Below are 288,358 nucleotides of genomic sequence, written 5' to 3'. Positions count from 1 at the left end.
TTTAGCACTTAAAGAGTTTAGATAATCCAGACTCTCTTATCAGCTTCGGGGCAAGAGCACTAAATATCATGTGGGCTTCTCTTGGACTGCAACCACAAAGTTCACCAAGATGAAATGCAACTGGGAATTGCTTAAAACATCAAATAAAGACATAAAATCGAAAGCTGTTCATTAACACTATTGGGTTATTCTTTTGTGTGTTTTTCTTCTTGGAAGTAGTTGTACATCAGAATTAGCATGACAAAGAAGAACGTTCTAGAATTCCTTAAAGGATTTGTTACATCCACAATGACCCATTTTGCAGCTAATCCATTACAGTATATACCTACAATAGTGTGCCAAAATTGTGGAAATCTTTTGGGAAAAGTGTATTTTTGAGGTTTGATGGCTAATAGCACCACTTGTTTTGGAGTAGTACCATAAAATTATATATCAATGGAAAGATAATTTAATCAAGAATGTAATGCAACAAGGTTTGTTCAATTATCTGTATTCTATGAAAAGTTATAGCCAAATAACCAGAAAAAAGAAGCACAACTTGGTTAGGTTGATATCAGGTAGCTTTCCTTCATCTGATTGTAGCTAATAAGCATGACTGTTTAGAGAGCCAATCAGGTATCGTCTTGTTTTGGCAATGAGCCAATCAGATCACAGTGGAATTCAGTTATTGATGTCATGTATTGGAACTGAGAGGAGGACATTTGTCAGTGTGTTATGTGATTGCTATCAAGTTGGTTGGGTTTTTTTGTGTTCTTTCATTTAGTGAGCTTGTAAAATGTAATAAAAGTAAAGTAATGGTACAAAGAGTTGACTGGTCTCCCAGTCTGCATTCATCTGCTCATTTTGTCTCATTTTACCACAAACATACACACAGCCAGCAATCAGCTATAAGTTTTTTTATAACTAATAGTTGCCAAACTTGGATGATTTGGGCTAACTGAAAAGAAATTTGGGTTCTGAACATTATGAGCATCCATCTTTACAAAGATTTGCATATCAGTAGCTATTTGTAGGAAAATATAGAAACTGACAGCAAAAAAAGTTTTGTTTATTTCAGGGGTCCCTGAATGGCACAACTTGCACGAGGGGCAGCGGGCACTTGCGGTCACACACAACGGTTCATTTGTGTGGGCCTTCTGCTCACATGGAACCATCCCTTCTCCTTCCCACCACCCTGCTGGGCCTCCCAGCGAGAAAGGTTGGGGACCACTTATTTATTTTATTAGATTTTTTAAAATCCTGCCTTTATTACTTTATCATCAGCCTTCCATCCTTCCAAGGTGAGTAAAATGAGGACCCAGATTGTTGGGGGCAATATGCTGATTCTGTAAATAGCTTAGAGAGGGCAGTAAAGCACTGTGAAGTGGTATATAAACCTTAAGTGCTATTGCTATTTTGAGAGAAATAACCAAGCGGTTTGGGCCTAGTGTATCCAGGGAATGCAATTAGATATTGTCATCTGCTTTCTTCCAGTTTGGCAAACCAATTTACAATCCAAATACATTAGGAAAAACTTGATATAAGAACGCACATATTAGGAAAATTTGACCATAAAATTTAAGAGGGAATTTTACTAGAGAAATATTAATAATATTAATAATGGAAAATACCTGGCCAAAATGCAACAGTGGGTTGTACGATTTTTAAAAATACAAAATGATCTTGAAATGAGAAAAGTCGGCATCAAAATAGTAAAAAATGAAACTGAATTTGTCTTATTAATCTGTCCTAATGTTTGACGGAGCAGAAAGTATATTAGCCAAGGTTATAGCTCATTTATTTCATAATAAATGAAATAAATTTCATAATACTCCTAAACGGTCAATCTAAAAATTTAAAAAGAGCATTGGCTTTAAGGAGATAATGCAGGAAAAGGAAAAAAAAAAGGAAAAGGAAAGGATTATTTCGTTATCTCATTTCCCATACAAATTCTCTAATGTGTTATTAATTTGCTAGGACTTGAATGAAGTAAACTGTTTCATCTCAAGATATTCATTCAAAGAAATAAAGAAGACTTCAACAGATCTCCCAAAGTATATATGCTGAAAACTGATATTTACTTCCAGAATAGAAAGCAAAGGATCTCTTGCAATATTCTGTTTTCCTTATATACTAAGTGAAGGAAATGGAAAATGCTTATTTAACTTTCTCCAAGAAGAAATTTTCTAGCGTTTTCTCAATGGTCAGTCTCACTATTCACTGTGGTAATGGTTATAAAGCTAATATAAAATAAAAACTGTATAACTGGCAAAAAAAGATTCTGGAATTTATTGGTGGATAAAAAGGAAATTCTCAGAAATTTTTCACGGGAAGAAAAATTCTGTCTGAGGAATATGAAACTGATCTTATTGGAATTATTTCTGCTTTTCCCATATGATTTTTCCCCCTCTACTTTTTAAAATTGGCACAGTTTGCAACAAAGGTTTGTAATTCAATTACTTCATCCAAAATTAGATTATTCAGACATTGTTTGTTCCACTTAAGGAGCTAAATATGGTTCTTAATTCTATTTGTCAGGTTTCGATTTGTTATTATTGCAGTGTACTATTTGTTGGCTCTCAATGTCCTGCTTCTCCTCCAATGTTGAAGAACTAATTTCTGTATTCTTCAACATTCAAAAATAAGCCCAGTTTTGTATATTTATTTGCTTAGTTTGTGTAAAGATTCTGCTTCCGATATCACAAGCTAAGGAAAATTCAGCTGAAATCTTGGCACTTCAAAATCCTCGAAAAAGTCAAAAGGGTTTTTTACCGTTAACTACACCAAGGGACCAAAATCCAGTCAGTAGATAGCAGCAATGACTTAATTTTTTTCATATTTCATGCTGATGGTACTTGAATTGAACCAACTGATCTTACACAATAATACAATGTAGATGTGGGACTATTGAATCCTGCAGCAGCCCAGAAATAAAGGGTAGTTTGCTTAATTTCTTCCCCATCCCAACACCAAACGAAAGCCACAAAGAAAAAAAGAATCACCACAAAATGGTGCCCCCCACTTCCAAACTTCATAGCTGGCCCAGAAGGATACCACCATCAACAGCACTGAAAGCTGCTGAGAGATTAAGGAGCATCTGGCAAGATGCACCACTTCAATCCTGTGGAGGGAAGAAGGAATGGGTAGGAGGAAGAGCCACTACCATGGCAACAGTCAGATAAAAGAGGCCTGAGCTTGGGCCAGGAATATAATAGGAGTAAACATATTAGACAACCCTCTCCCTAATTGACACAAAGATTTAAAAAAAGGGAGGAGGAAAGCACATTCAGTCTTGTAAGATTCTGTTATATAGCTTTACGATAAAAATTATCTTGACTTACATGGAATGGGTTTTCTTGCTTGATCTGTCTTTTTTTATATATATAAAAAAATTTATTTCCATTTTCCAACATCATATTTATGTACAAACTGTTATCCATCATTAATCATTAATTTTTATTTATTACTGATTCGGGCCTGCCCGACTGCCACTTCCTTTCTTCACAACCTCCCTCTATCCTCTACTACTTTACCCTCCTTCATCTCCTTCATTTTACTACTTCCTCTCCTCCTTCTTCACTCCTCCCTTCTTCCACCCTTTCTAACCTTCTTATTCCCCTCCTCCTTCTCAACTCTTTCCTACCTACTTTCTTCCCTCCTTCTACTCCTTTCTCCCTTTCTTTCTGAAATGGCAGTTAGGCAGCCCCAATATCATTTCAAATTTTAATTTCATATCTTCAGTCATTACTGTACATTAATAACCAATCCATGTATCATTTTCCCTCCCTCCCCCCCTCCTCCCCCCTCCCCCCCCCGGACTTCCCAGAGCAAATACCGGTATTATGACCAACAATCACAAGCTAAAGTATACAAAATATACATAAACTCCCACCCCTCTCTAAAACTTTAAATCCCCTCACAATAAAAACAAAAAGATAAGAAAGAATAATAAAAAAGAAAAAAGAAAAGGAACAATACCAATACAATCTTCCCTTCACATATTACTTCTTCTTACAGTCCATTTTTAAAATTAGTCTATCTTCTCAAATTCAAATTTTCTCCACTTGTATATTCCTTCAAATTTCATAAGTCCATTTCTTAAATTACAATCCATCTTCTCGAGCTCAAAATTTCATCACTTATATATTTCTTCAATTGTCATAACATTTAATGTCCAATCTTCCAATATTACTCCATCAGTCAAATATCATTACGAATAAAGTCTCTCAGATACAATATTTCCAACTTAACTTCATAACTTTTACTGTCTATAAACGTATCAATTAAAATGAATAATCATTTAAGTTACATCCACAATATAATAGTAAACAATTAAAATCATTAAGATCATTGCTTGATCTGTCTTGAAGTGCTGATACATCTTACTTTTACTACAGACCGTAACAAGCTCAACTGGTATCCTATGCCATCTGTATCCTATTAGACTGACTGAAACACGTCCAGATAAACCATATAATCCAATTCTTCAGGAATATTCTGGAGGTGAAGCTCAACAATCTTCTCTATAATCTTCTGTAAAACAATAAATGTTGAAGACTGAATGGAAATTGTTCAGGATTGTTGGGTCCAGCTATGGTCTCTAGGGGAAGGGTATTTCTTCAAGTTTATAGGGATAGCTTCCTCCTCAGAAAAGTTGATATCACTGCATGGATCCAACCACAAGTGATTCCTGGTGGCCTTGACCACCCAGAAAGGCTCTGGATGTAATAAACAGGTAGCTGAGCTCACAATCTGGAGAACCTGTCCACTTCAGTGTTCTAAAACAGGATGTGGACAAAAGACAGTTCACTCAAATGCAGGCAATTTTCTATTGCTAGAACTTTGCTTCTGGATCTTGCTGTGTAATGATTTCCTATCTACATGCAGTATGAATATTGGCAAAGTTGGTCATATAGTATTTGCCCAATCTATTATGTTCCTCTAAATATTTACGTGTGTGCACGCACATCTATTGATCAGACCTTTAGTAGTGGTATTGTTATATGTGATACCAGATTTAATCCCATAATCCCTAACTATCATGGCTATGCTATTAACAAGTCATTGGAAGTCAGACACCATATCATCTGAATAAATAATAATGAAAACAATCATCAAATATGTCTGGAGAGTACTAAGTTTGGGAAGCTGAATCACAAGGAAATTGCTGTCATAAGATACTAAAGATGTGCGAAGAGGATGTAGGTCAAACTTAGTTCATTTTGATCAAATGAACTAAAGATGTCATCAGCTGCTCAAACAAGTTATCAACAACTACACATTCTTTGAAAGCACTGAATGGCAGCTGCATCTTGATATATTTTTGTAGAATTTCAGTCAAGAATGCAAAATGCTACCATAATTATTATTTTCAGGCAAATGTCTTGTGGAATTAGGAAGTATTCTTTGGCACAAGAATGTTTTCTTTTTTGATTGTTGTTCAGTTTTGTCCTTCCTTGTTTTCAAATAGCACTATCTATATTCAGAGTCTTTTAATAGGACAACTAAAAAAATAAATTAGGAAGCAAAACAATATTTAATACAATAAGCAAAGCATTATTTCCCTTATTGTTGGTGCAATATTAAAAACTTAGCAACTTTTTTTTCTCATTATTAGCTATATTCCTGAAAATATTTTGGCATTAAAAAAATCAAGTTGGTTCAGATCTAAAACAGGACCACAGACTTGAAGCTCAGCAGCACTTTATCCATCAAGGTAGAGTTCAAAGTTGTTGTTTTTTAATGCTGATATAGAGAAGCTGTATGGGAGGAAAAAAATCCCCCAAATGACCCAAACTTCAAAAGCAATGAACAACAAGCAGTTACATTGAATTTTCTTTAATAAATAAATGTTTAAATCTGAAAAGAACATTCTCACTTTTTTGCCTTGACAGCTAGCCATTGCAATCTTTCCATTTTTTATGCAGTCATTATTTCCTTCAATACAGGAAACTGTTTTACCAAATAAAATTAAACATAAACATATTTTTGTGTACATTAGATGAACAAAAATCTCATCAAAGCGCTGTCTATGTGCTGAATTCACAGCGTTGACCCTCTACTTTTTCTTAACCCAGACAGCATATTTTTTTCTTGTCGTAATTCCATTCAGCCTGCCCCTTTAGTTGAGAAAATCTCAACAACATAGCAGCTTATACGGATATAAGTACCATAGTTAATAAAAACCTGCTTTGAGTTAAATGTATTTGAGTTGAAGCATTTTTTGAGAACGTTGGCATGTTGAGAATAATGAGAAGCCTGCAAGCTTTTGGTTTCCTAGCCCATGAAAAGATGAGGCAAGATCTTAAGATGCAGGAGCCCAGAGGCCAGCAAAATAAAAGCAATACTTCTTTACCTCTAATATTTAAGCCTGATACAAGGACCACTTGGCAGCTAGATGTCCAGCTCTAAATGAAATCCAGATCTCAAATTAGGGATGTCATGGCCAAGAAACCCTTTTCTAGAAATCCTACAATCAAGGTTGCTGAAAATCAGTGGCCATTTTGAAGTCAGCTATAGAATTAAGGTTCAGTACTTAAGGAGACTTAATGTAATTTCAAAACTAAGGAAGAGCAGCCTGGGGGGAAAAAAGAGAGTGAGATTAATCCTCAGAGATCAGAACCTAGTCAGTCTGATCTGGTTCATGCATACTGGTTATTTAAAAATAATAATTATATAAGACTTCTAAGAGCCTAGGCAAGGGAAGCGAACCAGCCTAAGAACCTAACAACTCCAGGGGTACACATCAACATTTTCTGTTCCCAATTGACCACAGAGCTTAGCAAACATTTGATGCTGAGCTTTGCATGCAAATGGAGAGGGATGTCTGAAGGGTATGGCCAAGAAAGTCAAGTTGTCTGTAATGGTGCTATCAAAGCTCTACCTGTTTGGTTTTTTTATATGCAGCACAGCTGTCTTCTTGACTTTCTTGCCCCAAAATAGCTTTACAATTAAAAGTTGGAAGACAGAGTAGGTGTAGTTTGGCATTTCTTGGACTGTGAGACAATCAGATTTGCAGGTGCAATAAAGGGACAGAAAAGACAACAGGTCTAAACAATCATGCAGGGAAAAGGTGAGATGCCAAGATATCTGATGAGGGAGGTGCCCATTTTGCAAGGGAAAGACAAAGTGTCACCATCGAGTAGGAAAGAAGAACTGTCTTTAGGCTGCAGTCTTTTGAGCTGTGTTTAGGTTACGATCCTTCCTATATTGTCCTGGTAGGAAATCCCCTGGCATCTTCTGGAGTTCCTTTGATGAGACCTATGCAGATCAGAACCATTGTTAGAGTTGATTGTTGCAATTGCTCCACTAATTCCAGTCTAAAGGCCATCTCAATATATGTCAGTTGGCTTCAGCCATTCCCAAAACTTATTCACCTCTGTTTTAATTAATGGTTGTTCAATTCTGGATTTTCCTATTCCAGCAGTTCTTATAGCATCCTATTGTTCCTTTCCCTGTTCTGTTACCACTTTTGCCTCATTTATTTGCCCAAGAGATTTGTCATGGACACAAAGGAATGTTTACAACGATGTCTGGTCAGTTGATTACAGACTGTCAAAAGGAAGAACTGGACTCGTAGCCATTTCAATAGCAGTCTCCTATTTACTATAAAAGTGTCACAGGAAGGAAGATTCAGAGATAGAGGGGGTGGGGGAAGAAAGAGGTCACATCATTTGCTTCTTAGTTTTCTTAGGGTTTTTTGGATCACAAAAGCAGTGGAACAGAGTCCCTAAACAGGGAAGCCATTGTTGGATATATAAGGCATTTTTTCTCAACAGCTTCAAGCAGTTTTAAATTGTATGAACTTCAACATTCAGAATGTTGGGGCTGAGGAAATTCTGGGAATTGAAGTTCATATATTTTAAAGTTGCTGAGATTAAGAAAGAAATTGTTTAAGAGGAGCTTCTTTAGAAGGGGAGACAGCAAGGCAGATCAGGTTTAGGGGCCTTTGAATCTAATCCTTTCAGCTTGTAATTTATTCTAATGCCTAATTAGTTTATCATAATTTAACCGCATCTTACAATATCCATGTGCATTAAGAGTCTATATTTCTCAGAATTTTCCAGCCAGCAGAGCAGTTTGGGGAACTCGGAATAATAATTCCATCATATCTGTGGTGTAGTATATTGGGGGAGGCTGAACTAAATTGGTTAAAGGCTTTGCATAATCTAATGTCTAATTTCTCTACTTGATCGTCTTCCCCTTGCCTTCAATGGGTAACTTATATTTATATGGATGATTGTTGACATTTGCAAGGCTCAAATATAATTTCACCAAAAGAAAGTCTCTTTCTTGTATGGTAATAAATGCTTCAGCAGTTTCAGGTCATAATATGGTCCTCAACCTAAACAGTTAACGTATCTGAGAGGCCACCTCTCTGATAGCCAAGATGGCGTTTCATATTCAGCTCATTGCAAAGCAAATGCTGTACTTTATAAAGCAAGCTCCAGGAATTTTTGATCCTGATTCCTAGTTTTAATGTCTTGAGTCCTGATCCTGATTTTTATGCGGTTCCAGAAAAAAAACAAATTTCCTCTGTCTCCTTCATATCTTTCTCGGTAACAGCAATCAGAATTGGTCATGATGACATCATATGAATGAATGAACATAACCTGGGAATCAATGAAGGGACTGCTGCCAGTTGCTGACCTAATATGAACTTTGTAAAGCTATATTTTCTTAGAAAGCCCAATAAAAAGAAGGGTTATGAAAGACTTTTAAACAGAAAGATTTGTAACAGAAGTCAGCCACATAGTCAAAAAGAAAGAGCAACACTGAAGAGTAAGAAAAGACTGTATTTGTTCCCCTGGCTGGCACAAAGAATGAGCGCAAGCTTTCCCACAAATGATAATATTGTCTTCGGACAATTGGCCTCTTTTTGGATAGTTCCCTGAATTTTTTCATAAAGCCAGCATAGCCTTCTTTTTGGGACAGTGTGGTGCCAGTATACATTGTGTGGGTGGCATGAAGCTGTTAGCTGTACCATAAACACAGCCCAAGAGATTTGACGTGGACCCAGAGCAGTGATTCTTATAAACAATTCTTTATGTTAACAGTTTCAACTCTTCAACACGGTGAGTGGTTTGAAGAGCCTGTAAACAAAGAACATCTCACATTTAGACTGCAAGACTGCATCATTTAGCTAGAGATATCAAAGGATGTTTTTGTTTTCTCCCAGGGCCCAAATTATTATTTTTTCAGGCCAAAATATCCCCATCAAATTAACAAGAATCTTCCAGTTTGACAGGGACTTCTGTTCATTATCATGTTTTCTCTTCTCTTCTTTGCTCTGGTGCCAAATTCTCCTGCTGAGGATTTCTTTCTCCTTCCTATGTCCCAGCCAATCAGCAATTACAGATAAACACAGCATAATGATGCTATGCAGCCATTTGAAATTAGATAAAGGCTGCTATAACTGGTCATAAACAAGCAGCTTCAGGGCAAGTTAGAATCCTAGCTGATTCTAGTCAAGTGGGATTATGAAATGACCCTATGAAAACCAGGAAATGGTGGTTAGATAACCACCCCCTCCCATTCCATTCAGCAATGTGCGAGAAATTGCAGTGTTGCATTCATTTCCTGTCTCTGACAGGTCCCATGACTATGTCCATGCCTTTCCCCATCGTGGAAGGAAATGTGGAGTATATCAGAAAAAATAATACATGATTTGGCACAAAGGAAGCCCAACTATGAGGAGATACCTTTTTGAATACAGCTTTCTGCCATTTCACAAAGCTGTTCTAAGAATAGTGCTATTCTTGGATCAACACTAAAAAAAAAAAGTTGAAAAAAGGCCAGCTTTCAGCTGATAAGTTTGCTAAAACTTTCTAAACCTGTACCTGGTTTTTGGCAAATAGGTTTCTCCTAACGAAGAAATGGTCCCACTCTCTCTCTTACAGTCTCCTGCAATGGCAGCCAATTAATATATACTTGGGGATAAATTCCTTTGAATTTCATATACAATGGACTTCAGTAATAGGACGCGGTGGCTCAGGGACTAGGACGTTGAGCTGGTCAATCGAAAGGCCGGCAGCTCAGCGGTTCGAATCCCTAGTGATGCTGTGTAATGGGGTGAGCTCCCATTACTTGTCCCAGCTTCTGCCAACCTAGCAGTTTCAAAAGCATGTAAAAATGCAAGTAGAAAAAATAGGGTCCATCTTTGGTGGGAAGGTAACAGTGTTCTGTGCGCCTTTGGCGTTGAGTCATGCCGGCCACATGACCACGGAGACGTCTTCGGACAGCGCTGGCTCTTCGGCTTTGAAACGGAGATGAGCACTGCCCCCTAGAGTCAGGAACGACTAGCATGTATGTGTGAGGAGAACCATTACCTTTACCTTAATAGGAAGATGTCCCAAGGTTGAAGAATAAGCAAGCTTTCCTTCCCATGCAAACCATACAGTGCTGTATGTGCTTTCTTAGAAGTAAACATTAATTAACAGCTTCCTCAAGGATATAAAAAGAGACTTTGTGAGGCTGTTTCTTCCACTTCTCCAGCTGTAACAGCCAGGTGTCCAAGCTATAAGCACTGTGGAGGATAATCGGGAGTAGAGGATGTGGCCAGAAAGAGCTGAGCAGATATCAACCACTTATCTCCTTATGACTAATATCACTAAGGAGGCGCCATAGCAAATTTGTATGGTCAGATATATGTCAAGAGCAGAGGGGAAATCACTCCTTCCACCTGGGACTACAGGACAGGGGATGAGACCATGGTAATATCAAGAAGACATGACTTTAAAAACAATTAGTGTGTTTCTTCATACTACTATTAGCAGAAACAACAAAATAACAAAGTTGGAAGGGACCTTGGAGGTCTTCTAGTCCAACTCCCTGCTCAGGCAGGAAGCCCTATACCAGGGGTCTCCAACCTTGATCCCTTTAAGACTTGTGGACTTCAACTCCCAGAGTCTCCCTTCTGGGAGTTGAAGTCCACAAGTCTTAAAGGGACCAAGGTTGGAGACCCCTGCCCTATACCATTTCAGACAAATGGTTGTCCAATCAAAATTTCCAGTGTTGGAGAATTCACAACTTCTGGAGGCAAGTCCTGCATGGATTAATTGTTCTAAATGCCAGAAAATTTCTCCTCAGTTCTAAGCTGATTCTCTCCTCATTTGGTTTCCATTCATTGTTTCTTGTCCTGCCTTCAGAGGCTTTGTACAAAGCCCCTTCTTCTTTGTGGCAGTCCCTTAGTTATTGAAGCACTACTATCATGTCACCCCTAGTCCTTCTTTTCATTAAACTAGACATACCCAATTCCTGCAACCGTTCTTTGTATATTTTAGCTTCCAGTCCACTAATCATCTTTGTTGCTATTTTCTTTCTAGAGTATCAACATCTTTTTTACATCGTGCAACCAAAACTAGATGCGGCATTCCAAGTATATATTACCAAAGCATTATAAGTGGGTGTTATAATATAATATAAGTGTAGATAACATTTCATATGATCTTGATTCTATCCCTCTGTTAATGTAGCCTAAGACTACTGTTTGTTGCCTTTTTTCACACTGCTGGCTCATATTTAAGTGATTGTCCACTAAGATGCCAAGAACCCTCTTATAGTTACTACTATTGGAAATATGGATGAGCTCTATAAATTAATCCTCCTTTTTTCTCTCACTAACTTTTTGTTACACCTAGCTGTTACTTTTATTGAGGTTTATTTCAGTTGTTCTTCCTTTGATTCCTTCCTTCCTTCCTTCCTTCCTTCCTTCCTTCCTCCCTTCCTTCCTCCCTCCCTCCCCCCTCCCTCCCTTCCCCTCCTTCCCTCCCCATGAATTAAATCCCTAGAATAACTAGGTTGCTTAGTCCCTATAAAATTTGAGACATAATTGTTAGATTCGGGCAATAACGAGGCAGGAGACCAGGATAGTGACAACAGCTCTTTACTATATGGTGAACCCAGCAACCAGTGCCCGGGAAAACCTCTCCTTATATACAGTTTTAGCCGGTGGCTTCAACCAATCAGCAACGTGCTTTTTTCCCGCCAAAACTTTTAAAGATACATTACACTCCTTCCCTCCCAGAAAACACTTTACCACTATTTACATAATATTTACATCTTATTTTTCGACGTAATCACGCAAGTAGACTGGGCGTCTCCTGACTCTTTCAGACCTGCACAATTCATTTTCTGGGAGTGAGTCGAGCTGGCCGGAGGGACTGTTTGTTCCTCTCAGCTCCTCCTCTAGGCCATCCGGCCCTGGATTATTTGCAGAGTCTTCCCTGCTGTCTTCAGGATGAACCAGTTGGCGTCGCTGGACCTCCCGGCACTCAGATAAGTCCCGCGTTAGCCCCGGGTTTGAGTCAGCTGTGGGTTCCAACATTGAATAGTCAGGGCATGTTTCGTCTGATTCTGTATTACCTGTTATGCATTTTCTTATCTGGTCTATGTGGCGCTTCCATACCCGGCCATCCCCCAACTCTATTAGATATGACTTTGGTCCTGTTATTTCTAGGATTGTTCCTGCTAACCAGGTCGGGCCCTCGCTGTAGTTGTGTGCCCACACTAGGTCGCCTGTTGCCATCTCTTGTTTTACCGTGTGCCCTTTGTAACCGCCTGGTGTGTAGTTTGGGTTTAAACGGTCTAGTGGGCACCTAAGCTTCCGACCCATTAATAGTTCGGCCGGGCTGCGGCCAGTTGTGACACAGGGGTTCTGTGTTGGACTGCTAGGAATGTATCGATTTTGTTTGCCAATCGCCTGGCCTGATTCTGGACAATGCTTCTTTGCGCCCGAACGAAACGTTCTGCAAGGCCGTTCGTCGCAGGGTGGAAAGGCGCCGAGAGGACATGACGGATGCCCTCCTCTGCCAAGTACCCATCAGACTGGGTTGCCGTGAATTGCGGGCCGTTATCGGAGACTAAAGAGTCGAGCAACCCATGCGTTACGAATAGGTGCCGTAGGACTGAGATCACGGCCTCAGCTGTCATGGATCTCATGAGAATGATTTCCAGCCATTTGGAGTAGGCATCGACTACTACCAGAAAGGTTTGGCCGTGGAAGGGCCGCAAAATCGATATGGATCCTAGACCAGGGCCCTGGGGTCTCTCCCATTCCCGAATCGGGGCCGTTGGGGTAGCGGTCTGACTCCTGGCAGGCCTGGCATTTCCTACCCTTTCAGCAATTTCTGAGTCCATTAAGGGCCACCACACATAGCTTCTTGCTAGACCCTTCATTCGCACGATCCCTGGGTGACCTTCGTGAAGGAGATCCAATACCTTTTCCTCAATTTCTCCGGGATCACCACTGATCCCCCATAGCAGGCACCCCTTGAGCCGAGAGTTCCCACGCTTTTTACAAACTCTTTAAAACGCCGCCCGCACAGCGGGCCAACCTCTTTGTACCCAACCAATTACAGTTCTTATTGTAATGTCCTTATATGAAGCCCGAGCCACCTCTTTGGATGTGACTGGGCCAGAGTCCAAAGAGTCAATTAGCAGAACTGGTATTCCCGGAGTGGGGTCTTCGATAGTCTCTGGTAACGGGCATCTGCTCAGGCGTCTGCATGCCCTAATTCCTTTCCTGGCCGGTGTAGTAATTTGTAAGAATACGCTGCCAGGAAGATAGTCCATCGGGTCAGTCTTGGCGAAAGTGCCACGGGCGTTGGGCGGTCGCCTGCCAACAGACCTAGCAAAGGTCTATGGTCCGTGATGATTTCAAAATCACGACCAAATACATATTCATGGAATTTCTTTACTCCTGAAACTATAGCCAAGGCTTCCTTATCAAGCTGGCTATAATTCCTTTCAGTTGATGACATGGTTCGGGAGTAGTATGCAATAGGGGCTTCTGTGCCATTTGGTAACCTGTGGCTGAGCACAGCCCCCACCCCATAGGGAGATGCATCGCAGCTTAACACTAATGGCAGCGTGCCATTGTATTGGATAAGGAGGCTATCACTCGTTAGGAGATTCTTTACCCCTTCGAATGCCCTAGCTTCCGCCTTTCCCCAAGACCATGCAGCCGTCTTTGCTAGTAATTTATGCAGCGGCTCGGCTACTGTTGCCTTATTCCTTAAGAATACTGCGTAGAAGTTGACCAGACCTAAGAATGCCTGTAACTCTGTTTTGGTCTTTGGAACCGGGGCCTTCCTGATGGCCCGTACCTTGCTCTCAGTGGGTGAATCCTTCCTGTCTATCCGTAGCCCAGGAATTCCACAGACTCAACCCCGATCTGGCATTTGTTTAGTTTAACCGTGAGACCGGCAGACCGGAAAATGCCCAAAACTTTTCGCAGCCTTGCCCCTAATTCTTCTAGATTCTCAGCGGATACCAGTACATCGTCAAAGTATGGTACCACCCCTGGTAGGCCCTGCAATAGCCGCTCCATCAGGTTCTGAAATAACCCTGGAGCCACACTAACCCCAAACTGTAACCGGGTACACTTAAAAGCCCCTCTGTGTGTCACAATTGTCTGCGCTTCAGCTGTGCTGCTATCTACGGGCAGCTGTTGATAGGCTTGGGCCAAGTCTAGCTTGGCAAAAACTTGCCCTTGCCCTATTGAGTGCAGTAAGTGCTGTACCACCGGAACGGGGTAAGCACTCTTTTGCAACGCTTTGTTAAGCGTTGCCTTGTAGTCAGCGCAAATCCGGACCGACCCGTCCGGTTTGACTGGGGTGACTATAGGGGTCTCCCACTTAGCATGGTCAACTGGCACTAGAATTCCCTGGTTTACTAGCTTGTCCAGTTCCCGGTCAATCCTGGGCTTTAGGGCGAACGGGACCCTTCTAGCCTTTAGACGGATAGGGGCAACTTGGGGATCTAGGTTAAACGAGATAGGGGTCCCCGTGTACTTACCCAGGCAGTCTCTGAAAACGTCCCCAAATTCTTTCACGAGTGCGTCTTTGAGGTCGACTTCGTTTCTGAAGATTCCAGTCACTCCCATGCCCAATGCTCGGAACCAGTCCAGTCCCAACAAGCTTGGCAGGGTCCCATCGACAATGGTGATGGGCAGAGTTTTCTTGTATTGTCCATACTCGACGTGGACGGACGTTACCCCTCGGACGGGGATGCGATTCCCCTGGTAGTCTTGTACCTTTAATTTCTGTGGTTGCAGTTTGCGCTTTGCGATGGCGGGTAAGGCTCTCACGAGAGTGTCCCAGGACATGATCGTGATCGATGAGCCGGTGTCCACCTCCAATCGGCACGGCACCCCCTCAATCTTTGCCTTTGTAAAGATTTTTTTCTCTAGGCGAGTTGATGCGTGACCCACTCTCACGACAGTCTGATTCAACTTCGCGCCTTTTTTAAACTGACCACTCGCGGGCCGCTTCGCCGTTCCCGCGCTCTGATTGGCCGGTTTGAATTTTTTGCGGGAAGGTTGGGGAGCTCGACAGACCTGTGCTAGGTGCCCCTTCCTTTCGCATCGCCGACAAGTTGCATCTTTAAATCTGCATTGTTGTCGTTGGTGTTGCCCTCCGCAACTCGCGCAGTCGCCCCGGTCGTCTTTCTCCGGCCTCCCGGTGTGGAAGACTCCTTCCTCCTCCTCACCGTCCGATTCGGCCTGGACCTCTTCATTGTGGACCGGGGTTGATTTCGCACCAGCCGTTGGTGCGACCTGCTTTTGTAGGGTTTCCACCGCTTGGGTAGACATCTCGTGAGCCCTGGCTTCGTCCCAGGCGTTTGCCAGCGTTAGGTTGCTTTTAGACAGCAGCCGCCTCCGCAAACGGATGTCCCTGACCCCGCGGATGAGTTGCTCCAGCAATGCCTCGTCCAAGTCTCGGTACTCGCAATGTTTTGAGGCTTTCCTCAGGGCGGCCATGTATGCGCTGATGGACTCGCCTTCTTGCTGTCTGCACTCCCTGAATTCGAACCGTTGCACATACTTGGATGGCATTGGTGCAAAATGGGCTTTTAGTAAAGTCTGCAGAGTTTGCCACGGTACCGACTGTACCGGCGTTGGCTCAGCCAGGGATTCTGCGGTGTCGAAAACTTCTGGACCGCAGTGGCTCAGGAAATAGGCTCGTTTCCTGTTGTCTGAAACTCCTTGAAGTTCGTTCGCCTCGAGGAAACACTCGAAGCGAGCCATGTATGACCCCCATTTTTCCTTAGCTGGGTCGAATGGCGCTGGCGGTGTGTAGCCGGACATCGCTGCTTTCCGCCCTTGTTTTGCTGGGTTCACGTCTTCCTGGTGAGTTCAGCTCTTTTCCTGGCGCTCTTAGCCTCGAGATCCCACCTTCGTCACCAGTGTTAGATTCGGGCAATAACGAGGCAGGAGACCAGGATAGTGACAACAGCTCTTTACTATATGGTGAACCCAGCAACCAGTGCCCGGGAAAACCTCTCCTTATATACAGTTTTAGCCGGTGGCTTCAACCAATCAGCAACGTGCTTTTTTCCCGCCAAAACTTTTAAAGATACATTACAATAATCATTGATGCTTTAACCCTATCAAATAAAAAAATATTTATTGCATTTTGTTTCCAGAAAACTTCAGAAATGACTATGACTCAGGAGAGATCTTGTCATCGCGCACACTTGAAAGGAAAGGCTCTCTTTTTGCTTTACAAGATATGTGTTTGCTTTCATCAGAAAATACAGTAAACACCTGGCTATCTACTGTATGCCCTCCAGGGACAATTTCAGCCAAAAATTATTAAGTCCATATGTAGTCAAGGGAATATAAATATTGCCCTAATTAGATCAACTTCAGAGATTTTTTAAAGTGCCAGTATTTAAAAGATTTCGGCTTTTGAAAGTACAGAAGTAAAACCTCTTGGATCATAATTTATACTGCTGACAGGAATGGCATATACAAGGCCAGGATGCCTGGTTTTAATTCATTTAATATTCTTTAGGATGTGGGTGGTTTAGCTAATAAAGCTGATCTTTCACCTTTGGAATCAAAATATGTCCCTGTGTTGAAATATGTCTGCATTTAATCTGGACATTTCTGTTAATAATGCTTACCTGCTGCCCTATGAGAATTGGATTTACATGTAAAATTTTCAGCATGGAAAAATACGAATAAGATAGATTTGGGGCTTTAGCATGTTTGAAAACATTAATGGAGATCTAATAAATGCTGAACATGATGAGCTACCGAGTTGGGAGCAAGGGAGTAAATCGATAGGAAAAGTGAAGAGAAGTTTTGGAAAAGACTAGAACACGGAAATAACTCAAATTGCTTTGTGGTTGGGGGCAATCACATTACAGTAAGTCAAAGGCCTGTATTAGTTGTTGCAGCAAAAGCCAAGAACGAATCGGGATCTTTTGAAATATGAAAAAAAACAAAACCCAAAGACTGTTTTGATTTGCATCCACAACATCACATTACTGCGTGTTGTACAATCCCTGATCCTTAGAATTAAAGGCTTTTGAAAAAGGAAAGGAGAGAAACTAGAGAGGAAAAACCTTAATATGTTTTCTGTTTGGCTTGTTTGTTTTAATCTATGCATCGTTTTCATCCTTACAATTTAACATTTCCCAGCTTTGTTATTTTCAAAACATCAGTGATGAACAGTAACTTTAAAATTCTGGATGTATAAATAGCATTAGTTTTCCACCCCCAGCATCCCCACACTAATTATACATTTATTTGGGAGATGCCAGATTAAAGCTCTCAATGAAATGACATAAAAAAGGGAAATTATATTAAGTAGAAACTCTTATCTGGATGGAATGAGGTTGACCTGAAACACACTTTTTCCCCTCATAAAACAGCTTTGGCTTGAACAAGGGCTAATATAGAGCAGGGGTGTAAAACTGGATTTCTTCAAGGGCAGGTTCAGCATTATAGTTCTCCTCTGTGGGTTAGCTGGGGTGGGGATGGGGGTGGGGTTGGGGGGTGGGGAGGAGATGGGATGGAGGCCTCCTGCAGCACACTGCTGGCCAAAACAGGGCTTGGGGGCCCACGAGCATGTTTTTGGCCTGGACAGCCTCCTGCCACACTGTGCCCACCAAAATAGGCCCTGTTTTGGCTGCCAGAGGCACTGCAGGCTGGTCCTTTGCTATTTCCAGGCCGGCCCCTGCAGATCAGATTTAAGCACCCCCACGGGCCTTGAGTTTGACACCCCTGATATAGAGGAACTTGGAAAAAGTTGGAAGAGACTAAATAATAGAACAGGAGAAAACAGTTATTTTCTTGGGAATACAAATAGTCCACAACTTATGACCATAACTGAGTGAGTGCTAAGTGAGAAATTTGTTAGGTGAGTTTCGCCCCATTTTATGACTTTTCTTACCACGTTTGTTACGTGAACCACTGCACAAGTTAAGTTAACAATGTTGTTAAGTGAATTGAGCTTCTCCATTGACTTCGCTTGTCGGAAAGTTGCAAAAGGGGATCACTAAGCAAATTCATTGTTTTGCTATGGGGTGTTTTTTTGCAAAAAAATGTTGTACTGTATATTGCAAGACTGCAAAGGATTGTAAATGCAGGCTGGTTTCCAAGCACCCATGATAATGCACCATTAGACCATGGGGGTCACATCTTTGAATCCTGATCATAGGTTCCTTTTTGAAGGTCTTTTATAACTTCAAAAGTTGCTAAGCAGCCAGTCTTAAATTGAATAATACAGTACCTGCATTATTAAATGCCGTCAAGTCAACCCTTAGTAAACATTGCTGGTGTGAGTTCGGTCAATGTTGAAGTCCACCAGGCTTAAAGTTGCTAAGGTTGGAGACCCCTGATTTACAGCATCTGCCTACTTGCAACCTTCTTCTGCTCCATATTAGGGACAGGAATTAGGAATTAAGGAACAGCTTTCAAATATTTTGGATAAACTGGAGACATTAGGTATACATTCTCCAGGATGATATGTTCCCAACTTGAAATTTCAGGTCTTCCTGTGGTGAACCCATCTCTGCTGTAATTCAGCTGTCTCACCTACTGCTGGTTGTCTTCCTCCTTTCCATCCAACTTCCTCCTTTCCATCCCTCCCTCCCTCTCTTTCTCTCTCTCTCTTTTATTCATGATATTCTCAGGAGCCTTCTGAACAGTAAAGTTCAAAAGCATCAATATTGTTTCTGCCCTGCTTTTCAAACTCAAATTTTCACATTCATAGAATGTCACAGGAAAAAAGCATTACCTATATAATTCATAACACCTGAAGATTGTCAGATTTCCTCTGATCAAACATTCCTTGATGGAAAGAAATTCCTTAATTCCTAATTCCTGTCCCTAATATGGAGCAGAAGAAGATTGCAAGTAGGCAGATGCTGTAAAGCTTTGCTGGCTTGGGAATTCTGGGAGTTGAAGTCCACCCGGCTGAAAGTTGCCAAGGTTGGAGACCTCTGCTGTAAATTGCATTTTTTAGCCACCTGTCAAGCTGCAGGCATAAAGGTGATCTGTATCTGTGACTTGAAACTTACTGCCATCTCAGACAATTCAATGTTTCAAAGGGAATCTTTGCTTTGATTTGAAAATTTGCTTCATTGATATGATTGCTTGAAAATTTCCACTAAAAAACAACCTGTGGACTAACAGAGATGACCATGAACTTCAGCAACATAGTTAAAAGATGAAAATGGAGAAATGATTAAGGAGAAACAATAAACATCCAAGGATGTATGATCTGAAATGGAAATTTCTCCTTCTAAATAGGATATAACTCTGAACCAAGATAAAGATCAGAGATGAAAATCTGGAGGATTTAAGTAGTGGGTTTTTCACTGGTTCCCAGGGTTAGTGTTCTGAAAGGAACATGTTGAAGACTTGCATCTTCGAAGTTTGACAACAGTTTTCTATCAGGAGCAGCAGATTTGCTTGGCCCAGGCAGGAGGGCACCAGATTTCCTGTAAACTAAGACACTGGTGTAAGGCAATTTTTCTTAATGTTTTCCACTGTACCTAATGTTTTGGGGAAAGGATATTCTCCTCATTAGTATCATATGGTGTCAATTAAGTTGACTAAGTCACTTTGCAGAAATTCAGGGCTGAAAAATTCAAGAAGTTAACTCCTCTGGCTTCTTGTTACTTGAATTTTAATCAGAAGAACCTCTCAGGCATAATTTTTTTGCCCTTTGTGGGCAAAAAATCTAAAACAAAACAGGGAAATTATTTTACCAGTTTTTTCCAGGTAAAAAAGAAATTCTCCAAGTTGGAATACAATATTAACTTATTTTTTTTCTTTTCCTTTTCTACCCCAATGTTTTTCCACTTGCTATTATTGGCATAAGAATATCAAAATAATCTTGATGTACAAGGCCATGGGCTGATCTGGTCTAGCATTCCGGTCATACAATGACTAAATGGATACGTTTTGAGGCTGAACTGGACAGTACATCTTCCATTGTCACTTTCCAGCAACAAATTTAAAAGACATGTTGCCAATGACTCAGGAGACATTAAACAGCCATCATCACAAGTAGCCATTGACTGTTGATCCTCCTTGAATTTATCCGATTTTAAAACTAAAACTAGTCTAAATTAGCTAGCATTACCATAACTGCTGGCAACGAATATTACAGTTTAAAGTATTTTCTTTTCTTAGCCCTGAATTTCCCTATATATAATTATACTGAATAATGTTGAGTTCTACCATGTAAGAGAGAGGAAAATCTGTATTGGTGGATGATCGCATTATCATCCCCCGCACAAAGTCTTGAGCTAAAAATGTTCTGTTACAGACAGACAAACAAAATGTTGGAGACACTGAGAAGTTTAAACTATGACATTGGATAGAGAAAGATGATATCTATCCTAAGTATTAATACTTTGTTTTCTCTTGCTCTGCAGCTTCATTAAATTTAACCCCTATTACCCAACAGGCCTCATCCTTATTCTGTGGGGAGGCAAATGGCGCATCTAGTTGCTGAACCCCAAAACTCTTAATTAGCCAGTGATTAAAGAGTTGAACTAGGGAGACCTGAGGTCAGATCCTCAATTAACCGTGGGAGCCTTTGGGCCAATTACTTTGTGACAGGCCTCCCTTCATCACAAAACTGGTCTGTGGAGACATGACACCTGTAAATACAGTTTTCTTTTTTCTTTTTAAATTATTTATATTTACTGAAGATTTTATATAAACTAAAAAGAAAATTCTAAACAGTAGAATTAATGATTATGGAATACAACAACTTCTAACCTTCTCTTCAAGAGATATTAGCAAACCTGTCATCTCTCCCATGATGGAATGTCATCAGGGGACACAAGAGGATGGGATTGTTTCAGAGGTGGGTTTCACACCGGTTCGCCATGCACTGAAAATGTGAATGTGCCTGCATGCACTTTGCTCATGCGTGCATGCGCTTTACTCGTGTGTGTGTGGCTTGCACTCAGATCGCCACTACTGGTTCATCCAAACTGGTCCAAACCGGCTGAATACCACCAGTGGATTGTTTTCCTGAGGGCAAAAAGACAGCAGAGCTTGGAATGTCTGGTAGGAAGGAAAAGGACTAAGGCAGAACCCTCCCAGCAGTTCCCAGAAAATGTCTAAAGGTTTTGAAATAGTGGTGAATATCTGTAGCTTGGGTGTAGGATGAGGGTGGACTCCCTTAAATTCCCCTGAAGATGTTACCTAGCCTGGTAATGAAATGTTCAAAAACCAACCCACAAGCTCCGAGAATGAACCTTCACCCATATCTACTACCAGTTCTACAGATAGTTGCTTGAGTCTTGTTCACCCTATAAACAGATTTCTGTTTATAGGGTGAACAACAATAAAGAACTACCTAGAAGTAATCCCATATATCATTTTTGGAACTTTGGGTCTGACACTTCTCTTTCTCAACTCTTCCAGAAATCCCTTTAAACTCTTATTTAATCCTCATTCTTTTCAATCATTAAATCCATAAATCATCAATTTCTTTTGTATATTTATAAAAAAACTATAAATACAGTTTTCTAGAATTGGCTTCTCTATATGAATAGATATTTTGACTGTTCTATAACTATTTGTGTGTGTGTGTGTGTGTGTGTGTGTGTGTGTGTGTGTGTATTCTAGATTTGTTCAGAACAAATCATTCAAAAAGTATTATCCCATCAATTCTGTTGAGCCAGACAGTCTTTTAAAAGTCAAGTAAATTTAATAGAGTATATTTTCCAACAATATACTGTTGCAACAAAGAGGTAACTAATAGAACACATTTTTCTCCTTGAATTATTTAATGTTCTCCAGGGAGATATAATTTCCATCCAAAGTGAACTACATTTCAGTTTGTAGGACATTTTTATTATCCATTTTGAGCAAAGTAATTGACTCTTTTCGAAGCAGCTCCTTCATTGTCTCAGCAAATAGCTAGCATCTGAAATATTGCTGGGCAAAATGATCAGGTAGTAAGCACAAGTAAAACATCCTTTAATCGCTTTAAACACCCATATATTTTTTTACAAAGGAAAATTTAAAGCAATTTCAGGATTATTTCCTAGGAAAAGTTGCTGAGTGCATGCTCCCCATTTATCAATCAGAAGATCCAGAAGCATTATTTCAAGGTCTACTTTTTTAAAAATATCTTCCGGAATCTATGAGTTATTTACTAAAAGGCAGATCAAAGGTGCAATGAAGCAGATTCAGATCTACTCATCAGCCACATAAATCTCCCAAGGGAAATGCTTACATCTAAAACCAGATATAGATGGTATGTCACCCTTTACTACCAGATTAGTGGCTGTAAATTCTATAGTTTACTCCAAGTCAGTTTCTCAGGGATAGAAGTCCTTCTTAAAGAGGACATTAATGCTGATCTTGAGAAAACCCCAAGGGAAGAATTTTCTTTCCTTGGAATTTATTGGATATGTGGGAATTTAGAAGATTCTAATTGCACAGTGAAAGAAAGGACACTCATATAGCCCTTGGCCATTGTCTCAATAACATACTATAGTAGTGCAAGATATCAAATACATCCCAGTCATCGGATTTCTCCAAATTGTTCTTTCCATCAGATTGAATGAAACATTAAAAGATGGATAAGGATTTGCCTTTCTGGCACTACCTGAACCAGAAGCACCTACAGAGGCACAATTACAACTTGGATTGTGACAGCACATTTGCTATCTTGCATTTTTGGGAAGTCAACACCACCCCCCTCCCGCCAATGTCCCTAACTTGCAGTGACCGATGGCTTCAAAGCTCACAGGTTATAATTCTCTCTTATCTCCCTTCTTCCATATACACATCAGGCTCTTCCATGTACACAGAATGAGATTCATACTTTGCTACTTAAAATAAACCTGAATCCAGAACAATCGGTTCTCAAAATACTCACTGTATTGTTTTGAAAAATCCCCTTACAATTGGGCATCTTTCCCATCTGGGCACTTAACATTGAAGTTCAATCCCCACTATTCCTCAACCCACACTGGGGTGGGGATGGGGGCAGCAGATTTTATCAAGTGTCTGCCGTAGCATCTGCTTCCGAAATGTAAGCCACTCTTTTTTTTTTCCCCGAGTGAAGAAATGTTGGTCCACAACAACTGATTCTTTTACAGAATTTGGTAGGTAGGAACAATAGCAGCATCTAAACCTGACCAGAAGAGGGGAGAGGCAAGCTCCAGTGATCACCTGATGTTGAAAAGCTTTGATCTCTTTTTTCCCTCCCTTTGCCACTGGAGTCCTTTCACCACTTATTGGAGAAATAGACAGCAGGATCCTGATCAGCATGGGTACACCGTGCAACGTACTTAAATAATCCAGGAATATTGGCCACCTCTGCTGGAGTCAGCTGTTTGTCCTCCAGTCTCCATGTTCCACGTGCTGCTAGCCAAGAGTCTATCAGGGGAGTTCAGCAGACTCTTTCATATTGATGATAGCGCAGAAGTCCTGACTTAATCAATAGCATTACTTTCCTCTGTCTCGACTAAGAGCAAGAGAGACAAGCTGGTGCATATGTAATCACTAAGATTCAATTATACATCACATTGATTTTTAATTGGCACTTCAGGAGCCTGCTTGCAAGACCTGTAGCCTACCGAACCTGGGCTCCATCCATCCTCCTCTCCTGAATTTTCTTAGCAGATACAGTAAGCACACCTAAACAAGACTCAACAAAACCTAAATGCAGGGCTTTATATACTTTATCATATAGCTTTCTTGTCCTAGCTTCTTGCTAGTGCTTAGAAATATTTCTTTTCCTCTCTGAGCCCTTCTCAGCATTACACTTTTTACCTTATATCAGCAACTCATGCTCTGATGCTGTTAAATGTGGTGCTGGTGAAAGCATAGCAAGGATATGCATACTCTTGATGATTGGAGTTCTCACTTAAACTTGATGGAGAATGGGACACCACAATGGTGAGAGGGAATGACCCAAAAGGCATGGGGTTGTACGTGGAGGGGCCAAGAGTTTCTTGTTTGTGGCAGTGGGGCATTAAGAAGAACAATATTAAGTTCCACAGTGTTTCCAGCCAACAGAACTGTGTTTGGGGCTTAAAACATATCTAACTTGGCCTCAGCATCTTCATTCCACAAATTCCCATGCTAAATTTTAACTGGCTTAGTATTTTTGTTGCTGAGCCTAATATGTATATTCAGTCCATTTGGTTAATTTATAATTCAATATATCAATATCCTCTGCCCACTCACCCCCATGAAATAATTTATTAATTAGGCTAAATTACCCGTATGCTCTCACAGAGAGGGACTTCTCAGGGTGCCGTCCGCCAAGCAATGTCGGCTGGCGGCCCCCAGGGGAAGGTCCTTCTCTGTGGGGGCTCCCACACTCTGGAACGAGCTTCCCCCGGGTTTATGCCAAATACCTGACCTTCGGACCTTCCGCCGCGAACTGAAGACACATCTTTTCATTCGCGCGGGGCTGGCTTAAATTTTATTGATTTTAAATTATCTATTATTAATTTTAATGGGGTTTTAGTTTTATATATTTTAAAGTTTTTTAGGCCAATTATAAAATAAGTTTTTAATTTGTATTTTAAATTGTATATTGTATTGTTTGTTTTTATTTTTGGCTGTACACCGCCCTGAGTCCTTCGGGAGAAGGGCGGTATAAAAAATAGAATAAATAAATAAATAAATAAATAAATAAATAAATAAATAAATAATGTGTATTGTGTGAATGCAACTGCTACATTCCCCTCAACAAAATGACTAGAAATCGTGCCCACAATTTCCCATTTTTTGTAGTTGGAAAGGGCTCTGAAGGCTGGAAAAAAACAGGCTAGGGGTCTCTTGAGATCAGAGGTTACGCATCTTTGATTTAAAATTAAATGTATTACGTCAATACCCTTATAACTTTATCTATGTTGTTAAAGAGTAGAGAAGTAGAATACAATTATTATTGGGGGGGAAAATAATAAATTTATGCATCTGTAAACTTGATTTTACTCTTCATGTTGATATTTGCCAGATTCCTTTCTTTAAAAAGTACATTCCCAAAAATGACTTTCTTACCTTTTTGAACAAAAAGTAAGAAATAAATAAAAGAAACAAATCTTAGCAAACATTTTCAAATCTTCCTATTAGGCAAAGCCTTTACATACCACTTTCTCAAATTTATATAGTTCTTAACATAATTTTATTTTAAAAAATATCTTTCCTAGGCTAAATGCATAGCTATCTCCACTGCAAGTTCTTTGAAAGAAAAATGTATTTTTTACACAATTCTAAGAAACTAGAAGCAAATGAAGAGGGAATCAAGCAGGATCTTCATGTAAACACTGAGCTGATGTCTCTAAATTTCATGATCGAGAAAAAAAAAATCAAAGTCTTGCAGACTTTAAAAGGAAGTAGTAAAAAGGCCTACACTTTAAATTCTGATGTGTGTATCTGTGTTTGTGAGTATGTGTGCACTGATCTGCGTACTCTGAACATATCAGATCTTTTGTGAATATATGACCTTTTTCTGCAATAAAACAATTTAACTATCAGTGTCATGTCTGTGAAACCTCAGTCTTAAAGAAGTTCCTGAATAGAGGATTGAGTGTTTGAAGTGTTGACATTTATTGTCATGCCTGGCGTGAAGTCTAACCAAAACACATATTCTTTAAGCCACAGCTTTCATGGGTGAACAATTTTTGTTTGGTAGATTATTAAGCTGAAACCAGTGCATGCAAACAGATCCTCTCCAACACAAATTTGTGCCATGGCAGTACTCATTTTTTGAGAAGTGTGTCATTTGACATGAAAATAATTTTGCCAGGAATGCCATTCAAAATCATAGTTCCCTACTCTAGAGACTGTTGAGATTGTGGGATATCAATCAGGAAGAAAAAAAATACGTTTGTGAAGCTGAGCAAAATAGGAAGCGATTATATAAAAATAACAGGGTATTCATAATGTAATCCCAAGAACTGAGCAACCTTTGGGAAAGAAAACTAAAAAAGTACATTTGCTTTCCTGTTCATGGTTATTCATTCAAATGTCCAATTTTAGATTGTGCTATTTCACAGTGTTTAAAATATTTAGACCCCAGAGTAGAAGCATCTGGATCACCTTACCTGGATTGAGAAACTAAGAATAGTCAAACGGGCTTAGGATTTAGATGTGGAGTTCTAGTCAATACCAGGGCTATGAGATGGCTTGGATGTGAGGCACACTGTTCCAGGTGATCAATGAACTCTGGTGGCTTCAGGAAAATCTAACGGGCAGATTGATTGAGGCCCCGTCACATCTGGTTATAAGTACCTTGTATCAAATTGTTCCTATATGGTTTCTTCTTAGCAATGAACCTAGGACACTTCCAGAGTCTATATTGTTCTGGGAGATGAAATGCCAGAGGAAATACCTGAAGGAAAGTTGAAGACGAAGAGAATTGAAGAATAAGAAGTTGAAGAACAGTGTGACTCTAACCAAGCAAATGAAAAAAACATTTTAGGGACTATGTCTTGGTGATATTAAGAGTGGAAAAAAAGTAATTACTATAGAGTCACTATAAATTAGATGGATACAAATATTTATATATTTATTCATTTTGTCATACAGTATATATAAGCATAAGCATGAAATAACTATACAATATATAAGCATATATATAAGCATAAGTATGTAATAAGTATATTTATTTATTTATTTATTTAATCAAATTTTTATACCGCCCTTCTCCCGAAGGACTCAGGGCAGTTTACAGCCAGATAAAAAACAACAGAATAAATACAGAATAAAATAACATTTTAAAAACTTATTCAATTTGGCCCGAATTAAAATATCTTTAAAACAATAAAACCCACTAAAATTAACACCGAATAAAATCTAAAATCCTATGCCAGTCCTGCGCGGATGAATAAATATGTCTTCAGCTCGCGGCGAAAGGTTTGAAGGTCAGGAAGTTGGCGAAGTCCTGGGGAAGTTCATTCCAGAGGGTGGGAGCCCCCACAGAGAAGGCCCTTCCTCTGGGGGCCGCCAACCGACATTGTTTGGAGGATGGCACCCTAAGGAGTCCCTCTCTGTGAGAGCGCACGGGTCGGTGAGAGGCAGTCGGTAGCAGAAGGCGGTCCCGTAAGTAACCCGGTCCTAAGCCATTAATTAATTGGATATAATGAAAGGAAACAATAGGACAGGAACGGTAGGCCCGCTTGTGCTCTTATGATAGATAGAGAAAGAGAGAGGGGGGGACAGACAGACAGACAGACAGACAGACAGAAGACTTATTCTTTGCCATTCCTTATGTCAGGGAGAGGTGAGACATAGAATTATCTGCAAAGTTGCTATAAAAAAATATTCTAGGCTTCAGGGTGGATTAAGTTGCTTGGCTGTCAAAGGAGATTGACTCCATCTGGGGAAGTCCTATTGAGATGACTGAGGCACAGCCTTGCATGGTTAGCTGAGATGAATTTGAAGCTATTATTCCTGAGAAAGTGGACAGGATCCTCAGGACCGAACCCAATCACCTGGGTTTTTAAAAAGGTCCATATCTCTCCTAGCTCTTCCCATCCAGGAGGTGATATACAGGAGGTAATACACAGTTCGTCCGCATACTCTTGAATTGCTCTTTTCTGGGGAAGATTGTTGAAAAAGTAGTCAGTTGCAGTTATAGATTGGAAATGGATTAGGACCACAGTTTGTATTACCTGGTCTCTATTTAGGTTTGAGACCAAGATCAGCTGAATTTTTAAAGGCATACTGTAAAGGAGGCAATCCTATGTCCACTTGCCTCCTGTTAAGTTTAATTAATTCAAAACAGCACAATATATTATTTACCTGACTTCACTAAAGACAAGAACCCTTTTTGTAGAGGATTCAATTGCCCAATACACCATAGGTAGTTCCTGATTTATGACCAGCATCCCAAAAGTTGCAATGACCTGTTCCAAAGTTCTGACAGCTGCTCCCTCTGAAGTCATGTGACTCAGGCATTTGTCAACCAGCACACATTTACAAGTATTTGCAGTGTCCTACAGTCACATGATTACAATTTAGTACATTTTTACCGAAAACCACTGCTTACTTTTGGGTTTTTTAAAAAATGCCCCATAGTGAACAATGAATTTACTTAACAATCAAGGCTTTTTCTGCTGCCAAAAAAAAAAAAAAAGGCCATAAAAATCAGGTTGGTCATGGGGTGATCCAGTTTATGACTGTCACAATTTATGACTGTAATAGGCAGGCTTCATTATAGTCAAAGGTAGGGGAATAGCCACAGTGCATACATCTGGAAAACTTGAAGGTAATGTTCAGTGGTGGGCTGTAACCGGTTTAACAACCGATTCTGCGAGCGCCTACTTTGCGCAGTGTTCAAAATACAGCAATTTGAAGCTCAGCTGCTTACCTTCTAAGGCAGCCCAGGTAAGTAGAACAGCGGAAGTTCGGATATCAGCTCCGCCACGTGAATCAGCTGAGCCAGAAAGAAAGAAATATAGGACAGGATCGGGCAGGGGCAGGTGGGTGGGGGCAGCTGATCGTTGGAACTACCGGTTCACCCGAACTGGTCCGAACAGGCAGCTGCTCACCACTGGTAATGTTATACATCTGAAAAATGCCCATTTTCCTGCTCTTCCTTGATTGTTATATATATATATTATAAAGTGTCACTTAAATCTTAGTTGCAAAAAGAATATTATCAACTTTTGAGTTCAAGTAATAGAGAGAGGGGATAAGAAAATCAATTGCAGCAAACCTGAGATTATGGAATTATCATGTTAACAAAATTACTGGTTTTAATTATAATGTTCATTGTGTAATATTTCATCTCATTATAAATCAAGCAGTTTTCTTTACCTACACACATAATTTCCTTGTAAAATAAAATATGGGCAGTTAAAACAATATATAACTCAAATATAAATGTCTGTGAGTGCAAATGTATGCACAGGCAATTCTCCATGCCTTAGCTGACTTTTATGCTTTTGCTCTGGGCAACCCACATTGGAAGCTATGGTACCCACACCAGCTGTCAAAATTCCAGATATGCTCCCTAGCCCTAAAAGATCAGAGAGTCCCTGAGAAATCCTTTTTAACTGTGAAGATTACTTCTTAAACACTTAAGGCAAAATTTGTTCTACATTTATGCAACTCTAAACCCCTGTGTGTTGCAATGAGCATATGGAATGCCTGCTAAATGACACACTGTAGTTCACTTGAAAGGAATTGATAAGATCAATCTATATTTTAGAAAATGATAGCAGAACTAGCTAAACCTGACCTAAGAAGGCTCCTGGTTTCAATGGCCTCTTGGCTTTAAAAAGAGGAGAAATGGGCCATTCCTAGCCTCAGAAAAACTATCATGTCTGATTTAAAAAAACAAAAAACCACCCACCCTTTTCCAATATATATTCATAACGACATTTGCTGTCTCTTTCATTATGAAAAAGTTGTTCCATTTAGCTAGCAGATTTTAGTATATAGAAATATATTCTATCAATGAAATCAATAAAAATTTAATAAAATAAAATAAATAAATAAATAAATGAGAAAAATGGTTTCATCCAGTGCTGGGATTCAAGTAATTTAACAATTGGTTCTCTGCCCTAATGATTTCTTCCAACAACCAGTTTGCCAAACTGTTCAGAAAGTTAACAACCGGTTCTCCCGAAGTGGTGCAAACTGACTGAATCCCACCATTGGTTTCATCCCAAGAGTTCAGATACAGCCACAATACCAGGCCTTCACAATACCAGCTCATCCTCACATCAGTTCTGCGAACCTTTAAGGACCGTCCCCAGAAACTGGTTGGAAACCTCTGTTTTATGTTCCCTCATTAACCAATCAGCATTAGAACCTATTCCTCCAGAGGTTAAAGGCCAGGGTTGTTAGCTTATTCCAGTTCTGTATGTTTTCTACAATTTGTTAACTAAATGATTTTGAGAAAAATTGAAGCAGTGGGAGAGCTAATTGCTTGCAACCCCTTTCATTTTAGACTGAATGGCCTCTGTCAACTCACTTCAGTCTTGGGGAAATGACTGCTTTATTTTTCCTCAGCTGCAATGCTCTGAGAGGCCTGGGAGTTAAGCTTTTGTGAAAATTTTGAATTTTTAAATCCATCCTGGGGTGGAAATAACACGTCATCGTGTAGCAATCACTGATTTCTTTAGAGGCTTTCCAGAATGTATCAGGGATATTTTCTACAGAGTTGTAGAGTTTCCTCAAATTCCATTTTATAGCAGTCTATCAAAGTTTATTTTAGTGTGTGTTGAAGAAGCTTACTATAATTTTTTTCTTTCCTTTTTTTAATTAACCAGATTAATTATATAACATTTTAAGGCAATACGATATGGTATTTTAGAAAGTAAGATATTATTAAAGCTGTCCTTAAAGCATTTTGATCAGACCAACCCATTCATAAACTATTATAAAGAATTCCATAAAAAATAAAGAACCATGTCCATTCCCTGCATAAGTAGAATTCAATAAATCAGCCAGTTTTTAGAAATATGATTGTTCCACCCTCTTCAGAAAATTTTATAATGAAGATCTAATCTCCCAAATTTATTTATTTATTAAATTTTTATTTATCCTTTGAAAATGTAAACAATGTTGTATTTGTTCTGAAGTCAATAGCTGAAATGGCTGTCAGATATACCTGTTGTAATATTTAATAGTTTTATTTAAAACTATATTATACACTCAAATAGATAAGAAGGAAAATTAGTTCAAATATTAATTATGCAATACCGGTAAGTAAAACAACCACAAGAAGAGTTACAACACTACATGTTGCAGAAACATACAAATGTTGTTTGATTTTGTTATGTAGAACTTCTGAATCTATCATTTAATCTGTCTGTCTGTCTGTCTGTCTGTCTGTCTATCTATCTATCTATCTATCTATCTATCTATCTATCTATCTATCCATCCATCATCTATTTATCATCTATATCATTTATTTTGCCTTTCTTTCTATCTTTCTATCATCTATTTATCATCTATCTATCTATCTATCTATCTATCTATCTATCTATCTATCTATCTATCTATCTATCTATCTATCTATCATCTATCTTTATCATCTGCATTCAGAGTATATTAACGTATCTATTTTTGGCAATCTCTCATTACTTTTCCAGTCATGTTGTTGAAATATCCTATTTGGTTTAATAGTCAACTCATTTAAACAAAACATTACATTTAGTAATAGAAACTCTGTTACTGCAAACTACCATATTTTTAATTACCCTTTTTAGTCCTTTCATTTGGGGCAGCATATTTCCTCCCATTTTAGAAAAGTTTTTTTAAAAAAAAAAATATAGAATTTGGTACAAGGAAAGAAAAACAGTAGAGCTATTTAGCTGCAACATTTTGCTCCAGTCTAGAATTTTATTTCCTGCCCTCCGAGTGGGCAGGCAGCCTGGAGCCTTGGGGCCACAAGCAATTCTTCACCTCATTTCTTACAGTCTTTGATTTAATTTCAAAAGCCCCGAGGATACTAAGCTTGACTCTATGCTGTCTCTTCCATTTTTCTCTAAGAAGAAAAGACCACTGAGATAAAGAGATACGAAAAAAGACAAGAACCTTGTTCTACTTTTGGCTCTGAACTACCAACCACTTGCTTGGATCTTACCCACATTGGCATGTTGCAACATCAGTAAATTATAGCTGACAGACCTTTAAAAAAATCATTACCTCAGAGGTTAACAACTTTAATTTGTCAAGGGCCCATTTTACAAATAATTGGTTTTTTTTATTCAGAAAGAAAAATTAATAAACATGAAAACAAAAAGTCCTTACCTTATGACTGCAATTCAGCCTGGAATTTCTATCATGTTGTGATAGCAGTGGTGAAATCCATTTTTTTTTTACTACCAGTTCTGTGGACATAGCTTGGTGGGCATGTTTTGGTGGGCGTGGCAGGGGAAGAATACTGCAAAATCCCCATTTCCTCCCTACTCCTGAGGGAAGGATATCCAAAATCTCCATTCCCACCTCACTTTAGAGCCAGCCAGAAGTGGTATTTGCTGATTCTCTGAACTACTCAAAATTTCCGCTACCGGTTTTCCAGAACCTGTCAGAATGTGCTGGATTTCACCCCTGCATGATAGTTATAATTCCAGGCACCCATGTGACCGACCTTATTTTACAACATTTTTTGCAGTAATCATTAAGTGAATACCATGACTTTAAGCAAAGCCATTCAGGGAAATTTTTTTTGATGGAAATGAGCCCCAAAGACTGGAAATTGGTTAAAAAAAAAGGTCATAAACCAAAGTCACATGATCACAGAACATTTCAACCAGCTGTAAAGGCAATAAGACCATAGAAAGACCATAAGGGACGTGCATAAGCGCACAAACGTGCCTACCATTCCTGTCCTATTGTTTTTCTTTTCTTCTTCCTCTCTCTCTCTCTCTATATATATAGGAAGAAGAAAAGAAAAACAATAGGATATATATATATATATATATATATATATATATATATATATATATATATATATAGGTCTTTGGTTGTTCGGGTTTTCTCCCGTGTAAAATTGGAAGTGTCTTGGCGACGTTTCGACGAAGTCTCATTCGTCATCTTCAGGCTTCAGCTTCGTGCTTCTGGGAGCAATGTGTGATCGCAGCTGTTTCTTCCTTTTAACTGCTAGTGGGGGTTTGAACTGATTGGGTGGGAGCTTGGCTGTGCTCTGATTGGATGGGGGTTTTTCTGTGCTCTGATTGGCTGGGGGTGTGTCCTGTGTTGGAAACCTGCCCTTTGGAAACCTGCCCTTTGGAAACCTGCCATTTGGAAACCTGCCCTTATTGACAAACGTGTCCCTAACATGAGGAATGACACCAGACCCACACTCACGAGGTCCACACAGGATGTCACCACCACACATCCACCCAGAAAGCACACCCAAACCCACACTGATCAGGAAGCACGACCAAGGACCAGAAGCCAGACCGCAGCTGCAACATTAGCCACTTCAAACCCCTCCAATCCATACATGCAGCAGACTGACACCCACTACGAAGATGTAGCACGACCACGAAGCCAAACAGCAGCAGTGCAGCTCACCAGCTCAAATCCCCCTGCAGCACAGATTAGACTGAGCACAACCAAGCCCCCACCAACACAGGACACACCCCCAGCCAATCAGAGCACAGAAAACCCCCATCCAATCAGAGCACAGCCAAGCTCCCACCCAATCAGTTCAAACCCCACTAGCAGTTAAAAGGAAGAAACAGCTGCGATCACACATTGCTCCCAGAAGCACGGCTGAAGCCTGAAGATGACGAATGAGACTTCGTCGAAACGTCGCCAAGACACTTCCAATTTTACACGGAGAAAACCCGAACAACCAAAGACCTATATACAAACCCACTTGAAAACCACAGAAAACAAATATATATATATATATATGTATTTATATATATATATATATATATATATATATATATATGCTTATACCTCCTTATATTTACTCATATATGTGTTTATATACTACATAATCTTTTTGTATGATACCTACATATATTGTTATGACAAAATAAATAAATAAATAAATAAATGCAGTTTTGTGACTGAGAAGACAGGTGCTGCAGTCGGAACTCTGGAACCAGGTTCTAAGTTAGCTTTGGGAGGGAGGAAGGGGTCTGTTGTAAATTTGAATAGTCATTAAGCAACCAATTGTTAGGTGAGGGCTAAATTTTCTTGATTTTCTCTTTATTTCTCTCACATTTTTTAAACCTCATAAACCAGTGTTTCTCAACCTTGGCAACTTGAAGAAATGTGGACTTTTTTTTAATTTATTTTATATTTGTCACAACAGTATACGTAAACATTGATATAAAACAACAAATCATAAAAGAAAAACATATATATAACCAAAAGTATGCAACAACTATATTAATTTAATATAATGAAAGGGAACAATAGGACAGGAATGGTAGGCACTTTTGTGCTCTTATGCATGCCCCTTATAGTCCTCTTAGGAATGGGGTGAGGTCAATAGTAGACAGTTTTTGTTTGAAGTTTTTGGGATTTTGAGTAGAGACTATAGAGTCAGGTAGTGAGTTCCAAGCGTTAACAACTCTGTTACAGAAGTCATATTTTCTGCAATCAAGTTGAAGCGGTTGAAATTAAGTTTGAATCTATTGTTTGCTCTTGTATTATTGTGATTGAAGCTGAAGTAGTCTTTTATAGGAAGGATATTGCAATAGATGATTCTGTGTGTTAGACACACGTCTTGTCAGTCGGTGGAGTTCTAAATTTTCTAATCCCAGAATTTCAAGTCTGGTAGTATAAGGTATTTTTTTGTTTTCAGAGGAGCGGAGAACTCTTCTTGTAAAATATTTCTGGATGCGTTCAATTGTATTAATGTCAAAGATGTGGTATGGGTTCCAGACAGATGAACTGTATTCAAGAATAGGTCTAGCAAATGTTTTGTGTGCTCTGGTTAGTAGTGTAGAGTTTTTGGAAAAGAAGCTGCATAAAATTAGGTTCACAACTCTTAGGGCCTTTTTTGCTATGTAGTTGCAGTGGGCTTTGGCACTTAGGTCATTTGATATGAAAACTCCAAGGTCTTTAACAGGGTGGGGATCATCTGTAAGGTAATGACTTCAACATCCAGAATTCCTCAGCTAGCCAAGCTATAGGAAATCTGACTGGGGAATTCTTGAATGCAGCCCTGTTTAAAAGTCTGTGGGGATTCTCAGTCATCCAGGTCATGGCTGTCCCAAAGGTGCTTTTTCAGGAGGCAACTGGACTTTCTTGTTTTTTCTTTTGAAGATGTTTTGCTTCTCATCTAAGAAGCTTCTTCAAAGCTGATAGGATAGTGGAAGAAAAAGCACCTTTGGGACAACCATGACCTGGATGACTGAGAATCTCTACAGATGTTTAGCTATACAATTTGGGATGAACACTCTTAGAATCAGTGGTGAAAACTGAACCGGTTTACTATCGATTCTCTGGCTACGCTTGTACGCTGCCCAAATGCGTAGTGCATACCATGCACCAAATGTGAGGTGCGCGTGCACACGGTGCACAGGAAAAGGAAGCATGAGGGGGTGATCAGCGTGGGGGGGTGATCAGCTGTGGCGAGAGATTTTTTTTTTACTTTTAAAAGCATTTTTTTTTACAACCTATTCAGCCAAATAGGTTGTTAAAAAGTGCTTTTAAAAGTTAAAAAAAAGGCTCTGACAATCAGGCAGCTCAGCTGTGATCATCAGAGCCTTTTTTTTAACCTTTTAAAAACATTTTTAAAAAGAAGCGGGCAAGCGGGTGATTGGGTGAGCATGGGCAGGGGGGTAGGGATTTTTGCTACCGGTTCTCCGAACAACCCATTACCAATGCTACCAGATCAGCCAATCCATTTGAACCTGGCACATTTCACCCCTGCTTTGAATGGTGTGGGAGTAGGAATAGATTTCCAGAGGGGAAATAAATTGCAGACTACAGGAACCAGGAGCACTACTCAGGTGACCTGAGGATATAGATAAACCTCCAAGTGCTTCAACTACCTTCTAAAAGAATGTAAATTACCAGCTGTCTGCAAGGAATATAAATCCTTCCATTCTCCACTATCCTGTCAGAGCTGAAGAAGCTTCTTGGATGAGAAGTAAAAAGTCTTCAAAAGAAAAAACAAGGAAGTCCAGTTGCCCTCTAAAAATGCATCTTTGGGACATCCCTGTTTAAGTTGCCTAAGTTGAGAATTATTGGTATGGGCCTTTGACTAATGTTGTTTATCTCTGATCTAAATCTGTAGTCTGTGTTTATGCAGAGGGATGAGAAGTTCTTAGTTGCTTAGCGGCTTCTCATAATGCATAAGCTGAACTTGCAGGAAATAAAAGCCTCCTGTGGCTTTGTCTCTTCAGAATTTAATATATAGAGTATATTGTTTCTGAGAAATGATTTTAATTAAGCTAGACTTGCAGTAGAAAGAACAAATGAGAATTTATTTTGGAAAATGTGTAATTATATACAAAACAAATAACGATTTTGGTTGTGTCCAAAGGAATATGACCTACATAAAGAAATATGGATGGGTACTGTTTGGAGTACTTGAAATATGTCAGAATCCATTTTTTAGTAGTAGGCATGACTAGGCCAAAAATAAGTGCAAGCCTTCACATTTTTTTCAGCATGTGCAAAATTCCCTTCATCAACTTTGTAGACAGAAACTATCACTTACTTAGAACAAAACTGGGGAATCACTTAAACTTCCTTATTTACCATAATATTGGGGTCAAAGACCATAGAAAGTGATTTCATCTCATGAAGAGCAAGATTTAGGTTATCTTTCCTGTTACCTTTGATCAAGCTAAAAATCCTGGAGGGAAGACAAATCAGATTGTTCATGGAATTGCATAAAAGATATACCTCCAGTTGCAAGCTTTGCAAAATGATTTTACCACAAATAGAGTGTGATTATAATTACAGCACTACATGGAACTATTATGAGATGACAGATATGCAACAGCACAAAATTAAGGAAAGGAAAGGAAAGGAAAGGAAAGGAAAGGAAAGGAAAGGAAAGGAAAGGAAAGGAAAGGAAAGGAAAGGAAAGGAAAGGGTTCCCAAAACTGATACACTTCTGACTGCACCATGACTTATGACTCAGCCCCAAACTTTCTGTTGCTAAGCGAAATATTTAAGCCCCCCTTTCTATTGCTAAGCAAAATATTTAAGCCCCCTCATAGCCGATTTTATTCAAGAGGGGGGTGCGGACCTGATGGGCATTTCAGAGACATGGTTGGGCACAGAAGGGGGGGTTCCCCTTACTGAGATGTGCCCACCAGGCTTCCGTGCATTCCATCAACCGAGGGCCCAGGGTAGGGGTGGGGTGGGGGTAGCGGTTGTTATAAACGAGGGTCTAGAACCAAGGGAGGTCACTGTCCCGCAGATAGCCGGTTGTGAAACCCTCCTTGTGAAGTGGGGCCATGGGGTGCAGGTGGGCGTGCTGGTTATGTACCTGGCTCCTTGCTACATGGCAGCAGCCCTGCCCAAGCTGTTGGAGATGATAGCCGGGACGGCGGTTGAGACCCCCAGATTTATGGTTATGGGGGATTTCAACCTGCCGTCGGTGGGCAAATCATCGACGACAGCTCGGGAGTTCATGGTTTCCATGGTGGCCTTGGACCTGACCCAGGTAGTTAATGGTCCCACCCACACCCTGGACCTGATTTTTGTCTCTGGCCAGTGGCTTAATGATCTGGAGTTAGGGGAGTTAATTTTTAAACCCCTGTCTGTTGCAACTTAGTTAGCCATATGGATTCCATCTGAGAGATTACCTATGTGTAGATTAGTGTGGGAATCCCCAGCTAATTGGATCACGTACAAAAGAAGTAAGCAATAATTTGTTTAATCACATCAAAGCAGCAGGATGTTTCTAAACCATAGTGTGAAAATGCATCAACAGTTTTGTGATTACATCCTTCTTCCTTTCCCTGATAATAATCTTCTCACAAAGATCTAAGAAGTTCCTTTTACACAGGGTTATGTGAAGATCAATTAGTATGTAATGTTAGGATGTCACAGGATGTATTGCTATGTTTTGCTACATGATTGATATACAAGATTCTATTTGATGTGTATGCCTTCTGATGTCATTGTCTTTGATGCAAATGCCTTCCTGTAAGAATCCTAATAAAAGGAGAGGCTCAACTTTTGTTTGGAGCGCTCTTATCCTGAGGAGAACCATGTGTTTGACTCATTGCTTCATGAGAGACTGCCACATCTGTCATGGTCAGATCATTTACTCCTTCAGCTAGACTTTTGAACCGCTGCACCGCACCGCGGGGAGATGGAGCCAATACGATGGTTCCGTCCCAGGCGCCTGATGGACCCAGAGAGGTTTCTGATGGAGCTTAGGCTGTTTCCTGGGGAATTAGCCCACAGCTCGGCCAAAGAATTGGTGGCCGCCTGGGAGGAGGCAGCGGCCAGGGCTTTGGACCGCATCGTGCCTTTGTGGCCTCTGATCCGGTGCCAAACTTGACCAACTCCTTGGTATAACGAGGAGCTGAGAGAGATGAAGCACCGGAAAAGACGCCTAGAGAGTGTTTGGAGGTCCAGCCGCACCGAATCCGACCGAACACTAGTGAGGTCATATATTCAGACCTACCTATTGGTGATAAGAACGGCGAAACATAATTATTTCTCCGCTCTTATCGCATCGACAGATAATTGCCCAGCTACCCTGTTTAGGGTGACCCGCTCCCTGCTTATGCAGGGGGCTCGGGAGGACTCCTTGCAGGGGTGTGCTGAGGATTTTGTACAGTATCTGTCCGATAAAATCCCTCGGATCCGGGATGGACTGGACGCTGATTGGATAGATTCGGGCGGGATGGCGGGGATGGGTCTTGTGGATATTACCTGGGCTGAGTTTGATCCTGTGACTCCCAATGACATGGACAGGCTGTTGGGTAGGCTGAATCCCACCACATGTTTATTGGACCCGTGTCCCTCCTGGTTGGTACTGGCCACATGGGAGGTTACACGAGGCTGGCTCCTGGGAGTTACCAACGCTTCCTTGTTGGGGGGTACCTTCCCCTCACCTTGAAAGAGGCGGTGGTGAGGCCCCTCCTCAAGAAGCCTTCCCTGGACCCAGCTGTATTGGCGAACTATCGTCCAGTCGCTTTTTGGCGAAGGTTGTTAAGAGTGTGGTGGCATATCAGCTTCCCCAATACCTGGAGGAAACTGTCTATCTAGACCCGTTCCAGTCCGGCTTCAGACCTGGATACAGCACTGAGACGGCTTTGGTTGCGTTGGTGGATGACCTCTGGAGGGCTTGGGACAGGGGATGTTCTTCTGTCCTGGTTCTTTTAGATCTCTCAGCGGCTTTTGATACCATCAATCATGGTATCCTGCTGCGGCGGTTGGAGGGATTGGGGGTGGGGGGCACCGTTTATCGGTGGTTCTCCTCCTATCTCTCTGACCATTCGCAGACGGTGTTGGCAGGGGGGGCAGAGATCGACCTCAAGGTGCCTCACTTGTGGGGTGCCACAGGGGTCCGTTCTCTCGCCTCTCCTGTTCAACATCTATATGAAGCCACTGGGTAAGGTTATCCGTGGTTTCAGGGTGGAATACCATCTGTACGCTGATGATACTTAGCTGTACATTTCCACCCCGAACCATCCCAACAAAGCTGTCAAGGTGATGGTCCGGTATCTTGAAGCCGTGGGGGTCTGGATGGGGAGGAACAGGCTCCAGCTCAACCCCTCCAAGACAGAGTGGCTGTGGGTTCCGGCGTCCCGGTACAGTCAGTTTACGCCTTCGCTGACTGTTGGGGGTGAAGTATTGGCCCCCAGGGGGAGGGTGTGCAACTTGGGCATTCTCCTGGACGATCGGCTGTCCTTAGAAGAACATTTGACGGCCATCGCCAGGGGAGCATTTTATCAGATTCGCCTGATTCACCAGTTGCGCCCCTTCCTTGACCGGGACTCCTTACACACGGTCACTCACGCCCTCGTTACTTCCTGCCTGGACTATTGCAATGCTTTCTACATGGGGCTCCCCTTGAAGAGCACCAGGAGGCTCCAGCTAGTCCAGAATGCGGCTGCGCGGGTGATAGAGGGAGCACCGTGTTGCTCCCATATAACACCTATCCTGCGTGGCCTGCACTGGCTGCCGGTAGCCTTCCGGGTGCAATTCAAGGTGTTAGTGACCACCTTTAAAGCGCTCCATGGCTTAGGACCGGGTTATCTACGAGACCGCCTTCTGCCACCTATAGCCTCCCAACAACCTGTGTGCTCACACAGAATGGGCCTTCTCAGGGTGCCGTCGACCAAACAATGTCGGCTGGCGGCCTCCAAGGGGAGAGCCTTCTCTGTGGCAGCACTGGCCCTTTGGAATGAGCTGCCTCCGGGGTTACGCCAACTCCCCGACCTCCGGACCTTCAAACGTGAACTGAAGACTTTATTATTCCATTGTGCGGGACTAGCCTAAGTGTATTTTAATTGTAATTTTAAAGGGGTTTTATGTCAGTCTATGACCGTTTTAGTTGATTTGGCCTACTAAATATTTGTTTTTAATTCTTTTTAAATTTGTTATCTATATTGTGTGTTTTAATATGGCTGTAAACTGCCCTGAGTCCTTTGGGAGAAGGGCGGTATAGAAATTAAATTATAAATAAAATAAATAAATAAATAAATAAGTGAATTTTGCTTCATTTTATGACCTTTCTTCCTATAGCTGGTAAGTGAATCACTGCAATTGTTAAGTTAGTTGTTAATCTGGCTTCCCCATTGACTTTCATTATAAGAAGGTTGCAAAAGTTGATCACATGACCCTGGGACACTGCCACAGTCATAAATGTGAGCCAGGTTCCAAGCGTCCAAATTTTGAACATGTGACCATGGGGATGCTGAAATGATTGTGTGAAAAAATGGTCATGTCACTTTTTTCAGTGCCATTGCAACTTTGAATGGTCACTATATGAGTTATTGTAAGTTGAGGACTACCTGTATAACATAAGTTAGAACTATCAAATGGTTAAAAGTTGATCAGGGGAAATAAACACAGGCAAAATGAGGAATGGTTGTGAGGAGTATTTTCTTTGGTTTTTTTCAGACAGTGTTGCCTTCATAGACTGAGTAACTTTGAGTGCTGAAGTAATGCAGACAATATTAGTACAAGATGTATGAAAATTGAAGTGCAGAAATATTTTATAACGGCAATATTCTTCAAAGCAGGGAATGCTTAAGGTGATTAATTTATATATAAAGAGGATGCGACTTTATTATTCTATCTGAAAAGAATAATAATAGAAGAACTTCCTTCTTGGTTTGGATTCAACACAGATTATCAAACCATAGAAAATTATGGAAGGATTGATGTTTTGCTCTTATCTGTTTTAGTTGTCATTTTTTCTTGTGAAGACATGCTCATCCTGTATACTTCATACATACTACATTTTTAAACTTTGGAAATGGCAAAAGTAGTTTTTCTGCTTCCTTTTCCTTTATAAATAAGCAATAATAGGCAGCCATAAATGTCTAACTTATCATGAGATACTAGAATTTTGTCAACAGGCGTATAAAATAAAGAGAAGAATTGGTGACTGAGGGATATACTTGCCAACGGTATTCTCATCTACAGTTAGATGAAATTTAAAATACACAAAAGAATGTATGATTCTGAACATTGTAAGACTGAGTTTGAAATAGAATTAAGTACAAATGATGTACATGTAATTGCTAAAATGTATAAACCTTTATTGAAATTTGAAACAGAAGATAGATTTTGGTTAAAATATATAGGTAGAATAATGGAGAAATAGGTGATAAGGCTGAAATACACACTATGTTATAATATTAAGAAAAATGTGTATAAAATGATGTGTCTTTTATGTTACCAGAGACTGTATGTGTCACTAGAGAAAGATTCTAGAATATATAAAGTCACTTCAAATTTATATTGGAAATATGAACAAGAAGTGACATGTTATCATGTTTGATAGATGTGTAAAAAAGATACACACACACACACACAAGCTGGATACCCGTGCTTCACTACAAAACTATGTGATCTGGCTTGATAAATTGACACTTAAAGCTTGAAAATTAATGAGTTGTTACGATCGATCGGCCTCTTTTCTCCCCTTCTCTCCTTCAGGCTTGCCCCACAGAATCCTATCCTATCCTATCCTATCCTATCCTATCCTATCCTATCCTATCCTATCCTATCCTATCCTATCCCCTTCTCTCCCTCAGCCTTGCCCCACAGAGGCCTCTCCTATCCTATTCCCTGGTTGCTGCTGTGAAAGTGAAACTGAAAGTGAAACTCCTCTGCTTGTGTTTTGCATTTGGAACAGATTTCTTTTCAGGTGGGGAGGGGGAGTAGAGCTCCTTAGCATCAGAGCTTGTTAATTATAATATAGGAAATATTAATACTCTAATGGTCATTTTGAAAAATCCTTTCTTAGTGAGCACCTAGAAGCCAAGAGGCAAATTTTACATATGTGGCAAATTTTAAGTTTGTAGGCTTTATGGTTCTGGAGAGTTTGTGATTACAGTGTGAGTAGTTTTCACGTGTGTGTATATGTGTATGTATGTTTGTTTGTCTGTGTGTATATACATATACATACTGTATATGTACTAAAACAGAGATTTTAAAGAGTAACATACAATTGAGAACAGAGGGTTTTTGGGGAGGCAGATGGACAGTTGCAAAAAAAGTTAGGGCACTTTTTTGCATATGATAATTACAACAAGAATATTGTACATGCCAAGAGGGAAAAATTTGGCATTATCCACAATGGAGGAATGATTATTGAAGACGATGAAACTTGCTAAGATGACTAAACTAACTTTTTTGATCACAGAAAAGACAGTATTTATTGCTGACTAAAAACCCTTTATGGACTTTTTGTGCAAAACAGAAAAACTTATAATTTATGATTTTGATGATTAAACAATATAGATTATAAAAAGAAGAGACTTATGCTGTAACCATAAAAGGTAAAGATTTAAAGAAGTTTTTTTTTATTATTTATTTTGTCACATCATATAAAAAGATTATATAATATATAAACATATATATGAGTAAATATTAGGAGGTATAAGCGTATATATATATACATATATATATATATATGAAGAAGAAAAGAAAAACAATAGGACAGGAACGGTAGGCACGTTTCTGCGCTTATGCACGCCCCTTATGGTCCTCTTAGGAATGGGGTGAGGTCAATAGTAGAAAGTTTTTGGTTAAAGCTTTTAGGATTATGGGAAGAGACCACAGAGTCAGGTAAAGTATTCCAAGCACTGATGATTCTGTTACAGAAGTCGTATTTTCGGCAATCTAGATTAAAGCGGTTAATATTAAGTTTAAATCTGTTGGTTGCTCTTGTATTATTGCAATTAAAGCTGAAGTAGTCTTTAATAGGAAGGACATTACAATAAATGATTCTATGAGTTAAACTCATAAAGCCACTTCTTCTTATCTTTTTTTCTCTTTCTTACCTTCTAACTTTCTCTTTGATTTCTTTTGTGTACACTGAGAGTTTTTGCAGCGGAGACAAATTCCTTGAGTGTCTGATCAATTATAGAACCTATCAAAGGACTGGACGATATGAAAAGAGCCCTGTGGAAGCCAATCCCCAGCCCCTGCCCCTAATTTCCATCTTGGCACTCCACCGCCATCATCCCAAAGCTTGTAAAAATTCATGAGACATCAGAAATACGGATATGCAATTAATACAATGTGATCCCACATTATTTGATCATTTCCCCATATTAAAAATTGGTTTATAATATCCAGTATGATTTTAGTAGTTATATCCAAGGAGCAACACCCTAGCTTTATCCCCCAAAAGGCATTTCTTGGAGTTGATTAGGCAGGAGACCTCTAAAGTGTGGGTTCATTTTTTGGGGAGGGAGCCTGCCCCCACTAACAGAGCAGAGGGCTATGTGCCAAAGACCTATGTGATTGGTCTTTGTGGTTAGGTGATTTTATGCCTCCAGATCTGGTGCAGGATTTTGCTTTGGTACCTTCAGAAGTCAGGCTGAATTTCCTGAAGGTGGCAGAGAGTTTTAAGCACGGGCCCTCCATTGACCTCCCTGTGACATTACTCATGAATAACCAGGTCTGTTGTTGGCCCTCCTGCTTCATTTTCTCTAAGGAAATCTTCTGTTAAGGGGCAACAGTTTTCCATTTCAATCTGGCAGCTCCAGCCAGCTGCTTGTTATTTCACTTGGCTGAGCCTGACAAACTAATAGCATGTTGGATTTGCACTACAAGGCTCTGCGTGGACCTCGTTCCTCCCTCCTTCCAGCAAGAGAGCCCTTATGACAGATGTAGCTCTCCCCCATATTTTCCAGTCAAGGCAGGCTCTCAAAACAGCTCATGAAAGTTAAAAGGGGATGCTCAATGCCACAGAAAGGAGCTGCACCTAAGCAAAAGATGTAAGATAGGCCTTACCTTGAGGCTTGCACACTAAATGATGGGGCACTGAAGAAGAAAAAATAAGTGGAATAAGATAAAGAAGTCAGGGCAACATCTGGTTTGCTTTTATTCTGAGAGGCTTCCTTTGTTTCATTATTCATTTATGATTGTTTTTCTCATTTTCAACACTTTCAGATGTGTGGACTTCAATACCCAGTATTCTTTAGCTAGAACTGCAGCTGGGGAATTTTATTTTATTTTATTTTTTTTATTTATTTTATTTTATTTTATTTTATTTTATTTTATTTTATTTTATTTTATTTTATTTTATTTTATTTTATTTTATTTTATTTTATTTTATTTTATTTTATTTTATTTTATTTTATTTTATTTTATTTTATTTTATTTTATTTAGTCACAACAGTATATATAAGCATGAGCATGAAATAACTATACAATATATAAGCATATATATAAGCATAAGTATGTAATAACTATATTATAATGGATATAATGAAAGGAAACAGTAGGACAGGAATGGTAGACATGCTTGTGCTTTTATGCATGCCCCTTACGGACCTCTTAGGAATGGGGTGAGATCAATAGTAGACAGTTTTTGGTTGAACCTTTTGGGATTTTGGGAAGAGATCATAGAGTCAGGTAGTTTATTCCAAGCATTAACAACTCTGTTACTGAAGTCATATTTTCTGCAATCAAGATTGGAGCGGTTAACATTAAGCTTAAATCTATTGTGTGCTCGTGTATTGTTGCAATTGAAGCTGAAGTAGTCTTCAACAGGAAGGACATTGTAATAGATGATTTTATGAGTTAAACTCAGGTCATGTTGAAGGCGGCGGAGTTCTAAATTTTCTAAACCCAGGATTTCAAGTCTGGTGGAATAAGGTATTTTGTTGTATTCAGAGGAGTGGAGAACTCTTCTTGTAAAATATTTCTGGACACTTTCAATTGTATTTATGTCTGAAATGTGGTATGGGTTTCAAACAGGCGAGCTGTATTCAAGAATTGGTCTAGCAAATGTTTTGTATGCTCTGGTTAGTAGTGCAGTGTTTATGGAGAAGAAGCTATGCAAGATTAGGTTTACAACTCTTAAAGCCTTTTTTCCAATGTAGTTGCAGTGGGCTTTGGCACTTAGATCATTGGATATGAAAACTCCAAGGTCTTTAACAGGGTGGGGGTCATCAGTAAGGTAATGTCCATTAAGCTTGTACTTAGTGTTTAGATTCTTTTTTCCAATGTGTAAGACTGAGCATTTGCTGTTTGAGATTTGGAGTTGCCAAGTTTTAGACCATTCAGATACAAAGTCAGGGTCATTCTGGAAGTTGAAGTCCCCACATCTGAAAGATTGCTGAGATGGAGAAACACTGATTTATCATGATTCCATTTCTTTTTCTATTCACTGATTAGATGTGTATTCATAGGTTACATTCCCCTTTTTTGTTTTTCTTTCAAGGTTGTAGGCTGTGGATTTCAGCCAAGCTCCTGACAGCTGCCATTTCTTTTCCAGAGTTGCCCAGATATCGCACTGTTCCTCCATATACTGAAAAGGAGAAAGGGCTGTCTCTGCCTATCACTGCCACTAACTGCCTAATCCCCTTCCAGACAAACTTAAAATATTGTAATATTTCAGCATTCTGATAAAGGCAGCAGATTCAAAGTAAATTGCCCAGCTCGACTCTGTTAACATGAAAAAAGTAATCACCCAATTTTGGAAGGCAAAGATATAAAGTAGACTAGAGTAATGACAAATGGGTTCGTTCTTATCCGTGACATGTTTTTTCATAACAAATGAAAAATGTGTCAGACTGGAACGATTCAGCAGCTTCCAAACGTCCCACGCCAGTGAAAACTGTTAGAGAGGAGAAAACATTTTGATGTCATCGATGGACTTGTTAACAACAGATAGATGAATAGATAGAAGTTGATGATTGAAGATGCAATTTTAAAATTGTTTGCTTTATTATTTGGCTCAGAAGAAGGACAAACAATTTATTCTGCCTATAATAATACAGCAGTAATCCAGCAACATACTTTCTTGGGGAGGCAGTTTATTGAATGTATATGGACTCTGAGGGCTGCCAAAGTAATAAAGAATATGTGGAAGCATAATTTAAAATCAGATCACATTAGTTTATTGCAGCCATAAAGCCACATACAATGTGATATCTAACAGGAGAGCTGTTGAATGCATATATCTCTATATGTGACAGGTAAAAATAAAAACCACAAGTAAATAATATATGTAAGAAAATAAAATAAAAATCTAGAACCCTCTAGAATAGGGGTTTCCAATTTTGGCAACTTTCAGCCTGGAGGACTTCAACTCTCAGTATTCTGGGAGTTGAAGTCTTCCAGACTGAAAGTTGCCAAGGTTGGAGACCCCTGCTCTAGAACACTTGATGTCATGACATTTAACTGAGCAAAACAGCAACCATTTTTGAATGAAAGTACATCAAATGGGCTAAAATACAGAATATGTCCAAAATCCGGGACCCAAGGAATAAATTTTAGGAAATTTGTTGATATTTCAGTGCTTTTAGAATCTGGATGCAAACATTTTCACCTTTAATTTGAGTAATAGATTTCCAACCTTGTTTTGCCTAAATGTTGGTGGTGCAACATGGGAGGGACTCCACAGTTACCAATTTGGGATTGGGAGTCTGGCTGTGGCTCATGGATTGTAGGTTATGCATTCATATACTAAAGAATAAGGGTGGTGACTTAAAAGTACAAGAAATGTAATCTAAAAATTTCTGAAAGCAGTTTCTGTTATTACAGAAAATATACTTCCTGAAAAAAATATTTCCTATTTATTATATAATAACCAACTATGTTTGCGTCTGTGGAAGCAACCATCCTGATAACTAAGATGCAGCATGCATACCAAATATAGTATCAGAAAAGCAAGGATGCTATGAAAAATGTCCTTAGGTAACTGAAAAAATGGGTAAAATTTGTCAAGAAGAGTAAGATTTGGGTTTCTTTTTTTAAATGTTAATTTGAGCACATATGAGCCTTTTTAGATCAGATTTAAGAACTATCTAGTATAGCATGTGATGGCCAACCAGATGTATTTGAGAAGCCCAAGAAGAAAGGAGCAAACCTTCTTAAGAAAAATTCCAAGTGGATTCAGGAGAAATCTGGGCACCCAGACAGTAGCCTCTATATATTGATTTGATCCTTCTTCAAAATACATCAAATTGCCTGCCATCATCCTAACCGAGAACCTTTGTCCATATAATGGTCTACATATCTTTACAAGTTGAGCCTTGTGGTTTTTGCGTAGAAGAATGTGCAAATCTATCAGGCCCAAAATTGTATCTATTAGACCAAAGTCTTCCTAAAGATCATCTATTCCTATGGATATCTTTAGGAAACAGAAAAGTCACAATCAATCATGGTTCTTGGTACCTAGGAATTTCATATGAAGGTCTACTAATTAGAGATGTACAGAGATACTTTAGACCATATTAATGCTAATATTTGTTTGCATAGTATTCAAGTTGGTGTTGTTATATCCAACTCAGAAATCTGCCATTTTAGTTAACAGATCCAAACTTGCAGCAATTTTCTGAGATTTTTTGGAGTCCTCAGACACTTGTTCAGTTTGTTTCCAATGCAGTAGTCTTCCCCACCTGGAGGAGGTAGGACTGTAGTGGGATTTCAAGAATTTTCTTAACCATACTGATTTGGGATTACTTCTTACACAAACGGAAATAGGAAGAACTGGAACACAGCTTTTCCTTTAATGAAGGTTGGTACGTTAGGTTATTTGGAATCGTAACTGTGACTTCTTGTGAAATTGTTTTGCCCACATGTCTTTCCTATTTAGATTGACAGTCAGAGAATGACATTGGTTGAGATCTATCCCAAGATTTGCTTTTGCTTGGTGGACACCTGCTTTATTTGCTCACAATACTTTCAAGCAGAGATGAAAGATGGTAGAACACTATTTCTTTTGTCCTCAGCTCACAAAAAAGTCCTTGTAATTCTTTACAGTAGTTACTTGATTTTGTAGAAAAGACTGAACAATATTAAATAGCACTTTTCAGCTTAATTTTGAAGCAGTTATGAAGTTAAAGATGAAGGGCAATGAAAATGGATTTACATTTTAGCTTTAGGGCAATTGTGTTATTTTTGTTGTTGTTGTTGTTTTTACACTTTAAAAAAGAACTGGAAAGACGTTAACTCATTTTTCCCAGTCCAAATCCAATTTAAATTGGAATTCAGATTTAAAAAACATAAAATGCCAAGCAATGTGCGAGCCATCCATTAACAAGGCCATGACAGAATGCTACTTGTTCCATAACAGCAAAATCCATTCCATTTGTTAGTTAGACTATCTGATTTCATCTACTGTGAAATATACATATTTCTATTTAAATCTATAAACTATAAATCTATAATAAATAAATAAATAAATAAATAAACAAATAAACAAATAAATAAATAAATAAATAAATAAATAAATCTATAATCTATAAATCTATAAACCCTATACTGACATTCACTTAGCACAGGGCTGTCAAACTTGTGACCCGAGTGCCGGATGCATCACGCTCTGGGCAAGCCTATGCCCGGTATAGCGAAGGGGAGAAAAGTTATGATATGTCATATGACAACGCAAGTTTGACACCCCTGACTTAGCCCATAAGAACATCTCTACCTTTGCAAGCATGCCTGATATCTAATGGAGATAGGCTTTTTCAATGACTACAATCATCGACTATATTCAGATTTAGTATCCCATGAATTTGCTGATCTTGGCTTTTGCAAAATTAAATAAAAACACGGTGCTTCTCCATTACTATTGCTAGTTTGATTTAGTTTAAAGCTGGAAAATTGAATTTCAATGTTTTAGATTCTTCTTCTTCTATGTCAGAAGACTGAAGTGTTTCCGTGGTGAAAGACTTTGTTTGCCAGTGACATCACCGTTGCCTAGGGTATGCGCAGATGGGAGATCCCAACTTGAACAGACTCATCTAACAAAATGAAATTCAGTGTAGACAAAGTAAGGTTTCATGTACAGGTACAGATTAGGTGAAACTTACCTCAATAGCAGTAACTGTGAAAGTGTTGTGGTCCACTAGCAGCCTGCAGAGCTGGCAACAGAGTCGGACAGCGATGAGGCTGAGGAAGTGTGGGCCAGTCCTGGAGGCTGGGGAAGGTCTGGATGAGGGCTCTTTGTTGGAGGCTGAGGTGGGGCAAGGGCCACCGGGAGTGAGGTGCGGACTCCAGAGCCTCCAGAGACTGACAGTAGTGAGGCAGAGAAACAGGAGGAGCCTGTTCCTAATGCACCCATGAGAAGAGCTGCCAGAAGGCAAAAGCAGCTCAAGCAAAGAGGATGACTCAGGAGATGATTGGCCCCTCCCATAAGGCTTAAAAGACCAGCAACGGTGTTTGTGCTATTTGCCGGAAAACAACGTTGATAGCTTTGTCTTGTTGCATTTGTATTGGTGTCTTCTGAACGTTTTCCAAGGAAGGCCTTTGGCAGTTTGCCTAATTGGACCAAGGCTGGTGATAGACCTGAGGAATTGTGTTGGAAGGAATTTGCTTTAATTTAGTTGAACTACGCTGAGAATGAAGTAATTCTCAGCTGTTCGAATAAAGTTTGTTTGTTTTTACACTGACTGAATTTCCTACTACCTATTGGGGCCTGGATCACAACAGAAAGCAATCTTGGAGTCCTGGTAGAAAATCACTTAAATATGAGCCAGCATTATGGCAGCAGCCGAAAAAGGGGGATAGAATCAAAAGCATGACAGATTAAACTACCACTTTATAAAGCTTTAGTTAGACCACACTTGGAATATTGCACCCAGTTTTGGTCACTATATTATAAAAAATATGTTGAAATTCTGGAAAGGGTGCAGAAAAGAGCAACAAAGATGATTAAAGGGCTGGAGGCTAATACATGTGAAGAACGAATGCAGGAATTGTGTACTTTTTTAAAATTTGAATTTATATCCCGCCCTTCTCCAAAGACTCAGGGCGGCTTACACTGTGTTAAGCAAGTCTTCATCCATTTGTATACTATATACAAAGTCAACTTTTATTGCCCCCAACAATCTGGGTCCTCATTTTACCTACCTTATAAAGGATGGAAGGCTGAGTCAACCTTGGGCCTGGTGGGACTTGAACTTGCAGTAATTTCAAGCAGCTGTGTTAATAACAGACAGACTTAGTCTGCTAAGCCACCAGAGGCACCAGAGGGTATGGTGAGTCTATAGAAAAGAAGGACATGATAGCAGTGTTCCAGTATTTGAAGGGCTGTCACAAAGAAGGGGGGGGGTCAATCTATTTTCCAAAACATTAGAAGGGAGGACAAGAAACAATGAATGGAAACTAGTCAAGGAGAAAAGCAACCTAGAACTAAAGAGAATTTTCCTAACAGTGAGACCAATTAACCAGTGGAATGGCTTGCCTTCAGAAGCTGGGGAGTGCTGGGGACTCCATAACGGGAGGCTTTTAGCAAAAGACTGGACAGCCACTTATCTGGAATAGTATAAAGTCTCCTGCTGGAGCAGGAGGTTGGACTAGAAGATCTCCAAGGTTCCTTCCAACGTTGTTATTTGCCTTTTATGTCCCCATGAAGTTGCCCACCAAAGTTGTACTCATTTATCTACTCACGGTTGCCCGCTTTTGAACTGCTAAATCAACAGGAGTAGAGCTCTCAACACATAAAAAGTATAAAACATAAAAGTATAAACATAATTTGGATACATGAAAAGGGTAAGTAAAAAGGAGCCTGCCAATCATCATCCCAGCATCCTAACCTTGTTCCTTTGGTGTTTTAGATATAATATTCCTATCATCAGATGCACATTTGATCATCAGGCCTCTTCAAGATTCAGAGTTTGGTCTTTCAGTACTAGAAAGGCTCCCGTTAACTTAATAGAACTTAATAGAAGATCCACTTAACTATAGTTGTGGTGCCCCATGTCACCACAAACCCTCCCCGGCAGCTTAATTATTGCAATACATAATCTGCTGGAGGGTTGTTTTCATACATATGACCAGCTACCTTCTGGAAAACAGCCAAACATATGTCATTTTACCATGTGTTAGTTGTCCTCCAGAAGACTGTTAGACACAACTCAAGAATGGCCCCACACACACACACCGGGGCATAGAAAAGAGTACTATACCATATTTTATGGAAATTTTTTACCAATAATTGATATTACCTAATGTCATGATAATGGTTTGACTGTCACTTCCAATTAACAGCATTTTAAGAATTTTCAAAGATACAGTATATGTTAATAGCCCTAAAAAATAAAATGCTATGCCAAAAACTTTAAAGCAAGACTAAACATTCCTACTAAAGGATTCTCAGTTTTAATTGGGGTTAAGAAATTTATTTTGAATAGATAATAAAATAAAATAGATTTTATAAAAATATGTGCCATCATTAACAAAAACATAATTTCATGTTTTTCCTTGACTTGCCGAGTAAATATTTTATTACAACTTTCCAAGTTTATGAAATCTATTAGACTTGTAAAAAGGTTGAATAACTGGAAACCAACAAGTGCTATTTAATCAAAGGAATTGGATGTGTGTGTGTTATAGTTAAAGAGATAGCTCAAATATTCTCTTAGTATTGGCAATAGACATTTTGGGGTAGAGGTTATGGTGAGCTAAAAATGTCAGACAGTGAACATCAAGGAGTTTTAAAAAAGTAAACAAAACATTTTAAAAATCTGTTAAAAAATTATCCAGAGATTTGCTGGCATTTGTTCAGAAGCCGAATTTCAATAATTTAATTATTATGGTACTTAACTGTTATTTCATACAGAAATACAGAGGAATTACTGAGTCTGTCATTTGCACCTCTATAACTGTCTGGTTCAGTTCTGCAACCCAACAAGAAAGACACAGACTTCAGAGGGTAATTAGAACTGCAGAAAAAATAATTGCTACCAACCTGCCTTCCATTGAGGACCTGTCTACTGCACGAATCAAGAAGAGGGCCGTGAAAATATTTACAGACCCCTTGCACCTGGACATAAACTGTTTCAACTCCTACCCTCAAAACGACGCTATATAGAGCACTGCACACCAGAACAACTAGACACAAGAACAGTTTTTTCCCGAAGGCCATCACTCTGCTAAACAAATAATTCCATCAACACTGTCAAACTATGTCCTGAATCTGCACTACTATTAATCGTCTCATAGTTCCCATCACCAATCTCTTTCCAACTATGACTGTATGACTATAACTTGTTGCTGGCAATCCTTATGATTTATATTGATATATTGACCATCAATTGTGTTGTAAATGTTGTACTTTGATGAACGTTATCTTTTCTTTTATGTACACAGAGAGCATCTGTGACAAATTCCTTGTGTGTCCAATCACACTTGGCCAATAAAAATTCTATTCTATTCTATTCTATTCTATTCTATTTCTTGTTGAATCATACAAATAAATTGTTCTAGCTGTAGCTTCGGGTAATTCGCAAAACAGGATTTATATAACTTTTGTTTTCCATTGTAAGAGTTTGGTTAAAACAATTCAAAAGATCATAGATGGAGTTAGGGTTAATGGAAGACTTAATTAGTTTCATATCAGAATGTAGCTTCTTTCTTTACCTGCTATCTGGAAAAGATCATCTGGAATATGTTTAGTTGGGTCAGACTAATGCAAAAGCTTTTCTTAAGCTTGATGCCTCTAAAATACATGGACTTCAGTTTCCAGAATTCACAATTCTGGCTAATGAATTCTTGGGGTCAATCAAGGAACAGAATTATGAAGTTGACTGTAATGATTGGCTCAGGATCCCCAGTCAGTTTCATACAATAGGTGAGTGGGCATTTGAATGTATGCCTTCCCTTTGATGAACCACTTCTAGAACTTAACCCCAAGAACTCACTAGCCTGTGAATTCTGGAAGTTGAAGTCCATATATTTATAACTTCATAATTCTGATATATTTGGGGCCTGGCATTCTAACACTTGGGTTCCATTTGTTGATATTGGGTCAAAATCTTCTTCCTTCTAATTCCCAGTTTGCTTTCATACCTGAGATGGGACTAGAATTCAGTTTCCTGGTACCTACGGGCAACATTGTAATCACTACAAAATGCTGAAAGCTAAAATTGAGTGTGTTGTCCTCTGCATAATGGAAACTTTATCACGTAACCTCAACAAAGCTTTAGAATTGCCAAAACGTACTTCTGGGCTTAATGGGTAATGAGTTTCCCTGTTAAATTGGTTGCTAACATCATAGCCTCTGATCTATTAATTTCACAAATCTAATTATAGGCGCAGTAAATAGGGTGGCATTTTCTCATAATGATGATCATGTCTTTCAAACTTGAAGTGATTAACTGTTTGTGGAACAACACTGGCAGCCAGCTCTTGACATTCTCCAAAGAAAAACCACTGTTCAGGCTAAAGGATACTCCCTATCTTTTTTGACCCCTGTCCTTTTATGGATATAGTTCAGCCCCTAGTAGCATACAATAGGCAGCAATGGGAAATATGCTAAGGCAGCGGTTCTCAACCTGTGGGTCGCGACCCTGTTGGGGGTTGAATGACAATTTGCCAGGGGTTGCCTAAGACCATCAGAAATATGGGAAGTATACTTGCGAGTCGAAGAATCGCACTCCAATGGTTGACTCCACAAGCCAGCTGCAGGCTCTTCAAATTGCTAGCCGAATTCAGCTTCAGGCGAGATTAATTTAAAAAGAGAGACATCTTTGCTCTGATGTCTCCCTCTCAAGCCAGCTGCAATCACTCCCAATTGCTAGCCTAATCTGGCTTCAGGCACGATAAACTTAATAGGGGAGGAGTCGCCGCTTTAATGCCTCCGTCCTCAAGGCAATAGCAAGCAGTTCAGATCGCTAGCCAATACGGCTTCAGGCACGATAAATTCAAAAAACCAGTTTGCCGCTTTTTTCCCTTTCTGCGGCTGCTTTTTTCCCATTCTGCGGTTGGGGTCGCCACAGCGTGGGGAATTGTATTAAAGGGGTAGCAGCACTATAAAGATTGAGAACCACTGTGCTAAGGTATGTCAGACATTATAACCTCTGACTGATATTCTGTTATAAGTCAAGTAGCCAAGCAAGGGGATATTCAGTAGGGGTGTGTGTGTGTGTGTGTGTGTGTGTGTGTGTGTGTGTGTGTGTTGAGCAAAGATTTCAGTGAAAACTTTTACAAAGCACCTCTTTGAAGCTGCTTTGTGAAACAACAAGACCAATTCAACAAAGTTCTTCAATTACTAAAAGTCTTCTCCATCCACTCTTGTACTTCCCAATTGCTGGAACTCGCAGACAAGATCATGGAGTGGTGCTGTGTGCCTCTACTGTGATTCTATCACAGGTGGTAAAATCAGCCATGACTTACTAAACAACTTCCTTGCTTAGCAAATGGAAATTCTCAGCCAAATTGTGAATATAAGTCAGGGACTAATTGTAAATTCCAGTCACTATAATAACTTGAGACTAAACTTCTGGAGTCCATGTTCTTGTAATAGTTCTTTTTAAGCTTGCCTATTTTTCATTGAATATTATTGCCATTAATGAAGAGTGACTACCTGGGCAGATCAGGCAAATGTATATGAAAGCAGAGATTTGCCCCTGTGAGTGTATTGAATTGTCTACCACTATTCCAGATGTGAGACAAGAAAGTCTTTTACTGCCAATGATAACAAGTTTGAGTGGTCCTAAGTTTTTAGTGAACTGATCTCATCTTTCAGAAGCTGCAGAGTTGCAATAATGAAATCATTCAATACAGTGATTCAGCTGAGAAAGAAATGTTGGTATCGCAAAGACGTAGTGAATTCCCTTTCTGGCAAACAGAAGCTTAAACATCTGTCAGCTTGGAACATCTGTTTGGTTATTACTCTGACAGTGAACAATTCAAAATATAGGGCAATACTGGCAATACTTTAAATTGCCTGCTACTGCTTAAGTAGCAGGCAATTTAAAGTGCTTTTGTCTCCCAGAATCTCATTTGAGCCCCCAAAATCATCTACAACATTTGTTGAAAATTAGTAGCAATAATAATCACAAACTATTATCCATAATAAGAGTACTAAAATAGGCTTACTATGGCTTTAGAAGCATCCACACCACCATTAAACAAAAATAACATTTATCTTAGGGCCCTTCTCTTGTGGAGCTTGCCTCTTCCCAAAATGTCAAATGTAGCCCCTGGCCACTAAAAGCTGTCAACCTGTGACTTCTTGTATATTTAATAAAAAGAAGAATTATTGCTTTTACAAAGGGTAGCCACATCTGTGCAGTCAGGTAAACTGGGAGATTTCTATTGAAATACTGCCTGGCTGAGAATGCTAATTCTCTCTTCTAAAAAAGAGAGGGGCCTTCTACACAACTTTAAAAGGGACAGGTGCCCTAGCCCATATCAAATTTGACATTCTGGAATGTAAGCATATGAAGCAGGCAAGGGTACACTAAGTGTTTTAGACTTCTTGGCAATATCTTGATTGTTTGGCTTTTGTCTGATGTCAAATATCAAATGCCATGAGATGTCAACCATCAAAAACTGTCAGACACTATTAGATATTGGTTCATTGTTGTGAAATACTAAATACAATTGCAAGTCAGTTATCAAGAACTTTCCATGACATCCTTTCTGGTATGGTGTGATGGGATATAGGATACAGGATAGTCTTTCAAGAAATATGAAGCAGGGGATAGAAAATGTAATAATTATGTAGGTAAAATGCTTAATTTAAAGGTATGCTGCCAAGATCAATCAAATATGTAATGTGCTAGATTTTATTCCGTCTCAACTTAAAACAGCTCTTACATGTTCCAAAACATATCAAATAGAGTCAAACTCTAATTAAATCGTCTGTCGAACACTGACAAATATTTAGAGAATATCAAAATTTCTGTAGCATTCTGAATTGAATTTGTAAACAAAATTGGTTTTGCCATGCAACGTGTGGACTTTGTACAGGAGAGTCAACGTTTCTAGGGTTGTCTAAACACAATTAAATATCCAGTGTTGTTTCCATCTTTGCTAAGGTTTCCACCATAAATACTAGTAATAGATCTGAATCACTGGTGGAAAATGGTTGGAGTTAAATATCTTATGGGTACACTGAAATATTTTCAGGTTTCATTCAGCATGCATTGTTTGATTTCTGTTTCATATATAAAGAGAAGACAGTATCTGTCTTTATGAGATCATCATATCATATCAAACATCCTTTGAATGCTTGAGACAGACATCTGTTTCCTATTGTCATTTGGTGACAAGATCAAACCCGGAGATTGTATCTATTAATAGGTACAGGAGACAATAAGAGGTACAAGTGTGATTTGGCTTCCTTCTGAGCATCATTAGGCTCTTAGCCAGCAAGGTAGAAAGAAGCAGAACCCTGAAAACGGGCCCCAGCATTTCTTTCTGCCATCTGGGGGTGGGGGACAAAGTGTGAATGGTCAGCCAAATTCATTTAGTTCCCTTTACATGTCTGTCAGTTTCACTCAAGGCAATTCCTTCTCCTTGATTGCAAGGGGAGAAAGGCCATTGTTGTTGGCCTGTTCGCTTCATCACATCAAAACTCACTGGATGGGGCTGACAGTAACGGCTTGCTAATTAGACAAGGTTTTGTTGTGTCATTGGTTTCCTTGAAACAATTTGGTGATTGTTTTATGAGAATATTGGGCAGTCCAGATTCTGCACTTTCACTCCAATTAACCCCCTTTGACTGTCAAGGCCTGGAGCTGCTCTAGTGGAATGAAGAGAACATAATAATCAGCTCAACAACCCCTCCCTGAAAACCACTATTACTATGCCTAGAAAGCAAGTCTGACTGGCCTTTGGCATTATTTTCAAGAGCCCCATGCCCAAGATTAGGGGTGTCTAATTTCGGTAATTTTAAGACTTGTGGATTTCCACAAAGAGAATTTCCCTGCCAAGGAATTCTGGGAGTTGTAGCCCACAAGTCTTAAAGTTGTGGGCTTCACAACTGCTCGAGATTAAGGGATGCTTCCCTCTTGCTTCCTGGGATTTATAGCCATGACTTTTATTGATAAAGAAATTACACAGAAGCTAGCTTTTTTGACTTCAAGGACTATCGTGTATGTATATCCTCAATTTACAACCATTCATTTAGTGACCCTTCAGAGTGCTGAGGTACTTGGCAACCAGCATGTATTATCATGGCTGCAGCAACCTAGGGTGATTGCCATTTGAAACTTTCCTAGACGGTTTCTGACAAGCAAGTCAATGGAGGTGTTAAGTTTGGGTATTGACGAGGCAGGAGACCAGGTTAGTGACAACAGCTCTTTAATATAGTGTGACCCAGCAAAACTCTGGAGAAAAACCTCTCCTTATATACACTTCAGCCAGAGGCTGCATCCAATCAGAAGCGAGATACTTCCCGCCTAAAACTCCCGCCAAAACTTACAGTAATACATTACACTCCTTCCCTCCCAGAAGGCACTTTGCCAATATTTACATGTTACTTCTCTACGTAGTCCCGCAGGTACGTGGGGCGTCTCCTGACTCTCCCGGACCTGCGCAATTCACTTTCTGGAGTTGAGTCGAGCTTGCCGGAGGGGCCTTTCGTTCCTCTGAGCTCCTCCTCCCGGCCATCCGGCCCTGGATTATTTGCCGGCTCGGACCTGCTGTCCTCTAGAGGGACCGGAGGGTGTCGCTGGACTTCGCCTGACTCAGATAAGTCTCTGTTTGGTTCTACGCTTTCTGTTTGTTCTCGGCTCCAGTCAGCTGTGGGGTTAATTAAATCATAGTCAGGGCTGGTCTCGCCTAATTCTGCCTTATCGCTCAATCTGTTTCTTAATTGATCTATGTGGCGCCTCCAAACTCTGCCATCGTCTATTTCCACTAGGTAAGATTTGGGGCCCGTTTTGTCTATGACTATCCCCCTCTTCCAGCTTGGGCCGTCGCTGTAATTATGTGCCCACACTGAGTCTCCTATGTTTAATTCCCGGATTCTATCTGGTTTTGTTTTGAACCCGTCCTGTACGTAGTTCGGGTGTAGCCGGTCTAGTGGGCACCGTAGCTTCCGCCCCATTAATAGCTCGGCTGGGCTGCGGCCGGTGGCCACACAGGGGGTCCTGTGTTGGACGGTTAGGAATGCGTCGATGTGTGCCTGCCAATCGCCGGGGCCGCTTCGTGATAGCGCTTCTTTCGCACTCCGAACAAAACGTTCAGCAAGGCCGTTCGACGCAGGGTGGAACGGCGCTGAGAGGGCATGTCGGATGCCCTCTTCAGCCAGGTACCCTTCAAATAATGCTGCGGTGAACTGTGGGCCGTTATCGGACACGAGGGTGTCCGGTAGCCCGTGCGTGGCGAAAAGGTGTTTTAGTGCTGCAATGACAGCTCCCGCGGTTGTGGATTTCATTAAGATGATCTCCAGCCATTTGGAGAATGCATCCACCACAATTAGAAATGTTTGGCCGTGGAAGGGGCCGGCAAAATCAATGTGTATGCGGGACCAAGGGCCTTGGGGTTTCTCCCACTCCAACACTGGGGCCGTAGGTGGTAGTGGTCTGGATTCCTGACATACCTGGCATCGGCCAACCCTGTCACTGATTTCCCTGTCCATTAGGGGCCACCAAACATAGCTCCTGGCTAGCCCCTTCATCCTTACAATTCCTGGGTGACCCTCATGCAGTAGTTCCAGGACTTTTTTTCTCAGCTTCTCTGGAACTACCACCCTATCCCCCCAGAGCAGGCACCCCCCTTGCACAGACAATTCCCCTCTTTTCTTTGCAAACTCTCTAAAACGGTCGCCCGGCGCAGCGGGCCATCCCTTGAACCCAACCGATTACAGTTCTTAAAACAATGTCCCGGTAGGAGGCCGAGCCACTTCCTGCGATGTGACTGGGCCAGAGTCCCAAGAGTCAATTAGTAGAACGGGGTGCCCGGAGTAGGGTCCTCGATTTCCCGGCAATGGGCATCTGCTCAATGCGTCCGCATGCCCCAGCTCTTTCCAGGTCGATGCTGCAGTTTGTAGAGTAGGCGGCCAGAAAATAGTCCATCTGGTCAGCCGGGTGATAGTGCCACTGGCGTTGGGCGGTCGCCAGCCAGTAATCCCAATAGCGGTCTGTGGTCAGTGATAATTTCAAAGTCTCTCCCAAAAGCGTATTCGTGAAATTTTTCACCCTGACACTATTGCGAGAGCCTCCTATCTAGCTGGCTGTAATTCCTCTCAGCCGGCGACATCGTTCGTGAATAGAACGCTATAGGGGCTTCAGTGCCGTTTGGGAGTCTGTGGCTAAGTACAGCTCCTACTCCATAGGGGGACGCATCACAAACCAATACTAACGGCAGTCTGTTGTTGTATTGTATTAACAGGCTATCGCTTGATAGCAAACTTTTTACTGCCTCAAATGCCCTATTCTCTGACTTCCCCCACGACCAAGCAGTGTTTTTTCCAAGCAACTTATGCAGCGGTTCAGCAACGGTTGCCTTGTCTTTTAAAAACACGGCGTAAAAGTTTACCAGACCCAGGAAAGCCTGGAGTTCTGTCTTGTTTTTGGGTGCTGGGGCTCTCTTTATCGCCTTGACTTTGCTCTCAGTGGGGTGAATCCCTTTTTTGTCTATTCTATAGCCCAAAAATTCAACAGATTCGACCCCTATCTGACACTTGCTTGCTTTGACTTTTAATCCTGCCGCCCTAAAAATTGCCAAAACTTTCCTTAACCGCTTCCCCAGTTCTCTTAAATCTTCCCCTGATACCAACACATCATCGAAATAGGGTACGACTCCCGGTAACCCTTGTAGGAGCCGCTCCATCAAATTTTGGAATAGCCCCGGGGCCACACTCACCCCGAACTGTAACCGGGTGCACTTAAAGGCACCCCGGTGCGTTACAATGGTCTGGGCTTCAGCTGTGCTAGCATCTACGGGTAGCTGTTGGTACGCTTGTGCCAAGTCTAATTTGGCGAAAACTTGTCCGTGCCCTAGTGAGTGCAATAAGTGTTGCACTACTGGAACTGGGTAGGCGCTCTTTTGCAATGCTTTGTTCAAGGTAGCCTTGTAATCAGCGCAAATTCTTATGGACCCGTCTGGTTTTATAGGGGTGACGATTGGCGTCTCCCATTTGGCATGGTCAACTGGCACTAGTATCCCCTGGCTGACTAATTTATCTAACTCTTTGTCGATTTTAGGTTTGAGTGCAAAAGGAACCCTCCTTGCCTTTAACCTAATGGGAGCTATTTGGGGGTCTAAATTGAAGGAGATAGGGGTCCCCTTGTACTTGCCTAAACGGTCCTCGAATACGTCTGCGAATTCCTCCATTAGGGCGTTTTGCAGGTTGCATCCGCTCCGGTGGACGCCAGTCACCCCCATTCCCAACGCCCGGAACCAGTCTAACCCCAGCAAGCTTGGCAAGGTTCCCTCGACTAACGTGATGGGCAGGGTCTTTTCGTATGTCCCGTACTTGACCTCGACGGTCGTTGTCCCTCGAACAGGGATGCGGTTGCCCTGGTAATCCTGCACCCGGAGCCGTTGTTTCTGTAGCTTGCGCTTTGCGATGTGCGGCAAGGCTTTCACAAAAGTGTCCCAGGACATGATTGTGATTGCTGATCCTGTGTCTACTTCCAGTCGGCACGGTACGCCTTCAATTGTCGGGTTTGTGAAGATCTTTTCTTCGATGCGGGTAGCTGCGTGGTCTATGGTAACAGTCATTCGGTTTGACTTCGCGCTCTTTCTTTCCTGGCCAATCGCGGGTCGCCTCGCCGATCTCGCTCTGATTGGCTGGTTTGAAATTTCGGCGGGAATGTGGGGTTTGCATCTCTGACTCAGAGCCGCTCTGATTGGCCGATTTGAATTTTCGGCGGGAAGGTTGGGGTGCTCGGCAGACTTGAGCCAGGTGCCCCTTCCTTTCACACCGCCGGCAAATGGCGCCCTGAACTTACATCTTTGGCGCTGATGTCGCCCGCAACTTCCGCATTCCTCCGGGTCTTCCTTGTCGATTTTCCGTGTAGTGGACTCCTTCCTCCTCTTCGCTGGTTGACTCACGATAGGTTGCTTCGTGGTGGACTGTGGTCGGCTTTGGACCCGCCATCGGCGTGAGTCGCTTTTGTAATGTGTCTGCTGCATGGTTGGACATCTCATGGGCTCTGGCTTCGTCCAGGCGTTTGCCAATGTCAGGTTGCTCTTGGCTAGCAACCGTCTCCTCAAACGGATGTCTCTGACCCCCCGTATAAGTTGTTCCAGCAGCTCTTCGTCCAGATCGCGGTACTCGCAATGCTTGGAGGCTTGTCTCAGGGCTGCCATGTAGTCGCCGGTAGACTCGCCTTCTTGTTGCCTCGCTCCCCAAACTCGTACCGTCGAACGTATTTGGACGGGGCTGGTGCGTAGTGATTCTTCAGGAGGGTCTGAAGGGTCTGCCACGATACGGAGTGTAGCGGTGTTGGCTCCGCTAGGGCTTCTGCGACGGCGATGACTGCGGACCCACAGTGGCTTATGAAGTAAGCCCGTTTGCGATTGTCGGAGACTCCCTGTAGCTCGTTTGCCTCCAGGAAACTTTCGAAACGGGTCATATATATTCCCCATGTCTCCTGGGCAGGATCAAACGGAGTGGGTGGCGTGTAGCCGGTCATCGCTGCATTCGCTATCACCTTGCTGGGTTTGATTCTCGTAGTGAGTTCAGCTCTGTTCTGGTGCTCTGCCTCAAGATCCCACCTTCGTCGCCAATGTTAAGTTTGGGTATTGACGAGGCAGGAGACCAGGTTAGTGACAACAGCTCTTTAATATAGTGTGACCCAGCAAAACTCTGGAGAAAAACCTCTCCTTATATACACTTCAGCCAGAGGCTGCATCCAATCAGAAGCGAGATACTTCCCGCCTAAAACTCCCGCCAAAACTTACAGTAATACATTACAGTGAGGGTCATCTGTAAGGTAATGTCCATCGAGTTTGTATTTAGTGAACTCTTCTGAAGACAATTTCTGTTCCATTGGTTGATTGCTTTCACTGTCAGAAAATTTATCCTTATTTCCAGGTTGAAGCTCTCCTTGTTCAGTTTCCATCCATTATTCCTTGTCTGGCCATGTTTTGGAAATTAGCTCGATCCCCTCCTCTCTGTGGCAGCCCTTCAAATATTGGAACACTGTTATCATGTCTCCCCTGGTCCTTCTCTTGACTAGACTAGCCATGCCCAGTTCCTGCAACCGTACATTGTATGTATTAGCCTCCAATCCCCTAATCATCTTGGTTGCTCTTCTCTGCACTTTTTCTAGAGTCTCAACATCTTTTTAAAAGTGTGGTGACCAAAACTGGATGCAGTACTCTAGGTGTGGTCTTACTAAGTCTTTATAGAGTGGTATTAGTACCTCCAGCTTCCCCCACTGACTTTGCTTGTTGAAAGCCAGCTGGGAAGGTTGCAAATGGCAGTCAAGAGACCCCACTGAATTGCAACCATTATAAATACATGCCAGTTGCCAAGTGCCTGAATTTCGATCATGCAATCTTGGAGATGCTACAACCATCATAAATGCAATGATCGGTCATAAATCACTTTTTTCAGTGCTATTCAGTGATGGGTTGTCCCGGTTCGGTCCAGTTCTATAGAACCAATAGTAAAACCAGTGGGAGGCTCCGCCCACCCACCCCCCAATGTCATCATGGATGATCTGCGCATGTGCAGAAGTGCGCGTGTGCGCTCCCATTGCGAACTGGTAGTAAAGGTAAGTAGAACGCATTCCTGGTGCTATTGTAACTTCAACCAAAATAATTATTCTGAATTGAGTACTACCTGTAACCATTACAATCGCTGATGTGTTTACAGGTTAGAGTTTCCTGGTATCGTTTTAAAAATGAAGAGAGTGGCCATGATATTATAATCAAAGTTCTGCTAAAAAAACAAGAAGAGCTATTACTGCACTGTCACAGGGACTTTTTTCCAAAGAGTATCATGCAATACTTGATCCTGATATTTCTGAACACCAGTGGAATAAGCTTTTTGAAAGATGTCTATGGAGATTCTCAGCCATCCAGGTCATGGTTGTCCCAATGGAGCTTTTTTCAAAAGGCAACTGGACTTTCTTGTTTTTCTTTGATGATGCTTCCCTTCTCATCCAAGAAGCTTCTTCAGCTCTGACTGGATGGTGGGGAATGGAAGGATTTATACTCCTTGAAGACAGCTGGTCATTTGCATTCTTTTAGGGAGTCATTAAGGCTATCTGCAGGTTTATCTGTGTCATCAGGGTCACCTGAGTGGTGCAAATTGGTGTGGAGCCTTCTTTGAACTGCTGAAAGGACTGTGTTGTAGATTGGAGATAGATGATGTTGTATCCCTCCCCCTCTGTTGGGAGAGGGCTGTTCAATTTTGACATAGGTGGCCTCTTTAATCTCTCTTTCAAACCAGTGATCTTTCTGTCCAAAATATGGACTTTGTTGTCTTCAAAAGAGTGCCCCTATGTCTTTTAAATGCAGATGGACTGCTGAGTCTAGTCCTGATGTGTTTGTTTTCCTATGTTGTACCATGTGTTTATGAAGTGGTTGTTTCATTTCCCCAATGTATCCTTCCATTCCCCACCATCCAGTCAAAGCTGAAGAAGCTTCTTGGATGAGAAGTGAAACTTCTTCAAATCCCCCGCCCCCAAGTCTAGTTTCGTCTTGAAAATAGCACCTTGGGACTTTTTGAAAGATTATATCTTGTCTGTAACACTATATCAAGTGTTATTTTTAATTATTATCTTTTTGTTTATTACCTAAATTTATGAAGAATGATGAACTCTTAGTACACTTGTATACAACCTAATGTGTCTTCTGATGCAAAGCTGCATCAGATTGTAGATTGAAGGTGTCCTTAGGTAGTGCAAGGATGAGGGTGGCTGATATTTTTGGCTAAATGCCAATGACTTTTTCACATAATTTTAGCTGCCTTCTCAACCTTATCCACTGCCCAGTCTTAAGTAGTTTTCATTTATGTGCTGAAAATAGGAATCAGCTAACTAAAGAATGAGGGGTGCATCCAAAGCCTAGGGAAGCACCAGTCAGCCATTGCAAACATATCATCCATGTGCTGAAAAAATATGTGTTGGCATTTATTTTCTAGCACTTTTATCTCTTTTGAAAAGAGGCAGATTGTCTCGTTTTCAAATGCAGATATATAAACTAGGTGGGAGTTGGGGTGGTAGAATGACGACTCACCAGAAATCCACTCCAACACAGGCTGATAAGAGAGTGGAATTAATTCTGTTTGATGCCAAGGGATCATTTTGAGTGAAGATAAAAGGAAACAAATCAAACTAAGCAAAGGGCCCCAATGGAATGAAATAGCATTTAAAGCAGTTTATGCCACTGTTAGCCTGGTTACAATCAAACAGGCTTATTAAACAATTTGATTTCGGCAGCTAGCTGAAATTGGATTTGAGAGCCGGAAGCCACAAAGTATTTAAGTTGTTCAACATGCATTCATAGAAACTTGTATAGTTGGTCAGCTGTTTTATACATTACTTTTTATATTAGAATTCTTGATGAATGTATTTTTTTCTTTTATGTACATGGAGAGCATATGCACCAAGACAAATTCCTTGTGTGTCCAATCACACTTGGCCAATAAAGAACTATTCTGTTCTGTTCTGTTCTGTTCTGTTCTATTCTTCTGTCCTGTCCTGTCCTATTCTATTCTATTCTATTGCCCTAATATTGGTTCAAAATGCTAAGCTCTTTACGGAGATGTAGAAACCATCATCTTTAGAAAAAGATTGTCCATCACTGATAGAAGCGTCTGCAGAATAACAGTGACCCTGCCAAAAAATTTCAACCCAAAAGGTACAATCAAAACTTTGCCTGGTTCCTACATGCATTGCATGTTTATGTACACAAAAATTAGGTACAATTTTGCTTTCACTGTTGTAGCTGCCATCTTGACTTGGATGACCATATCTTGTGGATATTTCTGATTGCTGGATTTCTGCCAATAATGTGGCTGAGATAGAAGGGATCACCTAATTCAGGTAAGACTAATCAGCAAAACCTTTCTGATGTCCATTCCCAGAAAGAGAAATTAACCCATCCATAGTGTGGCATCCATGGTCAAATGCCTTGCCCTCATCTATAATGTTCAATTAAGGACTTCTCCTTTTTTAAGAATTGTATTAAATTTTAATGAACAGTTAATTCTTGATTTATGATCGTAACTGAGCCTGGAATTACAGCCATATGTTGTGACAGTCATTCAGTGAGTCACCATGTGACTGTGGCCAATTTTACAAACTTTTTTGTGATGGTCATTAGGTAAATTCTGTGGTCATTAATCCAATGCCCCAATCATTAAGCCAACCATTTTCACCTATGTCATTTGGGGGGGGGGGGCAGAAACTGGAAATAAATGTTGGAAACTGGCAAAACACACTGAAAATGCTGGGCATGTGTTCATGGAAAACTACAAATGTCCGTAAATGAGACCTGGTTATCAAGTACTCAAAATATGATGATGGAACCATGGCGGTGTGGCCATCGGAACCTTGAAAATGAATCACTAAGAAGCTCTAGGGCAGGGGTCTCCAACCTTGGCAACTTTAAGTCTTGTGGACTTCAACTCCCAGCTTTGCTGGCTGAAGAACTCTGGGAGTTGAAGTCCATAAATCTTAAAGTTGCCAAGATTGGAGACCCCTGCTCTAGGGAACTCTGTTCTAAAGCAACCAGTCATTAAGGGAGGATTACCTTAGGAAGATAAAAATTAACAAGAACTAATAATCAAAACAGAGAATAGAAATGAAGAGAGAAATAGTGGATAGAAGTGCAGCAAAATAAAAAAATAAAGAAAAAAACAGAAATACAAATAAAAGAAGAATGACTTCCAACTTCCTTTACAGGAGATATAAACAGATCTTATATTCAATCTTTGCTCCACTGTTATAATATAGCATCACTTAAAAAAATAATTTATGAATATGTTTTGTGCAAAAACTCCAAAAGAGTCTTTCATTCAGCATTAGTCAAATGTCTTTTTTAAATCAGAGCCATCAGTTTTGCAAGTCAGCTTCATCGGCATTACCAACCGTTCTTCCATTGTAGGTGTTGACCAATTTTTCCACATCAGGCATTTAAAAGTCTTGTTGCCAATATCACCAGGCTCAAGGTTGACTCAGCCTTCCATCTTTCCGAGTGGGTAAAATGAGGACCCTGTTGGGGGCAATATGCTGACTCTGAACCACTTAGAGAGGGTGTAAAGCACTATAAAGAAGTATATAAGTCTAAGTTAAGGCGACCAGACGTCCTGCTTTTGGGGGGACAGTCCCGCTTTTTAATAATTCGTCGTGTCTCGCGGCATTTCAAAAAAGTCCTGATTTTTTTTAAAAAAGTTTTTTTTAAAAAAAAATCCCACCTTCAGACGCAGACTCCATTCACTCCCATTCTGAAAATGGGAGGCGGCAACGCAAGAGGAGGAGGAGGAGGCGGGGGAGTGGGTGTTACAGACATCAAGCAGCGTCTCTCCTCCGCCCGCCTCCTCCTCCTCCTCTTGCGTTGCCACCTCCCATATTCAGAATAGGAGTGAATGGAGTCTACGTCTGAAGGTGGGAGGAGAGATGTCGCTTGACTTCACCCGCCGGAGGCTGCCTGGAAGAGCCGAGAAGCTGCCTGGAAGAGCCGAGAACCAGTGCAGCAGCCGCTCCTCCTTCTTCAGCCAGGTGGCGAGACCCAGCGCACATGTGCAGGCCTCCCCCATCAATGGTGTCCCCCTTTGCCATTGCTGAAATCTGGTCACTTTAGTCTAAGTGCTATTGCTATCAAATAGCAGAACAGAATACCATGCTATTTTTCCAAATTTTTATCCGTCATCTTTAGCAGGAAAAGTGTCTGATCTCGACTGCATATTGATCTTGACTACATATATATATATTCTCTGTGTGTGTACACACACACACACACACACACACATTGTATACACACACACACACACATATATACAGTATATATGTATATGTGTGTGTGTGTGTATATATATATATATATATATATATATATATATATATATATATATATATATATATATATATATTTTCTGAGGTTTTCGCGGGTGTTTGTATGTAGGTCTTTGGTTATTCGGGTTTTCTCCCGCGTAAAATTGGAAGTGTCTTGGCGACGTTTCGACGAAGTCTCATTCGTCATCTTCAGGCTTCAGCTTCGTGCTTCTGGGAGCAATGAGGTCTCATTCGTCATCTTCAGGCTGGAGTTTTGGCTTCATGAGACCTCGTCAAAACATCGCCTAGATACTTTCAACCTTACATGGGAAAAGACCTGAATATGCCAAAACCTACATATCTATACCCATGAAAACCTACGAATATATATTGTTGTTGTTGTTAGTTGCGAAGTCGTGTCCAACCCATTGCGACCCCATGGACAACATTCCTCCAGGCCTTCCTGTCCTCTACCATCCTCTGGAGTCCATTTAAACTCATGCCTGCTGCTTCAGTGACTCCATCGAGCCACCTCGTTCTCTGTTGTCCCCTTCTTCTTTTGCCCTCAATCTTTCCCAGCATTAGGCTCTTCGCCAGTGAGTCCTTCTTTCTCATTAGGTGGCCAAAGTATTTCAGTTTCATCTTCAGGATCTGGCCTTCAAAAGAGCAGTCAGGATTGATCTCCTCTAGAACTGACTTGTTTGTTCACCTTGCAGTTCAAGGGACTCGCAGGAGTCTTCTCCAGCACCAGAGTTCAAAGGCCTCAATTCTTTGGCGCTCAGCCTTTCTTATGGTCCAACCTTCACAGCCATACATTGCAACTGGGAAAACCATAGCTTTGACTATACGACTATATTTGTTTTCTGAGGTTTTCGCGGGTGTTTGTATGTAGGTCTTTGGTTATTCGGGTTTTCTCCGGCATAAAATTGGAAGTGTCTTGGCAATGTTTCGACGAAATCCCATTCATCATCTTCAGGCTAGGTGTTTACAGCATCGTGCTTCTAGGAGAAAAAACATCGGCAAGACACTTCCAATTTTACGTGGAAGAAAACCCGAATAACCAAAGACCTACATGTGTGTGTGTGTGTGTGTGTGTGTGTGTGTGTAGGTCTTGGCATATTTGGGTCTTTTCCCAAGAACCAAGACACAGAACAAGACAACGGTATCGCCGTCCTCCCGTACATAAAAGGCACCACTGATAAAATCAGCAAAATTCTCCACAAACACAACATCAAGACAGCCTTCTGCATAGACCAAAAAATAGCCAACATCTTAAGAAACCCCAAAGACAGGATCCAGCTAGAAAACCAAGGAGTCTATGAAATACTATGCAAAATCTGCCCAGCCACATACATTGGACAAACTAATAGGAGAATAAATGCACACATCTCAGAACCCAAGAACTCAGTCAGAAAAGAAAGTCAGCACCTTAAAACCACAGGATATGAAATTGATTTTGAAGGAACCAAGTTAATCTCTAAAACTGAACATTACAACAAGAGAATAATTATGGAAGCTATCGAAATAGAGAAACACCCCCACAATATGAACAAATGTGATGATACTTCCCACCTACCAGACATCTGGAAACTAACCCTAGTTAACAAATGAGTCCCACCCACGAAAATTGACACCAGACCCAGGACAACACACGACGCCACACCAATCATCCTCACCAGATTCAAACCCAAACCATCCCATAGACGAAATACAATCACCATCCGGAAGCCAGACCATGTTGGCACCACCGGCTGCTGCGCCCCCCTCTGATCCCCACACAAAACAAACTGACGCACGCCATGAACACATGACAAGACCTCAAACTCGGAGGCAAACCAAAACCTTGGATCCTGCATCACAGCAATCTGCTCAGGATATTACATCACAGAACTCAAGAGGTCACAACACCAAAGCCCAGGATGTTACAGCACAAGACTCAGGAGGTCACATTACCAGAACTCACAACATTTCCACTCAGCCCATTATCCAGGTCATTACAACACAGAAGACTAATGGGCACACAACTAGGACCACACCCACACAGGATGCTATGAAACAGCCGACTAATCTGCAAACATCCACCCCACCTACTAATCAAGATACAACCACACAGCCAACCATCCCGCTTATAGCAACAAAGCCAACACTTCCCACCTCCCCACCAGTATTTATAGAGAGATGGCAGCTCTGACCACGCTTTGCTCGCACAAGCACGAAGCCGTAAGCACCAGCCTGAAGATGACGAGTGAGACCTCATCGAAACGTTGCCAAGATACCCTCAACCTTACACGGGAAAAGACCCAAATATGCCAAGACCTACATAGCTATACCCATGAAAACCTACAAAAACAAATTCACACACACACACACACACACACACACACACACACACACACACACACACAGTATTTCTTCCAACAACCAGTTTGCTCAGAAACTGCTCAGAAAATTAACAACCAGTTCTCTTGAAGTGGTGCGAACTGGCTAAATCCCACCATTGACCTATACCTATACCTATACCTATACATACATACATACATATATATAAATATATTCTGAGGTTTTCGCGGGTGTTTGTATGTAGGTCTTTGGTTATTCGGGTTTTCTCCCGCGTAAAATTGTAAATGTCTTGGAGACGTTTCGACGAAGTCCCATTCGTCATCTTCAGGCTAGGTGTTTGTAGCTTCGTGCTTCTAGGAGAAATATATATAGACACACAGACACACAGACACACTACATGTGTGTGTGTGTGTGAGAGTGTGTGTGTGTGTGTGTGTGTGTGTGTGTGTGTGTGTGTGTATGTGTGTGATGAGGGTTTAGTTCCCTAAACTCCACGAAGATGTTACCTAGCCTGGTAATGAAACATTCAGAAACCAACCCACAAGCTCGCAGAACAAACCTTCATCTTCATTCTACATCTACAGATATTCGCCACTATATATTCGCCACTATATGTTTGTAAGCCCAGAATTTTTGAGATTTTTTACAACAGCACCAAAAATGGTAGAAACTCCCTTCCTGATGTTTACATTTCCCACACCTATTTGAAGTCCCTCTATACCTTTTTACAGTCCTTCTGGTGATAAAAACTATCTACATATCATTTAAAAAAACTATCGCTAAGATTTTAACATAATGTAAATTTCAACCTCTTTTTCCAGTTAAGGTCTTTTCCTAATGATCATAGTCAAACATTGGAATATGGTGACTAGATCTCCTGACCATCACGAACAGTCCCTGTTGGAAAACATAAGTATTCTCGTTCCTTGGGTGCTGCACAGAAAGAAATGAAAGTACTTGGGGAAACTGGGACTTTTGGTTGGGTCTCAGGAAGAACTGCTGGAGGGGGATGGGGTCACTCTTCCACTGAATCTGGCCACTGCACCAGTGGTGGGTTTCAATTTTTTTTACTACCAGTTCTGTGGGTTTGGCTTGGTGGGTGTGGCAGGGCTTGGTGGGCATAGCAGGGGAAGGATACTGTAAAATCTCCATTCCCTCTCCAATCCAGGGGAAGGTTACTGCAAAAATCCCCATTTCCTCCCGATCAGCTGGGACTTGGGAGGCAGAGAATAGATGGGGGCGGGGCCAGTCAGAATTTTTACTACCGGTTCTACAAACTACTCAAAATTTCCACTATTGGTTCCCCAGAACTGTTCAGAACCTGCTGAAAGCCACCTCTGCACTGCACTATCTGACCCCTTTGCCACCTGTGATCTTCAGTGGAGCTCTCCCCATCAGTTGCCATCCACTATTAGACTGCCTTGGGAAAATGTCCTTGTGCCAGTCTATTGATTGCAAGTAGCTGCATTTTGTGGGTCTCTTTTAAATATCTCCTGTCTGAGATTTAGTCTCAGCCATGACCAGAAATAAGCATCTCTTTTTCTGTCCTGAGAATTATGCTGTCCCAGGGTTGTTATTATAGCTACAACCCGAGAGTGCCAGAAATAAAAGCAATTGCGAATGTACCAAAGGCACCTTTCTGTCTGCCTTCTGCAAATATTTAACTCAAGTTTTGTCTACCTAGCATTTTGAGTAATTATTGGGGAGGTGGTATTTTTCCACTGCCCACAGGTAACAAGAAGAGCATAATCTGTTTGTGCAGAGAATGAAATCCTTAACAGGGATTCCATCATTTCACCATTCTTGCAACTACTGGTTTTGAGGTAAATCTTATCATTAATGATAAGATAGTGACAATTGAGCTATAATGGGCCTCTTAATATTTACTGTTGAAAAAAGATGGATACCATAGAAAGGAACTGAGTCTTCAGGGATTTTAGATCAGGGGTGTCAAACTTGATTTCATTGAGGGCCATATCAGGGTTGTGTTTGACCTTAGGGAGCTGGGTGGGTATGGACAGCGTGGGCATGGCATCACCATTTCAGCCACGACAGTCTTCCGTAGCTCTCTTCCAGTGAAGCGCTCCCCAAAGCAGTGATGGGTTTCAAAATTTTTTACTACCAGTTCTGTGGGTGAGGCTTGTTGGGCGTGGCATGAGTTTTTTTTAAATTTGCATTTATATCCTGCCCTTCTCCGAAGACTCAGGGCGGCTTACACTACGTCAAGCAATAGTCTTCATCCATTTGTATATTATATACAAAGTCAACTTATTGCCCTCAACAATCTGGGTCCTCATTTTACCTACCTTATAAAGGATGGAAGGCTGAGTCAACCTTGGGCCTGGTGGGGCTTGAACCTGCAGTAATTGCAAGCAGCTGCTGTTAATAACGGACTGTCTTAGCAGTCTGAGCCACTCAAGGACCCTATTGGTGGGTGTGGCTTGGTGGGCATGGCAGAGGAAGGATACTGTAAAATCTCCATTCCCACCCCCCTCCAAGGAAAGGTTACTGCAAAATCCCCATTTCTTCCCACTCAGCTGGGACTCGGGAGGCAGAGAATAGATGGGGGCAGGGCCAGTCAGAATTTTTACTACTGGTTCTCCGAACTACTCAAAATTTCTGCTACCAGTTCTCCAGAACTGGTCAGAACCTACTGAAACCCACCTCTGCTCTGAGGTCTGTTTTCAATGGCAGAGGCACCACGGGCCGGTCCTTGCTGTTTCCAGGCCTGCCCCACAGATCAGATCTAAGAAACCCACAGGCTGAATCTGGCCGGCAGGCCCTGAGTTTGACACCCCTGTTTTAGATAAACGAGTATAGTAGTTCTCAATTTATAATCATGCCACAATTGACAAAGTGATTGTTGTGGGTCATGCCTGATTTTTATTACTTTTCCTTGTCAGAGTAGTTGGCTCTGCAAACTACTGCAGCTATTAAGCAAATCAAGAGACTGTTAAATGAAACCAGCTGCCCTCATTGTCTTTGCTTGTAGGAAGCCATCTAGGAAAGTCACAAAGGCTGATCACATGACTCTGGAATGTTGCAACTGTCAAAAATACACGCCAAACCCTGAATTTTGATTATGTGACTGTGGGAATACTGCTCTAGTTGTAAGTGCAGGGACCGGTTATAAATCACCTTTTTCAATGGTTACAAAACAAATGGTTGAAAGTCAAGGACTACTGTATTACAATTCCCGTCAGTTACAGCCCATATCACCAATGGCAAGAGAATAATGAGAATTGTAGTCCAAGATACCTGAATTGTCTCCAGATGCTTAGTTTGTCGGACTTCTTCTAAAGTCCACTGATGGCCTTGTACAAAGGAAAAAATGTACCATATTACTAGATTATACTTTGTGAAGCATTAGTAATTATGGGCTGATCCTGGCATTAAAAAAATATTTATACATTTTGTTCACATTGAATACACATGAATGGATGGAATAAATGAATTTTCTAGGGAACCGTGGAATCTTAAATGAACTCCCTTATGGTTCAAGGGCTAAAATTAATGAGTGCCAAATTTGAAGGGGCCCTCAGCAAATCCCACTCCTCTGTTGGGGCTTCAGCAAAGTAAGGATGACAGCCATGACTAAACAAGAGAAGCCCCATCTGCTCTTTCATGCCTTATACACGTAAAGCACATAAAATCAACAGGGTTTCGATCCCAAGATTGTGACTGCCATCTTGCCTGTTTTGACTCCCCAAATATATCTGTCTCCTTTGTGTGTTTGCTTAGCAGTATTTCAATCAAGACTAGGGAATGTAACTACCAGTTATATTTATATTTCCCACAATGCCTTGGTGCCATATGGGGCACAATGGGAATTTTGAGAGCATCTAGTGCAGAGTTGTCAAACTTGCATCGTCACGGTGGCGTCACGTTACGTATTGTGAAATTTTTCCCTTTCACTAAACCGGGTGTGGGGCAGTGATGGGTTTCAAATTTTTTTACTACCAGTTCTGTGGGTGTGGCTTGGTGGGCATGGCATGGCTTGGTGAGCGTGGCTTGGTGGGCGTGGCAGGGGAAGGATACTGTAAAGTCTCCATTCCCACCCTACACCAGGGGAAGATTACTGCAAAATCCCCATTTCCTCTCGATCAGCTGGGACTTGGAGGCAAAGAATAGATGGGGGGCGGGGGAGTCAGAATTTTTTCTACCGGTTCTCCAAACTACTCAAAATTTCTACTACCGGTTCTCCAGAACTGGTCAGAACCTGCTGAAACCCACCTCTGGTGTGGGGCATCCGGCCGGCAGGCTGAGTGTTTGATTTGATCTAGTGGATTCCTTCTAAAATCAGTTGCAATGGAAGAATGGCTGTTGTAATGGGCAGGACCAGTCCCGGGTGGCCCATTTTTAAGAAGAATTTTGTAGCCTGTAGATTCTTATTTCATTTGTTTTAAAGAAGAGGATTGTTTGACAAAGTCACGAGAGGCAGGGATTCCGCTGGGCATTAAAGAAAGCTTCTGATTAGGGAGAATGGTAACTTGGAGAAAAAAAACCAGAGAACTCATTAAATGACAATAGAGAAACCAGAGTTTTTCGTAACCTGTTGCTGCCGCCAGGTACCTCTCCAAATTTTTAGAGCTTAGATATGACACAACTGTGCATTAAGTCAGGGGTCTCCAACCTTGGTCGCTTTAAGACTTGTGGACTTCAACTCCCAGAATTCCTCAGCCAGCAGAACTCTGGGAGTTGAAGTCCACAAGTCTTAAAGCGACCAAGGTTGGACACCCCTGAATTAAACGACAGCTATCAGATGGAAGGCTGAGATCTATAGTGACCTTCAGGAGCCCAACATTTTCTAAGATGTGTGACTGACAGGATTGCTCAAAAATTCAATCATAGAAGGAATTGATAGGAAGAGTTGTGTCCTACAGATTGGGAAATGAATGAAGGACGTGGAGTAGACAAGAACCAAAGAGGGACTGGATGCCAAAAGAAGAGGGAAAGGTCTGAACAACTGAATCACAGATGGAAATAGAGAGTTTGGTTTTTTGGAAAGTATTTATTGCAATAGAGAAAGATGACTAAGAAGAGGAGTAGACGGTTTGCTCTTATCAACTTCAAGAACTTTAAGATGTGTGGCCTTCAACTCCCAGAATACCCAGCCAGCAGTTTTAAGATAAAGTTGAAGTCCAGATATCTTAAAGTTGCTGAGGTTGAAAAATATTGGTTTACTCAGCAAATCACAGACTAGATACATTTCAACAACTTGCATGTGTATAGGTGAGTGGCCAAATAAAAAGGAGGCAGGGCTTTGATCACCTGGTCATCTTGAGTTTTTTGGCCCATCCCCTAGACATGACTGTGTGTGATATCTTCTGCAATTGAATAATTTAATCTCAATAGTTCCTTATGAATTGCAGAGTAGTCAGGCTTTTTGGGGTTGAAGGATATGCCAGGGCTCAGGACAACACTTTAAAAAGCAGGGTAGTGCCAGGATGGAAGTGAAATTGGATTTAATTTCATTTGCATTGCATTTAATAAAAAATTAAAGGTTATGAATCTGCTTACTCTGCAGCTATTAGTTTATTAATTTCTTATTTGTCTCATTAGCAATTACAACTTGGTAATGCCTTAGGAAAGTTTCCCTGAAACGTTGTCTCTGCCTTTAGAAGCCACAGAACTGACACCTTTGATGTCCAGTGTTTGAATATACCCTCCTCTGGCTAAATGGCTAGACTAGGCTGGCTAGAAATCTTAAGTCAGATCAGCCAATTGGACATAAATACAGTAGTTATTTCTCACTAGCAATTTTTAGCATCACCTAACCACTGTTGAGTCACTATAAATCCTGTCTTCATTACCAATATAGTGGACCAGCATGGTTGAATGACACTATAAGAGCTAAAGTCCTTAGTGAGGAAATGGTCTGAGTTATCCCACTAAACCTCTTAACCACGTGGGAGGAAATAATAGGCAGGTTGTGGGATTCCCCAGAGATTTTTTCTGACCACTCCAGGATATGTATTTATTTAAGGACTTCTTGTTGCTTAAGCAAAATGCCTGTTTTTTCTTCAGAGTGCCTACAGAGACATTACTAAAATACAACAGAGAGGATATTGTGCCATAACTAAAGTTGCTTAGTGATCCCCTGTTATTCCTCTCTGGAGAAGAAAAAGAAAAAAAAACCCAGTATATTTGAGTTGGTAGCTCTTGAATTTATAAGCTGAACTTCACAAACTGGTATCAGTGACACAACAGTTGTACTGTTCCCTCTAAAAATGGTTTGGGTTTTCTATTGAAGGGATGAAGTCAGAAACTTGAGTTGATTTGTGTTTTCTTTGCCATTATTTTTGATTCTTAAGTGGTAAAGGTAAAGGTTCCCCTCGCACATATGTGCTAGTCATTCTCGACTCTAGGGGATGGTGCTCATCTCCATTCCAAAGCCAAAGAGCCAGCGCTGTCTGAAGACGTCTCCATGGTTATGTGGTTAGCATGACTAAAAACCAAAGGCACATGGAATGCTGTTACCTTCCCACCAAAGGTGATCTCTATTTTTCTACTTGCATTTTTATGTGTTTTTGAACTGCTATGTTGGCAGAAGCTGTGTACATGTTTGCCAAATATCTGCATTGTTTCCACATTTGAAAAAAACGTGGAAATATTGAAAAGGGAAGCACTAATCATATACTTTTCTACCCTTATCTGTGCAAGCAATTGTGGATAAACTATGTAAAATGTGAACCACTCTGTCCTTCCCCCAGGAGAACCTGTCTAGTGGTAGTAGTTAAAGCAACAGGTGAGAAACCAGGAGATGATCATTCTACTCCCACCTTAGACACAAAGCTGGCTGGGAGACCTTGGACCAATCATTTTCCCTCAACCCTAAGAAGCAGGCAATGGAAATCCATTTCGGAAATCATGCCAAGAAAACTGCAGGGGCTTCTCCAAGCAATTGCCAGAAGTCAAAAATTGCCAGAAGTCAGACTTGAAGGCAATCAATCAATCAATTAATCAATCAATCAATCATCAGAAAATATAATCCCTATGCTGCTGCCCTAATTCAATTACACAAACACACCTCATCTACCATCGGGCTTTGCTTCCTATCTTCATTTGAGACTACAGGCAAGGTGTTTAAATTTGATAACATCAATCTGTAACTTATTTTCATTCTATGTTGATCCTTGCAATGTGCTTTAAGTCGAATCACCTAAAAAGTGTCTGGAAGAGGTAATTGATATAAAAAGATCTATAACCATCCTGATACAGAGTTCATATGAAGTCTTCATTGAAAAATCTGGGTTCAAGTTAAGGTGAGCATTAATCCGTAAACCCTTTTGGAAATAGAAACAAAAAACTGAGGTAGAAAAAGACCTAGTGACCCCAGGCCTAGAGTCTGCCCTTTGAGTTTATTTGTTTTTTTTTGTTTTTATTTATTTTCTAGTGATTGTTTTTCTGTTTTATTTTATTTAATTTTTGTTGGATGATGGATATGTGTTTATTTCAAGCCTGTTTAAATTCATTTACTGATAATTGACCCACTACCTTTACTTGGTTCCAAGCTTCCGCTACTTTTTGTGTCAAGTAGTACTTTCTAAGTATTATCTAAGATATGTCAATCATGTGACATATCACTTCCCCCCCTTTTGCTAAACTAGGTGTGGGTGTGGCCAGCGCGTGAAACATCTAGCCCGTGGGCCACGGGTTTGACAGCCCTGATCTAAGGTGTCTAGTTATCAGAAGCTTTGGGTCTTTTCCCGTGTAAGATTGGAAGTATTTAGGCAACGTTTCGATGAGATCTCACTCATCATCTTCAGGCTTTGGCTTTATTCTTATGTGAGCAAAGTGTGGATTTTAACTGCTGTTTCTCTATAAATACTGGTGGGGTGTGTGTGTTTTTTTTGAATTGCAGGCCTAGCTGTTGCAAGCTGATTGGTTGGCTGTGTTGCTACATATTGATTGGTTAATGGAGTTTTTGAATTGCTGGCCTAGCTGTTATAAGCTGATTGGTTGGCTGTGTTACTAATTGGTTAATGGGGTTGATGTTTGTGTGGGAAGTAGCATTTTGGGCCTTGGTCTGGTTCTGAGTTTGAGGTTAGGGTTAGGGTTAGGTAAGCCATAAAAATAGAGAAACACCCCCATAACATGAATAAACGTGATGATACCTCCCACTTACCAAACCTCTGGAAACTAGCACTAGTCAAGAAACGAAACCCAGCTACAAAAATTGACACCAACACATGACAGGACTTCGAACTCGGAACCAGACCAGAGCCCAAAATGCTACTTCCCACACAAACATCCACACATGACAAGACCTCAAACTCAGAACCAGACCAGGGCCCAAAATGCTACTCCCCACACAAACATCAACACATAATAGGACCTCAAACTCGGAACCAGACCAAGGCCCAAAATGCTACTTCCCACACAAACATCAACCCCATTAACCAATTAGCAACACAGCCAACCAATCAGCTTGCAACAGTTAGGCCAGCAATTCAAAAAAACACCCCCCCCACCAGTATTTATAGAGAAACAGCAGTTAAAATCCACACTTTGCTCACATAAGAACAAAGCCAAAGCCTGAAGATGATGAGTGAGGTATGAACTCATTCCATGACATTCATTAACTTAATATATTTTCAATCGTTTATTAAACGTTTTTATTAAAATCTGAAGTTAGTGGCCATGACTACATCTTTACTGAATCAGAAGATACTGGTCTGTGAAAAAAGCACTCATATTTTTTTACTTGGTAGTCAAATCAACATGGTTGTCATTTTTCTAACCAATATTAATCAGACAGACAGACTATATTAATGAGACAGCTCCTGATCCTGATGATATTTCACAGAAGATATCCAGGCAATGGTCCAAGTGCTACAAACCAAAATCATTCAAGAAATACTAATAGGGCAACTACATTTATTCTATTTTACAAAGTCATGTGTGTAGAAAGGTTTCTCCAGAAATCTTTTTTTTTTAAAAAAGAATATTTTAAAAAAGGATCTAGGAATTTGGATGCATAAATATAGATTTAGTATCTGGACTATATGTGTGCTTTTGTCTGTTTAATACCACAGTTGGTTCCCTTGAAAAAGAATGAGAAATTATTTCATTGCAATTTGTAAACAAAATCTGAGGGGAAAAATGCTGAAACTTTTGGCTAACCCAGCATCTGAAACTAGCCATCTCTGGATATACACGGATTAACAGACATATAGCTAGTCCTTGATTTTCAACATATGAAACCATTGTTAAGCAAAATGGTTGTTAAGTGAGTCGTGCCTGATTTTATGACCTGTTTTGGCCGTGGTTGTTAGGTGAATTATTGCAGTTGTTAAGTAAATCACACTGTTATTAAATGAATCCAGATTCCTCCTGTAATGTATTACTGTAAGTTTTGGCGGGAGTTTTAGGCGGGAAGTATCTCGCTTCTGATTGGATGCAGCCTCTGGCTGAAGTGTATATAAGGAGAGGTTTTTCTCCAGAGTTTTGCTGGGTCACACTATATTAAAGAGCTGTTGTCACTAACCTGGTCTCCTGCCTCGTCAATACCCAAACTTAACATTGGCGACGAGGGTGGGATCTTGAGGCAGAGCACCAGAACAGAGCTGAACTCACTACGAGAATCAAACCCAGCAAGGTGATAGCGAATGCAGCGATGACCGGCTACACGCCACCCACTCCGTTTGACCCTGCCCAGGAGACATGGGGAATATATTTGACCCGTTTCGAAAGTTTCCTGGAGGCAAACGAGCTACAGGGAGTCTCCGACAACCGCAAACGGGCTTACTCCATAAGCCACTGTGGGCCCGCAGTCATCGCCGTCGCAGAAGCCCTAGCGGAGCCAACACCGCTACACTCCGTATCGTGGCAGACCCTTCAGACCCTCCTGAAGAATCACTACGCACCAGCCCGTCCAAATCGTTCGGATGCGAGTTTGGGGGCGCAGGCAACAAGAAGGCGAGTCTATCAGCGACTACATGGCAGCCCTGAGACAAGCCTCCAAGCATTGCGAGTACCGTGATCTGGACGAAGAGCTGCTGGAACAACTTATACGGGGATCAGAGACATCCGTTTGAGGAGACGGTTGCTAGCCAAGAGCAACCTGACATTGGCAAACGCTCTGGACGAAGCCAGAGCCCATGAGATGTCCAACCATGCAGCAGACACCTTACAAAAGCGACTCACGCCGATGGCGGGCGCAAAGCCGAGCACAGTCCACCACGAAGAAACCTATCGTGAGTCAACCAGCGAAGAGGAGGAAGAAGTCCACTACACCGGAAAATCGACAAGGGAAGACCCGGAGGAATGCGGAAGTTGCGGGGGGCGACATCAGCGCCAAAGATGTAAGTTCAGGGCGCCATTTGCGGCGGTGTGAAAGGAAGGGCACCTGGCTCAAGTCTGCCGAGCACCCCAACCTTCCGCGAAAATTCAAATCGGCCAATCAGAGCGGCTCTGAGTCAGAGATGCAAACCCCACATTCCCGCCGAAATTTCAAACCAGCCAATCAGAGCGCGAGATCGGCGAGGCGACCAGCGATTGGCCAGGAAAGAAAGAGCGCGAAGTCAAACCGAATGACTGTTACCATAGACCACGCAGCTACCCGCATCGAAGAAAAGATCTTCACAAACCCGACAATTGAAGGCGTACCGTGCCGACTGGAAGTAGACACAGGATCAGCAATCACAATCATGTCCTGGGACACTTTTGTGAAAGCCTTGCCGCATCGCATAAGCGCAAGCTACAGAAACAACGGCTCCGGTGCAGGACTACCAGGGCAACCGCATCCCTGTTCGAGGGACAACGACCGTCGAGGTCAAGTACGGGACATACGAAAAGACCCTGCCCATCACGTTAGTCGAGGGAACCTTGCCAAGCTTGCTGGGGCTAGACTGGTTCCGGGCGTTGGGAATGGGGGTGACTGGCGTCCACCGGAGCGGATGCAACCTGCAAAACGCCCTAATGGAGGAATTCGCAGACGTATTCGAGGACCGTTTAGGCAAGTACAAGGGACCCCTATCTCCTTCAATTTAGACCCCAAATAGCTCCCATTAGGTTAAAGGCAAGGAGGGTTCCTTTGCACTCAAACCTAAAATCGACAAAGAGTTAGATAAATTAGTCAGCCAGGGATACTAGTGCCAGTTGACCATGCCAAATGGGAGGCAATCGTCACCCTATAAAACCAGACGGGTCCATAAGAATTTGCGCTGATTACAAGGCTACCTTGAACAAAGCATTGCAAAAGCGCCTACCCAGTTCCAGTAGTGCAACACTTATTGCACTCACTAGGCACGGACAAGTTTTGCCAAATTAGACTTGGCACAAGCGTACCAACAGCTACCCGTAGATGCTAGCACAGCTGAAGCCCAGACCATTGTAACGCACCGGGTGCCTTTAAGTGCACCCGGTTACAGTTCGGGGTGAGTGTGGCCCGGGCTATTCAAAATTTGATGGGCGGCTCCTACAAGGGTTACCGGAGTCGTACCCTATTCGATGATGTGTTGGTATCAGGGAAGATTTAAGAGAACTGGGAAGCGGTTAAGGAAAGTTTTGGCAATTTTAGGCGGCAGGATTAAAAGTCAAAGCAAGCAAGTGTCAGATAGGGGTCGAATCTGTTGAATTTTGGGCTATAGAATAGACAAAAGGATTCACCCACTGAGAGCAAAGTCAAGGCGATAAAGAGAGCCCCAGCACCCAAAAACAAGACAGAACTCCAGGCTTTCCTGGGTCTGGTAAACTTTACGCCGTGTTTTTAAAAGACAAGGCAACCGTTGCTGAACCGCTGCATAAGTTGCTTGGAAAAACACTGCTTGGTCGTGGGGAAGTCAGAGAATAGGGCATTTGAGGCAGTAAAAGTTTGCTATCAAGCGATAGCCTGTTAATACAATACAACAACAGACTGCCGTTAGTATTGGTTTGTGATCGTCCCCTATGGAGTAGGAGCTGTACTTAGCCACAGACTCCCAAAGCGGCACTGAAGCCCTATAGCGTTCTATTCACGAGCGATGTCCCGGCTGAGAGGAATTACAGCCAGCTAGATAGGAGGCTCTGCAATAGTGTCAGGGTGAAAAATTTCACGAATCGTTTTGGGAGACTTTGAAATTATCACTGACCACAGACCGCTATTGGGATTACTGGCTGGCGACCGCCCAACGCCAGTGGCACTATCACCCGGCTGACCAGATGGACTATTTTTCTGGCCGCCTACTCTTACAAACTGCAGCATCGACCTGGAAAGAGCTGGGGCATGCGGACGCATTGAGCAGATGCCCATTGCCGGAAATCGAGGACCCTACTCCGGGCACCCCGTTCTACTAATTGACTCTTGGGACTCTGGCCCAGTCACATCGCAGGAAGTGGCTCGGCCTCCTACCGGGACATTGTTTTAAGAACTGTAATCGGTTGGGTTCAAGGGATGGCCGCTACCGGGCGACCGTTTTAGAGAGTTTGCAAAGAAAGAGGGAATTGTCTGTGCAAGGGGTGCCTGCTCTGGGGGATAGGGTGGTAGTTCCAGAAAAGCTGAGAAAAAGTCCTGGAAATACTGCATGAGGTCACCCAGGAATTGTAAGGATGAAGGGCTAGCCAGGAGCTATGTTTGGTGGCCCCTAATGGACAGGAAATCGGTGACAGGGTTGGCCGATGCCAGGTATGTCAGGAATCCAGACCACTACCACCTCGGCCCCAGTGTTGGAGTGGGAGAAACCCCAAGGCCCTTGGTCCCGCATACACATTGATTTTGCGGCCCTTCCACGGCCAAACATTTCTAATTGTGGTGGATGCATTCTCCAAATGGCTGGAGATCATCTTAATGAAATCCACAACCGCGGAGCTGTCATTGCGCACTAAAACACCTTTTCGCCACGCACGGGCTGCGGACACCCTCGTGTCCGATAACGCCCACAGTTCACCGCAGCATTATTTGAAGGGTACCTGGCTGAAGAGGGCATCCGACATGCCCTCTCAGCGCCGTTCCACCCTGCGTCGAACGGCCTTGCTGAACGTTTTGTTCGGTGCGAAGAAGCGCTATCACGAAGCGGCCCGGCGATTGGCAGGCACAGATCGGCGCATTCCTAACCGTCAACACAGGACCCCTGTGTGGCCACCGCCGCAGCCCAGCCGAGCTATTAATGGGGCGGAAGCTACGGTGCCCACTAGACCGGCTACACCGAACTACGTGCAGGACGGGTTCAAAACAAAACCAGATAGAATCCGGGAATTAAACATAGGAGACTCAGTGTGGGCACATAATTACAGCGACGGCCCAAGCTGGAAGAGGGGATAGTCATAGACAAACGGGCCCCAAATCTTACCTAGTGGAAATAGACGATGGCAGAGTTTGGGCGCCACATAGATCAATTAAGAAACAGATTGAGCGATAAGGCAGAATTAGGCGAGACCAGCCCTGACTATGATTTAATTAACCCCACAGCTGACTGGAGCCGAGAACAAACAGAAAGCGAGAACCAAACAGAGACTTATCTGAGTCAGGCGAGGTCCAGCGACACCCTCCGGTCCCTCTAGAGGACAGCAGGTCCGAGCCGGCAAATAATCCAGGGCCGGATGGCCGGGAGGAGGAGCTCAGAGGAACGAAAAACCCCTCCGGCAAGCTCGACTCAACTCCAGAAAGTGAAGTGCGCAGGTCCGGGAGAGTCAGGAGACGCCCCACGTACCTGCGGGACTACGTAGAGAAGTAATATGTAAATATTGGCAAAGTGCCTTCTGGGAGGGAAGGAGTGTAATGTATTACTGTAAGTTTTGGCGGGAGTTTTAGGCGGGAAGTATCTCGCTTCTGATTGGATGCAGCCTCTGGCTGAAGTGTATATAAGGAGAGGTTTTTCTCCAGAGTTTTGCTGGGTCACACTATATTAAAGAGCTGTTGTCACTAACCTGGTCTCCTGCCTCGTCAATACCCAAACTTAACACTCACCCTGTTAAAGACCTTGTTTTCATATCCAATGATCTAAGTGCCAAAGCCCACTGCAACTATATCGCAAAAAAGGCTTTAAGAGTTGTAAACCTAATCTTACATAGCTTCTTCTCCAGAAACACTACACTACTAACCAGAGCTTATAAAACATTTGCTAGACCAATTCTTGAATACAGCTCACCTATCTGGAACCCATACCACATTTCTGACATCAGTACAATTGAACTTGTCCAGAAATATTTTACAAGAAGAGTTCTCCACTCCTTTGAATACAACAAAATACCTTATGCCACCAGACTTGAAATCTTGGGTTTAGAAAACTTAGAACTCTGCTGCCTTCGACAGGACCTGTGTTTAACTATAGAATCATCTATCGTCCTTCCTGTTGAAGACTACTTCAGCTTCAATCACAACAATACAAGAGCAAACAATAGATTTAAACTTAATGTTAACCGCTTCAATCTTGATTGCAGAAAATATGACTTCTGTAACAGAGTTGTTAATGCTTGGAACACACTATTAAGCAAATACAAATAGTAGAACAAAGTCAAACTAGAGTCTTGGACTTTAAGAGAGCTAATTTCAATAAACTTAGAGAGAGCTTGAGAAGGATTCAATGGATGAGAATCCTCAGGGGGAAAACGACTCAAGAAGGTTGGGAAATTTTGAAAAGTGAGATTATAAAAGCGCAGTCTAACACAATACCAATGAAGAAGAAAAATAATAGATCTCAAAAGAAACCAGCATGGATGCATAAAGAACTATCTGACAAATTGAAAGACAAAAAGGACAAATATAAAAAGTGGAAAGAGGGGCAAATAACTAAGGCAGAATATCAGCAAATAGCCCGAGCCTGTAAAGATGAAGTGAGGAAAGCTAAGGCTCACAATGAACAAAGGCTAGCGACAAAAGTAAAAAATAACAAAAAAAGCTTCTTCCAACATGTTAAAAACAAGAAAAAAGTCAAGGAAACAATTGGCCCATTGCTGGGAGAAAGTGGCAAGAAGATGACAAACAACAGGGAGAAAGCAGATCTACTTAACTCATATTTTGCATCTGTCTTTACTCAAAAGGAAAAAACAATCCAACCTATCAAAAACAGCACTACAAAAAACAGATTAGAAACACAAGCTAAAATAGGGAAGAAAATGGTAAGTGAACACCTGTCTACCCTAGACGAGTTCAAATCACCAGGACCGGATGGATTATACCCCAAAGTTCTGAAGGAACTGGCAGACGTGATTTCAGAACCACTGAACTATATCTTTCAAAGATCCTGGAGCACAGGGGAGCTGCCAGAGGACTGGAAAAGAGCTGATGTAGTTCCCATCTTCAAAAAAGGAAAAAAACAGATCCAGGAAACTACAGACCTATCAGCCTGACCTCAATACCGAGGAAGATTCTGGAAAAGATAATCAAGCAACGAATCACCGAACACCTAGAAGCAAACAAAGTAATAACCAAAAGCCAACATGGGTTTGTCAAAAACAGATCATGCCAGACTAATCTTATCGCATTCTTTGACAAAATGACAAAATTAGTAGACCAGAGGAATGCTGTCGATATAATTTACTTGGACTTCAGTAAAGCATTTGATAAAGTAGACCATAACCTACTACTAGATAAAGTAGAAAAATGTGGGTTAGACAGCACCACCACCAGATGGATTCGTAACTGGCTGACCAACCGCACTCAACGTGTAGTCCTCAACGGAACTACATCCACATGGAGGGAAGTATGCAGTGGAGTACCCCAAGGCTCTGTTTTAGGCCCAGTACTCTTCAACATCTTCATCAATGACTTGGACGAGGGGATAGATGGGGAACTCATCAAATTTGCAGATGACACCAAGCTGGCAGGAATAGCCAACACTCCAGAAGATAGACTCAAGTTACAGAAAGATCTTGACTTGAACATTGGGCGCTATCTAACAAAATGAAATTCAACAGTGAAAAAAGTAAGGTTTTACATTTAGGCCAAAAAAACAAAATGCACCGGTACCATATATGTGGTACCTTGCTCAATAGTAGTACATGTGAGAGGGATCTTGGAGTCGTAGTGGATAACCATTTAGATATGAGCCAGCAGTGTGCAGCAGCTGCTAAAAAAGCCAACACAGTTCTGGGCTGCATAAACAGAGGGATAGAATCAAGATCACGTGAAGTGTTAATACCACTTTATAATGCCTTGGTAAGGCCACACTTGGAATATTGCATCCAGTTTTGGTCGCCACGATGTAAAAAAGATGTTGAGACTCTCCAAAGAGAGCAGAGAAGAGCAAGAAAGATGATTGGGGGATGGAGGCTACAACATATGAAGAGCAAGTGCAGGAAATGGATATGTCTAATCTAATGAAAAAAGAACCAAGGGAAACATGATAGCAGTGTTCCAATATCTCAGGGGTTGCCACAAAGAAGAGGGAGTTGGGCTGTTCTCCAAAGCACCTGAGGGTAGAACAAGAAGCAATGGGTGGAAACTGATCAAAGAAAGAAGCAACTTAGAACTAAGGAGAAATTTCCTGACAGTTAGAACAATTAATAAGTGGAATGACTTGCCTGCAGAAGTTGTGAATGCTCCAACACTGGAAATTTTTAAGATGATGTTGAATAATCGAGATGGTGTAGGGTTCCTGCCTGGGAAGGGGGTTGGACTAGAAGGCCTCCAAGGTCCCTTCCAACTCTGTTGTTATGTTATGTTATGTTATGTTATGTTACCTGACTGTGATCTCTTCTCAAAATCCCCAAAGCTTTAACCATTGACCTCACCCCATTCCTAAGAGGTCTGTAAGGGGAGTGCATAAGAGCAGAAATGTGCCTACTGTTCCTGTCCTATTGTTTTCTTTCATTATATCCAATTAATATAGTTATTACATACTTATGCTTATATATATGCTTATATATTATATAGTTAGTTTCATGCTTATTCTTATATATACTGTTGTGACAAAATAAATAAATAAAATAAATAAAAATAAAGTTGTGGGAGCTTCATCACTGGAAACTTTCAAGAAGAGACTGGACTGCCATCTGTCAGAAATGGTGTTGGGTCTGCTTGGGTGGAGGGTTGGACTAGATGACCTACAAGGTCCCTTCCAAATCTGTTAATCTATATCTGTATCTGTATTTGCTTAACAATCACGTGATCCACTTAACAACTGCAATGATTCACATAACAACCATGGGAAAAAGTTTGTATAATTAGGCACAACTCACTTAACAGCCTTATTTAGCAACAAAATTTCTGGTCTTGTGTTCATAAGTCAAGTACTGCCTGTATATTTCTGACAGTACTAGATGTTTTCATAAATATTCTTAGATGACAGGACTCACATTACCTAATCAGAAAGCAGGTTCAAGACTTCATTCCATGCTGATGTGGGAAATGGATATGTATTGATTTAATATTTATTAGGTCTTTTGTTAATTCTTGCTTCATCTTAGAATATCAGAAGCATGCGTATGAAAATGTGTTACAATATAATACAATCCTATAATGACATTAAACAATGGAATTATAACAATTACAGAGAATATTCTGAAAAAAAGAGAATTCATGTGCAATTATGTAGGGTTGATATAATTTTTTTTTATTGAAAAAGTTTTTACAAAAATTTTCACCCCCCTTTCCCCCCCCTCCATCCCTCCTCCTCCTCCAAAACCACCCTCCTCCCTCCCCCCCCCCACTTCCCAGAACAAACACAAGGTATAGTTCAAAAGAAAAAACAATCATTTGCTAAATTTTCCCTAACACAAATTATAATTCTCCCCTTCTTCTCAAATCCTAACTTCCCCCATACAAATCAAAGATAAATACATCCTAATCATTCAAAAGCAATCTGATATCTCTTAATCTGATATCTATTTTGCATATATTCAATCCATTTTTTCCATTCAGTTAGATATTTTTCTTGTGTAGTGTCTTTCAAAAAGGCTGAGATTTTAGCCAAATTAGCAACTTTCAATATCCATTCTTCTATTGTAGGTAACTCTTTTTTCATCCAGTATTTATTTATTTATTTATTTATTTAATCATATTTATATACCGCCCTATCTCCCGAAGGACTCGGGGCGGTTAACAGGCACTTAAAAAACATATAAATACATAAATACAACATAAAAACAATTAAAAAACTTATTCTAAAAGCCCGATAGTTAAAATTATGATTAAAAATATAAAACTAAAACCCAATTTAAAACCCATAAATTTAAAATCTAACTCAGTCCCGCGCAAATAAATAAATGTGTTTTAAGCTCGCGGCGGAAGGTCCGAAGGTCCGGAAGCTGACGAAGTCCTGGGGGCAGTTCGTTCCAGAGGGTGGGAGCCCCCACAGAGAAGGCCCTTCCCCTGGGCGCCACCAGACGACATTGCCTCGCTGACGGCACCCTGAGGAGTCCCTCTCTATGAGAGCGCACGGGTCGGTGAGAGGTATTCGGTCGCAGTAGGCGGTCCCGTAAGTAACCCGGCCCTATGCCATGGAGCGCTTTAAAGGTGGTCACCAAAACCTTGAAGCGCACCCGGAAGGCCACAGGTAGCCAGTGCAGTCTGCGCAGGATAGGTGTCATGCGGGAGCCACGAGGGGCTCCCTCTATCACCCGCGCAGCCGCATTCTGGACTAACTGCAGCCTCCGGATGCCCTTCAAGGGGAGCCCCATGTAGAGAGCATTGCAGTAATCCAGGCGAGACGTCACGAGTGCATGAGTGACCGTGCATTGTCCTATCAGTAGTCTTGCCGCTGTTATTAAATTTAAAATCAACTTAGTCTCAATTACTGTACAGTCCGTAATAATTCCCAATAAGAAAAATTGCTGTAGGAACTTTATCTTCTTTTTCAAAACAGTTTGTATAATCCACCAGATCCTTATCCAAAAAACCTTAATCTTCTTACAAGTCCACCAAATATGAAAATATGTAGCATCATCACAATTACATCTCCAACATTTCGCTTGCATATCTGGATACATACATAATAATTTCTTAGGGTCTAAGTGCCACCTATAAAACATTTTATAAAAAATTTCCCTCAAATTCTGTGCTTGGGTAAATTTAACATTTCTAAACCAAATTTTTTCCCAAGTTTCCAAAAATATTGGTTCTTGAATATTTTGTTCCCATTTTATCATACAATCCTTTATTAAATCCCTTTGAGAGTCTATTTTTATCAACACATTATACAATCTCTTTATATGCGCCTGAGTTTGATTTATAATTTGTTTTACCAAGTTTTCTTTATTCTGCATGATACCAATTTTCTGATCTTCTTTCCACCTAGCTCGTAATTGCCCATATTGGAACCAAGTATAATTTCTCCCTTCTTCTTTTAATATAATTTCAAATATAATTTGATATAATTTTTTAACTGAATTTTTTACATCTGCAGTTTTTACAGTTTGGGATCCTAGAATTCATTCTGAACTTTAGGGGACAGGGCTGAAGATTGAAGCCATAGGTTACATCCTTTTCCATCAAGCATATCAGTTTGTATATGAAGTTGTCTGTAGTTAGCCACATGACAACCCAATCCATATAATTATTCTCCCTCAATAATGCTGTGCCAAAGTCTTCTTTTTCCTGTAAAAGAAGCTGCTGGATTTCTATCTGATTCTCAGAGCCTTGAGAATCACTTTTTAATACTTCTTGGTGGTCTTCTTCGAGGAGTTGGTGGGACAGGCTAGAACTTCTGTTACCATCCAACCAGGGGTGGGTTCCACTTACCTTGACTACCGGTTTGCCTGCTCAGATCATCAGTGATGATGTCGAGGCGGGTGGGCGGAGCCTCCCGCAGCCATTAATATGGTTCACAAGAACCAGACCGAACTGGAAGCAACCCACCACTGCATCCAACTGAAAATGTCATAAGTTGCCCACAATTCACAATCTGAACAAATGTCCTCATGATGTCTTCCCTTGAGATTTAATAGAAACATGAGAAGCTTTGGAAATGGAAGATGACAAGGAGATGATTGAACAATGAAATACAAGATATTAATCCCTTAGCCAGTTTCAAAATCAACAAATGAAAGAACGAAAACCCATTCGGTCAACCTGAATGAGACATTCAGTTCTATTCAATGCTGATGATGTTCACATGGTGCTCCAGATGTTTTGGGATTGCATCCAAGATACCTATCCTGTTGGTATGATCTCTGGTTTTTTGGTTGTTGTTTTTTTGGAGGGTTTTTTTCCATTCTATTTCTATTTGCAGGTCTTTATATTTTGTGAGTTTCTCCGGTTCTTTCTCTTCTAATTCGTTGTCTCCAAGTTCTGCAATGTAAACTAGTCAGATTTATTTATCTTTCTTAATAATTGTTAAGCCTGGAGTGTTGTATAGCAGATATTTGTCTGAATTCTAAAGTCCCAGAGTACTTTGGTTTTTTTGTTTTCTATTATTTTGTCTATGCTTGTAGGCAAGTGGCATTTTTGTTTCATCCTAAATAATTTAATCATTTTCATTTGTAATGCCATTCATCCAGAGGTAGGATTCAGCCATTTTGGACCAGTTCGCGCAAACCAGTTGCTAAGATTTTGCGCAGTTCAGAAAACCACTGATCTCATCACTGGCTCGCCCCGCCCTGCTCTATCCTGCCCCGCCCCGCTAGTCAGCCTGGGTATTCCTCACTCTCGGGCTGACTAGCTTCTTCCAGGCAGCTCTTGCTCTGCCTTTTGGTGTCAGCCGTCAAAGACGAGGTTTTTATAAGCAGAAGAGTTTGCCCCACCCACCACCTCCCAGATGCCCTCATGTTGCCCAAGCATTTCTTTGCCTACCTGATTTCCAGCTCCATCGTGGTTCTCCCTCGTGTACATTGTGTGCAGGGAAACAAAAGTTTGTGGGACTAAAAAAAAAAACTTCAATCAATTAATTCCAACTTCTCATAAAAAAGATCTCCCAAAGTTGGAATTGATTGATTGAAGGGGGGTTTTTTTAGTCCCACAAACTTTTGTTTCCCTACACACAATGGTGAGAAATGCGATGGAAAAACATGATGAAGGGGAAATCAGGTAGGCAAATAAATGCTTGGTGGAAGCGAGGGCCTGGGCGATGGTGGGTGGGACAAGCTCCGTGGTGCTGCAATGGCAGAACTGGCAACAGAGCAGCCTTCTCTTCTCCATGCTCATCCTCCTCTTGGGAGAAGCAAAGATCTGGGTGGTGGTGGGTGGAGGAAGCTCCACAGTGTGGTACTGCAATGGAGAAAATGGCAACAGAGCAGCCAGCATTAAGGAAGGAAACCGTTTGTTCTCTTTCCCTGTTGTTCGTCTTTCCCGTGTGCCAGCAGCTCCCTTATCTATTGAGCACAGCACCCAGGATCTTCTTTGATGGAGGTGGGGAACAGAGCAGCCATCATGAGGGAAGTGTTGTGACCCAGGCCCCAGTAGGTAGTAGGAAACTCAGTTGGTGTAAAAACAAACAAACTTTATTCCAACAGCTGAGAATTACTTCATTCTCAGCCTAGTTCAACTAAATTAAAGCAAATTCCTCCCAACACAAATTCCTCAGTCCTATCATCAACCTTGGTCAAATTAGGCAAACTGCCAAAGGCCTTTCTTAGCAAAAGTTCAGAAGACACCGATACAAAATAAATGCAAGAAGATGAAGCTATCAATGTTGTTTTTGCCATTGCTGGTCTTTTAAGCCTTATGAGAGGGCTCTTCATCTCTTGGCCCTACTCCCAAGTCATCCTCTTTGCTTAAGCTGCTCTTGCCTTCTGGCAGCTTTTCTCGTGTGCATTAGGAACAGGTTCCTCCTGTTCCTCTGCCTCACTACTGTCAGTCTCTGGAGGCTCTGGAGTCCACACCTCACTCCCCAATGGCCCTGGCCCCACTTCAGCCTTTGACGCAGAGACTTCATCCGGGCCTTCCCCAGCCTCCAGGACTGGCCCATGCTCTTCCTTAGCCTCATCGCTGTCCGACTCCGTTGCCAGCTCTGCAGGCTGCTGGCAGACCATAACGAGAAGGAAGTCACTTTTCATCTTTCCTTGCTGCTCATCTTTCTCTGTGCCAGCTCCCCTTCCCATTTCCCTATTGAGTGCAGCTCCCAGGATCTTCTTTGATAGCGGGGTGGTGGTGGTGGTGGTGTAATTTAACAACTGGGCTCATATCAGATGAAGTAAAAAGGCCCAGATCTTTACATAGGAAGAGGGTAAGGGAAGGTTTTTTTGGCTCAGGAGTTTTGCTCGGGCACCCCCCCTTGCCTCCCTTCTCTGCCCATTTGTGGCAGAGCAACTTCCCCGTCACTAGGTGTTATCCAAGGGGAAGCAGCTGGAGCAGGGTGTGGCAGGGAAGCCGTGTGCAAAAACACATGGGCCGGGGAGGTGAGTTGGAGATGGAAGAGGGGTGGCCGGGGAGGATCTCTTGCTCACCGATCCCCAGTTTATTGGGGAGATGGAAGAGGCAAGAAGCAGGGTGGAGAAGGGAGCGGGGCATAAATTGATCAATATTTCAACTATCTGGTCTATATGTTTACATGTTAAGTCTCTGAGTTTTACCATTCTGCAATCACTTGCTTAACAGCATAGCAAATAATTCTGTTTCCTTTGGATATTTTGTAATAAGTTTTCTTTTATTTAGATGTATTTCCCTTTTTGTTTGTTTCAACTGTCTTGCATGCATTTTGAGTTACTGACCACATAGAGAGTATTTAAAAATAATTAAAGGCATATAGAAAACACATGTATTTTTATTAGCTGTTGGAATAACAAAGTACCAAGTAAAATACATGTGCTGGAAACATCTTGGGCAATTTACATTCTTTGTATCTTCTATGACTATGTGTTTTAACCTCCTTTTTAAATAGAATGTAACTATATACAAATACACATAAGAGAAATCAACAGGCTTTGGAGCTGAAAAAAATTACCTCACATCCTTTTCTAATTCCAAGAGCCAAAAAAAAAGTAAATATCTAATATATAGTGCTCCTTCAAAAAGAAACCAAGCACATATAATAAGTAATCTTAATGTGGATGCAAATTACAGAGCACAAGCCAAATTCACTGCTAAGAATGTTCAATTATGTGTTTTCTCTAAAGTGTGTGTCTGTGTCTATGAGTGTAATACATAATTAGACTAAACTAATCTTCTCTTTAATTTTCCTGCTTAACTCCCAGCAGCATTTAACTGTGAAATATCTTTTTTAATTATTTATTTATTTTATTTTGTCACAACAATATATGTAGGTATCATACAAAAAGATTATATAATATATAAACACATATATGGGTAAATATAAGGAGGTATAAGCATATATGTATATAGGAAGAAGAAAAGAAAAACAATAGGACAGGAACGGTAGGCACGTTTGTGCGCTTATGCACGCCCCTTATGGTCCTCTTAGGAATGGGGTGAGGTCAATAGTAGAAAGTTTTTGGTTAAAGCTTTTAGGATTATGAGAAGAGACCACAGAGTCAGGTAAAGTATTCCAAGCACTGATGATTCTGTTACAGAAGTCATATTTTCTGCAATCTAGATTAAAGCGGTTGACATTAAGTTTAAATCTGTTGGTTGCTCTTGTATTATTGCAATTAAAGCTGAAGTAGTCTTTAACAGGAAGGACATTACAATAGATGATTCTGTGAGTTAAGCTTAGGTCTTGTCGAAGGCAACGGAGTTCCAAGTTTTCTAAGCCTAGGATTTCAAGTCTGGTGGGATAAGGTATTTTGTTGTTTTCAGAGGAGTGGAGAACTCTTCTTGTAAAATATCCTGAATAAAAAGCATTGGAAGAAGAATATCTGGTACTTATTTTGGAATCAAGGTTTCATTCTCTTAACAAAAATGGATATAAATGCATCCCATTTGTTAATAGTAATTTTTTTCTATGTTGTCCTGCTTTTTCCTGCTGTTAAATAGGCTATAAACAGCTGACCAAGTGAGACGTATCATTTTATAAGCTGTGCCACCACCAAGCAACATTAAGCTCCTTCCTTTATCATGTTGTTTCCTGCCCAACAGCAGATATTCCCCAGCCATTCGCAAGGCTTTTATCTACAGTACTGGGGAGACACATGAAACAAAATCAACCCAGAAATTCCAGTCCAGAAAAGAAAGACCAACACTTCCAGTGTTTAGAATATAAAACAATGCTTTTTCCCTCCTAAGAAATATTTAAAAAGTATTTTACTCAATCAATCAAGAAAGAATGAATAATCAACGGGGGGGGGGAGGGAATTAAATCAATTCTGCTGATGCCTTCCAGGTTGTATCTTCCATAAGCCAGTAAAGGCATAGGCATTGCATGGCAAATAATTTTGTGAATTTACTTCTTCAGACAGTGAGAGGTTTCTATTAATGTTATAGGGATAAATGAACACAAAGCTATTTGATTAAAGGTAGTCCTCAACTTATGACTAGTTACGACAGACCCAGAAAAAGCTACATATGGCCTAGTTTCAAAGTTGTGACATCCAGGAACATGGCCATATTTGGGGCACTTGGCAATCAGGCTACATAAATGGACATTTGTAGAATCCTCTGGTCATATAGCAATAGCACTTAAATAACCCTTCATAGTGCTTTTCCAGCCCTCTCTAAGCGGTTTACAGAGTCAGCCTCTTGCCCCCAACAATCTGGGTCCTAATTTTACCCGCCTCAGAAGGATGCAAGGCTGAGTCAACCTTGATCCTGGTGAGATTTGAACTGCCAAATTGCAGTCAGCCGGCAATCAGTAGGAGTAGCCTGCAGTACTGCACTCTAACCACTGTGCCACTGCAGCTCATGACTGATTTATGATATTTTTGCTCAAAACTGGTGTTCACTTTCAATTTCTAATTAAAACTGTCCATAGCGAACAATGAATTTACTTAACAACCACTATGTTTGCTTAATATCTATTGCAAACAGGTTGTAAAATTGGACATGATGACCCACTTTACGACTGTCACAATTTTGGGTTCAATTATGATCATAACACAAGGACTGCCTGTAATACAGAGGTTGCATAGATATTCCCAAGATGCAGAAATACACATATTGGGAGCACTAGAATCACAAGACTAGATTTTCCTTGATTAGCTTCCTTCCTTGCTTTTCTTTGAGAAATCACTTCTTCTTCTTCTCCTTCTCCTTCTCCTTCTTCCTCCTCCTCCTCCTCCTCTTCCTGATCCAGTATTTTCCTCCTGTTTTTATGGCATCCTTTATTCCTTTTCACATAACTATAAATTTGATTTGCAATTATGCCCATACGTAACTTGCAAGTTGTTGACAAACAGGATGTGGGTCTGTAGTTTCCAGGCTTATTTACTTTCTCCTTGTCCTTCTGAATTAGGAATGTCCTTGCAATTTTTAACCATTTTTTGATTATTCCAAACCTTTATTCAGTTTTGAATTTAGACATCAATTATTTTAACCAGAATTCATGGAATTCTTCTGATCCCAGAACATATATTTTTGACCTTTTTGGAATGTTTTTGTAACATTTTCTCAGTTATCCTAATATCTTCTGAGCTGGGTACTTTTACTGTATTTTCAGGTTGCTTGATTCATGTTGCATTCTTGCCCAGAGTTACCTTGAAGTAAGATGTGTGGCAAACAAACAAACAAATAAATAAATATCCTATTGTGACTCCTATTGTTTTCCTATAAACTTGTCTAAAGATTCTTTGTCACGTTTTTCATTGTTTGTGGTCAATTCTTTCCCATTTTCAATGGATTTTTAGAATTGCTGCCAATTTGTCCTAAATTACAAATTCTGCTAGAATTGGATTGTGTCATATCTTTGTTCTTTTCAAATAGTCACAACACTTTGTTTCCATTGTTCTATAGTTTCTACAATTCGTGCTATACTTCATGTACAGGCTAGTTTTGATATTCTTATTCTTCAAATTTCCTTGCCTCAGATTCTTCAAATTGCTTAAATTTATGCAAAATTTCTTTACCTTCAAATCCAAGCAATTTTCTATTTAGGTTTTCCATTTTTAATGGCTTTCCTTTGTATTTTAAGTCCCAGTTCCTCAATAATTACATAGGCTATGATATACACCAGCTGGTTCAGTTAGATCAATGTTTCAGTTGGAATTTGACAGCTTCATTAATATTCTTCCAATTCAGCTTTGGGAAAGAACTTACGCTTCAAAATTACATACCTTTGGCCCATAAGTCTCTGCTCATTAAAGTCTAAATCCAGATGTCTTTCTTTCCGAACCAGATTTGCATTTGAAAATCTGTGTTTCAATGGTTCTGATTGGTAGAAACATTTCTTAATTGAGTAGTTTTCTTCTTTTGACAAAATATTTTGCTTTTGAATATTTTCCAGTAGGCTTTCAATTCAACACCTTGGTTGCCTAGCAAGGGGAGCTGAGCCTGTAGCATATTTTTCAATGAATGCCCAGGAGATATAGTATTCAATGCAACTCTTGTTAATCTAGGCAACAGTCAATCCAGCATGAAATTCAGACTGTGTACTCTTTCTCCTCCTTCTCCTCCCTGAAAGACATTTTTGCTTCAAAAGTAAAGTATAGCAAACTTTACAGCACAAACAGAGGTGCAATGACACTCCAGGGCTTTTGAGCTATAATTCTCAGCATCTACCATGTTTGTCCATAGTAGCAACTGCTGTTGGGGATATAGGATAAATGTAACTGAAAATTCAGTTGCAATGCATTTTACAGCAGAGATTAGTGCTTTGCAAGGTCTCCTTTTGAACCCTGAATCCAGAACTCCTAAAGATCACACTGCCAGACTGTAGCAAACTGCAATAAGTTATGTCAGGTGTCAGGCTGTTTCAGTGTACCTAAATCCAATACAAATAAAATCAAATGCTCCAAATGTTTGCTACTCATAGGATATCATAATACTGTTAATTCTGCCACTGCATCCCTAGAAGTATACTGTACTTATTTTATTGTATTTGTATCATTATTAGTTTTAGAAAGAGCTGAAGGTGGGGAACACACCTTTCTTCTCCTATTTTTCCCCACAACAATAACTGTCAGGTGGATTGCGCTGAGAGAGAATGACTGGCCCAAAGTCACCCAGCTGGCTTTCATGACTAAGGCAGAACTAGAACTCATAGTCTCCCGCTTTCTAGCTTTCAATATTTTTTCTATATATTATTTTTCCTTCCTTCCTTCCTTCCTTCCTTCCTTCCTTCCTTCCTCCCTCCCTCCCTCCCTCCTTCCCTCCCTCCCTCCCATGTGACTTCACAAAACCTGTCCCTTTCTACCTTTAAAAAACAGACCAAGGAAGTGGGATGGAAAGTTCCAGCTGGTGTAATTTTCCACTGATTTCTTGGAAATCTTGTTTTTAAACTGCCTTCTTTATAGATATGAACTCCCTTGAACTGAATAGGTCTGCATTCTATAAGACGGAGCTCTAATTTTTCCATTGAAAATAATGAAACTTAACAGCAAAAGCATTACAGGCATTTTGGAACCTGAACTTCTTCCTGATGCTTTGAGGCAGAAGAAACTGTGTGTCTTTCCTTTCTCGTTTGAATGGAGAATGAGATTCTATATCTGACAAAGCAGAATATTTAAATAGCACCCTTGCAGATGGATGAGAAAGGCTAAGGGTTCTTTTCTCCTACCCTAGTCTGCATTCTTTATTCAATGAAACTCTCATTGATTGCTGTGAATTACGCAACCAACCTTTTATCTAGCTTAGCTATTTGTTCTATTTTGGTCAGTCAGTTCTCTTGTCTGCTTGGTGTAAATGTTTTATGTGATTGTTATCTCCTATTCAGCCCCAGCTACAAGGTTACATGCTTTGGAAGGCAGATCAGCTCTGTTTTCATGCTGGTACTGTGAGGTCAGGGCAGAGATGGGCAGAGCTTGTGGGTCTGGCATAAGTCCTAATCTACAAAGGGCTGTATCTTTTGAAACTCATCCAGTGATTCAGGAGAGGTCAACAAGGGTCACAAGAAACTCTTTCACCACATCCTCTGATCAGGCTACCAGATTAATACAGTGTGTTTGCTGGAAATCAGGAATAGGATTACCTAGAATTTTGAAGTAGGAACAAACTGATTAGTAGTGTTGGAAGAAAACATCCATCTGGGTTCAGTTCCAAGTGGGTATAAAGACACTAGAAACATGGAGGCTGCTTGGAAAGATGGTTTAATGGTGGTCAGGATCATATGGCTTGAGTTCCTGAACAGAAAAGGGATAAGATCCTGTGCGCTCCCTGGCTTTATGCTTTTTCTGAGCTTTGAATTTTCTGGGGCACAGGAAGAGTACCCTGATTGGTTGTCAGACTCCCAGGAGGTGGGGGTCTTAGCTAGCCTTGCTGGCTGATGTAATCTTCCCAGGTGCCATGTGGTGAGTTTCTGTTGCTAGATGGGTCCTATTATGTTGCAGATGATTGTCCATTGACAAAGGTGGGGGAGGATTGGGTTTCTGCCTCTGGCCCATTGACAAAGGTGGGGGGTGGAGGCAGGAAGGTGGGAGCTGCTTTGTCTTTAAAACATGTTTCTCCATTTCTCATCCAGGGAAATATATTCTGCCTTTTTAATATTTTCTAAAATATTTCATTCTTCTAGGAGAAGGGTGGGTGCTAACTTCCTACAGTAGTGTCCACCCTAAAATCATGTTTATGGAGATTCTCAGTCATCCAGGTCATGGTTGGCCCAAAGGTGCTTTTTCAAAAGATAACTGGATGTTCTTATTTTCTTCAGAGCTGAAAAAGCTTCTTGGGTGAGAAGCAAAACATTTTCAAAGAAAAACAAGAAAGTCCAGTTGCCTTTTGAAAAAGCACCCATGGGACACCCTAAAATAGGTTTTATACCAGTGTTTTTCAAACTTGGCAACTTTAAGAGATGTGGACTTCAAATCCCAGAATGCCCCAGCCAGCAGTGGAAACAAGTAACCCTCCCAAAACCAGAAAAAGGTAGGCTAGCCCTAAAATATGATATCTCGATGCCCACTTTGCATCTCCACCCTAATTTTGTACACCATTATTACATTAGGTGGAGTCCTCATCCCTCCCCAAGAGCTCATTGGACGCAAAGAGCTATTTAGACCAACTACACATTAATCTTCAAAAGTAAGAAAGAAGATAAGATTGGTCTTGAGATGTTCCATCCTCTGGAACAGGATAATTCACCACAGCCAACTCATCATGGACTACTCGCCATGGTCAACTCGCCATGGCCAATCCATAGTGGCCAACTCATTATAGCCAAGTTGCCACAGGACAACTTGACATGGCCAACTTGTCACAGGACAACTCTCTGGAAGACAATTCAACAAATCAATTTAATTATTTAAAATAATATTTTTAAAATAAATTTATGTCATTCGTATTTCATTTTGTTCCTCCTTTGGCATCCTATCTTTAATGATTCTGTTCCACTATTTTTTTGATATTCATGGTGAGTTGACCATGACAAGTTATCCCATGGTGAGTTGGCTACAACGGGTTGGCTGCAGCAAGTTGACTGTGGGAAGTTGTTATAGATCCCTCCCCATCACCATTGACCATCTAAGCTGTCAGTTATATTAATTTAGCAATCATCCCTGGTCGGATAAGCTGAACTGTATTTCTATTTAAATTACAAGATTTTTGAAACTGTATGTTTACATAGACATTATGTACACAACAGCTGAGTAGCTGCTATTATTAGGTTGATCTGCTAACTCTGCAAGTAAATTGCAAACCAAAGCACTCTTCCAAAACATTGTTCATGAGGCTTCTAAATAATGCTGAGATGGTGCCCAAGAGGTTGAAGACAGCTTCTCTTAGTTATATTAGATCAGGAACTCCTGTTCTCCATAAGATGCTGGGTTACATAAGGAGCTTTTGTATGGAAAACAGGCACCGAATCTGCAGTCTACAGTCAAACATAGGTGTGGTGGCAATTGGCATAATACCTTCCATCTCACACCTCATTTTAGGTTTCTCCTTGCTCTGGATGGGGAAAATGAAGCAGATGCCCTATTCCCTTTTCCCAGCCTGGGAGAGTAACATTCCTAAGGCCTCCTTCTTCTCCCTCCCCCCAATCTCCAACTATGACAATAACTGAAAAATTGCTTTAGCAAAATAAAATAAAATGTGAACTATAATAAAATATAAAATAATAAAATAAAATTGAATAAATAGAATAGAAATAAAATAATAAAATAATAAAATAAAATAATAAAATAATAAAATAAAATAAAATAAAAATAATAAAATAAAATAAAATAATGAAATGAAATGAAATGAAATGAATATTCTTGGTAATCTGAACCTAAACGCCACTACATTTCTTATTTCCAACGGTGATTTATTTTTAATTTCTCTTTCTTCTTTCCTTCTTGCATATCAGCTTCTGTCTTTTTTAATCACTTGTGTCCCCCCCCCCCCCTTTATAATCATTATGTTGTAAGGCTCTGTCTTCTTTTGTGTTTGCTGCCTGCTCCCTTTCCTCAGCAGTTTCTGCATAACCCAGGATAGAAGCAGACATTCTGCCAGTTTTGCCTCCAGGATATATTTGTTGGAGCCACTCACATGCCATGCAAATTGTCTTCTGAAAGAAAAGGCAGATTCATCAGCCACCAGGATTGCCAGAGAGTTTTCTGACAGCTGATGTCAGCTCAGCCTGGTAGAGCAGGCAATGGACAGGACCTGCACTCAGGAAGGCCTGGGCTGAGTCCTCTCCATGGGGAAGACTTGCGCGGCATCTCAATTTATACAAGAATTAATCTTTTCAAATTTTCATGAGTACCAGGTCCTCTTTGGTCCCTTTTTTATTGAAAAAAATAAAATGAACAAGAGAAGCGGAGGAAAGTAAAGAAAAGACAGGAATAAAGATAGGTACCAACAGACATACACACACACGCACACACACACAAATGCATAAGCATCTAAGGCAAATACATAAGTGTATACAGGTATACCTCAACCACAGTGGAGCCCAACAATTTATGTTGTTAAGCGAGACATTTGTGAAGTGAGTTTCGCCCCATGTTATGACCTTTCTTGCCACAATTGTTAAGTGAATCACTGCAGTTGTTAACTTAGTAACAAGGTGGTTAAGTTAATATGGGTTCCCCATTGACTTTGCTTGTCAAGAAGGTCGCAAAAGGTGACATGACCTTGGGACATAGCAACGGTCATAAATAAGGACCAGTTGCCAAGCATGTGAATTTTGATCACATGATTATGGGGATGCTGCCAAGGTCATAACTGTGGAAAATGGTCATAAGTCACTTTTGTCCATGCTGTTGTAACTTTGAACAGTCACTAAATGAACTGTTGTAAGTCAAGGACTACCTATATCTGTTTATCTATCTAACAGTCATCTATCTATCTCAAGAATATAAATAGAAAAATCTGCAACAACCATATTCATATGTGATATTCCTACCCAGAAAGCCCTTTATAATCAGTTTTGACATCTTTTAGCTCTTTCATAGAAAAGGCCTGATTGTTTATGATAATTAGCTGTCCTTATGTTGGCATTTTTCTGTCCTTATTTCTTTCTTTTTTATCCAGCTGGGCCACAGAGAAATTCTTGAAACTGCCCAACATTTGAATTTGACTCCAGGCAAAGTGGTATAGAAGCAGGGGTGAAATGCTCCCGGTTCAGACCGGATCATCTGATCCGGTAGCGATGGTGGCGGGTGGTTCGGAGAACCGGTAGCAAAAATCCTTGCCCCCCACATGCCCAGCTGAGCCACGCTATCATCAGAGACTTTTTTTTTTACTTTTAAAAGCATTTTTTCTTCGGCGGAAAAAATGCTTTTAAAAGTTTAAAAAAAGCCTCTGATGATCGCGCGGTTCAGCTGGGATCATCAAAACCTTTTAAAAGCATTTTTTCTACAACCTTTTCAGCTGAAGAGGTTGTAAAAAATGCTTTTAAAAGGCTCCTCTGGCAATCCCAACTGAGTTGCCTGATCATCAGATGCTTTTAAAAGCATTTAAATGCTTTTAAAAGAAAAAAAAAGTTGGCCACGCCCACCCAGTCATATTATCCCTGCACCACCAAGCCACACCCACAGAACTGGTAGTACCAAATTTTACATTTCACCCCTGTATAGAAAGCCTTTTAGAATCAGTTTGAATTATGGCAACTTTAAGCATGTAGGAAAACATCTTATGCCAAGTTGGACCATGGTACCATTACTGGTGTTGATGATGGGAGCAAACTTTCAGTATATCTGAGAGCATATGCACCAAGACAAATTCCTTGTGTGTCCAATCACACTTAGCCAATAAAAAATTCTATTCTATTCTATCTGAAGGATACCATGTTGAGGAATATTGATCCAACTGGGATGTGTGATTTTATTTTGGACAAACACCTGCATATCTGCTTTGAATGACCCAGAGGGGACAAATGGAAATGGAACAGAACAAATGAGCAGGACAAGAGAAAAATATAATTGAATTTACAGTTCATTAAAATGAAATTAATTAATTACAGTCGTTATGTGTATTAAATACTTGGAAAGAACACTGTCTCCTCCTCTGTCATTTGAAAAAATTCAACTTGGTGGGAATTTCTGAGGAATACTGTAGAGTAACTAGAAGTCCGTAAGTCCTGGGTTGAACTCTGCATAAGGAGAATTCCATCATCCATGGTCCATGCCTGACTTTTGAGTGGCATGTGGCTGGATAGCCCACATGTTGCAAAATCAGTCAGTTTTTCATTTCCATGTAAGTGAGTCTTAGGTTTCAAATAATTAAGATAGGTATTCTTCCCTTTTGTATTTTATCACTTTCCTGTTTTGTTACGCATTTAGCCACAACTTTGGGGGGGAGTGTCTACATCCAAAATTCCTTAGGAGCCATATGCAGGATTGAGCTGAGAAGTCCTTGGTGTTCTCTGAGCTTGGTTGTTTTCTTGAAGATGTTACCAAAATTACCAAAACCAGGTAACGTCAGCAGTGCTAGGATTGGGCTGTCAGGATGGAACTCACTTTGCCCTATACCAACTGGCAGCCTTTGCCAGGTTTATCTGCTCTCAGGCACTTCATCTCGGAAAACTTTTGCCGCACCACTGAGCTTCAGTCTCACCCAGATTCCAGTTCCAGTTCCAGTATTGTTCATTCAAATCCGATCTGATCTGGAATCTGATCTTCTGTTATTAGCTTGTTTCTGGAGCAACAGAAGTAGTGCAGGCTGGATTTTTTTAGAATTTTAAATATTAAAAAAAAAAACCACAGTAAGGCGAAAGATCACTTCTTTATGTACTGCAAGAGTAGAGATGGAATTGTGTCAGCCTCTCCTTTGTGCCCCAGAGCTGTTCCCCCAAAGCTAATTCTATTTCCGAGGACGAGAGCACTATGCAGCCAAGACCCAGCACAGAACAGACTTCCATAAAAGATGCATGGGACGAGGTCATTCTGAACATGCCCTCTCTGTCTCTCTCGGGACCGGGTTAACTTGGCGCTTAAGTGACTTGAGTGGCGTATTAGGCAATCTTCATTACCACACGGGGCTCGCCTAACCTCTCAAAAGCAGAAGAACCTTTCAAAATGTAATAGATTAATAATGGTTGCCCTTTGTTTAAACCAAAGACGCAGACAAAGTGTCTCCAAGCCTACAATGTTTTTGAGTGACACATCCCTCCTGAGTCTCAGCCAAGCTGTTCTCACTAAATGGCTCTTTTTGTAATTTGTTTTCAGGGTGGAGTCAACATGCGCAAGGCAAGGTCCACATGCCATTTGGGGACTGCATTGTGCAGGAGACCAGTCTGGCTGGAGCTCCTGGAGTATGAGAGTGGAGCCATCAGAAAGCCCCAGTGTGCATCTGAGTGGCTGATGCTTTCCTGAGTTTGGGGCAAACACTCTCAGAGCAGTAATGGAATTGATGCCCCTTTTGTGGATAGAATAGAATAGAATAGAATAGAATAGAATAGAATAGAATAGAATAGAATAGAATAGAATAGAATAGAATAGAATAGAACAACAGTGTTGAAAAGGACCTTGGAGGTCTTCTAGTCCAACCTCCTGCTCAGGCAGGAAACCCTTTACCATTTCAGACAAATGGTTGTCCAATCTCTCCTTAAAAACTTCCAGTGTTGGAGAATTCAAACTTCTGCAGGCAAGTCATTCCACTGGTTAATTGTTCTAACTGTCAGGAAATTTCTCCTTAGTTCTAGGTTGCTTCTCTCCTTGATTAGTTTCCACCCATTGCTTCTTTGGAGAATACCTTGATTCCCTCTTCTTTGTGGCAGCGAAGTGAGATATTGGAACACTGCTATTATGTCTTCCCTAGTCCTTCTTTTCATTAAACTAGACACACTCAGTTCCTGCAACCATTCTTCATAGGTTCCAGTCCCCTAATTATCTTTGTTGCTCTTTTCTGTACTCTTTCTAGAGTCTCAACATCCTTTTTACATTGTGGTGACCAAACTGGATGCAGTATTCCAAGTGTGACCTTACCAAGGTATTATAAAGTGGTATTAACACTTCATCTTATCTTGATTCTATCCCTCTGTTTATGTAGCCTAGAACTATGTTGGCCTTTTTGGCAGCTGCTGCACACTGCAGACTCATATCTAAATGGTTGTCCACTAGGACTCCAAGTTCCCTCTTACAGTTACTTCTAATGAGCAAGGTATCACATATACCGTACCTGCGTATTTGGTACCCAGAAGTTCACGATCTTCTAGAAAGATAGGGAAGGATACAGTGCCCTTTGTGCAATGAGGTTAGGCGAGCCTACACTTTGCTAAGCTGGTCCTGGCCGCAGGACTGTTTCAAGAAGATCCTCTGATACCATCCCCATGGCTCTATCACCTTTCATAATGCATTTATTTGTTAGATTTCCATCCCACTTTCCTCCAGAAGCATTAAACCCTTCTCCCTCCTGTTTTCCCATGGATAGGTTAGGCTGAGAGAGATTCCATCCATGAACCCCAGCCTACCTAAGTCCCAAGGCCAGCATCTGATCTACTGCATAGTAATGGTATATATGACCCTCTCGGAAGCAGGGAGTATTTATATATGGACTCTTTGAGATAGAGGGGCCCCTTTACACCATTAATTGTAGTTTATGCTTGTACACATCAAAGAAAGTGAATCCCGTCATTCTCCTGGGTATATTGCTACCACAACATGCAACATACATTTTAGGAAGTCAGGTTTTCTGCTGTAGTTTTGCGTCTCTCATCAGCAGAATGGTGCATCAAAATGTCAGTGTTGTGGATCAGATATAAGGCAGCCCTCTGAACCCCAAACATCCCAAATTGTGCTGGTTTTTGTTGTCGTTGTTGTTAGTAGAGTGATTTTTGGCATGCAGAGCAAAACAAGGTCTACCATTTCCGCCCTATCAGTCCTGGTGACAAGACTGGAAACATTCCCTGCGGGTCTAGAACTTTTAGCCTCCTATCATTGGCCATGCCTCCTTCTCCCCCAGCTTTACTCCTCAGATGATTTTCTTCTGACATTTCTCCTCAGATGACACGCCCCTAGCTCTCCGTCCCACACGCTTTGGCGCAATCAATTCACAGAAGGAGGATTCGTCCTGGTTTTTTCGCCACCCAGGACAGTTAGCCACCAGTAGCTATAAGCCAAACGCTTGTTAGGAGAAGGAACAGGAGGGGGTGGAAAGTAACAAAGAAGAGGAAGGGAAGAGTGGGGAGAGGGGCGATAAGTACCCAGTTTCATCCAAAGGGAAGAGAGACAAGAAAGAAAAGAAAGAAAAATGAAAGAAAGAAAGAAAGAAAGAAAGAAAGAAAGAAAGAAAGAAAGAAAGAAAGAAAGAAAGAAAGAAAGAAAGAAAGAAAGAAAGAAAGAAAGAAAGAAAGAAGAAGGAAGGAAGGGGCGGTGAAAAACCCAGGACAAACCTTCCTTCTGTGAATCAGCTGCGCCAAAGCATTTATCTTTATTTATTTATTTATTTTGTCACACAGTATATATAAGCATAAGCATGAAATAATTATACAATATATAAGCATATATATAAGTATGAGTATGTAATAACTATATTAATTGGATATAAGGAAAGGAAACAATAGGACAGGAACGGTAGGCACGCTGGTGCTCTTATGCACGCCCCTTACAGACCTCTTAGAAATGGGGTGAGGTCAATAGTAGACAGTTTTTGGTTGAAGCTTAGGGGATTTTGGGACAGTATGTGGGACAGCATGTGGGACAGAGGGGCTGTGGCCCATTGGCCAGGGTGAACAGCTAAGGGCGTGTCAGCTGAGTAGAAACATCAGAGAAGAATTGCCTGAGGAGTAAAGCTGGGGGAGAAGAAGGAGAAGGAGAATAGGACTGAAAGTCCTATTCTGTTCCCTGCAGCCCTTAGAAACCAATAAAAAAAGAAGCTCTGCCCTAGCACATTTTCAGAGAGTAAAACATAAGTACACACACAATTACAAAAAAGTTTATAAAGGCCATTAGCTGCCTTTAAGAGCACTCCAATCTCTTTCTCAGAAGTAAGTCATGCTGACTCAGAATTCATTCTTTTATAGTTCTTACTCATTAGGCAGGCATGAAGATGGTTAAGCTAACACAGACCTTTGCCACAACCAAGCTAGTTACTGGCTGTATCACTGCAGCACTTCTTTAGATGATGTGGCTACTTATTCAGTTTCCTGGAATGTTTCTTGCAAGCTAGCAAACCAGATACTGCTCTGTAACAGTTAAACGCATTGTTTTATCATTCATTGAGCTGAATTGTTGTTTATTGTAGATAGCATATGATAGACCAACATTGCATGATTAAGCTGGTGAAAGAATTGCCAAATGTTACAGTGAAAACAGCCTGGGTGGGGAACTACCATATTTTTTTCCATGTATGAATGAACACTGTTGTGTATCTAGACAAGACAGATGGTCTCCTGGGAAAGAGACTTCTGTCTTTTGCTGGACAGAGTTGAGAGGGGGGAGGAAGGGAGGGGGAGAGGGAGAGAGAGAAGAGAGAGAGAAGGAAGGAAGGAAGGAAGGAAGGAAGGAAGGAAGGAAGGAAGGAAAAGTGGGGAGAGGGGCGATAAGTACCCAGTTTCATCCAAAGGGAAGAGAGACAAGAAAGAAAAGAAAGAAAAATGAAAGAAAGAAAGAAAGAAAGAAAGAAAGAAAGAAAGAAAGAAAGAAAGAAAGAAAGAAAGAAAGAAGGAAGGAAGGAAGGAAGGAAGGAAGGAAGGAAGGAAGGAAGGAAGGAAGGGGCGGTGAAAAACCCAGGACAAACCTTCCTTCTGTGAATCAGCTGCGCCAAAGCATTTATCTTTATTTATTTATTTATTTTGTCACACAGTATATATAAGCATAAGCATGAAATAATTATACAATATATAAGCATATATATAAGTATGAGTATGTAATAACTATATTAATTGGATATAAGGAAAGGAAACAATAGGACAGGAACGGTAGGCACGCTGGTGCTCTTATGCACGCCCCTTACAGACCTCTTAGAAATGGGGTGAGGTCAATAGTAGACAGTTTTTGGTTGAAGCTTAGGGGATTTTGGGACAGTATGTGGGACAGCATGTGGGACAGAGGGGCTGTGGCCCATTGGCCAGGGTGAACAGCTAAGGGCGTGTCAGCTGAGTAGAAACATCAGAGAAGAATTGCCTGAGGAGTAAAGCTGGGGGAGAAGGAGAAGGAGAAAAGTCCTATTCTGTTCCCTGCAGCCCTTAGAAACCAATAAAAAAAGAAGCTCTGCCCTAGCACATTTTCAGAGAGTAAAACATAAGTACACACACAATTACAAAAAAGTTTATAAAGGCCATTAGCTGCCTTTAAGAGCACTCCAATCTCTTTCTCAGAAGTAAGTCATGCTGACTCAGAATTCATTCTTTTATAGTTCTTACTCATTAGGCAGGCATGAAGATGGTTAAGCTAACACAGACCTTTGCCACAACCAAGCTAGTTACTGGCTTTATCACTGCAGCACTTCTTTAGATGATGTGGCTACTTATTCAGTTTCCTGGAATGTTTCTTGCAAGCTAGCAAACCAGATACTGCTCTGTAACAGTTAAACGCATTGTTTTATCATTCATTGAGCTGAATTGTTGTTTATTGTAGATAGCATATGATAGACCAACATTGCATGATTAAGCTGGTGAAAGAATTGCCAAATGTTGCAGTGAAAACAGTCTGGGTGGGGAACTACCATATTTTTTTCCGTGTATGAATGAACACTGTTGTGTATCTAGACAAGACAGATGGTCTCCTGGGAAAGAGACTTCTGTCTTTTGCTGGACAGAGTTGAGAGGGGGGAGGAAGGGAGGAAGGGAGGGGGAGAGGGAGAGAGAGAAAGAGAGAGAGAGAGAAGGAAGGAAGGAAGGAAGGAAGGAAGGAAGGAAGGAAAGAAAGAAAGAAAGAAAGAAAGAAAGAAAGAAAGAAAGAAAGAAAGAAAGAAAGAAAGAAAGAAAGAAAGAAAGAAAAAGATGGATGCAGAATTCTATAACCGGACAGAGGCCAATTCCACATTATAGCCTAAGCTGCTTTCTTCCCAATGACCAATGAAATCAATCCTTCAAAATGATAAACCAGTCATCATGGGACATTGGATAGGCTTCTCTTTGTTACCAAGAAGAAAACTGAATTCCAGGCTTAGGTCAATCATAAAATGTAGGCTTAGTCACCTACCTAGCGTAGAAATTCTCAATTTAATAGCTAAGCAGAATTTCATGGAAGCAAAGGCCTACTTGTATCCATCCTTTCGAGGTCAAACTTTGCAAATTCTTTCTGGTGGTTCATGGCTTAAAAGATTCTCATGCCAGGCTTCATATTGTCAAAACAATGACTGGGGGGTTTTCTCACTGTTATTATTGTGGGCTTGTTTGTTTTGGGTTTTGTGGTGGTAGGGAGTTTCTGGATTTTGTTTCTATATCCTCTACTGATTTTGGGTTCCTGGAGTTTCCAAACAGCTAGCTAACTGGGCCTAAAATTAATACATTCCAATGCAGGATGCATGTAGATATTAGTTTTCAATATTATATGAGCAATGCAGGAAGAAGCTATAATTTAACCTTTGTCATCGGCAGCAGGTTTCAAAACCATTGCTATCAATCCGCTCGTGAGCACGCAAGTGCATGTCCGGTTGGGTGGGCGGAACTTCCCGCTGCTGCCGCTACTGATTCACCCAAGACGGGGTGAACCGGTAGCAACCCACCACTACCTGGAATGCTGCAAAAATAGAATGAAATTTATTTGCTTTTTTACTGTGACTTTGAATGTGATATTTTGAATCTGAAATCCAAAAAGCATATGAAATGCCTCCATAGTAGCTCCATGAAATTGTATTGCAGTAGTTATTAAAATATTATATCAAAAGTTTTGCAGGTTGCTAATCAATTTGTGTCCCATATTGCAACCTTAAGATTTTAGTATTCACTTTATTAATATTTATTATTTGATACAGGTTGTCCTCACTTATTGGTCACAATCAGAACTGGCATCTCACTAAACATCACAGTCATTAAGTGAAAAATTATGTATCTGCCCCAGACTTATGATTTTCTCTTCCATTTCCATTGTTAATTGAATCAATTTGGTTGTTAAGTGAGACATAATGTGACTGTTGCTTACAATTTTCTACCTGCACTCTCCATTAATTCTGTGTGAGTGCCTGTATTGTATTTATAACTTTTCTCTTGGCCCCATATTCGTTTCCCTGATTATTATTGTAGATAGTCTGGGCGGAAAGATAGTAACTTCATTAAGCTTACCCATCCAGACCCCTAATTAGGGGAGGAGATATCTAAACATCTGCATGTTTTCACCAATTCTTGGTCATTTTGATGAAACAGAACTTTCTTTGGAATTTCTTTCTGAGAAGAGAATTTACTGTAGATCAAATTGTCCTAGGCTGGATATTGGCCTTTTTCTTTTATTGGAGACTGGATTAAAGATAGCAAGCAAGACATTTATTTCAGTATTTCTCAACCTGGGTAATTTGAAGATGGATTGATTGATTGATTGATTGATTGATTTGTCACACACAACAGTATATATAAGGATAAGCATGAAATAACCATACAAATTGGATACAATCAATGGGAACATTAGGACAGGAACAGTAGGCACGCTGGTGCTCTCTTACAGACCTCTTAGGAATGGAGTGAGGTCAGTAATAGATAGCCTTTGGTTAAAGTTTTGGGGATTTTGGGATGAGACCACAGAGTCAGGTAGTGCATTCGAGGCATTAACAACTCTGTTACTGAAGTCATATTTTCTACAATCAAGATTGGAGCAGTTCACATTAAGTTTAAATCTATTGGCCGGTTAGCTCAGGCTGGTAATAGCCTGTTATTAAGAACACCGAAGCCTGCAATTATTGCAGGTTCGAGCCCGGCCCAAGGTTGACTCAGCCTTCCATCCTTTATAAGGTAGGTAAAATGAGGACCCAGATTGTTGGGGGGGCAATAAGTTGACTTTGTAAAAATATACAAATAGAATGAGACTATTGCCTTATACACTGTAAGCCGCCCTGAGTCTTCGGAGAAGGGCGGGGTATAAATGTAAACAAAAAAAAAAAAAAATTGTGTGCTTGTGTATTGTTGCGATTGAAGCTGAACTTCAACTTCAACTTCAACTGGATTTCAACTCCCAGAATTCCCCAGCCAGCTATGCTATGGACTTCAATTCCCAGAATTCTGCCCAGATTGAAAAACACTGATTTTTGTTTCTCTATCTCTGGTTTGATTTCCTCTTACCAGAAGATACTTGGGCCTTCAGCCTACTTCCTGCAAAAAAAATTATTTCTCTTCCTGCAAAAAAAAAAATATTTCTCTTCTCTTCCCTAACTAGGCTAGACACTGCAAAGATGGAGTTTTTCAATTACACTTTCTTATTAAACTTCCTTTCTGGTGTATCTTAAAGCATCTGTATTTAGATCTGTTTTTAATGGCCCTGATTCTATTTGTGCGTCTATATTTTGCTGAAGCTGGAGCAAAATGATTCAGAGTTGTAAAAGAGTTTCTCCATGAGAAACAATGGGTTTAATTTACATGGGCGATCAGGAAAAAAAATTCCCAATAGAAAGAGCTGTTTTGCAATAACTGTAGCAGAAAAAATTTGCTGTGAAATTCTTCTTCCTCACTAAAGGTCTTTAAATAGAACCTGGATGGTCAGTTGTTAAGGTTGTTGTAGTTGTTGTAGTAGTGAGTTCCTGCACTGAATAGGAGGTTGCACTAGGATCTTCCGTGGTCTGATCCAATGTATGAGCTGAAAGATTCCAACCCAGGTTCTGTCAAAAAATTTCCCTGCAATAATAAGATGGCCAAAAAATGCAGGTAGTTCTTGACTTACAACCACAATAGGGCCTGCCCATTACAGTTGTACATCATGACAGTCATAATACAGCTCATCATATTTTAGGACCTACTCTGTGGTGCTCACTAAGTGAACCATCATGATTGCTAAGTGAATCTTGAGTCATTAAGTGAACTCCAAAATCGTTAAGTATTAGCTATAGCAAGTTTTTGCTGAAAACTAGAACTCTGGTTTTCAGCAAAAACATGTTAATTTTTAAAATAGCTATTAGGCCGGTAGTAGCAGAACCACACTTTCCCCCTACACATCTTGCTCCCACCCTGCCATCTTTTAATTCATATTGCTGTACTTTCATTGTTTTTTATTGTTTCACTTTTAAACAATTTTTATATTTACATTTTTTTAATTTTAAATTTTTATTATTTAATAACTATCTCGTTTAATTATTAAATATAAATAAAATTGCAGTCATGTGACCACAGGATGCTACAAATAGTCATAAATGTGGGCTGGTTGCCAAACATCTGAAATGCAATCATGTATGCCAAGAGATGTGGCCATCAGAATTTTGAAACTGGTTGTAAGCAGGTCTGGTGCAGTGGTGCTATTCAGCCAGTTCTATCCAGTTCGGGTGAGCCAGTAGCGGCGGCTGCGGGAGGCTCCGCCCGGACGTCATCACATCCCATTTTTGACGCTCCGTGCATGCACGGAAGGTCCTTCTGCAAATGACAGTATGTGCTTCCATTTGCGAAGCGGTAGCGAAGGTAAGTGAATACCATCCCTGGTCTGTTGTAACCTTGAATAGTCGCTCAGTGATCAGCTGTAAATCAAGGACTACCTGAATGCAATTGGCTTGTCTTCCATTGTTCAATCATCTTCCCAGCTCTCTATGGCTGCCTAAAAAAAAACATCGTGAATGAACAGAGAGAGGGAGACAGACAAACAGCCTTTATATTATGTCCGATTCATCTTTTCAGACCAGGAAATCGGTCACGTCATGAAACTTTGCAACAGAAAATGACATCATGGTAGTCATTTCCATTACTCCCAGATGTGCCACTAGGACAGGGGTGTCAAACTCAAGGCCCATAGGCCAAATCTGGCCCGCCCCGGGGCCACCCTGCAAACAGCAAATGACCAGCCCACTGTGCCTCTGCCAGCCAAAATGGAATTTGGGAGGGCTGCCACTGGCCCACTTGGGCTCCGTTTTCACTGGTGAAGGGCTGCAGGACATTGAGCTGGTCATGCCCACCCTGGCCACACCCACTCAGGCTCCCGAGATCAAACACAACCCTAACGCAGCCCTCAATGAAATTGAGTCAGACACTCCTGTACTAGGAGAAACTCAGAAGTTCTTTTTGAGCACAATGATTGAAGTAGAATATCAGAGGCCTCTTTTGCAGAGAAGCAAAATGTTGAGAAGTTGCTTAGCTTGAATATGTTGCTTACAGTAGCTTGAATTGGCTGCCCAGCCTATTCAGAGACTTTTTAAAAATTCTCTTCCAATTGCACGCAACCAGTGAATCTGTCTTTCCAGAGGCTTGGGATATTTATCTGAAATAGTGAGTGTCCAGCAAAATTGAACCTTTAAGATAGAAATTTTCTTTCATACATGGGTCTGATGTGAGTAAGTGATTATATTAGACTGAGAAAAATTACTTGCAACATCTTTCCAAGGCATCTAAATTTGGTCTCTGTAAATGGAATGCACCACACTTTTATAGGTTACATATGTATTCCTAGCTCTTACTGACAGTTCAGCCTGGCTGGGGGCAAAGATATCAACCGCCCTACAGACTCAGTAGCAGGTTAGCCTTTGAAGCTTTTGTTTGGCAGGGATGCAGTTATCACTGACCTTGACAGAAAACATTTCAGAGTACACACAGAGAGACATTCAGGGTCTGTGCACGCAAGCTTGCCTTCCGTAACCTCAGAAACACAAGCATAGCAGAATTATGGTAAGTGTATAAGCAAGAAGGTCACAAGGTTAATGTCTATTTAAGCCATTCCTGAAAATACCCATCAAACAGGAAAACTGGGAGATTGCATGGAGGTCCCCTAAGAGCAAAATCAAGGCAAACAAACCAAACGAAAGTTTGATACCCCTCCTTTGGAGAACTGGTCAAAAGTATATATCTATTTTTTATTTTAATCTTTATTTGATGAAGATTAATATAACAGCCCCATAATCTTTGGTCTAGTTTCATGTACTTCTAAATTGCTCTTAGAACCAATAGAAAAGGAAGGGCTGCTCAGATGTTATATTTGAATAAAACAGTTTTTGCTGAGGTGTCAACAGCTAGAGGGTATATGAAATTAGCATTGGGCTAATGTCTGTAACTTGATCTGGAATTGGCATAATTGCTGTCTTTCCCAAAAACTCTTAATAGCAGTGGAAAAGAAACTTGCTTAGTTCATATTTAAATACAAACTAACTCTGCATTTTTCAACCAGCACAGGAATCAAAGAATAAATTACCTTTGATATTTCCTCTTCAATTTTTGTAAAGCAATTTATTCGTCCAAGGAGGAAGCCTGCAGAAACATGCATAATGTCCTGAAAGTAATGTGCAAAACCACAGTAGACTGGGAAGTATTTGAAGAAAAAAAAGGACATTAGACAAAACTGTAAACAAAAATATGTCTGGAAGAAATTGCTTCCAAATACTATTTATTTATTTTTGAATGCTTTTAAACGGTTTCAGTCATTCAATGCCCTGTGTGCGCTTAAATGAGAACAAGACAAGCCAAACTGAGAATCCAAATGGACAGACTGGATTATCTCTAGACATAGTCCCGGTTTCCCAATGTTGCTCCCCTCCCAGGCATATAATTTTGTTGCTTTGGAAGGTCATGTCAACAAAGATCATTCTCTTCAAGCCTTATTGATGAGAGAAACCAAAAGTCCAAAAATTCCTGGCTGGAAAGTTTTAACTGGAAAAGAAAGAAACAAAAACAGCTTATCAGCTAGAACTAGCTAGAAGTATCATGCATCTTATTTAAATGTTTGCGTGATGGAAATAGTTAACAGTGCTTTCATCATCCGGGTTTGTTTGTCTGTGTGATTTGTCATGGCCCTCACAATCGATGTGAATCAACCCTGGGTTGACTAAAGTACACGTTGCAATGATAAGTAGAGCTGTATTTCCAAGCTTGGTGTCAGGACAGTGTAATAATATCCTATACTTGAATACTGCTCACCTGCCTCACTGTATTTCAGACATCATTACATAAGAGAGGGTCCAGAGATATTTTACTAGAAGATTTCTCAAATCTTCAGCTGGAAATAAAATTCCCTATACCACCAGGCTTGAAATTTTAGGTCTAGAAAGCCTCGAACTACGTCATCTACATTCTAACCTGTGCTTAGTTCATAAGATTCTTGACCAAAATGTTCTACCTGTATACCATAATAACACAAGGGCTATCAATAGAGTTAAACTCAATGCAGGGTTTGGACCGGATCACCCAATCTGGTAGTGATGGCGGCGGGTAGTTCAAATAACTGGTAGCAAAAATCCCTGCACCCTACCCTGCCACCAACTGAGCCGCGCGATCATCAGAGGGTTTTTTTTTTTACTTTTAAAAGCATTTTTTCTTCGGCCAAAAAATGCTTTTAAAAGTAAAAAAAAGGCCGAAGAGGTTGTTAAAAATGCTTTTAAAAGGGTCTGACGATCGCAGCTGAATTGCCTGATCGTCAGAGCCTTTTTTTTCTTTTAGAGGCAAAAAAAAAGTGCTTTTAAAAGAAAACAAAGAGATTGTAGAAAAAATGCTTTAGAAAGTAAAAAAAAAAAAAGTTGGCCATGCCCACCCAGTCATATTACCCCATCACAAGCAAGCCACACCCACAGAACTGGCAGTAACAAATTTTACATTTCACCACTGGCCTGGAAACACTCACATAAAGGTTGGCTTCTCAGTTTTGGAATGGGTGCCACTGGTCTAGCTGGTGGCATAAAGAGGTGATTTCATCTGTAAGAGATACGTACAGAAGAAGGTTTTTATGCGCTCATCTCATTAGAGCCGTGGGGGTGCAGTGGTTAAGAGTGCAGTACTGCAGGCATGTCTGCTGACTGCCGGGTGACTGCATTTTGACAGTTCGAATCTCTCCAGGCTCAAGGTTGAGTCAGCCTTCCATCCTTCCAAGGTGGGTCAAATGAGGACCCAGATTGTTGGGGGAAAGAGGCTGACTCTGTAAACCACTTAGAGAGGACTGCAAAGCACTGTGAAGCGGTATATAAGTCTAAGGGTTATTCCTATTGCTATCTCTGCATCAGCCATGCCATGTTTATTAGGTAGTCATGGCATGGCTGTTTTATTTCCTATCCCATCCTCCCCCCAATGAAAGAAAATGGCTGGAAGCATCTTACCTTGGACAGTTGGTGTTTGGCACCGTCCAAGATGAAATGGTTGCCACTCAGCTAGCCAGTGGCACAGCTCATTCATTTCATCTGAAAGATAAAAGAAACAAGACCATTAGTCCAATTTTTTACTACTGGTTCTGTGGGTGTGGCTTGGTGGGCATGGCATGGGAAGGATACTGTAAAACCTCCATTCCCACCCCACTCCAGGGGAAGGATACTGCAAAATCCCCATTTCCTCCCTATTAGCTGGAACTCAGGAGACAGAGAATAGATGGGCCAGTCATACTGTTTACTAGTGGTTCACCAAACAACTGGTCAGAACCTGCTGAAACCCACCTCTCCATATCATTCCTAATATAGTATGTTACTGATTGATGGAAAACACTCACCTTCAAAAGGCCCATGTCCTTCATTAAATGGGTGCCATCCTGCCAGCTGGGTGGCCAGTTCGTCTATGTCCTCTGTAAAAAACAATAAAAATGAAGTCCATTAGTCATTCATCTCTAGGAAAGGGCCAAGATAATATTATCTGTACTTGGGGTTATTCTTACCATCAGGCTGCCTTTGAGAGTATGGCTGCCACCCAGCCAGCAGGTCACACAAGTTGTCGATATCTGTAAGAGATACAAGAAAGAAGCAGGGCCGTTAGTCACTCATAATATCCTTTTATTACTCCCCCAGGCACAAAGTCCTTCTCCCTGGGGTGAAATGCTCCCTGTTCGGACCGGATCACACGATCCGGTAGCGATGGCGGCTGGTGGTTCACAGAACCCGTAGTAAAAATCCCTGGCTCCGCCCCCTGCCCCTGCTGAGCTGTGCCATCATCAGAGGTTTTTTTACTTTTAATAGCATTTTTCTTCAGCTGAAAAAATGCTTTTAAATGTAAAAAAAAGCCTTTGATGCTCACGCGGCTCCGCTGGGATCACCAGAACCCTTTAAAAGTTGTTTTTTTTAACAATCTCCTCGGCTGAAGAGGTTGTAAAAAAAACCTTTTAAAAGGCTCCTCTGGCGATCCCAGTGAGTTGCCTGAACATCACAGGCTTTTAAAATCATTTTTTAACAACCTCTTACAACTGCCACCGCCTATGCCAGCGGTTCTCAACCTGTGGGTCGTGACCCCGTTGGGGGTTGAATGACGATTTGCCAGGGGTCGCCTAAGACCATCGGAAGTACGGGAAGTATACTTGCAAGTCAAAGACTCGCTCTCCAATGGTTGACTCCACAAGCCAGCTGCAGGCTCTTCAAATCACTAGCCGAATTCGGCTTCAGGCACGATGAATTAAAAAAGAGAGAAATCCTTGCTCTGATGTCTCCCTCTCAAGCCAGCTGCAATCCCACCCAATCAATAGCCTAATCTGGCTTCAGGCGCGATAAACTTGATAGGGGAGGAGTCTCCGCTTTAATGCCTGCATCCTCAAGGCAATCGCAAGCAGTTTAGATTGCTAGCCAATACGGCTTCAGGCATGATAAATTCAAAAAAACAGTTTGCCGCTTTTTTTCCCCTTCTGCGGCTGCTGAGGCACACTGAGATTGCTGCCTATCACCGCGATGAATTTTACGGTTAGGGTCGCCATATTGTGGGGAATTGTATTAAAGGGGTCACAGCACTATAAAGGTTGAGAACCACTGGCCTATGCCCACCCAATCGTCCCGTCCCCACTTGCCTAATTGCTGTTTGTTTCGGGCTCGCTAAACCTTGCTTTACATCTGCTGCTGCAATCAGTTTCATCAGCTAGCAACTGAAACTGCCTGCTTGCAATTCATCTCCTTGGTGAGCAACTCAATCTGCCTGCCACCAATTGGGTAAGTAAATGGGGGGAAGGGGAGTTTTAAAAAGTAGTTAATAGGGGTTTTTTAAGGAGTTTTTTCTTTTAGACAACAATTTAAAGTTAAGGAAGTTTTAAATTTAGCTGCTTTTATCTATTCTAAATATATAAATAAAATAAAATAATAAAATAAAATATTTGTGCAGCTTTCTGAGACTTGGTGTGCTTCTGTACTGTTTAACTCTAACTACACAAACACACAAAATCTCACAAAGCTGTATGTGGAATTTTGTAAGTGTGTGTGTGTGAGAGAGAGAGACAGAGTCGTTTGTGTTGTGTTGTGTGCGTGTAAAGTGTGAAAGTTAGTTTTTGAGCTTTTTGTGGCTGTGTGTAGTTCCTGCTTGTTGCAGGAGCCATTTTGGGAGAAGTGCAGCTGCTTTTACATTATGTGTGAATCAGTTGTATTGTGTTGTGTTGTGTGTGTGTAAAGTGTTAAAGTTGGTTTTTGAGCTTTTTGTGGCTTTGTGAGATTCCTACTTGTTGAAGGGGCCATTCTAGGTGAAGTGCAGCTTCCTTTATATTGTGTGTGTCAGTTGTGTTGTGTTGTGTTGTGTGTGTAAAGTGTGAAAGTCAGTTTCTGAGGTTTTTGTAGGTGTGTGAGGTTCCAACTTGTTGCAAGGGCCGTTTTGGGTGAAGTGAAGCTGCTTTTACATTGTGTTTGAGTCAGTTGAATGGTTTTGTGTTGTTTTGTGTGTGTGTGAAGTGTGAAAGTTGGTTTTTGGTACATCTTATTGTTTGTATACTTTATTATTTTTATTATTTATTGTTATTGGCCATGCCTACCCAGTCATCTGACCACCAAGCCCCGTCCACCATTTAAGCCACGCCCACAGAACCGGTAGGGAAAATTTTTAATTTCACCACTGCCTTCTACCCAACACAGATACCCCGGAATGAAAGGGGAAAAAATTGGGTGGTAAGAAAGAAACATTTTCTTTCTTTTTACAATTTTCTTGTAGAGGGACTGAGGGTATCATGTAGTTTTATGGAGTAACATCTCCATAAGAAATTACTCCATAAAAGTACATCCAGTGGAAAGGAGTCAAGAATTTCCCAAAATTGGGAAATTTGCCTTTCCATCATGGATTCCCTTGGCTTTTCTCCATCCCCAAATACTCAATGGGCGAGATGGCCCAATTCCTACCTGTCATTACGGAGACAAAAAAGTGTGTAGTACTGGCACTATCTCCTGTCCAGTACAGAGTGGTCAGTAAGATTGGAATCATTTAAAAGTGTTTATTCCTGTCCCTATGGTAACCCTGGACATTCTGAGATTATGTGATGTCGCTGCAGGAGACAAGGAGCACATCACTGATGGCTATTGAGCTAAGACGGGGAGGAAAGAAAAGGTCCAGTCCTTCTCCTGACCACTCACCTTCCCTAGTAGCCCATCTTCCTTTTCGCAGGAGTAGGAAAACGGTTTCATTTGGGCTTTTATTTCTTGAATAAAGTTTTCCTGAATTGCCAAAAGTTAGCAATCTTCAGTCTGTTCCAGCTAGGCAGGGAAAGGAGCTGGCAACCCCATAGCTGTCATGTTTTTAAACCTTCACAGCCAAAGTAGTATACACTCTATATTCAATGTTCTATGTTATATATAATATTCTATATTATTCTATATCATCCTCATCATGAAATGGGGCAGGGATTAGAATGCAAGTATTGCTGGCTAATTTTGCTGACTGTCAGCAGTTCGATCCTGACCGACTCAAGGTTGGCTCGGCCTTTCATCCTTCCGAGGTGGGTCAAATGAGGACCCAGATTGTTGGGGGCAAGAGGCTGACTCTGTAAACTGCTTAGAGAGGCCTGAAAAGTACTGTGAAATGGCCACAAGAACTACACATTTCCCCTTTTGCAATTAAATTGAATTAACACAAATTTTATCTTTAATACCAAGCTGTGTAATTTTATTGTGCCAGCACAAGATTATACATAATATACTTAATAATATATCTTATCAGAAAAACAAAATAAGTGAGTCCTTATTGGGTTACAAACCTTTACATAAGAAAAACCAGAATTAACAATTCTTTTCGTTGAATCCTTCCCAAACCAAAACAATTAAGAATTCTAAAATACATGTCATTGTTTCACTGAACAAACCATTTTATCTTTAACTCAGGAAAAATATATTTTGATTTAAATATTACAACATTGTTTAAATAATGGGCAGCCATCCCAACCATCAAAACTAAGAACAAACCAAAGAACAATTTATATATTGGTTATATAACTATATCTATAAACCTATATAGGTGTCTGATGTTTGTATTCAGTTTCCCTTTGGCTTTTTTGAAGTCCGGAGACCTGCCGCTCTGCCTCATGTATCTGAAGTTGGGTGCCTTCACGGGATCCAGGATTTCCCCCATGGGTCCTTCTGGCCACAGATCCGACTGAGAGACCTGGGGGTCAAAAGGCAATTCTCAGCAACAGCCCCGAAGAGATTGCTTAAAAAATGCTTTTAAAAGGCCCTGACGATCCCACCTGAGAGAGTATGGCTGCCACCCAGCCAGCAGGTCACACAAGTCATCTATGTCTGTAAGAGACACAAGAAAAAAGCAGGGCCGTTAGTCCTTCATTCCCTGAGATGCCCTCATAATATACTTATCTAGTTATTCGTTTAAAATGCTTTGCCCCTCTTTCGTGGTAAACCTTTAGCATTTGGTTGCACATCTCTGGATGAGGGGATTTAAATAGACAAATACTTTATTGTAACTAGGTCCTCATTATGACATGTCCAGAGTGAGGCTAAGTCCCTATTACTCCCCCAGGCACAAAGTCCTTCTCCCAGGGGTGAAATGCTCCCGGTTCGGACCGGATCACCTGATCCGGTAGCGATGGTGGCTGGTGGTTCAGAGCACCGGTAGCAAAAATCCCTCCCCTGCCCCCTGCCCCTGCTGAACTGCGCCATCATCAGAGTTTGGGGTCTTTTTACTTTTAAAAGCATTTTTTCTTCAGCCAAAAAATGCTTTCCAAAGTAAAAAAAAAGCCTTTGATGATCGCGCGGCTCAGCTGGGATCATGAGAACCGTTTAAAAGGTTGGGGTTTTTTAATATCTTTGGGGAAGAGGTTGTAAAAAAAAAAACTTTTAAAAGGCTCCTCTGCCGATCCCAGCTGAGTTTCCTGATCATTTCAGGCTTTTAAAATTATTTTTTTACCACCTCTTACAATGCCCACCAATCGCCCCATCCCCACTTGCCTAATTGTTGCTTCTTTCGGGCTCTCTAAGCCTTGCTTTGCTTCGGCTGCTGTAATCAGTTGCATCGGCTAGCAACTGAATCTGCCTGCTTGCAATCCAGCTCGTCGGTGAGCAACTCAATCTGCCTGCCACCAATTGGGTAAGTAAATGTGGGGGGGAGTAAAAAGTAAAAAGTAGTTAATAGGGTTTTTTTAAGGAGTTTTTTTTCCCTTAGACAGCAATTTAAAGTTAAGAAAGTTTTAAATTTAGCTGCTTTGATCTATTCTAAATATATAAATAAAATAAAATAATAAAGTAAAATATTTGTGCAGCTTTCTGGGTGTGAGGTATGGTGTGTTTCTGTAGTGTTTCATTCTAAATACAAAAACACACAAAATCTCACAAAGCTGTATGTGGCAGCTTTGTAAATGGGTGTGTATGTGTGCAAGTCAGTTGTGTTATGTTGTGTGTGTGTGTGTTTGTAAAGTGTGAAAGTTGGTTTTTGAGCTTTTTGTGGCTGTGTGAGGTTCCTGTTTGTTGCAGGAGCCACTTTGGGTGAAGTGCAGCTACTTTTATATTGTGTGTCAGTTGTGTTGTGTTGTGTGTGTGTGTAAAGTGTGAAAGTTGGTTTTGAGCTTTTTGTGGCTGTGTGAGGTTCCTGTTTGTTGGAAGAGCCATTGTGAGTGAAGTGTGGCTGCTTTTACATTGTTTGTGTCAGTTGTGTTGTGTTGTGTTGTGTGTGTGTAAAGTGTGTAAGTTGGTTTTTGAGCTTTTTGTGACTGTGTGAGGTTCCTGTTTGTTGGACATTTTGGTTGAGGTGCAGCTGCTTTTACATTGTGTGTGAGTCTGTTGTGTTGTGTTGTGTTGTGTGTGTGTAAAGTGGGAAAGTTGGTTTTTGAGCTTTTTCTGGCTGTGTGAGGTCCTTCTTATTCTACTTTATTATTTTATTATTTATTGCTATTGGCCACGCCCACCCAGTCAGCTGACCACCAAGCCACACCCACCAATTAAGCCATGCCCAAAGAACCGTTAGGGAACAATTTAAAATTTCACCCCTGCCTTCTCCCTAGCACAGATACCCCAGAATGAAAGGGGGGAAAAGTTGGCTGGTAAGAAAGAAACATTTTCTTTCTTTTTACAATTTCCTTGTAGAAGGGCTGAGGGTATCGTGTAGTTCAGTCACTCCATAAGAAGTTACTCCATAAAAGTACATCCAGTGGCAGGGAGTCAAGAATTTCCCAAAATTGGGGTTAAAGATGGCTCGCCTTTCCATCATTGATTCCCTTGGATTTTCTCCATCCCCAAATCCTTCAGTGGTCGAGATGGCCCAATTCCTTCCTTTCATTATGGAGACAAAACAATCTGTAGTACTGGCACTACCTCCTGTCCAGTAAAGAGTGGTCAGTAAGATTGGAATCATTTAAAAGTATTTACTCCTGTCCATATGGACATTGTGAGATGCAAAGAGAATCTTCAGAGTAGAACCTGAAGAGGAAACGTGATGTCACTGCAGGAGACAAGGAGCACATCACTGGTGGCTATCGAACTAAGACTGGGAGGAAAGAAAATGTCCAGTCGTTCTCCTGACCATTCAACTTCCCTGGTAGCCCGTCTTCTTTTTCAAAGGAGTAGGAAAACGGTTTCATTTGGGCTTTTATTTCTTGAATAAAGTTTTCCTGAATGGCCAAAAGTTAGCAATCTTCACTCTGTTCCAGCTAGGCAGGGAAAGGAGCTGTCATGTTTTTAAACCTTCACGGCCAAAGTGCTATACAGAGGGAAGAGATGTATGAAATTCAACATCAGGTATCAGTTTCGCTGCCGTGCCAGAGAGGCCTAAGTGCCAGAGTCCTCAGTCCAACATCCATTGATGGCTTGGTGATTATAACCCTGCCCTGCATTTCAGGACTGCATACAAGGCGTGGCTATGTGGTCAGGCAGGAGATCACACGGTTAAAGGCCTCTTGGTAAAATTGAATCTGATCGGAGGACATCTTTGGATGGAGACCAGAGCACATCACACCAGTGAGGGGCTGCTGAAATATTGGAAAATTAATAGATGGAGCAGTGAAGGGCTGAACAAGGAGTAACGACACACATTCTAACCAATCGGTTGAAGAGAATCGGCCACTGCATGAGGGGATCTGAGCTGTCATTGGTTGCTGTGAGAGTGAAGGGGGAGTTTCCTTGTTTCCCGCCTTTTTCGGGTGTGCTGTGTGTGCGGTCTGTGATTTACCTCATGATGTTCTTGTTGTGTTGATTGACGATGCACCTGTTTGCCTCCAGTAAATGTATTGATTTCCATAAAACTGCAAACTTATGTCAATGCCTCTGACTCCATTTGGACCCCGGCTGCGCAATTCCCTGACAAATCTGATCAGAGGACATATTTGGATGGCGACAATAGCGCACTACACCAGTGAGGGGCTTCTCCCTGTTAAGCTTCACCTGTCTGACAGGACCTCTTGCTGCCCATTCACTGCCTGGAGAGGGAAGGACGGCCCACCTGTGTCTTCATGGTCTGCTCCACACCTGAACAGGTGTATCTCTTAGCTAACCCAACTAAAACTGAAAAAGCACCAATTGGACTCTGTCCTCATGAAGCCAATGCTACAGATACAGAGATGAGGATGGACTAGAATGTCTTTTTTTTTTTATCAGTACATCGACTGCATCTCATCTTTGAGGTGGGAAAGCCCAAAAGGTTAAAGGAACCTGCACATGTTGTGGTCCAAGGGAACCAGCGGTGCAACTCAACCGGTATTCACAATAGCCCCAGAGTTTGTGACAAGGGATGGATGAGGAGAGCTGAAGAACCGATGCCTCTCTTCCCACCTGGGCACGAACATCAGCCACTTGAATTGTTTCTTCAGGCAAAACGAAAAAGTATATTGGAATAGTTTTTGAATTCTCTTACCCAATATTAGGAGTACAGTCTAAATAAAATAGATTTTACAGAAGTTCTGGGTGCTCCATCACTGGAGGTTTTAAAGAAGAGATAGGACAGCTATTCATATAGAGTGGTACAGGGTCTCGAGGAGGGGGTTGGACTAGAAGATCTCCAAGGTCCCTTCCAACCTCATTATTATTCTATATTCAATGTTCTATGTTATATATAATATTCTATATTATTCTATATCATGCTCATCATGAAATGGGGCACGGATTAGAATGCAAGTATTGCTGGCTAATTTTGCTGACTGTCAGCAGTTCGATCCTGACCGACTCAAGGTTGGCTCGGCCTTTCATCCTTCCGAGGTGGGTCAAATGAGGACCCAGATTGTTGGGGGCAAGAGGCTGACTCTGTAAACTGCTTAGAGAGGCCTGAAAAGTACTGTGAAATGGCCACAAGAACTACACATTTCCCCTTTTGCAATTAAATTGAATTAACACAAATTTTATCTTTAATACCAAGCTGTGTAATTTTATTGTGCCAGCACAAGATTATACATAATATACTTAATAATATATCTTATCAGAAAAACAAAATAAGTGAGTCCTTATTGGGTTACAAACCTTTACATAAGAAAAACCAGAATTAACAATTCTTTTCGTTGAATCCTTCCCAAACCAAAACAATTAAGAATTCTAAAATACATGTCATTGTTTCACTGAACAAACCATTTTATCTTTAACTCAGGAAGAATATATTTTGATTTAAATATTACAACATTGTTTAAATAATGGGCAGCCATCCCAACCATCAAAACTAAGAACAAACCAAAGAACAATTTATATATTGGTTATATAACTATATCTATAAACCTATATAGGTGTCTGATGTTTGTATTCAGTTTCCCTTTGGCTTTTTTGAAGTCCGGAGACCTGCCGCTCTGCCTCATGTATCTGAAGTTGGGTGCCTTCACGGGATCCAGGATTTCCCCCATGGGTCCTTCTGGCCACAGATCCGACTGAGAGACCTGGGGGTCAAAAGGCAATTCTCAGCAACAGCCCTGAAGAGATTGCTTAAAAAATGTTTTTAAAAGGCCCTGACGATCCCACCTGAGTTGCCTGATCGTCAGAGGCTTTTTTTACTTTTAAAGGCAAAAAAAATGCTTTTAAAAGAAAACATAGAGGTTGTAGAAAAAATGCTTTTAAAAGTAAAAAAAAAAAAGTTGGCCATGCCCACCCAGTCACATTACCCCACTACCACCAAGCCACACCCACAGAACTGGTAGTAACAAATTTTACATTTCATCACTGGCCTGGAAACACTCACCTTGCCAAAAAGGTTGACTGCTTAGTTTTTGAATGGCTTCCACTGGGTTAGCTGATGGCATAAGGAGGGGATTTCACCTATAAGACATACATACAGAAGAAGATCTTTATTCGTTCATCTCATTAGAGCCGTGCGGGCGCAGTGGTTAAGAGGGCAGTACTGCAGGCTACTTTTGCTGACTGCCGGGTGACTGCAATTTGACAGTTCGAATCTCTCCAGGCTCAAGGTTGAGTCAGCCTTCCATCCTTCCAAGGTGGGTCAAATGAGGACCCAGATTGTTGGGGGAAAGAGGCTGACTCTGTTAACCGCTTAGAGAGGACCGCAAAGCACTGTGAAGCGGTATATAAGTCTAAGAGTTATTCCTATTGCTATCTCTGCATCAGCCCTGCCATGTTTATTAGGTAGCCATGGCATGGCTGTCTAATTTCCTGTCCCATCCTCACCCCAATGAAAGAAAATGGCTGGAAGCCTCTTACCTTGGACAGTCGGTGTTTGGCACCGTCCAAGATGAAATGGTTGCTACTCGGCTAGCCAGTGGCACAGCTCATTCATTTCATCTGAAAGACAAAAGAAACAAGACCATTAGTCCGGTGGTGAGTTTCAAAAATGTTTACTACTGGTTCTGTGGGTGTGGCTTGGTGGGCATGGCATGGGAAGGATACTGTAAAACCTCCATTCCCACCCCACTCCAGGGGAAGGATACTGCAAAATCCCCATTTCCTCCCAATCAGCTGGAACTCAGGAGGCAGAGAATAGATGGGGGTGGGGCCAGTCAGAATTTTTACTACCGGTTCTCCGAACTACTCAAAATTTGCGCTACTGGTTCTCCAGAACTGGTCAGAACTTGCTGAAACCCACCTCTGCATATCATTCCTAATATATTATGTTAATGTGTTATGATTGCTGGAAAACACTCATCTTCAAAAGGGCCATGTCCCTCGTTAAAGGGGTGCCATCCTGCCAGCTGAGTGGACAATTCATCCATGTCCTCTGTAAGAGACAATAAAAAGCAAGTCCATCAGTCATTCATCTCTGGAACAGTGCCAAAATAATATTATCTTTATCCGGGGTTATTCTTACCATAGGGCTGCCTAAGAGAGTATGGCTGCCACCCAGCCAGCAGGTCACACAAGTCGTCTATGTCTGTAAGAGACACAAGAAAAAAGCAGGGCCGTTAGTCCTTCATTCCCTGAGATGCCCTCATAATATACTTATCTAGTTATTCGTTTAAAATGCTTTGCCCCTCTTTCGTGGTAAACCTTTAGCATTTGGTTGCACATCTCTGGATGAGGGGATTTAAATAGACAAATACTTTATTGTAACTAGGTCCTCATTATGACATGTCCAGAGTGAGGCTAAGTCCCTATTACTCCCCCAGGCACAAAGTCCTTCTCCCAGGGGTGAAATGCTCCCGGTTCGGACTGGATCACCTGATCCGGTAGCGATGGTGGCTGGTGGTTCAGAGCACCGGTAGCAAAAATCCCTCCCTGCCCCCTGCCCCTGCTGAACTGCGCCATCATCAGAGTTTTGGGTTTTTTTACTTTTAAAAGCATTTTTTCTTCAGCCGAAAAAATGCTTTCCAAAGTAAAAAAAAAGCCTTTGATGATCGCGCGGCTCAGCTGGGATCATGAGAACCCTTTAAAAGGTTGGTTTTTTTTAATATCTTTGGGGAAGAGGTTGTAAAAAAAAAACTTTTAAAAGGCTCCTCTGCCGATCCCAGCTGAGTTTCCTGATCATTTCAGGCTTTTAAAATTATTTTTTTACCACCTCTTACAATGCCCACCAATCGCCCCATCCCCACTTGCCTAATTGTTGCTTCTTTTGGGCTCTCTAAGCCTTGCTTTGCTTCGGCTGCTGTAATCAGTTGCATCGGCTAGCAACTGAATCTGCCTGCTTGCAATCCAGCTCGTCGGTGAGCAACTCAATCTGCCTGCCACCAATTGGGTAAGTAAATGTGGGGGGGAGTAAAAAGTAAAAAGTAGTTAATAGGGTTTTTTTAAGGAGTTTTTTTCCCCTTAGACAGCAATTTAAAGTTAAGAAAGTTTTAAATTTAGCTGCTTTGATCTATTCTAAATATATAAATAAAATAAAATAATAAAGTAAAATATTTGTGCAGCTTTCTGGGTGTGAGGTATGGTGTGTTTCTGTAGTGTTTCATTCTAAATACAAAAACACACAAAATCTCACAAAGCTGTATGTGGCAGCTTTGTAAATGGGTGTGTATGTGTGCAAGTCAGTTGTGTTATGTTGTGTGTGTGTGTGTGTTTGTAAAGTGTGAAAGTTGGTTTTTGAGCTTTTTGTGGCTGTGTGGGGTTTCTGCTTGCTGCAGGAGCCACTTTGGGTGAAGTGCAGCTACTTTTATATTGTGTGTGTCAGTTGTGTTGTGTTGTGTGTGTGTGAAGTGCGAAAGTTGGCTTTTGAACTTTTTGTGGCTGTGTGAGGTTCCTGTTTGTTGGAAGAGCCATTGTGAGTGAAGTGTGGCTGCTTTTACATTGTTTGTGTCAGTTGTGTGGTGTGGTGTTGTGTTGTGTGTGTGTAAAGTGTGAAAGTTGGTTTTTGAGCTTTTTGTGACTGTGTGAGGTTCCTGTTTGTTGGAGGGGCCATTTTGGTTGAGGTGCAGCTGCTTTTACATTGTGTGTGAGTCTGTTGTGTTGTGTTGTGTGTGTGTAAAGTGGGAAAGTTGGTTTTTGAGCTTTTTCTGGCTGTGTGAGGTCCTTCTTATTCTACTTTATTATTTTATTATTTATTGCTATTGGCCACGCCCACCCAGTCAGCTGACCACCAAGCCACACCCACCAATTAAGCCATGCCCAAAGAACCGTTAGGGAACAATTTAAAATTTCACCCCTGCCTTCTCCCTAGCACAGATACCCCAGAATGAAAGGGGGGAAAAGTTGGCTGGTAAGAAAGAAACATTTTCCTTCTTTTTACAATTTCCTTGTAGAAGGGCTGAGGGTATTGTGTAGTTCAGTCACTCCATAAGAAGTTACTCCATAAAAGTACATCCAGTGGCAGGGAGTCAAGAATCTCCCAAAATTGGGTTTAAAGATGGCTCGCCTTTCCATCATGGATTCCCTTGGATTTTCTCCATCCCCAAATCTTTCAGTGGTCGAGATGGCCCAATTCCTTCCTGTCATTATGGAGACAAAACAATCTGTAGTACTGGCACTACCTCCTGTCCAGTAAAGAGTGGTCAGTAAGAATGGAATCCTTTAAAAGTATTTACTCCTGTCCATATGGACATTGTGAGATGCAAAGAGAATCTTCAGAGTAGAACCTGAAGAGGAAACGTGATGTCACTGCAGGAGACAAGGAGCACATCACTGATGGCTATCGAGCTAAGACTGGGAGGAAAGAAAATGTCTAGTCCTTCTCCTGACCATTCAACTTCCCTGGTAGCCCGTCTTCTTTTTCAAAGGAGTAGGAAAACGGTTTCATTTGGGCTTTTATTTCTTGAATAAAGTTTTCCTGAATGGCCAAAAGTTAGCAATCTTCACTCTGTTCCAGCTAGGCAGGGAAAGGAGCTGTCATGTTTTTAAACCTTCACGGCCAAAGTGCTATAAAGAGGGAAGAGATGTATGAAATTCAACATCAGGTATCAGTTTCGCTGTCGTGCCAGAGAGGCCTAAGTGACAGAGTCCTCAGTCCAACATCCATTGATGGCTTGGTGATTATAACCCTGCCCTGCATTTCAGGACTGCATACAAGGCGTGGCTATGTGGTCAGGCAGGAGATCACACGGTTAAAGGCCTCTTGGTAAAATTGAATCTGATCGGAGGACATCTTTGGATGGAGACCAGAGCACATCACACCAGTGAGGGGCTGCTGAAATATTGGAAAATTAATAGATGGAGCAGTGAAGGGCTGAACAAGGAGTAACGACACACATTCTAACCAATCGGTTGAAGAGAATCGGCCACTGCATGAGGGGATCTGAGCTGTCATTGGTTGCTGTGAGAGTGAAGGGGGAGTTTCCTTGTTTCCCGCCTTTTTCGGGTGTGCTGTGTGTGCGGTCTGTGATTTACCTCATGATGTTCTTGTTGTGTTGATTGATGATGCACCTGTTTGCCTCCAGTAAATGTATTGATTTCCATAAAACTGCAAACTTATGTCAATGCCTCTGACTCCATTTGGACCCCGGCTGCGCAATTCCCTGACAAATCTGATCAGAGGACATATTTGGATGGCGACCGTAGCGCACCACACCAGTGAGGGGCTTCTCCCTGTTAAGCTTCACCTGTCTGACAGGACCTCTTGCTGCCCATTCACTGCCTGGAGAGGGAAGGACTGCCCACCTGTGTCCTCATGGTCCACTCCACACCTGAACAGGTGTATCTCTTAGCTAACCCAGCTAAAACTGAAAAAGCACCAATTGGGCTCTGTCCTCATGAAGCCAATGCTACAGATACAGAGATGAGGATGGACTAGAATGTCTTTTTTTTTTTTATCAGTACATCGACTGCATCTCATCTTTGAGGTGGGAAAGCCCAAAAGGTTAAAGGAACCTGCACATGTTGGGGTCCAAGGGAACCAGCGGTGCAACTCAATCGGTATTCACAATAGCCCCAGAGTTTGTGACAAGGGATGGATGAGGAGAGCTGAAGAACCGATGCCTCTCTTCCCACCTGGGCACGAACATCAGCCACTTGAATTGTTTCTTCAGGCAAAACGAAAAAGTATATTGGAATAGTTTTTGAATTCTCTTACCCAATATTAGGAGTACAGTCTAAATAAAATAGATTTTACAGAAGTTCTGGGTGCTCCATCACTGGAGGTTTTAAAGAAGAGATAGGACAGCTATTCATATAGAGTGGTACAGGGTCTCGAGGAGGGGGTTGGACTAGAAGATCTCCAAGGTCCCTTCCAACCTCATTATTATTCTATATTCAATGTTCTATGTTATATATAATATTCTATATTATTCTATATCATGCTCATCATGAAATGGGGCAGGGATTAGAATGCAAGTATTGCTGGCTAATTTTGCTGACTGTCAGCAGTTCGATCCTGACCGACTCAAGGTTGGCTTGGCCTTTCATCCTTCCGAGGTGGGTCAAATGAGGACCCAGATTGTTGGGGGCAAGAGGCTGACTCTGTAAACTGCTTAGAGAGGCCTGAAAAGTACTGTGAAATGGCCACAAGAACTACACATTTCCTTTTGCAATTAAATTGAATTAACACAAATTTTATCTTTAATACCAAGCTGTGTAATTTTATTGTGCCAGCACAAGATTATACATAATATACTTAATAATATATCTTATCAGAAAAACAAAATAAGTGAGTCCTTATTGGGTTACAAACCTTTACATAAGAAAAACCAGAATTAACAATTCTTTTTGTTGAATCCTTCCCAAACCAAAACAATTAAGAATTCTAAAATACATGTCATTGTTTCACTGAACAAACCATTTTATCTTTAACTCAGGAAGAATATATTTTGATTTAAATATTACAACATTGTTTAAATAATGGGCAGCCATCCCAACCATCAAAACTAAGAACAAACCAAAGAACAATTTATATATTGGTTATATAACTATATCTATAAACCTATATAGGTGTCTGATGTTTGTATTCAGTTTCCCTTTGGCTTTTTTGAAGTCCGGAGACCTGCCGCTCTGCCTCATGTATCTGAAGTTGGGTGCCTTCACGGGATCCAGGATTTCCCCCATGGGTCCTTCTGGCCACAGATCCGACTGAGAGACCTGGGGGTCAAAAGGCAATTCTCAGCAACAGCCCCGAAGAGATTGCTTAAAAAATGCTTTTAAAAGGCCCTGACGATCCCACCTGAGTTGCCTGATCGTCAGAGGCTTTTTTTACTTTTAAAGGCAAAAAAAATGCTTTAAAAAAAAACATAGAGGTTGTAGAAAAAATGCTTTTAAAAGTAAAAAAAAAAAGTTGGCCATGCCCACCCAGTCACATTATCCCACTACCACCAAGCCACACCCACAGAACTGGTAGTAACAAATTTTACATTTCATCACTGGCCTGGAAACACTCACCTTGCCAAAAAGGTTGACTGCTTAGTTTTTGAATGGCTTCCACTGGGTTAGCTGATGGCATAAGGAGGGGATTTCACCTATAAGACATACATACAGAAGAAGATCTTTATTCGTTCATCTCATTAGAGCCGTGCGGGCGCAGTGGTTAAGAGGGCAGTACTGCAGGCTACTTTTGCTGACTGCCGGGTGACTGCAATTTGACAGTTCGAATCTCTCCAGGCTCAAGGTTGAGTCAGCCTTCCATCCTTCCAAGGTGGGTCAAATGAGGACCCAGATTGTTGGGGGAAAGAGGCTGACTCTGTTAACCGCTTAGAGAGGACCGCAAAGCACTGTGAAGCGGTATATAAGTCTAAGAGTTATTCCTATTGCTATCTCTGCATCAGCCCTGCCATGTTTATTAGGTAGCCATGGCATGGCTGTCTAATTTCCTGTCCCATCCTCACCCCAATGAAAGAAAATGGCTGGAAGCCTCTTACCTTGGACAGTCGGTGTTTGGCACCGTCCAAGATGAAATGGTTGCTACTCGGCTAGCCAGTGGCACAGCTCATTCATTTCATCTGAAAGACAAAAGAAACAAGACCATTAGTCCGGTGGTGAGTTTCAAAAATGTTTACTACTGGTTCTGTGGGTGTGGCTTGGTGGGCATGGCATGGGAAGGATACTGTAAAACCTCCATTCCCACCCCACTCCAGGGGAAGGATACTGCAAAATCCCCATTTCCTCCCAATCAGCTGGAACTCAGGAGGCAGAGAATAGATGGGGGTGGGGCCAGTCAGAATTTTTACTACCGGTTCTCCGAACTACTCAAAATTTGCGCTACTGGTTCTCCAGAACTGGTCAGAACTTGCTGAAACCCACCTCTGCATATCATTCCTAATATATTATGTTAATGTGTTATGATTGCTGGAAAACACTCATCTTCAAAAGGGCCATGTCCCTCGTTAAAGGGGTGCCATCCTGCCAGCTGAGTGGACAATTCATCCATGTCCTCTGTAAGAGACAATAAAAAGCAAGTCCATCAGTCATTCATCTCTGGAACAGTGCCAAAATAATATTATCTTTATCCGGGGTTATTCTTACCATAGGGCTGCCTAAGAGAGTATGGCTGCCACCCAGCCAGCAGGTCACACAAGTCGTCTATGTCTGTAAGAGACACAAGAAAAAAGCAGGGCCGTTAGTCCTTCATTCCCTGAGATGCCCTCATAATATACTTATCTAGTTATTCGTTTAAAATGCTTTGCCCCTCTTTCGTGGTAAACCTTTAGCATTTGGTTGCACATCTCTGGATGAGGGGATTTAAATAGACAAATACTTTATTGTAACTAGGTCCTCATTATGACATGTCCAGAGTGAGGCTAAGTCCCTATTACTCCCCCAGGCACAAAGTCCTTCTCCCAGGGGTGAAATGCTCCCGGTTCGGACCGGATCACCTGATCTGGTAGCGATGGTGGCTGGTGGTTCAGAGCACCGGTAGCAAAAATCCCTCCCCTGCCCCCTGCCCCTGCTGAACTGCGCCATCATCAGAGTTTTGGGTTTTTTTACTTTTAAAAGCATTTTTTCTTCAGCCGAAAAAATGCTTTCCAAAGTAAAAAAAAAGCCTTTGATGATCGCGCGGCTCAGCTGGGATCATGAGAACCCTTTAAAAGGTTGGTTTTTTTTAATATCTTTGGGGAAGAGGTTGTAAAAAAAAAACTTTTAAAAGCGTTTTTTCTTCAGCCGAAAAAATGCTTTCCAAAGTAAAAAAAAAAGCCTTTGATGATCGCGCGGCTCAGCTGGGATCATGAGAACCCTTTAAAAGGTTGGTTTTTTTTAATATCTTTGGGGAAGAGGTGGTAAAAAAAAAAAAACTTTTAAAAGGCTCCTCTGCCGATCCCAGCTGAGTTTCCTGATCATTTCAGGCTTTTAAAATTATTTTTTTACCACCTCTTACAATGCCCACCAATCGCCCCATCCCCACTTGCCTAATTGTTGCTTCTTTCGGGCTCTCTAAGCCTTGCTTTGCTTCGGCTGCTGTAATCAGTTGCATCGGCTAGCAACTGAATCTGCCTGCTTGCAATCCAGCTCGTCGGTGAGCAACTCAATCTGCCTGCCACCAATTGGGTAAGTAAATGTGGGGGGAGTAAAAAGTAAAAAGTAGTTAATAGGGTTTTTTTAAGGAGTTTTTTTCCCCTTAGACAGCAATTTAAAGTTAAGAAAGTTTTAAATTTAGCTGCTTTGATCTATTCTAAATATATAAATAAAATAAAATAATAAAGTAAAATATTTGTGCAGCTTTCTGGGTGTGAGGTGTGGTGTGTTTCTGTAGTGTTTCATTCTAAATACAAAAACACACAAAATCTCACAAAGCTGTATGTGGCAGCTTTGTAAATGGGTGTGTATGTGTGCAAGTCAGTTGTGTTATGTTGTGTGTGTGTGTGTTTGTAAAGTGTGAAAGTTGGTTTTTGAGCTTTTTGTGGCTGTGTGGGGTTTCTGCTTGCTGCAGGAGCCACTTTGGGTGAAGTGCAGCTACTTTTATATTGTGTGTGTCAGTTGTGTTGTGTTGTGTGTGTGTGAAGTGCGAAAGTTGGCTTTTGAACTTTTTGTGGCTGTGTGAGGTTCCTGTTTGTTGGAAGAGCCATTGTGAGTGAAGTGTGGCTGCTTTTACATTGTTTGTGTCAGTTGTGTGGTGTGGTGCTGTGTTGTGTGTGTGTAAAGTGTGAAAGTTGGTTTTTGAGCTTTTTGTGACTGTGTGAGGTTCCTGTTTGTTGGAGGGGCCATTTTGGTTGAGGTGCAGCTGCTTTTACATTGTGTGTGAGTCTGTTGTGTTGTGTGTGTGTAAAGTGGGAAAGTTGGTTTTTGAGCTTTTTCTGGCTGTGTGAGGTCCTTCTTATTCTACTTTATTATTTTATTATTTATTGCTATTGGCCACGCCCACCCAGTCAGCTGACCACCAAGCCACACCCACCAATTAAGCCATGCCCAAAGAACCGTTAGGGAACAATTTAAAATTTCACCCCTGCCTTCTCCCTAGCACAGATACCCCAGAATGAAAGGGGGGAAAAGTTGGCTGGTAAGAAAGAAACATTTTCTTTCTTTTTACAATTTCCTTGTAGAAGGGCTGAGGGTATCGTGTAGTTCAGTCACTCCATAAGAAGTTACTCCATAAAAGTACATCCAGTGGCAGGGAGTCAAGAATTTCCCAAAATTGGGGTTAAAGATGGCTCGCCTTTCCATCATGGATTCCCTTGGATTTTCTCCATCCCCAAATCCTTTAGTGGTCGAGATGGCCCAATTCCTTCCTGTCATTATGGAGACAAAACAATCTGTAGTACTGGCACTACCTCCTGTCCAGTAAAGAGTGGTCAGTAAGATTGGAATCATTTAAAAGTATTTACTCCTGTCCATATGGACATTGTGAGATGCAAAGAGAATCTTCAGAGTAGAATCTGAAGAGGAAACGTGATGTCACTGCAGGAGACAAGGAGCACATCACTGGTGGCTATCGAGCTAAGACTGGGAGGAAAGAAAATGTCTAGTCCTTCTCCTGACCATTCAACTTCCCTGGTAGCCCGTCTTCTTTTTCAAAGGAGTAGGAAAACGGTTTCATTTGGGCTTTTATTTCTTGAATAAAGTTTTCCTGAATGGCCAAAAGTTAGCAATCTTCACTCTGTTCCAGCTAGGAAGGGAAAGGAGCTGGCAACCCCATAGCTGTCATGTTTTTAAACCTTCACGGCCAAAGTGCTATACAGAGGGAAGAGATGTATGAAATTCAACATCAGGTATCAGTTTCGCTGCCGTGCCAGAGAGGCCTAAGTGCCAGAGTCCTCAGTCCAACATCCATTGATGGCTTGGTGATTATAACCCTGCCCTGCATTTCAGGACTGCATACAAGGCGTGGCTATGTGGTCAAGCAGGAGATCACACGGTTAAAGGCCTCTTGGTAAAATTGAATCTGATCGGAGGACATCTTTGGATGGAGACCAGAGCACATCACACCAGTGAGGGGCTGCTGAAATATTGGAAAATTAATAGATGGAGCAGTGAAGGGCTGAACAAGGAGTAACGACACACATTCTAACCAATCGGTTGAAGAGAATCGGCCACTGCATGAGGGGATCTGAGCTGTCATTGGTTGCTGTGAGAGTGAAGGGGGAGTTTCCTTGTTTCCCGCCTTTTTCGGGTGTGCTGTGTGTGCGGTCTGTGATTTACCTCATGATGTTCCTGTTGTGTTGATTTACCTGACGATGCACCTGTTTGCCTCCTGTAAATGTATTGATTTCTATAAAACTGCAAACTTATGTCAATGCCTCTGACTCCATTTGGACACTGGCTACGCAATTCCCTGACAAATCTGATCAGAGGACATATTTGGATGGCGACAATAGTGCACCACACCAGTGAGGGGCTCCTCCCTGTTAAGCTTCACCTGTCTGACAGGACCTCTTGCTGCCCATTCACTGCCTGGAGAGGGAAGGACTGCCCACCTGTGTCCTCATGGTCCGCTCCACACCTGAACAGGTGTATCTCTTAGCTAACCCAACTAAAACTGAAAAAGCACCAATTGGGCTCTGTCCTCATGAAGCCAATGCTACAGATACAGAGATGAGGATGGACTAGAATGTCTTTTTTTTTTTTATCAGTACATCGACTGCATCTCATCTTTGAGGTGGGAAAGCCCAAAAGGTTAAAGGAACCTGCACATGTTGTGGTCCAAGGGAACCAGCGGTGCAACTCAACCGGTATTCACAATAGCCCCAGAGTTTGTGACAAGGGATGGATGAGGAGAGCTGAAGAACCGATGCCTCTCTTCCCACCTGGGCACGAACATCAGCCACTTGAATTGTTTCTTCAGGCAAAACGAAAAAGTATATTGGAATAGTTTTTGAATTCTCTTACCCAATATTAGGAGTACAGTCTAAATAAAATAGATTTTACAGAAGTTCTGGGTGCTCCATCACTGGAGGTTTTAAAGAAGAGATAGGACAGCTATTCATAGAGTGGTACAGGGTCTCGAGGAGGGGGTTGGACTAGAAGATCTCCAAGGTCCCTTCCAACCTCATTATTATTCTATATTCAATGTTCTATGTTATATATAATATTCTATATTATTCTATATCATGCTCATCATGAAATGGGGCAGGGATTAGAATGCAAGTATTGCTGGCTAATTTTGCTGACTGTCAGCAGTTCGATCCTGACCGACTCAAGGTTGGCTCGGCCTTTCATCCTTCCGAGGTGGGTCAAATGAGGACCCAGATTGTTGGGGGCAAGAGGCTGACTCTGTAAACTGCTTAGAGAGGCCTGAAAAGTACTGTGAAATGGCCACAAGAACTACACATTTCCCCTTTTGCAATTAAATTGAATTAACACAAATTTTATCTTTAATACCAAGCTGTGTAATTTTATTGTGCCAGCACAAGATTATACATAATATACTTAATAATATATCTTATCAGAAAAACAAAATAAGTGAGTCCTTATTGGGTTACAAACCTTTACATAAGAAAAACCAGAATTAACAATTCTTTTCGTTGAATCCTTCCCAAACCAAAACAATTAAGAATTCTAAAATACATGTCATTGTTTCACTGAACAAACCATTTTATCTTTAACTCAGGAAGAATATATTTTGATTTAAATATTACAACATTGTTTAAATAATGGGCAGCCATCCCAACCATCAAAACTAAGAACAAACCAAAGAACAATTTATATATTGGTTATATAACTATATCTATAAACCTATAGGTGTCTGATGTTTGTATTCAGTTTCCTTGGCTTTTTTGAAGTCCGGAGACCTGCCGCTCTGCCTCATGTATCTGAAGTTGGGTGCCTTCACGGGATCCAGGATTTCCCCCATGGGTCCTTCTGGCCACAGATCCGACTGAGAGACCTGGGGGTCAAAAGGCAATTCTCAGCAACAGCCCCGAAGAGATTGCTTAAAAAATGCTTTTAAAAGGCCCTGACGATCCCACCTGAGTTGCCTGATCGTCAGAGGCTTTTTTTACTTTTAAAGGCAAAAAAAATGCTTTTAAAAGAAAACATAGAGGTTGTAGAAAAAATGCTTTTAAAAGTAAAAAAAAAAAGTTGGCCATGCCCACCCAGTCACATTACCCCACTACCACCAAGCCACACCCACAGAACTGGTAGTAACAAATTTTACATTTCATCACTGGCCTGGAAACACTCACCTTGCCAAAAAGGTTGACTGCTTAGTTTTTGAATGGCTTCCACTGGGTTAGCTGATGGCATAAGGAGGGGATTTCACCTATAAGACATACATACAGAAGAAGATCTTTATTCGTTCATCTCATTAGAGCCGTGCGGGCGCAGTGGTTAAGAGGGCAGTACTGCAGGCTACTTTTGCTGACTGCCGGGTGACTGCAATTTGACAGTTCGAATCTCTCCAGGCTCAAGGTTGAGTCAGCCTTCCATCCTTCCAAGGTGGGTCAAATGAGGACCCAGATTGTTGGGGGAAAGAGGCTGACTCTGTTAACCGCTTAGAGAGGACCGCAAAGCACTGTGAAGCGGTATATAAGTCTAAGAGTTATTCCTATTGCTATCTCTGCATCAGCCCTGCCATGTTTATTAGGTAGCCATGGCATGGCTGTCTAATTTCCTGTCCCATCCTCACCCCAATGAAAGAAAATGGCTGGAAGCCTCTTACCTTGGACAGTCGGTGTTTGGCACCGTCCAAGATGAAATGGTTGCTACTCGGCTAGCCAGTGGCACAGCTCATTCATTTCATCTGAAAGACAAAAGAAACAAGACCATTAGTCCGGTGGTGAGTTTCAAAAATGTTTACTACTGGTTCTGTGGGTGTGGCTTGGTGGGCATGGCATGGGAAGGATACTGTAAAACCTCCATTCCCACCCCACTCCAGGGGAAGGATACTGCAAAATCCCCATTTCCTCCCAATCAGCTGGAACTCAGGAGGCAGAGAATAGATGGGGGTGGGGCCAGTCAGAATTTTTACTACCGGTTCTCCGAACTACTCAAAATTTGCGCTACTGGTTCTCCAGAACTGGTCAGAACTTGCTGAAACCCACCTCTGCATATCATTCCTAATATATTATGTTAATGTGTTATGATTGCTGGAAAACACTCATCTTCAAAAGGGCCATGTCCCTCGTTAAAGGGGTGCCATCCTGCCAGCTGAGTGGACAATTCATCTATTGTCCTCTGTAAGAGACAATAAAAAGCAAGTCCATCAGTCATTCATCTCTGGAACAGTGCCAAAATAATAATATCTTTATCCGGGGTTATTCTTACCATAGGGCTGCCTAAGAGAGTATGGCTGCCACCCAGCCAGCAGGTCACACAAGTCGTCTATGTCTGTAAGAGACACAAGAAAAAAGCAGGGCCGTTAGTCCTTCATTCCCTGAGATGCCCTCATAATATACTTATCTAGTTATTCGTTTAAAATGCTTTGCCCCTCTTTCGTGGTAAACCTTTAGCATTTGGTTGCACATCTCTGGATGAGGGGATTTAAATAGACAAATACTTTATTGTAACTAGGTCCTCATTATGACATGTCCAGAGTGAGGCTAAGTCCCTATTACTCCCCCAGGCACAAAGTCCTTCTCCCAGGGGTGAAATGCTCCCGGTTCGGACCGGATCACCTGATCCGGTAGCGATGGTGGCTGGTGGTTCAGAGCACCGGTAGCAAAAATCCTTCCCCTGCCCCCTGCCCCTGCTGAACTGCGCCATCATCAGAGTTTGGGGTTTTTTTACTTTTAAAAGCATTTTTTCTTCAGCCAAAAAAATGCTTTCCAAAGTAAAAAAAAGCCTTTGATGATCGCGCGGCTCAGCTGGGATCATGAGAACCGTTTAAAAGGTTGGGTTTTTTTAATATCTTTGGGGAAGAGGTTGTAAAAAAAAAAAACTTTTAAAAGGCTCCTCTGCCGATCCCAGCTGAGTTTCCTGATCATTTCAGGCTTTTAAAATTATTTTTTTACCACCTCTTACAATGCCCACCAATCGCCCCATCCCCACTTGCCTAATTGTTGCTTCTTTCGGGCTCTCTAAGCCTTGCTTTGCTTCGGCTGCTGTAATCAGTTGCATCGGCTAGCAACTGAATCTGCCTGCTTGCAATCCAGCTCGTCGGTGAGCAACTCAATCTGCCTGCCACCAATTGGGTAAGTAAATGTGGGGGGGAGTAAAAAGTAAAAAGTAGTTAATAGGGTTTTTTTAAGGAGTTTTTTTTCCCTTAGACAGCAATTTAAAGTTAAGAAAGTTTTAAATTTAGCTGCTTTGATCTATTCTAAATATATAAATAAAATAAAATAATAAAGTAAAATATTTGTGCAGCTTTCTGGGTGTGAGGTGTGGTGTGTTTCTGTAGTGTTTCATTCTAAATACAAAAACACACAAAATCTCACAAAGCTGTATGTGGCAGCTTTGTAAATGGGTGTGTATGTGTGCAAGTCAGTTGTGTTATGTTGTGTGCGTGTGTGTTTGTAAAGTGTGAAAGTTGGTTTTTGAGCTTTTTGTGGCTGTGTGGGGCTTCTGCTTGCTGCAGGAGCCACTTTGGGTGAAGTGCAGCTACTTTTATATTGTGTGTGTCAGTTGTGTTGTGTTGTGTGTGTGTGAAGTGCGAAAGTTGGCTTTTGAACTTTTTGTGGCTGTGTGAGGTTCCTGTTTGTTGCAGGAGCCATTGTGAGTGAAGTGTGGCTGCTTTTACATTGTTTGTGTCAGTTGTGTGGTGTGGTGTTGTGTTGTGTGTGTGTAAAGTGTGAAAGTTGGTTTTTGAGCTTTTTGTGACTGTGTGAGGTTCCTGTTTGTTGGACATTTTGGTTGAGGTGCAGCTGCTTTTACATTGTGTGTGAGTCTGTTGTGTTGTGTTGTGTTGTGTGTGTGTAAAGTGGGAAAGTTGGTTTTTGAGCTTTTTGTGGCTGTGTGAGGTTCCTGCTTGTTGCTGGGCCATTTTGGGTAAAGTACAGCTACTTTTACATTGTGTGTGTGTGTGAAGTGCAGCTACTTTTATATTGTGTGTGTGTGAAGTGCAGCTACTTTTATATTGTGTGTGTCAGTTGTGTGGTGTTGTGTTGTGTTGTGTTGTGTTGTGTGTGTGTGTAAAATGTGAAAGTTGGTTTTTGAGCTTTTTCTGACTGTGTGAGGTTCTTCTTGTTGTTTTTTATACTTTATTATTTTTATTATTTATTGTTATTGGCCACGCCCACCCAGTCAGCTGACCACCAAGCCACACCCACCAATTAAGCCATGCCCAAAGAACCGTTAGGGAACAATTTAAAATTTCACCCCTGCCTTCTCCCTAGCACAGATACCCCAGAATGAAAGGGGGGGAAAGTTGGCTGGTAAGAAAGAAACATTTTCTTTCTTTTTACAATTTCCTTGTAGAAGGGCTGAGGGTATCATGTAGTTCAGTCATTCCATAAGAAGTTACTCCATAAAAGTACATCCAGTGGCAGGGAGTCAAGAATTTCCCAAAATTGGGTTTAAAGATGGCTCGCCTTTCCATCATTGATTCCCTTGGATTTTCTCCATCCCCAAATCCTTCAGTGGTCGAGATGGCCCAATTCCTTCCTGTCATTATGGAGACAAAACAATCTGTAGTACTGGCACTACCTCCTGTCCAGTAAAGAGTGGTCAGTAAGATTGGAATCATTTAAAAGTATTTACTCCTGTCCATATGGACATTGTGAGATGCAAAGAGAATCTTCAGAGTAGAACCTGAAGAGGAAACGTGATGTCACTGCAGGAGACAAGGAGCACATCACTGGTGGCTATCGAACTAAGACTGGGAGGAAAGAAAATGTCCAGTCGTTCTCCTGACCATTCAACTTCCCTGGTAGCCCGTCTTCTTTTTCAAAGGAGTAGGAAAACGGTTTCATTTGGGCTTTTATTTCTTGAATAAAGTTTTCCTGAATGGCCAAAAGTTAGCAATCTTCACTCTGTTCCAGCTAGGCAGGGAAAGGAGCTGGCAACCCCATAGCTGTCATGTTTTTAAACCTTCACGGCCAAAGTGCTATAAAGAGGGAAGAGATGTATGAAATTCAACATCAGGTATCAGTTTCGCTGTCATGCCAGAGAGGCCTAAGTGACAGAGTCCTCAGTCTAACATCCATTGATGGCGTGGTGATTATAACCCTGCCCTGCATTTCAGGACTGCATACAAGGCGTGACTATGTGGTCAGGTAGGAGATCACACGGTTAAAGGCCTCTTGGTAAAATTGAATCTGATCGGAGGACATCTTTGGATGGAGACCAGAGCACATCACACCAGTGAGGGGCTGCTGAAATATTGGAAAATTAATAGATGGAGCAGTGAAGGGCTGAACAAGGAGTAACGACACACATTCTAACCAATCGGTTGAAGAGAATCGGCCACTGCATGAGGGGATCTGAGCTGTCATTGGTTGCTGTGAGAGTGAAGGGGGAGTTTCCTTGTTTCCCGCCTTTTTCGGGTGTGCTGTGTGTGCAGTCTTTGATTTACCTCATGATGTTCCTGTTGTGTTGATTTACCTGACAATGCACCTGTTTGCCTCCAGTAAATGTATTGATTTCCATAAAACTGCAAACTTATGTCAATGCCTCTGACTCCATTTGGACACCGGCTGCGCAATTCCCTGACAAATCTGATTAGAGGACATATTTGGATGGCGACCATAGCGCACCACACCAGTGAGGGGCTTCTCCCTGTTAAGCTTTATTTATTTATTTATTTATTTATTTATTTAATTAGATTTTTATACCGCCCTTCTCCCAGAGGACTCAGGGCGGTGTACAGCCAAATTATAAAACCGCACAATATACAAATTAAAACAGAAACTTAAAACCAAGCATATTACATAGATGGCCGAAATTTAAAACAATCAATTTAAAACCCTAAAATTCATAAATAGCCCCAATTAAAATTTAGTAAACTTTTAAGCCAGTCCCGCTTAAATAAATAAATGCGTTTTCAGCTCACGGCAAAAGGTCCGAAGGTCAGGCAATTGGCGTAAACCAGGGGGAAGTTCATTCCAAAGAGTAGGAGCTCCGACAGAGAAGGCCCTTCCCCTATTGCTTGGCGGACGGCACCCTGAGAAGACCCTCTCTGTGTGAGCGTACGGGTCGGTGGGAGGCATAAGGTAACAGCAGGCGGTCCCATAAGTACCCGGGCCCTAAGCCGTGGAGCGCTTTAAAGCTGGTAACCAAGATCTTAAAGTGCACCCGAAAGACCACAGGAAGCCAGTGCAGACTGCGCAGGAGTGGTGTTACATGGGAGCAACGTGTGGCTCCCTCTATTACCCGCGCAGCTGCATTCTGAACTAGCTGAAGCCTCCAGGTGCACTTCAAAGGCAGCCCCATGTAGAGAGCATTGCAATAATCCAAACGAGAAGTGACAAGAGCATGAGTGTTGTGTCTTGTCCGCTCTCACCGCAGCCGGGGTCCATAAGGCATCCCAGTCAAGGAAGGGGCGCAACTGGCCGACCAAGCGTACTTGGTAAAAGGCCCTCCTGGAGACGGCCACCAAATGATCTTCAAACAACAGCCGTCCATCCAGGAGAACACCCAAGTTCCGCACCCTTTCCATTGGGGCCAATGACTCGCCTCCAACAGTCAGCTGCGGTTGCAGCTGACTGTACCGGGGTGCCGGCATTCACAGCCACTCCGTCTTGGAGGGATTGAGCTTGAGTCTGTTTCTCCCCATCCAGACCCGTATGGCTTCCAAGCATTGGGACAGCACTTCAACAGCTTCGTTGGGGTGGCCCAGGGTGGAAAAGTACAGCTCCGTGTCATCAGCGTACAGATGGTAACTCACCCCAAAGCCACTGATGACCTCGCCCAGCGGCTTCATATAGATGTTGAACAGGAGAGGCGAGAGAATTGACCCCTGAGGCATCCCACAAGTAAGGCCCCTCGCGGTCGATCTCTGCACCCCTGTCAACACTGTCTGTGACCGGTCAGAGAGATAGGAGGAGAACCACCGATAAACGGTGCCTCCCACTCCCAAACTCTCCAACCGGTGCAGCAAGATACCATGGTCGATAGTATCAAAAGCCGCTGAGAGATCTAATAGGACCAGGGCAGAGGAACAACCCCTATCCCTGGCCCTCCAGAGGTCATCCACCACACGACCAAGCTGTCTCCGTACTATGTCCGGGCTGGAAGCTGGACTGGAACGGGTCTAGATAGACAGCTTCATCCAGGTACTGGGGAAGCTGCCATGCAACCACACTCTCTACAACCTTCACCACAAAGCGAAGGTTGGATACTGTACGATAATTTCCCAAAATAGCTGGATCCAGGGAAGGCTTCTTGAGCAGAGGTCTCACCACCACCTCTTTCAAGGCAGCGGGGAAAACCCCTTCCAACAATGAAGCATTTATAATTCCCCGGAGCCAGCCTCGTGTCACCTCCTGTGTGGCCAGCACCAATCAGGAGGGACACGGGTCCAGTAAACATGTAGTTGCATGTAACCTCCCCAGTAACCTGTCCACGTCCTCGAGAGCCACAGAATCAAACTCATCCCAAACAACCTCAACAAGACGCATCTCCATCATCTCATTTGGATCATCGCAATTTTGGTCAAAACTATCCCAAAGCTGAACGATTTTATCGCATAGATAACCGTTAAACTCCTCAGCATGTCCCTGTAAGGGGTGAGCCCGCCCTTCCTGATGAAGGAGAGAGCGGGTCACCCAAAACAGGGCGGCCAGGCGGTACAAGCCTTACCTGTCTGACAGGACCTCTTGCTGCCCATTCACTGCCTGGAGAGGGAAGGACTGCCCACCGGTGTCCTCATGGTCCGCTCCACACCTGAACAGGTGTATCTCTTAGCTAACCCAACTAAAATTGAAAAAGCACCAATTGGGCTCTGTCCTCATGAAGCCAATGCTACAGATACAGAGATGAGGATGGACTAGAATGTCTTTTTTTTTAACAATACATCGACTGCATCTCATCTTTGAGGTGGGAAAGCCCAAAAGGTTAAAGGAACCTGCACATGTTGTGGTCCAAGGGAATCAGCGGTGCAACTCAACCGGTATTCACAATAGCCCCAGAGTTTGTGACAAGGGATGGATGAGGAAGCTGAAGAACCAATGCCTCTCTTCCCACCTGGGCACGAACATCAGCCACTTGAATTGTTTCTTCAGGCAAAACGAAAAAGTATATTGGAATAGTTTTTGAATTCTCTTACCCAATATTAGGAGTACAATCTAAATAAAATAGATTTTACAGAAGTTCTGGGTGCTCCATCACTGGAGGTTTTAAAGAAGAGATAGGACAGCTATTCATATAGAGTGGTACAGGGTCTCGAGGAGGGGGTTGGACTAGAAGATCTCCAAGGTCCCTTCCAACCTCATTATTATTCTATATTCAATGTTCTATGTTATATATAATATTCTATATTATTCTATATCATGCTCATCATGAAATGGGGCAGGGATTAGAATGCAAGTATTGCTGGCTAATTTTGCTGACTGTCAGCAGTTTGATCCTGACCGACTCAAGGTTGGCTCGACCTTTCATCCTTCCGAGGTGGGTCAAATGAGGACCCAGATTGTTGGGGCAAGAGGCTGACTCTGTAAACTGCTTAGAGAGGCCCGGAAAGCACTGTGAAGCAGTATATAAGTCTAAGTGCTATTGCAATCTTCCTCCCTCCACTCCTCCCTCCCTCCCTCTCTCCCTCCTTCCTTCCTTCCTCCCTCTCCTCCTTCCTTCCTTCCCTCCGTCCTTCCTCCCTCCTTCCTCCCTTCCCTCCTTCCTTCTTCCTCCTCCTCCTTCCTCCCTCCTTCCTTCCTCCTTCCTTCTTCCTCCTCCTCCTTCCTTCCTCCCTTCCTTCTTTCCTTCTTTCCCTCCCCCTCTCTCTACTTTCTTCCCACCTTCCCTCCCTCTCTCCTTCCTTCCTTCCCTCCTTCCCTCCCTCCCTCCTTCCTTCCTCCCTTCCCTCCTTCCTTCTAGAATGCAGCATTGCAGGCTGACTCTGCCCATTGCCAGGAGTTTGATCCTGACCGGCTCAAGGTTGACTCAGCCTTTCATCCTTCCAAGGTGGGTCAAATGAGGACCCAGAATGTTGGTAAAGTGTGAAAGTTAGTTTGTGAGTTTTTTGTGGCTGTGTGAGGTTCCTGCTTGCTGCAGGGGCCATTTTGGGTGAAGTGCAGCTGCTTGTAAATTGTGTGTGAGACAGTTGTGTTGTGCTGTGTGTGTGAAAGTTGGTTTTTGGTACCTCTTATTGTTTTTTGTACTTGGTTTATTATTTTTATTATTTATTGTTATTGGCCATGCCCACCCAGTCACCTGACCACCAAGCTACGCCCACCAATTAAGCCATACCCACAGAACAGGTAGGGAACATTTTTAGATTTCACCCCTTGTAAAACATATAAAGAACGGTTGCTGGAAAGGGTTATGCCTAGTTTAATGAAAAGAAGGACCAGTCGTGACTTGATAGCAGTCTTCCAATATCTCAGGGACTGCCACAAAGAAGAGGGAGTCTATTCTCCAAAGCACCTTAGGGCAGATCAAGAAGCAATGGGTGGAAACTAATCAAAGAGAGAAGCAACTTAGAACTAAGGAGGAATTTATTTATTTATTTATTTTATTTATTTTATTTTGTCACAACAATATATGTAGGAATCATACAAAAGATTATATAGTATATAAACATATATGGGTAAATATAAGGAGGTATAAGCATATATATAGAAAGAAGAAAAGAAAAACAATAGGACAGGAACGGTAGGCACGTTTGTGCGCTTATACACGCCCCTTATGGTCCTCTTAGGAATGAGATGAGGTCAATAGTAGAAAGTTTTTGGATAAAGCTTTTAGGATTATGGGAAGAGACCACAGAGTCAGGTAAAGTGTTCCAAGCACTGATGATTCTGTTACAGAAGTCATATTTTCTGCAATCTAAATTAAAGCGGTTGACATTAAGTTTAAATCTATTAGTTGCTCTAGTATTATTGCAATTAAAGCTGAAGTAGTCTTTAACAGGAAGGACATTACAATAGATGATTCTGTGAGTTAAGCTTAGGTCTTGTCGAAGGCGACTGAGTTTCCTGACAGAACAATTAACCAGTGGAACAACTTGCCTCCAGAAGTTGTAAATTCTCCAACACTGGAAGTTTTTAAGAAGAGATTGGATAACCATTTGTCTGAAGTGGTGTAGGATTTCCTGCCTAAGCAGGGGGTTGAACTAGAAGACCTCCAAGGTCCCTTCCAATTCTGCTCTTCTGTTGTTGTTATTATTATTGAGAGAAAAAGAAAATTATTAGCCTAGAATCCTGTTGATCCTTACTGAAATTTGCCTGGGTATGGACTTTGATTTAAGATATTTTGATCCTGATTATTATGTTTCATTTATCTCCTCTTCCCTTCCCTATAGCCTAATAATGAAACTCAGCACAAACTGTGTATTTAAGAAATGTTTCATGATAGGAACCAACAAGGACCAGTTTTCAACTTTGCTAATAGCTCAGGTCACGTTCAATTCAGTTTGATTGGGAGATGAAGACAAAAGTTTTTCTACTTCCTTCTTTGCCAAATTTGAAGTGTTTGTAAAACACTAATTTATTTTTAAAAAGAGAGAGAGAAACTGTCATACTATTCAGAGCAAAAAAAAAAAGAGAAGGTTTTGCAAATTTTCAAAATGGCTAAATATTTTTCTTTCTTTCTTTCTTTCTTTCATCTGGAACAGTCATAAAGTTCTGTGCTGTTATCCCTTCATAAAGGATTTCCTTCCTTCCTTCCTTCCTTCCTTCCTTCCTTCCTTCCTTCCTTCCTTCCTTTCTCCCTCCCTCCCTTCCTCCCTCCCTTCCTTTCTGTGCTCTCTTTTGGTGACACTATGACCTGGGGAGTTTTGCTGAATTGGTGTTGGTTTTTAAAAGGTCAGGATGATACCTGTTCCTATGTAAATGAAGCCACTGCCTCACCTTGCTGCTTTTAAGGCCTTCCGTGCAGGTGGCAATCCAGTGTTTCTTCAAGACAGTTGTTTAAGGAGACATGACCTGACCTTTAGCCAGTTGTCTTTTCAGGACAACTTTTCAGGAAGAAGAAGACAGAAAGGAGCAAATGGGTATCGTAGAACAGAGCAGGAATTTGGCATCCTTCCTTTAGCAAAATATTTTAAGACAATACCTAGTTTTGGTTCTTGTTTTTTCCTTTTTCAAAGGCTGCTTATTGGAGACATACCGGGTCTTTGGTGTTAGTTACCTATCAATTTGCAGGTAAAGGTGTAAAATTGTCTTTCCTGCAGATCCAGAATGGAGTATGGCGGGCTGACTCTGCCCACTGCCAGGAGTTCGATCTTGACTGGCTCAAGGTTGACTTAGCCTTCCATCCTTCCGAGGTGGGTCAAATGAGGACTCAGATTGTTGGGGGCAAGAGGCTGACACTGTAAACTGCTTAAAGAGTTCTGGAAAGCACCGTGAAACAGTATATAAGTCTAAGTGCTATTGCTTGCTTGCTTGCTTGCTTCCCTGCTTCCTTCCTCCCCTCCCTCCCTCTCTCCCTCCTTCCTTCCTTCCTTCCTTCCTTCATTCATTCATCCATTCCTTCTTCTTTCTGCCTTCATTTTTTCTCTCACTCATTCACTCACTCCTTCCCTCCCTCCCCCCTATCTTCCTTCCTTCCCTCCCTCCCTTCCTTTCTTCCCTCCCTCCCTTCTTTCCTGTTAGAATGCAGCATTGCAAGCTGACTCTGCCCACTGCCACAAGTTCGATCAGGACCGGCTCAAGGTTGACTCGACCTTCCATCCTTCCGAGGTGGGTCAAATGAGGACCCAGACTGTTGGGGGCAAGAGGCTGACTCTGTAAACTGCTTAGAGAGGCCTGGAAAGCACTGTGAAGCAGTATATAAGTCTACGTGCTATTGCTATCTATCTATCTTCCTTCCTTCCTTCCTTCCTTCCTTCCTTCCTTCCTTCCTTCGTTCTAGAATGTAGCATTGCAAGCTGACTCTGCCCACTGCCAGGAGTTTGATTCTGACTGGCTCAAGGTTGACTCGGCCTTCCATTCTTTCGAGGTGGGTAAAAAAAGGACCCAGATTGTTGGGGGCAAGAGGCAGAGTCTATAAACCACTTAGAGAGGGCTGTAAAAGGAACTGTAAAGCAGTATATAAGTCTAAGTGCTACTGCTATCTTCCTTCCTTCCTTCCTGTTAGAATGCAATGTTACAGGCTAATTCTGCCAACTGCCAGGAGTTCGATCATGACCAGCTCAAGGTTGACTCAGCCGTCCATCCTTCCAAAGTCAATCAAATGAGGACCCAAATTATTGGGGGCAATAGGCTGACTCTAAACCACTTAGAGAGGGCTGTAAAGCGGTATATAAGTTTAAGCGCTAAAGCTAGTGCTATTTCCCCCACATAAGCCAAGTACTGTATCAATATGGAGGTTCCTATTAGCTTTATATTTAAATTTCCTAATTTTAATCACTTTATGTTATCTTTCCTACTTTTATTATACGGCATGCTGCCCACAGTCACTGGCTCAATGGGAGAGGTGGCATAAAAATGCAATAAATAAATAAATATGCAAAACCTCTTCCTCTTAATCAGGAATAAAAAGCCAATGGAAATTGAATTCACCACTAGATGGCAAAGGATTTAATAGTGGCCCAGAAGCTGAATTCTTTTGTGGCTGAGAATAAATAAGTTATTGCTTCAGCTTTCCCCAATTGTTTTCTATGCAGCATGGTTCAGATTTAGAGGGAAAATAAAAATGCAGGTAGTTCTCAATTTACAACAATTCATTCAGTAACATTAGAAATTGTAAAGGCACTGAAAAAGTGACTTATGACCGTTTCTCACACTTACGACTGCAGCATCCCTTTAGTCACATGATCAAAATTCAGATGCTTGGCAGCTGGCTCATATTTATGGTGGTTGTAGCATCCCAGGGTCATGTGATCCTCTTTTCTGAACTCCTGACAAGAAAAATCAAGTGGGACGACAGTCACTTAACCATTGTGTTGTTATTGCAACAACTGCCATGATTCACTTAAGAACTGTGGCGAGAAAGGGTGTAAAATGGAACAAAACTCACTTAGCTGTCTTGCTTAGCCACAGAAATTTTGGGCTCAATTGTGGTCGTATTTTGAGGACTTAGAATGGATCAGACTGAAAGATCTAAAGAACAAGCGATCCAGCCAGAGTTATGTTACAAATTATATTATTCTTTACGATTTTTTCGCCTTGAGGGCAGGCAAATACCCCAGTTGAACAATTGTTCTCACGGTCACTGAAATTCCTCTTTATTTCAGTTAGATTCAATTGCAGGTCCCTCGGTGCTCTCTGAGCTTGGTGGTTTTTTTCGCTTATTATTTACATATAGATCTATTGAATACAGTGTAATCCACTTGCCATGAAACAAAGGTAAAAAGAAAATAACATATATACTATTTTAAACAGTGCTAGTGTTGCACAGTTTTTTCTGACCATCATATTCTAGAATGTCAACTTATCTATCATTCTAATACCTACATTCTAATACATGGTCATAGTGTTTCTTTCCATGTCCACGTCTTGCAGACGTTTCCTTACCAAACTAGGTAACATCATCAGTGCTAAAGGAAGCCATGATGCAACGGTATGTCTGCAAGAAAACCAACAAGCTCAGAGAGCACAAAAGACACCCCCCCATAGTACAAGTCTGAGCTGGGTGCCTGACTAGGTGCCAGACTAGATGGCTCAGTGGCTAAGATACTGAGCTTGTTGATCAGAAAGGTTGGCAGTTCGCCTCCCTAGTACAGGTCGCCTGTGCCAACAGGGGGTTGGACTAGATGACCTCCAAGGTCTCTTCCAACTCTGTTACTGTTACTATTATTAAATATTCTCTTCCACAAGTTCAATTGTGGAACATGATATTGAACAATAGGACAGGGGATCTGTAGTCCCCATTCTTCTATGCTCCTTTAAGTGGACCCTGCAGGACAGCTTTGCCCCTCTCTGCCCATTGAAGAAGATTTTTTTACTATTAAACAAAGCGGCTAAATAAATTTCACTACCCTGCTTGACTTCCCAACAGGAACAGGTGCAGTTTTTTAAAATGGAAACATTGGTGACTGTCACATTTGCCCAGGGAATGTTCGAGGTGTTTGACAGAAACCGGTTCTTCACTTGATGTCCCAGGGGGCATCACTTCGAGAGCTAATCCAGAGTATTCTGCTGCAGATAAGGCCGGCCTTCTTGCACCCACAGCCTGCTGATGGGATGGGAGGGCGGTTGTTCCATGCACTCCTGAGATAAATAGCTTTCGGCACCTTCTTGAGGAACTGCGTCTGCCAGGCTGGCTTGGGAAAAGGACTGACACACGGGGCTCTTGCACACTCATTCGCTTCAGCCAGCAAAGGCTGGGAGAATGCGCAGAGACACAGCAGAGCATTGGCAGAACAGGACTTAATTTCTGTGCTGATAGCAATAGCAAGAGCCCTTAGACTTATATACCGCTTCACAGTGCTTTCCAGCCCTCTCTAGGAAGGAAGGAAGGAAGGAAGGAAGGAAGGAAGGAAGGAAGGAAGGAAGGAAGGAAGGAAGGAAGGAAGGAAGGGTTCCTTCTCTAAGCAATTTATAGAGTCAGCCTCTTGCCCCCAACAATCTGGGTCCTGGAGTGAACTCCTGGAGTGAGCAGTGAGTTAACCTGCAGTACTCCATTCTAACTACTGTGCCACCCTGGATTTAATGGTGTGTATTGCACAGAAGTTCTAGTTAGCAGTGTTTCTCAACCATGGCAACTTTAAGATGGGTGAATGTCTACGGAGAGTCTCAACCATCCAGATCGTGGTTGCCCCAAAGGGCCTGTTCCAAAGGCAGCTGAACATTTTTTGAAGTTTTTCCCTTGAAAATGTTTCGCTTCTCATCGAAGAAGCTTCTTCGTTTCGGGTTGAATGGTGGGGAATGGAAGGATTTATATTTTTTACAGGCATCTGGTCATTAGCACTCTGAAGCTCTGTAAGAGTCTTTGAGGCCAAAGTCTGCACCTTCAGGATCACCTGAATCAGAGTGCAGATGGGTGCGAACTTTCCTGGCATTGCTGAAAGGATTGTGTTGCTAGACAGGAGATAGGTAGTGCCATATCCCTCCCCTTCTATTCAATTTTAATGCAGATGGCCTTTTGGACCCCTCTTTCAAGCCAGCAGTCCTCACTGTCCAGAATGTGGACTTTGCTGCCTTCAAAAGAGCAGCCTTTGTCTTTTAAATCCAGATGAACAGCTGAATTCTGCCCTGAAGGGTTTTTTTTCTCCTGTGTTGTGCCATGTATTTGTGAATGCTGGCTGGGGAATTCTGGGAGTTGAAGTTCACCCAGCTTAAAGTTGCCAAAGTTGAGAAACACTGCGCTAGTGGTTCAGGACTGTGCAATAAAATTATAACCAGCAGGGAAATTCAGCACCACCAGGCACACGCTTCCATGCCCATAAGAAAATGTTTGGGTATTTTTATGTCTAAACATTGGGTATGTCTAGATTAGTGAAAAAAAGGACTAGGGGAGATATGATAGCAGCATTCCAATATTTGAGGGTCTGTCACAAAAATGAAGAGGGCTAACAATTTACAAAGCAGCAGAAAGTGAGACAGGAAACAACGGATGGAAATGAAACGAAACGAAACGAAACGAAACGAATAGAATAGAATAGAATAGAATAGAATAGAATAGAATAGAATAGAATAGAATAGAATAGAATAGAATTTTTTATTGGCCAAGTGTGATTAGACACACAAGGAATTTGTCTTGGAGCATATGCTCTCAGTGTACATAAAAGAAAAGATACCTTCATCAAGGTACAATCCTTACATAATGATAGTCACAGGGTACAAATTTAACACTTAATGATACAACACTTAATGATAGTCATAGGCTACAATTAAGCAATCAGGAAACAATCAGTTACAGTATAAATCGTAAGGATACAAGCAACAAAGTTACAATCATAAGTGGAAGGAGATGGGTGATGGGAACAATGAGAAGTTTAATAGTAGTGCAGATTTAGTAAATAGTTTGACAGTGTTGAGGGGATTATTTGTTTAGCAGAGTGATGGCATTCGGGGAAAAGCTTTTCTTGCGTCTAGTCTATAGCATCATTTTGAAGGTAGGAGTTGAAACAGTTTGTGTCCAGGATGTGAGGTACAATTAGTATTTTCACAGCCTCTTTTTGATTTGTGCAGTATACAGGTCTTCAGTGGAAGGCAGGTTGGTAGCAATTGCTCTTTCTGCAGTTCTAGTTATCCTCTGAAGTCTGTGTCTGGCTTGTTGGGTTGCAGAACCAACCCAGATGTTTATAGAGGTGCAGATGAGAGACTCAATAATTCCTCTGTAGAACTGGATCAGCAGTTCCTTGGGCAGTTTGAGCTTTCTGAGTTGGTGCAGAAAGAACATTCTTTGTTGTGCTTTTTTGATGACGTATTTGATGTTAGCTGTCCATTTTAGATCTTGCAATATGATAGAACCTAGAAATTTGAAGGTTTCTACTGTTGATACTGTGTTGTCTAGTATTGTGAGAGGTGGAAGTATAGAAGGATTTCTCCTAAAGTCTACCACCATTTCTATGGTTTTGAGTGTGTTCAATTCCAGATTGTTCCGGTCGCACCGCGAGGCTAGTCATTCAACCACCCATCTGTATGCAGATTCATCATTGTCTTGAATGAGACCGATCACTGTTGTGTCATTTGTGAACTTCAGTAGTTTAACAGATGGATCGTTAGAGATGCAGTCATTGGTATACAGAGAGAAGAGAAGTGGGGAGAGCACACAGCCTTGGGGGGGCCCTGTGCTAATTGTACAGGTATCTGATGTGATTTTGCTTAGCTTCACCTGCTGCTTCCTGTTTGTTAGGAAGCATGTGATCCACTTATAAGTCTTTTCAGCTACCTGTAGCTGGTTTAGTTTAGTCAGAAGAGTGTCTGGAATGATGGTGTTAAATGCTGAGCTAAAGTCTACAAAGAGGACCCTTACATAGGTCTTTGGAGATTCAAGATGTTGTAGGATGTAATGCAGAGCCATATTAATAGCATCATCTGTTGATCTATTTGCTCAGTATGTGAATTGCAAGGGGTCTAACAGCGGATCTGTGATGGTTTTCAAGTGGGACAACACTAGCCTTTCAAAGGCTTTCATGACTACAGATGTTAGAACAACTGGTCTGTAGTCATTCAGTTCCTTGATGGTGGGCTTCTTCGGCACTGGGATGATAGTAGAGTATTTGAAGCAAGAAGGAACATAGCACATCTCTAATGATTTATTGAAGATATGGGTGAAGATGGGGGTCAACTGGTCAGCACAGACTTTTGAGCAAGAAGGAGTTATCTTGTCTGGGCCTGGAGCTTTTCCTGGCTTTTGTCTGTGAAATAGGTCTTGCACTTCCTTTTCTGTGATCATTAGGAGTTGTGAACCCAATGGAATGGGGTCAATTGTAGGAGGCTTGGCTGTTGTTGGTGTATCTGAGATGGGGGTTGTGGACATAGGTGGCTGTAGTTTCCTTTCAAACCTGCAGTGAAACACGTTCAGGTCATCTGGCAGTTGTTGATTTCCTTCAGCCTGGGAAGGAGGTTTCCCGTAGCCGGTGATATTTTTAAGAGTTTTCCACATGTTTGCTGGTTCATTTGTTGAGAACTGATTCTTTAGCTTTTCAGAGTAGCTTCTTTTTGCTGCTCTGATCTTGTTAATACAAGTTAATTCTGATCTTGTTAATACATTTCTGGCCTGACTGTATAGCATTTTATCACCTTTTCTGTAGGCTTCCTCTTTGGAATGACGTAGCTGCTTAAGTTTAGCTGTGAACCAAGGTTTGTTGTTACTGCATATTCGCAAGTTCCTTGTTGGTACACATAGGTCTTCTCAGAAGCTGACATATTATGTTACCATATCTGTGAGTTCAGTCAAGGAGAGAAGCAACTTAGAACTAAGGAGAACATTCCTGACAATGAGGACAATTAACCAGTCGAATGACTTGCCACCAGAAGTTGTGGATGGTCCATCACTTGAGGTTTTTAAGAAGAGATTGGACAGCCATTTGTCAGGAATGATATTGACACTCCTCCTTGTGCAGGGATTGGACTAGTTGACTTCCAAGGTCCCTTCCAAGTCAGTTATTCTACATCTTATGTCCTAAATCTTCAAAAATATAGAATAGAATAGAATAGAATAGAATAGAATAGAATAGAATAGAATAGAATAGAATAGAATAGAATAGAATAGAACAGAATTTTATTGGCCAAGTGTGACTGTACACGCAAGGAATTTGTCTTGGTGCATATGCTTTCAATGTACATAAAAGAAAAGATACATCAAGGTACAACAATTACAACACTTAATGATAGACAAAAGGCCAATGGATGCTTACTTCAGTGTAGGTCAGGGATGAAATGCTCCCAGTTCGGACCGGATCATCCAATCCAGTAGCAATGGCGGCGGGTGGTTCGGAGAACCAGTAGCAAAAATCCCTGCCCCCTGCCCCGCTCCAGCTGAGCCGCGCTATCATCAGAGGGGTTTTTTTATTTTAAAAGCATTTTTTCTTCAGCCGAAAAAATGCTTTTAGAGTAAAAAAAAAAGCTTCTGATGATCGCGCGGCTCAGCTGGGATAGTCAGAAACCTTTAAAAGCTTTTTTCCCCTCTGGCGATCCCAGCTGAGTTGCCTGATAATCACAGGCTTTTAAAAGCATTTTTTTACAACCTCTTTGGCCGAAGAGGTTGTAAAAAATCCTCTTAAGAGGTTCTGGCGATCAGATAACTCAGCTAGGATCTCAGAACCCTTTAAAAGCTTTTTTTCCTCTGGTGATCCCAGCTGAGTTGCCTGATCATCACAGGCTTTTAAAATCATTTTTTTACAATCTCTTACAACAGCCCCTGCCCTTGCCCACCCAATCACTTGTCCCCACTTGCCTTATTGCTGCTTCTTTCAGGCTCGCTTAGCTTTGTTTTGCTTTGGCTGCTGCAATCAGTTGCATCAGCTAGCAACTGAATCTGCCTGCCTGCAATCCATCTCATCGGTGAGCAACTCAATCTGCCTGCCTTCAATTGGATAAGTAACTGGAGTTGGGGGAGCTTTAATTGGTGTTTTTTTAAGGAGTTGTGTTTTTTTTTAGACAGCAATTTAAAATTAAGGAAGGTTTAAATTTAGCTGCTTTTATCTAAAAATATAAATAAAATAAAATAATAAAATAAAATATTTGTGCAGCTTTCTGAGATTTGGTATGTTTCACTCTAACTATACAAACACACAAAATATCACAAAGCTGTATGTGGCATTTTGTGTGTGTGAGAGAGAGTCAGTTGTGTTGTGTTGTGTGTGTGTAAAGTGTGAAAGTTGGTTTATGAGCTTTTTGTGGCTGTGTGAGGTTCCTGCTTGTTGCAGGGGCCATTTTGGGTGAGGTGCAGCTGCTTTTACATTATGTGTGAGTCAGTTGTATTGTGTTGTGTTATGTGTAAAGTGTGAAAGTTGGTTTTTGGTACCTCCTTGTTTTGTGTACTTTGTTTATTATTTTTATTATTTATTGTTATTGGCCACACCCACCCGGTCACCTGACAATGAAGCCATGCCCACCAATTAAGCCATGCCCACAGAACCGGTAGGGAAAATTTTTAGATTTCACCCCTTACACAATGTAATTCCCTCTAATTTTAATTGTAGGAAATATGACTTCTGCAGTAGATTAATAAATGTCTGGAACACTCTACCTGATCCTTTTACCTTAAATTGTCTACCGTGGACCTTTCATGCTTCTAAGAGGTCTCTAATTAAGAGGTCCCTAAGGGGGCCGTGCATAAGCACACCAGCGTGCCTACCATTCCTGTCCTATTGTTCCCAATTATATGTAATCATTCTATGTGTTTACGGCCATGTTTTGCCAATTTATATCCTTTTTGTGAGTGTGCCAATTTGTTTCATGTGTCCATGTCTATGTCTATACTGTTACTTCTTTATTTGTTGTTGACAAACAAACAAACAAACAAATAATACTGTATTCTCCAACTGAGTTTCTAATGTGTGCAACCAAGAGTTTTAAATAATTAAAGACTTTAGGGAAGTTTGGAGTCAGAACTATGAAGCGTGTCCCGAACACAGACACACACATGGTATTCACCATGGTATTCACAGATTGGTCCAACAAATCTAAAAAAGCAAAATATGTAGCAGTCTTTATCAAAATATGTAGCAGTTTAAAAGAGATAGACATATGCTTAAAAAAAAAAACTCTCCCCTCTTTCTCCTGCAAAGCGATATAAATTCTTATCTAGAAGCTGCTCATGTCTAACTGCCCAGTTTTCCCAGAACAGTTTACTTTGGCAGCTGCCTTGGCTTTGCCTCTCTAATTAAATGATGAGATCATAGGAAACGCCATCTTATCACTTTGCCTTCTATTTACATTTTTCCTAATGCTTTGGCTTTTTCCATCCACTCTTCCTCCTCCTTCTCCTTCACTCCAAAAATTGGGGGAGTCACGTCAAACTCATCCATGGCCTTATGAATCACTTGGGAATCCCATCCTGTGCCTGGCACATTGATGACCTTGCCCTCTCTGCAGGTGCAGCACAAAGCAGGTACTCACTCCTGTGCCTGGAACCAAAATGCAGAGACCCTCTAGCCCAGTTTTTCCAACTCTAATGGGCACATTGGCAAGCAGAGTCTGCCATTTCCATGACACTACTACCCAATCACAATTTCAACAGAATTTTATGCACTTGGTTCTTGCAAAATGCTAAATCATTGTTACAGATTTAGTCTGGATAAGCAAAGTTGCTGAATACACAAAGGCCTTCCCAGTTTTCACTGGTGCATCTCAGTAGTTACTACCCTGTTTCCCCCCAAATAAGATATCCCCTGATAATAAGCCCAATTGGGCTTTTGAACGCATGGCAATAAGGCCAAGCACTTATTTCAGGGTTCAAAAAAATATAAACCAGGGACTTATTTTTGGGAAAACACTGTATATATGTTCCTGAATTTATAATTGGTCTCTTAGAAACCATCAAAGTTATAAAAGATCAGAGGTGGATTTCAGCAGGTTCTGACCAGTTCTAGAGAACCGGTAGCAGGAATTTTGAGTAGTTCGGAGAACCAGTAGTAAAAATTCTGACTGGCCTCGCCCCCATCTGTTCTCTGCCTTCCAATTCCCAGCTGATCGGGAGGAAATGGGTATTTTTGCAGTAACCTTCCCCTGCGTGGGGTGGGAATGGGGATTTTACAGTATCCATTCCCTGGAGTGAATTGGGAATGGAGATTTTACAGTATCTTTCCCCTGAAATGCCCACCAAGCCATGCCACACCCACCAAGTCTCACCCACAGAATCGGTAGTAAAAAAATTTGAAACCCACCACTGTAACAGATTCCCCCAAAAGCTACCTACATCCTGGTTCCAAAGTTACAACAGTTGCAACTACACACCTTCAGTGACATGATTGCATTTGGGGCACTTGGCAACCAGTTCACTTTTATGGCTGTTGGAAATGTCCTAGGGCCACAGGACTGCAATTCTGAATTTTGTTTCCTGGTTTCCAGCAATTATTTCTGGCAAAAACCACCCACTGGGAAAATGGATTCACTTAACAACTGCAGCACTCACATAACCACTGCCACAAAAAAAATGTTGTAAAATAAGGGTCTGGTCATATGATATCCATTTAACAACCACAACATCTAATGACCATAATTCTTGACCCAATTACAATTGTAAGTCAAAGACTATGTGCATCAAAGGAAGGCAGCCTGGTTGCTAGCAAATTCAAGGAGAATAGAATAGAATAGAATAGAATAGAATAGAATAGAATAGAATAGAAGAGTTGGAAGGGACCTTGGAGGTCTTCTAGTCCAACCTCCTGCTTAGGCAGGAAACCCTACACCATTTCAGACAAATGGTTATCCATTCTCTTCTTTAAAACTTCCAGTGTTGAAGCATTCACAACTACTTTCAAAGTAGAGTTAAATCAGACTGATGTGGCAAACCAGTCTGTGGCAAATTCAGGTAAAATTCAGAATGCCTAACAGAAGTAGGGTCCGTGATTGATTTCTAAAGCTAGCAATTCAGACCCACCTTTTGAAGAGGTCTGTAATAGAGGAGAGAGATATCTCGGGCTTTCTCTCCTCCTCTTCATTATATATTTACAGAGAGACAGAGTACAAATTATTGAGGAGGAATTAATGCTGATGCGCTTAGGTTTTTCTTAGATAATGGGATTCAACAAAAACTAAAAGCCTACAAATGACCCATCTCTGCAATAAGAAGATCTCTGGACTAAATGATCACTTCTCAAAATATTCACCTGGTGGAATGGGGAAGGTGGTCCCTGGGTTACTTTTCCTTAGCAAGCAGGGATTTGCATAGAAAATTAAACTACTGTGAATCAGACCAAGTTTGAGTTTTCTTCCTTGCCTCTGACTGCATGCAGTGTTTGTTTACAAGACGGCAGGCCTTTCAAGTATCTTGGCCAAAGTTATATTTTCCACTATGGAACTAGTTCAGAGCTGCCCAGACTGAACAGTTGCAACATGGCTGGGGAATTTGAGAAGTTAAAGTCCATACAATTTAAAGTTGCTGTGATTGAAAAACACTGATGTAGACCCCCAAACTCTTCATTTCATTGAGTCCGACAGAAATTTCAACTTGTTCCTATCCCCCAAAAACTTACTATATGAAATAATTTAGTAAATAATACTTGAGTTAATTGCACTTCTAATCATAATAATAACAGTGGATAGTCTCATCAGCTTTTGAATAGTTGATTTAGACCTAGCCCTGTTGACACTCCAAAAGGAAATGAATATAAGGCTGTAATTGTTTTCATTTTAAACTTGGGGTTTTTTGTAAGTGGTGGATTTTGACCCATTTAATGAGGTTTGCCACTTGCGTACATTCTCTCAAGACATTAAATCTGTTTATTGGACCATGGAGATTACGAACAGGAGAAAAAAAATATTATAATAAAGCACATATAAATCAAGAGGTAATCCTGCAGTTATGGGTTTTTTTCAGTCACTGACATTATGAACATTGTTGGACTTTTTTATTTAAAGCAAAAAAAAAATTGGTGTTGAGAGGATCTGTAAATAAGGCTTTATTGGCATTGCAGTAAAACATGGTACTTCAGATTAGCTTAGATCATACAGAGTAAATTAATTTTTACCAGAGGAGCCATGGAAGCCCAGCTCAGCCCATAAACCCTTAATCAGTTTGGGCTTTAAATACCTAAGCAAATACTTTTAGACTGTACAAATAACTGTAAGAGCTTTTACAATCGCAGTTGCCTATCTAGATGGTCTGGCTGGCAGACTTACTGACGGAGAGAGACATTCCACAAGTCGTAGACTCTAGCAAAATATAATTTGGGGGGGGGGAGATATAAATGAAGACACCCCCCCCCGAGCTTCTGCAGATTTGGATGAACCCCAGAGTCACTTCATAAGTTGCTAGCAAATGACGATTCTTGGCTGGGGTTCATAGGTGCTGTTAAACCAGGGGTGTCAAACTCAAGGCCTGAAGGCCGGTTCTGGCTCACTGGGTGCTTAGACCTGACCTTTAGGTCCACCCTGGAAACAGTAAAGGATCAGCCTATAGTGCCTCTGCCAGCAAAAATGGAGGGCCACTCAGGAGGGCCTCAGGAGGGCCACTCAGGAGAGTGACGCTGGCAGAGCTCTCAAGTCACCACAGACGCCCCCAACACGAGTGACTTTGAACTGGCCATGCCCACACTGACCACACCCACTCCAGCCCCCCCCAGGTCAAACAAAATCCTGATGCGGCCCTCAATGAAATCGAGTTTGACATCCTTGTGTTAAACAATCATGTTGTTTGCTTGATTATGGATCCATGCAGCTAGTAAGTAGACTTAGTTACTACTTAGCTTAGCAAATGTTCAAAATATTTACCACTCAGATTTCAGGTTCTGATGGTTCTCTCCCCTCTGGATCACATGACCACACTTCAGACGCTTAGCAACTGTAATGCATTTATAACATGATAAAAACTATTAGTTCGGGCAAACTGGTAGTAAAAAAATGCTTTAAAAAGGTAAAAAAAAAGGTTTTGACGATAACGCAGCACAGCTGATTGTCAATCAGCTGTGCCGCCTGATCATCAGAACTTTTTTTTTCTTTTTTAAAGATTTTTTTACTACCAGTTCCGGCAAATAGGTAGTTTAAAAAGTGCTTTAAAAAAGGTTCCAACAATCATAGCTGTGCTACGTGATCATCGGAACTTTTTTTTTTACTTTTTTAAAGCATTTTTTTACTACCGGTTCTGGTGAATAGGTAATTAAAAATGCTTTTAAAAAGTAAAAAAAAATTGTCCACGCCTTCCCAGTCACATGACCACCATCCCACCAAGCCACGCCCACCAATTTTATATTTCACCACTGATTTATAGCCATGTGTAGCATTCCAGGATCACATAATCATATGACGGTTTTGTCAAAAACTGGAAATTACTTCTGGTTTTCAGCAAAACTAGCCCTTTAGCAAACATTGGTTAGTGTAAGAAACGAGCATGCTGCACCCAAGGAAGGGGTCAACTGCGACATCATTTTGGAGTCCTTTCACACCATGAAAGATTTAGGTCCAGGCCTCCTTGAATTCCTCTTACCTACCACCAACTTGCTTTGACTGTTAGTATTTGAGATTCTTGGAGAAAGATAACATGGAATAAAGTTGTATTCTTTTAAACAACCCTGGTTTCTGATTTCCTGCACCTGAGACCTTAATGACTGCACCTTTTGCTTAATGACCACTATGGCAAAGATTGTAAACTTGGGTTGCTCATGTTTTACGACCATCATGACTTATGGCTAAAATGAGCAGGATCCATTATGGTCATAACATGAAGACTACATGTATGTTCTGTGTACCCAGCCATTGTGATTTGCAAGCCGTGATAGAAATTGAACTATTCCAACTGGGTATTAATTTAGGAAAACCTACATTAGAGATTTAATCTTGCTTAATTGTCTTGGATCTCTCAAAATTTGTAATTCAGAAACTATGGAAGAGGACTAGAATAGAATAGAATAGAATAGAATAGAATAGAATAGAATAGAATAGAATAGAATTTTTTTTATTGCCCAAGTGTGATTGGACACACAAGGAATTTGTCTTGGTGCATATGCTCTCTGTGTCCATAAAAGAAAAGATATCTTCATCAAGAATCATAAGGTATAACACTTAATGACAGTCATAGGGTACAAATAAGTAATCAGAAAACAATCAATATCAATATAAATCGTAAAGATACGAGCAACAAAGAAACAAACAAAAAAACAAATATCCCCTAGCAAATTTAAGCAAAGGCAGCTCAGACTGTTCATTATTATGCAAATTACCCCTATTTTCCTATGGAATTACCCCCTCCCCTTAAATGCCTTAGAGTTTAAAATGCAATGTGGCTTTTTGTTATTGTTTTAAGGAATCGGCTTCCCTGTTTCAGAAACAGGCACAATTCTTTCTGAAGATGAGAGAAAAAAAATTAAGCTGCCTTTAAAGAAAAAAGTAGGGAAACCTCCACCCCCACCCCCCAATGAGCATCGGTTCCAGGCCTTGCTGATGGATAAACCATAGGCAGTTTAGTCCAAGTTAATTGAGCAGCTCCTTCTGTCGAGTGTGCCCTGCATTCATAGGTCATTAACAGAGATTTTTCCACAGGTCTGCAAGAGATACCTGTAAAAACTGTTCTCTTCCACCTTCCCACCTTCCCCTTTCCCCCACTATAGGACTCTTATTTAATAACTTTTAACATTTTACCCAATTTATACTCCTGACTTTGCTAATTACAGGTTATTATTTCCCACTTTTATTATTTTTATAAGTAATTCCTAAGGCGGGACTAAAACTGACAGTCTCCTGGTGATTGGCTTTGATGTCTAAACTGGGATTAGAACTTAATCTTCTGGTTTCCATTATGGTGCCTTCACCACAAGACTAAGGAGGCCCATTTAAATAAGCTTCATAAATTAATCAAATGAAAGCATAATTCCTGGATGAGCCTTTCAATGTATCTTTATAGCAATAGCAAGTAGACTTATATACCACCCCATAGTGCTTTATGGCGCTCTCTAAGCAGTTTACAAAGTCAGCATATTGTCCCCAACAATCTGGATCTTCATTTTACCGACCTTGGAGGGATGAGAGGCTGAATCAATCTTGAGCTAGTCAGGATCGAACTCCTGGCAGTGAGCTCAATTATCCTGCAATACTGCATTCTAACTACTGTGCCAATATTTATTTTATTTATTTATTTTATTTGTCACAACAATATGCATAAGCATCACGCAAAAAGATTATATAGTATATAAACATATATATGAAGAAATATAAAGATGCATAAGCATATATATATATATATATATATATGAAGAAAAAAAGAAAAACAATAGGACAGGAATGGTAGGCACGTTTGTGCTCTTATGCACGCCCCTTATGTTCCTCTTAGGAATGGGGTGAGGTCAATAGTAGAAAGTTTTTGGTTAAAGCTTTTGGGATTATGGGAAGAGACCACAGAGTCAGGTAAAGTGTTCCAAGCACTGATGATTCTGTTACAGAAGTCATATTTTCTGCAATCTAGATTAAAGCGGTTGACATTTTATTTATTTATTTATTTATTTATTAATCGTATTTATATACCGCCCTATCTCCCGAAGGACTCAGGGCGGTTCACAGGCATTTAAAAACATATAAATATAAATACAGAATAAAAACAATTAAGAAACTTATTTGAAAGCCCGTTAATTAAAATATACAAATAAAACCCAATTAAAACCCATGAATTTAAAACCTAGCTCAGTCCTGCACAATTAAATAAATATGTTTTAAGCTCATGCGGAAGGTCCAAGGTCCGGAAGCTGGCGGAGTCCGGGGAAGTTCGTTCCAGAGGGTGGGAGCCCCACAGAGAAGGCCCTTCCTGGGCGCCGCCAGACGACATTGCCTTGCTGACGGCACCCTGAGGAGACCCTCTCTGTGAGAGCGCACGGGTCGGTGAGAGGTATTCGGTAGCAGTAGGCGGTCCCGTAAGTAACCCGCCCAATGCCATGGAGCGCTTTAAAGGTGGTCACCAAGACCTTGAAGCGCACCCGAAGGCCACAGGTAGCCAGTGCAGTCTGCGCAGGATGGGTGTTATCGGAGCCACGAGGGCTCCATCTATCACCCGCAGCTGCATTCTGACTAACTGCAGCCTCCGGATGCCCTTCAAGGGGAGCCCCACGTAGAGAGCATTGCAGTAATCCAGGCGAGACGTCACGAGTGTGTGAGTGACCGTGCATAGGGCATCCCGGTCCAGAAAGGGCGTACCAGGCGAACCTGGTAGAACGCTCTCCTGGAGACGGCCGTCAAATGGTCTTCTAGAGACAGCCGCTCATCCAGGAGGACGCCTGTTGCGGACCCTTTCCATCGGGGCCAATGACTCGCCACCGATGGTCAGCCGCGGATTTAGCTGACTGTACCGGGATGCCGCATCCACAACCACTCTGTCTTGGCGGGATTGAGCTTGAGCCTGTTTCTCCCCATCCAGACCCGTCGGCCTCCAGACACCGGGACAGCACTTCGATAGTTTTCATGGGGTGGTCCGTGTAGAAAAGTACAGCTGGGTGTCATCCGCATACAGCTGATACTTCACACGAAACCACTGATGATCTCACCCAGCGGCTTCATGTAGATGTTGAACAGGAGGCGAGAGATCGACCCCGCGGCACCCCACAAGTGAGGCGCCTCGGGCCGACCTCTGCCCCTGTCAACACCGACTGCGACCGGTCGGAGAGATAGGAGGAGAACCACCGATAAACGGTGCCTCCCACTCCCAATCCTCCAACCGCGCAGCAGGATACCATGGTCGATGGTATCGAAAGCCGCTGAGAGGTCTACTAGGACCCGGGCAGAGGGGCAACCCCTATCCCTGGCCCTCCAGAGGTCATCCACCAACGCGACCAAAGCCGTCTCCGTGCTGTAACCGGGCCGGAAACCGGACTGAACGGGTCTAGATAGACAGTTTCATCCAGGTGCAAGGGAAACTGATATGCCACCATATTTCTACAACCTTCGCCGCGAAGCGAAGGTTGGAGACCAGACGATAATTACCTAAAACAGCCGGGTCCAGGGAAGGCTTCTTGAGGAGGGGCCTCACCACCGCCTCTTTCAAGGCGGCCGGAAGACACCTCCACCAAAGAAGCGGTCGAATCGCCTGGAGCCAGCCTCGTGTGACCTCCCGAGTGGCCAGCACCAGCCAGGAGGGGCACGGGTCCAGTAAACATGTGGTGGCATTCAGCCTACCCAGCAACCTGTCCATGTCCTCAGGAGCCACAGGGTCAAACTCATCCCAAACAATATCGCCAAGACCACCCTCGAACATCTCACCCGCATCACCGCAATCTTGGTCCAACCCATCCCGAAGCTGAACGATTTTATCGTATAGATACCCGTTAACCCCCCCAGCCCGCCCCTGCAGCGGGCCATCCCGCCCCCCCTGATGTAGGAGGGAGCGGGTCACCCGAAACAGGGCGGCTGGGCGGTTATCTGCCGATGCAATGAGGGAGGAGGCGTAGCTACGCCTCGCTTCCCTCAATGCCACTAGGTAAGTCCTAGTATAGGACTTCACTAGTGTCCGATCAGCTTCGAGCGGCTAGACCTCCAGGAACTCTCTAGGCGTCTTCTCCGGCGCTTCATCCTCTCAGCTCCTCGGAGAACCAAGGAGCCGGTTGGGACCTGCGCCGGGTCAGAGGTCGCAAAGGCACGACACGGTCTAAGGCCCCGCCGCCGCCCGCTCCCAGGCCGCACAAGTTCCTCAGCCGAGCCGTGAGCCAGACCCTCAGGAAATGGCCCAAGCTCCGTCCGAACCCATCAGGGTCCATCAGGCGCCTGGGCGGAACCAACGTGTCGGCTCCGCCTCCCTGCGGTGGTGAATGGCGGTCAGAAAGTCCAAGCGAAGAAGAGAGTGATCTGACCATGACAAAGGTTCGATGACTATTTCCTTTAAGTCCAGATCTCTCAACCACTGTCCAGAGAGAAAAATCAGGTCCAGAGTGCCACCCCCAATGTGAGTAGGGCCATCAACTACTTGGGTCAGATCCAAGGCCGTCATGGAAGCCGTGAACTCCCGAGCTGCCGTCGATGATGAGCCGGAAGATGGCAAGTTAAAGTCCCCCATGACTAAAAGTCTGGGGGTCTCAACTGCCACCCCAGCCAGCATCTCCAGGAGCTCGGGCAGGGCAGCTGTCACGCAGCAAGGAGCCAGGTACGTGATCAGCAAGCCCATTAAGTTTAAATCTATTGGTTGCTCTTGTGTTATTGCAATTAAAGCTGAAGTAGTCTTTAATAGGAAGGACATTACAATAGATGATTCTATGAGTTAAACTTAGGTCTTGTCTAAGGCGATGGAGTTCTAAGTTTTCTAAGCCTAGGATTTCAAGTCTGGTGGAATAAGGTATTTTGTTGTTTTCAGAGGAGTGAAGAACTCTTCTTGTAAAATATTTCTGGACACGTTCAATTGTATTGATGTCAGAGATGTGGTGAGGGTTCCAGACAGGTAAGCTGTATTTTAGAATTGGTCTAGCAAATGTTTTATATGCTCTGGTTAGTATTGTAGTGTTTTTGGAAAAGAAGCTATTCAAGATTAGGTTTATAACTCTTAGAGCCTTTTTTGCTATATAGTTGCAGTGGGCTTTGGCACTTAGATCATTTGATATGAAAACTCCAAGGTCTTTAACGGGATGGGGGTCATCTGTAAGGTAATGTCCATCAAGTATGTACTTAGTGTTTGGGTTCTTTTTTCCAATATGTAAGACTGAGCATTTGCTGGTTGAGATTTGGAGTTGCCAAGTTTTAGACCAAGCGGTTAGATGATCAAGGTCTTTTTGAATGATAGATGTATTGTCTGTGGTGTTAAATAGTTTGACATCGTCAGCAAAGAGAACACAATTACTTGAGATATGGTCACAAAGATCATTAATGTATAGTATGAAGAGTGTTGGTCCAAGGACGCTGCCTTGAGGAACGCCACTCTTGACAGGAACAGGATTTGATAGAGCATTGCCAATTTTAACCACTTGTTGTCTGTTAGACAGAAAATCAGATATCCATTTGTGAAGGGGTCCTGAAATGCCATAGGATTTTAGTTTTAGGAGAAGTTTATCATGTACTACTGAGTCAGAAGTCTATGTAGATTGCATCTATTGTTTTATGACTATAATTGTTAAGTCCTCACCCTTACGACCTGTCTGCCGCAGCCAGGATAGTGAAAATGTTCTGATTGGCTGCGGCGCAGGCAACAAGAAAAGCGGGAAGTGGGAAGCGCGCCTATTGGTTCCTCCCTGACAGCCGGGTTCCTTTAGCTGTCAGTGCGAGCTCGGTCTTGTCAGAAGTCTCTGGCAAGCTTGGAAGTTGAGTTCAGTTGTGTAGTGAAAGTTAATAAAGGTTAGTTGTTGCAGCCTGGCCTCTGTCCTCATCTGTCTATCTCAGATCTAATACTGGCGACGAGGATGGGATATGCCCATTGTTATAAGATCTGAGCGATTGGCAGAGGGCACGAACGAGCCGTGGCTGTGGAAGAAAACTAAAAAAAATTTTTTTCCCTCACAACTTTGGGGGATACAGCCGGCTGCCTGAAGATGGCCAACATGCTGCCCGTTTTCTCTCCATTCGTCCCATCATCCGATAAATGGGACGAATATATTCAGAGGTTTGAATGTTTCCTACACGCTAATGACCTTGCGGACCTATCGGGCCCGAGGAAACGGGGCTATTTTTTAAGCTCATGTGGCAGCGAAGTATTCAGTACCGCTCGAGCCCTCGCTGCCCCGCAACAAGTTTTCGACTTGACATGGGAATCCTTACTGGAGAAGCTGAAGAACCATTACTCTCCCGCCCCATCCCGAATCGCCCGACGCCACGCATTCCAGCACTGCGTCCAAAGGGAAGGAGAGACCATTAACGCATTCATGGCGTCCCTAAGAGTTGCCGCGCTGCAGTGCGAGTTTCGGGACCTAGATGACATGCTTTTGGACCAATTGGTCTGTGGAGTCCGGGACTTGCGCCTTCAACGGCGCCTCCTTGCAAAGAAGGACGTAGATTTGGCCACTGCGGTAGCTGAGGCGAGGGCAGCAGAAATGGCCGAAGAATCGGCCGCTGTGCTCCAGAAGGGATCCCTGGCAACTGATCGGCCACTAGGCGTCCACCATGAGGAAACCAGCCGAGAGGACTCGTCTACGGATGATGTGGACGTTCGCCGTCTAAATCTCCGTCAGGAACGGCGACGGGACCTCCCTGACAAGCGCCCGCAAACACTATGCGTGGGTTGTGGCGGAGACCACCCCCGAGGCGACTGTAAGTTCAAGACAGCTGTGTGCCGCCGCTGCGGTAAAAGGGGGCACTTAGCACGGGTCTGCAGGGCCGCCCTGCCGGCCTACGATGACGCCCAAGAGCGAACCAAGGCACGAAAACCACCTGGGAGGCCGTTGCCACACCAACGAGACTGTTTCACTGTCTCCCGTTTTGACGATGAAGCCGTCAGTTTCGCTACCACCGCGGCACCTTCCAACAAAATACACCTGACGGTGCGGCTTGAAGGAGCGCCGTGCGATATGGAAGTAGATACCGGATCGTCACGGTCGCTCATCGCCTGGTCCACCTTGAAGCGACTCCTGCCGCAGCTGCAACAAGAGTGTCTTCAACCCTGCCCTGTCACCTTGCGAGATTATCAGGGCAGAATGATTCCCACCCTGGGTGTGGGCAGATTCAGGGTAGCCTACCATAAATTCGAAGGCAGCCTGCCACTGATTGTGGTCAGGAGTAACCTGCCATCCCTCCTGGGATTGGACTGGTTTGCTGCCCTGGGGTTAGATGTCATAGGGGTTCACGCCACTCACCTTGACAGAATGTCGGAATTAGCCAGCGAGTTCGCTGACGTTTTTGGAGACAACCTTGGTAAATATAACGGCACTCCGGTATCTCTTCAATTAGACCCCCAGGTGTTGCCTATTCGGCTGAAGCCACGGAGGGTGCCCTAGCGCTCCGCCCGAGGTGGATGAGCAATTAGACAAACTGATAGCCCAGGGAGTTTTAGTTCCCATAGACCATTCCAAGTGGGAAACCCCCATTGTAACCCCCCTTAAGCCGGACGGATCCGTACGGATCTGTGCGGACTATAAGGGGACTATTAATAAGGCCCTCCAAGCTAACCCGTACCCTGTCCCGGTCGTGCAACATTTACTCCACTCCCTTGGGCAGGGGCGAATTTTTGCTAAGCTGGATTTAGCACAAGCCTATCAGCAGCTCCCGGTGGATGAGGAGACTGCGTTAGCGCAGACCATCGTCACCCATCGGGGGGCGTTTAAGTGCACCCGACTCCAGTTCGGAGTCTGCGTGGCACCTGGGATTTTCCAGGGGCTTATGGAACGCTTGCTCCATGGGCTCCCTGGAGTTGTCCCTTACTTTGATGACGTTCTGGTGTCGGGAAGCGACATGCCAGACCTAGTCTCCAAAGTAAGGGCTGTGCTAACCTGTCTCCGCAAGGCTGGATTGAGGCTTAGAAAGGACAAATGTCAGATAGGGGTACCCCAAGTTGAATTCTTGGGGTTCCTTGTGGATGCCAACGGCATCCATCCAACTCCTCAAAGGTCAAGCAATCCAAAATGCTCCGACGCCCACCACTAAATCTGACCTTCAAGCTTTCCTAGGTCTCCTCAACTTCTATGCTATCTTTCTCCCACACAAGGCGACGGTGGCTGAGCCACTACATCGCCTCCTAGACGCCGGTGCTCCCTGGAAATGGACTCAAACCGAAGCAGCTTCTTTTGAAGCTGTCAAACGGCTCCTCACATCTTCCGCCGTTTTAGTGCAGTATGACGAGAAGCTGCCCCTGTCACTCACCTGTGATGCCTCCCCATATGGGGTGGGGGCTGTCCTCAGCCACCTGCTCCCAAATGGGTCTGAGGCCCCCATAGCATTCTACTCCCGTACTCTCTCTCCAGCTGAACGAAATTATAGTCAGCTGGATAGGGAGGCCCTTGCAATTGTGGCGGGAATCAAGCGATTCCACAACTACCTGTATGGCCGTTTCTTTTCCTTGGTCACTGACCATAAGCCTTTACTAGGCCTACTGGCTAGTGACCGCCCCACCCCTCAAATACTGTCACCGCGCATGTCGCGGTGGACGGAATTCCTTGCCGCGTATTCCTATCAACTTATACACAAACCCGGCAAGGAGATTAGACACGCTGATGCCCTTAGCCGTTGTCCCCTTCCAACTTCGTTAGAAGACCCTGCCCCTTCTCTGCCAGTGCTCCTGATAGAGGAAGCAAACTCCCCTATCACCGCACTGGACATCTGCAGGGAATCCGCTAAGGACCCCATATTAGTGCAAATCCTTGATTGGACGCGCCGGGGCTGGCCCAGAGGACCCATAGGACCAGAATTTCTCCCTTATGCCCGCAGACAATGCGAATTGTCTGTCCAAAAAGGATGCTTACTCTGGGGAAACCGGGTGGTGGTTCCCCCAGCCCTCAGAACACCCGTATTAGAATGCCTCCACATGGCCCACCCAGGTATTGGGAGGATGAAGGCCCTGGGTCGCGGCTATGTCTGGTGGCCAAAGCTTGACCATGACATAGAGACCTGGGTTGGCCTATGCCAACTATGCCAGGGCTCCAGAGCAACACCTCCGGCGGCGCCAACCCTGGATTGGGAGACCCCGCGAGGGCCATGGGCGCGAATCCATTTGGATCTCGCTGGGCCGTTCATGGGGCAAACATTTTTAGTGGTGGTGGATGCTTACTCCAAGTGGGTAGAGTTATTCCTAATGCAATCCACCACCTCGGACGCCGTAGTCAGGGTCCTAGACAAACTGTTCACAACGTTCGGACTTCCAGATGTGCTAGTCACGGATAATGGGCCCCAATTCACATCGGCCTCTTTCCTACAGTTCCTGGCATTACGGGGGATCCGGCATGCCCCCACGGCCCCCTTCCATCCGGCGGCTAATGGCCGTGCAGAAAGGGCCGTACGGTCAGCCAAGGAAGCCTTAGGCCGCCTGGGCACTTCAAATTGGCAGCAGAAGGTAAACAGGTATCTGCTAGCCCAACACACTACCCCGTGCCCGATATCCAAGGTAAGCCCCGCAGAATTACTAATGGGGCGACGATTAAGAACTGTGCTTGACCGATTGCACCCCACTTACATGCCAGAGAAGCCCCAAGAGCCCCGTAGCGGGTCCCGAGCATTTGTTAATGGGGACTCTATATTCGCGCAAAACTTTGAAGGGCGAACAAAGTGGCTACCAGGTTACGTCATTCAATTGACTGGACCATACTCTTATAGGGTCCAGCTCACCGATGGAAGGATTTGGAGGCGACACATCAATCAACTAAGGCGCAGAGAAATAGGCGACGCAAACCAACAGCAACAACATCAGCTGCCTGCGCAGACCGATGAAATTCCACAAATCGAGCTGCCAACGGCACAGGCTTCGCTTACACCAAACCCATGCGACTTCCCAAAACTCCCTGCCAACTGCCCATCACCGCGCAACACCGGAGCGTTCTCGGCGGCTGACATACCTGATAATCCATCGGTTCCGGTTCCCGAGAGTCCAGCTCCTCCTCCATCCACGCCTCCTCCGGTAGTTCTTCAGAGCCTGCCTCCAGCTCCTCCCTCGAACGCCCCGACCTCAGGACTGAGGCGCTCGGGGCGGAGTCGACGACGCCCTGCGTATTTAGCCGACTACGCTTGCGCGGTCCGGGGGTTGAGGGGTGTTAAGTCCTCGCCCTTACGACCTGTCTGCCGCAGCCAGGATAGTGAAAATGTTCTGATTGGCTGCGGCGCAGGCAACAAGAAAAGCGGGAAGTGGGAAGCGCGCCTATTGGTTCCTCCCTGACAGCCGGGTTCCTTTAGCTGTCAGTGCGAGCTCGGTCTTGTCAGAAGTCTCTGGCAAGCTCAGAAGTTGAGTTCAGTTGTGTAATGAAAGTTAATAAAGGTTAGTTGTTGCAGCCTGGCCTCTGTCCTCATCTGTCTATCTCAGATCTAATAATAATTATACAATTACAGTTTTTTTAAAACAAATATATGAGTAAAGAAAAATGAAACATTAGCAAATGTGCATTGGGTTTCCCTCATCTATCTCTAACAAGCCAGGAAGACAGTAAAATAAAATAAAATGAAATGAAACCACAAGCCTTTCTCTATCTACCTGCAGCCATTCCACCCCTGGCAGAGGCAGCATCTCATTATAGCCCAGACTGGTTAAAAAAAAAAAATCCACATGGTTTGAGCTAAAGCCATTCCAGCAAACAGCAGACGAAATTTCTTGACTCTTGGCAGTTGTACTTTAGAATTAGATGGTTATAAATATATGGGACCATCATCACAACTCCATGCTACATTTCAGCTTTCTTTCCTAAAACGCAATTTTGAAAAGCACAGAGGATGGCAAGATTTCCTTCTCTCTCTCCTACCCCTCCCGTCCGTCCCTTTGGTAAGAGGAAGTTATTATCTGCGATAAAAGCCGTTGTTGACATTAGAAATACAGATTCAAGGACCCAGACGGGAAATTTAATAAAAAGAAAACAAATGTCGGAGGGAAAGGGGAGGCTAACAGTATGCCAAAGCAAAGCCAGATGCAGTCGTAAAAACCTGCCCCAGGCGAACTGGGGGCACTGCCTTTTGGGCCTGGATTGGTGGCTGGCTTGTTCATTCCCTGGGACAGGGATGATGATGATCAGGGAGAAATTGGCGGGGGGACGGGCGGGGGAAGCATCAAAGGGAGGGGTGGACTCATGCCCTTGGGCTGCAGAAAAGCAAGGCATTATGTCTCTCAAGTTGATGTATGGTGTCACTCAGAGGAGGGAAGATCAACCAAAGACACATTTTTCACCCTGTGTGGTTTCACAAAGTCTTCCCGGATTCACTTTCCTTCTCGGCGCCCCTCCCCCCCAAAAAAGCCCCCTCCCCTTAGCTATTCCTTTATTAAGAGCTTCTGTACCCAGAACTCTTAAAATCTTAAAGGCGGACTTTCCCTGAGGAAAGTACTAACAGCAGGATGATGATGGTTTCAAATATCTCCTAGTCTTTATTGCATTTATGTCTCTCGCATTCCTACCAGCAGATCAAGGCTGAGCGGAAGATTCTTGGGCCCCCATTTGCAGTTATGCATTTTATCCCCAGAACAATCCTGACAGGTAAATTAGAGAGAGGAAAAAAAGAACAGCTCTCTTCAGATCATCCTGGCCTTGCTGGGATTTGAAACCCTTCGTCATAAAGTAGGATGAACTTTTTAGTTTTCCTTTTTTTTATGTTAAAGAAGATCAGCTAACCTCCAAACAAAGAATTTCCTAGGGCAAATCGAAATAATTGAAATAAAATTTAATATTCTCCAAACAAAAAAGGCATCTTAAAAGTACACAGCATACAAAAACAACAGTAATGCCATTACTAACACAAAAATGCTTTCTTGGTAAAAGAAACCAAATGTTCATTAAAGGGTCTCATAGCAACATGAACAAAGCATTTATCATGAAAGGTCCGGGAAAATAAAAAATGCCTTTGCTTAGTGTTGAAATATTAATGAAGGTGCATGGGGCTACCACTGTGAGGGCCCTGCCATCAAGTCTCCAGATTGAATCTAAGAATAAGGAACTTTGACTTCAGATATTAATATAAAACAAGAGGTGTTTTTCTAATCCTTTCATGATAAACGGTATGAAGATAGAAATTTTTGCAGGTGGGTAAGCTCTGTGGAAACCGTGCATATCAAGACAGGGTCACAAAAATAGTGGACAAGGCCCGGAATTTAGGAATTTACTTCCCCTGCCCCCACTATTCTGAAATAGTGGCTATTTTTTGCCTGAGAGTTATGATTCTTTTGAGCGATTGATTGATTGATTTTACTTATCACATTTGTATAGCTGCTCATCTCACATATGAGTGATTTGCCTTTGTGTGGCAAACAGTGTACAGGTAGTCCTTGACTTATGACTACAATTGGAATCAGAATTCCCATTGCTTAGCAAAATGGTTTGCTCAGACAGTTGAGGCCAATTTTATGACCCTTTGATATGGTTGTTAAATGAATCACTATGATTGTTAGGTGAATCACACAGTCATTAAGTGAATCTGGTTCCTCCCATTGACTTCGTTGGTTGGAAGCCAGCTGGGAAGATCTCAAATGGCAACCCCATGACCCTGGGGTGCTTCAAATGTCACAAATAGATGCTGGTTGCCAAGTGCCTGAATCACTTGATTATGGGGTTACTGCAACAGTCGTAAGATATTAGACTGGTTGTAACTTCAAACATTGTAAGTTGTAAATTGAGAACTACCTATACATTCTTAAACGAATTTAATACTTTTTTGAGGGAGGGGGAGAGACCTTCACAAAAAAAACCCTACAAGTTTATATCCCAAAGGTGCTTTTTCAAGAGACAACTGGATTTTCTGATTTTTCTTTGAAGACCTTTCACTTATCAGCTGAAGAAGCTTCTTGGATGAGAAGTGAAAGGTCTTCAAAGAAAACTCAGAAAGTCCAGCTGCCTCTTGAAAAAGAATCTTTGGGACAAACATGACCTGGATAACTGAGAATCTCCATAGATATTAAGGTTATATGTATGATGAGTCCCACTTATTGTATTCTCGCCTGTGTCCCATGATTAAGTCGAGACCTGATCACCAAATGTTTTGTAGGCCTTTGAGATGGTCACATCAGCAAGGGAAGGCAAGGTTATACTCCTCAGTCTGGAGAAATTCAGACTGAGGAGTATTTCTAATTCAAAAATTCTAATTCAAAATTAGAAACCCATGGAAACCAGGATCAAGTCCTTGAAAGTCCACTGAATTACCGTGAAACAACTATTCTATTTCAATCCAATCTACTTCTCAGGTTAATTTTTCTGTGTGTGTTGGGCTGGTCAGGGGGGAACCGCAGAAAGAAATGTCATATCATGCCCCTAAAGTCTTAGGGAAAAAGCACTACATAAATTAAAATAATTTTTTAAAAAGTAAATTCAACACACCTAACCCCCCCCCAAAAAAAAATTATTGCAATTAGCAATGTGATTTTAAGCTTATAAGAAAAGATTCAGAGGCTACAGAAGGCCTTCCATATGGTGAGGAAGGAAAAATAAAGGAAGTTTTCTTTTTCTTCAAAAGACACAATTGCATGCCACTACTCCAACTCTGCATTTTTAAGATAGGTCTAAAATACAAAGCCACTCGAGGAGGGCTCTGATGAGAGTCAAGACTTCCCATCCCTTCATACAAAGAAAACCAGATTCTACCATTCAAAAGCACATGGTACCAGGCAGGGCTATCCCTCATAAATTGCCTTATCCAACTCCATCTGGGAGCACCTTGCTTTTACTGGAGACTTCAAACAAACCTTATAAAGAACAGCTCTGGATCCAGGTATTGAATGCCTCTGCAAGTTTCCTTCTGCATCTGGATCTTGAAAGCATGTCTATACACATTAGAAAGATAAAAGGTGTGACGTCAGTGCATGGATGGTTCTGGAAAAGATACTGAAACTCTTAAATCCTGGAAATGAGATGGCCAAATTAAATGTTAGATCAGACTAACTCCCCTCCCTTTTTCCCCATTGTAGAGCTTCAAGAAAAAGCAAAGCAGGAAAAATGTATAATGTTTCTGTCGCTGCTCTAATCCAAAACCTCCTACTTTCCCTCAGGGCTCTAAAAATGGTTTGTGAGACTGGAAACCAAGTTTAGAATGAAAAGGATAAAGCTGTTAAGAAGTGGGGCAATTAAGCATAGAGGATTGGCAATGCCTCATCCGGTTCTTACTTCTTTTGCTGGAGTATTTCCCTGCCCTTAACTTTGACATGGAATGAGCAATTTATTTGCTCAGAGATTCTGTTTGCTTCCAACACAGTTTACTTCTTTGGGTTAGCTTGCTACGTAAGAGAACAAATATAGAAGGGACAGAGAGAAGAATCACCATATTAGAAGGTAAAAATATGTAGAACTATTCTTAAAGTCCATAGGGATTCTCAGTCATCCAGGTCATCGTTGTCCCAAAGGTGTTTGTTCAGGAGGCAACTGGATTTTCATGTTTTTTCTTTGAAGATGTTTTGCTTCTCATCCAAGAAACTTCTTCAGCACTGACAGGATGGTGGAGAATGGATGGATTTATATTCCTTGCAAACAACTGGTCATTTATTTATTTATTATTTATTATTTATTTTATTTGTCAAGAACATATTAGGTAATATATATAAGCATGAATTAGATATGAATAGAGGAAAAATTAGGACAGGGACGGTGGGCATGCTGGTGCTCTTATGCATGCCCCTTACAGGCCTCTTAGAAATGGGGTGAGGTCAACAGACAGTTTTAGGTTAAAATTTTGGGGGTTTGGGGATGAAACCACATAATCAGGTAGTGCCTTCCAGGCATTGACTGCTCTGTTGTTGAAATCATATTTTCTGCAATCGAGAAATCGCCATCCTTTTAGAGCAGTGGTAGTCAACCTGTTCCCTACCGCCCACTAATGGGCGTTCTAGCTTTCAAGATGGGTGGTAGGGGTTTTGTCCGATACTGAAGCACTTTCCTTTTTTTTAATTTAATTGACTTTTAAGAAAATTTTCATAGCATTATTTAAAAACATTTTCATTAGGTTTTCATAAAATTCCCCATAACAATTTAAATTTCTGAAAATATACTATTTGTATTGCTCGCACATAAGTTTAGTTCACATTATGTAAGTAAAATTAAATGGCGCTATAGTGCGACCGCAAACAAAAGAGCCTTGTCCCAGAATAGCTCGCACATCTCCCCCCACACCAACCAGCTGTAACAGACAAGCAGAGCTGGTAGTCGGCGCCCCCCCAATCCATGATGCGCGAGAGGCATGCGCAGACGACGATACACGGCACATTACTGTGGAACCGGTGGGCGGTTAGAAAATTTTACTACTAACAGAGATACAAAAGTGGGCGGTAGGTATAAAAAGGTTGACTACCCCTGTTTTAGAGGATCACTGAGACATTTTAAGGTTTATCCCTGAGGACACAGATTCTATTCTTGTTTCATTGACATGTAAATGGTATACATATTAGTTCAGAGGTGGACAATCTATGGCACCATAGACCACTGGTAGCACTTCTTTTTCCGAGTTTATAACTTGCTCAAATAATGCTGCTGAACATTTTGTAATGGCACAACTGATGGTAGGTTTTTTTTACCCCCCAAAAAATTAAAAGCTAAAGAAATGCATGACTGTATTCCGATGAAGACTCTATGTAACTAGGCAAAACAGTATTGTCTGTCCTTGTATTTGTTACATGGAAGCATACAACCAAATTACCTGGAGCAGAAATCAGCCTTCTAAGTGTCATTTAATTCTCAGACTCCTGATGAAAAATATTGTAGTGCTGCAAAAGTAGTTATGGACAATCCAGTATAAGAATCAAATGTGAGAATCAATTAGCCATCTTTTGGATTCTGCTTTAGAAATTATGAAACACAATGTTAGGACCAATTGTTGTGGAACACAGCTTTGATGGCGTCCGCATATTTTATGTTCTCCAGAACAATGTTTTCAGTTTCCATAATGTTTAGCTGGCATTAGTTGTGTTGGCTTTGGCTTCTGAGAGTTGGAGTCCGTACTTTGAAGTGTGGAAGATAGGGGCAGACTGCTTTAGAGAATAATATCAAGCATCAAGCTAACTTTGACATCTCTGTTTAGCAAAAAAAAAAATTTTTAAATCAGAAACTGAGTACCAAGTTACTATCCTACATAACAGCATTATTCACACATTGGCTAGGAACTTAGTTGTATATTATATAAGCATTTCATAAATGAACTTCCAGATATTTTGTTCTTTCTAAAAAAGCAGTTTTGTGTCCCACAATTTAATCATATTACAGTCCAGGAAAACAGATACCTTATTCATTCTCTTCCCAACTCACATTCAATTGGTATTAGGCATAGCTATAATGTATGGGTTATGTTTGTCTCTATACAACTAGTAAAAATTTAGGCGCTTCAGACTTCAGGGCAGATTTGTTCCCTATTAGTTTTCCCTTTATGTTTTTTGAGAGGAAAAACAAAATAAGATGTTCCCAACATGACATATCTTTAATCAACAGTATTTAATAGAATGTACATTTACAGCTCAGTTTTAATCATTTTGATCATTTTTGCTTACTGAAATTTCATCTGGATAGAGTTGATGTTCAATAATCAAATGCAGTCAGAATTAAGAATCCACAATTTTTTTAAGAGCAATATGGCATGACTGTTGTTTTTATACAGATACTGTAGGAACAAGTATTCATTAAAAGAATGAAAAGGAGATGAAATTAGTTCTGCAACAGCAGTTAGTTTAACCACTTTCTCTCTCCTGTAATTATTCACATAATGAGTTTTAGATTTAAAGCTCACGAATAAAAATGGCCTTAGAAAATTACTCCTCCCTTGCCCTACCTTAGAGGCTCTCTTCCTCTAAGATTCTACTCCACTGAAGAAGGCATGAGTCAAGGAGCCCACTGTAACGGACTGTAGGAATAATTCAGGCAGAGAGGAGAAAAATCCACATCCAGGGAATAGTTGGACAAGAAATATCTCAGCCCACAGAAGGAATAGGATGAAAAAAGTACCTCAGAAATACCTTCCTCTGTTTAGCGACCAATTGAAGTTCCGTCAGTCGTCCCCTTCCCCCCCACCCCGGTCACGTGGCTGAACTTGGGTGCTCTGTAAATAGGCCATATTTATAACTATTTGCAGACCATATTTACAGCTATTTGCAGTATTCTGTGATCATGTGATATGTTTTACAATGGTTTTGCCCAGTAGTGGGTTGCACTTACCTTCACTACCGGTTCGGAACTGGGAGCAAGCGCATGTGCACCCTTGCTTGCTTGTGCGCAGTGCTTCTGTGCATGTGTAGAACCTTCTGCACATGTACAGAGCATCCATAATGACATCTGGGCAGATGGGCAGAACCTCCTGCCACAGCCACTACCGGTTCACAGAAACCCACCACTGGTTTTGCCCCACACTGGCACTTACCTCTGGTTTTCAGCAAAATTGTGTCCATAATGAATTATTCATTTGCTTAATTATCATGGCATTAGCTTATCTGAAGTGGTCTCTTTACAAGTTGGGTTTGCTTAATGACTGCTGCAGAAAAGGCGGTAAATCAGATCAGTCCTGTGACTGACCCATTTTACAACTATCACAACTTATGTCCCTTATAGGGACATAAGAGTCTATAATGGTCAAGGACTGCCTGTACTGTAACCTTACAATTAAGTTAGTGAAGGGTCTTTTGTGCTCTCTGAGCTTGGTTGTTTTCTTGTAGACGTTTCATTACTCAAACTAAGTAACATCATTAGTGCTACTATTCATAGTTTTGGTTTCTTGTTCGAATTACATCAGCACCCACACAAAAAAAGAGGAATAACCTTATATATTAAAGAATCAATGGAATCTTAAGGGGCGTGCATAAGAGCACAAATGTGCCTACCATTCCTGTCCTATTGTCCTTTCATTATATATATGCTTATATATTGTATAGTTATTTCATGCTTATGCTTATATAAACTGCTGTGACAAAATAAATAAATAAAATAAAAATAAAAATAAATCTAAACAGATTTACTCAGACGAAGAAGTAAGAATTTTGATGTGGAAACAAATTAAAAAAAAGACATTGATAATAGCAATATACACACCAAATAACAATCAAGAAAAATTCTACCAAGCAATACACAAGAAAATATTGAAAATGGAGTATCAAAATACTTGTCTTTTAGGACAGGGGTCTCCAATCTTGGCAACTTTAAGACTTGTGGATTTCAACTCCCAAAATTCCTCAGCCAGCAAAACTGGCTGAGGAATTCTGGGAGTTGAAGTCCACAAGTCTTAAAGTTGCCAAGGCTGGAGACCCCTGTTTTAGGAGACTCCAATGCAATTGTGGATGAAAAACTAGATTATAAAAGCACTATAATAGGGGGAAAAAGGAAGAAAGAGATTATCTAAGACGTTCTTCAAAATGACAGAAGAAATTTGTATACAGAATATCTGGAGAGAATTAAACTCGAAAAAGACTCAAAACACATTTTATTCAAACAGACACAAATCGCGGTCTAGAATTGATTTGATATGATGTCCCCTGAATTAAGAATCAATATATTTGAGGTGGAGATAGAACCTAGAGTTTGGGTTGACCATAACCCAGTAAAATTGACTTTGGGAAGAGTAAAGAAGAATTGTAGGTAGATATTGAACCAATCCATATTAAAAGAAAAAGAAGTCACCGAATTACTATGAAGGGTTGAACATCTTCCCTCCTTCCTAAATTTTATCCTTGGCATATATATGGAGAGACAGATAAACAGGAGGTCCCAGCATGTTCTAATCATAGGTACACTCTTGGGACACCAGTTAACAAAAGGACAACCCATTGTCCCTTGTGCAGCAGGTTCTTTACTCACAAGGAAAGACAAGGAGTCTCTCTGAAAATACCTGCACTGACTGGCGACAGCTCTCCAGAGGTACAGAAAAGAAAGACTTTCCCAGCCCTACCTAGAAATTCATGCAGAGCAGGTTCTTTACTACTGAGGGCTTAATTACAAAAGTTCATTAATTATATACCTTGTAGACAAGTCAAGGGATTGTAATTAAAAAAAAAAGACCTGGTATACAAGAGATTGGAGTAGAGGAGGAGATTAGTTCTTTTTCTCCAGCAATAATATTAATGACATATTTGCTACATCCTGAATATCGTGATTTTAATAGAAATAAAAAAAAATATAGGAATGGAATGTCCCAAAGGTGCTTTTTCAAGAGGCATTTCACACGAAGTCCAAAAAGCTTCTTCAGCTCTGAAGAAGCTTCTTGGATGAGAAATGAAATATCTTCAAAGAAAAAACCAGAAAGTCCAGTTGTTTATTGAAAAAGCATCTTTGGGACAACCATGACCTGAATGAATGAGAATCTCCATAGAACTATGAATGGATTGGTACAGTGATTTTCCATGGTGGAGAAAATGGGAAAATAGAGTAAATATGCTTCTCCTCTTCACAAACTCCAATCCCAAAAGAATCTCAATCTTTTTGGGGAGGAGAACAATCAAATATGGGAAGAAGTTTCATATTTGAAACACTAGAAAAAATGGATGCTGTTCATGCAACATTTTTTTAAAAACTCCCATGAAAGGGCTGCAGGCAGTACAAATAATTCTATGGGCTATTAGAATGTTACTTTGACCAAAGCAGTTGTCTATGAAAAGTCTTAACATGGGAGGGGTGTTTACTTAATACTGTGGCTAGGTTTGTGCAACCAGTTTATTTATTTATTTATTTATTTATTTATTTATTTATTTATTTATTTATTTATTTATATTTTTATACCGTCCTTCTCTGAAGACTCAGGGCTGTGTACAGCCAAAATAAAACAGTAACACAGCAATTAAAACCATATATCACTAAAAATCTAATTCAATTTGGCTAAAAGTTAAAAATAATAGAATAAAATTATAAAAACCCTATAAAACCCCATTAAAATTCCCTTTAGGCCAGCCCTGCTCGATGAAATAAGAAAGTCCTGAGCTCGCGCTTAAAGGTCCGGAGGTCAGGGAGTATGCGTAGCCCCACAGGTAGTTCATTCCATGGGGCAGGTGCTCCCACAGAGAATGCTCTTCCCCTGGGAGCCGCCAGCCGACATTGCTTGGCTGATGGCACCCTAAGGAGGCCCTCTCTGTGAGAGCGCACAGGTCGATGGGAGGCTATTGGTGGCAGTAAGTGGTCCCGTAAATATCCCGGTCCCAAGCCATGGAGCACTTTAAAGGTGATGACCAACACCTTGAACTGCACCCAGAAGACCACCGGCAGCCAGTGCAGCCTGCGCAGGAGAGATGTTATATGGGAGCTACGAGATGCTCCCTCAATCCCCCGCACAGCCCCATTCTGTACCAGTTGGAGCCTCCGGGTGCTCTTCCATGTAGAGAGCATTGCAGTAATCCAGGTGGGAGGTAACGAGAGCATGAGTGACTGTGCATAAAGAATCCCGGTCCAGGAAGGGCCGCAACTGGCAAATCAGGCGTACCTGATAAAAAGCTCCCCTGGCGATGGCTTTCAAATGTTCTTCTAAAGACAGCCGTACATCCAGGAGAATGCCTAAATTGCGAATCAACTCCTTGGGGGCCAACGACTCGCCCTCCACAGTCAGCGATGGAACCAGTTGACTGTGCCAGGACACCGGTATCCACAGCCACTCTGTCTTGGATGGGTTGAGTCGAAGCCTGTTTGTCCCCATCCAGACCCGAACAGCCTCCAAGCACTGGAACATCACATCGACAGCTTCGTTGGGGTGGTTCGGGGTGGAAATGTACAGCTGAATATCATCAGTGTACAGTTGACAACTCACCCCAAAACCACAAATGATCTCCCCCAGATATAGATGTTGAACAGGAGAGGCGAGATGATCGACCCCTGTGGCACCCCACAAGTGAGGCGCTGTGCGGCCGACCTCTGCCCTCCTGCCAACACTGTCTGCGAATAGTCAGAGAGGTAGGAGGAGAACCAACGAAAAATGGTGCCCCCACTCCCAAACCCCACAACCGCCGCAGCAGGATACCATGGTCGATGGTATTGAAAGCCGCTGACAGGTCTAATAGAACCAGGACAGAGGAGCAACCCCTGTCCCGCGCCCTCCAGAGATCATCTACCAACACGACCAAAGCCATCTCCATGCTGTACCCAGGCCAGAAGCTGGACTGGTACAGGTCTAGATAGACAGTTTCCTCCAGGTACCAGGGAAGCTGCCAGGCCACCACACTCTCAACAACTTTCAAAATAAAGCGAAGGTTGGAGACTGGACGATAATTAGCTAATACTGCTGTGTCCAGGGAAGGCTTCTTAAGGAGGGGTCTCACCACCGCCTCTTTCAAGGTAGGTGGGAAGACACCCTCCACCAAAGTAGCCCTAGTAATTCCCAGGAGCCAGCCACGTGTAACCTCCTGCGTGGCCAGTACCAACCAGGAGGGACACGGGTCCAATAAACATGTGGTCACATTCAGCCTTGCCAGTATCCTGTCCATATCCTCGGGAGTCACAGAGTCGAACTACCCCCAAGTAATATTCCCAAGAGCTACCTCCGTCATCCCACCTGAATCCACCCATCAGCGTCCAGCCCGTCACGGATCTGAGCAATTTTATCATGCAAATACACTCCAAAGTCCTCAGCACATCCCTGCAAGGGGTCCTCCCACGCTCCCTGGAAAAGAAGGGAGCAGGTCACCCTAAACAAGCTGGCTGGGCAGTTATCTGCCGAAGCGATAAGAGCGGAAAAGTATTCCTGCTTTGCCGCCCCTATCGCCACTAGATAGGTCTGAATATGCGACCGAACTAGTGTTCGGTCAGATTCGGAACGGCTGGCCCTCCAAACGCTCTCCAGGCATCTTTTCCGGTGCTTCATCTCTCTCAGCTCCTCAGAGAACCAAGGAGCTGGTCGAGAACAGCGCCGGGTCAGAGGCTGCAAAGGCACGACGCGGTCCAAAGCCCCCGCCGCCGCCCTTTCCCAGGTGGCGATCAGTTCTTCGGCCGGGCCGCAGGCTAGATCCTCAGGAATCGGCCCAAGCTCCGTCAGGAACCTCTCCAGGTCCATCAGGTGCCTGAGACGGAAGCATTGCACCGGCTCCGGCTCTGTTTAACCAGGTTAGTTAAAAATCTAGCAGTGCACCACCACAACCTACTAAACTTGGTTAGTTTTCACTTTGGCCAGTTTTTTATAGCTTAGTGAAACCTACCTGATAAGGCTGTAAAATTAAATATGACCATTATTAGGGCCACAAAGAATAGAGCCCGTTGACCAGATTCCAATTCAATTCATTGTATAAAGACACAAAGTAGGTTAATTTAGAAACCATGTAAAGAATCTTGTCCAAACATTGGTCATAAATAATACTTTGAATTGAATCTGGAAGCAAACTGGTATCCAGTAAAACTCACACAGCAGAATTATTAATTGCAGCATTTTTGAAGCACCCAAAATTGTTCATGCAGCCGCATTCTGTACCAGCTTTTCAAGATGTTGTAGTATAGTCACCCCTAAAGTCTTGGTCTTTGGTTTACTGACCATGGTCAGTAGGGAGCTGAAATCCAATAAAATAGAAGGAAAACACTTTAAGGAAGCGCTCCATGGCTTAGGATTGGGCTATTTATGGGACCACCTGCTGCCACCGATAGCCTCCCATCGACCTGTGTGCTCCCACTGGGAGGGTCTCCTTAGGGTGCTGTCAGCCAAACAATGTTGGCTGGCAACCCCCAGGGGGAGAGCTTTCTCTATGGAGGCTCCTACCCTCTGGAATGAGCTTCCTCCGGGGTTACGATCACTCCCCGACCTCCGGGCCTTCCGACGCGAGCTCAAGACCCTCTTGTTTCATCGTGCAGGGTTGGCCTAATTGTATTATAGTTTTTAATTGGGATTTTATTATCGTTTTTAATAGGTTTAATGTGAGCCAAAATTTAATTAGATTTTTATAGTGTTTTTAATTTTTATTATGAATATTGTTTTATATTTGGCTGTAAACCGCCCTGAGTCCTTCGGGAGAAGGGCAGTATAGAAATTTAAGAAAATAAATAAATAAATAAATAAAATAAAGGAAGGCTATTTCAAGATGTGAAGAAGTCCAGCAGATTTGCTTTGAACTACTATATAGTAAAATAAAGATTTACAGGGAACATTTCTGGAAGTTTTAAGTTAAAGAAGTTTGACTTTCCAAGGACTATGTCCAAGTGGAACTTTGATGAGGAGGTGGAAAATCACTTATCAGCTAATTGTTTCTGAATCATCTGAGTTGTGCCAATGGCTTCTGTGCTTCCAACTTGAGCAAAAAAATATTACATTGCCACTCCTTAGTACTCCTTACAAGTTTTCAATCCAGATCATTGATTTAGCAGTTGAGAATCTAAAATCAATCTGTTGAAGATGTTTTGGGAAGGAGCCAAACTGATTTATGTGTTCCATCAACAGGGAAAATACTAAGGCTACCACACCTGGCTGCAAAGACCCAGGTAATCATTGGATGGCAGGGCATTCAATACTATTTGTCCTTTGGTGACCAACCAGATCTGCAAAGATAATGTGCATTATTGGTATGGTACGACTTTCCTTAGTGTATCACCTGAGGAGCGTTCAATATAGTGTTTAAACTGCTGGCCTTGAGTTAGGAGCCTATGATGTCTAGGCTTCCCATAGGCATGAAAGCCAGATAAGTGACTTTGGGCCTCTCTCATTCTCTCCTAGCCCAATCAACTGGGTTGTTGTGAGGAAAATAGAAAGCAGGGATATTAGGTATGTCCACCATTCTGAAATATACATACAAATAAAGCTGGAATTTTTAAAAAATCTAACAACAATTGGTTTAAGAAAGATTTGATCTGGATATCTGGAAATGGAGTAAGGGGTAAATCCAGATCTGGGAGTTTAACATTTGGTACAGATATTGTCCAGAGATTCAAAATCTGATTTATTCATATCTTTTCCTCCAAATAAGGGATTTTCTTAAGAAAATATGTTAAATGGAGACATGCATGTATTCCTCTTTAAAATGCAGGCCGCATTGTAGATCTTTTCTGAATTTTTATGCCAAGCAAATATTCTCAAAGTAACAGTTTGGGGAAAATGTGGGAAATTTGGTTTACAAGGACTTTAACCTTTTGTGGAAGTCTCCTCCCTGTTTTTTCTTCTTAGAACGAATCCTACTTGCTGGCTTGGCAGCATGTTGGGTTCAGGAATTGAATATTTCAGACTTAATCCTCCTGCTGTTTAATAGTTGCTCATGAAGATGAATGTTAGATGTCTGGCAGCTCACTCTTTCCCCCACCCCCATCTGCCATCATCTCACAACTGGGCAAGTTGTGACTTCATGAATGAGAACTTCAGCATGGCTTCGAATATTAAATTACAGTTACCAAGCCAGGAATGGGGCAGATCAGTTGAACTAAAATGTAAAACTGAGTAAGTATCTGGTTAGAGATTTTTCTTTTCTAAGTTGAATGTTTTAAAGTATCTTGTGATACTGAAAGAAGTAAAGTTACAATCTTTGGCCCACAGCCTCAAAGCAGGACCACTGTTTTATTAGCTTCGTGACACATTCCACTTGGCCTTAGTTTTGTTAACCTCTTTTTTTAATATAAAGAAAATATATGTGGAGATTGAAGACATGCTGCAAGATTTATATGGGAAATCAACTCCAGGGCACACAGAAGTTAACATTTTCCATACTCTGGGTGTATTTGTAAGAATCTATATACGCTCCTGCTTACAGGTAGTCCTTGAATTATGACCACAGTTAGGGCCAGAACTTCCATTGCTAAGTGATACAATTGTTAAATTGCACCCAATTTTACAAACTCTTTAGCTGCAGTTGCTAAGCAAATCATGGGGTTATTAAATGAATCCTTAATAAGTTGTTAAGGTATACTCCATTGACTTTGCATGTCAGAAGGACACTGGGAAAGTGACCTCAGGATGCTGCAATTGTCATAAATATATGTTATTTACAAAACACTCAAATTTTGACCAACTGACTAATGGCTGTAAATCACTTTTTTCAGTGCTGTCGTAACTTCAAGTGGTCCCTAAGCAAATGGTTGTAAGTCTAGGGCTATATGTAGTGCATTTTTTTAAAAATATACTGTAGAACCTGATTTATTAATAGACTGCTTGGAGTTTAGCCACTGAAGTAATTCTTTTTATGTTGGAGTATGTAGTGGAGTATATAATACATTTCCTCAAATATTAATCGAAATGAAAGCCACAATCCTGAACATGCAAGGACCTTCATGAATAGAACAGCCCAACCCTTTAACTGTCTGTTTCAGTTTCTGTCTAGTAATAGTTGAAAGTAAGACAATGGGTAATGATGGGCTTGTCCCCCATGTGAAACATTTGCAGCTATGTTTAATAATGAAACCACCAGCCTCTTTTACCTACTGAAGTGAGCAATGTTGTGCAATGAGGGAACAAAAACACTGTGCTTAAAACTTAATGTTCCTCTTGATCAGTGTTTCTCAGCCTTGGAAACTTCAGTTCCCAGAACTGGCTGGCTGGGGAATTCTGGGAGTTCATATATTTTCTTGTTGCCAAGGTTGAAAAACAATTATCAGTAGCTAAGGAGAAGTAGGATTTTGAAAGTGTTCTGTAAGTGCCTTTTCTCTGCAAGATTTGTTTTTCCAAAGAACACCCCCAAATAAACCATAAATGGGTCAAAATCTTCAGCCCTGACTACTCTGGATGAAAATGACTAGTCGTAACAGATTTTGTAGACAGGATATCCTTGGGCCATGTGCCACTCAATCAGGGGTTAAATCCAGCAAGTTCTGACAAGTTCTGGAGAATCGGTAGGGGAAATTTTGAGCAGTTCAGAGAACCAGTAAATACCACCTCTTGGTGGCCCCAGAGTAGGGCAGGAATGGAGATTTTGCAATATCCTTCCCACAGGAGTTGGGAGGGAATGGGTATTTTGCAGTATCCTTCCCCTGCCATGCCCACTAAGACACACCCACAGAACCGGTAGTAAAAAAATTTGGATTTCACCACTGCACTCAGTCCTATGAATTCCAGGCAAACAGAGAGAATTATAAGGGTAAAAACTATTGACTTATTTCTTCCTCGTTGTGTGAAACATGATGAAGTTCTTGTTATGTCCATTACCTTGCAAAGCCACCCTCTTTGTTTGAAATGGAAGATCTCTGAAAAATGAATACAGAGAGTAACAAAGATTAATAGCAACTTAGAAATAACCTGTCATTTAATAACTCTGTCTGCGGGACAGTGACCGAGGGAGGTCACTGTCCCACAGACAGCCGGATGTGAGTCTCTCTTTGTACGGTGGGGCCAGGGGTTACAGGTGGGCTTGCTGATCACATACCTGGCTCCCTGCCACATGATAGCAGCCCTGCTGAGCTGCTCGATGTGATAGCCGAGTCAGCGGTTGACACCCCCAGGCTTATGGTCATGGGGGATTTCAACCTGCCGTCGGTAGGTGAAGCATCGTCGACAGCTCGGGAGTTTATGGCCTCCATGGCAGCCTTGGACCTGACCCAGTTAGTGAATGGGCCCACACACATTGGGTGTGTGGGCCCATTCACTAACTGGGTCAGGTCCAAGGCTGCCATGGAGGCCATGGCACACGCTGGACTTGATTTTCGTCTCGAGACAGTGGCTGAATAACCTGGAATTGGGGGACTTAGTTATTACTCCCCTGCCATGGACGGATCATTCGCTTCTTTGCCTGGACTTTCGAACCGCAAACCCACACCGCAGGGAGATGGAGCCAGTTCGGTGGTTCCATCCCAGGCGCCTGATGGACCCGATTAGGTTCCTGACAGAGCTTGGGCCGATCCCTGAGGATCTAGCCCACGGCTCAGCTGAAGTACTTGTTGCCACCTGGGAAAGGGCGGTGGTGGGGGCTTTGGACCGCGTCATGCCTTTGCGGCCTCTGACCCAGCGCTGCTCTCGACTGGCTCCTTGGTTCTCTGAGGAGCTGAGAGAGATGAAGCGCCGGAAAAGACGCCTGGAGAGCATCTGGAGAACCAGCCGTTCCGAATCTGACTACACTAGTACGGTCGCATATTCAGGCCTATCTAGTGGCGATAGGGACGGCAAAGCAGGAATACTTTTCCGCTCTTATCGCATCGGCAGATAACCACCCAGCCGCCTTGTTTAGGGTGACTCGGTCCCTTCTTTTTCAGGGGGCTCAGGAGGACCCCTTCCAGGGACATGCTGAGGAGTTTGGAGGGTATCTGCACGATAAAATCACTCAGATCCAGGACAGGCTGGATGCTGATTGGGTGGATTCAGGTGGGACAACGGAGGCAGTTCTTGAGAATATTACTTGGGGGGAGTTTGACTCTGTGACTCCCAAGGACATGGACAGGATACTGGGAAGGCTGAATGCTACCATATGTTTACTGGACCCGTGTCCCTCCTGGCTGGTGCTAGCCACATAGGAGGTTACATGAGGTTGGCTCCAGGGAATTATTAGTGCTTCTTTGGTATAGGGAGTCTTCCCAGCCGCCTTGAAAGAGGCGGTGGTTAGGCCCCTCCTTAAGAAGCCTTCCCTGGACCCAGCTATATTGGCTAATTACCGTCCTGTCTCCAACCTTCGCTTTGTGGCAAAGGTTGTTGAGAGTGTGGTGGCATGGCAGCTTCCCCGGTACCTGGAGGAAACTGTCTATCTAGACCTGTGCCAGTCCAGCTTCCGGCGAAGGTACAGCACGGAGATGGCTTTCAACGCGTTGGTTGATGATCTCTGGAGGACACGGGACAGGGGTTGTTCCTCTGTCCTTGTCCTATTAGATCTGTCAGCGGCTTTTGATACCATCAACCATGGTATCTTGCTGCGACGGTTGGGGGGTTTGGGAGTGAGGGGCACCATTTTTCGGTGGTTCTCCTCCTACCTCTCCGACCGTTCGCAGATGGTGTTGGCAGGGGGGGCAGAAGTCGATCGCTAGGCACCTCACTTGTGGGGTGCCACGGGGTCAATTCTCTCGCCTCTGCTGTTCAACATCTACATGAAGCCGCTGGGAGAGATCATCCGTGGTTTCGGGATGGGTTGTCAACTGTACACTGATGATACTCAGCTGTACATGTCCACCCCGAACCACCCCAATGAAGCCGTTGATGTGATGTCCCGGTGCCTTGAGGCTGTTCGGGTCTGGATGGGGACGAACAGACTTCGACTCAACCCATCCAAGACGGAGTGGCTGTGGATACCAGCATCCCGGCACAGTCAGCTAATTCCATCGCTGACTGTGGGGGGCAAATCGTTGGCCCCCAGGGAATCGGTGCGCAACTTAGGCATTCTCCTGGATGTACGGCTGTCTTTAGAAGATCATTTGATGGCTGTCGCCAGGGGAGCTTTTTATCAGGTTCGCCTGATTCGCCAGTTGTGCCCCTTCCTGGACCAGGACTCTCTATGCACGGTCACTCATGCCCTCGTTGCCTCCCGCCTGGATTACTGCAATGCTCTCTACATGGGGCTCCCCTTGAAGAGCACCAGGAGGCTCCAACTGGTGCAAAATGCGGCTGAGCGGGGGATAGAGGGAGCATCTCATAGCTCCCATGTAACACCTCTCCTGCGCAGGCTGCACTGGCTGCCAGTGGTCTTCCGGGTGCGATTCCAGGTTTTGGGCATCATCTTTAAAGCGCTCCATGGCATGGGACCGGGATATTTACGGGACCGCCTGCTGCCTGTGTGCTCTCATAGGGAGGGTCTCCTTAGGGTGCCATCGGCCAAACAATGTCGGCTGGCGGCCCCCATGGGAAGAGCATTCTCTGTGGGGGCTCCTGCCCTGTGGAATGAACTAACTGTGGGGCTACGTATACTCCCTGATCTCCGGACCTTTAAGCGCGAGCTTAAGACTTTTTTCTTTCATCAAGCAGGGCTGGCCTAATGATAAATTTTAATTGAGGGTTTTTTAGCGGGGTTTTAGCAGGGCCATTTTATTTTATAATTTTATCTACTTATTTTAAATATTCAGCTCATGGAATCAGATTTTTAAATATATATTGTATTTTAATTTTTTTGTACATTTGTTTTATCTATGCTGTACACCGCCCTGAGTCTTCAGAGAAGGGCGGTATAAAAATTTGAACAATAAATAAATAAATAAATAAAATCACTCATCATTATCAAGATGCATCCTGGAAAGATATCAAATAAGATAAATGTACAGCGATGTTCCTTATTAAATAGTCCTTTTTACCAAGCTCTGTCTTCCCCTTACTGAGTTGTATGGGGATGTATATGTTTGTGTGCGCTTTACAAATGAATCGGAACACCAACTTTCTATAAAGGCTATTTATAATGGTAACGCTCTGAGCCTTCTTTTCCCCTCAAGTTTTAATGGCAAATGTTGCTTTGATTTATTCTATGTATATTTTCACAATTCACTTGTGATACTATCTTTCATGATTAAACATACCCGTACCTCCCCCCCTGCAGTGAAGCATCAGGAGTACATGGAACTGCTGGACGCCATCCAGCAGTGGCACTAAATAACTTATGAAAATGGTTCGTTATGTTTTTGCTGCAACTGAAACTAAATCTGGAGGTGAAAAGACAATCAACAAAGCCACAATGTTAAGGCTCTTGAAATAGAAAACAGCTGTCTCCAGAGAAAGCGGTGAATAGATCACTTTGGGGAGTAGATAGAGGCAACAGAAGCAACTTGGCTCCAGCTATGATTCTCCAGCCCAAAGAACCTTCAACTGACTTGAGGCAATTCTCACCTGAAGTGTCTTTAAGAAAACAACCAAGCTCAGAGAGCACCATGTGCCATGTACCATGGACCCCACAGTTCATCTCTACAAATATTCTGTTCTACTGATACATAGTACGAGTAAGCAAAAGCACTAAATTCTTCTAAAAAAATATTCCTAGAAACACCACTACTAAAATGAAATGATATGAGGAAAAAAATCTCTTTATATATTACCTTTAAATACTGAATTAAATAGAATTTGTTTTAATATAATTAATTTGAATTCATGCTTGTATGATAAATATTACTGAAATGTAATATTCTTAGGTACTTCTCAGTACCTGAGCTACTCAGGTACTTAGTACCTCAGGTACTCAAGTACTTATTTGTGCCAATAGATACTTTCCTAATCAAAATTCTACATTCTCAACCAAGCAAGCTCATCTAACATATTGTATGGACCAACAACCAATGATTAGTTGCACCAATAACTGCTAAGGCCAGTCTACAAATATGTTTTGGTTTTTTTAAATTAGTCCAAGCTGAAACCAAAAAGGATGACAATATTGATCCAGTTGTGATGTAAGATGGGAAAACACAGCAAGAAGTGCATATGTCTCCTCAGGGAATGAGGATTGAAAATCAAAATGATGGCTACAACCAAAGCTGTTAATTTAACAACAATGGCTAATTAACAGCTCTTGTGAGAGAAATATCACTGAAGAAATTTATCTACAACTGGAAGCCTTTTGTGGACATTTTGCAAGAGATGGGGAAAATCAAATTATGACATATGAATTTGATGATTGTTTAAACTATTTTATTTTTATTTTTGGGCAAACGGCCAGTATATTATAGTGCTGAATTAAGAGCTGAATGTACGCGTTTTTTATATCCTTGCAAGAAGACAGAAGTCATTCATTGTATATATGTTTTCCTTTCTTTTTTCTTTATATCTTTCTGCACTTCAATTTCTATCTTCTTTACCCTTATCTCTCTTCCAGATTTTTAGTTTGTACTCAATTTTACTTGTACATTGTTATAGCAAAGCTGTCTCCTTTTGTGATCAGCTGCTTGTGGAGGCCCTATCTCCCTATCACTGTTGGTTGTCTGTTTTGTATTCTGTTAATCAGCATGAGGACCTATTCAACATTTCGAGCTTTTTCTTCATTTGACTTTTCTTGTAGAGGAAGGGAGGAGAAACAATGTCCCCCAATCATCCATTGCTTACTTTCTCATTGCTGCAACCACTTCCTATTCTTTTAAATACAGTTGATTCTCATTACTCCCAATTCCATATTTGTGAATTCACCCATTAACTAGCATATATTTGTAATTTAAAAAATTTAAAAACCCAATACTTAACAGTGCTTTCCCATTCACAAATATGCAGAGGGATGAAAAAATTGAATTACCCAAAACACATTCCCAGTTGAAATTTCAGTGTTCGATAAGAATATTTAGATGTCAATAAAAATATTTCAGTGCTCTTGACAACCTTATATAACAGAAATTACTATTAATAATAAGAATTTATTGTATCTCTATTTCTCCCCTTCCTTCTCCTTTACCAGTAAATTTATTCCAGTGCTCCGCTAACTGATAGTCATTTAAAGGAGAATATTTGAAAGGAAGTTGAAAGTTGAAAGGAAGGGTCTTTGGTGTTCTCAGTCAAGCTCAGAGGGCACCAAAGACCCTTCCCCCCAAATGGTCATTTCTCCCTTCCTATTTGTCAGACAATATTATGGGATGTGGGGAAGATTTTTCATCTTACAATTCAATATTATTTATTTATTTATTTGTCAAACATGTACAAGATAGCAGTTATAAATATGAACATGGACGTGAATGAAGGAAATGAATACAAATAAATGGGGACAGAAGACAGGGATGGTAGGCACACTGGTAGGCTTATGCACGCATCCCTCTTAGGAATGGGTCAGGTCCATGGTAGACAGTTTGAGTCTGAAGCTGTGAGGGTTTGAGGCTGTAACCATGGAGTCACATAGAGCATTCCAGGTGTTGACCATTCTGTTGCTAAAGTCATATTTTCTGCAATTGAGTTTGGAGCGATTTACCTTAAGTTTGTATTGATTGTTTGCCCGTGTATTATTGAGGTTGAAGCTGAAGAAATCGTTGACAGGTAAGACGTTGTAGCAGACACGTTTGTGTACTATGCTTAGATCAGACTGTAGGCGGTGTAATTCAAGGTTGTCCAAGCCCAAAATTTCAAGCCTGGCGGCATAAGGAATTCTATTGTGAGCAGAGGAGTGGAGTACTCTTCTTGTGAAATATCTCTGGACCCGCTCAGTCGTATTAATGTCTGATATACAGTGTGAATTCCAGGCAGACAAGCTGTATTTGAGAATTGGTCTGGCAAAGGTTTTGTATGCCCTAGTTAGCAATACAGTGTTACCGGAGAAGAAGGTTCGCAAAATTAGGTTAATAACTCTTAATGCATTTTTGGCAATGCTGTTACAGTGAGCTCTGGGGCTTAGATCATTTGAGATGAGTACTCCTAAGTCCTTGACAGAGTGAGGGGCATCTCCGAGGTTGTTTCATTCACCCATCCATCCTGACATTAAGCAAGTTCAAGCCAAATGTTACCTGAAGATTGCTGTTTATTTTCTTGCATGTTCAAGTTGCTTGTCATTCGCATTGAAAGATTGAAAACTAAAGACACATTCCAGTTACCATCCCTTATAATCTATACCCTGTGCTTATTTTCTATTTGCTTGTTTTTTTCAGAACACTGTGTTGTTAAAAATCAAAGTTCATCCAACTATTTCAATTTCCTCTTTCCCACCAATATACACATATATAATATACACATATACATTTAACAAATAAAAATAAATAAATACCTTTTCCTTTAAAATCTTGGCCTCATCCACCCTTTTGCTTTACCTAAGAAGTTATTTAAAAATTAGCTCTCTAGGAAATGAAATCATTCTTTCTTTATTTTTTATATCTGCTGTGTTATTTCCATTTGGATAAGCAGTGCAGGCTTAGCTACAAAGCCACAAACATTTGAAACAATGAATTATGATAGGAAATTATTAGACTGAATTTGGCGTATTAATCTACCTATTGAATCATTGCTAAGGACCTGGATATGTAGATATTATTGTTTCACAAGGTTAAAGGTATTGCCACAGAATGTAATCTATTTGAAATAAAGCTGCCTTTTGCAATTGATTGATGGTGATTTTGTCAATGCCAATGGTGTTCAAGTGATGATCCAGCACTTATTATTATTCGGATTACTTTTGCTTTCTGTTAAGTTCAGGAAGTAACGAGGCTGGATACCAGGGTAGTGACAACAGCTCTTTAATATATGGTGAACCCAGCAACCTGGCTGGGGAAAAACAACCCTTTATATACTGTTTAACCGGCGGCTTCAACCAATCAGCAACGTGCTTGTTTCCCGCCCAAAATATTTAAAGATACATAACACTCCTCCCCTCCCAGAAAACACTTTACCACTATTTACATATTATTTACATGTTATTTTTCGACGTAGTCACGCAAATAACCTGGGCGTCTCCTAATTCTTTCGGACCTGCGCGGTTCAGTCCTGGGTGGTGTTTTGAGCTGGTCGGAGGGGCTTTTTTCTCCTCCCAGCTCTTTCTCTAGGCCATCGGGCCCTGGATTACTTGCAGTCTCTTTTTCTTGGCCCTCCGGCCTTGGATTACTTTTAGAGTTTTCCCTGCTGTTTCCATCGGGAACCTGATGGCGTCGCTGGACCTCCGGGACCTCAGCTAAGTCTTGCGCCTCCCCCGGGTTATGGTCAGCTGTGGGTTCAAATAAGGAGTGGTCATGATCTGTCTCATTTAGCTCGGGTTGTTCAGCTATTCGTTTCCTTATCTGATCTATGTGGCGCCTCCATACTCGGTTGTCTTGTAACTCAACCAAGTATGACTTTGGACCGGTTGCTTTTATGATTTGCCCTGCGAGCCAACTTGGGCCGTCCCCATAGTTGCGGGCCCACACTCGGTCGCCTATGCCCATTTCTCTCGTTTTTTCTAGTTCCCCCTTGTAACCCTCTGGTGTGTAATGGGGATTCAAACGGTCAAGTGGGCACCGGAGCTTCCGTCCCATCAATAATTCGGCTGGGCTTCTGCCTGTAGCAGTGCTTGGGGTTCTGTGCTGAACGGCCAGAAAGAAATCTATCTTTGTTTGCCAGTCACCTGGCTTGAGCCTGGACAATGCCTCCTTAGCGCTCCGGACGGAACGCTCTGCAAGGCCATTCGGCGCGGGGGGGAAAGGCGCAGAGGGCATGTCGGATGCCCTCCTCTGCCAAGTATTCCTCAAACTGGGCTGCCGTGAATTGCGGGCCGTTGTCGGACACCAGAGTGTCAGGCAACCCGTGGGTTGCGAATAGGTGGCGCAGGGCTGCGATTACTGCCTCGGCTGTCGTGGATTTCATGAGTATGATCTCCAACCATTTAGAGAAAGCGTCTACAACCACTAGGAAGGTTTGGCCGTGGAAAGGGCCAGCAAAATCAATGTGGATTCTTGACCAGGGCCCTTGGGGTTTTTCCCATTCCCTGACTGGGGCCGTTGGGGGTAGAGGTCTGGACTCTTGGCAAGCCTGGCATTTCCCTACCCTCTCAGCAATCTCTGAGTCCATGAGTGGCCACCACACATAGCTTCTTGCAAGCCCCTTCATCCTTACGATCCCTGGGTGACTCTCGTGGAGGAGGTCCAATACCCTTCCCCTTAATTTCTCCGGGATTACCACTCGATCACCCCATAACAGGCACCCCCCTTGAGCCGAGAGCTCATCACGTTTTTTTACAAATTCCTTAAACCGTTCGCCCGGCGCAGCGGGCCACCCTCTTTGTACCCAACCGAGTACAGTCCCGGTATGATGCCCGAGCCACTTCCTTAGATGTGACTGGGCCAGAGTCCAAAGAGTCAATAAGCAGGATGGGCGTCCCCGGAGTGGGATCTTCGATCGCCCCTGGTAGTGGGCATCTGCTTAACGCGTCCGCATGCCCCACTTCTTTTCCTGGTCGATGCTGCAGCTTGTAAGAGTAAGCGGCTAAGAAAATAGTCCATCGAGTCAATCGTGGCGAAAGTGCCACAGGCGTTGGTGATCGCCAGCCAGTATTCCTAACAGCGGTCTGTGGTCAGTCACAATTTCAAAGTCTCCCAAAACATATTCGTGAAATTTTTACCCTGACACAATTGCTAGCGCTTCCTTATCTAACTGGCTATAGTTCCTCTCTGGGAGGACATCGTTCTGGAGTAGAAGGCTATAGGGGCTTCTGTGCCATTTGGCAGTCTGTGGCTGAGCACAGCCCCACCCGTAAGGGGAGGCATCGCAAACCAGCACTAATGGCAATGAGCTATGATACTGGATGAGCAGGCTGTCGCTTGAGAGCACGTTTTTTACTGCTTCGAAAGCCCTACTTTCCGACTTTCCCCAAGACCAAGCAGTATTTTTCCCTAGGAGCTTATGCAGCGGTTCAGCAACGGTCGCTTTGTTTTTTAAAAAAACCGCGTAAAAATTCACTAGCCCTAGGAATGCCTGTAGCTCTGTTTTGTTTTTGGGCGCTGGAGCCTTTCTGATTGCCTTGACCTTGCTCTCAGTGGGGTGAATTCCTTTCTTGTCTATTCGGTAGCCCAAGAATTCGACGGATTCTACCCCTATCTGGCATTTGTTCACTTTAACCTTTAGTCCGGCTGACCGGAAAATGCCCAGAACTTTTCTCAAACGCTCCCCCAATTCCTCTACGTTTTCTGCTGATATCAATACATCATCGAAGTAGGGAACTACCCCTGGGAGCCCTTGCAGAAGTCGTTCCATCAAATTTTGGAACAGCCCCGGTGCCACACTCACCCCAAATTGTAATCGGGTACACTTGAAGGCCCCCCTGTGAGTTACAATCGTTTGGGCTTGGGCTGTGTTGGGGTCTAGGGGCAGTTGATGGGAGGCTTGGGCGAAGTCTAACTTTGCAAAGACTTGCCCTTGCCCCAAAGAGTGCAGCAAGTGTTGCACCACGGGAACTGGGTAAGCGCTTTTCTGTAAGGCTTTGTTTAGCGTCGCCTTGTAGTCAGCGCAGATTCTAATTGACCCATCTGGTTTTACTGGGGTGACGATTGGCGTCTCCCACTTTGCGTGATCGACTGGCACCAAAATCCCCTGATTTATGAGCTTATCTAGCTCCTTGTCAATTTTAGGTTTTAGGGCAAAAGGGACTCTCCTTGCCTTTAACCTAATGGGAGCTACCTGGGGGTCTAAGTTGAAGGAAATAGGGGTCCCCTTGTACTTGCCCAGGCAGTCCTTGAAGACATCCTCGAACTCGTTCATGAGCATGTCTTTCAGGTTACAGTCACTTCTGTAGATGCCGGTCACTCCCATGCCCAGTGCACGAAACCAGTCTAGTTCCAACAAACTAAGCAGGGTCCCTTCGACGATCGTGATGGGCAGGGTCTTCTTGTGTGGTCCGTACTCGACTCGGACGGAGGTGGTCCCTCGAACAGGGATGCGATTCCCTTGGTAGTCGTGGACTCGTAGCCGTTGTGTTTGCAGGTGGCGCTTCGCGACTGACGGCAGTGACTTCGCCAAAGTGTCCCAGGACATGATGGTGATCGCTGACCCGGTGTCCACTTCGAGTCGGCACCGTACTCCTTCTATTTTGGGTTTGGTGAAGATCTTCTTCTCCACTCGGGTTGAGGCGCGGGTTCGGTTCTTTCGTGCTTCAGCTCGGTTCTGGTGCTCCTTAGCCTCGAGATCCCACCTTCGTCGCCAGTGTTAAGTGCGGGAAGTAACGAGGCTGGAGACCAGGGTAGTGACAACAGCTCTTTAATATATGGTGAACCCAGCAACCTGGCTGGGGAAAAACAACCCTTTATATACTGTTTAACCGGCGGCTTCAACCAATCAGCAACGTGCTTGTTTCCCGCCCAAAATATTTAAAGATACATAACACTTTCTTTTGCCACAGTTGTTCTACTTCTGTTTATATTTGTATTTTCTCTAGTTTTTTTATCTTCAGTTCTGCTGTGTGCAGAATCTATTACAATGCCCACTGTCCAGATTTTTTTAAATCTTATTAATAATTGTTAAATTTGGGATGTTACGTGGCAGATGCTTTTCTGTTTCAATTCCAAAATCCCAGAGCACTTTATCTTCTTCATTTTCTATTGTTTCATCTATTGTGTGGTCCTACCAGTTCTTCCTTGCAGTCAAATAGTTCTTGCAGATCTTTCAAAAACCATTGTTACTACTTTATCTTCAGGTTGTTTGTAGGTAGTCAGTGTGAACTCCTTGCAGGTAGCTGTTTCTTCAGGTTCTTCTTATTTGTATTAGTCAAATCCCATCTTCATAAAATTACTCACACTATTTATTTAGAGCAGCAGCCCCCAACCTTTTGGGCATTAGGGACCAGTTCCATGGAGAGATATTTTTCCGTGGATTGGAGGGGGTATGGTTTTGTGGGCTGCCTGCATCCCACAGATGGAGCTTCACTTGTTTTCATGGTCCAGTTTCTGTCACATCGCAGAAATCTGCCAGTCCACAGACCTGGGGTTGGGGACCCCTATTTTAGTGACTGTAGTTGTGATCCTTTACCACATGTAATCTGGGATTGTGTGAAGGGAGAGACATTGTTATCAGTGGATGAAATCAGACAATGCTTTAGTATGTTTCACTGGAACACTTGGTAGGCTTCTGTTTGTTTGTTTGTTTGTTTGTTTGTTTGTTTGTTTGTTTGTTTATTTTGTTGACATTGTGGTGGTTTTGAAAGGCTTGGGATGAATCAGTAAGGTTCTTACTCAGAAAATGCTCTACAATAAAGGCCTCTCAGTATAGTATAGCAATCCGGGGAAACTGTTCGGTTCGGGGCCTGATAAACATTGCATAACATCCAACTCTTAAAACAGAAAATGCATTAAAAAGCAAAGAAAACTGGATTATTTTATATATAATAAATATAATCAGAGAAACGTATCTTTTCTTTCTATTTATACAATGATGCAGAGTAAAAGTCTCTGTTTCATGCTAAAAGTTAATACGAAGTCTGTATAATTCATGAAATCCTTGTTGTCTTGTATTCTATTTTCCAAATTAGAAAGGTTTGCTAAAACAATTCTAAAAGTGCCATACAGTGATGGAACAGTTATAAGTGTTGCTCAGTGATACAAGTCACCAAATGGGAGAACTAATTTTACAGCCAATAATAGTCCAGCTCATTATAACTTTTTTATTCTCTTTTTTAGTACTTATTTTAAAAAACCAATATAGTCTATGCATTCCCTACTTAGGATATGTTTCTGAACAAGCAGGCAAAAAATTAGACTGCAGAACAGTTATCAATTTCAAACAAAGCAGGGAATTAATGCTATACATATTATTGGAAGGCTAATATTAAAGTCTTGGTTATAGTTAAAGTAATCCCATTTTCTTCCAGTAGGATTCTGGAACAATTGTTCCAGGAAAAATACAATGAATTTGTTTGATTCCATTTCATACTTCTGTCTTTAAAATTCAAACACTGAATTATTGTTCTTTTTAGAGACTATGAAAGATGTGGTTATCTGGCAAATGGTAGACTCCTTTAATACTGTCTATAATTTAGAAAGAAGATTGTAGCTCCAAAATTGCTTGAGACAAGCAAGATTAGACAGGATCATCCCAAATCTGAGAGTATTAGTTGAACGATGTTACAAAACATCTTTGCGTTTTTGAAATTAATTAGATCTTGAAGTGATCAGTGATCAGTGTTTAGATTGGATTGAACCAGGGGTGAAATCCAGCAGGTTCTGACAGATTCTGGAAAACCAGCAGTGGAAATTTTGAGCAGTTTGGAGAACCGGCAAATACCACTTCTGGCTGGCTCCAGAGTGAGGTGGGAATGGAGATTTTGCAATTTCCCTCCCCCAGACGTGGGGAGGGAATAAGGATTTTGCAGTATCCTTCCCCTGAAGTGGGGTGGAAATGGAGATTTTGCAGTATCCTTCCCCTGCCACGCCCACCAAGCCATACCCACCAAGCCACATCACACCCACCAAGCCACGCCCACAGAACTGGTAGTAAAAAAAATTGGATTTCACCACTGGATTGAACCATGATCAATGGTTGGATAGGAGAGTCAATCTCATAATGGAAAAAATAGAAGTAAACATAAGAAACAAAGAATACGATATATGTAACATGATAGAACAAAAGATTATTTTCCACGTTTTTTTAACCCATTAATTAAACCAGCTGGATATCTGTTTTTTTGTGCTTCTTTCATATCTGCCTTTCAGTACCTTTGTGCTATAGTTCCATTGATTCTCATTTTATTATTATAATTTGTTTTAACCATGAGATACTTTGAAAGAACAGATTACCAGAAAGGTGGTGCTGAGGTCTACCTAAAAATAAACAAAAGTCAGCACTGCTCCAAAAATGAAGAGCACATTTAAAACATTGGAGCCAGTTCATTTTTCCTTGTTATGTTAAGGTCCTATATATGGTCTTCTTTTTGTGATGATTTTGTAATATGAAATGAGAGAATCTATTGAAATAGTTGTGGTAGTTCTCAGCCACATCAACACTAAAGTTTCTCCAAGCTTGGAACATCTTGCATCTTCCAAATGTGTTGAGTTACGTGTCCCATCATCCCCAGCCAAATGAAGATGTCTAAAAGATACTGGGTTGGCGAAGGTGGGCCTAAGGCATCCTCCTGGCTCATTACTATTCACTTAGGCAAGACTTAACTTCAAAGCTGTGCATAAAAAATGAAACCACAGGAAGCAATCTTGGAATAAAAATAGGTTTGTTCTATAAAACAATGCCTGTTTCCAATGGGTTTCATAAAATTATGCCAAATAAGATGCATTTGCTTCGTTAGACCAAAAGGTTGAGGAAACCATAGGAAGGGAGGGAAATGCAGGGAGATTATATGTTGTTCAAAGGCTCAAGATGAACATTCAAAGGGGAGGGAAATGAATATAGCTCAAGAATGTCTAAATTACTCTTGGCTAAAATGTTTGGCTTACCACTAAAATAGTATAATTACAAAGCTAGCATGAAGCAGGCTGTGGATCTAGTTACTAGTTTCTTACTAACAATAAAAGCAAACTTCTTTTTCTTGTTTTCATTCCCCCACTCCCCATTATTTTATTTTATTTTTGTCAGTAGCAAGACTCTTGACAGAAACCTTGTGTCTTATACATGATGTGACTTACAGCAAACTGTTTTTAATCAGGCAAATCTCGGACTGGTATGCAGTTGTGGTCTCTACTCAGATGTCAAGCGGAACTAAGAAAGGGAGGGGAAGGAAAGCAGGGGCATGCCTTCTGTTTCAAAATGTGCCTTCCAATGCCCCTCTATATCAGAGCAATTGAGGCAGGGATAGTTTGATTAGGCAATAACATCATCTTGAATATACACCCATGGAGGGAATGTTTTTTGGGTTTTTTTTTTACTTCTTGGTTTTCCTCAAGTCTACATCCTTTCCTTTCTTTTCTTCTTTCATGATCCAACGACAAACATAAGAAACATGGATTTTTGGGTCTAAAAATGGTGGGATTTTCATGGCCCCCATCCTGAATATTTTGACACCTTCAACAAGAAGATCTGATATTTGCCTGGTTCTCACTAATTAATCATATTTATCTAAAGCTCTTTGGAAGAGTTTTATAGCTCCTGCTGCCTTAAGAAAGTTCAAAATATTCTTAAAGATCCATCTCATCCTCTGCACCCTTTTTTAAAAAAATATTACCATCTGGCAAACGATACAGGATAATAAAAACATGGACAAATAGGCTGAAAAACAGCTTCTATCCCAGGGCAATAACCATATTGAATTCTACAGTATAGTGCAATATCAGGTTTTCAATTTCAATTATATAGAATGTAAAGGATTTATGCTTGTGTTTTTATTTTTATAGTTATAATGTACATGGAAGACAGCATTTAATTTCATTGTACCATGTGCAATGACAATAAAGTTGACTAACTGAGCTGTGGCAGTATAGATGGACAAAATATGTTTTTAGAAAGGATGGATCAGGAGTGTCTTCTATTGTATTAGATATTTGTGAAACAAACACAATTTTTAAACCAATACAGAAATCTCAGGGAGAAAAAATAAAAATGGATGTACAGACCAAAATCAACACTTATGGGTGTTGGTGATGGTTTCTCTAGAAGGCTCCAAGCAACAGTTTTTGGTTTGTCAAGTATATGGACTAGCATTATTTTATCGAAAGCTGTGTGAAAGTATCATGTCCACAAATCCAATATTGAAAAGAATTAGCCTGCATCCATTTCACAAATTCCCCCCATGTAAAAAGTGTGTGTTTTTCCCCTAATCCCATTCTGTAGTGGTTTCTACATTTTTATATCAGTTGAATGGCATAAATGGAACCACAGAAGACTCATCCAATTCCAGTTGTGTCCTTTCACTTAGTTCAAGAGATATGAAGCATTATAATCCATAAAAAGTACATTTCCCCCCATATATGTATATATGTATATATGTATATATATATATGTTTTCTGAGGTTTTCACGGGTGTTTGTATATAGGTCTTTGGTTATTCGGGTTTTCTCCCGTGTAAAATTGGAAGTGTCTTGGCGACGTTTCGACGAAGTCTCATTCGTCATCTTCAGGCTTCAGCTTCGTGCTTCTGGGAGCAATGTGTGATCGCAGCTGTTTCTTCCTTTTAACTGCTAGTGGGGGTTTGAACTGATTGGGTGGGAGCTTGGCTGTGCTCTGATTGGATGGGGTTTTTTTTGTTTTTGTTTTTGTGCTCTGATTGGCTGGGGGGGTGTCCTGTGTTGGTGGGGGCTTGGCTGTGCTCAGTTTAGTCTGTGTTGCAGGGGGATTTGAGCTGGTGAGCTGCATAGCTGTTGTTTGGCTTTGTGGTCATGCTACATCTTCATAGGGGTGTCAGTCTGCTGCATGTATGGATTTTATATATATATAAAATTGAAAAAGTTTTACAACAAACAAGTTTTTTAAAAATTTCCTTCACCCCCTCCGTCCCTCCTTCCCTTTCCCCCTCCCCGAGACTTCCCAGAGCAAAATACAGGGTATAACATCTAACAAACATACGCTAAAATACTACAAAAACCATATCCCATAAACCCTTTTCCCCCATTGATCCCTTAACTCCCCTTTCCCCTTTTAAGCATTCCCCCAAATATATTGACTCTCTTAACATTTACAGTATAATATTCCCTATCTTTTAATGTTGACACATAAATTGACAGGGAAATGTTTTTCTTTATTTTTTTTTCTTGAGATATCCTCAACGTTGAATTGTTTCTGATCACTAAATTACACCAGTTATGAAATTCTCAAAGCCTTGTTATTTTGAATTGCTAAGTTATACCATGCTTTCACATTTTAACAGAAAATCATTCTTATTCTTATTCTTCTTATGCCATATCCTTATGTCATCGGATGTTGGCGATCACGTTGGTGACCATATTTCTATCAGCAGCCACATGAAGAAGTGCTGCTGAGTTTTGTTCAAAACCAGTTCCTAAGATTTTGAAGCCATGATGTTCTTCTTCTTCCTGGACCTCATTTGCCTTCAATCTTTCCTTGGAGTATTAAAGATTAATGCTTAATTAATGCTTAATTAATTAATTAAGAAAATCATTACAACTTTATATAATCCAAATATTATTTAATTACATTTCTAATACATTTATATACTTATTATGTTTTAATACTGTATTTCATCTAAATGGGTCCCATATTTCATTAATATGTATTCATACAAAGTCTATGTCTATAGGCTATCCATTCATAGGTAGCAAATACAATCAGATCTTCAGTCCATTGGGTGAAAGAAGCCTCACATTTATCTTATCAGTGCTGCTATATCTGACTTTTATCATAGCAAAGGGCTGGACTTCAAAAATTTTAGCATGGGCTTCTCTGCCCGATTTCTGGGTGGGCATGGCCAAGGTGGGTGTGGCCTAGTCAGCCTCCTGTACCACAGTGGGGAGGGGATGTTTTTTCCCTTCCAGGGCTCCAGAGGCTTTTCTCGAACCTCTAGGAGGGTTAAAATGGCCTCCCCAGGCTCCAGAGGCCCTCTGGAGGCTGGAAGGCCCATTTCTGGCCTTCCCAAACTTCCAGTAAGCCCATTTTTCACCTCCCCAAGCCTCTGTGTGCGCCCAGCACTTTCCTGCATCCAAAACAGGCCACATGGGGATTCCTGAGAGGGTTGGGTGGGGCCAGCCAGGAGTGGGATTTGGGGGTTCTCTGAACTGCACAGAATCTTAGCTAGAGGTTCTCCCAAACCCCTGTGAACTCCCAGCAGCCCATCTCTGGGCATATCCATTTACAGGTAGTTCTCGACTTAAAACCATTCATTTAGTGACCACTCATCATTACAACAGCAGTGAAAAAAATGATTTATAAGCAGTTTACACTTACGTACCGTGCCGACTGGAAGTAGACACAGGATCAGCTATCACAATCATGTCCTGGGACACTTTTGTGAAAGCCTTGCCGCACATCGCAAAGCGCAAGCTACAGAAACAACGGCTCCGGGTGCAGGATTACCAGGGCAACCGCATCCCTGTTCGGGGGACAACGACCGTCGAGGTCAAGTACGGGACATACGAAAAGACCCTGCCCATCACGTTAGTCGAGGAACCTTGCCAAGCTTGCTGGGGCTAGACTGGTTCCGGGCGTTGGGAATGGGGTGACTGGCGTCCACGGGCGGATGCTACCTGCAAAACGCCCTACTGGAGGAATTCGCAGACGTATTCGAGGACCGTTTAGGCAAGTACAAGGTGACCCCTATCTCCTTCAATTTAGACCCCCAAATAGCTCCCATTAGGTTAAAGGCAAGGAGGGTTCCTTTTGCACTCAAACCTAAAATCGACAAAGAGTTAGATAAATTAGTCAGCCAGGGGATAATAGTGCCAGTTGACCATGCCAAATGGGAGACGCCAATCGTCACCCTATAAAACCAGACGGGTCCATAAGAATTTGCGCTGATTACAAGGCTACCTTGAACAAAGCATTGCAAAGAGCGCCTACCCAGTTCCAGTAGTGCAACACTTATTGCACTCACTAGGGCACGGACAAGTTTTCGCCAAATTAGACTTGGCACAAGCGTACCAACAGCTACCCGTAGATGCTAGCACAGCTGAGGCCCAGACCATTGTAACGCACCGGGGTGCCTTTTAGTGCAGCCGGTTACAGTTCGGGTGAGTGTGGCCCGGGCTATTCCAAAATTTGATGGACCGGCTCCTACAAGGGTTACCGGGAGTCGTACCCTATTTCGATGATGTGTTGGTATCAGGGGAAGATTTAAGAGAACTGGGGAAGCGATTAAGGAAAGTTTTGGCCATTTTTAGGTCGGCAGGATTAAAAGTCAAAGCAAGCAAGTGTCAGATAGGGTCGAATCTGTTGAATTTTTGGGCTATAGAATAGACAAAAGGATTCACCCACTGAGAGCAAAGTCAAGGCGATAAAGAGCCCCAGCACCCAAAAACAAGACAGAACTCCAGGCTTTCCTGGGTCTGGTAAACTTTACGCCGTGTTTTTAAAAGACAAGGCAACCGTTGCTGAACCGCTGCATAAATTGCTTGGAAAAACACTGTTTGGTCGTGGGGGAAGTCAGAGAATAGGGCATTTGAGGCAGTAAAAAGTTTGCTATCAAGCGATAGCCTGTTAATACAATACAACAACAGACTGCCGTTAGTATTGGTTTGTGATGCGTCCCCCTATGGAGTAGGAGCTGTACTTAGCCACAGACTCCCAAACGGCACTGAAGCCCCTATAGCGTTCTATTCACGAACGATGTCCCGGCTGAGAGGAATTACAGCCAGCTAGATAGGGAGGCTCTCGCAATAGTGTCAGGGGTGAAAAAATTTCACGAATACGTTTTTGGGCGAGATTTCGAAATTGTCACTGATCACAGACCGCTATTGGGGTTACTGGCTGGCGACCGCCCAACGCCAGTAGCACTCTCACCTAGACTGACCAGATGGACTATTTTTTTGACCGCATACTCCTACAAGCTGCAGCATCGGCCTGGAAAGGAGCTGGGGCATGCGGACGCATTGAGCAGATGCCCATTGCCAGGAAATCGAGGACCCCACCCGGGCACACCGTTCTACTAATTGACTCTTTGGACTCTGGCCAGTCACATCGCAGGAAGTGGCTCGGGCCTCCTACCGGGACGTTGTTTTAAGAACTGTAATCAGTTGGGTTCAAAGGGATGGCCGCTGCGCGGCGACGTTTCAAGGAATTTGTAAAGAAAAAGGGAATTGTCTGTGCAAGGGGTGCCTGCTCTGGGGGATAGGGTGGTAGTTCCAGAGAAGCTGAGAAAAAGTTCTGGAACTCCTGCATGAGGGTCACCCAGGAATTGTGAGGATGAAGGGTTTGGCTAGGAGCTATGTCTGGTGGCCCCTAATGGACAGGGAAATCAGTGACAGGGTTGGCGATGCCAAGTATGTCAGGAATCCAGACCACTACCACCTCGGCCCCAGTGTTGGAGTGGGAGAAACCCCAAGGCCCTTGGTCCCGCATACACATTGATTTTGCCGGCCCTTCCACGGCCAAACATTTCTAATTGTGGTGGATGCATTCTCCAAATGGCTGGAGATCATCCTAATGAAATCCACAACCGCTGAGCTGTCATCTCAGCACTAAAACACCTTTTCGCCACGCACGGGCTACCGGACACCCTCGTGTCCGATAACGCCCACAGTTCACCGCAGCATTATTTGAAGGGTACCTGGCTGAAGAGGGCATCCGACATGCCCTCTCAGCGCCGTTCCACCCTGCGTCGAACGGCCTTGCTGAGCGTTTTGTTCGGAGTGCGAAGAAGCGCTATCACGAAGCGGCCCGGCGATTGGCAGGCACAAATCGACGCATTCCTAACCGTCCAACACAGGACCCCTGTGTGGCCACCGCCGCAGCCCAGCCGAGCTATTAATGGGCGGAAGCTACGGTGCCCGCTAGACCGGCTACACCGAACTACGTACAGGGCGGGTTCAAAACAAAACCAGATAGAATCCGAGAGTTAAACATAGGAGACTCGGTGTGGGCACATAATTACAGCGACGGCCCTAACTGGAAGAGGGGATAGTCATAGACAAACGGGCCCCAAATCTTATCTAGTGGAACTAGACGATGGCAGAATCTGGGCGCCACATAGATCAATTAAGAAACAGATTGAGCGATAAGGCAGAATTAGGCGAGACCAGCCCTGACTATGATTTAATTAACCCCACAGCTGACCGGCGCCAGAACAAACAGAAAGCGTAAGCAAAGAACCAAACAGAGACTTATCTGAGTCAGGCGAGGTCCAGCGACACCCTCCGGTCCCTCTAGAGGACAGCAGGTCCGAGCCGGCGAATAATCCAGGGCCGGATGGCCGGGAGGAGGAGCTCAGAGGAACGAAAAGTCCCTCCGGCAAGCTCGACTCAACTCCAGAAAGTGAACTGCGCAGGTCCGGGAGAGTCAGGAGACGCCCCACGTACCTGCAGGACTACGTAGAGAAGTAATATGCAAATATTGGCAAAGTGCCTTCTGGGAGGGAAGGAGTGTAATGTATTACTGTAAGTTTTGGCGGGACTTTTAGGCGGGAAATATCTCGTTTCTGATTGGATGCAGCCTCAGGCTGAAGTGTATATAAGGAGAGGTTTTTCTCCAGAGTTTTGCTGGGTCACACTATATTAAAGAGCTGTTGTCACTAACCTGGTCTCCTGCCTCGTCAATACCCAAACCTAACAAAAGTATCATGTCCACAAATCCAATATTGAAAAGAATTAGCCTGCATCCATTTCACAAATTCCCCCTATGTAAAAAGTGTGTGTTTTTCCCCTAATCCCATTCTGTAGTGGTTTCTACATTTTTATATCAGTTGAATGGCATAAATGGAACCACAGAAGACTCATCCAATTCCAGTTATGTCGGTCTTTGGTTGTTCGGGTTTTCTCCCATGTAAAATTAGAAGTGTCTTGGCGACGTTTCGACGAAGTCTCATTCATCATCTTCAGGCTTTTTCTGGGAGCACTTTGCTCCCAGAAGCACGAAGCTGAAGATGACGAATGAGACTTAGTCACGCCAAGACACTCTAATGGAGAAAACCCAACAACCAAAGACCTACATACATACATACATACATACATATATATATATATATATATATATATATATATATATATATATATATAAAATTGAAAAGTTTTACAACAAACAAGTTTTTTTAAAAATTTCCTTCACCCCCCTCCTCCCTCCTCCTTCCCTTTCCCCCTCCCCAGAGACTTCCCAGAGCAAAATACAGGGTATAACATCTAACAAACATATGCTAAAATACTACAAAAACCATATCCCATAAACCCTTCTCCCCCATTGATCCCTTAACTCCCCTTTCCCCTTTTAAGCATTCCCCCAAATATATTGACTCTCTTAACATTTACAGTATAATATTCCCTATCTTTTAATGTTGACACATAAATTGACAGGGAAATGTTTGTCTTCTTTATTTTTTTTTCTTAAGATATCCTCAACGTTGAATTGTTTCTGATCACTAAATTACACCAATTATGAAATTCTCAAAGCCTTGTTATTTTGAATTGCTAAGTTATACCATGCTTTCACATTTTAACAGAAAATCATTCTTATTCTTATTCTTCTTATGCCATATCCTTATGTCATCGGATGTTGGCGATCACGTTGGTGACCATATTTCTATCAGCAGCCGCATGAAGAAGTGCTGCTGAGTTTTGTTCAAAACCAGTTCCTAAGATTTTGAAGCCATGATGTTCTTCTTCTTCCTGGACCTCATTTGCCTTCAATCTTTCCTTGGAGGATTAAAGATTAATGCTTAATTAATGCTTAATTAATTAATTAAGAAAATCATTACAACTTTATATAATCCAAATATTATTTAATTACATTTCTAATACATTTATATACTTATTATGTTTTAATACTGTATTTCATCTAAATGGGTCCCATATTTCATTAATATGTATTCATACAAAGTCTATGTCTATAGGCTATCCATTCATAGGTAGCAAATACAATCAGATCTTCAGTCCATTGGGTGAAAGAAGCCTCACATTTATCTTATCAGTGCTGCTATATCTGACTTTTATCATAGCAAAGGGCTGGACTTCAAAAATTTTAGCAAGGGCTTCTCTGCCCGATTTCTGGGTGGGCATGGCCAAGGTGGGTGTGGCCTAGTCAGCCTCCTGTACCACAGCGGGGAGGGGATGTTTTTTCCCTTCCAGGGCTCCAGAGGCTTTTCTCGAACCTCTAGGAGGGTTAAAATGGCCTCCCCAGGCTCCAGAGGCCCTCTGGAGGCTGGAAGGCCCATTTCTGGCCTTCCCAAACTTCCAGTAAGCCCATTTTTCACCTCCCCAAGCCTCTGTGTGCGCCCAGCACTTTCCTGCATCCAAAACAGGCCACATGGGGATTCCTGAGAGGGTTGGGTGGGGCCAGCCAGGAGTGGGATTTGGGGGTTCTCTGAACTGCACAGAATCTTAGCTAGAGGTTCTCCCAAACCCCTGTGAACTCCCAGCAGCCCATCTCTGGGCATATCCATTTACAGGTAGTTCTCGACTTAAAACCATTCATTTAGTGACCACTCATCATTACAACAGCAGTGAAAAAAATGATTTATAAGCAGTTTACACACTTACGATCATTGCAGCATATGGTCACATGATCGAAATTCAGATGCTTAGCAACTGGTTCATATTTATGACAGTTGCAGAGTCTCAGGGTCACATGGTCCCCTTTTGAGATCTTCTGATCAATGGAGAAGCCAGATTCACTTTACAACCAAGTTACTAACTTGACAGCTGCAGCGATTAATTTGCAGTGATTCATTTAACACTATAATAAAAAGAAGGTTGTAAAATGGAACAAAAGTCATTTAGTAACTATCTCCCTTAGCAACAGAAATTTTGGTCTCAATTGTCTTTAGTCAAGGACTACCTACATATTGTCCAGTTAACAAATTCCACGTGCTAGATATGTAGTTCAAGAAAGTATTATCCTTGGTAAATGTTAGCTTTTGTCACTCAACCATATTTATATAAACCACTACGGTCTCTCAAAACCTAACAATTAAAAAACAAGGTAAAAACATTGTTTCAAAGAAGCATTTTCCTTATTACATCTCCAATATTTGCATTAGATGGGTATATATAGAATTGAAGCTATTCACTAAAATAATAGGCTATGCTGTTTTTCTTTTCCTTTGTCATGTTTCTCACTTATTTAAAAACTCTTTCCAAATGCTTTTTTTCTTTTTTACCAATGTATGCATTTCTATCATAATTATTTTTGTGCTTTGCTCTTTTTTCCTTTAATTTTTTGTCATGACTTTCAAAGCAATAAAAAATAAATTAAAAAATGTAGATCAGGGGTAGTCAACCTTTTTATACCTTTTTATATCTACCCACTTTAGTATCTCTATTAGTAATAAAATTTTCTAACCGCCCACTGGTTCAGGGGAAGATGCGCGAGCTATTCTGGGACGAGGCTCTTTTGTTTGTGGTCGCACTGTAGCGCCATTTAGTTTCACTTATGTAATGTAAACTAAACTTATGCATGGGCGATACAAATAGTATATTTTCAGAAATTTAAATTGTCACGGGGAGTTTTATGAAAACCTAATGAAAATGTTTTTAAATAATGATTTTTTTTTTTAAAAGTCAAATTAAAAAAAAGGAAAGTGCTTCAGTATTGGACAAAACCCCTACTGCCCACCATGAAAGCTGGAACTCCCACTAGTGGGAGGTAGGGACCAGGTTGACTACCACTGATATAGATTATTCTTTCTGTTATATAAATTAACAGTCTTCTGTATTTGTTCACAAAAAGCACTTTAGATTTCTTCTGACTATTTTTATCACATTCCATTTCATAATGGTTCACGTCCAGAAGTAGATTTTTTGAAAAAAAAATTACCTCCATATACTGTGTTTAATGAATACATTTATACATGCTTTAAGTATTATTGTATCAGTTGATAACATAATCTTTTATGAATAAGCTAAACATTTTCTATAATGTTTAAATAATTGTTAGGCTTAATTTTCAGTAGGGGAGAAGCCTGAGTTTCTTAAAAACTAAATTACTACACTGCATTTATTTATCTTATCTTTTTTTTAAAAAAATGCACTGTTGAAACATCCCCAGTTATATTAAATAATTTTGCCATGAATTCCTTTGCCATTTATCTGGTAGAACTGCATGCCTTTCAAATCAGGAAAAGCTGCTTTCTTGAACAAATTAAGCACACTATACACTATATGAAATTAAATCTCTATCTCCCTCTATTAATTAAATAATGGAATGCAAGAGAGATGATTGCTTGACAAAAGAAATTATGGTGGATCCATTGATCCAAACAAGAAAGTTAAACAAAAACTTCAGGATTTTTCCTCCTACACATTCTGAAACAAAGTGATTATTCACTGCGGTAGCATGAAGGATTCCTTCTGGAAAAAAGGGGCCAAGCAGAAAATAAAATAATACCTCTGAAAAAGACAATGAGTAGACAAAGAAGTTAAAGTGAGAACCTTCCTCTCCTTCAACATCCAACATCCACATTCCATAACATCCTCCAAGTTGTTCCAAAGATGCTTTTTCAGGAGGCAGATGTACTTCTTTTGTTTTTCCTTGAAGACATTTCATTTCTCATCCAAGAAGCTTCTTCAGTTCTTGGAATCCTTGGATGAGAAGCAAAACATCTTGAGGAAAAACAAGAAAGCCCAGTTGTCCCTTGAAAAAGCAGTTTTAGAACAACCATTATATGGATGCCTGAGAATCTCCACAGTCATCAAGTTGTTGGATTATAGGTTAATTTGAACTGATATATATATATATCTTCCTTTCTATGACTCTACATCATAGCAATAATACTAGCACCTAGACATATATACTGCTTCATACTGCTTTCGAGCACTCTCTAAGCAGTTTACACAGTCAACAACTTGTCCCCAACAATCTGGGTCCTCATTTTACAGACCTTGGAAGAATGGAAGGTGAGTCAATATTGAGCCAGGCAGGATCAAACATCTGGCTGTGGGCAGAATTACCATATTTTTTGGACTATAAGACACACCTACCTTTTTTGGTGAGGAAAACAAGAAAAAGAAATCTGCCTCTGCCTTCCAGCAATTTTGTCTCATTGCAGCAAACAGCAAATAGCCTGCTTTACTTTCATTTTTGTTTTCAGCATAGCTTGTTTAGCACAAGAAAAAAAATTTGCTCCCACCAATTTACCTCCTTGCAAAAAGCGCAGAGGCCCTCGCATCAATAAGCAATGGCAATCCCTGCAGCCTGAAACAGCTGAGAGTTGGGAACAATCAATTTGTGCTAATTAGGCTGTGCTGAAGCTGAAATGGGCTGTTTCTTCTTGCTGCTTGCTGCAAGGAGGTAAACTGCTGGGAAGCAGAGGCCAAAGGATGGGGGCGAGTGGATGGGAGGGGCTACATTTGATGTATAAGATGCACCCAAATTTTCACCCCCTTTTAAGTGGAAAAAGGTACATCTTATACTCCGAAAAATATGGTAGTCTGCAATACTGCATTCTAACCACCATGGCTCATTGTTTAATTGCTTAAACTTCTGAATAAGTGTTTGTTTCTATTTTTTCCCCAAAACACTATTTTAACATTAAGATTGTTCCAAAATTGAGTAATCTCTTGAACCAGATGCCTTAAAAAATGTGTCCCAAATCCAAAATGTACTAAGGCTCAGAACAAATATCTCTGATCTGTTCAGAATTCAAGTCATTCATATATATTTTTATTTTCACATCCTTGTTTCTTCTCCCAATAGCATAAGATAGTTTAGGCTGAAAGAGAAAGGAAGACAACAAATTATCCAATGAACTGAACTGATAATTAAGCTTTCCCCAACCCTAATCCTCCATGCTAACCACACTATTTCTCAAGTGTTTTCCAACCAGTATTTGAGTCCCTTGATTATTTTCAGCAAGAATGAATGGCAGAAAAAGTTGAACTAAAGAAAATATCCAAAATACTAGTAAAGCACCCATAGGATATTTTTATCTCATGTTTTTGTAGTGTGGAATATGATAGACTTGTGCATGGCCAGGACAAAATAAGAATCTGTAGGAGTTCCTTTGCTTTTAACTCCCTTGGAAGTCAATCAACACTCCATCCATTATATGATGGTGGAAATCTGGACAATGCCACGGTCAGATTTCAAGTGGGGGAAAGATTCATATACATTTAGGGAAGGAAAATAAACATCAGTCTCTCTATGAAGAAATTAATAAAAAGTTTATGAGAAAAAAATGGGAGAGGCCTTCCCCACATTCCTCACATGAACTTATCTCTATAAACATTTTTCTATCATGTCCTCACAACTTTGCCTGTTTTATCCTCGGCCCATACATAGCTAGTTTCAGTTACAAAAAACAATGATCTCTTGTTCTATAATAGGGCTGTCAAACTCCCAGCCCACAGGCCAGATGTGTCATGTGCTAGCCATGCCCACAACCGGCTTAGCAAAGGGAGGGGAGTCACATGATGCCACTATGACGCCGTGAGTTTGACACCCCTGTTCTATAAGAACAACTTATCCATGGTGTATTATGAAGCAACCATCTTCAAAATGGGAGTTTCCCTAGATAAGATTTGTTCATCTCAAGAAAAAGAATAGTAATGTCGATTGGAGTAAGGCTGGATATCTTTCTTCCAAGCAGTTTGGACTTTAGGTCCCATATTGTTTAGAAGGGAAGACTGTACTAGATTGTATTTATTCATATAAACAAACTCTACTTCTCTGGACAACACGTTTTAAAAGGGCAAATACATACTTATACATAGGTTGCTATTCAAGGACCAGATTAAAATCTCATATTCTATAGCACCACTTGTAGGTCCTAATTTTAAGACTAATGAATTTATTTGTTCCCACAGCTAGTTTGTAAACAAGCAAACCCTATTTGCTCATGTGTTGTAGATACAAATCTGACCAGCAAAGAAATTAATTAACATTTCCAAAGTTGCAGAGATAGAATCTTTTTAAAATTGTTGGGAACAGATAGGTTTATTGGGATGTTGCGGGCAGGTAAGTTTAGCAGGGTAATATATACTTTTCCTCTGCAACAACAGGCTTGTTCCAAGCACATCCCCCACATCCTTATGAACAGCCTCATAAAAGCCCAATTCCTTAATTTGGTGCTTCTCCAACATTGTGATACCATGTACTCCTAAAATGATAAATATCTCCCTCCAATAAACAAAGCTACATGATAAATTATAAAAATTGTTCTGGCAGATGTCTGGTCCCCCAGTAGGAGCTATCTCCTCCAAATCACTTGGGGCATTGCTCTCTGCTTTAACATGGGTGGAATTGAACTCCCAGAATTCCCCAGCTAGTATGGGAATTGAAGTTCTCCCATCCTTACATTGTCAAGTTTGGAAAATATTGTTCTATAGGGTTCTGTAACCCAAGGTTTGAGAACTTTATCCTAAATTCCCTTCTTGCTATTTTTAAATTTATCATGTTCACTTACAGACCCCGGCTTGTAGCAGGGTGCACACAGTATTGTTAAAGTTGGCAAGACAGACTATCTTTATGCCAAGTCCTGCTCTTTTACAAACCAGTTTCAAAGGGACTTTCATTCCCATCACCAATCTTTCCACTTATGACTGTATGACTATAACTTGTTGCTGGCAATCCTTATGATTTATACTGATATATTGACCATCAATTGTGTTGTAAATGTTGTACCTTGATGAACATATCTTTTCTTTTATGTACACTGAGAGCATATGCACCAAGACAAATTCCTTGTGTGTCCAATCACACTTGGCCAATAAAAATTCTATTCTATTCTATTCTATTCAACTGATCCATTTGCCAGTTTTGACCTAATACTGTAGATGCTGCTGAAGAATTGCTTCACACACACATTAAATTGTAATGTTAGTATGGTTTTGCTTAGCATGTTGGGTGAACATGGCACTGAATTCTGCAAAGGAATCTTTCAGCATAATGAACTATTATTTGAACTCAGTCATTAGTAATTTAGACATTAAACCATATTCAAACCAGGTTTATTATTATGTGTATAAATGGCTGCCTCTCTTGCTTTGACTTTGACTTCTTCCTGCATGGGAGGATCCTGAGATTTGCAAATATGAGGTTCCCATGTCTTTTCTCTAGAGGCCTGCAATACCTGCATTTACTCCAGATTACAACTATGGTTTGTTTTAACTTCAAATTGGTAACACATTTACATCATCTGAAGTACAATAAGAGAAGCACCTGCCTTTTAAATCAATAAAGACCATACTGGAAAGGTATAATTACAAAAATGTGTGTCCTATATCTGCTGGTAAACATTTCTCAAACGTTTTACAAGATGACCAATAAAAATCAGTTTTATTTCCCTTTGCTGGATGCTGTGCAAGAGAAGCAAAACTGATTTTCCACTAAGGACACAGGGATCCCCTCATCTATCTCTCCCAGTTTTTAATTAATTGATTTACATTAAAATATGAATGAATTTCTTTGTGCCTAAAAGAGATCTTAGATACGACAGACAACTTTAAAACTAATCTGGAATAAAATGTAGAGCAGTCATCTATAAGAAGCCAAAAGGCAGAGTGAAATATTAAATATTCATTTAAAGCCAGACTGGCCTAAAGCTGATTCCAGTCAGATCTTTGTAAAGCAAAAATATCAAAATGGAGATGCTACCACAAAAAAGGCCCTGCCTTATGTCATTACCGGATTAACATTAATTCTTCTGAGTAATCATGAGTTGCATAACATGGATTCTGGAGAAGATTGTAATTTAAGGAAAGGAAGATATGTCTTCCAGATTCCTTAGATTTATCTCCAGATAGTCTCAAGACAAATTATCCATTCACAATGATAAAACAGATGCTTCTGTCTATATCTAGGCTCTGGCTATGTGATAGTGGAACATCTGTGAGCAATCCAAATGACCATTTCATCCTGGCTTATTAATGATGGTTTATATGATTTTATAGGAAAGCCAAATTAGCCTGTAGCAGCCAAAAATAAGGAGTCTTGTAGCACCTTGTCAAACTTACAAATGCTATTAAGTTTTCACTTCACCTGAAAAGTTGTACCAATAACAATAAGTACCTTGGATGTAATTTCAAAATAACTGGAGCATCACTTGAAACTCACCATCAGACAATTGCAAAAGGCAGTTTTACTTGGAACAACTTGTATCTTGGGACAATACTTTTAATATTATTAAACAACATCTCCCTAACTCATATCCTTAAGAAAGACTAGATAGGTAGCTAAAAATGCCAAATGCAGACTGAACATCTGGCTGATTGTACGATCAACAATAAATGAGTATGATTACTCCTTGTGTTTTAAATAACTGTCTCCTATTACATTTAGAATTCCCACTTGGCATTAATTAATGTTTATTTTATTTAATTAAATATGATTAACATGGCTACCCCTCCTTCATGTATTACTAATAATTTTCTTCTTGCATCACTTTCTAAATTATAATTTGGCAGTAATTTTTGGAAAGGCTTTTTTTGTAGAGGAAGGTGAGTACAATCCTAAACATGTATTTGTGTGCCTCTGCCTTAAGGTTGTTCCTGTAATTGCCTCCCCCACACACACACACTTCCCCCCACCAAAAACAAATCTTGGAATCGATGTGGGGCATCTAATTCTAACTATGTAACCTGTGTGTTGAGCTAAATGATGCACTGATGGTCACCACTTAAAAGGGACTAACTCTATGCATTACTTGTCATATTGAAAGAGAAAAGGGGGACCAGGATTCTCAGATAAGATGGTTACATTTAGCAGATATCGTATGATAGGGTTGAAAAAAAGAACCCAGGAAAAACATCTGCTTCAAGCACAGATAGTAGATTCCTTGGAAAGAGAAAGCTTCCTTTGATGTCAAACTTGTTGATGGACTATGAAGGCACAGTGATTAAAATGCAGTGTTGCAGGATAATTCTGCTGACTGCTGACTGCTGGCAGTTCAGCAGTTTGAGTCTCACCAGCTCCATCCTTCAGAGATCAGTAAAATGAGGACCCAGATTGTTGGGGGCAATATAAAGCACTGTGAAGCAGTATATAAGTCTAAGTGCTATTGCTATTGCTATGATGTAGATTCATAGAATCATAGGAAGGAGATTTTTTTTGCGGGAGACTGTATGTCATCCCAAACAAATGGCTGTCTAATCTTTTCTTGAAAACTTCTAAGCGCACCAGTATGCCTAACATCCCTGTCCTAATGTTTTTTTTTATTCGTATCCTTTTCATGTATTTATTATTATGTTTACACTTGTATCTGTCATAAAATTCATGCTTGATGAAACAAACAAACAAGCAAACAAACTTCAGGAAGTAAGATATCCCATTAATTAATTCTCACTGTTGGCAAATTTACCTCAGTTGTACCTCTCTTTACTGAGCTTCCACCCATTGCCGATTGTCCTACCCTCAGGAGCTTTGGAAAATAAGTCCCTTCCTATTTCTCTGTGGCAGTCCCTCATGTACCAGAAGACAGCTAATTCTTCTATTCTTGAGACTAGATATTTCATAGTTCCTGTAACTGTTCCATGTACAATTTATCCTGCACATACCCTAATCATCTTAGTTGCTCTTCTCTGCATTCTTTCTAGGAATTCAGCACCTTTTTTTTGACCAGAACTGGGTGTGGTATTCCGAGTATGGCCTCACTAGTGCAGTATAAAGCAGTAGTATCATTTCTTGTGATATTAATGCTATCACTCTGCTGATGCAGCCTAGGACTGCATTAGTAGTTTTTGGTAGTATAGCACACATTGCAAGCTCATAGTTAAGGTGTATGTAGATGTTTACTAGTGCTGTGCATTTGATTTTTCCTGCCTGGGTGCAGGAGCTTACTTTTCTCATCACTGAACTGCATCTAACTAGCTAAGGCCAAATGCTCAAGACTGTCAAAATCCTTCTGAAACTTGAGTCTATCCTCCAAAGTGTGAGCAATTATCCCCAACTTGATGTTGTCTGCAAATTTGGTGAGCTCTCCTAGATCATTTGAATGAATGAATGAATGAATGAATGAATGAATATTTTAATTTGTATACCGCCCTTCTCCCGAAGGACTCAGGGCGGTGAACAGGCAGATAAAATACAGATATACACAGTAGTTAAAACATCCCTTAAAAAACTGATTTAAATTTGCCCAAATATTAAAATAACATACACCCCCATAAAATTACAAAACTTTAAAAACCCATCAGATTCAATTAAAATTTAAAGATAAAAATCAAGCTAGTCCAGCCATACGAAATAAATAAGTTTTAAGTTCGCGGCGAAAGGTCCTAAGGTCAGGTAGTTGTCGAAGTCCGAGGGGAAGTTCGTTCCACAGGGTTGGAGCCCCCACAGAGAAGGCCCTCCCCCTGGGGGCCGCCAGTCGACACTGTTTGGCTGACGGCACCCTGAGGAGTCCCTCTCTGTGGAACGCACCGGACGATGGGAGATAGAGGCTGGCAGTAGACGGTCCCGTAGATAGCCCGGTCCTAAGCCATGGAGTGCTTTAAAGATGGTAACCAATACTTTGAAGCGCACCCGGAAAACAACAGGTAGCCAGTGCAGTCTGCGCAGGATAGGTGTTATGTGGGAGCTCCGAACCGCTCCCTCAATAACCCGCACAGCTGCGTTCTGAACTAGCTGAAGTCTCCGGGTGCTCTTCAAGGGGAGCCCCATGTAGAGAGCATTGCAGTAGTCCAGGTGAGAGGTAACGAGAGCATGAGTGACCGTGCATAAGGCATCCCGGTCCAGGAAGGGACGCAACTGGCGGATCAGGCGAACCTGATAAAAAGCTCTCCTGGAGACGGTCACCAAATGATCTTCAAAGGACAACCGACCATCCAGGAGCACGCCCAAGTTGCGTACCTTCTCCATCGGGGCCAATGACTCACCCCCTACAGACAGCCGCATCTGCAGCTGACTGTACCGAGGTGCCGGCATCCACAGCCACTCTGTCTTGGAGGGATTAAGTTTGAGCCTGTTCCTCCCCATCCAGACCCGTATGGCTTCCAAACACCGGGACAGCACTTCGACAGCTTCACTGGGGTGGCCTGGGGTGGAAAAGTACAGCTGAGTGTCATCAGTGTACAGTTGGTATCTCACCCCAAAGCCACTGATGATCTCACCCAGCGGCTTCATATAGATTTATGAAGATGTTGAAGAGAACTGGTCTCAAAAGATACTTGAGGTATGCCAGTGCATGCCTCTATCAACTGTGAATCCATCTGTCTATTCCATATGGTTCCATCCTACAAGAAGTAGATTCAGTAAGGTTATCTACTTCATCAAATGCCTTACTGACGTCTTTATATCCACTAAATCCATGTTGGCGAACCTATGGCATGTGTGCAGACATGGCACGCAGAGCCCACTCTGTGGGCCCGCATGCTGTCGCCCCAGCCCAGCTCCAATCGCATTTCACTCAATCAATTCCAACTTCTCGTGAAAGAAAATATCTCGCAAAGTTGGAATTCACTGAGTGAACTTTTTCACTCCCATGCTTCAAAATGGGTGATGCCACTCTCCTCCTGAAGCCCATTACAACGCGGAGCCACAATGCTACCCATGCAACTCTTTCACCCCTCAGTTGTGGCTCCCTTTTGCCCTGAGATGTAGCAGAGGGATGTTGCCCTGTTGCAGGGGTGGTGATGGGTGGAGCCTTAGTGTGGGAATGAAGTACCCCTACACTTGCCTTTGCACAGCAACAGATTCCACTTTCATCATGGTACATTTGCTGTTGCCACCAGCAAAGACGGCTAGAAGATAATGGCGGGGGCGTATCTTGCAGAGTGGGGGCCATCCCCAAGCCTGTCCTTCCTCCTCCCACGTCGGCAGGGCCAAGAGAAAGAAGGGGATAGCATGGGGAAGCGCTCCCTTCCCCGGCTGAGCACTGAGCACAAAAGCCCAGCAAGCAGGTGGCCCTGGGGAGTGGGGGGTATGTAGAAATCCTGAGTTCAGCATGACCAGGATCTTAAGTCTGAATGTAAACAGGACAAGTTTAACTACATTTGGTGCTTCCTGGTTGTCAAGCAACTTCCACCTTGTCAGATGAAGAAAAAGTAGGATCTAAGGCACAGGTGTCAAATTTGATTTCATTGAGGGACGCATCAGGTTTGTGTTTGATCTTGGGGGGGGGAGGCATGGCCAAGGTGGGCATGTCCAGATCAATGTCACTCATTGAGATTCTGTTTTCAGCCACAATGGTCTCTTGCAGCCCCCTGCCAGTGAAAATGGAGCACAGGAGGGCCTCATGCGGGCTGATCCTTTGCTGTTTCCAAGGTGGCCCACAGGCTAGATCTAAGCACCCCATGGGCTGGATCCAACCCACGGGCCTTGAGTTTGACACCCCTGATCTAGGGTAATGATGATGACAGCTCCATAGGTTTATAAGAAAAGGGGCCGGTGAATAGCGCAGGCTGGTAAAGCCTGTTATTAAGAACACAAAGCCTGCAATTACTGCAGGTTCAAGCCCGGCCCAAGGTTGACTCAGCCTTCCATCCTTTATAAGGTAGGTAAAATGAGGACCCAGTGTTGGGGGGGCAATAAGTTGACTTTGTAAAAATATACAAATAGAATGAGACTATTGCCTTATACACTGTAAGCCGCCCTGAGTCTTCGGAGAAGGGCGGGGTATAAATGTAAACAAAACAAAAAAATAGTATTATACCAGGAAATTACAGGTAGTCCTCAACTTATGATCATAATTATGACTAGAATTTCCATTGCTATGCTAGGTGGTTGTTAAGTGAGTTATGACTGATTTTACTACCTTTTTTGCCACAGTTGTCAAAGGAACCATTACAATTGTTAAGTGAATAACATTGTTAAGCAAATCTGTCTACCCCCATTTACTTTTTAGTATTTAGTATTTCTAGAATATTTTCTAGAAGATAATATACCCCAAAACTACTTTATTATTTATTTATTTATTTATCAACAAATACAAGAAAAGTAACAGAGTAGACACAGACATGGACACATAAAAAAATTTTGGCACAAAAAAAAAAAGGATATAAATAGGCAAAACATATCCGTAAACACATAATGATTACATATAATTGGGAACTGTAGGACAAGGACAGTAGGCACGCTGATGCGCTTATGCACGCCCTCTTAGGGACCGCCTAAGAAACAAGAAAGGTCCACGGTGGATAGTTTAAGATAAAAGGTGTGGGGATTAGAGAGACTAACAACAGGATCAGATAGAGTGTCCCAGACATTTACTACTCTATTGCAAAAGTCATATCTCCTACAATTAAGATTAGAGTGAATTACACTGAATTTGAATCTATTGATAGCCCTTGTATTATTATGGTCGAAATTAAAGTACTCATTTACAGGTAGAACATTTTGGTAAATAATCTTATGAATTAAGCATAGGTCAAAATGTAGACAACATAGACCTAAGATTTCAGGCCTGGTGGTAAAGTGAACTTTATGTCTTGGTTCACTCTATAATAAATAATGGGTTTGCTTAATGACTGTGGCATTTGTTTAATGACCACTACAAAAAAAAGGATATAAATAGGCAAAACATATCCGTAAACACATAATGATTACATATAATTGGGAACTGTAGGACAAGACAGTAGGCACGCTGATGCGCTTATGCACGCCCTCTTAGGGACCGCCTAAGAAACAAGAAAGGTCCACGGTGGATAGTTTAAGGTAAAAGGTGTGGGGATTAGAGAGACTAACAACAGGATCAGATAGAGTGTCCCAGACATTTACTACTCTATTGCAAAAGTCATATCTCCTACAATTAAGATTAGAGTGAATTACACTGAATTTGAATCTATTGATAGCCCTTGTATTATTATGGTCGAAATTAAAGTACTCATTTACAGGTAGAACATTTTGGTAAATAATCTTATGAATTAAGCATAGGTCAAAATGTAGACAACATAGACCTAAGATTTCAGGCCTGGTGGTAAAGTGAACTTTATGTCTTGGTTCACTCTATAATAAATAATGGGTTTGCTTAATGACTGTGGCATTTGTTTAATGACCACTACAAAAAAAGGGGGGGATCATAAAATTCGGTGAGTCATATGATGTCCTGTTTTATGACTATTGTGACTTAAGACCATAATTGGCAGGCTCCATTGCAGCTGTAAGTCAAGGGCTACTTGTAGTATTCAATACTTAATACAGTCAATACTCTTCCTGCTTGAAGTATTAGAACAGATGTATTATCTGCAATTATTTCCCATCTGCCTCAAAGCCTATCCCCAATTGTCTGTATAAGTGTGCATCTCCAGAAGTTTTGCAAAGACAGAGCTTGTCTTTGAAACAACCATGTGAACCTTACAAAGGCTGCACTTCTTTTACATTTCAAAGAGAGAATGTTTCACACTGGCACACTTTTTTCAGAGCCTCTCTTTGGGTCACTTTACACGGCACACTTGTTTTCTGTTTCACATCATCCCATCCCTTCCCCTGAGCTTTAGGTGAAATGTGGGAAGCCACGGAAGCTAAGACTGCTGAGATGATGATTGAACAAGAAAGACAGAAAACTCACGTACACTCCCTATAATGAAATCTGTACATGAACTCCACCTAGGAGCATTTCATCAACATTCTCTTCCTTTGAAAAGAATTTTTCAGAACAAGTTCTTTTTCAGAAGAGAAAGGTAAAAATGTCGAGAATTCATACATCGTATCAACGATCACAAACTCGCAATATTAATAACACAATTCACTTTTTTTTCTCTGTTATAAAGCACATTGACAACATGTTTACAGCCTTGTTGTTTTATTCAGGATTTCTGACACATAGCCTATAACACTGAAGAGAATTATAGCCAGGAATATGTATTGGTTATAGCTAAGAGAGTGGAATTGGGACACCAGTGATATGATGGTATTCTAATTGAAGACTTATAGATCTTTCTGAATTGGCAGATTGTGACACTAAGGAAAGTTGCAATGGGGTTTATTTATTTATTTATTTATATTTATTTATTTTGTCACAACAATATATATAAGTATCATACAGAAAGATTATATAGTATATAAACATATATATGAGTAAATATTAGGAGGTATAAGCATATATATATATATATATATATATATATATATATATATATAGGATAGATATATATATAGGAAGAAGAAAAGAAAAACAATAGGACAGGAACGGTAAGCACGTTTGTGCGCTTATGCACGCCTCTTATGGTCCTCTTAGGAATGGGGTGAGGTCAATAATAGAAAGTTTTAGGATAAAGCTTTTAGGATTATGGGAAGAGACCACAGAGTCAGGTAAAGTATTCCAAACACTGATGATTCTGTTACAGAAGTCATATTTTCTGCAATCTAGATTAAAGCGGTTGACATTAAGTTTAAATATATTGGTTGCTCTTGTATTATTGCAATTAAAGCTGAAGTAGTCTTTGATAGGAAGGACATTACAATAGATGAATCTATGAGTTAAACTTAGGTCTTGTCTAAGGCGACGGAGTTCCAAGTTTTCTAAGCCTAGGATTTCAAGTCTAGTGGGATAAGGTATTTTGTTGTTTACAGAGGAATGGAGAACTCTTCTTGTAAAATATTTCTGGACGCGTTCAATTGTATTGATGTCAGAGATATGGTGAGGGTTCCAAACAGGCGAGCTGTATTCTAGAATTGGTCTAGCAAATGTTTTATATGCTCTGGTTAGTAGTGTAGTGTTTTTGGAAAAGAAGCTACGCAAGATTAGGTTTACAACTGTTAGAGCCTTTTTTGCTATGTAGTTGCAGTGGGCTTTGGCACTTAGATCATTTGACATGAGAACTCCAAGGTCTTTAACGGGAGGGGGGTCATCTGTAAGGTAATGTCCATCAAGTATGTACTTAGTGTTTGGGTTCTTTTTTCCTATATGTAAGACTGAGCATTTGCTGGTTGAGATTTGGAATTGCCAAGTTTTAGACCAAGCAGTTAGATGATCAAGGTCTTTTTGAATGATAGATGTATTATCAGTGGTGTTAAATAGTTTGACATCGTCAGCAAAGAGAACACAATTACTTGAGATATGGTCACAAAGATCATTTATGTATAGTATGAAGAGTGTTGGTCAAAGGACGCTGCCTTGAGGAACGCCACTCTTGACAGGAACAGGATTTGATAGAGCACTGCCAATTTTGACCACTTGTTGTCTGTTAGACAGAAAAGCAGATATCCATTTGTGAAGGGGTCCTGAAATGCCATAGGATTTTAGTTTTAGGAGAAGTTTATCGTGTACTACTGAGTCAAAAGCTTTGCAGAAGTCTATGTAGATTGCATCTATTGTTTTGCCTTGATCAAGATTTGTAGTCCATATGTTTTTACAGTGGAAAAGTTGTAAGTTGCATGATAATTTTTTTCTGAAACCAAATTGTTTATTGGAGAGTAGGCTGTTTGCTTCTAAGTGTGAGGTAATGGATTGGTTGATGATTGATTCCATGATTTTGCAGGTGACGCAGCATAGAGAGATTGGTCTGTAATTTTCGACTAAGCTGGGGTCTCCTTTTTTGAAGATAGGTATGACTGTGGCCAGTGACCAAAGTTTGGGAAGGGAACTAGTAGTGAAAGCTTTATCAAAGCTTATGCTTAGGGGTTCTGCTATATTAGTGGAAAGTTTTTTTAAGAAGTATGCACATAGTCTATCGGGTCCAATAGATAGCGATGGTTTCATGTTATGGTTTCATGTTATGAAGAGTGAAATCTATATGAGTTAAGTCATCATATTCATTGCTGGTACATTTGTGGAATGTTGGATATGTGTCATCGCTGTTAACAAAAACTGAGCCAAAGAATATGTTGAAGAGGTTGGCTTTAACTGTTTCGTCATTGCATTCTTTGTTGTTAGAATCTTTTAGTGGTGGGATGGATCTTGTGTCTTTAGGTTTATTGTTAACAAAATTATAAAAGGCATGATTGGAATTTGTGCGCAGAAGGTCCTCTTCTTGTTTGGTGTGGTAATTTGTGCATTCAGTTTTTATTTGGTTGCATATATTTCTGTACCAGTTTTTGAAATTTGCTACATAGCCTTTTTTGTTTCTTTTCCAGAGGGATTTTTTTTTTGATTGAAGCTTTTTTATTGATATGGGTAGTTTGCTTTTACTAATCATGGTTGTTATTTGTGGTACATATAGTTTAATGACTCTATTGATTTCTAGTAGGAAGACTCTATAGTGATCTTCAGCGGTTATGCAGGTTGCAAACAGATTTTGCCAGTCCAGAAATGAAAGATAGTTGTTTATAAGGTTGTAGTTGGCTTTTTTGAAGTTGTAGATGGGGATACTATTGTTATGACGATTTGAGTATGGACGTATATTGAGACGAAAATCAATCATGCAGTGGTCACTGTTGGAAAAAGGTTCTTTAGTTTGTAGTCCATAAATTGAGTTTGGGTTGTTGCAGAAGATGAGATCAAGGCAGTTGTTGTCTTGTATTGTTAGTTACAAGTTGTTCAAGACCTAGGTTTGTAACAGCGTTGTATAGTGTAGTATGGATTGGATCAGATGTACATTCATTAGTTATCCAGTTAATGAGAGGTAGATTTAGGTCACCCAGGAAGATGAGAGGGTATGGGCAAGAGGTAGTCCATGTTAGCAGTGAGGTTAGTATATTTGCATGGGTAATATCATAGTCAGGGGCTCTGTAGCATAGTAAGAATCTAAGAGTGGTGTTAAGAGATAGATCGCATACAATAGTTTCAGGGAGAGAAAGTTTATGTGCAACTTGAATATTTTTTAGATTCAGTGACTTTTTGTAAAAGATAGCCACTCCACTATCTCTTCGGATTTCACTATCTGATCGATGAACTTGATATTCTTTGTTTGAGATAATGTAGTCAGGGTTTGGAGGCAAGAATCCAGAGGCTCTTTTAACAAATAGCAATCTAGTCTATCTAAGCTGAATCCATCCAACATTTGGCTTTCATGCATTTCATAATAATATGTGAATAATACCTCGTTTCTTGTGAAAAGAATGTGTGTTTGTGCAAGGCATGGGCTGCTGAGGTTAGTGGTGCAAATATTTCCTCAGTAAGTAAGCAGTGAAGCCAGATAGTCCTCCAGCTGGGCTGGTTGCCATCTGTTCATTCATCCAGCTCAACCCCTGAGATTACATCATGCAGCTACTCTAGTATTTCAAAGCAAGCAAAGTTCAAAAATCAGATCTGGTTTGCCAGAAGGCGCATTTGTGTTCAAAAGTGGAGATTGGTTTTTGTCTCTTTCTTTTCAGAAGTTCTGTTGAAAAAGAGGACTTTATGCAGGATAATACATCAGGTCAACACCTGAAAAACTGATTTAGATGGCTTTTTGACCCAGGAAGCTCTTTTGCTATTAGCTTGCAGATCAAAGCAAAAGAGACTTTCTGTACTTTGTTCCATGCAGGATTATTGAATTAAAAAGGGTTAGATAATGAGCATGTGAACTCTTGACTTGGAGAAATTTTGGCAAAGGGAGTTGTCCTCAGAAGCAAAACAAAAGACAACATTTATTTATTGTATTTATTTATTAAAAAGGTACACCAAAGGAACACAGTAGCTACTCAGATTTTAGCATTTAAATTCACCACTCTGAATACCACAAAAAAGGAGGGAGAGAGGGAGGGAGGGAGGGAAGGAAGGAGGGAGGGAGGAGGGATAGATGGAAGGAAAGGGAGGGAGGGAGGGACAATTTTCGGCATTTCTTCTCAATTGGACAATTACTGCCAAAGCCACGGTATAAGCATAAGGATGTGATGCATCTGCTCAGATCATTAAAGCCAATATCATGTTAAAAACACTAATAATAAATTATTAAATAATAAATGGAAATGTGGTTGCAAAGTTCTAAACAACAAAATCCATAGAATGTATTGAATTCCAAGTTCAGATTCCTTTGACCATTACTACAGATATTGAAACAGTTTTGCTATAAATTTGAAAGTCCGCAATACCGTGTACAGATTCATTTGACAAGATCCCTTTTTTCAACCGTCCTGCAAGAAAGGCCAGGATATTAGTCCTTTGAGGTAGTCCAGACAAGAAGCACAACCATGAGTACTAACTACTAATTCTAACTTTATTGTAAAGTTACATCGATAGAATCTTGCAAGTCTGAAAGTACCCCTCCTCTCCCTTATTTTTATTCTCTTTAAAACTAGGAAGGGTCCCTTTTTTTGACACTTTCTTCACATCACCCCTCCATCAGGCTCAGGTTTCTTTTATCAGGCCATTATCTAGACTACAGTGTTTCCGCCTGTCTCCAGATGTCATTTCCACACACCATTACAAAGGGTCAAGCAAGTCAAACCAAATAATATTTCTTCTTTATTGAAATAGGGTGTCTGCCAGTTTCCTGGACATCCCACTTTGCGAGAAAGACAAACTGCAGGAAAAGAAGGCTGAAAGAACTATGGTTTTATTTTATTATTCAGATTTATTTCACATCATTCATCTGAGAACTCACCTTAATATACATAGCACTCCAATTTCATCCTCACAACAATCCTTTCAGGTATTGTATGTACGCTGGATAAAGAGATAGCAACTGTCCCATGGTCACCGAGTGAGATTCCATGATAGTGAATTGGATTGTAAGTCTCCCAGTGCTAGTTCATTACTTTAACTTCTAAGCCAAAGAGAAGACAACCTGCCATTGCTCTACTTTATAACAGTGAATAGTCACATTAAGTAGCAGATCTAGGGCAGGTTGTGGTGGATCAGCATTTATGGATAAAACAATTGTTATGCATCTTATGGAGGAGGAAATTTGTGTTGCATGGAAAGCAGGCTGTGTTAAATGAAGATTTACATGCCTGTCTAGTAGGAGAGACAGTTTGTCCTTTGCCTCAGGCAGCAAACTGTCTTCTCCAGCTTAACCAGGAACATGAATGACAGGACTAGTGAACAGACGTAAGTTACGTAAGTCTAGATTTCTGGTAAACATTAGGAAGAACATTTTAAGAGTAAGAGCAATTCAACCTCAGGGAGATAGAAGTTGTCCCATCTGGGAGACCTTCAAGCAGAGCTTGGGAAATCATCTCCTGTAAAGCAAACCTATATGAGAATTTGTAGCAAAATTTGTAGACAATTTGGAAGGGAGGGAGGGAGGGAGGAAGGAAGGAAGGAAGGAAGGAAGGAAGGAAGGAAGGAAGGAAGGAAGGAAGGAAGGAAGGAGGTGATGGAACAAAGGAAGAAAGGAACAACAATAACATGTTAAGCACCTCTTATGAAAGTATCTGCAGTGTTACTGTCAAGAGATAAGAATTGCAAAGCATCTGCTCAGATCGCTAAAATTACATCCTATTCAAAAATTCATAAATCGTAAAGTTAGAAAAATGTTGGAATTGCTTAGCAAGAGAAAACATTTCCAAATGTTATGCCACATCCCCAAATCCTGGACACTTTGTATTTTGGCAAGACCATTTCTCGTTCATGCTTTTTGTAAAAATGTATTTTTGCATACTGTAAGATGGAAATGACTTCTAAAAAACACATCCACATTTTTAAAAGTATGTTATTAGTAGTTCCCTCATTTATGCTTCCAGTAAGTGGTTGAAATGGCATTACAGCCAAGACAGCTTCATGCTGTAGGCAATTGCTAATTGCTTGTTGCAAAGCAAGAAAAGGAAAAATCACTGCTATTAAATTCAAGCATGCAAGGAAGAAGAAAATCATATACTATAGAAATATTGCATTAGTGAACTAAGGATCTTGCAGGGCTTTTTTTTCTGGGAAAAAAACATTTTCTCAAATGGGTCACTTTGTAAAGAAACAAAATCAACAATCAGACCATCAAAACTTTTCAACAGATAGATCCCAGATATAGCAAATGTGCAGGTTTTCATGTAAGTCTAACATTATTTAAATTAGATATTTTTCTTTCTCATCACACTCTGCAGCCACATACTTCTCCCCAAAGGTTCTCCAAACTGTGGAAGGTCTTCTGAATGGGTATTTCTGAGTTTTAGAAAACAAAGGATGTGTGTGAATAAGCAGTGGTGTCCAGAGGATGAGACTCCAAAAGTCATGATGGCACCCACACAATGGTGCAATCAAAATACTCCATCTGTATTTTATGTGTATCATATCAAAGAGATTTTTGTTTTTGTTTTACTATAACCCATGGATGCCCTGGTAGAGATATTAGATATATGTTGCAGCACCCAGATTTGATAGCCCAGTGCCAAAAGGCCTTTTTTTATTTATTTATTCATTTTATTTTATTTTATTTTGTCACAACAATATATGTAGGTATCATACAAAAAAGATTATATAGTATATAAATACATATATGACTAAATATAAGGAGGTATAAGCATATATATATATAGGAAGAAGAAAAGAAAAACAATAGGACAGGAACGGTAGGCACGTTTGTGCGCTTATGCACGCCCCTTATGGTCCTCTTAGGAATGGGGTGAGGTCAATAATAGAAAGTTTTTGGATAAAGCTTTTAGGATTATGAGAAGAGACCACAGAGTCAGGTAAAGTATTCCAAGCACTGATGATTCTGTTACAGAAGTCATATTTTCTGCAATCTAGATTAAAGCGGTTGACATTAAGTTTAAATCTATTAGTTGCTCTAGTATTATTGCAATTAAAGCTGAAGTAGTCTTTAACAGGAAGGACATTACAATAGATGATTCTGTGAGTTAAGCTTAGGTCTTGTCGAAGGCGACAGAGTTCCAAGTTTTCTAAGCCTAGGATTTCAAGTCTGGTGGGATAGGGTATTTTATTGTTTTCAGAGGAATGGAGAACTCTTCTTGTAAAGTATTTCTGGATATGTTCAATTGTATTGATGTCAGAGATGTGGTGAGGGTTCCAAACAGGTGAGCTGTATTCTAGAATTGGTCTAGCAAATGTTTTATATGCTCTGGTTAGTAGTGTGGTGTTTTTGGAAAAGAAGCTACGCAAAATTAGGTTTACAACTCTTAGAGCTTTTTTTGCTATGTAGTTGCAGTGGGCTTTGGCACTTACATCATTTGACATGAAAACTCCAAGGTCTTTAACAGGATGGGGGTCGTCTGTCTAGTATGTACTTAGTTTTTGGGTTCTTTTTTCCTATATGTAAGACTGAGCATTTGCTGGTTGAAATTTGAAGCTGCCAATTTTTAGACCAAGCGGTTAGATGATCAAGGTCCTTTTGAATGATAGAAGTATTGTCTGTGGTGTTAAATAGTTTGATATCATCAGCAAAGAGAACACAATTACTTGAGATATGGTCACAAAGATCATTAATGTATAGTAAAAAGAGTGTTGATCCAAGGACGCTGCCTTGAGGAACGCCACTCTTGACAGGAACAGGATTTGATAAAGCATTGCCAATTTTGACCACTTGTTGTCTGTTAGACAGAAAAGCAGATATCCATTTGTGAAGGGGTCCTGAGATGCCATAGGATATTAGTTTTAGGAGAAGTTTATCGTGTACTACTGAGTCAAAAGCTTTGCAGAAGTCTATGTAGATTGCATCTATTGATTTGCCTTGATCAAGATTTGAAATCCATATGTTTTTGCAGTGGAGAAGTTGCAAGTTACATGATAATTTTTTCCTGAAACCAAATTGTTTATTGGAGAGTACGTTGTTAGTTTCTAAGTGTGAGGTAATGGATTGGTTGATGATTGATTCCATGACTTTGCAGGTGACGCAGCAAAGAGAGATCGGTCTGTAATTTTCGACTAAGCTGGGGGTCTCCTTTTTTGAAGATAGGGATGACTGTGGCTAGTGACCAAAGTTTGGGAAGAGAACTGGTAGTGAAAGCTTTATCAAAGATAATACTTAGGGGTTCTGCTATATTAATGGAAAGTTTTTTTAAGAAGTATGCACATAGTCCATCGGGTCCAATAGATAGCGATGGTTTTAAGTTATGAAGACCTTTTCCAACGTTGTCTTCTGTGAAATCTATATGAGTTAAATCATCATAATCATTGCTGGTACGTTTGTGGAATGTCGGATATGTGTTATCGGAGTTAACAAAAATTTATGTGCAAGAGGAAAGAAGGAAGGAAGGAAGGAAGGAAGGAAGGAAGGAAGGAAGGAAGGAAGGAAGGAAGGAAGGAAGGAAGGAAGGAAGGAAGGAATTATTATTACCATATACATTGGCATCTTCAAATTATATATAGATCAGTGGTGGGTTTCTACAGGTTCATCCAGGTTCAGGCAAACCAGTAGTGGACGCTGCGGGAAGCTCCGCCCCCCCAGGCATCATTAGGGATGCTCTATGCATGCACAAGTTCTGCGCATGTGCAGAAGCACCACACGTGAATGAAGTGAGCAAGTGCACGCATGAGCTCACAGTTCCAAATTGGTAGCGAAGGTAAGTAGAACCCACCACTGATATAGATTATCTATCTATCTATCTATCTACCTATCATCCATCATCAGTTCCTTCCATCCAAGCTGTAAGTACTTGGGTGATTGACTTATGTAAGTAGAAAGAGGACAAAAATAGGAAAGCTGTAAAGAAAGATTGAAAAATTGGAATTATCATTACCATATCTATCAGCATTTGCAAATATACAGAAATGCACCTTTATATACATCCTCCAACCAATGTTTGTGTTTGTATTTTGACCTGATACAATGCCCTCTGTGTCTAAAACTAGCAAAAGTTCTTATTTTCCCTAGAAGCAAATCTTTAAAGTCCAGAGGATCATTGCAAGCCAGATGAAATCGCTCTAGGGGATCAGGCCAATTAAAACAACTTTTGCCTATGTCAGAGATGGGATTTAATGCTGATACAGTTTGAAAAACAGCAATTGTTGCTCTGGGGAGGGGGAATTTTCATTCTGCATTTCAGGAACTTGACAGGAGTCTTTGAAGTCTTAAAATTAAAATAGTGAATGTGGAGGGGGGGGAGTTTACGCCATTCTTCCCTTTTCATTTACCGCTCTGGCCTTTTCTTTTTTCTTTTTTAAATTAAGAACCAGTACTTCTTTCTACAGGTTTTCACAAGGAAGATTCTACATTAATTAACTGTAATCTTCAGAGATTGCATTTTCCTCAGAGATTTAAAAGCTAGCAGGGGGTTGTGTCTAGGCAGAAAGGAGATTATTAAAACTTTAATAATGTGTGCCTTTGAACCTTCCCAAATTCTTTACAGTTTTTCCTAACATCTCTGCCCTAGATGTCTGCCTAAAAAAAAAAAATACCAATGCCAGCAAATTAAAATTATTTGTTTATGCTTTTGTAGATCTTTCAGCGAATATTCTATTTTAAAAGTGGTTGGAAAAAGAGTGTCTGGTGTTCAGGAGGATCTTGGCAACACTAAGGGCTGCTTCAGACTATATGGCTATATTACATAGTTATGCACCAGTCCTTGAGCTGGCAGGAAAAATATGTCAACATAAATTGTGCTGCCCCATTGCCTTTCCTTATGGCAGAACAGTAACACAGCTGTCCTTAGAAGCTGATTGGACACCAAGTTAAAGGAAAGGGTGGGTGGGAAGCTCTATTTCTTGTACCATCAAACATGAACAAGTGGCAAGAAAAGAACAAGAGATCTCAATTACAAGGAAAGAATTATCCAGAGCAAGCTCATTAGGTGAACTCCATCCAGTGGTGAAATCCAAATTTTTTTACCACCGGTTCTGGAGGCGTGGCTTGGTGGGTATGGCAGAGGAAGGATACTGCAAAATCTCCATTCCCACCCCATTCTGGGTCCAGCCAGAGGTGGTATTTGCCGGTTCTCCAAACTGCTTAAAATTTCTGCTAACGGTTCTCCAGAACCTGTCAGAACCTGCTGGATTTTATCCCTGGCTACAACCTATTTCATCCTATGACTTTCCATTGTCCTTGTGGCTGGTTAGGTAGGTTATGTTTAAATGTGGCTTCTGTTCAAAACAACCCAGGTGACAAGTGCAGTGGATGGCACAGAGTAATGTGGGTGGAACAAATTGAATCTGAGCAAGTATCTGAGCAAGTCACAGATAGACAAATGCTGGTGTAGACTTTCACAGCTGATATCTGTTGAGCAATGTTGGGCTTCAAGATTTAGTGACCATCAGAAAAACCTTCATCTAGACTATGACAAAACCCTGAAGTCCAACACTGCCCCAGATAAATAAATAATGGAAGTCTTCCTTATGGTATATGATGTTGCTAAACTAACATCCCTCCAAAGTGAGCCAAGTAATTGTAGTGCATTGTATTACAGCTAGTCATGTGAACTATACTGGTAGAAAGCGGTCCTGGAAGTGTTAGCCAGTAAAGATGGCAGTTGTATAGTTTGTGCACAAGTATTTCAAAAATAAAATTCAAAAACAGTATGAACGGAATGAAAAAAAATATAGCCACATAAAACTTCTCAGCATAAGTAGGAAAAACCTTTATTGCAACCAGTGTAGACAGAACTGTCAACATACAGTTGGCAGAACCTGGCTTTTTTCCAAGCTTATATTGACCTTTGGTCACTCTTTCGAAAGGACTAGATCTGTGTTTTAAATGTGGTTTTAGCATTATTTTGTGTTTAGAAAACATGCTTGCAAGGTATCCATCTAGGACCATGATGGCGACTGTATTATCCTGCACACATGCTGGAGTGGCACTCAAAGCTATCTCTCCAGGCATGCGAGCCATCGCCTGCTCCTCTTCTGGGTTCCAGCACATGCACACTGGCCAGCTGGTCTTCGCACGCACATGCATATCAGAAACCAGAAGACCAGGTGGCCGGTGCACATGCATACACCAGAAACTGGAAGATAATCTTCCCAGCGTGCACTTGTGCACCGGGTGACTGCTCTTCCGGTTTCTGGCACATGTGCGCACACACTCACATTTTGGCACTTGATGCCAAAAAGGTTCGCCAACACTGATCTAGGACTTAGTAAGTGCTTTGGAAAGAAATAGTCAAGTATTATGTATGCAGAAAATTTTTCAGCCAAAATGGTGCTGAGCATCTGCAGTCAGCCCAAAGCTACTTTTTTTCCCCCCCGAAAGGAAACTGGATTTTCTTGGGTTGTTTTTTTTTTTTTCCCTAAGAAAATGTTTTGCTGAACGTTTGCTGAACTGAAGAAGCTTCTTGGATAAAAAGCAAAATGCTTTAAAGAAAAAAACCTCAAAACACTCCAGTTGCTTTAAAAAAAAAAAAAAAAAGCTTCTTTTGAACAACTCTGACCTGGATGATTGAGAATTTTCAGACCACAACAGATCTGGAAGACAAGAGGAGAGAGACGAGCAGTAAAACAGAATTAGGAAACTCCCAAGTAAATTTACAAAGGTAGTTTCAAAGTTGGTTTTCCAAAAGGCAACTGGAATTTCTTGTTTTTTCTCCTTAAAAACAAAAGTGAAATGTTGCCTTTTGGAAAAGCACCTTTGGAACAACCATGAATTGGATAATTGAGAATATCCACAGACATTGACGGTCTTTGTAAGTTCCTGTTCACTTCAAGTGGAGTCAAGAGTTTTACTTCCCTAAGGGATCAGACTGGGGCAGGTCTGACACTCACCGAGATTGGAAACATCCAAATTTCCATGTGAAATTTCCAGGTTATTTCATGAATATGTGGGGAGCGCGTTTCCCAAGTATTATTTAACATCAAAATTCGTTTGGGAATGTGTCCTAATTCCTACCAAGATTATGTTTTATGCTCCTATAGTGGAAAGATTGAGTTTAAATCTGCTAGCCATGGTCAACTAGCAATAGCAATATCATTTACTTATATACCACTTTACAATTCCTCCCAGCCCTCTCTAAGCTGTTTACAGAGTCAGCCTATTGCCCCCAACAATCTGGGCCCTCATTTTACCCACCTCGGAAGAATGGAAGGCTGAGTCAACCTTGAGCCTGGTGGGATTTGAACTGCCAAATTGCAGGCAGCCAGCAATCAGCAGAAATAGCCTGCAGTACTGCACTCTAACCACTGTGCCACCAAGGTTCATAATACATTTAATTGCATCTCTTGATTTCCAAAAGAGACAACTTCTCACAAGACATCTAGATCACTCTCAGAATTCTTCAGCCAGCCATACTGCAGATTGGATAATGTGCTAGTTGGCTGGGGAATTATGGGAGTTGAAGTCTATAAATCTTAATGTTTGGAAGGTCGAAGATTGCTGATCTAGATCAGGGGTCAGCAACCTGCGACTCTGGAACTGCATATGGCTCTTTCATCCCTCTGCTGCGGCTCCCTGTTGCTGGTCAGCTCCACAGTTGATAGGGCTTTTGGTTAGCCCTATCAACCGAATGGTAGGGAAAAGGATGCTGGCTAGGAGGGCACTCTTTGGTGGGAGAACCAGACTTCCGGTCAGCAGAGAAAGAAGGACACCGAGCTAGGAGGAGACTATGATTATTTTTTTTTAATTTGAATTTATATCCCGCCCTTCTCTGAAGACTCAGGGCGGCTTACACTGTGTTAAGCAATAGTCTTCATCCATTTGTATATTATATACAAAGTCAACTTTTATTGCCCCCAACAATCTGGGTCCTCATTTTACCTACCTTATAAAGGATGGAAGGCTGAGTCAACCTTGGGCCTGGTGGGACTTGAACCTGCAGTAATTGCAAGCAGCTGTGTTAATAACAGACTGCATTAGTCTGTTGAGCCACCAGAGGCCCTTATGATGGGGGAACTGGACTTCCAGTCAGCTCCAGAATTGAATGGGGGCTTCCGGTTAGGACCTTTATGGCTCTTTGACTGTTTAAGGTTGCCGACCCCGATCTAGATATGAGTAGTTGCAAAAGGTCAGTTTGAGAGCCTCCCGTTTTTTTTTTATTTTAAAAAAGAAATCTTTAAAGAATCATTAAAATATCCTGGTGTCTATGGCAGCATTCAAAATTGTGCAGTCATTCAAAAGATTGCTGAACCCTATTTCAGGCACAAAGGATTTAGAGTGTGCTACTTCCTTACTTCTTTCATGGTTGTGAAAAACTGAAGCTAGGAAAAGAGAAGGCAAGTCACTACAGTTCCCTGAAATATCTCAGCCACTAGAACAGCCCATCACAGACATGTGAGACCCTGTTCACATTCAGACAAGGAGGGGGAAAATGATTGACAGCAGGCATTCTGTGTCTCATCAGATTTTGAGGGAACTAAACACCATTATGCACAAACTATGAAGCCAAACTCCCATAACAGCAAACTTGGGAAAATAATCAGGAGATTTAAAATGCTGGTTCTGGAATGTAATTATAGGGTTGGGTTACCACCCATTCATAATTTTTATGCACAGTTCATATTTTGGGAACTCTGCCCAAAGTAAGTAGAAAACTTCATTATAAACAGAGTTTGTTCTCCCTCCCCTCATCCCCCTTTTTTGTAAGTTTTATAGACAGACAACCATTTTTTTGGAGAGCTGGAAGTGGTTTGAGAAACATTTCACTTCCTACGGATTAAGATGCATTTCTTTTAGCTGACTGTGGTCTTTGACCAAACAGGGTTGGCAGGGTTCTGAAGCAATATCTGCAAAATCTATTTACCCGAGCAAAAATGAGATGAGTAAATATTTTACTGTATGTGCTGTGATCTCGCTTTCATACCGTCTTCAGTTCAAAATCTGGAGAGGGGAAAAAAGCATTTTCTCTTGCCTTCCAAGTAGTAATCAGCAGAAAAAAAGAGGAAGAGGACAATAGAATTCTCTTTTATCAGAAGAGGATAATGGTAGGAAAAATTGTCTATAAATTTATAAAGGGTTATCACATATGACATATAAGACAATGATGATGTTAGACAGACTTCTTCCTTCTAGATTTCTACCAGATCTGCTGGCTATTAACTTCCATAATTCCTAGCCAATCTGGAGAAATTATGACAATTTAAATCCATAGTCCAACACACAAAACAATAGGTTGTGAGCAACTACGTGAAAGTTTAACAGGTAGTCTTCTAGCGCCAGTTACATAATCACTTCAATAATATTTGGCATTAATATAGCATTCAACAGTGTATGCATTATTATACAACAGCCCAGGTAAGAGCAAAGTTATTTTCCCTATGATGCAGGTGTATGAATCATCCATAGTGGGTAAGATTACCTTAGGTTACAAATAAGTTCGTTAAAAGGTAACTGGGGATGTCTTCCTATATAACTTAGACGACATTTCAGTTTTTTCTCCCTTTATTCAATACGTACCTGAGATGTACATCATCTACTCGCTATGGCTGACTCATATCTATTAAAAAATATAGGTACTTTTCATTAATATCCCACCTCTTCTGTTTATCCTAAAACCTGTTCATCAGTATTTGTGTTGTCTCACCCCTGAATAAATTTAACAAGCAGATTGCCAAAATGTTGATTGCATTGCTAATGCATTTCTTCCTGCATCTCTTCTAAGTCTTATAGAAGACTTATGTAATTGCTTGATAAAATATAAATAAGCTCAAAAAACAGTCATATTGAAATCACACAAATAGATAAAATAGCCAGCAGTCTTTTCCTATAATAACCACAATGACTGTGGGAATACTGTATACCAGCAGGATAAGATTCAATACAATGTCTTCCCTCACTCATCTTATCCAGCAAGTATTACTCAGGGATATTTTGCTTCTAATTCTGGATGTTATTTATAGCCATCATTATTAGCATTGAGATATATATATATATATATATATATATATATATATATATATATATATATATATATATATATATATATATGTAGGTCTTTGGTTATTCGGGTTTTCTCCCGCGTAAAATTGGAAGTGTCTTGGCGACGTTTCGACGAAGTCTCATTCGTCATCTTCAGGCTTCAGCTTCGTGCTTCTGGGAGCAATGTGTGATTGCAGCTGTTTCTTCCTTTTTAACTGCTAGTGGGGTTTGAACTGATTGGGTGGGAGCTTGGCTGTGCTCTGATTGGATGTGGGTTTTGTGCTCTGATTGGCTGGGGTGTGTGCGGTTTGGGTGGGGGCTTGGTTGTGCTCAAATTAGTCTGAGTTGCAGGGGGATCTGAGCTAGTGATCCGAGCTAGTGATCCGAGCTAGTGATCCGAGCTAGTGATCCACTAGCTCAGATCCCCCTGCAACTCAGACTAATTTGTGCACAACCAAACCCCCACCCACACACGACACACCCCAGCCAATCAGAGCACAAAACCCCCCCATCCAACCAGACCACAGCCAAGCACCCACCCAACCCCCCTCTAGCAGTTAAAAAGGAAGAAACAGCTGCAATCACACATTGCTCCCAGAAGCACAAAGCTGAAGCCTGAAGATGACGAATGAGACTTCGTCGAAACGTCGCCAAGACACTTCCAATTTTACGCGGGAGAAAACCCGAATAACCAAAGACCTACATACAAACACCCGCGAAAACCTCAGAAAACATATATATATATATATATATATATATATATATATATATATATATATATATATATATATATATATATATATATATATATATATGGAGAGAGAGAGAGAGAGAGAGAGAGAGAGGTGCCCAGATAGGTGCCCAGATTCACTAAAATTTTCTATTCATTTTTAATAACATCCGAAGTTGGTGGCCATCATTACATTTGGAATAGCTACTTCCATGATTTAGGTAGCACATTGAAGTGAGAATTTCCCACCATTCCTGATTCTCAGTGCAATTTCATGGTAGGGGCAGGGGTTGGGAGTTCAAAGTAGTCCCATCAAACACAGAAACAAATTCCAAATTGATTGCCAAATCAATTGAAAAGCTAAGGAACCTAAAGGTCACCTGTATTGAGAATATGACAAGCTGAAATGAGTATTTTGTGTTAAAAAACAAAAGCAGAAGGTAGAGAAAACAAAAGATTTAGGATAAAAGATTGCCTTGACTTTAATTTTTCTCCAACTGCCTTCTAAGATACACGTGTCATTCAGAGAGGAGAGTTCTTTAATAAAAGAAATTCTATAGACAACTTTTCTTTGGTCTAGTTGCCAGCAATCTCCTGGAGGGAATAAATAGGAAGGAAATTAAGACTGATTTCACACTGTTGGAGTGGAATGATCAAACACAGTAGTGTTTCATTGGTGTGGCCATTGCTTCCTAAAGAATTCTTTTGATCCAAATGTCTCCAAAGAAATGGGAGGGTTATTTGGGACCCTCACATGTAGAAGAATCCATCCAAACATGGTTCTATATTTCAAATGATCGGATAGATCAATAATTGTAACCAAAAAATAAATCCTTCCTATCTAATTATCATGTAATCCCAATAGTTGTTCCAAATATAAGGGATTGTGTGGATTAGGGGTTTTTATACTTTGGGTTTTTAATGTTGTAGGCTGCCCAGAGACCTTGTGTGAGAGCCAGCCATATAAATTTGATTCATAAATAAATAAGAGGTTTCCTACATGACTCTTGTTTACTGGGTTACTGATTTCAAGGGACAATAAAATGGAAGCAAAAACACCAAAATAAATTGCAGAAAGAAAAAAGAAGAGGGGGGTTTAAATTATTATTCATCCCCCCCCCAAAAAAAACCTGTTAGGATGCCTTAGGCCGCAGGGGTGTTAACCGGCAGCTCACGGGCCAGATGCATCATGCGCAGGCCACGCCCACCCCAGCTCCGTGAATAGGAAAAATATCGCGAAACGTCGTGCTTGACACCTGTGTCCTTGGGGATCTGATCCTGTAAGAGAAAGTCAAAACTGAGCTTTAGGGAATTAGTTTTATCCTTAATAGCAGCACCAGTTCCCATGAAGAAGCAATGGTGGTTTTGTCCATTTTAAAAATGCAAGATCGAAGCGATGCTCATGTCCTTTATAACTCAGTCAAAGGCTTCTCTGTCAACTTTTTACTGGAGGAAACCTGGGATCTTGATTTTGTACAATATGCAGAATGCATGGGTACCACACAGATTCCAATTCTTAAGCGCTTTCTAACTCTTCCTTTCATGTTAATTCACAATTGGTCAGGGGAGGGAAAAAAACCCAAATTGACTGCAGTAATTAAAGGGGAAAATACAACAAACCCATCTCAAAGATATCAATAAAAGCAGTACATTTTCATTCTAATTGGTGCCCGTAGAGGCTTCTAGACCTCTCCTATAAAACACTCTGCTGGTGTGTGATTTCATTAAATGAATAGCTGACTTGCACAATAATTACAACCTTTCTCTTGTTTAAATTTTCTTTCAAGTTTACCACCTCCCCAAGATGATAGGTTTGTAACCTCTCTTCCACTCAGCTACTCGTCTCTGCATTTCCAATCAAAGGATGCCATGGAGTCATTAAAAACATAGTTTGATGTTATCATGCTCTGAATGGGGGTAATTTGGTGCAGAATTAGTAGCTGTGCCTGTCAGTTTAAGCTTTATTTCATCTCCCAGTCCAGGTGGCAATCTTGATTCCTTAATTTTATGGAAGAAACACACTCCAAAGGATGAGATGTGAAGTTTCTAATGAATTTTGTTTAGGGAAGAGAAATTAAGCCACCTAAGAAAACTACAATTAATGGCATAGCGAATGCGAAACACTATATTTACCTAAGGTCTGTAGACATCATTGCTAAGAATGCCTTTGGAGGATTAGCCTTCCAGCCAATTTGAAAGAAACATGATTGTTCCTGCTGCTAGTAAATGTTCACAATTTTCAAAGACATAAATTTTTGTTGTTGTTGTTGGGGTTTTTGTTGTTGTTGTTGTTGTTTTGGCCTTCTCTGACTATTGACCTCTTCACTTGGCTTCTTCTCCATCCAATGGTGTTTCCCTTTTCTCTTTTTCCCCTTCCAATGAAGCCTCCCTTATCCATTTAAGCATTTCACTGTATCTGTTTTTCCGTCTTTCTGCCATTTCTACTGGAAGAATGGATGCAGAAAGAGGAAATGCCAAACCAAAAACACTATCAATTGTGTTTCAGGAATGAGGTTATCCATTTTATTTTCTCCTGCTGAAGCAAGAGAAGAAGATGCGGAAAGACACAGTCACCCTTCAGGTCAAGCTGATGGAACATTTACAGCAAGTAAAGACACGTGTATATGTAATGTACTCAACAGCATGCGTGAGAAGAGGTGTAAGAACGATTAAAAAGCATCATGAGGCAAATCACATCACAGTCCACATATGAAAGAAAAAACTTGCAGCCCAATGCCACAAGATCTTTTTTTTTCTCCTTGAAATGAAAGCAACCGTTTTGGGCAGAGGTCAACATGTGCCTGGCTGCAACTTCTGTCTCCTTCCTATATAGCACTGTCGGTGAACCTATGGCACGCATGCCAGAAGCAGCACACAAAACCATCCTGTGACAAATGTGTGGCCTCGCTGGCTCCTGTTCCACGTTCCTGTGATCACACACGCGCCGGTTACTGGCTGTTGTGCGCACAGGAACAGCGGAACTCAGAAGAGCGGCGTTCCATCACACATGTGCAGGCTGGCACCTGCCTTTCTGGGTTGACGTTGCACACATGCACAAAGGCCAGCTGTTTGTCGGGCATGCATCCATGCCGGTATTTGGGTGTTAAGGTGCTGGCTCGCGCATCCACAATGGACCACTGCTCCTCCGGGTTTCGGCACTTCTACCTGCGTGAAGGCAAGCAGGGCTGCACATATTTCACAGGATGGTTTCATGTGCCACTTCCAGCACGCAGGCCAGCACGCAGGGATGTCAAAGATTCTCCATCACTGCTATATAGGTTCCTATCCCATTAGGCAGTGTTTCCAACCTTGGCAACTTTAAAACGTACGAACTTCAGCTCCCAGAAATCTCCAAATCGCCTTGCTGGCTGAAGAATTCTGGAAGATAGGACCCACACAATTTAAAGTTGCCAAGGTTGAAAAACACTGCAATAGGGACTCGTCTAATCTGTTTCTGACTGTAACATCATAAACAGAAAATCCCAAACTAGCATAGCTGGGGCTATAGCCACCATTCCTGAAATGTTACCTTTCAACAAGTAGGGTGGGTTTTCTTAATATTAAGAAAAAACTATCTGATTGATTGATTGATTGATTGATTGATTGATTGATTTTTTGCCGAGAATATTTGTATGTGCATTCCAAAGTCTGTAAAAAATCAATAGCACATGATTCTCTGACATTTTTGAGATTCACTGTCAAGCTGTGTTTTGAGTCTGGATCCAATGGCTTCTGAATTTTGTTAATATTGCACAGAAAAGAGAAGAAAAATATTTTGCAATGGAATGAGCTTTTGAGGCAATGTAGTAGGTTAATGCAATTTACAGATGCAGGAAATACCAAACCAAAGCACACACACTCACATGTCTATATATATATATAAATATCACATTGTTTCAGAAATGAAGAAGTCTGTTTTATTTTCTAGCACCAAAGCAACAGAAGGAGACGCTGAAACACACATACACACCAACTCAAGGTGATGCAACAGTTGTAGCAAAAGTAAAGGAGAGTGCTGGGAAAATTTTAAACCCAAATTAATTTCTTTCTGCTTGAACTAACCACTAGCTTCTCTCTAAAACAGTTTCACTTCTGCTGTCATCACTCCCCACTGCTAATTAACTTGCATCTGTTTTGCATTTGAAATTTACAACGCCTGCTCTATAGCTATGGTAGTTTGCATCTAGCACTAAACATGTGTTCATGTTTACTACAGACAAGGTCTGAATCCTTTTGACTTCCAACAGCATGCCTTTCATGTCCTCAGCAAGAGAACATTTGTGAGAAAAAGCCTGAATTTGTTAAAAATGGTGGAAAGTGGATCCATTTAGATGCCAACACATGGCTGTAGCTACATGTGTACAACTAATAGCAATATCTAAGAGTTTCAGTGCCACTGGAAAACAAGTCTGTAGAATATTCTGCAAAATATCTTCTGGAAAAATTACAAGAACAAATGATCAAAGTGAGATATTAAATTCTGAATCAACACTAGATAAAATAGCCTTGCTCCAATGGGAAATTTCTTCACCATGCCAATATTGCTGGAAATGAAAGAGGTATGGTTTGCAAGGCACATGATGGGGGAACGCTGATGTAAGAAAATACAGCCCAAATTTTTCTGGACAGCTATTGGTATCAATGTTGTTGGCATTAATATTATGTGTCTGTGGCAAACAATTGTTTTGCATTACCCATTTCTTAGGACGTGGGTCACCTGACAGAAATACGAATCTAAAATCTCAAGGCCAGATTGTATGGGGAGATTTAGCCACAGCTTTTCCAGTCTTAATCCTATGGATGACAACATTTTGGGTGGGTGGGCACAAATCTTTCCCTTAGTTTCCCATGTAAATAAAAATGAATATTCATCTTATATAATTTTGTTAAACTAAATTAACATTAAATTAAAATTAAGATTTTTAGAGCTCAGGTTAGCATACTATATATAATTCATGCCTTGTTACTAAATCAATCGTTGTTTAAAACAGCCATCAATCTTTTAATGAGCTCTAGTGTTTTTTAAGGGATGGACATGTAAATGTGAGGCTTCTTCAAGTAAAACCAAACTCCTAATAATCTCATGGACATATTCATGTCATTTTCCTAATTAACAATGCCTTCTTCTAGAAATTGGATGTCTTGGTCTAACCCACAATCCTGAAATTCCTGGTAATCTCCCACCCAGGTGCTCATCTGCCCTAATCCTGTTTAGCTTTTCATCAGCAAGGAAGACTATTTATTTATTTATTTATTGTTTAAATTTCTATACCGCCCTTCTCCCAAAGGACTCAGGGCGGCTTACAGCCAAAGATAAAACAATTGATACAAAAATTAAAACCAGTTTAAGAAGAGAAAATTTAAGGTTGGCTGAACACTATAAGACCCATAAAAACCCCATTTAAAAAATCCATTAGGCCAGTCCTGCGTGATGGAACAGAAATATTTTCAGCTCGCGTCGAAAGGTCCGGAGATCAGGGAGTTGGCGGATACCTGGTGGTAGCTCATTCCAGAGGGTTGGTGCCCCCACAGAGAAGGCCCTCCCCCTGGGTGTCGCCAGCCGACATTGTCTGGCCGACAGCACCCTGAGGAGACCCTCCCTATGGGAGTGCACTGGTCGATGGGAAGTCGCTGGTAGCAGCAGGCAGTCCCGTAAATAACCCGGTCCTATGCCATGGAGTGCTTTAAAGGTGGTAACCAACACCTTGAATTGCACCCGAAAGACCACCGGAAGCCAGTGCAGCCTGCACAGGAGAGGTGTTATATGGGAGCAATGAGTCGCTCCCTCTATCACCCGCACGGCCGCATTCTGAACCAGTTCGAGCCTTTAGGTGCTCTTCAAGAGGAACCCCATGTAGAGAGCATTGCAGTAGTCCAGACGGGAGGTGACGAGAGCATGAGTGACTGTGCATAAGGAATCCCGGTCTAAGAAGGGATGCAACTGGCGTATCAGGCAAACCTGATAAAAAGCTCCTCTGGCGACGGCCATCATATGTTCTTCCAATGACAGCCATGCATCCAGAAGGACGCCCAGATTGCAGACCCTCTCTGTGGGGGCAAATGACTCGTCCCCCACAGTCAGCGATGGCATCAGCTGATTATACCGGGATGCCGGCATCCAAGGCCACTCGGTCTTAGCGGGGTTGAGTCGGAGCCTGTTTTTCCCCATCCAGACCCGCACAGCCTCCAGACACCAGGACATCACTTCGACGGCTTCGTTGGGGTGGTTAGGGGTGGAAATGTACAGCTGTGTATCATCAGCGTACAGATGACACCGCACCCCAAAACCACGGATGATCTCATCCAGCGGCTTCATATAGATGTTGAACAGGAGAGGTGTTCTGTTTCCCTCCCCCCAATACTCCCAGCAAAGAGTCAGTCAGAGGCCTTCTTTTCTAATTTATTTACATAGATAATGTCCTGGCCACGTCTACCCACGGGCCTGCCAAGTTTCTGGAGATAACGAGGAAATTATAGATAAGGCCAGAATTACTCACGAATATATTCTTCCCTCCATTGATACAGTTTGCCCGCGCAAATTCATTGCTTTGTCCAAGACAAAAAACCAGGAAGTCCCGCCTCCTATTTATAGTCTCTGCAGATGTCACTGCATGACAATCATAACTTGGCTTTATCCCAACGCTGCTTCTGCTGCGCACGCCAGTCACGTCTGCGCAGTCTTGCATCACTCCAAAACTGTTCTTGGGGCGTTGCCAAATCAGAAGAAGGCTCCAGAGAATCAGGCCTTGCCGGCCCCTCCTCCTCCCTTTGAGTGGGTGCCAGGGAGGGAGAGGGCTCAAGAGAAGCAGGGCTTGCCAGGTCTTCTCCCTCACTTTCTGAATCATCCGAGTCCAGGAGTCCGGGTCCAGGAACCTGGGTCACAACAAGAGGCGAGAGAACTGACCCCTGAGGCACCCCACACAAGAGGCGCCTTGCAGTCGATCTCTGCCCCCTGCCAACACCGTCTGTGATCGGTCAGAGAGGAAGGAGGAGAACCACCGAAAAACGGTGCCCCCCACTCCTAACCCCTCCAGCCGACGCAGCAAGATAGCATGGTCGATGGTATCAAAAGCCGCTGAGAGATCTAACAGGACCAGGGCAGAGGAACAACCCCTGTCCTGGGCCCTCCAGAGATCATCCACCAACGCGACCAAAGCCATCTCTGTGCTGTACCCAGGCCGGAAACCGGACTGGAACGGGTCCAGATAGACAGCTTCATCCAGGTACTGAGGGAGCTGATGCGCTACCACACTCAACAATCTTCGCCACAAAACAAAGATTGGAGACCGGACGGTAGTTCGATAAAACAGCTGGATCCAGGGAGGGCTTCTTGAGGAGGGGTCTCACCACAGCCTCTTTCAAGGCTGTAGGAAAACACCTTCCCTCAAAGAAGCGTTAACAATTCCCTGAAACCAGCCTCGTGTAACCTCCTGTGTGGCCAGTACCAATCAGGAGGGACACGGGTCCAATAAACATGTGGTTGCATTCAGCCTCCTCAGTATCCTGTCCATGTCCTCGGGAGCCACAGTGTCAAACTCCTCTCCGATGGCAACCTCAAGACCCACCTCTGTCATCCCATCCGAAACTACCCAATCTGTGTCCAGCCCATCCCGAATCTGAGCGATTTTATCGTGCAGATATTTTCCAAAGTCCTCAGCACGGCCTTGCAAGGGATCTTCCCTAGCTCCCTGAGTAAGAAGGGAACGGGTCATCCTAAACAAGGCTGCTGGGCGGTTATCTGCCGACACAATAAGAGCGGAGAAATATTCACGCTTCGCCGCTCTTATCGCCACTAGATAGGTCTGAATATGTGACCTTACTAGTGTTTGATCAGGTTCAGAACGGCTGGCCCTCCAACCACTCTCTAGGTGTCTTTTCCGGTGCTTCATCTCTCTCAGCTCCTCGGAATACCAAGGAGCCGGTCAAGATCGGCGCTGGGTCAGAGGCTGCAAAGGCACGACGCGGTCCAAGGGCCCCGTCGCCGCCCTTTCCCAGGCGGCGATGAGTTCTTTAGCCGAGTCGTGGGCTAGATCCTCAGGAATTGGCCCAAGCTCCGTCAAAAACCTCTCCGGTTCCATCAGGTGCCTGGGACGGAACCAACACGTCGGTTCCGTCTCCCTGCGGTGCGGGTTGGCGGTTCGAACGTCCAACCGAAGGATCGAATGATCCGACCATGACAAGGGTAGAGTGACTATGGGCCTCCTCATAACAAACAAAGAAAAGTTTTTGTTTGTACCTAAGTCCTTGAGTTCCAACACATTTCAGGATAACTGAGTAGTAGCTTTTGCTTTTTAAAAAAATGTTATTTCTACAAAGGCAGGCTGCTTCTACATTTTAGATTTTGGAAGCAGGATAATTTCTCCAAATCCATCTCCAGATTTCAGGAGATTCAGAAATCAATAGGAAAGTGAAAAAGCTATTTGTCCTGGATTGGGCACTTGCTCTCTTTCTGTCCCTTGTGGAGATGCCTCCATCAAGTTCAAGTCAAAATATACATATGGTAGATACATTGTGAAAGATGCCATGGTGTCACTTCATTGCATCTGAATGAGAGCTAGTTTGGTTTAGTAGTGGTTAAAAAGCAGAAGATTAAAAAGCAGAAGATTGTCAGTTCAAGTTCCACTTTAGCCATGAAAAGACATTGAACCATTAGTGTTCCAATATCTAAGGGGCTGCCATAAAGAAGAGGGGGGTCAACCTATTTTCCAAAGCACCTGAAGGCAGGACAAGAAGCAATGGATGGAAACTAATCAAGGAGAGAAGCAACATGAAATTAAGGAAAAATTCCTGACAATTTGACCACTTAATCAGTGGGTGCTTCAACACAGGAAATTTTTAAAAAGAGCCTGGACAGCCACTTGTCTGAAATGGTTTAGGATTTCCTGCTTGAACAGGGGGTTGGACTAGAAGACCTCCAAGGTCCCTTCCAACTCTGTTATTCTGTTATTTATTCTGTTATTCAGGCCAGCTCACCTCACAGGATTATTGTGATCAAACGAGGAAGGTGTGCTGAATATGTTCACCACTTTGAGTTATCTATAAAAATAATAGACAGGATACAAACAAACGAGCAAACAAACAATGTCTTCTCCTACCAACCCAGAGAAGAGAATCTGCATCAGGTTGTCCCTCCAAGAAATCCCTCCAAGGAGACCAAAGGCTCATTTAACTACAGAAGACAGGCTGCTTTGTGAATTACTCTAGTGTGAATAAGAATATCTGCTGTGGACAGAAGCTCTTGAAACTAAGATATTTAGTATGTGAATAATTTATTCCATGCAGCAAAACCACTTGCCCTTCATTTTCAAACTGGGGTTTGGTCTTCTTTTGCTTGGTTCTATTTTCAATTGCTCCCCCCCCCGCCCCCCGCTTTAATGAGTGAATGCATGGACCCCAAAAATTTTTTTTACTTGTAGACAAAGAACAGAAATACTCTCAGGAAGAATTGCTGATGTGTCTCTTCAGCTTCCTGTTCTCTCTCTCATTATGGTGTATTTACTTTTTCCATGTTGCTTTATAGAAGCATATTCATTTTCATAATTGCCTTGCCATGCCATTTTTCTCCTCTTTTCCTTAAATAAACATGCAATATTTCATTTTCCTGAAATGATGCTTAACATTTTTAGGAATCTTCTTCCAATTTACTTACGACAAGGTTTGGCCAGATACAAAGCAGGGTGGATATGCCTTTTGGATTATATAATAGTATTATTTAATCTTCTCAAACATCTTACTTCTTCATATGAATTTAACGGATTGATTGATTAAATGTGCATATTTTGTTTATGAATAAAGCAGAAATAACTTTTCTTGGGAAGTTTTAAAGGAGACATACTCTTCCTGTAAAATTTCTGCTAGTAGATGGGGGCATCCATGGGAACGGGTCAAAATCTACAAGATGGCAGTTGTGATGTTGTGGTTGAAGCCCTGTCCGTGTAAACCATTCAGAATTTCTTTCCATGTAGAACTTCATTAAACATGCTGCACCTGCCAGCTTGCAGATTTTGGCCTCTCCATGGACATCTCTATAGAAGATACTAGATATATTAAAATTTTAATTTGCAAAATGTTAGTTAATTATTCAGAAATATATTCTCATTGGTCAAAAATATTTATATAGGAAAAAATATGGGAAGTTGACATGAACTAGACCAAACTCAATCTACTTGGTGACTAAGTATATATTTGCTATATAAATACATATTGTTGGAAGTGGTGATCTCTAGTTAATGAAGCATGCTGTGATATATTCTTTACCACCAGCATGAAGCAATTTCATTTGGCCCAGATAAATTCTTCGATCCACTCTCAGGTATCTCCATTCTTAAAAAGTTCAATATTGTAGTGCACTGAATTTACTTTTAAAGGCTAAAGTTATGCCCACTCAGGGATTTCCCATGCCAAGAAATATAGGAAATGCTTCTGATTTCCAAAGCTTGTGTTTGAGCCCTACTTGGCTAATCCATAGATCACACCATATCAGATTAGATTGAGCTCCAAATTATCAAATCATGACCCAAACAATATTCTAGATACAGTAGACATCTCTTGCAGTGCAGCACAACTGCAATAGGACATTTGCTACCAGCCCTCTTTAAATGTTAATGTTATAGATTTCATTGTGGAAAGTGCCTTCAGTCAATCCCGACTCCTGACAACTTAACAGATCAACAGAGTTGGAAGGGACCTTGTAGGTCATCTAGTCCAACCCCCTGCCCAAGCAGGAAACCCTACACAATTTCTGACAGATGGCAAGCCAGTCTCTTCTTGAAAGCTTCCAGTGATGAAGCTCCCACGACTTCTGAAAGCAAGCTGTTCCAGTGGCTGATTGCTCTCACTGTCAGAAAATTTCTCCTTATTTCCAGGTTGAATCTCTCCTTGTTCCTTATCTGGCCTTCAGGTGCCTTGGAAAATAGCTTGACCTTTTCTCTTTGTGGCAACCCCTCAAATATTGGAACACTGCTCTCATGTCTGCCCTGGTCCTTCTCTTCACTAGACTAGCCATGCTCAGTTCCTGCAATCATTCATTATATGTTTTAGCGTCCAGTCCCCTAATCATCTTGGTTGCTCTACACTCTTTCTAAAGTCTCTGCAGTTTTCTTAGCAATATTTTCAGAATTATCTGCATTTGTATTTGTGTTCGGATGACTGAAAAAAGGAGCTGGCCCAAGATTACCACCATTTGGTTTTGATTCTAAGGCAGGATCAGCAACTGCAGGCTCCCAGTTTCTAGCATAGAGCCCTTAACCCAATGGTTCTTAAACTGGCAACAATTACCCCCAAGAAGTAATGCAGGCTTATCTGGGGTTAATGGAACAGTTTGTAATTACTTGTCTGTAAGCTTACCAACTAGTGTGAGACTTTAGCTGCTGTGTATAACAACAGAAAGTGGGGTAATGATGTTATTCAAGACTGGGGAAAGGTATAATTGGGTAGATGGTTTAAGTACCACTGTTTTTAACCATTGCATTTTATTTCTCCAGATGTTTACATAGATTTATATTCTAAAATCTTGGGTCCAGGTCTATGAAACAGAGGTCTTCATTTCCAGCTTTGAAAGCTACCAAATACATTTGATCATTAATATGTAAGCAGCTATGTTTTGATCCTGAATCACGTAAGAAATTAACACCGTGGAATAACCTAATTCTGAAAGCAGCAGGAAGAAATGCTTTACTGAAATGGTTGGACTAAACAAGGAGCCAATGCTTTAGATCGGTTGGTTTTTAATGATGGTTTTAATGTCTTTGAGACATTAAAGTTACCTGAAGTTACCTGAAGTTACATTGAAGTTACCTGCCTACAGTTTGCATTTTGCAATATACATCACTGAAATATGTACTAATGAAACGATATGGCACAGGGGCTTTTGCATCCCCAGAGAGTCTTGTAAATTCTAAGGTCCCTAAGACCTGTGGTGCTTGAACTGGTACGAATAATTCGATTTTACATTATTATTGATTGATTAAGTGGCACCAAGGAATGCTTCTAGCAATCACATAGCTTTTCCCTGGTATGACCTTTTTCTAATTTGTTCCTTCAGGTCTTCCAATGTTGCACCCTGAGTCTGTACCTGATTCCAGTCACCTGGCTGTCCTCTTCTTCTCTTTCCTTCTATCTTTTACAACATTAGAGCTTGGATTTCATATGGTAGTATAAAGTTAAATGATGGTTAACATTAGTTACATCTCTGTGGGTTCTAGAATGAAAAATTGGAATATCCAGACAATGAGTCTGGCATTAAGTTAACTTACAATTAACTTAAAATTTTAAAATGAAATTATTTCACCTGGAAATATTAGTTTGCGTTTACAAGACACCTCCTCCCCAAAAATTGTTTAAAAAGGAATGGAGATTAGATTTTATTTTTCTGTGTGTTGGTATTGTATGGCATAAAAAGAGTGAAGTTCCTGCCATTCATATGATCTGGTCTTGTTACAGATTCCCTGGTCATGTCATAAAGGATGCCGGCATGCCATACAAACTCATCAGCACAATAAGGTTTTGCATAACTGTATTGGAAAGCCCATACATTAATCATGAGTGTCACCAAAGGTGGTATTAAAAAAAAAAGTCAAGATGGCAGTGAAAATTCATCAATTGAAACTCTTCCTGTTTCTTATCTTTATTGCACTAATGGTGCTCCATTAAACTGCTCCGATTTCTTGTCATACATTTGATTATCTGTGAGGTCCTTGGTGTTCTCTGAGCTTAGCTGTTTTCTTGCAGACATTTTGTTACACAACCAGCTCTGATATTATCTAGTTTGGTAATGAAATGTCTGTAAGAAGATAAACAAGCATTGAGAGGACCCACAGTTTAGCCAGCAGGTTCTGACAGGTTCTGGAGAACCAGTAGCGGAAATTTTGAGTTCGGAGAACTGGCAAAAATCACCTCTGGCTGGCCCCAGAGTGGGGTGGGAATGGAGATTTTGCAATATCCTCCCACCAGGAGTGGGGTGGGAATGGATTTTGCAGTATCCTTCTCCGGGAGTGGGGAGGGAATGGGGATTTTGCAGTATCCTTCCCTGCCAGGCTCACCAAGCCATGTCCACAGAACCGATAGTAAAAAAATTTGAATTTCACCCCTGCCCTTAGCTACAAATGTTCTCTTCTATTGGCAATTGTTTGCTTACCTCAGAGAAGTGGCAGTTATTCTGTAGTAGTACTAGTTTATTTATTAATCAAATTTATACACATTCCATCTCACTGTCTAAAGGACTTCAGGCAATTTACAATTAAAAATCTATAAAATCCACCTCAAGGTCCACACAAAAATAAAGTTAAAAAGACAGAGGAAATCCCCCCCAATTCAGTTGCTGCCCGTTTGGCATATTACGATATTTGTGCACCAATGGGAAGTGTATACTGGCTAGTAGCCCAACGGGCACAGAATGATCCACTTTGAAAGATTGAGGCAGGAACTGGACGCTAGCATTATACATCTCTGCTTGTGAAACATACTTTGGTTCATTAAAAACCGAAAAAGCCTGTTGAGTGACAATAATTCACTGTTGATAGCCATGGAAAATAACCAGTAAATCAAAGTTGCATAAATTTTGGGAAGGGCTCTGGGGGAAAGTATACCACTCCACAGATGGTACTAAGCAAAGTAGCCATTTCAGAGAAAGTTTCCTGCATTGTGTGAAATACATTCAGACAAGGAAAAGACAAGACAGCTGAGCTATTAGCTGCATTGGGTGTCCCTTAGTTATTGTCAGTTGATATGAAAAAGAGGATTCTACATGCTTGCTGGGACCACATTTAGAGAAAGCTGTTAGAATAAGTACCCCAATAGCATATCTGTTCTCATTTAGTACATATATACATCAGTGGTGGGTTTCAAAATTTTTTACTACTGGATCTGTGGGTATAGCTTGGTGGGCGTGGCTTGGTGGGCATGGCAGGGGAAATACTATAAAATCACCATTCCCACCCCACTCCAGGGGAAAGATACTGTAAAATCTCCATTTTCTCCTGATAAGCTGGGACCTGGGAGGCAGAGAATAGATGGGGGTGGGGCCCGTCAGAATTTTTACTCCTGGTTCTCCGAACTACTCAAAATTTCCACTACTGGTTCTCCAGAACTGGTCAGAACCTGCTGAAACCCACCTCTGATATACATCACGTGCAGCTTCTATCATTTCATAAGAGAAGACAAATACAGGCAATCCTCATTTAGCAATCGTAACTGGGAACAGCAACTTGGTCATTTAGTGAAGTAACCTGTAAATGAAATTGAAATGGGGCATACTTTAATTTTTGTTTTGTTTTGTTTTGTTTTACAGGGCTGAATTCTGAAATCCAATTCAGGATGTGAATGTTGGATTTGGACTATTTTATCAAAAACAATTCTAATTATTGCCTAAATGTTCTGATCTTGGCATAAATAGGTTTTTTTTTTTTTGTTGTTTACATTTATACCCCGCCCTTTTCCGAAGACTCAGGGCGGCTTACAATGTATAGGGCAATAGTCTCATTCTATTTGTATATATTTACAAAGTCAACTTATTGCCCCCCCAACAATCTGGGTCCTCATTTTACCTACCTTATAAAGGATGGAAGGCTGAGTCAACCTTGGGCCGGGCTCGAACCTGCAGTAATTGCAGGCTTTGTGTTCTTAATAACAGGCCTTACCAGGCAGAGCTAAACCGGCCCCTTTTAAATTGGGGGTTTTAATAATATTTTAAATTTTTAAATGTTTTAATTATCGGCCGCATAGTAATAGTTCATTTTAAATTCTTTTAATTGTACATATTCTGTGTTTTATTTTGGCTGTACACCGCCCTGAGTCCTTCGGGAGAAGGGCGGTATAGAAATTTAATAAAATAAAATAAAATAAAATAATCTTGAATTTGGTTTTCCAAATCGACAGCTTTACCCACTTTCTCCTAAAAAGCACTTACCGTATATACTCGAGTATAAGCCGAGTTTTTCAGCACGTTTTTTGTGCTGAAAAACGTCCCCTCGGCTTATACTCGAGTATAAGCGAGTTTTCAGCACGTTTTTGTGCTGAAAAGCGTCCTCGGCTTATACTCGGATCGGCTTATACTCGAGGTTTTTTTTCTTCTTTTTCACATTATACCGGATGGCAAACTTGGCGGGCTTTTGCATTAGCGGGAAGCCCTGCCGGTGCAGTGAGAGGCGGGCGGGGAGCCGCCAGCCTTCTCGGCTGAGGAGGAGGGTTTCCCGACCGGTAGCTGCCTCATTTCCCACCCTCGGCTTATACTCGAGTCCCCAGTTTACCCCAGTTTTTTGGGGTAAAATTGGGGACCTCGGCTTATACTCGGATCGGCTTATATTCGAGTATATACGGTATTTATTTATAGAGCACTGCACACGAGAACAACTAAACACAAGAACAGTTTTTTCCCCGAAGGCCATCACTCTGCTAAACAAATAATTCCTTCAACACTGTCAAACTATTTACTGAATCTGCACTACTATTAATCTTCTCATCGTTCCCATCACCAATCTCCTTCCACTTATGACTGTATGACTGTAACTTTGTTGCTGGCAATCCTTATGATTTATATTGATATATTGACCATCATTTGTGTTGTAAATGTTGTACCTTGATGAAGGTATCTGTAATGTATTTTGAACTTTGAGAGGGAATTTTGGGCGGGAAAATTGCACGTTGCTGATTGGTTGAAGCCTCAACCAAAAGAGTATTTAAAGAGGGGGTTTTGCCGGTTGTTCTTCACTGGGTCACAATAAACTAAAGAGCTGTTGTCACTCATTGGTCTCCTGCCTCTTCATTGCCCGAACCTAACATTGGCGACGAAGGTGGGATGTTGAGGCAGTGAAATCGAAAGAAAGAGCTGAAGGAACCAGGAATTCAAAAAACCCAGCCAGTTTTCGAAGGCGGAAAATAGCGATGTCCAGCTACACGCCGCCAGCGCCATTCGACCCAGCCAAGGAGAAATGGGGGTCGTACATGGCTCGCTTCGAGTGTTTCCTCGAAGCAAACGAACTACAGGGAGTCTCGGACAATCGGAAGCGAGCATACTTCCTGAGCCACTGCGGTCCAGAGGTCTTCGATACGGCGGAGTCACTCTCAGAGCCAACGCCGGTACAATCGGTACCGTGGCAGACACTACAAACAACACTTCGAGCGCACTACGCACCGGTACCCTCAAAGTTCGTCCAACGTTTCGAATTGAGGCAACGGGTACAGTGAGAAGGCGAATCAATAAGTGTGTACATGGCCGCATTGAGGAAAGCCGCAAACCACTGTGAGTACAGAGATTTGGAGGATTCCTTACTCGAACAGCTCATTTGTGGGGTCAGAGACATCAGACTACAAAGGCGGCTGCTGTCTAAAAGCAACCTGACTCTAGCGATAGCCCTGGACGAAGCCAGAGCTCATGAGATGTCCACCAAGGCGGCGGAGACCTTGCAAAAGCCAAACGCGCAGGGTGCCGGGACAAAGACTACACCGGTCCACAGTGAGGAAGTCCAGGCCGAATCGGAAGGTGAGGAAGAGGAAGAGGTGTTCCACACCGGGAGGCTGGAGAGAGGTGACCGGGACGAATGTGTGAGTTGTGGGGGGCAACACCAACGGCAAAACTGCAGATTCAAGGACGTGGTTTGTCGACGGTGTGGAAAAAAAGGACACATAGCTCGGGCCTGCCGAGCCCCCCAACCTTCCCGCCAAAAATTCGAACCGACCAATCAGAGCAGCGAAGCGGCCCGGGATTGGTCCATTTAAAAAGGGCGCGAAGTTAAACCAGACCACTGTGAGAGTGGGCCACGCATCGACACGACTAGAGAAGAAAATATTTACCCAAGTCTACATTGAAGGGGTGCAGTGCCCCATGGAAGTAGACACTGGGTCGTCAATCACAATTATGTCCTGGGACACCATCGTGAGAGACTTGCCAGCGATCGCTAAACGTCAGCTACAAACCCAGAAGCTGAGAGTGCAGGACTACCAGGGGAATCGGATCCCTGTTCGAGGAGCCACATCCGTCCAAGTCAAATATGGACAATTCACAAAGACCCTGCCAATCACCATAGTAAACGGAACTCTACCGAGTTTGCTAGGGTTGGACTGGTTCCGAGCTTTGGGCATGGGAGTGACCGGGGTTTACAGGAGCGACATCATCCTCAGAGACGAACTACTGAAGGAGTTCGAGGACGTATTCAAGGATTGCCTGGGCAAGTACATGGGGACCCCTATTTCTTTCAACCTTGACCCCCAAGTCGCCCCCATCCGGTTAAAGGATAGGAGGGTTCCATTCGCCCTAAAGCCTAAAATTGACCGAGAATTGGACAAGCTAGTAAGCCAGGGAATATTAGTCCCCGTCGACCATGCAAAATGGGAGACACCCATAGTAACCCCAGTCAAACCGGACGGTTCGGTCCGAATTTGCGCTGACTACAAAGCAACGCTTAACAAAGCATTGCAGAAAAGTGCATACCCCATTTCAGTGGTGCAACATTTGCTACACTCATTAGGGCAAGGGCAGGTCTTCGCCAAACTCGATTTGGCCCAAGCCTACCAGCAGCTACCTGTAGATAGCAGCACAGCTGAGGCGCAGACAATTGTCACGCACCGTGGGGCTTTCAAATGTACGCGACTCCAGTTCGGAGTTAGCGTGGCCCCAGGGCTCTTCCAGAACCTAATGGAGCGATTATTACAGGGCCTGCCAGGAGTGGTACCATACTTCGACGATGTATTGGTATCAGCTGAAAACTTAGAGGAACTCGGGGTAAAACTAAGGAAGGTGTTGGGCATTTTTAGGTCTGCGGGGCTTAAAGTTAAGCTCAACAAATGCCACATTGGGGTGAAATCTGTAGAATTCCTAGGATACCGAATAGACAGGGAAGGGATCCACCCCACGGAGAGCAAGGTACGGGCCATTAGAAAGGCCCCAGCCCCCAAAAATAAAACAGAATTACAGGCATTCTTGGGGCTTGTTAATTTTTATGCGGTATTCTTGAAGAATAAAGCAACAGTAGCCGAGCCGCTACATAAGTTGCTAGCAAAGAAAGCTGTGTGGTCCTGGGGCAGAGAAGAGGCTAGGGCATTTGAGGGGGTAAAAAACCTTTTGTCCAGCGATAGCCTCCTCATCCAGTACAATGGCACGTTGCCACTAGTGCTAGTTTGCGACGCTTCACCATATGGGGTGGGGGCGGTGCTCAGCCATAGGTTACCAAATGGAACAGAAGTCCCTATAGCGTATTATTCCCAGACTATGTCCTCTGCGGAAAGGAACTACAGCCAGTTAGATAGGGAAGCATTGGCCATAGTCTCCGGGGTTAAGAAATTTCACGAATACTTGTTCGGGCGAGATTTCGAGATAGTCACGGACCACAGACCCCTTCTAGGGCTTTTAACGGGTGACCGCTCAACACCCGTGGCACTTTCTCCCAGGCTGACCCGATGGACTATTTTCCTAGCGGCATACTCCTACAAATTGCTCCACCGCCCAGAAAAAGACTTAGGGCATGCGGACGCTCTGAGCAGATGCCCTTTACCAGAGACAATTGAGGACCCCACCCCGGGGACACCCGTCTTACTAATTGACTCTTTGGACTCTGGCCCAGTCACATCCAAGCAGGTGGCTAGGGCATCGTATAGAGACATTACAATTCGGACTGTAATCAGTTGGGTGCAAAGGGATTGGCCCGCTGCGCCGGGCGAGCGTTTCAAAGACTTTGCGAAAAAACAATCAGAACTGTCTGTTCAAGGGGGGTGTCTGTTATGGGGGGATAGGGTAGTTATCCCAGAAAAATTACGTGAAAATGTGTTGGAACTGTTGCATGTGGGCCACCCAGGGATTGTGCGGATGAAGAGTTTAGCGAGGAGTTATGTATGGTGGCCCTTAATGGATAAGGACATCAGCGACAGGGTAGGGAAATGCCAATCCTGCCAAGAGTCGAGGTCGCTACCCCCTACAGCCCCAGTTAGAGAGTGGGAGAAACCCCAGGGGCCTTGGTCCAGGATTCACATAGATTTTGCGGGGCCGTTCCATGGGCAGACCTTTTTAATTGTGGTAGATGCCTACTCAAAATGGTTAGAAATAATCCTCATGAAAAGCACAACGGCCGAAGCAGTAATCACAGTCCTAAGGCATCTATTCGTAACACACGGCCTGCCCGACACCCTAGTCTCTGACAACGGCCCGCAATTCACGGCAAACCAGTTTGAGGGGTATTTAGCGGGAGAGGGCATCAGACATGTCCTCTCGGCGCCTTTCCACCCGGACTTGCAGAACGTTTCGTTCGGAGCACCAAGGAAGCGCTATCTAGGATAAGTCCAGGCGACTGGCAAACGAAAATAGACACTTTCCTGGCCGTCCAACATAGGACCCCTTGTGTAACAACTGGCCGCAGCCCAGCGGAACTCTTAATGGGCAGGAAACTCAGGTGCCCGCTAGACCGACTAAACCCAACTTATACCCCAGACGGGTACAAGGGTATTCAAGGAAAAACCAGGGAAATGACAGTGGGTGACCCAGTATGGGCACACAACTATAGCGAGGGCCCAACATGGTTAAAGGGGGAAATTCTGGGCATAACCGGACCCAAATCATACGTAGTAGACATGGAGGACGGCCGGGTATGGAAACGCCACATAGACCAGTTAAGAAAACGTATACCAAACAAACTAGAAACCAAACAACCAGGCCCTGACTACCAATTGTTTGAATCTGCAGCTGACTCAAACCCGAGGCGAGCGGAGGACTTATCTGATTCCGATGAAGTCCAGCGATGCCAACCGGTTCCTCCTGAAGGCAACAGGAATGATTCAGCCAATAATCCAGGGCCGGACGGCCTAGAGGAGGAGCTGGGAGGAACAAACAGTCCCTCCGACCAGCTCGACTCTCTCCCAGAGAATGAACTGCGCAGGTCAGAAAGAGTTAGGAGACGCCCTGTCTACCTGCGTGACTACGTAGAGAAATAGCATGTAAATATTATGTAAATAGAGGTACAAAGCGTTCTGGGAGGGAAGGAGTGTAATGTATTTTGAACTTTGAGAGGGAATTTTGGGCGGGAAAATTGCACGTTGCTGATTGGTTGAAGCCTCAACCAAAAGAGTATTTAAAGAGGGGTTTTTGCCGGTTGTTCTTCGCTGGGTCACAATAAACTAAAGAGCTGTTGTCACTCATTGGTCTCCTGCCTCTTCATTGCCCGAACCTAACAGTATCTTTTCTTTTATGTGCACTGAGAGCATATGCACCAAGACAAATTCCTTGTGTGTCCAATCACACTTGGCCAATAAAAAATTCTATTCTATTCTATTTCTAAATTTTTATATATAAAACTATTGTAAGGTTTTTGGAGGGGTTTTTTAAACCATTTTTTATTGGTCACACTGCACAGGTGACACTTCATCTGCTCTTATATCTCTATGTTCTCTTTAATTTGACCTGTGAAAGACATTGGATTTGTCCTGTCCTGACTCTTTCCTTCCTTCCTTCCTTCCTTCCTTCCTTCCTTCCTTCCTTCCTTCCTTCCTTCCTTCCTTCCTTCCCTCCTTTGTCTCTTCCTTTCTTTCCCTTCCTTCCTTCCTTTCATCTAGCTGGTTTACAGCAGATAGTTAAATATGTTGTCATTCTTTACAGTGCCTACACTAATCTAGCACGAGATTCTGTAAACATTCTGCCTTTTTTCTGTGTGTGTGCTTGTACACTCATATTTTGATCATAAATAAAACCTTGCAATGTTTTATTTTGAATAGCAACCATAAATACTTAAAACAAAATTATACCGCTAATAATAATAATCCTAGAAGATTTATCTAACAAAATGCCTCTCAGTTTATGTTTTGAAGAACAAAAGGTTTGTGTTCAAGTCTGCAGGAAGGGAAGGAAAAAACCTGAGCTGGGGTGGAGGCAGCTCTCACTCCTTTGTCCTAAAACACGGAAAAGCAGAAACTCCACCTTGAAGCTTTCATGCACTGATGCTGATCCTTTACAAGAGAAATTAATCTGGACTGAATTTATTGGCTTTGGCAGCTGTAAACACTGGAATACCAAGAGCCAGCAAGCCCCAGATTCGCCACCCAGATAAGTCTGCTGAGCACCCCAGCGCTCCAGCTACCAATGGAGGCTGGTTATTTTCAAGCTCCTTGTTCAGCTTGTAATCACTCAGTGTTGTATTGAAACCAGATTTACTGGCCCTTTTGAGGAGGGGAACTTTGTGATTTCCACAGCAGACACAGTTGGAATTTCAGTTCCACCCCCACCTCACTCCACAACACACATGCAGGGTAGGGGCTTTTTTGCAGAACCAGTTAGGCAGGAGCGAAGAAGAGGCAAACAATTGCTGAAGAACCTGGAATTAGCAGACACAAGTGTTGTTGCCTTGGGAAAGAAAAACACAAAAATGAAGAGAGAGGTAGAATTGAGAAAAGGGGCACTAAAAAGATATGCAGTTATGTTCATTTGCAAGCAAGTCCCAAAAAAGCTCAGTAGGGCAGTAAAAATATATTTCAAGCCCTGGAATTTAGCTTCTTTTGCTGGGATGCCCAGCTCATGGATACAAAAATGCAATGTCTACCACTATTATCAATTCAGCTTGTTTTAACTTTTGAGGAAATTGTTTCCACTTAATAGATTAGATTGAACTCATGGTTATATCCCATTTTATTCCTTGCATTCAGGTTAGTTTGTATTTAAGAAAAGATTTGCTAAACTATGGTACATCTTGCTTGATCCTTTTGCTTTCCTATGGTAGATTTTTAAATCAGCTTCCATGGCTGCTGTGGGTCTGTGGAACCACACAATTGGCTGTTTGGACCTCTTTCCCACTACTCTTTTTCATATTGTGTGATGCAATTCTTGTGCGTAATAGCATAGCTTTTTTCAAGCTTCTCTTGATTGGTGCAGAAATAGGCATCGAGATGATGAACAAGTGCCCAAGATCTGGAAATCTGTGACACTAATAATGTAAACTTCTTGATACCATTTCCCCCACCACAAAAAAAAAACATTTAAATGTACTCTGGGATTTTAATAGGTTGATTTGCCTCATTTTAATAATTATTTACGTTTATTTTCCTCAGGCCTTTGTATACCATCTTTTTCTTTTAAATTAAATTTATTTTAGGCATATCCTAATAAAGTAAAATAAAAAATAAAATTCCACCTCCAGTTCCAATGTTTAATTATTTGCTCTGCTGCTGGCAGCTCTGCTCCACAGGAATAGTAGCAGACCAAAATGATAAAAGCAAAGACATCACCATGCAAACAGCCACCATTATGTGTCTTGGGACATCTTTTAAGTATGTAACCCCCTTGGTATTTGAATTGTGAATACTGTCTTATACATTTGAGGATTCTGCACCCTTCACTTTCCCACTCACTCTTAGCAGAGATGGGGAATCTGCAGCCCTTCAAGTTTTGCTAAAGTAGGACTCCCAACAGCTGTCATTAGCTCAGTCAAGGAAAGTCTTCAGGATTATCCATTCTCGTGGCTGAAAACTGACTCCCCCAGCAAATTCTAGAGTTTTCTCTATATGTTCAAAAGAAGCAAAATTGTTTGCGTTCCTAGACTACAGTCACACGATGTTCCGAAAGGCATCCTATTCAGTATTGTTTTCTACAGGTATTGTTGCTAATGACGAAACTACATAGGGAGAAAGAATAGTGTTTGCAATCCTATCCCGGCCTATCTAAAAGGAGAAGTCACTGAAATAGCGATGACAGGGCCTGCTCTACTTAGAGCAAGAGATTCACCACAGGCCATGCAGCTCAGATAATTTGTCCTATTCTGCCAAAAGCAAAGCAGATTTTTTGATCCACTTCTACCTATAAACATAGTCAGGACCATAAAAACCAGGCTGTATTGTGTGTCATAAAACCAAGCAATAAAGCTGTTCCAAAATACAATTGGGAGCAATTATCTCTTGTTCTAGTGGTACTGAAAAGTCCATGAACAACAATGCTAATTTTCTTCCTGACTTACAGACTTTTTATTTACCGGAATAAATCTTGACTGATGACTTGCAGGCCAGGTCCTGCCGTAGCAATGCATTTAATTAGTGTTCTTGCATTACAGTAATTGTGTCATTGTAGTCTGGAAAGAAGGAATCCTGTTCCATCTGTCTCTGAAAAATCCGTATTTCTGTTTTGGCCCATCATTCATCCAAGTAAGATTATTTTTAGTTTCCTATCATGCAACAACTACGTTCACAACCATTTTAATGTAAAATGGAGTTATGCAGTTTATGGTTCAGCATGCTGTGCAAACTAGGTTATGTTATTTATTTAGGCAGTTGAAAAGAGCAGTTGAACTACCCAATGTTTCATGGTTGTCTGTGTCATTGTGCATGCGTGCATGTGTGTTGTGTGTATGTGTATGTATGGGGAGGGGGAGAAGCTGCATTGCCTTAGTCTTGGCTTTACCACACAAGTTATTCTTTAATCGTAGTTATATGTAAACTCATACTAACCACTAACCTTTTCGGGACAAGCAATGCCAAAGGTCCAAGCGTGTTCAGTAGCCTGGATTCTCTTTTTCTTTTTTCTTTTTGGAAAGTAAGAGTATCCAATTTAATCAAAATATGCTGTCCTAGAAATCTAGGAATGATATCTCTTCGACATTAGAATGTGCATTAAGTATGATGCAGAAATTGTAATATTTATCTTCCAAACTATACCCCATTCTATACATGTAGAATGAATTTGTCCATATTTATAGCAAGAAAATCAGTGAATGACAGAAGAAAACTCTTGATTGTTCGAAAAAGAGGATGCACGTTAATTTATATGGGCTGTTGGATTTATCTTCCACAAACTGTATCAAAGATGAATGGAAAATCTATAAAGAAACTGTACAATTGAGGAGGGCCTGTTCTCTAGAATAATAGTTCATCCACAATACTACAAAAGAAGTTTCAGGCAAAATAGATATCTATATATTTGTGTGTTTTTTTTTAAAAATCTTTACATCAGAATGTGCATACCATTTAATAGTATAATTACTCCACCCATTTCCCTACAGTTCAGACAACTGTGGTAACAGCATGTACAACTTCTCAAATTGGCTTTCATAATTTTAAAACAAACAATACATCAAGTGTATTTACTCTGTGCAAATAAGAGATCTCTTTTGGAATCCTTCAGAAGACAAATTCAATGTTCCATCTGCAGAGGTCCTTTTTTTTGGGGTGGACTTATGATTGTAGGCTTCCCTCCCACTCCCATATAAAGTGCTCCTGTCCAGCAGAACCCAACAGCCTTTGAAAAAAAATCCTAGTAATTTTAAGGACAAAATTATATATATATTTATACTGATATTTTAAAAAAACAGAAAAGAAGTGATCACACAAATTCCAGCTTTCCATGCCCTCCATACATGCCCCAGTGGACAAGTGAAAGTATTCTGTCATTACTGAAGTCCGGCTGTCGCATCTTCTCACAGGTCATGCAACAGTTCTCAAGGCCTGTGACGGGCACCATGCATTCCAAGTCTAGCTTAGCCATTTGTCCTTTTTTGGAATGATGTCCATGGAAGCTGTAGTGCAACCGCGAGAGCATCTGTTGCCGCTGGTCCTGAAGTTGTTTATTTTCACTTCTGAGCATACGCAATGCTAGCATGATGAGGAGCACCAAGATCAGTCCACCTGCGATGGGGACAGCAATGACAGCAGCCCTGAACCACAATTCTTTTGAGGAAGTAAGTTCCTGAACTTTAGTGAGGAGGTTTCGACTGTTGTCATGTTGGTATCTGCTCCCTTGTCCTGCAAAGAAGGAAGTGGGGGGGGGGGAAGGACAGAAGATTTAAAAGTAGTAAGCCACATTGTTCAATAAATATACTAGAAAAATTCCATTATTACTCCCCACCATTTGAAATCACAGTTATTACAGGAAATCCTTGATTTATGACAGCAATGGAGCCTACTCACTGCCAGCGCAAGTCATAAAGCAAATCATTCCTTATTCCATTTTAGGACACACCCACCCCACTTTTTCAACTTTTTTTATCTTTTCTCCCTCCCAACCTCACTTTTTCCACCCTTTTCCTCTGTGACCTATTTGCTTTTGTATTTTTGTATTTATTCTATAATCTAATAAAATGTTTAAAGATGGGGGGGGGAATCATAAACTGCAATCCCATTACCAAATGTGGGCCAGGTGTCAAGCACTTGAAATGTGACCATAGGGACCCTCATAACTTTGGAATGTGTGAATATATTTTGGACAAGGGGGTCCATGACTGGTCATAACTCAAGGACTACCTGTAAAGGTTTCTCTTTATAATTTGAGTACTTATTGTATGGCTCCAGAAACACAGGATAAGGATGCTGCATCCCAGGTTGTCCTATTTGAACAATGCACTCCTGTAAATAGAAGTATAGCAAATTGGAAGGAGAGGGGATTTCAGTTCCATTTTCTCCATAAATAAACACCTTACTAAAATGCAAACAAATTATGTACCTCAAACAAACGTGCCATTAGCCATTAGAGATGCAATAACTAGTTGAAGCAACTTGCTCTCTTTCTGCACAAGCAAGAAACCCAACATAGTTTAGGGAGTCTGCACAAGTTACTGTCTCAGCCTGATTTGATTAGAATGATAAATTAAATATGTGAAATGGTTTGCAAATTAAGAAACCTTTAGATCGCATTTTAGAAGACCGTGAACATGACACTACAAAGTATTTTAGCAGTGATTTCTTTAACTATAAATAATTACATAGAGCATAAAAGCACAAAAGGAATTGAAAATCCCTAGCATTATTTGTTTGGAGCTTATAGCAAAGTGTCATAGTAGCTTATTAAATTTTATCTTCTGTAAACCAGCACAAATGCAGATTTGTGCCTCTTCAAAATTAAAAGGTTCAGCATTGTCCTAATTAAATTAAGCTTTTGCTTTATCAGCCCAAAGACAACCTATGATTATTAAGATTTTTTTTAAAACAAAAATGGCAGTTTCTACATGATTTATAGGGTTCAGGATTGAAATTTAAAATTAAAGTAGATCTAAATGCCAGAAGAATATCTACAGCAGGTGGTTCCCAAGTTGACACCAACTTGATAATAGATGATCAAAATAATAAAAAAATCTAACTAAAAAAATTTAGTTAGCAACAAACAAAAAGTCTCTAGATTTTGCTGAACTCAACAGCTTTTAACATAGATGCAATGTTCAATTCAATAATATGAAGAACAGTTTCACCCTCTTTTCCCAACCAGATATATTTTAGTTTGTAACTTCCTTCATGGTATTAAGTAAAACAACATAATGTGACCCACATGAAAATCCAGACATTTAGAGAACAGAATATGCAGTTGAGGAAAATAATCACTAAATTTGAAACAAGAGGCATCCTTGAGACCTGTTGATATTCTTCCATTTACCAAAAAATCAATGATGTTGCTGGGGATACAGCATCAATTAAATGGATATCCCAGTAACTATGAGGACACACTGGATTTCCTCAATCTGCAAAGCAACAACAGAGTTGCACCAGAAGATTTGTGGGGTCAAAGGAATTATTTTTATATTGTTAAATTCCTTCAGTTACATCTCTGAACTGTTTCAGCACCAGATTAGTACAAGAAATTGAGCTCCATGTTAGAAAATTAAAATTTTGGTTATTTCCTTTTCATTCACATTTAACATACTGTAATTAATTTTAGTCTAATAGTTTATTTTACCCAGTCTAGAATGCATTACATTGTGATGAAAGCAAGCACTCCACCCAAGACATGGATCCTCTGGCAACATGCCAGGTGAGATACAAATAAAAAAGCGCAAAGCTTTGTGTCTGATGCAAATGCAGATGTAAAAGCTTTTTGGCAAAGGTTTCCCTGCCACATGCTTCCTTCTCCACTTTGCTTAAGCCTAAAATCATTAGGAAGCTAACAAGATCTTCTCTGTTGCCAATACAGAATAAGAATATGACTTACCCAACGGGTCACCTCTGGAAGTAGACAGAACATCAGAGAGGCCTCTGTAATTGCACATATCCTCATGACAACATTCCACCGTGGGTATGGCAATGCCAGATTGGTTTTGGGCTATGTTAACTTGACAAATATCCAAGGTGCTTGCAAAGGAGTCCAAGCAGCCATGAGTCAGTGGAGAATGGCTGTTTTGTGGGTCAAGCAGTCTAGAGAAGCAAGCACTCAACTCTGATTTGCACATGTAGCCTGTTGCAACACAATGTGCAGCATCACAGTAGCATCTGATTTCACCTGTTACAAAATAAAAAGGGAAGCTGGTTAGCCAGCAGATATTCAGAAGTGCTTGCTTTTATAGAAGTCTTTGCCAAGGACTGAGGTAAGCTCAATAGAATAGCATAATTTAACTGATAAGATTATTATGAGCCATCAATCCTAGGGCCACATAGATAATGACGGGATCTATCCCTAACCAGTTATTTCCAGTCTGCCAAGGTGAAAGTAGAGTAACTATCCAGAAACATCCAGAAACAGTTCTGGGTCAATTTATGCCAGCTGTGGTACTCTTTTGATGCATTGACCTATAGTTCTCAGAATTCTTGGTCAACAAAATTAATAGTTTTAAGAGTTTTAATCCCAGAGCAACTCAGGGGATGACTTTACTTATTTGGTATGAGCAGGACTTCAAGATACCAAAACTGGAATGTCAGATTTCAGTTTTTCCATTGTAAATAAGCCATCTATTATTGGCACATAAGCATGGATTAATGATGGTCAACAATATTTGAGGCATTCTTAGGGAGCTCCATGGAAAACAAACTGATACTAGTGTGAAATAAGTATGATGTACAAATACTAGACAAAGAAGAAGAAGTAGCTGATATATTGACAATATTTGCCATTTCAAACCCACAGAATCTCTGACATACATACAAGGCCACCCATTCAAACAATGAACAAAGAATTATATACAAACAGTGCCAAAATAATTTGGGGGTGTATGAAAAAAAATTAAGGATTTCTAATAGCACTAGAAACATCCACATATACTTCAGTTGTTGAACCTCAGTAGCAGCTTAAGTTCTCACGGCTGTTGCATACAAAGACCAAGTTACTCATATAGTATGCCTTACAAAACAGATTCTCCTGGTCAAAATTTGTTAGCACTTATTAACCATTCAGTATTTCTGCCTGGATGCACAGGATTGCACACCCTGCCTACTTATTATTTATATCATTTTTCTATAATGGCAGATGCATCATAGCATCCAGAATAGAATAGAATAGAATAGAATAGAATAGAATAGAATAGAATAGAATAGAATAGAATAGAATAGAATAGAATAGAATAGAATAGAATTTTTATTGGCCAAGTGTGATTGGACACTCAAGGAATTTGTCTTGGTGTATATGCTCTCAGTGTACATAAAAGAAGATATCATCAAGAATCATAAGGTACAACATTTAATTATAGTCATAGGGTACAAATAAGCAATCAGGAAACAATATCAATATAGCATCCAGTATTAGATCTAAGATCCATTAGGTTAATTCCAAAGTTGATAAAATACTGACAGAATTAAAGTACTGAAGGCACCATGCTAGAAGACCGTACTCCCACCTTAAGCATGAAAACCAGCTTATGATTTTGGGTCAGTCACTTCTGCCTACCCCATCCCACATCACAGGGTTATTGTTGTGGGGAAAACAGGAAGAGGAAAAAAAATATTAGGTATGTTCTCTACTTTGAGTTATTTATAAAAACAACAAAGGTGGGATAAAAAAATTATATACAGTTAGGAGGGAAAAATTTTAGCATATGTTTGTTTTATTTTTAACTATACCTTGTGTTTGTTCCGGGAAGTGGGGGGGAGGGGGTTTTTTGAAGGGAGGGGGGAGGGAGGGTAGAGGGGGAGGGGGGAAAGGGGGGAAAGTTTTTTTTTGTAAAACGTTTTCAATTAAAAAAAAATTATATACACACAACGGACATTGCATTCCTCACAACTGTATCAGTATATAACACATGAAAAAAAATTAAAACAAAGAAAAATCTACAGTCATCTTTCTGAACTTAACTGAGAACTTTGTCCCTAAAGAGATATTGAGAAATTCATCTATGAGACAAAAAGAGAAGCATTAGGTTCAACAGAGAATCTTTTTTTCAAAAAGGAATTCCTGGTGTTGAAGTGCTTTTAACTCCATTTTAAAACAGGAAATTTTGTTTACAACTGTAGTTTCTACTTGCCAAAATCAACTTCTTTCTAGGGAAGGAAGGATGCAATGGTAAAATTAAACTTTCCTCTACCACTACCAGTTCCTCATTCACTCAATCCATCATGTGGTCAAGAAAGGTAAACACTTAACCTGAAAACCCTCTGCTCTTGGACTAAAAGAAAAATGCACAGGAAACCACAAAGATTTATAAAGGAAGCTAAAAAAAAGTTCCCTTCATGAAAACATCTCAATAGCCTTCAAAAATAAGATTCATTTTATTACACACAGAAATGTTACTCTTTTTAAAAATATTTGAGTTTAAATCTGAAAAAAATATATGAACAGAAGTAGGAAGAAAAGATGGGCTATTCTCAACTTCCAGAAATTATCATCATTGAAATATATGTTTCTTTAACCTTTTTAAAAATCAACCATTAAAAAATCTAATACATTTTTAAAAAAAAAAAGGTTTTAGACTTCTAATTTCCAAATCAATTAAGAGATTACAATGCACACATCCATGCACATCTTACTAGAAAGAAAAAAAATACACCAGCAGACTTATTTTTAGAAAGATGTAATATCAAGTCCTTTGAATTCTAAGCCTTATGTGTATCCTGTGTGTATCATGCTCTGAAGTCTTCCTGTTAAATTCACAAGTTCAAAAACTTACAACTAGAATTTGGAGAGCTATTTTGACAGAAAACATTTCACCTCTCCTTTGCCTGGAAATTGGTAAGCAAAACAAACATTTAAGATTCTTCACCCAAATGGATAACTGTAATAAGAAAAAATAGAAAATAAAAATAGAAAGTTGTATACAATGTGGGTGATAGTTAACATTTATCAGTTCTTATTCCCGATGTTTCCCTTATACTTATCTAGATTTTTCTTCTTTCAAAGTTTTGCTTTCCCAATTTTGCATTCCCCTTTCTTAAAAAGGTCATTGAAGCAAATGTTATCTAGCAAGCAAATTCAGACAACTGAACATCTTACACTGACAATCCATGGATAAATATAAAAACACTTAAGAGGGAAATTGCACATGTGTCCTCTTCCCACAAACTGTCTCAGGAAGTAACATGCAAAGAAAACAAACCATAAGACCCCGCTTCTGTTTTAATAGCTTATATGACCCTCTTTGAAAATCTTATCTTTTCTCTGACCCCAAGGCTGGCTTCATAAACAAAACCTGATAGAGCAGTCATCAAGTTATTACAGTTTCATTTTAATTTAACTCAGGTTTTCACATTTGCCTTTTTAATATATATATATATATATATATATATATTTCCAGTGGAAAAGAGCAGAGGTTTTGTAATATTGTATTTTTTGGAGGGGGGGGAATAGTTATTTCTGTCAATTCATAAAGATTCTTTCTGAACTATGCAAAAGGCCAGAGAGGGTATTTGGTATTTTCAAGAGGTGAACAATGCCCTTTCTGTTCACCTCTTCTTTCTTGTTACTGTATGTAGCTATTAAAGAAAAATGTCTGCTTTTAGTCAAGGTGGCTTCAGGAGAGACTGCAGGCTTCTCTTAAAGCGTTTGAAGTCGACAGCAGCCAGAAGTCTGTGATCCCCTAATTATATCATTATCAGGCACATAGTTTCAGTATCTGCAACTGTACATTATTCCCAGTCACTCCCTTCTTAGTCCCTCTTTGATGGGGCCAGAAAACTTCCCTCCGCTGGCTTCAAGGGCTGTTATTTGGGGTTAATTACACCCTTCTTTCCAAAATAAATAAATACTATAGCACATCAACCCTGTGCTTGCTTATCCTTTAACCTCCTCTCCATGAAACATGGCAATTATGGGAAACGTCAACTTTCCCATTCTCTCCCCTGTTTGAACAGTACCTTTTATTTCTAAAAAGGGAGGAGGAAAAAAAAAGTTTTGTGCTGACTGTTGTAGGAACACCCCAAAAGTCTGAACTTTTGGGATTATCTGAGAAACAATTTACCCTTAAATGCTGCCAGCCTCACAAAATTGCTGAGTAGTGTGTGGAGTTAATTTATTTCAAGCTAAGCCTCTGGCTAGCCAACATCAAGGAAACTGGTAAGAGATGTCAGTCTGGAAAAGACTGTATCTGCACATTACACTGCTTGGTGGTTGTGCCATAAACAACCATTTATGGTATAAATCCTTGGCAGGCAGGTTTTCCCCTAAGCCAAAACAAAGCAAATTATGTTTGACTACAAACTTGAATCTAAATGGTTTTTAGATGGCTCTTGCCCTTCACTCTCCCCCCTCCAGGGAAGCCATGAAAGAGAAAAGGGTGCAGGATTCTGCCTTCTGGCCAGTTGCTCCTCAGTGACAGGAATCTCCTGCTCAGCTTGATTTGGGAGGTTGAAATGGGTGAGAAAGAGAATTAACCTCTCAGCTGAAAAAGTTCCGAAGCGCGCTAAAGATGGCCTAAGTAAAACATTTTGACAACCGCTTGCCCCGGGGGTTGCTTCGCATCAATGAAATCGGGGGCGAGGAGGGACGAAGCCACGCGGGAGGCGGAGAGGGAGCGCATGAAATCCAAGCCCCGTCACCACTTCCAGGAACAGGCGAGCTTGTTCTGGCCTGCGCGCCTCGGCCCGGGAAGAAACCCGACACCCTCACAAAGCCTTGGCAGCGATTTTCAAAGGCCGCGCTGGGCCCAGCACAAGCAGCTCGCCAGCCAGGAACAAGAGAGGCCAGGCCGGCCAAGGGGAGGGGAACCGCCCCGGGGAAGTGGCGAGGCTGGACTGCTGGCGGGATGCTACTGGGCTTACCCGCTGCGAGGGCGGCTGCCACCACACTGGCAACCCCGCCTGGCCCGGCAGGAGCCAGTGAAGGTCGACGACGCAGACCCTTTCCTAAGACCCTCGCTTGCTCCCAACGTTTATGGCTTAAGGAGAGGAGGGAGACCGGCCCCTTCGGATCTTCCCTTCCTACTTGGAGCTTTCCAAGTAGCCGTACTGGTCCGCCCGCCACTTAGCACGACTGCTCGCCAGGAAGCCCGGCTGGCTTCGCCGGGTCCTGCTAGGCAGGCTACCTTGGAGGATCCCAAACTGTTGGCGCAGCTGCAGGGTTGTGCGCTTCGTCCCGTGCATCTTGAGAGCAAGCTCTGCTGCGCGCCCAGGATTGGAAGATAGGGACGCAGCTTTGGAAGCCCTTGGATGACATTAAGTGTACCCCCCCCACACCAAAAAGCTTCTACCCAGGAGGCAAGACCTTCTCGGCCTTTAATCACAATCCAGAACCGGAGGTGAGGGTCAAGCCTGATTTCAGATCCTCCGGGCTACTCTCCCTTTGCCCCCAAGGCGCCCTACATCTTAGCGTGGTCAGTTTCTTAGGGTCTTTGATCACGGGAAGAAGGCATTCCCGTGCGCAAAAAACGCCGCCACCTCCCCAGTCAACTCTCCTGTGATCTTTTCAGCCGCTTTTCAAAGTCCTCCCGTGGAAGACAATCGGGTTTAAAGTTGCCCAGAGATAAAAATCTCATCCTAAAATATCGCTGACCATTTCCTTTTCTCTTCAGGGGTTGCCCAAGGTGCGAGCGCACCTTTTGCAGAACTAGGGCTTTTAAAGAGAAACTACCTGTCATGTGGTCGCGCGCAGAAGGCTCGACCCCCCCTCCCAATTTGGGACAGGTTGCTTGGACGAAGGCACCGCCACTGTTTTTGCACGCAGGACCGTGGTTACTTTCACTCTGCACAATTAATCTGATTCTCAGGCTTTGCACCGCTTAACAAAACTATATAAGAACCACGTCGACTGCGTTCCAACCATGCACCGCGATGAACGATATTAAGTTTAAAAACAAGTTGGGCACTGGTCAGCGAGCGACGGATCGCCCCCAAAGAGGGAGCGGCGCATCGGCCCTCAGCCACCCGCTTCTCCTCTCCTCAGCGCCCGCCCCGCAAGTGCGTTTCTTTCCCTAGTTCTTTTCGCTCCATGAACGACCCCGCCACGGATCCTCCGCACTCCGAACCTTGACCCAGACTAGGAAAAAGACTGAGGCATCTCCAGCCCCTCGCGATGGGGGAAGCTTCCCTTGGATGCCTCGTCCTTCCGAAGCACTCCGGCGCTGGCGCTCACCTTTGGTCAATAGGATGGCCATGGCGCACAGCTCCAGTTGTAGCCAGATGAAGAAGAAACTGGAGTGACGCTCCATTGAAGACCCTCCTGCTTGGCTTTTTTTGCCGCCGGACGTCCCGAGATCGCTTCACCTTGCGACACCGCAAGGAAGGGCTCCGATGGGGAAACACATCGACTCTCCCGAAGAACGAACCGTCTGCCCGCGTCTGCTGTCCTTCAGTCCCAGATCCCAGCAGGGCCCGCCGGAGCCTGGAAATACCGGACTGGCGAGGAGGAAGCCCCTTCAGCTACAATCACACTGGGCGAGCGGAGACCCGATCCCACGGCCGCTGCAGCGCTCTACCCCGCGCAGACCTTGGTCCTCGCCACTTTCTTAAAGCCAGTGCGCACGGCAGACAGTGCAGCGTCCCCACTCCCCCTTACGCTCCAATCTTGCTCTGTAAATAATGCGGCCACCCCGCCGCCTGACCCCGCCTCGGCCCGCCCTTCGGCCCGCCCACTGCTATTGTCGTAGGCGGAGCCTAAGTGGCGCTCAAAGTAGCGGAGCTTATTGATCCGGTTGGAAGGCTGACCCTGGGAGAACGACCGTTCCCGCTCACTTTCTCCTGGGTTTTTAGGGTTGGAATTAGCCGTGCAAGAGAGCAGCGACGTTTAGTTTAACAAACGGCGCGGCTTTGTGGGAAATGCACGCTGTGTCCGTTTTTTTGGTTTGCGTTGCATTTAATCTTCCAGTGGTTAACCTTCGGGGCGGGAGTCAGAATCCCCCTAGCGCGCCAAGTTCTGTGCCAGGAACGCCTGCTTCCGACGAAATAAAGCAAGCGGACAGGTTGCTCCTAGGCTTTTATGGCCTAGAAATCCATATGGATGGCTAAGAAAAATAAAGGGGAGAGGGAGGTAGCATGAAAAGGGGGTTTGGAGGGGGAGGCGGGCAGCCACCTTGAGAAGTTCCACCGCTATCTTCCCTTCCCTGGAAAGGCGACAGGAGCGCGCCCACTTCCCCTCCGTGCGTCCTTCTCCTAGGATCGATAAAGCCCCGTCGGAGGGAGGGTTTGACCAGCAGGAGCCTGACCAGTCCCTCGGATATGGCTGCACTGGGAGTAGCAGGCAGAAGACAGTTTCTGAAAATTAGCAAATGCAAAAGCAGCAGGCGCCAGCAGGGCGACGCAGACAGAGACTGACACTCAATTATGCCCCCAACAGTCCCAGCAAACAGGCAGCCTGGGCCTGATCAATATCAGCCCCAGAGCGATCTTCTTACTGATTTGCTAATTCATTTATTAGAAAACTCTCATGAAACGGGCAGGCCAGGCGGGATTTTCGTTCTTCCTTTGTGTAATTGTTTCACTAACGATTTTGAATTTGCAGTTTTGCAATGTCCTCCTCATATCTCTGATTTTAAAAAAAAAGAAACAAAATTCTATACCTCTTTGGCAAGGGAAACCCCTCCCTTCATTCTGTTTCCCTTTTTTTATCTTTACGTTTTATTGATTTAATTGGAATTTCTTTCATTATTGTGAACTCGGCATTTGGGCAGCATAGAAGTTTAAATGATTATTCTTATTTTACATCTATTACAATTCTCAGATTTCCTTGCAGAAATGTGTTTACCAAGCCTTGGGGATCTCATGCGGGGGATACTGTGTGGTGGTTATATTTTTATTTATTAAATTTATATGCTGCCTGCCTATCAAAGTAATTGAGTGGCTTACAACACAATAAAAACAAAAATACAGAAACATTAAAAACATTAAAATTAATAGAGATAAGCTAAAACTAGGAACTGGTTCATGAGCAGTATGGAGATAGGATCTCCTAGTTTCATCAAAAGAAGACCCTTCTGTTTCACAATTACAATGATGGAAGGATCTGTGATCCCATTAGAGCATGATGCAGCTATGTATGTGCCTCCCAGTTGGTTTTTGACTCTTGGTGATTGCTTGGACTAGCCCCTACAGTTTCCTTGGCAAGAGATTTGCCATTGCCTCCTTCGGTAGAGTTGAGAGGGAGTGACTGGGCCGTTCATCCAGCTGTCTTGGTTCTTGTTGTCCAACCTAGTGCCTTAATCCAAAAGGTACTTTTTCAGGAGGTAACTGGACTTTCTTGGTTTTTCTTTTGAAAATACATTGCTTCTCATCCAAGAAGCTTCTTCAGCTGAAAATTGGCCATGGAACTTCCATTTACTGAAATTTCGAGTCTACAATATTCTCTTGTATTAGAAGCTCATATCAGCTTCAAAGGGAAAATGGGTAACTTTCCATGAAACAGGTAGAAGAGACGTGGTGGCATAATGGTTAGAATGCAGTACTGTAGGCTACTTCTGCTGACTGCCGGCTGCCTGCAGTTTGACAGTTCGAATCTCACCAGGCTCCAAGTTGACTCAGCCTTCCTTCTTTCCAAGGTCGGTAAAATGAGGACCCCGATTGTTGGGAGCAATTTGCTGATTTTGTAAACCGCATAGAGAGAGTTGTAAAGCACAGTGAGGGGGTATATAAGTCTAAATTTTATTAGTATTACATTCCTGTCAATGCTGATAGGACCTTTCCTTTGTTTTAACCTCACTGTATTTCCTATTGCAACATCACACTCAAGATTATATCAATTATTGTATCTATCTGATTCAAATTGGATTGTGAAAAGAATCACTCAACAAATGATATCCCTTTCCCTCCCGGTTCTGAAATTACATTTCTTGAGCTTGTCTATTGGACTTAGCATAGATGAACAGCTGATAGATAAGAAAAGCATTTCCATAGAATCCTTACTAATCCTTGTTATCCAAACCACTTTAAAACAATCATCTCCTATACAGTCTACTCAGTTGATCTGCTCTGATACGGATGGCATTCTCTGGGTTCCTCCAATTATGCAGTGCCATTTCTCAGGACCAAAGCACCCCTTTTCTATAGCAGTACCTGCCCTGTTGGACGAGGTTCTCTCCCTTCCCCCTCAACTCGGAAGACCTTTACTTTTCATCTGGGCTTTTGGTGAGAGGAAGTGCTTCATTCCATTTTTTTCCTCTTTTATTGGTTTATTGTAATTTGAGTTTTGATTATTGTGAGACCTTCTAAGAATATTTATTATTTTCCTCAATATGTTGTGATGCATATAAGAAACAGGTGAGATTTGATTGCATCATCTTGAATGTTTTGACTACACCTTACTGATGTCCATGCATATCTCGGAGAACTTCAAACGCTACCTAAAGTATATATTGTTTTCTCCTCTAGGGCAGACCGGGAGGGGGGGGAGGGGCTTGCAAAGGGCCTTACAAGGAACCAGAACTGCATCTATAAGCAGGATGATACATATACCAAAGCATTTAGATATTTATTACATCTATGCCCCCTATAATTGAACAGATACATATTTATAAGTTGGTGACAAAACATTTTGACCCTCCCAAACTCCCGTCTCCATTCTGCTTTAGTGGAGCATCTAGTTATGGGTTAGGTACACTGGTGGGATTCAGCCAGTTAGCACCATTTCGGGAGAACCGGTTGTTAAGTTTCTCAGCAGTTTGGCAAACTGGTTGTTGCAAGAAATCATTAGGGCAGAGAACCAGTTGTTAAATTACTTGTATCCCACCACTGGCTAGGTAGTACTTCCCACTTTCACAAGCCCCTTACCATGGCTTCTTCTTTACGATAGTGGGAAGAGACATGGACTCTTCCAGCTTGAACAATTTATTTAGCAGTAAACTCAGCCTTATGATAAGATCAGCAATAGATCCACTCATCTGCATGTTGCCTGAAGATGTTCCTTTCTCTGAGACTTCCCAGCAATTTAGCCTTTTTTTTCTTTTTATTTTCAGGCCTATAAAAGTGTTGCCTAAACATTGATGTGATGCAGGCAAATTCCTGGATTAGGCTGCTTGGAGCAGTGCTTATCAACTTTGGCAATTTTAAATGGGGTGGATTTTCAACTCCCAGAATTCCCCAGCCAGAGCGCTATGGAATTCTGGGAGTTGAAGTGCACACATCTTAAAGTCCCCAACTATTCAGGCTCTAGGGACTGGTGGCAGAGGAAGCAGCAGTGGGAGGGGATGGTTTCACCTGCACATGGTTCTTGCGCAAATGCAGCTTCACATGGTCATGCGCTCGCCTGCCGCTTGCGCAACACAGTTCCCAACAAGCCGTGTCCCAAGCAGGGTGTGGCCAGGGGTGTGGCCTGACCCCTGAATTATAGGATGAAGGAGATGTATTTGTATTTGTAGAAATGTTTTGTAGAAACAAATTTTAAATATTAACTTTTTTTCTTGCTAAATGTTTTTCTGATAAGTATCTCCAAGCCTAAGAAATACACTGAGCTGCTTCATATATGAGAACGAATGCTAGAATAATCTATGCTTCTTGCTGGAAATAATATTCAATCTTTTCATTAGAGATTTGGCAGCGTATGCTTAGGAAATATGCATTAGTGTCAGAATTAACCCCCATCTGAAAAAATAAGTCTGATACTAATTTTCACTTAATTTGGAAACCATTTACTTCATAGACTATAGTTCTGTACATAAATATCTTTCTCAAAGGTGCTTTTTCCAAAGGCAGCTGGACTACACACTCCAGCTGCCTTTTGAAAAAGCACCATTGAGACAACCATGATCTGGATGACTGAGAATCTCCCTAGACAATCATATATCAAACCAACATCCAGATTTCTTTCTAAGACTTTAAATTCCAAATTCTGTCTGATTGGTCAGAGTTAAGGAGGAATATTTCAAATTAAAGGGACATCCTTGTTAATTCCTACAATTTTGACTGATAGTTCTCTTCGTTGTGGATGTTTTTGTGTTCCGATTTAACAATATTAGTATTAACGTGCCAAACAAAAATGGGGTTGTATCTCTTCCCATTTATCACTGCTAGTAACAATAATAGAAGAATATTTTCCCTGCTTTTGACATTATGTAAATGATTGTGCAATTTTGTACATCTTTAATATATTCCCTTTTTATTTCCCCCCTTCCGTTCCACTTCTTTTTCCCTCTTTTTCCCTTTTAACAATCTTATCGTTCCCATCACCCATCTCCTTCCACTTATGACTGTAACTTTGTTGCTTATATCCTTCCAATTTATACTGATATTGTTTCCTGATTGCTTAATTGTAGCCTATGACTATCATTAAGTGTTGTATCATTAAGGGTTAAATTTGTACTCTATGACTACCATTAAGTGTTATAAGTGTTGTACCTTGATGAACCTATCTTTTCTTTTATGTACACTGAGAGCATATGTACCAAGACAAATTCCTTGTGTGTCCAATCACACTTGGCCAATAAAAAATTCTATTCTATTCTATTCTATTCTTTTATTTTAGGTAGCTTTAAAAATCAAACATTAAAAAAGTGCTCAAAAGGAAACATTTGATACAGCGATTCAGATACAAATACAGGATAATATGAGCATATATGTGTAATTATCCCATCACATCACCAGCACCAAGCTGGAGATGGGAGTATAGACAGAGATAATGAGCAGCTCCAGTCCTGTTCACCATCACTCAAAAAAGGCAGATTTCAGGAAGATCCCTGAGCGAGCAGGCTTCATCTGCCTGCTCCATTCTTCCAGATGAGCTGAGTATACCCAGAAGCTAATTGTAGCCACCTGCACAGCCAGTCTCAGAGCAACAAAGCCCTCTCATCTAAGTAGGAGAACACTTCTTATTTTTGTCCTTTGAAAGCTATTGCAGGGAGGATTTGCAGACTGTTTTATTGCGACTGCTATTATGGACTGCCATTCTGCCATCCAGCCCATGGATGTTTCTCGTTCTTGTAGGAGATAGCAACTAAGTTTATAAACTATTATCAGGACATCAAATGATTCTTGTTGGCCCCATCCAATTCAGCATTCTCTGGCATGCCAAAGAGAGGCATCTGGGGAGCTGTGGCACTGTGCTCTGGTTCCCAGTTGGTATTTAAGACACGCTGCCCACAATTCAGTGAGTTAACAGATAACCATCAAGACTAGTTTACTGTTGATAGCCCCGTCTTCCCTTGCATTTGTCTAATCCTCTTCTAAAATTTTCACAGTGTCTGGTGGCAGCAAATCCTGTAGTTAAATATGCATTGTGTAAAGAGGTTTATCAGATCATTTCTGTCTACATGCTGAAAAAGGCCATTCAGGCTTCCCCTGCAGTGAGGACAGATGCCAATAATCGATTAAACTTCTCTGCAGTTTCTTTGTCTTTCCTGAGTACATGTTTAATGTCCTGTATTTCAACAATCCAAACCCTGCCTAGCCGGTTTCCTGCTTGGAATATTTCTAAAGGTCTTTCTCCCCTCCACACTTTTTTATTTTATTTTATTTTATTGGCCAAATGCTCCTAGGTCTTTTTACACATTTTACTGTACGCTCTTATTTCTTTTGTCAGTTTCTGTATGCTGTTTTTTATTTTCTGATTTGTGCAAACATTCCAACTTTGAGGGAAGCTGCCCTACCTCTAATTCAGGTAATCTTTGACTTACAACCACATTTGGGACTAAAATTTCCATGACTAAGCAAGCCAGTTGTTAACTGAGTTGCTTCTGATTTTAAGACCTTTTATGCCATGGTTTGTAAGTGAATGATTGTGGATGATAAGTGAATACAGGTAGTCCTCGACTTACAACAGTTCATTGAGTGACCGCTCAATGTTACAAAAGCACTAAAAAAAGTGACTTATGATTGTTTTTCACAGTTAAGACATTTGTAGATTCCCCATAGTCTTGTGATCCAAATTCAGATGTTTGGCAATTGGTTCATACTGATGGCCGTTGCAGCATCCCAGGGTTCGTGTGATCTCCTTTCGCAACCTCCTGACAATCAAAATCAATGGGGAAACCAGATTTACTTAACAACTGGATTACTAATTTATCAACTGCAGTGATTCACGTAACAACTGTGGGAAGAAAGGTCGCAAAATGGGGCAAAACTCACTTAACAAATGTCTCACTTAACAACAAAAATGTTGGGCTCAGTTGTGGTCATATGCCAAGGACTACCTGTACATGATTGTTAAACAAGCCCAACTTCCCTCATTGACTTTACTTGTCAGAAACTTGACAGGTAAGGTTGCAAATGATGATACAGTCCACTGCAACTGTCCTAAATATATGTTGGTTGCTAAATGTCTGAATTTTTATCCTGTGATGGGGGAGATGCTAGGATGGCCATAAGTACAAGGACTGGCCACGTCACTTTTTAAAGTACTGTTATAACTTTAAACAGTCACTAAACAAATGGTTGTAAGTTGAGGATTATTTGTACAGTGTTTCTTAACTTTGGCAGCTTGAAGATGTGTGTGGCCTTCAACTTCCAGAATTCTCCAGCCAACCTAATTTCTGGGAGTTCACGTCCATGCACTTTTAAGTTGCCAAGGTTGAGAGACGCTGCTCTCTTAATAGCTTCCTTCTGACTCCTTTCTCTTTTTTAGGAAGAAAATTATACAAAGACATGAAAATGGAAAGGGACTGATAAATCCACATTCAGAGCCAATAATCTATTTAAAGACAGTTGGGCAAAACTTTACAAATGGACACGTTCGTTTGATATTGTATGCTTATAAATGTATGTATGACTCAGACAAGACAAAGCCTGTAAATCATCTCCACATATTCATTGAAACACATATCCATAGTTGTCTTGTTATTCCACATTGATTTGGGAAAGGGGAGAAATAATATTAACGTGCTCAAAGCTTACCCTTTGTATGTGCAGGTGACAACACCCATACAAAACAGGCAGTGCTTCAATTTCCTGGCCTTTGCCATTTTTAGAACCGAGTCTCCACCTGACAGAAATGCACACCCAAATCCTACAGTTTCTCCCTAAAGAGCATCTCTTCATTTGTGATCATTGTTGTCATCAGAATTTCTTTATCTTTGTTCCCATAGATAACAACTAAAAAAAAAAGCTAGAACACCCCACAGTTATTCTTTCTATCATGACCCAAATCAGATGGCACCTTAGAACACTAAACTGGACTGAACCAGGACTAGAGACTGGATTGGGGAGAAAGACAATTGTCTTGGAAAAAGACAATGGCCAACTATCTCCATCTTTGTTAAGATCATAAGAACACCTTATGACAATTTGTTCACTTGGTACTTCTGAATGCTGCCATCACATGTCAGAACTGCAGTCCCTGGTCATCTACTGTGAACATTGATATTTCTTTGCAATGTTGGCCAAGAATGGAGCTTATTTATTATTTTAGTATTTATTTATTTTAATTTAGAAGCCATTCATCTCCATTGTTTTATTATTCATAAATCTCTCCGGCTTCACTCTATCCCACCACCAATCTATTAACAGGGCTACTTCTAGGGCACTTTTCAAAGAACCCTAAACTTTCAGATTGACACACTGGCACAGAGCATCTCAATTAGTGAAAGAATTTGATGAATGGAGTAGCCCAGTCTTAAGACACCAGTCAGGCCTAAAAGAAAACCTAACTTAGAAGGTTTGACTTGGGCATGTACCAACTAATGCAATTCTAGTACAATGTTACCAAGTTGTTCAATGCATCCAGAAATCCAGTTGGGGTGGGTGGTGGGTTTCTTTTTTTATTTATTTATTTTGTCAAACATGTACAAGATAACAGGTATGAGTATCAGGGGTGGGTTCTACTTACCTTTACTACTGGTTTGCAGAGAGACTGCGTGCATGTGCTTGCCTCGCGCGCTCTTGCTTGCTTCTGGGCATGCCCAGAAGCTCCAGCGCATGTGCAGAAGCTTCCTGATGACATTGGGGTCAGTGGGTGGAACCTCCCCCCCCCACGGTTTTACTACCAGTTTGCAAGAACTGGTCCGAACCGGGGGCAACCCACCACTGATAAATATAAACATGAACATGAACAATAACTCATCCCATAACTGGGAGAAAATATTAGGACTTTTTAAGCCTCCGGAGAAAAAACAAAGGGGAATAAGCTTCCAGAAAACTTTTTTAAGGGATGGGGAAGATCTTATTCAACAGATAAACAGATGGATAAAAATTGTAACTGAATGGGAATCTGGCTGAAGGACTGAATATGCAATGCATAAGCAGAATGACTAAAATATATGAATATAAGTAATGTGATTTCTCCGTGGGGAATCTGCCTCATATAGTAAAGCTTTGATTTATATCTTAAATTGGAAGCAACACTCTGTGTTATTTGGGAACATCTTTCGGAAAGCCCTGGAAAGGAAAGAATAAATGTCTGTGAAGTCAACAAAGGAAGGCTTATAGTTCTCCAAGAAGAGAAATTGAAATCTCTGGTGCATTATCGCCATCTAGTGGATTCTGGAAAAATGGCAATGAGACAGCAACTGCTATAAAGTTTCTCCTATCATCTCTTGTTTTAAATACTAACCCATTTTTCACACACCCACAGTTTTATTTCTAACATGACAGCCCTCTGCTACCTGGCTAGAGCCTTCAAAGCATAGAAAGAGGAAGAAAATCTCTGGGACATCACTGATCACCATTGTCCACATTGCATTCAGGCCCATGAAAAAGCCAAAAGTTAATAGGCATCTATAAGTGAATTGACTTCTAAAAATCTTGGCCTATCAATGTAACTGCTTTCAACCAAGGCAATGCAAATAGTTCCCAACTCATAATAGTCCGCTTAGTGATTGTTCGAAGTTATAACGAAGTTATAAAAAAGTGACTTATGACCATTTTTCATTTATAACTGCTGATCATGTGATTTACATTCATAACATAACATAACATAACATCAGAGTTGGAAGGGACCTTGGAGGCCTTCTAGTCCAACCCCCTGCCCAGGCAGGAAACCCTACACCATCTCAGTCAGATGGTTATCCAACATTTTCTTAAAAATTTCCAGTGTTGGAGCATTCACAACTTCTGAAGGCAATCAGTTGTCAAGCATTCGAATGCTTGACAACTGATTCATGACAGTTGCAATGTCCCAAGGTCATGTGATCACCTTTTGTAGCCTTCTGAGAAGCAAACTCAGATTCACTTAACCAACATGTTACTAACTTAATAACTGCAGTGATTCACTTCTTAACAATTGTGGTAAGAAAAGTCATAAAATGGGGCAAAACTCACTTAACAAATTTCTCACTTAGCAATATCTATTTTGGGCTCAGTTGTGGTCATAAGTTAAGGACTACTTGTATTTAAAGGAAGAGCTTTGTCCATTAAGGTCTAAACAACATTGAGTGTCTTGCAAACATCAGGATGTTGAAATGGCTGGGCAAGAATATTTTTAAACAGAAAAATACCTGACAACAAATACCTGACAACAAATGTGACAATTGAATAGCCTTTACCAGAGCAAAATTTGAGCAGCTGTGTTTTATGCTTAAATATGGATGATTCATCAAGTGCCATACCTTAAGACCATGTGTGCATGTAGGGCACTTGATATAGAAGATACACACCTGATTCAGCTCCCAATTATGTCCCAACAAGAGCCCAGTATTTATAGACATGACTTCATTTTTTTGCATCTTATGCTCATTGTTACTTCATATAGTCAACTAAATAATCAATAAAACTATATTAAATGATAGCAATGCTTTCAACAGACAGCTTCTAATGAATTAATGATTTGTTGTGACCATTGATAAGACAGACATATGAATTTATTTATTTTTATTTATTTATTATTTAGATTTTTATACCACCCTTCTCCCGAAGGACTCAGGGCGGTATACAGCCAGATTTAAAACAATACAATATACAGATTAAAACAACAATTAAAATAACATATTATATTAGTGGCCAAGAAATTTAAAACCGTCAAATTTGACCATAATTAAAATACCCCAATTAAAATTATTAAAATTCAAAAAAATTAAAAAATTAAGCCAGTCCCGCTTGGATAAACAGATGCGTTTTCAATTCACGGCGAAAGGTCCAAAGGTCAGGTAATTGACGCAAACCAGGGGGAAGTTCGTTCCAGAGGGTAGGTGCTCCAACAGAGAAGGCCCTTCCCCTGGGGGCTGCCAGCCGACATTGCTTGGCGGACGGCACCCTGAGAAGACCCTCTCTGTGTGAGCGTACGGGTCAGTGGGAGGCATAAGGTAACAGCAGGCGGTCCCGTAAGTACCCGGGCCCTAAGCCATGGAGCGCTTTAAAGGTGGTAACCAACACCTTGAAGCGCACCCGAAAGACCACAGGTAGCCAGTGCAGACTGCGCAGGAGCGGTGTTACACGGGAGCCACGTGTGGCTCCCTCAATCACCCGCGCAGCTGCATTCTGGACTAACTGAAGCCTCCGAGTGCACTTCAGGGGTAGCCCCATGTAGAGAGCATTGCAATAATCCAGACAGGAAGTGACAAGAGCGTGAGTGACTGTGCATAAGGCATCCCGGTCAAGAAAGGGGCGCAACTGGCGAACCAGGCGGACCTGGTAAAAAGCTCTCCTGGAGACGGCCGCTAAATGGTCTTCAAATGACAGCCGTCCATCCAGGAGAACGCCCAAGTTGCGCACCCTTTCTGTTGGGGCCCATGACTCGCCCCCAACAGTCAGCTGCGGTTGCAGCTGACTGTACCGGGGTGCCGGCATCCACAACCACTCCGTCTTGGAGGGATTGAGCTTGAGTCTGTTTCTCCCCATCCAGACCCGTACGGCTTCCAGGCACCGGGACAGCACTTCGACAGCTTCGTTGGGGTGGCCCGGGGTGGAAAAGTACAGCTGAGTATCATCAGTTTACAGCTGGTAACTCACCCCAAAGCCACTGATGACCTCACCCAACGGCTTCATATAGATGTTTGAAGAGGAGAGGTGAGAGAATCGACCCCTGAGGCACCCCGCAAGTAAGGCGCCTCGCGGTCGATCTCTGCCCCCGTCAACACCGTCTGCAACTGGTCAGAGAGATAGGAGGAGAACCACCGATAAACGGTGCCTCCCACTCCCAAACTCTCCAACCGGTGCAGCAGGATACCATGGTCGATGGTATCAAAAGCCGCTGAGAGATCTAGCAGGACCAGGGCAGAGGAACAACCCCTATCCCTGGCCCTCCAGAGGTCATCCACCAACGCGACCAAAGCTGTCTCCGTGCTATATCCGGACCGGAAGCCGGACTGGAACGGGTCTAGATAGACGGCTTCATCCAGGTACCGGGGAAGCTGCCATGCCACCACACTCTCTACAATCTTCGCCACAAAGCGAAGGTTGGAGACTGGACGATAATTACCCAAAATAGCTGGGTCCAGGGAAGGCTTCTTGAGGGGGGGTCTCACCACTGCCTCTTTCAAGGCGGCAGGGAAAACCCCTTCCAACAATGAAGCATTTATAATTTCCCGGAGCCAGCCTCGTGTCACCTCCTGAGTGGCCAGCACCAGCCAGGAGGGACACGGGTCCAGTAAACATGTAGTGGCATGTAACCTCCCCAGTAACCTGTCCACGTCCTCGAGAGCCACAGAATCAAACTCATCCCAAACAACATCGACAAGACGCGTCTCCATCATCTCACCTGGATCATCGCAATTTTGGTCCAAACTATCCCAGAGCTGAGCGATTTTATCGTATAGAGAACCACTAAACTCCTCGGCACGTCCCTGCAAGGGGTCATCCCATCCCTCCTGATGTAGGAGAGAATGGGTCACCCAAAACAGGACGGCCGGGCGGTTATCTGCCGACGCAATGAGGGTGGAAACATAGGAACGTTTCGCCTCCCTCAGTGCCCCTAGGTAGGTCTTCGAGAAAGACCTAACTAGTGTCCAATCAGCCTCGGAACGGCTGGACCTCCAAGTACTCTCTAGGCGTCTTTTCCGGCGTTTCATCTCTCTCAGCTCCTCAGAGAACCAAGGAGCCAATTGAGATCTGCGCCGGGTCAGAGGCCGCAAAGGCATGACACGGTCCAAAGCCCCAGCCGTGGCCTGTTCCCAGGCCGCAACTAGTTCTTCGGTCGTGCCGTGGGCAAGATCCTCAGGGAACGGCCCAAGCTCCGTCAGGAACCTCTTGGGGTCCATCAGGCACCTGGGACGGAACCAACGCATTGGTTCCATCTCCCTGCGGTGGTGAGCGGCGGTCTGGAAGTCTAGGCGGAGGAGAAAATGATCTGACCATGACACAGGTACCATCACTAAATCTCCTAATACCAGATCATTAAACCACTGTCCAGAGATATAAATCAAGTCCAGTGTGGACCCCCCTATGTGTGTAAGGCCATCAGTTACTTGAATCAGGTCCAAAGCTGTCATGGAAGCCTGGAACTCCTGGACCACCGTCGATAACAAGCCGGCCGATGGCAAGTTGAAATCCCCCATGACCAAAAGTCTGGGAATCTCAACTGCCACGCCGGCAAGCACCTCCAGTAGCTCAGGCAGGGCTGTAGTCATGCAGCAAGGAGCCAGGTACGCGATCAACAGACCCATCTGATTCCTATGGCCCCACTTCACAAGGAGGGATTTACAACCGGCTATCTGAGGCACAGTGGACTCTCTCGGCTCCAGACCTTCCCTAATCACAACCGCCACCCCTCCACCCCTACCCTGGGCCCTCGGTTGATGGAATGCTCAGAATCCCAGAGGGCACAGTTCGACCAGGGGTACACCCCCTTCTGTGCCCAACCAGGTCTCCGTAATGCCCATAAGGTCCGCGGACTCCCCCTGAATAAGATCGAAAATCAGGGGGGCCTTATTAACCACAGACCGGGCATTGCACAACATCAACCGGAGGCCCAAGCTCTGAGGATCTTGACCTTCCGGGGAACGGGTAATGTTCTGTTTCCCTTCCCCCAATACTCCCAGCAAAGAGTCAGTCAAAGGCCTCCTTTTCTAATTTATTTACATAGATAAATGTCCTGGCCACGTCTACCCACGGGCCTGCCAAGTTTCTGGAGATAACGAGGAAATTATAGATAAGGCCAGAATTACTCACGAATATATTCTTCCCTCCATTGATACAGTTTGCCCGCGCAAATTCATTGCTTTGTCCAAGACAAAAAACCAGGAAGTCCCGCCTCCTATTTATAGTATCTGCAGATGTCTCTGCATGACAATCATTCCTTGGCTTTATCCCAACGCTGCTTCTGCTGCGCGCGCCGGTCACGTCTGCGCAGTCTTGCATCACTCCAAAACTGTTCTTGGGGCGTTGCCAAATCAGAAGAAGGCTCAAGAGAATCAGGCCTTGCCGGCCCCTCCTCCTCCCTCTGAGTGGGTGCCAGGGAGGGAGAGGGCCCAAGAGAAGCAGGGCTTGCCAGGTCTTCTCCCTCACTTTCTGAATCATCCGAGTCCAGGAGTCCGGGTCCAGGAACCTGGGTCACAACAGGTAAGGACTAAGGGGCCAGAGCACGTGATCGCTTTTAAACAGCAAGCACATGCTCCCAAAAAATGATACGGCCTCTTGCTTCTGCCATATCTGCCCCTCCCACTTACCGTACAGATGGAACGGCCCTAAACACTTGGAACACACCCCTCCCCCCCGCCCTCGGACCAGATGAAAAAAACGCCGTGAGCCAACCCCAGGACTGGACATTCCCTCCCCGATGGGTTTTTTCCCCCACCCATCTCTTCCCTCCCCCCCTTTAAAAAACCCTTTTTAAAAAACCTATTTGCAAATCCCCAGAGGTTCTTCTTCATCGCATGCCACCTCTCCGGGTCCCAAGACCCCTCGTTAAGGCAGGCCCTCGATAACCCAGAGGGCCATTCCTGCGAGGCAGGGGAACCTCGCAATCGAAGAAGTTCAGCAGGCGAATATTTCATGCAAAGATTATAAATAACAGCAGGAAAAAAGGGGCTTCCCTGGTCTGTAGATGGTATCGCGGCCTACGGACAGAGCCAGGACAGTCACGAACCAAGGCCAAAAACGGCCAGTGAGGGGCATAGTAAAGATGGAAATTCGGCTGATGAATACCGCCCGTTCGGCTGATGGATACCGCCCGTTAGTGCCGCCAAGGATAAATGCAGCAAAAGTTGCATTAAGAATTAATTAGATTTATAGCTTATCTTTCATTCAGGAACTCAGTGATACATATAGCTCTTCCTTGTCGTCGTTCCCCGCAATCATATACTTGTATGTTATGAATGTCCATACTACTGCCTTGAAATCTCCATCTTTTAAACCACTAAAAATGGTGATCTCGGTTTCGCTGAAATCTACAGGCCCATCTGCCTCTGTTACGTTACATGCAAAATCATGCAATCAGATATAATCCATCAATTATTCACCTCTTGGAGAAAAATGTTGTTATCCAAATTTACAACTTTTGCATTGTAAAAAGTATTTGGGCTACATGAACATAATTGCTGATTATGTAAAATTGTTTCATATTACTGAAAACCTGCTTGCTTTGCAAAATGACATTGACGGTGTCTTCAAATGGTCATCGATTTGGCAACTCCAGATTTCAGTTAAGAAATGTTGTTTTGTATATTGGAAAACAATATTAGAATGTAAAGGTTAAGTTAGCTCAGTGCTTCTCAATTATTTTCTGTCATGCCCCCCTAGGAAGAAGAAAACATTTTTCATGCCCCCCGCGCGACTGTAAATAGTATCATTATTAAAACGAGGTCAAACACGCCCCCCTTTACCAAGCCTCGCGCCTCCCCTGGGGGGTGCGCCCCACTATTTGAGAAGCACTGAGTTAGCTGGTATTGATCTAGTACAGGGGAGCCCAATACCTGTTCCATTGACTGGTACCAATCCACAGCCTATTGGGAACCAGGCCACGCAAGTGGCAGGCGAGCATTTACACACGTGCAGGATTAGGTTGCATGCATGAAACCATCTCCCCACCACTGCTGCTGCCAGTCCATTCAGCCAGAAAGGTTGGGGACTTCTGATCTAATAGATAACCCTTATTTTGTTAAGGATCTGGGTGTACTCATTTCCAACGATTTATGTTCTAAAGTTCATTGTAATAGCATTGCCAAAAAGCACTGAATTTGTGAACTTAATTCTATGAAGTTCCCCCCCCCCCCCCGGAAATATTGTATTGCTCATTAGAGCTTACAAAATATTTGTTAAGCTACTCCTAGAATACTGTTCAATGATCTGGAATCCTTACCGTATATCGGATATTTAATACCATCAAGTGAGTCCAGAAATACTTTGCAAGAAAAGTCTTGGATTCTTCTGTCCATACCTTATGCTACTAGGCTTCAAATTCTTGGTTTGGATAGTTTAGAACAGGGGTAGTCAACCTTTTTATACCTACCGCTCACTTTTGTATCTCTTTTAGTAATAAAATTTTCTAACTGCCCACCAGTTCCACAGTAATAGTGATTTATAAAGTGTATTGTTGTCTGTGCATGCCTCTCGCGTATTGTAGATTGGGGCTGGGGGAGGGCACCAGCTACCAGCTCTGCTTGTCTGTTATAGCTGGGTGGTGTGGGGGGAGATGCGCGAACTATTCTGGGACAAGGCTCTTTTGTTTGTGGTCGCACTATAGTCCCATTTAGTTTCACTTACGTAACGTGAACTAAACTTATGCGCGGGCAATAGAAATAGTATATTTTCAGAAATTTAAATTGTCACGGGGAATTTTATGAAAACCTAATGAAAATGTTTTTAAATAATGCTATGAATTTTTTTTTAAAGTCAATTAAAAGAAAGTGCTTCAGTATCTGACAAAATCCCTACCGCCCACCATGAAAGCTGGAACGCCCACTAGTGGGCAATAGGGACCAGGTTGACTACCACTGGTTTAGAACGACACTTGTAGTCAGATTTAGGGATTGTGCACAACTTGTGCATAATAATGCTTTACCTGTAAATGACTTTTTTGCTTTACTATGTAACACATTCAAACCGCTTTAAACTTTGATTTCTTTGCAACAGAATTGTCTAAGTCTACCTGCTGATACAGTTGTTAATTTTCAGATTTAATTCCAACTAAGTTCTGTGCACCTTTGTATATTTAAGAGGTCTCAAAGGAGCATGTGTTAAGTGCACTGGCATGATTATCATCCCTGTCACATTTTGATTTTATTTTGTTTGAATTTGTAATTTTTGCTTGATAAATAAAAAGTGTGGCAATTCCTGGGATTGGGATTTGCAGATGGTATTGGCCTTCCTTTTGCTAGGTTACAACTCTCCACCTAGTATAGAAATGCTAGGCAGGAATGAAGTTCACGTTAGAAAGGCAGGTCATGTTTCCTTTGATAGGAAGCTATGTGTATCATTAGGGGTTAATTTTAATGATAATTAATACAATGTAGAAATGACCTTGGGGGACAGGAAGCAGCCATTAAAGGGTAGCTGCTGAGCTTGTGGAAGAAATGGGGTCATGATAGAGTTGCAAGGGACCTTGGAGGTCTTCTAGTACAGCCCTCTTCTCAAGCACTCAGAAGGCCGAGTCTCGTTTCTTGGATTATAAAGAAGGGGAAAGAGATACACTTTCAGACTTTGAGGATTCTGTTAATGTAATTTTACAATAAAGATAAAGCTAGTAATTTTGGGTGTGCTTTGTGTCTAGAGTACTTTACAAGGCTGACATTAATGTAATAAAATAAGAACAAATGGTGTGAAGCACTACATAACAAAGGACAAAAGGCTGTCCCACAGAAACTGGTGTAGCTGGGAAGCGAATTTTAGCTTACAGAGCAGTTGGACGAAAATTCAATTCTCCATTTTAAAAAGCTATCTGAAACTTGTCAATTCTTTTGTCTTCAGCATTCCTGTACAGAGGACTCAGAAAATTGAAACAGAATTTAATCTTGCCTTCAAAAATCAATGCTTTCAGCATGTGACATTTTACTGCTTATAAAATGATCATGTGCTGTCAACTTGTTGACTATTAGCAACTGCATAGATTTTCTCCATGACAATCTGTCCCTAGCCTGGTTCTTTAGGTCTTCCAATGGTGCATCCATTGCCACTATAACTCAGTCCATTGATCTTTTTTAGTTTAGGTTGTCATCTTCTTTCTTTTTCAATTTCCAGCATTAGAGCCTTCCCCAGAGGGCTAGGCATTGAAAGGTAAAAGTTTTCCCCTGTCCAATGGGGAGGTGTGCTCAACTCAGTTTCTTAGCTGAGGGAGCCAGCATTGTCTGAAGACAATTTCCATTGTCATGTGGCCAGCATGGCTGTATGCCAAGACACATGGATCACTGCTAAGTATTTACAAAATATATAATTATAATAAGATAGTAGCGAGGCAAACTTGATTGGGCAAGTTTGATATCTGAAGGACAATTGAGGGGCTCAGAAATGTTGGGATAGCTAAATGTAAATTTGTCAAATATCACTGACTTTTCAAACTTGACAATGACACATTTTCTAATCTAAGATGACATCCACAAGGCCATCATTAAATAAAAAAGCAAATTATTATAACCTGAGGTTGCCAATTGTCAGAAAGTTTTGTCACCACCTGAAATTATATGAGATTTTGAACAGGAACACAAATTTGTGATATTAAGTGACTGCCTGAGATTTGAACATTTTTAAATATTAAAAAGGTATTTGTACTACTAGATAATGCAAGACATGCAATCACAATCAGTTTGAGAGCTACATTAGTTTTTGTTTGGCAGTTCACTGACCAAAAATCACAATCACAATACAATACTAAAATTTAAGGAAATAAAGAGTGCTGTTTAACAGACAGAGGCATGAAATTCCCTATTTGTGGTTGTAGAGATCTAAAGGGATAAAAAAAAAATCTACCATTTTTCCCCTTAAAAATATTTTAAATTAGTATCTTTTCAAAAGAAAAATGAAATAGAGCAGTTGTTCCTGAACAAGATATATTCCTGCCTTTTGGTGGACTGACTTTTTCAGAATGAAAAACTAATTAACCTTTTTTCTAGTTCACATCAATTGCATAAAATTTTGACTGCGCTTCTTGTTCAAGAGAACAGAACAAATCAACAGAACTTTAGAATGGGAAAACTCCTCTTTGCCCTGTGAATCTACTCGAGATCCACAAAGAACAGAACAGCACAAGAAGCTGACCCATAAACACTGTCTTTATTGAAACACCAGAATTCAGTGTATTAAACTCTATTTTAACTACATTAATATATTTCCATAACTTATATAAATTATTATTTTCTTACTAATCTGTTATACTGTTGCATTATCACCCATCTAGATGCACTTTTAATTGTATAAATCAACCACTTTCAATTTTCATAAAGCAAACATGATTTTATGATATCAGGTTATACATAAT

The 288,358-nt window shown here is 41.8% G+C and overlaps 1 protein-coding gene and 1 long non-coding RNA gene across 4 annotated transcripts; one reads left to right on the top strand and one right to left on the bottom strand.

Annotated features, from left to right (window-relative positions):
* The first annotated feature begins 103,388 nt into the window (after positions 1-103,388).
* LOC131198531 (uncharacterized) lies at positions 103,389-251,039 on the top strand. 2 transcript variants are annotated; one of them, XR_009155109.1, is made up of 5 exons: positions 103,389-103,459; positions 238,658-238,759; positions 240,080-240,130; positions 247,635-247,738; positions 250,439-251,039. It is a non-coding gene; the product is annotated as an uncharacterized LOC131198531 (long non-coding RNA). The 2 variants fall into 2 exon arrangements; XR_009155108.1 differs by lacking the exon at positions 250,439-251,039 and having other exon boundaries at positions 247,635-248,819.
* Positions 251,040-260,060: 9,021 nt separating this feature from the next.
* Positions 260,061-269,728, bottom strand: BAMBI (BMP and activin membrane bound inhibitor). 2 transcript variants are annotated; one of them, XM_058183546.1, is made up of 3 exons: positions 269,297-269,728; positions 263,021-263,308; positions 260,061-260,847 (listed from the first exon to the last, which is right to left on the bottom strand). In XM_058183546.1, the coding sequence occupies exons 1-3, from the start codon at positions 269,370-269,372 to the stop codon at positions 260,429-260,431; spliced, it is 783 nt and encodes a 260-aa protein (XP_058039529.1). In that variant the 5' UTR covers positions 269,373-269,728; the 3' UTR covers positions 260,061-260,428. The 2 variants fall into 2 exon arrangements, with proteins under 2 accessions (XP_058039529.1, XP_058039530.1); XM_058183547.1 differs by lacking the exon at positions 269,297-269,728 and adding an exon at positions 267,988-268,700.
* Between the last annotated feature and the right edge of the window lie 18,630 nt (positions 269,729-288,358).

Source organism: Ahaetulla prasina, chromosome 4 (genome assembly GCF_028640845.1).
Source record: "Ahaetulla prasina isolate Xishuangbanna chromosome 4, ASM2864084v1, whole genome shotgun sequence".
NCBI classification, from domain to species: domain Eukaryota; kingdom Metazoa; phylum Chordata; class Lepidosauria; order Squamata; family Colubridae; genus Ahaetulla; species Ahaetulla prasina.
This window is presented reverse-complemented; position numbering and strand designations above follow the sequence as displayed.

Bases quoted from the DNA above. Each gene is read 5' to 3' on its own strand.
- BAMBI (XM_058183546.1), bottom strand. From the start codon at position 269,372: ATGGAGCGTCACTCCAGTTTCTTCTTCATCTGGCTACAACTGGAGCTG. The intron at 263,309-269,296 runs GTGAGCGCCAGC...ATTTTGTAACAG, and splicing joins GGCCATCCTATTGACCAAAG to GTGAAATCAGATGCTACTGT. The intron at 260,848-263,020 runs GTAAGTCATATT...CCTTCTTTGCAG, and splicing joins TTCCAGAGGTGACCCGTTGG to GACAAGGGAGCAGATACCAA.